This window comes from Acomys minous (genome assembly GCF_964271855.1).
Source record: "Acomys minous genome assembly, chromosome: 14".
NCBI lineage: Eukaryota > Metazoa > Chordata > Mammalia > Rodentia > Muridae > Acomys > Acomys minous.
The window spans coordinates 5,885,021-6,091,600 of record NC_140496.1 but is presented as its reverse complement, the minus strand read 5'-3'; the positions used below and the strand labels follow the sequence as shown (position 1 = coordinate 6,091,600).

General features: G+C 53.5%; 6 protein-coding genes and 1 long non-coding RNA gene across 16 annotated transcripts; 2 read left to right on the top strand and 5 right to left on the bottom strand.

Annotated features, from left to right (window-relative positions):
- The first annotated feature begins 7,798 nt into the window (after positions 1-7,798).
- On the top strand, positions 7,799-13,234 carry CDT1 (chromatin licensing and DNA replication factor 1). Its single transcript, XM_084755660.1, has 10 exons — positions 7,799-8,203; positions 8,618-8,761; positions 8,846-8,997; positions 9,470-9,667; positions 9,781-9,926; positions 10,077-10,177; positions 10,573-10,761; positions 11,045-11,197; positions 11,286-11,487; positions 12,664-13,234. Exons 1-10 carry the CDS (start codon positions 7,988-7,990, stop codon positions 12,822-12,824), a joined length of 1,662 nt encoding a protein of 553 aa, XP_084611786.1. The 5' UTR covers positions 7,799-7,987; the 3' UTR covers positions 12,825-13,234.
- A 1,052-nt stretch (positions 13,235-14,286) lies between these two features.
- Positions 14,287-16,862, bottom strand: APRT (adenine phosphoribosyltransferase). Its single transcript, XM_084755663.1, has 5 exons — positions 16,596-16,862; positions 16,330-16,436; positions 15,095-15,228; positions 14,799-14,877; positions 14,287-14,685 (listed from the first exon to the last, which is right to left on the bottom strand). Exons 1-5 carry the CDS (start codon positions 16,673-16,675, stop codon positions 14,543-14,545), a joined length of 543 nt encoding a protein of 180 aa, XP_084611789.1. The 5' UTR covers positions 16,676-16,862; the 3' UTR covers positions 14,287-14,542.
- Positions 16,863-18,473: 1,611 nt separating this feature from the next.
- GALNS (galactosamine (N-acetyl)-6-sulfatase) lies at positions 18,474-53,497 on the bottom strand. Of its 2 annotated transcripts, XM_084755661.1 has the most exons (14): positions 53,236-53,497; positions 45,673-45,796; positions 44,719-44,793; positions 43,952-44,054; positions 41,517-41,660; positions 40,174-40,240; positions 39,944-40,071; positions 39,424-39,563; positions 36,331-36,434; positions 32,474-32,610; positions 31,652-31,754; positions 25,523-25,644; positions 21,418-21,535; positions 18,474-19,318 (listed from the first exon to the last, which is right to left on the bottom strand). In XM_084755661.1, the coding sequence occupies exons 1-14, from the start codon at positions 53,353-53,355 to the stop codon at positions 19,232-19,234; spliced, it is 1,572 nt and encodes a 523-aa protein (XP_084611787.1). In that variant the 5' UTR covers positions 53,356-53,497; the 3' UTR covers positions 18,474-19,231. The 2 variants fall into 2 exon arrangements, with proteins under 2 accessions (XP_084611787.1, XP_084611788.1); XM_084755662.1 differs by lacking the exons at positions 44,719-44,793; positions 45,673-45,796; positions 53,236-53,497 and adding an exon at positions 44,236-44,684.
- Positions 53,498-53,611: 114 nt separating this feature from the next.
- On the top strand, positions 53,612-57,038 carry TRAPPC2L (trafficking protein particle complex subunit 2L). Its single transcript, XM_084755664.1, has 5 exons — positions 53,612-53,715; positions 54,720-54,892; positions 55,616-55,703; positions 55,953-56,032; positions 56,845-57,038. Exons 1-5 carry the CDS (start codon positions 53,683-53,685, stop codon positions 56,888-56,890), a joined length of 420 nt encoding a protein of 139 aa, XP_084611790.1. The 5' UTR covers positions 53,612-53,682; the 3' UTR covers positions 56,891-57,038.
- Positions 57,039-60,761: 3,723 nt separating this feature from the next.
- Positions 60,762-64,102, bottom strand: PABPN1L (PABPN1 like, cytoplasmic). Its single transcript, XM_084756133.1, has 7 exons — positions 63,778-64,102; positions 63,335-63,470; positions 62,971-63,038; positions 62,304-62,410; positions 62,126-62,213; positions 61,548-61,693; positions 60,762-60,988 (listed from the first exon to the last, which is right to left on the bottom strand). Exons 1-7 carry the CDS (start codon positions 64,018-64,020, stop codon positions 60,949-60,951), a joined length of 828 nt encoding a protein of 275 aa, XP_084612259.1. The 5' UTR covers positions 64,021-64,102; the 3' UTR covers positions 60,762-60,948.
- Positions 64,103-66,537: 2,435 nt separating this feature from the next.
- On the bottom strand, positions 66,538-143,265 carry CBFA2T3 (CBFA2/RUNX1 partner transcriptional co-repressor 3). Of its 8 annotated transcripts, none has more exons than XR_014774125.1 (13): positions 120,523-121,251; positions 91,471-91,610; positions 88,796-88,873; positions 84,332-84,573; positions 84,091-84,180; positions 80,169-80,350; positions 79,162-79,391; positions 76,435-76,520; positions 75,558-75,756; positions 74,949-75,017; positions 74,070-74,260; positions 67,083-72,617; positions 66,538-66,718 (listed from the first exon to the last, which is right to left on the bottom strand). XR_014774125.1 is itself a non-coding variant. In XM_084755657.1 (13 exons), the coding sequence occupies exons 3-13, from the start codon at positions 91,589-91,591 to the stop codon at positions 72,348-72,350; spliced, it is 1,758 nt and encodes a 585-aa protein (XP_084611783.1). In that variant the 5' UTR covers positions 91,592-91,617; positions 109,525-109,848; positions 120,523-120,657; the 3' UTR covers positions 66,538-72,347. The 8 variants fall into 8 exon arrangements, 7 of the variants coding, with proteins under 7 accessions (XP_084611783.1, XP_084611782.1, XP_084611784.1 ...); XM_084755657.1 differs by adding an exon at positions 109,525-109,848 and having other exon boundaries at positions 66,538-72,617; positions 91,471-91,617; positions 120,523-120,657; XM_084755656.1 differs by lacking the exon at positions 120,523-121,251 and adding an exon at positions 142,992-143,265 and having other exon boundaries at positions 66,538-72,617; positions 91,471-91,617.
- Positions 143,266-171,413: 28,148 nt separating this feature from the next.
- Positions 171,414-201,576, bottom strand: LOC311583253. 2 transcript variants are annotated; one of them, XR_014774440.1, is made up of 7 exons: positions 201,011-201,576; positions 182,699-182,804; positions 180,624-180,756; positions 176,039-177,088; positions 174,136-174,287; positions 173,247-173,404; positions 171,414-172,662 (listed from the first exon to the last, which is right to left on the bottom strand). It is a non-coding gene; the product is annotated as an uncharacterized lncRNA (long non-coding RNA). The 2 variants fall into 2 exon arrangements; XR_014774441.1 differs by lacking the exons at positions 180,624-180,756; positions 182,699-182,804.
- Between the last annotated feature and the right edge of the window lie 5,004 nt (positions 201,577-206,580).

The following is a 206,580-nucleotide window of genomic DNA, read 5'->3' as shown; positions in this document are numbered from 1 at the left end:
GCTGACCTCAAACTCAGAGATCCACTTGGCTCTGCCTCCTGAGTGCTGGGTTTAAAGGCATGTGCCACCACGTTCAGCCTTTCTTTCTTTCTTTCTTTCTTTTTAGACAATAGTCTCACACTGTAGCCCAAACCTTAAGGCAATCCTCCTTCCTCAGCCTCCTGAGTGCCTTTACCTTAAGTGCCATCCTCCTGGGACACAAGTCTATGGGCTTGTCCAGATAACTCCATCAGCTGCTCTCCAGCTCCTGGACCCATGCAGACTCCCTGCCAGAAACAGGCATGTCCAGAGCCAGGGAATCATAACCATAATAACAACCTTAAACAGCCAGCCCCCAAGGAGGCTGCAGGTACATAGGAGTTGGCCACTATGCTTGAAAGGAGCAGCACAGCGCTTGCTCAGCCACTGGAAGTGGTACTCCATGGAGGTGCTCTGTGAGGCCCTCTGAGCCTCTGGAAGCTTCTGCTCTTCCTCCAGGGTCAATGAGGCAGAGGAGCAGCAAAACAATCGCTGCCCAGAAATGCCTGTTGGGCATGAACGGCTCGTCTCACCATGCTCAGGGCCTGGCTTCCTCCTAGAATAAGCTCTGCAGTTTGGGGAAATATTGGAAGATGCAGCCAGGGCTCTATTGAGCTATTCAGACAGTTGTAGGCATTTTCTCTTGAGTTCTTATAAATAATTCAAAGACCCTTTTTGGAGAAGGAGGGGCTAAGTATGCGGCCTTTAGAGGGTAGCAGGCAGCAGATAAGAGACAGTAGGTAGCCAGGCATGGTGGCACATGCCTTTAATCCCAGCACTCCAGAGGCAGAGGCAGGCAGATCATTGTGAGTTCAAGGCCAGCCTGGTCTACAAAGCAAATCCAAGACAGTCAAGATAACATAGAGAAACCCTGTCTCGAAAAAACAAAAACAAAAACAAAACAAAGAGTCAAGAGACCGTGGGTAGCTCAGCCCACCTGACCAGTGGTCCTCAAGCAGGGCACCTGCACCCAGAGCCCTGACACCCAATTGCTGTGCCAAGTGCACTGTGTGACCTTCCACCAAACTGACCAGGCTGTGCACTCGGGGACCTGTGCCATGGTTTGCTACTTTTAGCTGACTGTGCAGCTACTGGATTCTGTGCCCATGGAACTTTTGACAGCTCCACCTGTGGCCAGGGTGGGTTGCTGCCTAGGCTGACACCTACAAGTCATTTCCTGTTGACAGTTTAGGCTAGGTTACTTCCACCAAGCTTTACCGCTCCATCTGAAATAGGCAGTAGAGGTGAGGACCTGAGTGCTGGCTGAGAGGTTCAGCTTTTGATAAATAAAAGGCTATGAGCTCAGTAGAGATGGAGCTATAAACACCACGGAGGTGGTGCTGAGGAGGACCAGGAAGATAACGGTAGTCATGGCAATGATAATCAGGGTGATGATTTTGGTGGTTGGTAATAAAGAAAAGTGTCAAATATCTCATTTTAAAAATTACATTATAGCCGGGTGTGGTGGCGCACGCCTTTAATCCCAGCACTTGGGAGGCAGAGGCAGGCGGATTGCTATGAGTTCGAGGCCAGCCTGGTCTACAAAGTGAGTCCAGGATAGCCAAGGCTCCACAGAGAAACCCTGTCTCGAAAAACCAAAAAAAAAAAAAAAAAAATTACATTATAAAAACATTTCACATTATCCATGTATGGTGGTGAATGCCTTTAATCCCAGCACTTGGAAGGCAGAAGTTGGGCAGATCGGTTGTGAGTTTGAGGCCAGCCTGGAATACATTGTGAGTTCTAGGAAATGCTACATAGTGAGACCTTCTCTCAAAAATAATAAATAAGGGGTCTGGAAGGATGGCTCAGAGGATAAGAGCAATGTCTGCTCTTCCAAATGTCCCGAGATCAGTTCCCAGCAACCACATGGTGGCTCACAACCATCTATAATGAAATATGGTGCCCTCTTCTGGTGTGCAGGTGTACATGCAGGCAGAGCACTGTGTACATGATAAATAAACCTTAAAAATAAATAAATAAATAAGCTGGGTGTGGTGCTACATACCTTTAATGCAAGCATCAGGAGGCACAGGCAAGTGGATCTCTGTGAGTTCAAGGCCAGCCTTGTCTATATAGTGAGTTCCAGGGCAGCCAGGGCTATGAGGAAAGATTGTGTCCCAAACGAACAAAATAATATATAAATAAGTAATTTTACTTTGAGAGCCATTTGGAGGAATAACTGATATAACTTAATGATTGTGATTATTGTAACCTGGTGCTGAAGAGACGGCTCAGGGTTTATGGCTGCTCTTTCAGGGGACTAGGGCTTGATTCCTAGCAACCAAATGGCAGCTCAGATCATCGGTAATCACTGTCCCAGGGGATCGGATTCTGGCTTCCACTGACAATGCATGCATGTGACAGACGTACCTGCAGGCAAAAGAGCCATACAAAAAACCAAAATAAACTACTGCCACGATTCTTACTTTTTTTTTTTTTGGTTTTTTGAGACAGGGTTTCTCTGTGTAGCCTTGGCTGTCCTAGACTCACTTTGTAGACCAGGCTGGCCTCGAACTCACAGCGATCCACCTGCCTCTGCCTCCCAAGTGCTGGGATTAAAGGCATGCGCCACCACGCCCGGTTCTGATTCTTACTTTTTGTAAGGTACTACTAGAACACTTGGGAGCACCCAGCTCACACCGCACTTCCACTGAACAGCACAAAGCTAGATGCCCACACAAGGACTGCAAGCCAAGCGATGGCTACTTGTCAACCAGACAATGCAGAGCCACCTGAGAGGCAGGTCACTAGGCATAAGGAATAATCCTGGGCTGGAGAGATGGCTTAGAGGTTAAGAACACTCTGTTCTTCCAAAGATCCTGAGTTCAATTCCCAATAACCGCATGGTGGCTCTCAACCATCTACAATGAGATCTGGTGCCCTCTTCTGGCATGAAGGCAGAATACTGTGTAAATAATAATTAAAAAAAAAAAAAAAAAAGAATAACCCTAGCCTGGCATGGTGGTGCATGCCTTTAATCCCAGCACTTGGGAGGCAGAGGCAGAGGCAGGTGGATCACTGTGAGTTCAAGGCCAGACTGGTCTACAAAGCAAGTCCAGGACAGCCAAGGCTACACAGAGAAACTCTATCTTGAAAAACCACCCCCCAAAAAATAATAATAATCCTGATTACATTAATTAAAGTTGATTGGAAGGCCCACTCACTATGGGTAGCACCATCCCCTTGGCAGGGGATTCTAGACTGTGTAAATGAGAAAGCAAGCTGAGCACCAGCACACGTGAATTCATTGCTCTCTGCGCTTGACTCTGAATGTGCTATGACCAGCTCCCTCTCAAGCTCCCTGCTGCCTTTAATCCCAACTTCCTTGTTATGATTGACTGCAATCGGAAGTTGTGAGCCCAATAACCACCCTATTTCTCTCTCTCTCTCTCTCTCTCTCTCTCTCTCTCTCTCTCTCTCTCTCTCTCTTCCTCTCTTCCTGAGACAGAGTTTCTTTGTGTAGCCTTGGCTGTCCTGGACTCACTTTGTAGACCAGGCTGGCCTTGAACTCACAGAGATCTGCCTGCCTCTGCCTCTGCCTCTGCCTCCACCACCACCAGGTTCACTTCTTTGCTTCTGTCAGGGTATCACAGCAACAGAAAAGAAGGAGGGATAAAGGTGAAGTTAGCCTTTCCCCACCTGGTACCATTTGTGAGTGAGAAAGGGGCCTTTGTCATCACTGAGATAAGAGACTCAGTTTTTCCTCCTACGAGTCTTGCAGCAGCTTTGCTGTGAAGCAGGTTCCACAAGACAAAACATCCAGGAGCTGACAAGGAAACTGAGTCTTGGAGGGAGCAGAAGCCGCTTGGAGTCACTCGACACGTGGCAGGCAGTGGCATCTTCATCCATCCTGCTCTAGCGTGTCCATTATGGATCCCAAGGTTGTCTGGCAGACGGGGAGCCAAGTGCCGGTCAGTCCTGGCTGAGACCCAAATGCCTGCATTGAAGGTGAAAGTGGCCCCTCTGTACTTGGCCACAAACCCTGAGTTAAAAGCCAAGACCACAAAAAGCTCCTCAGTGGCTGCAGGTGACTAACAGATCCTCAGCAGGACTCCACGAGCCTATGCGTCGGCACCAGTTACTGTTCCCTGTCTGGGAGTGTGTGGGGGGGAGCAGCAGATGGAGAGCTGGCAGTGGGGGGTGAAGGTCCCGCTCCCTGGCTCACCTGACCCAGAGAAGCACGCTGAACGAGACAGAGACGCCGTTCCACGCACAGGACCCAGGGCTACATATGCTCATCAAACCATTCTTCTTCATCCAAACATCTGAAGGCGGTGAGGTGCCGCAGTCACGGCTTCTTGTCATTGCTTCCTACAATGGTGCCAGGATGCAGCAGGCGAACGGAGCCTACAAACCATCCATTCTGTCCCGATATTGAGGTTGTAGCCTGACGAAGAGCAGGTCTCGGGGAGCCAGGATGGGTTGAAGGGAAGTTAGGTAAGGCCAGACTTTGGCTCTCATCCATATTGAGGACCTATGGCAACTCTAGCCATCCGTAGGTGATTAGATAATGCTTCTGGTAGCTGGGCATGGTGGCGTACACCTTTAATCTCAGAAGGCAGAGGTAGGCGGATCTCTGTGAGTTTGAGGCCAGCCTGGTCTACAAAGGGAACCCAGGACAGCCAGGGCTACATAGGGAAACCCAACTCCCAACTGCCACCTCCACCCCCACCCCGAAAGAAAAAGAAAAGGAAGCTGGGCTGGAGAGATGGCTCAGAGGTTAAGAGCACTGGCTGCTCTTCCAGAGGTCCTGAGTTCAATTCCCAGCAACCACATGGTGGCTCACAACCATCTATGATGAGATCTGATACCCTCTTCTGGTGGGCAGGCACACATGCAGGCAGAGCACTGTACATAATAAATAAATATATCTTTTGTTTGTTTGTTTGTTTTTTGTTTTTCGAGACAGGGTTTCTCTGTGGAGCCTTGGGCATCCTGGACTCACTTTGTAGACCAGGCTGGCCTCAAACTCACAGCAATCTGCCTGCCTCTGCCTCCCGAGTGCTGGGATTAAAGGCGTGCGCCACCACGCCCGGCAAAAATAAATCTTTAATAAAAAGAAAAGAAAGCGGGATGTGGTGGCACACGTCTTTAATCCCATCACTTGGGAGGCAGAGCAGATGGATCCCTGTGAGTCCGAGGCCAGCCTGGTCTACAAGAGTGAGTTTGGGACAGCCAAGGCTACACAGAAATACCTGTCTCCAAGAACCAAAAAAAAAGAAAAGAAAATGCCTCTTGTTCCTGCTGCCATGCTTTTCCTGTCATGATTGCCTGAACCACCGAACTGTGTGCTAAAATCCCTTCCTTCGTCAAGTTGCTTTAATCAAGCCTCATGTGGATGATGATGATTATTTAAAGGCAGGGTCTCAGCCAGACATGGTGGCAGAAGGCAGAGGCAGAGGCAGAGGCAGAGGCAGGGGCAGGTGGATCTCTACAAAGAGAATTTCACGACAGCCAGGGCAACACAGAGAACCCCTATCTAAAAAACAAAACCCAACAACAAAAAAGACAGGGTCTCTCTATGTAGCTCTGGATGGCAAAGAACTCTTTAAGCCAGGCTAGTCTCGAACTCACAAAGATCCTCTTGCCTCTGCCTCCTGGGATCCAAGGTATGCGCAGCATCATGCCCAGCTTTGATTTATTTTTGTGACCATACCTTAATTAAACTGCATCGATTGGAAGAGGCCTTGACAAAACACCTGAAAAAAGTAACTTAAGGTTGTTTTTGTTTTTGTTGTTTGTTTTTTGTCTGTAGTTTGAAGGTCCATCATGATGAGCAGGGTGTGGCAGCAGGCATGTGAAGCAGTTGGTCATATGCCTTAAGTCAGGAAGCAAAGAGTTCTTTTTAATTTTTTTTTCCCCTTCAGAGACAGGGTTTCTTTGTGTAGCTTTGACTGTCCTGGAACTCACTCAGGACCAGGCTGGCCTCAAACTCAGAGATCTGGTTGCCTCTGCCTCCCAAGTGCTGGGATTAAAGATCTGCGCCACCACCTGGCCTAGTTTAACTTTTTAAAAGTTATTTGACAGGGTTTCATGTATCCCCAGACTGGCATTGAACTCCTCAGTCTTCTGCCTCAGCGTCCAAAGTGTGTGTGGGGGGGGGGGTGAAAGGGAAGGGGCAGAGTGTTGGTGTTTACAAGTGTGAGCCAGGCTACCACACCTAGCCCTTTCTCTTTAATTTCAGTCAGGGATCCCAGCTCATGGAATGGTGACACCCACACCAGAAGTCCAGCAAGCTGACATGAAGATTACCCACCATGGGGGACACAGTTCAGCTGGTAGAGTTCTTACTGTCTTGTATGTCTAAGGTCATTCCTCATCACTGAAAAAACAAAACAGAGAAAAGAAGTCTACTTCAAAACACTGAGCTGCCATGTCTCACTGGCTGCCTCTGGAACTACACTGTTTGCTGTCTTACGACCAGAGGGTCCCAGCGCAAAGGGTGGTGGTTTCTACTCCAGAGCCTTCTCTGAGCCTATGAGAACATCTGACTGGCTCAGCCATGCAGCACTTATCTAATCAGCTGCGACCAGGTGGCAGCTGGCTTTGTCCTGTCATTTAGGCAAACTAAGATTTCTTGAGGGGCTCTGATGCTGTGTCATCCCAGAGTCCTACTTTCCAGGGGCGGCCTTACAAACGCAGAATAGGTGGTGGTGGCACACGCCTTTAATCCCAGCACTCAGGAGGCAAAGGCAGGCGGATCGCTGTGAGTTCGAGGCCAACCTGGTCTACAAAGCGAGTCTCGGACAGCCAAAGCTACACAGAGAAACCGTGTCTCAAAAAACCAAAACCCAAAACCTGAAAGCAAATGCAGGATGGTTACTATGGCTGCACCTAAGCCTCTAGAAGGGATGCTGGCTGGTTATGAGGTTCCAGGACGTACCACGCTCATGCGAGCATCATGTCTCCAAACTCACTAAAAAATCCTGGTTCTTGGCTGGAGAGATGGCTCAGAGGTTAAGAGCATTGGCTGCTCTACCAAACGTCCTGAGTTCAATTCCCAGCAACCGCAAGGTGGTTCACAACCAACTACAATGAGATCTGGTGTCCTCTTCTGGCTTTGGCATGCAGGTACAACACTGTACACATAATAAATAAATAAATCTTTAAATAAAAAAAAATCCTGGTTCTTCACTCCCTAGCTGCAGATGCAGTCTAGACTGATGCTCTGGGCTGTACAAGCCCCTATTTCCTGAGGAGTCTCATTTGGTGCAGCTCCCTCCAAGAGCGTTGGGAGCATTGGGTGGCTGTGATTGCCAGGTAATGAGGAAAGCGGTCCTGGATTTCCCATTTCTCTAGGCCACTTCCTGCCACGGAGCAACTCCAACCTCTTCACTCCTTAGCCCGGATGTGGCCGGAGAAATGAGACGCTTTTGGAGCCTGTTTGGCTGCATGAGCCATCCTGTGATGAGACTCAGTTCGACCCTGGGACGGGACACTCAGTAGTTGCTTGACTCAGACCTAGCTACTTTGCTGGCCTGAAAGACCAGGCTATTATTTTGCAAGCGTGAGCAACCGGAGCTGAAGCACTTCCCTTCACCCGAACGCCTCTTAGCCGGGGCAGGAGCCTCCCCTTTCCACGCTGCGCGCTAAGTGGCTTTGAGACCCTTTCGCGCCACAGCCTAGCTGCGCGCGGAAATGACGCGGACGGTGCTTGGGCTCTGCTGCACGTCAGCGCGCCAGTGCTCCGGAGTCGAACCCATTCCCTCCCCGCCCCCCCCCCCCCCCCCCGCTGCCCGCCCTCCCACTTCCCCGCCCGCTCCCAGGCGCACTCTTTCAACCCAAAGGTGTGGCAGGGAGGTCGCCAGGCGTAACGCATGCGCGTCTTGGTGCATCCTAGCACGCATGCTCTGGAGTGTGCACGTTTTCCCCCTACGAGAGCTGCGCGTAATGGTACGGCCTGGGCGGGGCGAGGCTGAAGCCGCGAAACCCGGGCGAAATCCGCGGGAACTAGCTTTTTGGCGCCATGGCGCAAAGTCGTGTTACCGATTTCTATGCTTGCCGTCGCCCGGGCCTTACTGTTCCGCGGGCCAAGACAACCTGTCTCACCCCGAGCCCCGGTGGGCACTTGACCTCCGAGTTCACCCGGAGCAGCAGCCGCAAGCGAGCCCGTCCCCACGCCGAACCCAGGAGCGAACAGCCCTCGCCGCCCGCGCGCCGGAGGTTGCGGCTGCCTGGATTGGTGAGGCGCGCGCGGGACTCCCCCAAAGGACCCCTGGTTAGGAGAGGAAATCCTGGTTATCGGGCGCTGAGGCAGGGGACTGGACGCCAAGATAGAGGAGTAGGGTCGAGAGCAGGCTGGGCACTCCTCCCTCTCCCCAGGGGCGTCAGCGCCCGCAGACGTTTGCAGAGGGCACCTGGACTTGCTGGGAGGCTGCAGCAGGCAGGGGGGTCGGGGTGGGTGTTCCCAAAGCACTGGGCTGGGAAGGCATTGGAGAGTCGCTTCTGGGGGCTGCTACAAGGAGCAACAGGCCCTAACTGCTTCATCAAACATTTCAATTGACAGGGACAGCGCCCCCTAGAGCCTGGCTCCAGACCGATGCTCCCCCTCCCCACCCCACCCCAGTTTATTGATCTGTGGCTTCTTAATTGCCAGGACCCCAGCCCCAGTTCCCCAGTTGATCCCAGCTCTCCAGCTGACCCCGGCTCCCCAGTACTCCCATCCCCCGTCAAGAGAACAAAGCGCACCACTGTCTCAGAAGGTCCAGGCCTTTGTGCCACAGCTCAACAGCAGGACAAGGTAAGGAGGCTGGACTGAGTGAGGGTGGGGCTGCGGCGGGCATGTGGATAGCTTGGCAGAACTGACGGGCACCTGTGTCCCCAGGGCCCCTCCGAGGACTCCATCTCTGAGCTCCAGTCCTGCCTGAGGCGGGCACGTAAGTTGGGAGCCCAGGCTCGGGCCCTGAGAGCCAAAGTCCAGAAGAATGCGGTGGAGCCTTGTACCCCAGATGCCAAGGAGCCCACAGAGCAACCATGGTGAGTCCTAGTGGGCCACAAGGTCCAGGGGAGGCCGGGCCTTTGGGAGGTGCCCTGAGTGGGTGGGTGGCCTGGGTGCTGTGTCTTCGGAGGAGACAGTTGGTGTGGCCGTGGGGCTTGGAACCAGATTAGATTGCCTGGTCCCCCACCTGGCAAGGGCATGGTCACTCCTGCCCCCTGCCTCATTCAAAGTACCATAGGAAGCTATGGATGCTGTGTCTGTCTGTGTGTCTGTCCGCCTCTCCAGCTGAGGATGCTGGGCAGGCAGGTAAAGCAGAGCTGGCGTGAGGAGCAGGCTTCGTTTTCCCTTTTTTGATGCCGTCCTCATAGGCAGCGGCGGATCTGCAAGGACTTTGCAGACGGGTAGTTTTGAGGTTCTGCTTGTGAAGAGCTGTGTGCTGCCCGGGTGGCTGGGGTCACACTGTGTCGTTTGATGGTCTAATATGAGGCTGCCGCCCCCACCCGTTGACAGTGTCGAGAAAGTCCCTGCTTACCAGCGCTTCCATGCCCTGGCCCAGCCTGGTCCTCCGGGCCTTGTCCTACCGTACAAGTATCAAGTGCTGGCCGAGATGTTCCGCAGCATGGACACCATTGTGGGCATGCTCCACAATCGCTCTGAGACCGTGACCTTCGCTAAAGTCAAGCAAGGAGTTCAGGACATGATGCGCAAGTGAGCGGCGTGGCGGGGGTGGGGGGGGGGGGGAGGAGGCCGGCTTAGTGGCCCTGGGTGGCTGATGCCAGTCCGCCTGGCCCTTCCAACTCAGCCTTTCCTTTCTTCTGTAGGCGCTTTGAAGAGCGCAACGTGGGCCAGATCAAGACGGTGTATCCCACGTCGTATTGCTTCCGCCAGGAATGCAATGTCCCCACCTTCAAGGACAGCATCAAGAGATCTGATTACCAACTCACCATAGAGCCCTTGCTGGACCAGGGTGAGTCTTTGCCGAGGTCCCGGATGTTGTTGCTCGTGTCTGGCTTGTGGGTGAGCATGAGGTGTCAGTCCCTGGCCTGGTTTTTTTTGGATCTCAGCCATGGGCTAGCCAGTTGGATGGCCTGGGCTCACTGAGGTTTCCCCCTTACAGAGGCTGGTGGTGGTGTCCCACAGCTCACAGCCACGTGCCTCCTGCAGCGCCGGCAGATCTTCCGGCAGAACCTGGTGGAGAGAGTCAAGGAGCATCACAAGGTGAGTGCCAGGGGTTTATGGAGGCCGTTGGGCGGGTTCAGTCCTTGCTGTTAGTGCACAGTGGCCTCCATTGGCCTGCTCCCTTCAGAGGCTGGCCTTACCTCAAATACCGAGATTTTCCCCAGCCTCTCGCCACGGTTATCTTTAAATGTATTTCCATTGCTGATACCTACACTATAGGTCGGAGCTGCCTGAGACTCAAAAGCTGGGGAGCTCAGGATGACCCTTGACACCCTGGATGGCTTCCATGTCATTTAGTCAACCGTGCCCCTGTGCTAGGGACATGCCTTTCTTTTTACCTAGCTGCGTACCTCGGCACAGCGAGGCTAAATTGTTAACACAGGGCTGTCCAGCTGGGGATGAGGTGAGTATCCCAACATTCCCTCTTCCTTCAGGCTTTCCTGGCTTCGTTGAACCCCCCTCTGGCCGTGCCCGAGGACCGGCTGACACGCTGGCACCCACGCTTCAGTGTGGATGAAGTGCCTGATATCGAACCAGCTGAGCTGCCGCAGCCTCCTGTTGTGCAGAAGCTCACCACCGCCCAGGAGGTCTTGGCCCGCGCCCGCAGCTTGATGTCACCCAAGGTGAGCCTCTGATTTCCTTCCTGTCTCCTCAGAGGGTAGAGGTAACAGCTAAAGTGCCTCTTGGTTACCTGATGCTTCCTCGGCTGAGGGCACAGAGAGGCAAGGTGTGCTGTGTGCCCTGACGCGCGCACATGTGTGCAGTTCGCTGTGTGTATACAACATGGTGGAGCTCCAATACTTCCTGGGTAGGGCCTGCCCATGCATGCCAAAGGGCTTCCCTTTTCAAGGCTGGGGCAGTTCATGACCTTTTGTGACCTCTGACCTCTGACCATCTACTCTGCAGATGGAGAAGGCCTTGAGTAACCTGGTTCTGCGCTCAGCTGAGCCTGGTAGCCCCGGGTCCTCTGGTCCAGAGGCCCCAGCCACTCCACCAGCCACCCCACCTGCAGCCCCTTCCAGTGCCCTGAAGGGTGTGCCGCAAGCCCTGCTGGACCGGGTAAGTCCTAGGTGATGTGTAGGTGGGGGGTTTGGTGACAAGAGGGGGATCCTTGGTGACCATTTGCTGCTGACCCTCCCCCATGCAGATAAGGGCCAAGGAGGCCCAGAAGCAGCTGGCCCAGATGACACGGTGCCCAGAGCAGGAGCTGCGGCTGCAGCGGTTAGAGCGCTTGCCAGAGCTGGCCCGTGTGCTGCGCGGTGTCTTTGTGTCTGAGCGTAAGCCAGCACTCACTATGGAGGTGGTCTGTGCAAGGATGGTGGACAGCTGCCCAGCTGCCCTGAGCCCAGGTTCGTGCAAAGCGAGATAGGGGTGAGGGTGGGTATGGTCATGTCCATCATCCTTGGCAAGGAGCAGGGCCCAGCTCTGCCACTTAGGGCCTCGTCTGCGTTCAGGCCTGCTCACCAGACACAGTATATGTGTCCTGCCCCCTTGCTGGTCATTCTCCTGGGGCTTGAGAGCAGAGCCCAGGGACCCCCATGCTTCTGCTTGGATCCAGTGCTCGGTGGCACACGCCTGTAATGTAATCCCAGCACCCTGGGGGACAGAGGCAGGTGGCTACATAGAGATACCCTGTCTTTTTATTATTATTATTATTATTATTATTATTATTATTATTTATTATTATTAAAATTTTTTAACAAAAATTTTTTTATATGAATGGATGTTTTATCCACATGTATACCTGCACACCAGAGGAGGGCATTGAATGCACACCAGAGGAGGGCATTGAAGGGTATATGTGGTTGCTGGGAACTGAACTCAGGACCTCTGGAAGAGCAGACAGTGCTCTTAACCTCTGAGCCATCTCTCCAGCCCCTGAGATACCCTGTCTTGCGCTGTTTTGGTTTTGTTTTGTTTTGTTTTTTGAGACAGGGTTTCTCTGTGTAGCCTTGGCTGTCCTGGACTCGCTTTGTAGACCAAGCTGGCCTTGAACTCACAGCAATCGGCCATCCTCTGCCTCCCGAGTGCTGGGATTAAAGGCATGCACCACCACGCCTGGCAAACCCTGTCTTGAAAAACAAACAAAATAATAACTTTTTAAAAAAGATTTATTTATTTACTATTATATACACAGTGCTCTGCTTGCATGTACGTATGCAGGCCAGAAGAGGGCATCACATCAGGACCTCTGGAAGAGCAGCCAGTGCTCTTAACTTCTGAGCCATCTCTCCAGCCCAGTAATAATTTCTTTAAAATGGCCCCGAGAAGTTGGGCAGTGGTGGCGCACACCTTTAATCCTAGCACTTGGGAGGCAGAGGCAGGCGAATCTCTTTGAGTTCGAGGTCAAGCTTTGTCTCCAAAGTGAGTCCGGGACAGCTAAGGCTACATAGAGAAACCTTGTCTTGAAAAACAAACAAAAGGCCCCGAGAAAGGCCTGTTGATGGGCTGTCGGGCACCTGGCTGTGAGAGAGCTGAGCAAACTGTCCAGACACTGTGCTTAAATCCACAATCCACTTCTGCAGGGGAGATGGAGAAGCACCTGTTGCTCCTGGCCGAGTTGCTGCCAGACTGGCTCAGCTTGCACCGCATTCGCACCGACACCTACATCAAACTGGATAAAGCCGCTGATCTGGCTGGCCTCACTGCGAGGCTGGCCCACCAGGCCCACGCTGAGGGGCTGTGACTTGAATTCCTCGCCTTGATGGTCTGTCCCTTTTATCAGTACAGTGCACTTTAAGTGTCCCTCTTCATGTCACAGGACCAAGGGCCTACTGCCAGTGCGGGCAGCTACTGTGCCCAGTGGATCTCATGGAGTTAAACTGGTTTCTGAGGCTTTGGGGTACCCCTGACCCAGCACTTGTAGTAGGCGACTGGGAAAGCAGCGTGTCTATCGCACAAGCTACTCAAGGCTAGTTCCAGGAACCGTCCAGATGGAAGCAGCCCTGGGCCAGCCTGGCCTTGCTCCTGGGAGTTGCCGTCTTGCTCAGAGCCTTAAGACCCACACAGAACTTTTCTGGCCAGATTTGAGTGGCCGAGTGAAGTTGGGCCCTTCAGTATATAATAGCTATAACTTGATAAAGGCTTTGAAATCAAGATTTGTGTGAAGTTTGGTTTTTGTTTGTTTCCAACCTTCTATACCTATATGGCCCTGGATGTGACTATTAGTCTTGGCTTTTTAATAAAGTCATGTAAGATTTAAATAAAATACTGCCAAGGTTAAACTGAACCTGTCACCATAGGATTCCTTTAATGGAACTCTACTGTTGTATTATTTTTGAGAATAGTAAGAATTTGGGTGAGAACAGTCTTGTTGGGAGTGTGGCCCAGTGGCAGAGCACTTGCCAGGTACATGAGCAAGGCTGGCTCTGTCATCCTCGCAACTTGCTATTAATGTTTAAACCCCGCCCCTCTCAACAGGGTTTCCTGTAAAGCCCTGGCTGTCCTGGAACAATGTAGACCAAACTGGCCTCCCAAGTGCTGGGATTACAGGTGCACCTCACCACGCCCAGCCGCAAAGTAAGTTTTTTCAAGATAGGGTTTCTCTGTGTAGCACTGGCTGTCCTGGATTTGTAGACCAGGCTGGCCTAGAACTTAGCAGCGAGCCACCTGCCTGTCTCCCCCAGTGCTGGAATTAAAGGTGTATACCTCCACGCCCAGCCAAAGTCCAGGATTTTCTTTTCTTTTTTCTTTTTTTTTTTTCCTTTTTTCTTTTTGTTTTTTTTTTTGAACAGGGTTTCTCTGAATAGTCTTGGCTGTCCTCGACTTACTTTGTAGACCAGGCTGGCCTCAAACTCAGTGATCTGCCGGCCTCAGCCTCCTGAAATTAAAGATGTGCGTCATCACGCCCAGCCAAGGTACAGCTTTGTAAAGGTAGTGACCCTGTCTTTGCTTTAGTCCTAGAGGAATGGCCTAGAAAAGTGAAGTAATGGATCTGTCTAGGCTAAACTTAGATGTACTTAGCTGTCTCAGGATCAAAAGGAGACTAATAGAAAAGTAGTGCCTGTTTCCTAGGGTTGTGGCTTCTACACAGGGTTTCCAACTGATTAGGGGGAGGTCTGCAAAGTAACACTGAACCCCTTGTCCCCATGTCACTCTGGAGGCTATGGAATGTGACACCCCACCCCCCAACAGACAGGCAACACCTGTGAGTATCAAAGCTGTTTATTAATCTGCTCTGTCCTGACCTCTATAGCGCACCTCAGGCCCCCCCCCCCCCAGGGCTTGGTACATGTATAAGATGCAAGGCCCCAGGTGGTGCCCAGGCACGGCAACCAGCGGCCCAACAAAATGAGTGAACAAAGCCATAGAAGGGCAGCTGGTAGATGACAAAGGTCACTTAGGTGCCCAGGGCCAGCTCCTGGTGCTGGGGACAGGGGTGCAGTAACCGTCCCAGCTCCCCAGTCACTCGTACTGCAGGAGAGAGAAGAACGGGATGGGCTCTATCTTCTCCCTGCCCTTCAGCGAGGTCAGCTCCACCAGGCTCACACACTCCACCACGTCAGCCCTGAGCTGGGCCAGCAGCTCACAGGCTGCCCGCATGGTTCCTGGGGTGAAGGGTCAAGGAAAGATGTGTTAGGGCCCTTTGCTGAGTCAGCAGCCGGGGGAGGGCCTGGCCCTTTGAAAGGTGAGTCTTGGTGAGTGGGGGTTGGGCTCTTACCTCCAGTGGCCAGGAGGTCATCAACGACGACCACCCTCTGCCCGGGTTCCAAAGCATCTTTCTGGATCTCCAGCTCAGCCTGCAGACAGGAAGTGTAGTGTGAGAGTAATCTCCTCCCAGCTAACAAGCCACCAGACCACCTCTCCCGCCCCAGGCCTGCTTCTAGCCCTCGCCTCCCATGTCTCCTGGTGATGTAAACCCGCCCCCGGGGTGTCTTAACCTGAACCCCCCCTACATTTACTCCTAGACATGGGTAGCAGTGGTTTGACCCTGCCCTTCCTCTACGCACACCTTACCTTTCCATACTCCAGAGCGTAGGAGGCTGACAAGGTGGGGCCCGGCAGCTTCCCGCGCTTCCGGATGAGCACGCAGCCCAGGCCCAGCTCCTGAGCTAGGGAGGGGCCGAACAGGAAGCCCCTGGAATCTAGGCCTGTTAGGGCAAAGGGGAGAGGGCTGTTGGATGGAGCCTGGGGTTTCCTACAGGCCAAGGATGGAGAGGGCAGTAATAGGAAGGGCGGCTCTTGGCACCTCTCAAATGCAGCATCTACCCAGGAGCACTGTATCTATAGGGTGCATGACTCCCAGGCCTGAGTTAGTGGGGAGGGCGTGGCTGCCCTAATTTCTAGAGCATGGCCAGGGAGTTCCAAGCCACAAGAGTACTGTGGTGGCCAGGCCTGGTGGTGGTGGCGGCAGTGGCACACGCCTTTAATCTCAGCACTCGGGAGGCAGAGGCAGGTGGATCACTGCGAGTTCGAGGCCAACCTGGTCTACAAAGGGAGTCCAGGATAGCCAAGGCTACATAGAGAAACCCTGTCTGGAAAAACCAAAAAAAAAAAAAAAAAAAGAAAGAAAAGAAAAGAAAAAGAAAGTGCTGTGGCCCTGAGCATTTGCCAGGGCCACCCTGTTCTCTGAGGTACTCTCACCCTCCCTCTGGAGTCTCCTGGTGGACAGTCAGCTACCCTAGGGGGTTTCAGAAGCTCGAGCCTGGAGCCTGGGGCTTGCGCCTGCCTTAGTGTAGTCCTGAGAGACAAACAACCCCTGAGGCTACCGGTCCTGAGGCACGCCCTAGTCTGTCCCAAGGCTACCGCATTTTTCATCATCTAGCTCATCCCAGAGGCTACCACTAGCAAGGATGTCCATCACCTGGAAGTTCCAGGGCCTCACATAAGTTATCCTCAAAGCACGCGTGCACCTCCCAGCCTGGCAGTGAGGGCGCTAGCCAACCTAGTGCCCTAAGAGAGGAAGGGCCGGCCCTGGGCATGAGAAGGCAGAAGAGAGGTCATCTCTAGTAGGTACAGGCACGGAGAGAAGAGGTCAGAGGTTACTTAGCAGGGGTGAGAGGCTCGGTAGTCATCCAGCGTGAATAAGGGACCAAGGCAGGGAGGAACAGGGTGCTAGCGGACGATCAGAGGTTGAAGGAAGGAGGGATGGGTGTGGGACAGACTGAGCGACATGAAGAAAGGAACAAGGGATGGCGGCCTGGGCTGTGGGGACCGAGCACGGCCGAGCACGGCCTAGCATGGCCACTCGCCTGCTATGTAGTCGATCTTGCCGCCGTGCGTGGACTTCAGATGACTGGCCAGGAGGCGGATGGAAGCTCGGAAGGAGTCCGGGTCTTTCAGGAGGGGCGAGATATCCCTGGGGGACAAGGACAGGATGGTGACCCGGGTACGGCGAGGCGGAGGCCCCCACCCCCACCCTCCGGTAAGATCCCCCCGAGAGAGCCCACGCGCCTGCGCCGGGGGGCTGGGAGCTCGGAGAGCGCAGCGCCAACGCCTCGCCAGCTCGCGACCTCACCTGAACAACACTCCCGGCATGGGGAAGTCTGGGAAGCTGCGGATGCGCCGCGCCACCAGCTGCAACTCGGACTCCGCCATGGCCGCGTGCGCGTGAGAGGAAAGGCGGAGGTGGAGTGTCAACAGGCTAGGGTCATTCGGGTCCCGGGAACGGGGGCGGGTCGTCCTCGGTGGGCGGGGCTTCTGTGGCGGGTCGTCCTGGAGGGGTGGGGGTCTACCATGAGGGGCAGCAGGGGCGGGACCGGGGGTGAGAGGCGTGGCCTCTGCGAGAGTAGGTGGGACGGTGGCCTAAGTCAGGAAGTAGCGTATTTGCTCTAATCCTAAGTGACATCAAATTGAAAACCTGGGTTATTTCTTGAGTTGCATCCCTACTTCAAGGACATATGGGTGGAAAAAGGATGCGTGCTGTGCGTACCTTGTTACTCTTTTTTGGTCTGGCACCTCCACGCCTTTCCGGTCCCGTTCCCTCCCCCCCCCCCCATGTTTCCCCGCCCCCTAGCCCCTTCCCACCCCCCCCATGTCTAGCCTTCTGGACCAGGAAGGGCCAGTGCGGGTCTTGCCTCAGTCCCCGGGCGTGGTTTCGCTTTAGGTCCTTTGCTCTCTGTACTGTGTAGAGCTCGGAGACTGAGATTCAGCTCCTGTTTTCCCGGAATTAGCCGGGAAGGGAGCTGGCGGATAGTCTCAGCTCCAGAGGTGCAAGAGCATTGTGTATGGCCTAGAGACGAGGGGGCAATCAGGGTAGCACGCCGAGGTAGAGAATGCCTACCTTGCGGCCTCAGACCCCCCTTGCCTCTGCAACAGGATGTGCCTTCCTCCTTCTGGGGAGGGGACCAGGAGATCCACGTTGCCAGGGACAGACAGAGGATCTATCTGCCCAGCACAATACCTGGGTCCACAGGTAGTGATGTGGAAGACTGGTCTCTGGGTATAATGGCCATCATCAGCTGCAGTGCGGTTGTAGTTACTCAAAAAAACAAACAAAAACAAAAAACAAAAAAAACCCACCACCACCAACAACAGAAAAACTATGCTCGGGCTGGAGAGATGGCTCAGCGTTTAAGAGCACTGACTGCTCTTCCAAAGGACGTGAGTTCAATTCCCAGCAACCTCATGGCAGCTCACAACCATCTGTAACTCCAAGATCTGACACCTTCACACAGACATACATGCAGGCAAAACACCAACGAACATTAAATAAAAACAAATAAATGTAAAAAAAAATTACTATGCTCCATCAAAGGAGAGGGTGGGGGAGGGTCCAGTGGACTCCAGCCATTCCCTCCCCGCTGCGGTAGTTCTTCCATCTGAAGTGGGCTCTGGGGGTGCTAGAGTATATGTAAAGGGTGGGGAGTTAGGGGAAGGGAGGCTCCGTGTATGCATCTAAAGGGAAGTTGTCATCCATGCTGGGTTGAGACTTTTCAGTTTGGGTGATGCAGCTGCTTTGAGGTCCTGTAAGCAATGGGTTCACTGGATGCAATGGTTACTTGTGTCTGTCTCGGGTAGCCTACCTACCTAGGGCACATAGATGTTTGTGTCTCTCCAGGGAAAGCTCATGCAACAGGTACATCTAATGCCCAGTGTCTCCCCACATATCTATTTTATGTTTTAGTTTTTCGAGACAGGGTTTCTCTGTGTTATTTTGTGGCAGTTCTAGGCTCACTCTGTAGACCAGGCTGGCCTCAAACTCATATCCAGCCTGCCTCTGCCTGGGATTAAAGGTGTCTGCCACCACACCCAGCCATAATCTCTATTTTAAAAACCAGGCAGAAGCAGATGGATATCTTGAGCTCAAGGCCAGCTGGTTCTACAGAGTGAGAGTTCCAGGATAGCCTGGTCTATATGGAGAAACCTTGTCTCAATAAATAAATAAAACTGAGGGTATCAGAGCAAACACACCTCCTGGTCCTTTATTCTTGGTTTCTCCAACCTTTCATTACCATTTTCGAACCTTTACAATTCAGCCTTGGCAAGACAATTATTGCATAATGTGAAAACTTGTTTATGACAGACAACTCCCATGAGCCTTCAGGATCTTGGAGATTATGTCTAGTAGCCTGCACATGACAGGCGGCAGGTAGAGCAGAAGTGGCCCCACACTTTTGAGCCAGGGCCAGAAACTTAGGGTACCATCTTTCTATCTCCATGGGGCAGTGACAGATCTCACCTTGGGTTGGAAAATGTGATATTTTTGTCTCTTGTTTGCAGCCAGTGGGAAAAGGGAGGGTGGGTAAGGACTGAAGGCCAAGAGGATAGTGGCTCCTTGGCGTGGAGCCGAAATCTTCACATTTGTCTGCAACACCAAGGGTGAAATATATGTAGGAACAATGAGGAGGCAAAGTGACAGCCCTTCAGACCCTGGGCTGGAACCTTGTGTCACGGCCAAGGCCAGCCGTGGTAGTAAGAGCTACTTGTTTTCCAATAGTCACAGTCAGCTGGGAAGACGGACGGCCTGCCGTGCTGGAGGGTGGACTCCCGGGGCAGGGCCCTTGTATGTGCAGTCTGGAGCCTTGCTGCTGACCACGGGGACGCCATCCATCAGGTGATGGGTGAGCAGAGGGCAGCTGGTCTCTTCCATCCCTCAGTCCCAAGGCCAAGGCTCTCCAGACTTGCAGGGCTGGCTGGAGATCCTGGTCTTGGCTAATGGGGCCAGAAACACTTCTCAGGGACAGACTCAGGAGGTGTCAGACACTTTCCTAACTTTTCACAGCCTGGGGGTGCCCAATTCTAGAAAGTGAAATTTAAGAAAATGAAGTACAGTTAGTCATCTGGGCACAATTAACAAAAACGTGGACCTCCTACCTCCCCCACCCACTTGGCTGCAGGGCAGAGGCACCCTAATCCCCATGCCTTCCAGAATCCGAGGAATGTGGAGCCCCAGGACCTTCAAGGAGCAGCTTGGGCTCTGCAGATGAGGAAGTGGTGGAGCTGCAACTGCAGCGGGCAATGGAGTAGCCCGTGAAGTAAGGCCCAGTAAGGGAAGCCTCAGGGCAGTTTCCAAGTGGGGAAAGCCAGGAAAAAGAGGCTGCCACCCAACTGAGAGACCAGGACTTAGAAAGACTCCCTGGCAGTTAGACAGAATGGGAGAGGAGACTGTCCAGGCAATAAAGGTGTCGAATTTCCAAGATGGCCGGCTTGGGTTCTTCCTCATCCTCCTGACTTAAGACAAAAGCCCTCCAGGTTAAGCCAAAGGCTTTGCAGGCTTTTGTCTCTCAGCACGTCAAGGCCTGCCCAGGGCAATGCTACACACAGTTCTGGGCCAAGCAATCATCCTAGCTTCCTTCAAACTGACCAAACACTACATTAGTGGAAACAACCTTTCAGAGTCTTTAAAACCCCCTCAAGAAGAGACTGGATTTTTCAGCTTCACAGGATCTTTCCTCATATGTCTGTTCACTGTGTGTTTCCTCACCCCTAGTAAATGCCTTTCTTCAGCTGCTGATTCTGTGTGGTATTTGCAATTTCTCTGCTGCTACTTGTTGCACTCTAGGTATTTTCTGCCTTTTAACTGTTTAACTGGCAGAGAAATTGAACCCAGTCAAAGCCCCTGGACTGTGTTGCACTCTCCCCTGAGGTCACTCACTGGACTAAGTCAGTACTACAGACTGGATGGGAACAGCAATAACTCACCATGAGGGCTCCTGGGGCTCTGGGACCCTTGGCAGTCCCGGGAAGGAACTCCCTGATCCACAGGTAAGAACACTAGTACAGTGTGGACACAGTATGAGCCACAGTGCTGCCATCTTTCCTGAGATTAGCAGGCCTTGCTTGCTAAAAAAGGCCGTCACAGCTTGGATTGTGACTACCAGCTTTCCTGGGGGCTGGAGAGATGGCTCAGAGGTTAAGAGCACTGGCTGTTCTTCCGAAGGTCCTCAGTTCAATTCCCAGCAACCACATGGTGGCTCACAACCATCTATAATGAGATCTGGTGCCCTCCTCTGGCCTGCAGTTGTCCATGCAGACAGGACACTGTATACATAATATATAAATCTGAAGAAGAAAAGAAAAAATGAAAGAGGAGGAGAAGCAGCAGCAGCAGCCCTACCCCAAGATTCATGGGACTCTCACCTGAGTATCCACCAGCAACTCCTCCCAGTCAGTTGCAATTCTGCCCTAATTACGGGCAGCCTAGTGGCCTTGGGGAGGGGCTAGAGTGTATAGGGGAGGGGCTAGAGTGTATAGGGGAGGGGCTAGAGTGTATAGGGGAGGAGCTAGAGTGTATAGGGGAGGAAGGAGTAGGGGAGGGAGCTCCATCTACACGGCTATGAGGGAGTCATCCTTGCTGAGCATAGAACTTCTAGTATGGTTGCTTTAAGTGCCCTCTCCTCCATGCTCCTGCCTGAAACTCTTCCCCCACTGTCCTATAAGAAAGCTTCTGGGGGGCTGGAGAGATGGCTCAGTGGTTAAGAGCGCTGCCTGCTCTTCCAAAGGTCCTGAGTTCAATTCCCAGCAACCACATGGTGGTTCACAACCATCTGTAATGTGATCTGATGCCCTCTTCTGGCCTGCAGGTGTACATGCAGGCAGAACACTGTATACGTAATAATCAATAAATAAATCTTTAAAAAGAAAGCTTCTGAACTCTTTGGCTCAAGGAGGCTGTGCCCAAGCCAGTCCTGAACAAGGCTACTCACTCTCCAGCGAACCTCAGCATTGGTGGATATTGTACATTTCCCTCCCATACTGCCCAGATTTCCACTTTGTTGCCTGAGTACCCCTTGCCAGGCTGAGCTGCCAATGCATCCTCAAAATTGGATGAGACCAACGTCTAGCATGGGCAGCAGTAACCAAGCACAGGCAAGCCCCAGCATGTGCGAGCCACTCACCATGACAGCCTGGTTACACACATTGAGCTGGGGCTGTCCAGGGACCAAGGACTTCTGATGCTGCTGGACAACCTGGGTGGTCCTGCTGAGGACATCCTGGTATTCAGTGCTGGCAAAGCTGGAGAGAAGAAAGCTCTGGTCAGAAGGACTGTCATGTCCAGGGACAGTCAGCTCCTGGCAGGCAGCTCAGAAGGCTGACAGACATCCTAGGACATAAAATCGTCCAGCCTGGGAAGCCTGAGGCCTTGAGCTGGTCTCTAGAGGTAGAACAAGGATGGCAGTCTGAAGTGACCCTTGGTGACCTGGTGACCCTTGAGTGGGCTGTGTGCTCCCACCTGGTGACCCTTGAGCCTTCCTGGACAGCTGTCTGCACTGTGAGCTGCTCTCCTGTTGTCAGACTCTGCCAGGGGAGGGAAATGAGGACCCAGGAAGCTGAGCTCTGTATGCCAGGGAGGCCCGCTGCTGCTGCCAGCATGATCTGTGCGTGAGGAGAACCCAGGGGTGTGGGCGAGAGATTTGGGGTGCTGAGGATGAGGGCCTCTGTGGGAACCACCACAGCTGTTGGTATTAGTTTGAAACACGTACACATGACACAGATGGAGGGAAAACATAGCCACAGCCCTAAAGTTGCAGCACAGGTACTTGCAGCCTTTTGATCCATTTTTCACTATAAAGACATGCTTTTGTTTGCTTATTTATTTATTTCTTGTGTTTTGAGACACTTTCTTTTTTTCTGTGTAGCCCTGGCTGTGCTGGAAATCACTCTGTTAGACCAGGCAGGCCTTGAACTCACAGAGACCTGCTTGCCTCTGTCTCCTAAGGGCTGGGATTAGAGGTGTGCCCACCACACCCAGCTGGAAGGCCTGCTAATGGGTGGACTATGCAGTTGGCATAAACCAACCTCAGTGCTGTCACCAACTGCGGTGCTACCATGAAGCTGCAAGGACATCGATGTGGACCAAGTGCTTTGTCATTTCAAATCAAGCCTCTGCCCACACCATGTGTGCTCAGGGAACTACACATAAAAACCCATGAGCTGCTGTATCGCATGGGGACAAGTCTGTCTCTGGACTACATGTGTGTGTGTGGGGGGGGGCGTTGGGGCACAGGAGGAGCCAAGGCCCCAGCCCTGGAGGGTGGCTGGTTGTTCCTTAAAGGTTAATGCTAATGGGAACATGGTGGCACACACCTTTAAAGCCAGCACTCAAGAGGCAGAGGCAGGCTGATCCCTGTGGGTTTGAGGCCAACCTCGTCTACATAGTGAGTTCCAGGCCAGGGCTACATAGTAAGACCCTACCCCAAATAAATAAAAATTTAATGCTAAATTTCCTTCCCAGACAAGACCAATTACGTATATTTTTCTTTTCTGGAGGTGCTAGGGATGGAAGCACTATGCAAGCACTCTACACTGAGCTATATGCCCAGTCTGTGTCCTGTCCTGTCCCATCCTAACACTTCCCCCTCACCTGACCATCCAAACAAGGCCCATCCACACACCTGTGCTGTAGCCATCTGCTGAGTAGCCAGGGAGCCTTTAGTTGAGTGTGAAGCAAACCACAGGCCCACTCATTGTGTGATACATGGCTCAACACAACACATACCATGGATATGCTCACAGTGGTGTAAAGAGGGCAGAGAGCCTGGGGCTGTGTGCATGCTTAGACTCTGACACGCCTTGGGTGGTAAGAATTCTGCATGTGAACCAAGTTCTCAGATGTCTTCATGTCTCACAATGACGTGTAAGAGGACAACCATATGCCCCTTACCCTGCAAGTACCCCAACCATCACTGCAACTCCAAGAGGCCTGAAGGCCTTCAGTGGCTGGGACCACTCCATCCCTGTGCTGGGGTTGCCTGCTCCCTGATGGTACCAGGGTGACTTCGACTCCGACTCCTCCTCCGACTCCTCTTCCTCCTCCTCCTCCTCCTCCTCCTCTTCTTCTTCTTCTTCTTCTTTTTGTTTTTTCAAGACAGGCTTTCTCTGTATAGCTTAGTTGTCCTGGACTCACTTTGTAGACCAGGCTGGCCTAGAACTCACAGTGACCCACTGGCTCTGCCTCCTGAGTGCTGGACTAAAGGCATGTACCATCATGCCCAGCTGAGTTGGAGTATCTTGAGACACACATGACAGGACAACAGGATGAATTCCTCGGTGGTCTGGCTGGATCTTCAGAGGCTTGCCTATGCCTGCACACTCCAGCCCCTATGTGCACCTCCTTATGCTATCCTCTGTAGGCCTTTCTTCCTATGTGTGGCCATGTTCATGGCCTGTCGTTAACTCCAAGACAAGTCTTGGGCTTTCCAATATCCCTGCAGGTTCTGTGGCTGAATACACCTGTTGTCCCACGGCCAGCTAGTGCTGAGAACTGTGTCCCAGTCTGTGGGACTCCCAGTCTGTGACTGTCACTTGGCCATCTGAGAGGCTTGGTGCAAAGAAGCAGAAAGGGGGAAGGTGAAGCCGTTCACAGAGTGTCTTCCTGGGGACATTCTCCAGAGATCCAGCTCTGGCTTCCTTATGCCCTGTCTTGAAAGAGTGATGCCCTTGGGCCAGGAGGTGGCTTTGGGTTGGGGTGAGGCTGGGTAGCTACTGCAGGGGTGGAACTCTGTGGCCTTCGCTGAGCGTGGCATGTGGGGCTTACCTTCAGGAAGTGAACAGGTCTGGGGAAGAGGCATCTTGGGATGAGAAATTCCCCAAGGTCCCAAACTGCTGAGCACAAGCCAGATGTGGGTGAATGAAGCAGGGGCCTCACTAAAGAGCCTGTCATCTTTGGGTTGTTCTTGAGGGGGGTGGCCAAGCACACAGGCACATCCCTCCCTGCAGCATCACCACCTCTTATCACCAGAGCTCCTATGGTTTGTGACAACATTTATGTCCTAGTAGGCCTGGAGGAAATACCAATCTCTGCCTGAGGGAAGGGAAAGGAAGCTCCACACAGCCAGTTTGGTGGCCAGAAAGTTGAAGTTGGGGCACTGCGAGGCCACACTCCCTTCAGAGGCTCTGCCTGGTCCAGCTCCTTGGTTTATCTCTGCCTAGTCCTTAAGCAGACTTTTCCCTTTGGTGTCTGTGTCCCCTCCCAAGAATGCCCCACCCTATCCAGATGACCTCACTGTCATCTTGACAGTAACAGTATCTGCTCCAGACACACTACACTAGTCACACAGGAAGTAGTACAGCCTTGAGGGCCTCTCTGTTGCCTCAAAGCTCTCTATAATCTCCCACCAGCAAGTCATGGCCTATCACTAGGCAGAAGGCTATGCTTTCCAACCTGGCAGGGATGCTACAGGACACAGGACTTGTATTCCAGGAGCCAAGGCACATACCATCCTGCTAGAGGGGCTGTTGGCCTCCTGGGGAGGGCCGGAGGGAACTGGGTCCCAGTCAGCTGAGGAGCTGTTAGTAGATTCCGACTTGGGTGGATGTGAAGCCGCCTGTCACTGACTTCGGGTGCAGTGACTTTTGAGCTTCATGTGAACAGGGGAAGCTAGGCGGGGTGTTCTTGAACCCTACAGGGTTAGAACCCTGCAGTGACCACTTAACTCACCAGTGTTGGTCGCTGTCCTGAGTTCAAAGACTCCTGCCCAGTGGGGACCACTAGGCAGCTCTCAGCTCCAGGCTACTGGCCATCACCTGAGGTACTTCACTCCACAATCTGGGATCATGTCCCCTCAGTCTTTCCCTCCTGTCAGTCCCAGGTCTAGGCAGTGTGGATGGACGTATCCTATACCTGGATCCCTTGCCCCTGCCTTGGCCACCCCTGCAGGTAGCTCAGAGTATAGAAACTATTGCTGGGTTGTCAGGGAACTGGACCCAGAAGGAGCAGGGATGAGAGGCAAGCAGGAGGAGAGCTCCCAGAGAGCAAGGCAGCCACAGTCCAAGGTGAGAAACAGGCTTCCGCCGACTGGTAGGCTCTACGTCAGTCTTGGATGGACGTCTGGGGTTCTGGTTCCACTTCTCTGAGTTTCTCTTGTCCTCACAAAGGCACACATCCCCTGTGAGACCAGAGGAGTAACTCCACGGAAGACAGAGCACCCAGATGTGGTTCTCGCCTTTGGCCTGTCTGGCCAGTGTGTCCTCTGCAGTGTGAAGACCCTGGCCCTGCCTCACCTGAGTGGGAATCTCTCCCCTGGGTCCCGTCCCAGGTGGAAGATCAGGGGTAGCTCCGTGTGATCTTCCTGGGTATGAGTTGTGACTCCAGAGACATTCTGCCCGGGACAGAAGTCAATGCCCTGCAATAAGAGGCACAGAGAGCAAGTGAACGTCAGAGAGAGAGAGAGAGAGAGAGAGAGAGAGAGAGAGAGAGAGGGAGAGCGAGAGCGCGCCCGGGCAGTAAGAGATGCCGTGCTGGTCCTGTTCCTCACACACACCACCCCTGCCCCCCCCATGCCCCCCATCCCCCCCCCCCCCCCCCCCGCCTCCATATCCAGCGCTACAGTGTTCACTGAGAAAGGAACAAGAGTGGCGTGGATTATGGCCATCAGGCTGAAGAAAAAAGCTTCAGGTTGAGGGTTTTTTTTTTGTGTGTGTGTCTTCCCAAGTTTTCTTGCAGCCCTTTGTGGAAGAAAGCTCTTTATAAGAGTCTGGGCAGCTAGCTGGGCGGTGGTGGCGCACGCCTTTAATCCTAGCACTTGGGAGGCAAAGGCAGGCGGATCACTGTGAGTTCAAGGCCAGCCTGGTCTACAAAGTGAGTCCAGGACAGCCAAGGCTACACAGAGAAACCCTGTCTCGAAAAACTAAAAAGACCCCGTCTCAAAAACAAATGAAACCGTCTTGGCAGTTTCACATCTTGACTGTGACCAGTGGGGCTGAGGTGAGCTCCTGAGAGCTGCGTCTAGCCCTCTGGGTGTGTGGCCTCTCAGAAGGGGATGAATCAGCATGAGTCACTAGACCAAGGACGAAGAACGACCTTTTGCTTAAAGCTGAGAGAACACATAGACAGGCCCAGAGCTGAACACGGAAGCTAAAGGCTAGGGAACAAACAGCTGTGACCAGCAGGCTCGAGAGGGGGCCACAGAATATAAATAATCAGCCGGATGTGGTGGCACACGTCTTTAATCCCAGCACTCGGGAGGCAGAGGTGGATCACTGTGAGTTCAAGGCCAGCCTGGTCTACAAAGTGAGTCCAAGACAGCCAAGGCTAACACAGAAAAAAAACCCAAGCCAAACCAAACCAAGACTATAAATAATCATGATCACTGTGTTCAGAGGTAGAGGGAAGGCTGAACATGGACTCAGGCCACATGCAGGAACCCCTGTTCACTAAGCACATGTCTCTAACTGGTGGAGTAGTTTACAGTCTATGAAGGGGGGAGGCCTTAGACTAGGAAGTCCCATTTGCTCTGAGCTGCAGAGCCAAGTTGGGGGCTGGAAGGACAGGCTACATTCCAACCAAAATGGGTTCCAGGATCTGGGCCTCCTGGAGTGCCCTGCCTGGGGATGCGTGCAGTGCACAGCAGGGAACCACCACAGTTAGCATGAAAATGGCAAACAGTTAGCGGAGAAGTACCCACGCCTGGATGGAACGCATAAATTATAATTTGGATGCAAACCAAATAAGCTACTTAATTAAGATCCTGCTAACTGGTCTAGGATCCCTCTTCCAGCTGCTGTTGTCTGAGCGCCTCACCCTCGGGGCACTAGCAGGGAGTCAGCCTGCTGCAGAGCATGCATTTACTTCCCCACGGAGCTGGACTCTGGCCGGCTCTGGATGTGCACGTGCAGGGGACAGGCAGGCTAGGGATCAAGTGATTTTGGAGCCCTGGTGAGGGACACGACCCTCCTGTTGACTCACTCTCCTGGGAGGTGAAAGTTCAGGTGTGGCCGCTGAGAATTCCATCTTAGGTCTGAAGCTAGTCCAGTGAGCAAGCTAGGGCTGTTAAGACGCCGCCAGGAATCCCAGGAATGAAGGCCAGAAAGACCTGGACGTTCTCTTACAAGTTGGGAGCCCACATCCACAGGGGCAGATTGTAGCCAATTCCTTTAAAAATGCCTGGGCCTCCTGCAGCTAAAGCTGGGCCTCATTTCTAAATCAGACCATGGAACCGAGGACAGCTGCAGTCTAAATAAAAAATTTGGTTAATTACAACTCCATAGAGTTTAGGTGGTCTCATCTTGGTGGGGTTTTGTTTGTTTTGTTTTGTTTTTAATGATTTTTGTTTGTTTTTTTTTTGAGACAGGGTTTCTCTGTTTTAGCCCTGGCTATCCTAGAACTCACTCTGTAGACCAAGCTGGCCTTGCCTGCCTCTGCCTCCCCAGTGCTGGGATTACAGGTGTGCATCACCACTGCCTGGTTCTAATGATGGTTTTAACAGTATCACCTCTCCTCATTCCGTGGATGCTGCAGAGACCTCCTTCAACTTGGGCAGTGTGGTGTGGACCCCTGGGCATTGTTCTGGCTCAGACACTGTTTTGCCCTCCATCACGACCAGTGGCTTCAGTCCGCCTTACTTGTGATGTCATTGCTTACCTGCCACGGTGGGGGTGGGGGGTGGGGGCATGGCCCTGCTCAGGGCCATATAAAAGGACAAACCTTCCATGTGGCTCTCTCTTTCTCTTCCTCTTCCTCCCTCCGCCCCTACCCCCACCTCCTCTCCTTTTTTTTTTTTTTTTTGTTTGTTTTTCGAGACAGGGTCTTTCTGTGTAGCCTTGGCTGTCCTGGACTCACTCTGTAGATCAGACTGGCCTCGAACGGGAACTCACAGTGATCCGCCTACCTCTGCCTCCCAAGTGCTGGGATTAAAGGCGTGCATCACCACCGCCCGGCTCTAATCTCTACTCTCTCTCTCTCTCTCTCTCTCTCTCTCTCTCTCTCTCTCTCTTCTTCTTCTTCTTCTTCTTCTTCTTCTTCTTCTTCTTCCTCTTCCTGTCTCCGTCTCTCTCTGGGCTACCCCTTCCCCCTTTCCTTCTTCCCCCATGGTCATTTAATAAACTCCTCTACAACATAATATCTGCTGCCTGGTACCTTACTACCTTATTATACCTTACCTTATTACCTTCCTGTCTTAATTATTAAACATAAAAGCAGGCATGTGGTGACTGTAGTGGCTACCATAGTGCACTGTACACAGGACCCTAGGCACTCAGAGTAATACAGGGCAGGGCTAGCAGGGGCGGGGTGTGTATATGAAAGAGCCATGCTCAGGATGGACACATAGAGACGGATCCTGAGTGTAGGTGTGGGCAGTGGAGGCTAGGCTAGCAGGCTAGTCAGATCTCACAGCAGCAAAGGACGGGAGAGGGCCTGGTAAACCAGTGTCCATGAGGAGCTGTGGCCAGACCTGGCGGTGAGTGATAGGGAAAGCCCTAGGACTAATGCCCCTGATGGGGTACCATGTGTTCTCCATCCCTGCAGCCACTTTATTAAGCAGGGAGGCACCTCATGTCTACACTCCATGGCCTTCTACAGGACCCTGACCCAGGTGGCTCTTGTCCATGTCTGTACTTTCTCCTCACCTCCCACCAGGCCTGGCTGACTCTAGCACTGGGTTGGGACTGATGGCTGAGGTGCCTACTTAACATATCAAAGCAGACCTGGCTGCCGGGTTCTCCCAGCATCCTGGACCCTACCTGGTACAGGGTATGGCTGGCATACCCGGCCCCTACCCTAAACTCCAGAGGGCTAGGCTGTTCTTGATGAGCCAACCATTTTGATTAACCACTTCTTTTGTACCTTTGGCCTCCTGGCTGCTGTACCCCACCCCACCCTCCCAGAAGTCTCTGAGTCTGGCTATTCTCTCCCTTTTATCTAGAGTAAACTTTGTCTTCTACCACACTTAGGAGCAATCACGTCCTGTCCTGTCCATTCTTTCTTTCTTTTTTTTTTGGCTTTCAAGACAGTTTCTTTTTTCTTTTTTCTTAAAGATTTATTTATTTATTATGTACACAGTAAGTTACCATGTGGTTGCTGGGAATTGAACTCAGGACCTCTGGAAGAGCAGCCAGTGCTCTTAGCCTCTGAGCCATCTCTCCAGCCCCAAGTCAGGGTTTCTTTGTGCAGCCCTGGCTGCCCTGGACTCACTTTGTAGACCAGGTCAGCCTTGAACTCACAGAGACCTGCCTGCCTCTGCCTCCCGAGTGCTGGGATTACAGGCATATATCACCACGGTAGGCTTTCCTTTCTGTCTTTTTCTTTTTCATTCAGAAAGGATGTTAAGGGTAGGATCCACCTGGCACTGCACTGAGGACCTGCCCATCTGTCTATATGGAATAGTCACACCAAGAAATCCTTCCACTGGTCCCCAGGCCCAAGAAGGAAGTGTCCCATCTAGGCCCCAAGATAATTCTCTCTAGACTGGACTCCAGCGACCAACTTTCAGCAGGTGTGGTAGCGCACACCCTTAATCCCAGCACTTGGGAGACAGAGGCAGGTGGATCTCTGTGAGTTTGAGGCCAGCCTGGTCTACAAAGCAAGTCTAGGACAGCCAAGGCTACACAGAGAAACTTTGTCTTGAAAAAACAAAAAGCAAAAAACAAAAAACAAAACAAAACAAAAAAAGCAAGCAAGCAAGCAGGCTGAGCAGGCCATAGGGAGCAAGCCAGTAAGCAGCACCCTCCACGGCCTCTGCATCAGCTCCTGCCTCCAGTTGCCTGCCCTGTTGATTCCTGTCCTGTCTTCTTTCAGTGATGGGCTACAATGTGGAAGCATAAGCCAAATAAACCGCTTCTTCCCCAGCTTGCTTTCTGGACATGGTGCTTCATCACAGCAACACAAACTGACTAGGATATAGTCTCTGAGGGCAGGGCAGGCCAGTGTTTAGGATGGCTCTCAGGCAGTGTGGGTCAGAAGGGGATGGCGAAGCATGGGTTTTGGACACTGTCCTAGACTGTCCCAAACTTCCAAACAAGGGCCTGGGGAGTCAGTGCCTTCGATTCATAGCCACTGTCTACCTCAGTCCATGCTGTTCACCTGCTCACACAGACCCAGCCTAGATTGGCGTCCTGCCCAGCCCAAAGCCCTGCTGGAGCCTCCAGAGCTGAGGCATTTGTAGTTTGCTTCCTAGTTTGTTCAGAATGTTCTAGTACTTAGGTTTTTCATTAAGTGATTTTCTTCCCTATTAGGGCACATTAGTAGGTTTTCATGTGTTCAAGGACCTTGCAGAGCCTGAGGGGATGGAGGAGGGAGGACCAGCGGCTGGCATAGGGCATGAGGCCTACGGCAGCCCCATGAGGATTGAGGGGCCAGCAGGAGCCTAGGCTACGTGTGGTGTGGGTGTGGCACTTTGCGTTCAGACCTTGAGCGGTCCCCAGGTTGTAAATACTGATGCTGCCAGTTGTGGCCATCAGCATCTGGGCTTGGGCAGGCCACCACTGCTCTGCCTGCGTGTATGCTTGCACTCCAGAAGAAGGCACCAGATCTCATTACAGATGGTTGTGAGCCACCATGTGGTTGCTGAGAATTGAACTCAGGACCTCTGGAAGAGCAGCCAGTGCTCTTAACCTCTGAGCCATCTTTCCAGCCCAACCTGAAGACTTTCTATGAAAGCAGGACATTCCAGGAGAGAGTATTTGCCCCCTAGGAGGATATTACTCATGTGCCCCTAAAATTTTCCAGGGAGCCCATATTACACAGGGGTGAAATAAGTGTTCCTGGTCTTTACCTCTGGACATCTGTATGTGAAAACTGAGAACGAGTAGGGTCCACAGGGCCACATGAAGGAGGGAGGCTGTGGGGCCACGCTACCTCCATGGGAGCTTAGACAGAACCCTGCAGCTGCTCTTCGCTACTTCGTGGGTTCTTCTTTTTCCCACCCTTTATACCCCCCCCCCCCATTTCACCCTCTATCACTAGATAGGAAAGAATAAAGGATAGAGGGGAGACACAGACAGACAGACAGACAGACAGAGACAGACAGACAGACACACACACACAGAGAATGAATTTAATTTCTTCTTGTTTCTTCTTAGAGCACAACTGCTAACAAACTACAACCAACCCCCTTAACAACCATCAGCCACCAACCCCGCCTCTCAGGACCCTAGCATTTATATACCCTCTGAAAAGTTCCCAGAATCCCAAACATCACACAGTTTTAGAAACTCTCTGCAGCTGGCGAAGCCACGCCTCTGTTACAGCAGGAGGCCGATCACAGTCAGCTGCTGCAAAGAGCCCTCATCTCCCCACACCTGAGATTAACACAAACACACATTCTTATAATATTTCTGTGTTTTTAAAGAAACCAAAATCCCAACATTGTCACTACAGAACCCAGTTCTCCAGGGTACCTGTGCTCAGGGTACCTGTTGGAACTCCTCCCAGGAGTTGGTCCAAGTCCAGAGGTGAGCTTTGTACTGGCCAAGGGTAACTGCCATCAGTGTGTTGCCACGGTAATAAAATATGGGCCTGTTGTGTTGAGGAGAAAAAGAATCATGACCCAGTCCAAGTCCATGTATTCACGCATGTAGCTCCTGGCTAGGGAGTGGTGATGCCTGCTTAGGCCTCTAGGTAGGTGTCAGCTAACACTTTAAAGATGTACTAAGGCCACGTAGTACAAAAAGTAGGAGGGGGTAGGGGTGTGGGGCTAGCAGAATGATTTCCTAGCATGCTTGAGGTCCTGGGGTCCTACTTGGCCTTGTGTGTCTGGTAGCCAGCAAGGCTATAGGGATTAGCCAGACTCATCCCTACTTGTTCCTGGGCTTTGGTGAGGCAAAGCCAGGCCCTAGGAGGTTGGGCTGGCAAAGGAACTGAGCTGGTAGCAATGAGATCCCCTTCTTGGCAATCAGATGGGTTTGGGACTGGGAAACACCTATACCTGCTGGAAGGCTACCCCCTCACCCCCACCAGCCTTAAGATGCTCTCCTAAGAGTCAAGGCTTCCCAGTGCCCTGATGGGGCCAGGATGGTCCCCTTCCCAGGTGCACATCCCAGGTCTACGTACGAGGTTCCAGCACCATCTTGTCTCCCTCTGCTCTAGCATCTACACTCCTGCTTCCTTCCACACAGGTCATAGCTGTCCAGTGAGAATGTTACAGCCTGTCAGGAAGTTACAGCTCTGGGTCCTCTCACGAGGAGTAGGGGCAAGGGAGGCAGGACAAGGGGTGAAACATATTGCCTGGCAACAACCTGTCCGTCATCTGGCCCTGGAGCATGGTGGGAAGGAGGTCAAGTCCGTCGATTACCCTGTCACTGGGTGGCTTCAGGCCTGCAAGGGACAGGCTGGTGGTAAAGAGGTCCATGACGCTCCCCAGCTGGTGGCTGACCTGAAACCGATGTAGTACTCCTTTGAGACACTCCATCCTGACCAGATGGCATTTGTGGGCTGGAGCCTGGGGTGACGAGCACCAGCTTCTCCTCTGGGTCTGCAGATGTGCACATATGCTCTGACACTTACACCTGCCACATGCCTCCGTGGGGGCGGGGATGGGGGTCATGGCCAGGGCAGAGTGGAGTCATGGGGCTGGTAGCATGGGGTGGGAGGCAGATGGGACTTAAACTGCACATCTGACCCCAGAGTCGGGCCACACTCCTGCCCCACTGTTGCTACCACACATGGATCCGGCTATCATAGCTAGACCCAGAATGCTAGCAGCTCCTCCTGGCTCCTCACAGAGAGACACTACACCACCTGAAAGCTACTTTGTACATCATAGGAGAAAATGTCAGGAAAGATCCAGAAGTAGCAAGGAAGCCAGGTGGAAAGGAACCAAACCAAACGGTCCAGTCGCCTACTTCACCCAGCCAGAAGACAGTTCCAAAGAGGTAGAGGCACTTGTTGGGCCCCCTACTGTTCATCTGTGGACGTATCAGCCCTGTGGGAAGTGTACTTGACTGCTTTCTGCTTGCTTTCTAACACAAGGGCAACCCCAGTAATGAGTGGCTGGGGTCTTTAGGGCGTCTGCCTCCTGTGACACTGAGCCCCTCCACTGGCTCACCCACCCCCAACACCCTGTAAGTGACGCTGTGCTGGAGACGGAAGTGTGCTCAGCTCTTTTTCTTGACCTCTGTGGTTCGGGAAGGTCAGTGTAGGGCAAGCACGGTGCCTGAAAATTGCATCTGTGATCCCCTGGGAAGGACGTCAGGACCTCAGCTGGAGCTCAGTTTGGACAGCACTTCTCTTATCACTCCTTGCTTGGACTTCATTCAATTGTGCTAGCTGGAGATACTGTTGAGTAAACCTTGAACAAACTCAGCCAGACTCTGACCAGGGAACTTTCTGTTTCTCAGCGGCTTGCTGAAATCCCCACCTCTATGTTGAAACTCCAGCCCTTGCTGCCGTTGCCCGACTCAGTCGCTTATCACCCCATCCTGATGGGGGAGGAGGCAGTTTCTAAAGATGAAATGGCCTTGGCTGGACAAACAACTCCAGGAGAGACTCTGGTGATCTGCATGTGCTCTCTGCTGTAGCACCCACTTCCTCATTCCCAAACCCCACCCTCCCCTCTAAAAGATCCCAGCCAGCTCCCCCACCCCATACAGACCCCATCTTTCCCATGGAAAAGTGTCTGTCCTTCAGTGTTTGAAATAAACAGTCCCATCTGCTGAGGGCAGTCAGACTCTTGTCTATTCTGTGCCCTGAAATCCAGCAGATAAGACTCTTAGCATGCAGTGAGGTCCAGCCTGCCATCTTTTATACAGTCTGCTTAGGACTAGGACATTCTTTTGTTTTGTTTTTCGAGACAGGGTCTCTCTGTGTAGCCTTGGCTGTTCTGGACTCGCTTTGTAGACCAGGCTGGCCTCGAATTCACAGTGATCCACCTGCCTCTGCGTCCCAAGTGCTGGGATTAAAGGCGTGTGCCACCACGCCCGGCTGGGAACAGGTGGTGCATGCTCTAAGCAGGGTCTCCCTACCCATGGTAGCAGGGGAGTAACAGAGGCGTTCTGAAGCCTTTGCAGGGAACAGAGAGCCTTCTGAGTGGTTCATGGCCTATTGTTTCCTCAGGAGAAGAGGAAAGGGAGAGGAAGGGGGCACGTTGTGTAGCTGAGGGGACGGATGAGGAGGGGGTCTGATGGCTAGTGCATGCTGCTGAGTGCACGGCAGCGGTTTGTGATACTGTATCCAGCAGCAGGAGGGGTGCTATCAGCTTCTTTGAGATGAAACTGGATCAAAGGCTACAATTATACCACTGCTGCCACGTGTGGCAACTGGAAGGCGAAGTGTCTGCCTCAGGGTGTTTAAGTAAAAATCTGTTATCACAGACCAGAGCCTGAATCCCATGATTCCATCCCAGTTTGTGTCTTGTGGGAAGCTTAGTGAGAAGAAAGCCATAGCTCTGGAGCACGGCTTTCTCTCCTCAGAAGGCAAGGCTGCCCCCAGTGGTGAGCCTTGATCCTCCTTGGTGGCTGCCTTCTGAGGGCATCCGGCAGGAACAGCTGTGGACGCATCTGTTCTGAACCCGCTGGACATAAGCAGTAGGCATCCTGGGCCTGTGGGAGGCTCCAACTCCTCTTTCTTAGGTGTCCCTCTGAGCCTTGCCAGTGCCAGGATGGGGGGGGGCGGTGTAACCTAGGACTGGATATGGCTCCTCATGGGGGAACAGAGGCCATGCCACCCTTCCCAGGAAAACATCCTCACCCAGTGACAACTGGCCCATGGCTTCCACAGCTACATGAGAGCTGGGAAGTGAAGCTGGTGCAGCTGTGGGCCAGGCCCCCTCACAAGGTTGGATGATGGTTGTGGCCAGCCTGAGTGCCCACAGCACCCCATTAGCCATATTCTTTTACATGTGGTGCGTTTACTGCCACAGGCACTCTGTTCTACAGAGGAAGCTGGCCAGATGACAGGCACGCCTGTCCTACAAACTCAGCAAAGGTTCAGATCCACCAGTTTCCAAGGCTCTGGTGACTAGTGTGACCAGGAAGTCCCATGTCAAGAGGTCCTAGGCAGAAGGTAATGAGGGGCAGGGGCTCAGTCAGGCCTAGAGTTAGAAGCTGGGTATTGAGGGCAGCAGCTGTTGCTGGGGACACATGGAGACGATCCCAAGCATGCTGCGTAGGAATGTAGGCCCCACGGCTGGATGGTTGTTGCCAGTTCTGCACTAATAGCTGGCAGGCTACACAGGTGACCTCTCTGAGCTTCAACTTTCCTAATATGTGGGATTAGAGGAAATGAAAGGACTATTTGTGGCTTGGAGAATGATAGCCACCAAGGGCAACTGGATTACAATCCCTGGACTCTGTGGCTATAGGATCTCACTCAGCAATGGGACATAAGACAGGAGACTGGGCCTGTAGTGCCCATGCAAGCCAGTATTCATAGTAGACTAATGTAGGTGAGGAAGGCGGGAGGTAACGAGATAGAGGAAGGCAAGCCCAGCACTCAGCTCCAGAGGCTGAGAGCTAAGGAACAGATCTGTCCCAGACTCTCTGAGGAGCCAGCCCTGACTTGACTTATCCACAGAGGCCACAAGGGGTCCAGTTTCGAGTATATGGAGGCTACCACTACAGGCAAATCAAGGAACGTGGGGGGGGGGGGAGAGGAAGGGATGGACGGAGGGAGGGAGAGGGAGAGGGAGAGAGAGACAGAGACAGAGAGAGAGAGGCAGAGAGAGAGAGAGAGAGAGAGAGAGAGAGAGAGAGAGAGAGAGACTGTCTCTAGGGTCCCTGAGAAGGAGGCCAGCTGAGGAACAGTGACATGAATGCTCCCCTTAGCAGTGAGCACTTAGTGTGCTGCCTACAAGTTCCAGAATGGATTCTTAGACCAGTGGTAGCCTGCCTGGGGCCAGGGCTTGTGGGTGAGGGTGCTGCCTGGCATGAAGGTGGCCAGACTGAGCCTCAGAAAGATACGCACTGCACCTGGTTGATGCCCCATCTCTAATCTTTGCCACAAAGATGTCAGGGTCCCATGTAGGGCTGCAGGTGTCCCTTGTAAGGCCACAGAACATGGAGAGTGAACTGGCTACAGAAGCCTCCTTACCACCCAGGCACCAGTGCTCCTGAGTGACCTTGGAGGACATATAGCTTCACTGGGCTTGCTGACTCACCTGGCCTGCAGCAATGTGCCCTGGCCACCACGCGATGGCAGGTTCTCTCATCCCACCTTCAAATGTCGTCTGCTTCCCACACAGGAAGGGACCGTTGCTGCCACCTGGGGATGAGATGAGAGTCAGCACCCATCAGCCTTAAGGTCCTCTGGGGAATCACACAGCGCCTGCCTGGAAAGTGGGCCTGTCCTGACCTCTGAGCCCCTTGTTAGGCACATGTGAGCTCTAAGGTTATCATAGAGACAAAGGACCTGGATGGGGAGGTCAGGATGCAGATGCAAGCCAGGAAACTTGGGTGGCTTTGACCCAGGCAGCTAAGATGCTCCTGCTGCAGCTTTCCAAGGAGAAAGAAAAATCTTGCCTCACTAGGACCCCTCAGCCCACTAGGAGTCACTGCTCAGAATCAGGAAACTGCCTTAGAAGCCCCTTGCTATCACAGGCCACAGACACTGATGCTGTCGTTAGTGTCCTAAGGTGCTAATAGTCACAGGCATCCCGTACTGGAAGGGTCCTACTTAAGATGCCCTCTGGTCTTTACACAGTCTATAGGCAGGGCACACAGCTCGAGTTTGAAGCTATTAGCCCCCGAACAGGCAAAGCCCCGTTCCATCTCAAGTCTAGACACAAGAAAGATTTCCCAGGGTCTTGGAGATGAGCGAGCCTCTTCTACAGGGATAGATGACATGGTGTGAGCCACTGAGACGCCATCTCTGGCGTCTGAAGCGCAGGGGCAGGGAGAGATGAAGCATGCCTAGTGAAGGCAAACAGGACCCATCCTGTGGCCATGGCAAACACTGTGCCCTGTGGCTCCTATGGAAGCCTGCTTCTGCATAGGCAGCACACACAGCAAGAGGAAAAGCAGTCAAACCAGAAGCCCCAGCAGCTCTATTCACCACAACTGGGCTAGCTTCCCTAGTGAGAAACAGGCATGGACACCAGTAAGATGTGCTAGGCAGCAAGAGAGCTGCATGTAGGGATGCTGCCCGGGGCCTGAGGTGACCGACCATGTTCTTGTTCTTCTTCTTAATCTAGGATGGACAGGTGGACTTTTTTTTTCCAGGTTCATAATTTATTGTACAAATTGAGTATTACATGATGAGTTGACATCAGGTTCTTCAGGCATGGGACTTAACAGATGAGGCCAGACATTTCAAAATCCATTTATGTTGCTTTCACAGCAGGAGTTTTTTTAGGCCTTAACTTGAAGTATAAGACCAACAAAGCAATGCTTCCCTATGTGGCCAGGACACAATTCAGTCTAGACAGGTGGACTTTTAAAAGTGTTTTGTTTTTGTTTTTAAATACAGAGTTTAAAAATAAACTCTGAGCTGGGCGGTGGTGGCACACACCTTTAATCCAAACACTTGGGAGGCAGAGGCAGGCAGATCTCTATGAGTTCGAGGCCAATCTAGTCTACAAAGTGAGTCCAGGACAGCCAAGGCTACACAGAGATACCCTGTCTCAAAAACAAAAACAAACAAACAACAAACAAAACTAAAACAAAATAAATAAACTTGAACAAATTTTGTTCAAGAAAAACTTTCCAGCCTGGCGTGGTGAATCCCTTTAATCCCAGGACTTGGGAGGCAGAGGCAAATGGATTGCTGCGAGTTTGATGCCAGCCTGGTCTATAAAGCAAGTCCAGGACAACTAAGGCTACGCAGAGAAACCCTGTCTCCAGAAACAAACAAACAAACAAACAAACAACAACAACAAAACAAAAACAAAACAAAACAAAAAAAGAAAAGTGAACTAGCAAAGTTTTTCTTTTTTTTTTTTTTAATGTTTTTTTGAGACAGGGTTTCTCTGTGTAGCCTTAGCTGTCCTGGACTTGCTTTGTAGACCAGGCTGGCCTCCAACTCAGAGATCCATCTGCCTCTGCCTCCCAAGTGCTGGGATTATAGGTGTGTGCCACATGCCCGGCTCTTCCTGGTTCACTTTGCCTCAGGCTGTTCTGGCATGATCTTAGTAATGTTAGAGTCACCTTGGCAGTGATAGGCAGTTAAATATTGCCACTGTAGTGATGGACACTAGTTTTGGCCAACATGGTACAGTATTCTTTTTCATATTTCCTCAAAGCTGGGCAGTTGGTGGCAAGGATAACTAAGTTTGCTTTGCCTTGTCTGATCATCTCCAGAGACCCCTTGTATCCCAGCATGTACTTTCTGCTTTTCATAACAAGTTGGAGCCTAGAGTTGACAGACTCTAGGGACTTTTTTCATCGTTTTTTGTGCCCACCATCTTCTCCCTTTGATGCAAGATGGCCTCCAATCTACCACACAGAAAGCAGCTGCCAAGATCTTGAGGCAATTGCTAGAAATGATATCATTTCCCTCTGCCTAGCACCTTCCAATCCTCAGAGTTGGCCACGTAGGCAGCAGCTGAGCTCTGGGCATCTGCCGGGAGATGACAGGATCCTGCTCTTTTCTCTGAGATGTATGTGGAGAGCTTGCATGAGAACTAAGGTCACTGTGGGCCACATAGCAGGGCATCGAGGGCCTCCAGGTCCGCCCGGCTAGACTTGCCAGTGTTTTCTATTGCCAAACAGCTTTTCTTTGGTTTATGATGGCTGTACTGGGTTTCTTTACCTGAAATCAGAAAGCTGCCAGGACACAGGGCTGTAGGACTGATGGGGCCACCTGAGGGCAGCACGGGCTGAAGAGATTATTGGGCCCTCAGCCTTGGCAGACAGTGTTAGGGGTGACTGTCCTAGGTTCAACCATTGGTGAACCCCAAGGTTCAGCTCCCAAGGCTGAAGGTGTTATTCCTGCCTTGGTAGCAGCCAAATCGCTCTAATCCAGCATATTCAGGTGTTCTGTCAAAGTCCTGGTTTTGCCAAAGCCTCTTGTAGCCTGAGGCTGCTGGAAATCTGGCTCCCTGCAGGGAAGGACCTTCCTAAGGCAGCATCTCCTCCCCCTGACATTTACCTCCTCTTCTCTCTCAGAGGATTCAAATTCGTGTGAACTCAGTCTAGGCCTGAGTCAGCAGGGTCAAGACCTGCTGGGTTCTCTATTCTGGGAGGGTTCAGTCTCTTAGAAGGTTAGCGCCTTCTAACCACCATCCTGGGGCAGGAGGACAGGAAATAAAACTTGCCTTCTTTGGGAGCAGAAATGAGGGCTGCACCGTTATCAGAGGTGAAGAAGACAAATGTGTTCGTACTGATGCCCAAGTTCTGTAGAAGGCTCAGGATTTTCCCAACACTGTCATCTATTTCCCGAACAGCATCGCCGTACCTGTAGGGGAAGGTGACATTCCGTCAGGCAGCCAAGGGCATTAATGTGACCTGGACATTAATCTTGTTGCTTCAATGACCAGAGGGGCAGCAAGCTGCTCCTCAGAGGGACGTTCCAGCTCGAGCTAACCGGTTCACTGCAAACAAGATGGGTGTAACCTACACAGCCTCCTCTCACCGATGACCTGGGCTGGAGGAGGTTTCAGAGCCCTGGGTGCTTGTATCTTTCTTTCATGGTGCTGGGGATTGAACCCAGGGCCTCATGTATGCTAGGCAATCTCCAGCACTGAAAAACATCCCAGCTGTTTGGGACTTTTCATAATGGCCCAGACCAGCAACCCAATGACACTCAGGCCTCAGTGGGGCTTACGACTGACTCACCGGCCTCGATGGCTGGTACCCAAGAAGTGTCTTGAGGCATAAACTGGTGCATGAGTGGCGTCGATGGCCCAGTAGAGGAAAAAGGGGTTCTGCCTTTTATGCTGTGTCCGGATGAAGTCCAGAGCTTCCTGTGGGAAAGGCTTTCATTTTTCTCTGCTGCAGGCCAATTCATCTCCTGCCTCCCCAGCTTCCTCCTGTCTCCTTGCCTTAACCAGCCCGCTTAGCCTTACCTGTAAGTAGAGCTGGGTGAGGTTAGCTTCCCCAGTCTTCAGGTTAATTGGGAATTCTTCATAAAATCTGAAAACAAACACACAAAACCAAAACGCCAAAATTAGAATTTAGTTAAGAAAGCCCCTTCCTCAATTTCACTAAAATGTCAGGAATGCTCCATGAGACCTTTGCACAGCCCCTAGGTGATGATCTGTCTGAGGTGACAAGGCCACTGATGGCTCCGGCATGGAAGACGAGTGTAGAACAAGGTGTGTGTGTGGGTGTGTGTATGTGTGTGTGCGTGTACTACAGCGATGAGACAAGGTCAGGAGGTGTAGCTGAGGACACAGGCTTTAAAAATAAATGCATGTATATGTGTGTAAGGTACACATGTAAGTGCAGGTGTGCATATACTCCGTGCACATATAGAGAGAGTAGAGGACAACATCCTTTGAGATGGGTTTTTCTCTCTTATTATTCTTTTAGTTTTTTTTTTAGTTCTTGAGACAGGGTTTCTTTGTGTAGCCCTGGCTGTCATGGAACTCACTTTGTGGACCAGGCTGGCCTCAAACTCAGAGATTTGCCTGCCTCTGCCTCCTAAGTGCTGGGATTAAAGGCGTGCGCCACCACGCTCGGCTCCAGAGGCTTTGTTTTGAGAGGCAAGGATGTCCTACTGCCTGCTGAGAGGTTAACTGTCACTGGGTACATCACGGACCCCTGAACGGCACCCTGAAGGTTGAAAGCATTCATTTTTAAGAGAGCAACGCTTGGCTCAGCCTTTAGATCAGCTGATACAGGAACTTCGATCCAAGGAAAAAAGGAGGAAGGAAAGAAAAACTAAGCAATTTAAGAAAGATGAGTCAGGTCCTTGACACAGGAGTGACAGGCTCTCCAGCATCCCTGTGAGGCATGACCGAGGTGCGTTCCCCTCCAGAGTAGAGCTCTTTTCATGGTAACAATGGGCAGTTCCTGGAGTGGCTCTCACATGGACTTAGCCCCACAGTCTCCTCTCTTGTGTGCAGCTAATAGGCCAACTCAGGGCCTGAAGATGACAGTAACTCCACCAAGAGGGTACATGGGTCCTAGACCCCTGAAAACACAAATCCAGGAGCACACTTTAGATGCAGGTGGACCTTTGAGTCACATGTCTGAAGGAAATCTATAACCACGGAAAGATGAGAAATGGCTTCAGGTGAGTCTCAAGAGGCCCTGGGCAAAACTGCCTAGGAAACAGAGCTCTCATGCTCAGCACATAGGATGCCAGATGCCAGCTGGTCATTTATGAACATCGGCCTTGTTCCAAGGACTGCAGTGAAGGCCCCAGGGATGGGGCAGGAGGGAAGGGAGGGGCTCTGTCTGTTACCTGCCGACCATCTCCCAGTCCCTGTACACAGGGATGTTGGGCTTGACCTTGTTGTCGTAAGGTCCAAAGTGACAGTTGGGGGATCCAAACCACTCATCAAATCCATGTTTCAGGGGGTGGAACTGGGGTCTGTGACCCAGATGCCTAGAAACAGGAACCAAGACACTTCAGAGACCTCCCCCTCACTGGGGACATGCCAACATTCTGATCAGCAACAATCCGTCACCATCACATTTGTTAACCACATAAGCAGCCTGCCAGTGTTCCAGCACCCCCTGGTCTGGACACACCAAAATACACAAGGTTAAGGCCTCACTTCAGGAGGGAGCACAGGAACACATCTGCCCTCCCCAGATGATGCTGGCAGCTAGAGCTCTGGGCATACCCAAGGGCATGCAAGCATAACTGAGGGTGTCCTGACCAAGCCAAGGGCTTCTGAGCACAGCTGAGGGTGTCCCAGCACAGCCAATGGCTTTTGGCCACAACGAGGCACAGACGAGGGTTTGTTTAGGAGTCCTTCAGAATTCTGGAAAGAAACCCTGAAGGATGGTGTGAGGAGAGAAATCTCCAGATGCCTTGAAGCCAGCAGGACTCAAGTGCCCATCTTAGCCATCTCCAGGCTCAAGTAGCTCCTCCTGCCTCTCTTTACCCTTGGGGACACGCTAAGGTCTGTGGTTCTTCTTGGGTTCCAGCCAGCCAGGTCACACTGCTCCATTTCTTAACACAAAAGTCAGAAGAGTCCCCTAACTAAGAGGGAATCACCAGGAAGGTGGCAGAGTGGGAAGATGCTGCTTCGGGCTCTACCCTCATCCTGAGAGCCCAGGGGACCATGTTGCACAGGCTCTCAGGCCCACTGCCAGACCCTTTCTAAGCACTGAAGGGCAGATGGGAGGACCCTTGTGCCCATGTCCAGCATGCTAAGGCCTGTGCGTAGGGGAAGCATGACCAGTGTCATGCCCGACACAGCTGTAATTCTATGCACTTGGTCCTAACAGTGGTTGGCACTAACCAGCAGGTGAGCAGGGCTGGGGAGTGGGCTGGTGGTCCCTTGAGATTTGCGTTCCAGCCTCACTCACCCACATCTGGCTGCTGGTGCATTGTGCAGTCTACTTGCCGGAGTAGACTGTCCACCTGGGACTTGATCAGAGAGATGAAATCAAGACCCTCAGTGCTGAGGTCTGTGTAAAGGACACGGGGCTGTCCTGCTAAGCTGACAGCACTAGACTGGCCCCTGCTCATAGAAGACCAATTGGAGATCTGCTGCCTGCAGCCTTTGAGAGCCTGTTCTCACCCTCGGCCTCTTTCAGAATCTACCAGAACTGCTCCTCTCAGTCACCTCTTTCCTACCTGGGTGCAGGTGAGGAGGCACCTGATGCCCATGAGCTATTTGCTCTGTCTAGGTTTTATTTTTGGCTTAAAAGGTGACAAATGTTTCTTGGCAGCCTCTGGGTCACCTGGATTTCCTGGTACCAGGTTCTCCAACCCTGTGCTTGCTAACAGACTCAGAGAAACCATGTGCAAGTGGAGCCATGAGTGGCTGCATGAGCAGGGAAGGTCACAGAGGACAGAACACTGCGGAAGGCTTCCTGAAGGAAGGGGCCTGCTTGGCTTTAGGCTAGGGAGGGTTCCATCAGGGGTTCACAGGATGCTGCAGGAGTGGGAAGAGATGAATGTCAGTGTTGGAAACTGGCAACAGTGCAGCAAAAGAAACAGTTATCGACTCGACGGCTTGATGTCACAGACTCAGCCGCCTGCTGCTCCTCTGCTCCTGCCTAGCTGCTTCTCTGTGGGTAGCCCTCTGGTGGCTGGCAACTGTCTCATCTGTGTGCGAGAATGACGTTGGCTCACTTGGTGATTTTTTACTGTGGCTGCAGGCATGGCTTGGGCAGAGATGGCAGAGATGGCGGAAAGCATAGTGGCGGGGAGATGGGGGCGTGCTGAGTGCTTGCTCAGTGCTACGCTGGCCAACAGAGCTCTGCAGGAGGCTGCTGTCTCCACCTCCTGCTGGACTTTAATTTATCTGAGGCAGGTTCTCACTTTGTAGCTTTGCTATGCAGAACACGATGGCCCCTGCCTGCCTCTGCCTCCTGAATGCTGGGACAAAAGGTGCCACCACACGCACTGAGTTCCTGACTTTAAACATCAGATTCTTCTTCTATTTATTTTGATTTTATGTGCATGGATGCACATACTATGTATGTTCTTAACAGCTCCCTGCAGAGAGTATAGATAGTGCACAACTATGATCCCAGGATGTGGAAGGCTGAGGCAATGGACCATGAGCCCAGTATCATCCCGAGCTACACAGAGGGTCCTTGCCCCAGAAAACAAAAAAATTCCCTGCAAAACTCCGCACAGACCTAGAATCCAGTTTCTGCTCCTCCCACGAAGGCCTCAGCTGGGAAGAGCTGCCCGGAGGCAGGTCTAGGACTCACCACTTGCCCACGAGCTTGTTGGTATAGCCTGCCTTCTTCAGGAGCTCGGGCAGGAGGTGTTCTGAGTCAGGGATGCCGCCCATGATCTCCTGCGGCGTGTAAGCTGGAAGAGCAATGCTGCGTTAGAAATACTCACACAGTGTCCATCAAGGCGGACAGGCAGGGCAGGGACACTTCCCAGGATGTTCCCAAGGACTCTCCAAGTTAGCACCATGGTGGGGATGGTGTTATGGTGTCTTCTCCTCCCCTCCCCCAGCCTCCCCACGCCAAGATCTGTCTCTCACCTCTCCAGTCTGGTTTGCCATTTGACACCATGCTGTTCCCTACAGGCTATGATCTTGGTTTTTCCCATGTTCCTTTTCTCCACGGCCACTTGAAATCCCATCTCATCTGGAACCCTATCCCTAGAGACTCCATCCAAAGCTCTTGAGCTTGTTTCTAGAACATTCCCTCCCTGACCTGAAACCTATAACTTTTCCAGTGGAAAAGGAGCCATGGCAGGCAGTGGTCCAGGAACAGGTTGAGGGTGGTGGGCGGATGCTGTGTGGTACAACTGAGGTGCCTCAGCACTAGCTTGGTTCTCCTTGGGCTGACTCAAGGAGGAAGCTTGCGACAAGGGAGCTGCACTGCGGTACTTGGTTCTGCCTCAGGTTGTCTTTATTTACCCTTCCAGGCCCCAAACCTCTCACACCGAGGCCTAGGACATCAGCTTTCCCTAGTATGGACAGAGGTACCTGAAGGACCGAGGGGGTCAGGGTGGGGCATACCATTCCTTGCGTGCGAGTTGGTTGTGTAGAAGCCATTGCGGATGGGCAGCCGTCCTGTGAGCAGGGCTGCCCTGGCTGCATAAAAGGATAAAAACAGACACTGAGACAAATGCAGCAGCACCCTCAGCCCGCTCTGCAGTGCCTCCCATGTGCGCACCTCCTGGGATGTGTCTGTCATGAATCTGGTTGACACTGAACTGTTGTGTTTCTCTGTGTAGTCTTGGCTGTCCCAGAACTCACTCTGTAGACCAGGCTGGCCTTGAACTCAGAGATCTGCCTGCCTCTGCCTCCTGAGTGCTGGGATTAAAGGCTGAGCCACCACTGCCCTGCTAGGTTTAAATCCCGTCCAGCTTCTGTATTGTAGAAGTTGGGCACTGGGAGGTGGCACAACGGCCTGCTGACGGATGGAGATTTATATAATCGCTGATCGCTGCTACTCAGCTCTGTCCCTGGTGCAGCCATAAGACTGTAGGCCACATGGCCTGCCTCCTGCTGACCCCTCGTCTTACCTACTGTTCTTCCTTACTGCCAGCACTTCTGTGGACCCCAAGGTAGTAGGGGTGACATTCCTTGGAAGAGGACATGGCCCCACTGTCTCTCCACTACACCCATGCCCTCTGACCAGGAAGTGCAGACAGAACTCTGAGGGCAGTGTGACAGTTCTGGGAGACAGACATCAGCCCTCCCCTGGGGGGCAGTGATCTGGGCTTGCTGGGAAGCAGATAGCAGAAGCTAGGGCAGGCTGTTCCCCTTAAAAGGCTCTAATAAGTTTCAAACCTATGGCGGCCAGAGTCAGGGGCCAGTGTGATCAGCAACAAAGGCCTCTGTGCATCTGCGGCCTTCCTGATACCTGAGAAAAGGCTGTCCTATAGAGAGCAGGGCTGGAGGGGCAGATGTGCCAGACTCTGCTGGCTTTTACTGGGTCCCAAGCGAGGGAGGGCAGCAGAGACTTACATGGTGAGCACAAAGGGTTGGCAGAATAGAAGTTAGGGAAAAGCACCCCTTCTGCAGCCATCCGGTCCAAATTTGGGGTCTCTCTGGAAGGTTCTCCATACACACCCAGGTCACCCCACCCCATCTGTAGGGAAGATCAAAGAGACTAGGAATGAACCCTTTCAACAAATGGCTCTTTTGCTACAAGGAAGAGCCACAGAACTCATCCAAACCCTGGCAGCTTCCACCAGCCACTCCAAGGCTTACACAGACTTGGCTGGCTGCCACCCCTCACCTGACAGTTTAACCACTGTCTGTGCCTTCCTCGCCAGCTGAGATCAGCCTTTGTATGTGCTCCTCAGTGTCTAAAAACACACATCTATTTTCAACATAAAGTTGTTATGCAAATTTAGATTTCGAAAGCAAGTGGAGAGGTTCCTCTGAAAGCTATGCCTAGAGCCACAGGGCGTGGCAGCCTGGCTCAGTGGACCTCACAGAACTGAAACCCAGGCTCCAACTCTTCATGAGCATCCCTGGCTACAACAAGCGCGAGAGCCAGTCCAAGTAGCCACCAGATGATGGGTGAACAAGTTGATGCTGGCTGGGTGGAATTGTATGTCTCTAAATTCATGACCACTGGGAGCCCATAGCGTGACCTCATTTCACCCCATATTGGAATGTTATTTGGGGAAACCCGAACCCATGTTTCTAGGGCATGATCACTCAGACCGGCTCAGAATAAACTTACTCCCTGTGAGATGTGAACTGTGCTTTGGGCCAATGGTGGAAAGCTCTCACTGGAGGAAGGACATGCAGTCAACTCCAGCCATGGCTCTTGTTGCAGTGAAGAGATGGCAAGCAGAAAACCAGGCAAGTGTGAGGATGCATAGGGTGGTATTGGGAGGTCTAGGCCAGCCAGCTTCCAGAGTCCTGTCCCCAAGCCTGTGTGCTACAAGCCTGCTTCCCCCAAGGCCGGGTTTGGGTAGCACGTGTGGATGGAATCAACCAGGGAGCTCGGGAAAGGCTTAGCATGCAGAGTTCTCCCTTTAGGCTGGTCATAAAGGCACCTTGGGCTTGGCACATGCCAAGATACATGGATACACAGGGGCATTAGATAACTACTTGGATATTAGCAGGCTCGGAAGTTATTGGGGATGGATGCTCACCTCATAATCAGCTTGCAAAACCTCAAAACCCGGAATTGTGGGACTGATCACTGGTTCTTAGAATGTGACCAGAGTTGTATTTATGACCCTGGTGGAGTCATGACATTAATAGATCTAGGCATGAACAGTTTTTGTCTTTGTGATAAGTTGTCTTTTGCAAAGTTCATGTTTGAGAACTGTAATCAGTTTTTAAAAAATCACTACATTATATTTTAAGTAAGCTTACAATTCTTGGGTTGGACAAAACTTATGTCTTTGCTATCTTTGCTGAATGTGGCTGCAGGTTGGACATGTCTGGAGGAGTGCTATCTAGTTGGAATGGAGACTTTCTTTTCTCTCTCTCCCTCCCTCTCTCTCTCTCTCTCTTTCTTTTCTTTTCTTTTCTTTCTTTTGACAGGGGTTCTGTGTGTAGCCCTGGCTGTCCTGGAACTCACTCTGTAGACCAGGCTGGCTGCCTCTGCCTCCCGAGTGCTGGGATTACGGGTGTGTGTCACCGCGTCTGGCTTGAACTAAAACTTACTATAAACTTGGGTTGTGTTTGTCCTTCTGTGCTCTGTTCAGCTGCCCATGTTGGGGATGGCTGTGTAGAAAGACAACGCAGGCACCAGGCCAGCGAACCTGCCCCGATTTTCAGCCATATCCACCTCCGATGACCACGAGGACTTTGCTCTGCAGTGTCCTTTTGGCTACTGTCCACTCTCGTTCTTTGAGTATGTTCTGCTCTACGGTGGTCCCTGTGGCCATTCTCAACTCTCACATTGGGAACAGCAGCTTATAGGTTTGTGATAAACTCTACCTATCTCTTACTCCATGTTCTGGATTCCTTATTTAACTTCTTACCATAGATATCACATGGGCTGAGAAGTCACGGAGTCCCGGAGAAACCAGAGCGAGATCATGGTGGAAAGGGGCAGATGGTGTTCCACATAAAACAAGACACCTATAAGTGCAGCTTAGGTACAGGAAACCACTCTTCCCAGGGTGGAGATACCCAGGTTCCAGTGCCCACTGAAGGCAACATCCCATAATAGCCTTCCTGAGGACAGCAGGCCAGCTGCATGTTCTACTCCTTGTCTAACCTATTCCTTATGACCTCAGCTCTTTCTGTGAAGAGAAGCATGCTGCCTTCCACCCTTCAGCTATCAGGAGTTAAGAAATCAACCTACAGCAGGGCGTGGTGGCGCATCCTGTAATCCCAGCAACTGGGAGGCAGAGGCAGGCAATCTCTGTGAGTTCGAGGCCAGCCTGGACTACAGAGCGAGTCCAGGACAGCCGAGGCTACACAGAGAAACCCTGTCTCAAACAAACAAACAAACCCCCCCCCAAAAAAGAAAGAAAGACAGAAAGACAGGAAGAAATCAACCTATAGCAGGTGTGGTGGCATACTCTTTTAATCCCAGCACTAGGGAGGCAGAGGCAGGTGAGCTGCTGTGAGTCCCAGGCCAGCATGGTTGTGGAGGTATTGTGAATGGATGTAGGAACTGTCAATAAAGTGCTGTTTAGCCAATGAGCTGGGCAGAAGGAGGAATAGGAAGGCAGAACCTGGGGAGGAAGAATGAGGAGTCTGGCAGTTGAGGAGAGAGGTTGACAGAGAGGACTAAGGGGAGAATGGCCGGACAAGCATCTTAGTGGCATATGCCTGGGGTATTGCCGGATTGTTACATATCTGTTTAGTGCAGTGTGTTTGCCATAGTTTAGGAATAGATTTGCATCAGTTTAGATTCTGCCAGGCGCATTGTGCTGGTGGCTTTAAAGTAGGCTTCAGACTCTGTGTCTTTACTTAGCTACCATAGGCTGAACGGATACATTTTTACTGTAACACCTGGTCTAAAAGGCAAGTCCAGGACAGCCAAGGCTACACAGAAAAACCTTGTCTCAAAAAAGAAAAAGAAAAAAAATCAATCAACCTATGAAACCCACAGCATAAGAGAGATATTCTGTGAATTTTATCTCATTAAGCACAAGGGCAGTGGTGGCACAACCCTTCCCTTTAATCTCAGCACTTCTGGGGCAGAGACAGGCAGATCTGAGTATACTTTGAGGAACAACCAGCCACAGACCATGCTGCTCCCCACATTCTATAACGCTAGCCTCTCAGGGAAAGGGACTTAGCTAGTACATGCTCCTTGGACACTCATGATATGATTGGGGCAGGGGAGGACCATGGTCAACCAGCCCAAAGTCAGTGGCAGTCCCTGAAGAATTTAAGCTAGAGACTATTTTTTTTTAATTTTTAATTTAATTTTAACTTATGTGCATTGGTGTGAGGGTGTCAGATCTTGGCATTACAGACAGTTGTGAGCTGCCATGTGAGTGCTAGGAATCGAACCCAGGTCCTTTGGAAGAGCAGGCAGTGCTCTTAACCACTGAGCCATCTCTCCAGCCCCCACTAGAGACTATCTTAAACAGTCAGACAGTGCCAAGCCTGGAGCTGGGAGCCACGTTGTAGTGTGATTTCTTTTATGTGCCTGGCCCTTTAAAGGATCCCCACTGGCTAGTCACCTGACTCTTTGGGAAGGCTTAGTCATTAGACCTGCTTGACCCTGTGAACTTTAGAGTCAATTGTCTCTTGGACTTTTGGGAACAGGAGAGGATATAAAAAGCCAGCAGAGAGCCAGGTATGGTGGCGCACGCCTTAAATCTCAGCACTCGGGAGGCAGAGGCAGGTGGATCTTTGCGAGTTTGAGGTCAGCCTGCTGTACAGAGTGAGTCTAGGACAGGCTTCTGTTACACAGAGAAACCCTGTTTCAAAACAGCCCCTGCTCCCCCCCCCCCAAAAAAAAAGCTAGCAGAGGCTGAGAGAGAGGTGTAGAGTCCAGCTGACAGAAGAGTAGGGTCGGGGAGACAGAGGAGTAGGATTGGAGCAGAGTCAGAGAGCAGGGTAAGAGAGCAGGGTCAGAGAAGACAGTTGGTGCAGGAAGAAAGAAGATTGAGTCCAGCTAGAGAAGAGACTGAACAGAGGGGAGCGGAAAATAAGAGAAGGCAGTTGAGCCAGGAGAAGCTGAGTTGAGCCGGAGAACACACTGTTAGGAGAGTGGAGAAGATCCCACACAAAGTAGCTAAAAGAAAAAGAAAAGCTAGCCGGAAGGTGGGGGTGGGGGTGGGGTGGCCCACGCCTTTAATCCTATAATTTGGGAGGCAGAGGCAGGTGGATCTCTGTGAGTTCGAGGCCAGCCTGGTCTACAAAGTGAGTCCAGGACAGCCAAGGCTACACAGAGAAACCCTATCTTGAAAAAAAAAAATAAGAAAAAGAAAAGCTACACTTGGCAACTGGGGCAGGCTATTTGTAGGAAAAAGAAACATTAAAAGACAGAATGAGGCCTCTCGTGGTAGCCCGTGCCTTTAATCCCAGCACTCGGGAGACAGAGGTAGGCGGATCATTGTGAGTTCCAAGACAGCCTGCTCTACAAAGCGAGTCCAGGACAGCCAAGGCTACACAGAGAAACTCTGTCTCAAAAAACCAAACCAAATCAACCAAGCAAACAAAAGAGAATGGGAGGCTTGACTCCGCTGGAAAAGGAGGAATGATACTTTGTTTCAAAAAAGCTGACAGGGTGTTTGCTGAGGCTGTTGTAGGGACATGCCTTGCCCTGTTTTTAGTGCAGTTTCCTCCCCTCATTTTGGGCTATTTTGTTTATAAAACACTGGCTGAGCAACTGGGGAAAAAATGCAGGTGGAATTAGAGAAGCCTGGTAATCAGAAAAACGGAAGAAAGACTGACTGCGCCACTGGAAAGGGTGGAATCAGAGAAGGAGTAAGGTCCAGGAGAAGCAGAGTTGAGCCAGAGAGGCCATTGTTGGGAAACAGTTACCAGAAGAACCCACACAAAGTATCAGAAAAAAAAAAAAGCTACACCACGACGTCCTGGGTGAGCCAGACACATATAAGTACCTGTGCAGATTCAGACAGGACCAGTCTGGCAAAGGCAGCCCTTGAAGGCCAAAGGGAGGAGCTTGCTGAGAAGGGACTAGTATGGAGGCCCCTGACTGTTGAGGCTGGACCTTCTTATTTGCTACCTAGGGGGCATCTTATTACTTTTCTCATCTTCAGGTGTCCCTGCCTCTTTTGGCACAGGCGCCCTGGAGTAGGTCAAGTATGAACCCAGGAGGCCTCCCCACGCAGGGTGTCCTTTCCAGACATGGGCTCAGCTTCCCTGTTGGGCAGTCCAGCGTATTCTTCTCCCCTTATGCTTGGCTTGGAAGTGGGTCCAAGTCAGCCAAAGCTAGTGTTCCATCGGGATTGCTGATGGCAGGGTAGGTGAGTCATGAGGCTGTCATGGGGCCCCCAGGGCCAGTTTACAGAAAGCAAGCAGTCCTATGAAAGAGGAAGTGTGGAACCTCCCTACGTTAAGCCAGAGTGACCTAGGTGTCTAGTTGGTAAAGCCAGGGACTCCCAGTTAGGCTGAAGTTGAGTTCTTTTTTCAGTTATTTGTATGAAAAGTCTCTCCACGACAAGACCCAATGTTCTGGGATTCAGCTCTAAAGAACCCCTGGTCCTCCTGCCACGGCCCCAGGGCATCCAGGAGGCAGGTGGTGGGGGTTCCTCGCCAACCACCTTCAGGTAAAGTGATCTGTCGCTAGTCACATCCCATTATCCAACACTCTCACCTGGGGCTGCAAATGCACTGTGAGCCTGACATGTGGCTTGATACTGTCTAGTCACCACACTAGAAAAAGTCATGAGGGGGCCTGGAGAGACGGCTCAGCGGTTAGGAGCACTGACTGCTCTTCCAGGGGTCCTGAGTTCAATTCCCAGCAACCACATTTTGGCTCACAACTATCTATAATGTGATCTGATGCATACTGTATACATAATAAATAAATCTTTAAAAAAACAAAAAGGAAGAAAAAGTCATGAGGTCTCTAGCTGTGGTGGCACATGCATGTAGTCCCAGCACTGGGGTCTCAAGCTTCAGTTTGAGGCCAACTTGGGCTACCGAGTGAGTTTTAGGGCAGCCAGTGCTACATAGCAAGACCCTGTCTCAAAAAGCAAGCGAACAAACAAACAAAACAAAAATCAAAGCAAGGAGGCAACATGAAGGCTAACATAACCCAGCTACCCAAAGTCTATTATCCCAACAGTCTTCAGTAGGCTAACGGAGTGTCAGAGAAGGCCTCTCCTTGCAGGCTGTCATTTAGAAAGGAGAAGAGCAGAAAACTGACAGACAAGCATCTGTAGTCAGTACTTCTGGAAAACAAACCAAGAAGCCAACAAACCAAGCCAGAACAATCTGGTTCTAAAATAACTTACTACTGAAAGGCACTGTGTGTAGGGTACGTAGCTTTGCTACAGCTTATTACTGTGCAAAGGCTGCTATCAGCCACCAGGACAGGAGCCAGAGGACCTGGGCAGCCAGTGGGTGAACAGTCATTGTCCACGTAGAAGGGGAAGTTGGAAAGGGGTTTCTGAAGTGGCTTCTGGGTAGTGGGATTTATGTGAGACCTTTTTTTGTTTTGTTTTGTTTGTTTGTTTTCAAAACAGGGTTTCTCTGTGTAGCCTTGGCTGTTCTGGACTTGCTTTGTAGACCAGGCTGGCCTCGAACTCACAGCGATCCGCCTGCCTCTGCCTCCAAGTGCTGGGATTAAAGGCATGTGCCATCACACCCGGCTATGTGAGGCCTTTTTAGGTATATATTTTTCTTCATAATAAAGAACCACTAACCTAATCATTACCAAGTGAGATGTTTACTTTCTTTTTCTCCTACCGAGTCTCTAAAATCCAACTTATTTTACACGCATAGCACCTCCAGTCTAATGGACACTTTTTTAAGGAGTTACATGTCGGTCTGCACAGGACTGGGTTGGCCTCTGCGGTGCCCACTATTCCAAATCATCCTGAACTGGATGTGACTCTGGTTCTGGTTCTAACAATAGCTGACAGGTGCCACTCTGTAGTATGTGTCTGGGGCTGTGGTGGGGCCTCTGTGGAAGACAGGGGGCCAGTCCAGTCTGGATAGTTCTATCTGACCCAATGGTCTCGGTGCCTGATTTCTAAGCTTTCATTTCAGGGAGACAGAGTCCTCAGATAGGGACTCTGAGGCAGATCTGCCCCAGGGCTTAGTTTATAGATGACCACAGGCTGGACACCTGCTCCCTCAGGTGACATTACTACTTTTAGCTCTTCCATACCTGACTTTGGTGAGAGTTCCCCAGAGGCCCAGGCTGGTGGTGGGCACAGAGACAAGGCCACCTTATAAGGGGGCAGAGGATTGGCCACTTCCACCTCGTGGGCGGGGAGAATTGGGGGAGAAGAGCCACCTTGAACACCACACACCATCCCCTCCCACCCCCCACTCCCGGCTGCGGAAACAGTAAGAGAGACGTGACACCAGGGTCTGGGGCTCCCTCGGGTCACCCCTCACTCGCCTCCTGGCTGCCCTGTGTCTTCCTTGTCCCTCCCGCAGCGCGGCCCCACTTACATCGTCCATGAGCAGCAGCACTATGTTGGGGGGTTGCGGCGCACCTTTGGCCAAGAGTCCTAGAACACTCAGTACCAGCAGCAGCTGCTGGCCCCGGATTGCTGTGGCATATGTCGCCATGGCAACCGAGCTCCCGCTGCAGTGCCGAGACCCAGTCCCAAGCCCGCGGGCGGTTCCTGGTGGATTGCAGAACAGGCCCTAGTGACTGAATGAGGAGAGGAGGGGCGGGAGAGAAGAAGAGGGAGAGGTGGGGCTTAGGCCGTCTGAGTGACAGAGGGCTCGGCCTTACGGGAAAGGGCGTCGGGGCGGGATCAAGGCCGGACCTGGGGGGCAGGGCGGGGCCACGACAGGGAGAGGCGGGGTCTGAGCGACAGCGGAAGGTGGGGGGGGAGTGGGCGGGGCTTGCCACCACTTCGGGTCACATGATGCGGCGCACGACCTGCCAATATGGCGGTGTGCATCGCGGTGATCGCCAAGGAGGTGCGTGTGAGGCTGCGGGCGGCGGGCGGCGGGCGGCGGGCGGTGAGCGGCGAGCGGCGGGCGGGCATCCTTCCAGCCATGCCCTCGATCTTCTCAACTCTGAGCTCCCAAGCCTCATTCGAGCCTGTGATCAGGATCCCTCTGCCTCTTCTCGCTGCCAGCTGCCAGCTATCCGCCGCCAGCTTGCCGGCCGCGGCCTCCGGGTTCTGAGACACATCTGGAAGCTTCGCTGGCCGCTGCAGCCTTCCACCCTTAGCGCTACTCGAGCTTCTTTTCACAGCCTCAGCCGCCTTCCGCGTCCGGGCTTTCTGCCCCGCCTTCCGGACCGTCCCCTAGCTGTCTAGCCGATGCGATTTAAATACAGGCTGCGTCGCGAGTCTGCCTAGTAGAATCCAAGCGCTCCTCTTTGCGTTAGGATAGTCCCCTTCATGTCACTTGCATCCTTCTACTCCAACCGCTGTAAGGCCTGCAAACCGACAGACAGCCTCCCCCCCCCCCCCAAGTGCTGGGATTAAAGACATGCGCTACCATTGCCCGGCTCCAATATCTTTTTCTTTTTAAAAATATTTATTTTTTAATTATGTATACAGCACTCTGCCTGCATGCACACCTGCAGGCCAGGGCATCAGATCATTAGGTAGATGGTTGTGAGCCACCATGAGGTTGCTGGGAATTGAACTCATGACCTCTGCAAGAACAGTCAGTGCCCTTAACCTCTGAGCTATCTCTCCAGCCCTCCCCCCCCCTTTTTTTTTGTATTGAGGATTGAATGTAGGGCCCGTGGTGCATGTCAAGCAAGTGCTATGCCACCCAGGTGTATCTCTGTTCACTCTGCAGATGGCACACAGCCCTCATTAGGTTAGGTTATGCCCCTGAAGGCAGTGTGTGCCACAGTGCGTTAAGCAGTGGGTTTCAGAGACTAGGAGTCGAGCACGCCATGGGAGTGCTTTGGCATTGCCTTGGGAGCTGGAATTCACTAGGTGGGTCATCGTCTCTTCCTGCAGAATTACCCTCTGTACATCCGGAGCGCTCCCACAGAGAGTGAGCTCAAGTTCCACTACATGGTGCACACATCCCTGGACGTGGTCGATGAGAAAATCTCGGCCATGGGCAAAGCACTGGTGGACCAGAGGGAGCTCTACCTGGGGCTGCTCTACCCAACTGAGGACTACAAGGTGTATCCATCCGCACGCTTCCACTCACCCAGTGGGGGAGGGGAGGAAACACTGCAAGAGAAGAATTGTAAGGGGTTTCAGCTGCTCAGGCAGGCAGCTGGCCGGAAGCTAACAAAGGCCTCTAGACAGTTTTTCCCCCATAATTGGCTAATTGTTTCGTGATATTGTTGTCAGTTTACGTGGCACTGTGAACTCTTGGCCATTCCTTTGGACAAGTTTTTTTTTTCCAAGACAGGGTTTTTCTGTGTAGCCTTGACTGTCCTGGACTCGCTTTGTAGACCAGGCTGGCCTCGAACTCACAGCGATCCCCTGCCTCTGCCTCCCGAGTGCTGGGATTAAAGGCGTGCGCCACCACCGCCTGGCTTGGACAAGTTATTAAGACCATAGAATCCAAGGACATTTGCGTAGCCTGTCCATGGTGGCACTGACGCAGGACTCACTGCATTAACACTCTGATGGCAAAAGTTAGGTTTTGCAGTTAACATCCCAGGCCCAGTATCAGTTCAGAAAGAGGCTGAGCTGTGCCCAGTTCAGGGGTGCAACTGCGTGGTTGCTGCATAGCCACCCCAGCCCCGGCGCCTCCTTAGAGACCAGGTCTTAGGCATCTCTGAGGTGAGGGTTCATGAAGTTCTCTGGGCTTGCAGGCCCTTGATTGTGATGCTGCGTGTGCCATACGCAGCCATGCGGCCCCTGGGCCAAAGCATGTTCCTTAACCAGCAGTGAAGATACGGTTATGTGACCAACTCCAAGGTGAAGTTTGTCATGGTGGTGGATTCCTCCAACACAGCCCTTCGAGACAACGAGATCCGCAGTGTAAGTGTGTGTGTGTATAAGTGTGTATATGTGTGTGTGAGAGAGTGTGTTTGTGTATGTGGAAGTGTGTGTATGTGAGTGTGTATATAAGTTTGTGTAAGTGTATGTGTGTGTAAGTGTATGTGTGTGTGTGTGTGTGTGTGTAGGGTTTGGGGTGGGTGTTTGCCGCTTCCCTTTCCTCGCTTGGAATGCAAAAGTCTGCAGCAGCACCATGCATGTGCTCGTTTAAACTGCTTTTTGTTCTCTCAGATGTTTCGAAAGCTGCATAACTCCTACACCGACGTGATGTGCAACCCCTTCTATAACCCTGGAGACCGCATCCAGTCGAGGTGGGGCCTGCGCCCGTGTGTCTCTGTGGGGGAGGCCTGCTGTTGACAGGATGGTCATTAGGAAAGTAAAGTAGCCACGGGTACCGTCCTAAGGCCACGGTTTCAAAGCAGCCAGCACCACTTTTCTAAATCAGCGCTGACAGAGAGCTTTAGTGTGCATAGGCAGACTGGGCCAGGGCTTGCCCATCTGGTCTCCCAGGTGTGTCTGTGGGTACCTGAGGACCTTTAGAAGGCTCAGCAAGGGCTCACGCTGTGGCCGTAGCCTTTATGGAGGCAGCATCCTCCTGGTGTAGCTTGGTCTTTTCTGCTGGGGGTGGGTGTCTCCCCTCCAGCTGGCTGGACCTCATACAGGGCTTCATCAGGAGGTGTGGACTTCATATGTAGGCGCTACAAACCACCTGCCAGAATTCTCTTCTTTTAGGACGGTTCCCAAGGAGCTCCTTTCTGTTGACAGGTGGCTCAAGCTAGGCTCTTTGGCTGAGACATTAAATATTTGGGTCCACCTAGATCCTAAGCTGTGCAGGGCAAAGATAGCCCTGCCCGCTCATGAGGCTCACTGCTTACCCCTGCCTACACCCTCGGAGGCATTCTGGGGAAAATCTATGGAAGGGTAGGCCTGTGGGGGCTGTGCAGGAACTGTAGAGTCAGGAGGTGGGTGTCACAGCCCGATGGGGGGTGTGTGTGTGCACTCTGCTTCCCAGGACCCTAGAAAAGCCCCAGAGTCCTGAGGACCTGGTGGGGCAGTGCCAGACTCTGCCAGCAGAGGGCAGGGCCCCAGCCTGTCCTGCTCTAACCCTGGATTCTCTTCTCAGGGCTTTCGATAACATGGTAACTTCGATGATGATCCAGGTCTGCTGAGCGGGACCTCTGCCCCAGTGACCCGGAAGAGAAGCTTGTGTTCACCCCTGCAGGACGATGATTATTTACTCCCCTTCCCCTCCCTGAGTGTAACCTGTGGGCAGGGCTGTGTACCCTGTGCCTTTCTACTAAAGGCCTCACAAGATGAGTTCTACTTTGTCCTTCTGTGTCAGCAGAGAGGCCTCAGCTCAGGACCTGCTCGTCGGTCTCAGAGACTTGGGAGCATTGCGCGAGCTGTGACTATAACCCGTGAAGGAGGACACGGAGCACAGGAGGCTGTGGGCTTCCGTTGTCTGAGTAGATGGGTGGTCCAGAAGGATACAGGGTATGGGGAGCTTAGAGCCAGCTCCAGAGGATGGGGGCAACCCAAGGCCAATAGCCACATCCCTTCCTTCCTGGGCAAGGGACCTCAACACTCTGGACCTACCATTCATTGCTAGCATTTGGCGCAGCGCTTGTGCCCAACCCTAGCCTCAGGAGGCGCTAAAACCTGTGACGCCTCATGGAGCACAGCACTGAAGCAGCCGCTGTGTCCCATGTGCCAGACGAGAAACTCCAGGGCCCTTTCCTGTCAGTGAGCATGGAGGTCAGCAGGTCCCCAATGCTGCTCCTAGGCTGTGCGCCCTCCACCCCCCAGGACAAACCAGGCTCTCCTCAGATCAAAGTCCTGTGGCCTGGCTGGAGAGATGGCTCAGTGGTTATAAGTACCACCTGCTTTTCCAGAGGTCCTGAGTTCGATTCCCAGCAACCACATGGTGACTCATAACCATTTATAATGTGGTCTGATGCCCTCTTCTGCAGATGGAAGCTCTCATATACAGTACATAAATAAATAATTTTAAAAAAAAAGAAGCCCTGTGGCTGGGTGGAGGTGGTGACTGAAGCGGCTTCTCTGTGCCACTGGACAGTGTGGCTGAGTAGTGGTGTCCTGGGAGATTGCTGAGGCCTAGAGGACCTGCCCGGTCTGAGTCCCCTTCAGATGTCGCTGCTCCGTGCTGTCTTCAGAGTCTCCGGCTTCTCCCAATTCATCAGCAAGGATCTCCCCTTTTCCTGAAGAGTTGTCTCGTGCTGGGCCCCAGCAAGCTGTGACTTGTCCAAGAGCGCAGGGTCCTTGCAGAGTACAGGAAGAAGCCAGACCGTCCACCTGATCAATGTAGCGGCAGGTGAAGTTGGGCTGAGAAGCTCACCAGGCCGCCGGCTGACACGGAGCCCAGATACGCTTGGGTTAAAGGGCTTGGCAAAGGATGGAAGGAACAGCAGGGAGGTGGGATGGGGGATCTTGAGTTTTTAAGGGAGGTCACCCTACCATCTTGTTCCCCAGTGCTCCCCCTTTCCCGCCTTACAGACAGAGCCTTAGGTTTGCTGGAGAAACTTGGCTAAGAGCCATTTGTTCTCCTCCCCTTCACACCAGGGCAGGCAGTTGAGGCGTGAAAGCGTGGTTCAAAGAGAAGCCTGCAGGAGACATCCTTTAGGAGTAGGTCCAGCTGAGCTTAGAGCACTCAAGACTTTGTGCTCTCTTCTTGCCTGGAACTTGAGCGTAATGGTGGGCACTTCCTGGTACTGTCCTACAGACCCAGGGTCGCCCTATACTGTGGGAGAGGAAGGCCAAGGTCTGACACTGGCTGGGCTGCAGCAGCAGTAGGCTTCTCACTACTGTGTAGGTGCCCCAGCCTGCTGTCCTCGGCCCAGACAGCCCTGGGTCCATGAGAAAGGAAGGTCTCCTGGGCCCTTCCCAAGAAAAGAACTTGCTGTGTATACCAGGAAAGGACCAGGAGCTACTGAGCTGAGGTGACAGCAATGATGCCAAGAGCAAGGCCATCCCTGGTGGGGAGGTGTCCAAGGTTCAGGGAAAGGAGCAAATATCCTGCCAGGAGACCCGGGCCAGGGGGAGTCCCTCTCAAGCCACCCTAGGGCTGACTTGCTGTTCACCATTTGCCCACTAGGTGGCACTCGTTCCTGGCTGGTCAGGACAGACCCAATCACTTCCAGAGGAAAATGAGGCTGTCCAGGCTCATGGGGCCACCCTAAGGGTACCACAAAGGGACTTGCCTGTAACACAGTGGCTGGAGGGAGCACTACTTCCTGCAGACCCAGAGAGAATCGACTCTAGATCCTCGCCAGCTCCTGGGGCTACGGCAACTCCAACCTCTGCCTTACCTCACCTCAGGCTCTGCCTCTCTTCACATCTTTGTCTCATGCCTCAGCCACTGTTGGATTTGTGGTCCACTGGGAAGTCTGGGCTACTCCCGGAGTTTGTTTGTTTTGAGGCAGGGTCTTAACTGTATACCCCTGGCTGTCCTGGAACTCACCCTATAGACCAGGCTGACCTTAAATTCAGATCCACCTGCCTCTGCCTCTCAGTAGGCCCGGCTCTGGAGTTATTTTTTAAAATGTTTTTATTTATTTATTTGTTTGTTTTTTTGAAACAGGGGTTCTCTGTGTAGCCTTGGCTGTCCTAGACTCACTTTGTAGACCAGGCTGGCCTCGAATTCAAAGTGATCCACCTGCCTCTGCCTTCTGAGTGCTGGGATTAAAGGTGTGCACCACCACATCCGGCTTAAAAATGTTTTTAAAGTTTATTTTATGTGTATTGGTGTGAGGGTGTCAGATCCGTTGGAACTGGAATTAGAGACAGCTGTGAGCTGCCATGTGGGTGCTGAGCATTGAACTCGGATCCTTTGGAAGAACAGCCAGTGCCATCTCTCCAGCCTGTTAAGTCTTATTGTATATCCCTGAGTGCTGGGGTTAAAGGCATGCACCACTACTGCCCATCTCAGTTTTTTTTTTTTTAAGATTTATTTATTGCTGGGCGTGGTGGCGCACGCCTTTAATCCCAGCACTCCAGAGGCAGAGGCAGGTGGATCGCTGTGAGTTCGAGGCCAGCCTGGTCCACAAAGCTAGTCCAAGACAGCCAAGGCTACACAGAGAAACTCTGTCTCGAAAAACAAAAACAAAAACAAATTTGTTATGTATAGTGTTCTGCATGCATGTACACCTGCAGGCCAGAAGAGGGCACCAGATCTCATTATAGATGGTTGTGAGCCACCATGTGGTTTCTAGGAATTGAACTCAGGACCTCTGGGAGAGCAGCCAGTGCTCTTAACGTCTAGCCATCTTTCCAGCCCCCTCATTTCTGTTTGTTGAATTGACAAGTTCAGATACCTTCCAGGGCAGGATGGAGGTCAAGTCCTGGTATGTCTAGAGAGCCAACTTGGGGCAGAAAGGCAGACCTGCTCCCGTTTTGTTGAGTTGTAAGACAGAGCCAGAACCCACATCCCATTACCACCCTGTCTGTGGAGTCCCATGGAGAACGGTGCAGTGTAATCCTGTGTGAGGGAGAATCAAGAAATGAGACTTACCTGGGGGGTAGTGGCGCCTTTAATCCCAGCACTTGGGAGGCAGAAGCAGGCAGATCACTGTGAGTTCGAGGTCAGCCTGGTCTACAAAGTGAGTTCAGGAAAGCAAAGGCTACACAGAGAAACCCTGTCTTGAAAAACAAACAAAACAAACAAACAAAAAAAACCAAAATACAAACAAAAAGAAACGAGGCTTGTTAGCCAGTTATGATGGCACAGGCCCTTAATCCCAGCACTTGGGAGGTGGAGGCAGGTGGATCTCTGTGAGTTTGAGGCCAGCCTGGTCTACAAAGTAAGACCAGGACAGTCAGGGCTGTTAACACAAAGAAACTTTGTCTTGGGGGGGGGGGAAAGAAATGAGACTTGCTACGTGCTCTTAAAATATATTCAAGTTTAATAATAATTTATGTTTTACTAGTAACACACATGCCTATTATTTTTCTTTAAAAGTACTTGAGTATGCCTGCCAATCCAAGCTTACCCTGGGCCCTGGGCCTCCCCCCCTGCCCCCCCCCCAACTCCTGCCCTACGCATCTTCTTGCCTTATGCCTTTCTACTGGGACCTGGGGATCTACAGGCACTCCCAAAGGCCCTTGTGGGCTGACAGGCTTGAAGACCAGTTTGGAGTAAGTGGGGGGGGGGGGAACAGCTCTTTACTCCTGACCCAGCTTCTGGTCTCACTTTCAAAACCGGGCTATCCTTTCAATATGGTGAAAACCACAGCGAGACGCGTCCACGGCCCCTGCAGAGAGGGAGTGGGGGACAAAGGTAGTTGTTTTCAGAGGGGATAGGGTTGGAAAACGCCAGGGCAAGGGTTAAGGTCACCACCAAGCTGTTCAGGAACTGTGTGGTGGTGGGGGGCACCTTCTTGGGCTCCCCGCATTCTTGAGGGGGGTGGCTCCAGGGGAGGAGGGAGGCCAGGGGTTAGAATTTGCCACACCTGGCCCTTGGGCTCAGCAACAGCCTTACTTGGACTCATTAGCCTATGCTTCAGGCCAGAGGGACCTGCTGTGGATCCCACCCTCCGTGGCAAGGATGCTTGTCACCTGCAGAGCCCTTGTGACCAGCAAGGAGTAGCCCTACCAGGTAGGGAGGTTATACACACAGCCTGTCCAGGCTGGTAGGAACCGTGAGCCCTCAGTCCCTTCCCAAGTGTCCTGACCAGTTACGGTTCATGTGAGGGAACACCAGTTCTTCCTTAGGAAGACCCTGAGCAGGTTGACTATAGCCAGCATCAGTCAGGATCCAGGATGCCCACTGTTCACATCTCCAAACTCATACACCCACTTGGACCCACTTACCGGCTCTGTCCATGGAGTCTGGACCGAGGTTTTCGATGGAAGCTACTGTGCGGGAAGGGCAGGGCCCTACCGCCCACGTGTATTCGCCTCAGCCCGCCACGATCTGTGGAGCTGATCCCTGGGAAGTTGGTTCTCTTGGGAAGCACCTGCACGGATGGAACCCATGCCACGGTCCAAGACACTGTTCTGCACCCTTCCAGGGTGGCCTGAAGCCAGGCCCCAGGCTGAGACCAAGGCTTTGGGTTTCCTGACCTTGAGATACACATGTAGGCTGAAACTATCCCTCCGCCTTCACTTGGATGCAGCTGTGATCACATGGTACCTGGTTATGACCAGAATCTTCCTGCAGAGGAGTCTGGTTCATCTCCCTAAGCCACGCCCACACCCAAGCCCCACCCTCTCCGTCTGACCAATGTCCAACCCAGCTAAGATGCCCAAAGAGCCATGCTGGGTGGTTACTCATCCTGGGGCAGGCACTCCAACCTCTCTGAGCCTGCTGAATGATTTGTGAATTAATGTGCAAGCAAAGCTCGGAGGTGGTGGCCCAGAGGTGCATGGAGACACCTGGGGAAACATACCTTGATGACCCGGCCTCGGAAGGTGCTCTCATCCATGTCCACCGCAGCCTGGACAGAGCTCTGGGCCGCAAACTCTATATATGCATATCTGAGGGAAGATGGAGCGGGCAGTGGTGAGACAAAGAGTGAGCAGCCAGCTGCACCCACACTGCCCAGCCTGCTGTAGCCCCACACTGACCCCTTGGGGTGTCCAGAGAACTTGTCACACAGGATGGTGACCCGGTGAATCTCCCCACAGGGGCTGAAGTAGGCCTCCAGCTCGGCAGCTGACCCTCCGTAGTCCACCTGTCCTCAGAAAGGGTACCCGGGCATAAGTGTTGCACTCTCTCCAGTCACCTCCTGCTGAGGTGGATGTGTCAGAGAGGGGCTGGAGGGGCCCCCCAAGGTTGGTTGGCCCCTGGCTGGGAATGCACTGAGCCTTTATCCCCCCTCCCTCCCAGGGTTGATAGCTGAGAGACAGTCAAGTGCTTCCTATATGGACAGCTGGTTGTCTCCCAGGTATTAGCTCACGCCAGGTGTGTGGCCGGTCTAAAAGCAATAAATCTCACAGGACTCCCAATTTCAGCTCATGTTGAGAAACCAGAATGCTTGGCCTCCCCTTCAGCTGAGGGGCCAAGGACTGGGCACAACTCACCACCGTGGGGTTTGGCCCGCCTTTCCTCTGCTGCGACTAGCATCAGACCTTCCTTCTTGGGGACACTTGAGTTTACAAGCCTACAGCCTCCTTCCTCAAGCTTACATCCAGCCCCATCCAGGGACGCCATTGATGGCGTCTGTCCAGCCGAATAACCTAACCGGAGCCAGACGCCACAGGAGGGCTGCGGCTTCCCCTCTCTGCTACTCACATTGCCCACATAGACAGATCTGTGGTCAGCCTCCACATTTTTCTTAGGGGTCCCAGAGAAGCAGCAGCCTGTAGAGAGAGAACCCCAGGACCAGGAGGAGGGCCTGTTGAGGAGCCCATTCCTCATGACCCCGGGGAAGGTTGTCCGTGCTTCCAAGATCACCACACTGTGGATTTGCAAAGCCTGATGCCGGGGAGCGATCGAGAGTGCTCCCTCAATAGTCCGCACACAGCGTCCATGCCGAGTGCTTCTCCATTGAGAGCAGGTGGGGTTTAAGAGTCTTAGCTGAGTGGTCAAGAGCTTAGAAGGACAATTGTCTATCTGCCATCTCGGGACAGGGTCAGCAAGGGTCCCAGGTTCCTACCCACGGCCTCAGGGCTCAGCAGCTGTGTGACCTCAGCCTCCTCTTCCTCTGTGGCCTTTCCCGGTACGCAGGGTGGCTCTGGCAGGGCCTCAGCATGCTCCATGGCCCATAGCTTCAGCTTGATGGCCTCCAGTTCCTGTTGGGGCATCCCATAGTAAGCTGGGATAGGTGGCCTACAGACCCTTCTAGAAATGGAAGGCAGGTGTGGCCACCCAGCCCCAGCAGAGAGCCGTGGCTGCCGGAGATGACCTAGATTCGTCCTGTTCTTACTGTAGTCACAGTTCAGGACTAGAAGCTCAGGTCCCAGAAGGCCCTGACACCTCTCCCATCCAGGACAAACTCCCCTAGTCAGAGAGGCCCCCAGAGGGGCCCTGAAGCATTGGCCCCTCACCCCACGCCCAGGCTCACACCTGCCTCCGTGGAGCAGAATGACAGGACGCTACCTGGTGATACACTAGGGACTTGCTGAGGTTCTCCGGCTCCAGCAAGGACAGCAGGAAGCCTGCATCTTCATTTTCCTCAGCTTCCTTGTCCCTTTCTGTTGCATTTCCAGCCTTTGGCACCAAAGCGGTCTTTTCGTTCCCACCCCAGGCCCCCCAGCCTTGGGCCTCAGGATCCGTGGAGACCGTCTGGAGCCAGGCTTCGGTGGGGGGCTGGAAGAGATCGTTGCTTAGGAGGGGCCACATGGTATGTGAGGAGGGCTGGCCGGGCGAACCTTCGCTCTTCAGGTCTGCTCACCGCCGCAGCTGCAGCTGCCCGCTGGCCCACACTTTTAAATCCTCCCCGTGACCAGCTGCTTCCACTAAAGCATTAAAACACACGAAGCCCCTCCCAGCTGGGGCTAGGCTGTTGACCAGAGGGGTCAAAGGTTGCCTGTTGACCAGAGGGGTCAAAGGTTGTAGGTCTCCTTTCTGTCCTCTTCGCCAGCTGCCCCCCTAAAACACTTAGAGTAGGGTGGATAAGTCAAAGTGGGCCTTACTTACACCAGCTTGGTTATATGCTGTGAGCTCACAAGAGTCTGCCTGTCCTTCGGTGTGCGCATGTCATGACCACGCCTTTGAAATGATAGGCCCTAATCAACCATCAGATCTTGGTCAAGTTACCTACTTACAGTGGTGAAAGAATAGATTTCAGGGAAGGGTGGTACTGTGGGTGTCTGGATACACCGGGTCAGTTTGAGCAAGGCCGCTGGAGGGCCAAGGGTTTAGACATGCGCTCATCCAGGCCAAGGTTCCATGTTTTGCCCTAACCACGAGTTTCTCAAAGACCCAACCCCCACCCCCACCCCCACCCAGGGCACCTTTTAGATGGGAGCCTATTAAACTCAGGCAGTATTTAGATGGTTGGTTCCTTTGTCACAAGGGAGGCCCAGGCTGAACTGTACCAATCGGGTGACGGATGCTTGGCTGATGCAGGCAGGTGCAGCGGTTCCCAGCTCACCTCCCAGGACCGCTGCCAGCCTGCATCCATTGACTTCTTCCCGGGCCTTCCGGAAGCAGGGCACATCTAGCATATCGCTGGCTTTTGGCTAGACATGGGTGCTGGTGTTTCTCGAGCTTTCTCTGCTGAGCCTCGGGGCCAGCTGTGCATGTCAACGTGACACTAAGAGGTTTCCATGGGGACTTTCAGGTGACTCCACATCCTCGGATCCATAGCCACACATAGACCCAGCCCCGAGGCTAGCCAGCGGAGCCTCCCTGAGAATCTGGGCTGGGATAGGGTTTAGTGAGCTACATTGTTTAAGTGTTGTTTGATGGCTGACACCTAATCCCCCGCCACATCCTTGGGTGGGCAGAGGAGGGGACAGGCAGCCGTGGCTGTGGCTTGTTGCAGCTCCAGGAAATGTGGGCTTCTGGCCTCTAGCCTGACTTCTCATGGCCTCACTCTAGTCTCCAAAGGGGCTGAGAACTGTGTCATGTGTCATGTGGCGGTTGGTGACTATGCTTACCACTTGGGCCTCTGGGGCAGGAAGATCACAAGTTCCAGGCCAGCTTGGGCTCCAGAGTGAGGTCCTGTCACAAGCAACTCAACAGTAATAAAAACTGCTATGGCTCCCATGCCTCATAAGGGAAGGGCTGTGTGGCATAGTCACATGACCTGAGGTAAAGTAGTGTAAGCAGAGGCTGAGTGGCCACTGGCCTCTCCCGAGTCCTGCTCCCGTTGCTTCCCTAGGCCTCCCTGGTAGATGTCCTCTGTCTACGCGGAGAACAAGCTGGCCATGGAGGACAGGCTAGACAGGGATAGACAAGTGGCCACTGCTGTCTTTTACTCTTTGTGAAGCTCTGTTGGGGTCCTACCCGAGTCTTTACTTCCACATGGGAGGTAGGACATGGCAGGCTGTGTCCAAGCCAAGGCCATATGGATGGAGCCCAGTCCCTGCTCTGAGCTCAGTGTCTGCAGTGGAAAAACCATGTCACCCTCCACCCCCCCGCACCCCCCCCCATGCTATCCTGAGCTCGCTGACACATCAGGCCCAGTAGGGCTCCAGCCAGGCGCCTGGCTTAACCTCCCTGCCCCCACCCCATGCCCCGATGCTGGCCTTCCCAACAAAGCCTTCAAAAATACACTGTGTTCCAAGCTGGGACAGTATTAATGGCAGTCGCTTCCTCCAGGCAGCCTGAAGAAGCATTGTGGCCAGTGTCTGGTTCTAGACAGAGTCCCCTTTAGCCAGGACACAGCTGCCACAGGAGCACGCTGAGAGATGACGGGTCTCTCTGCTGTGCCGCTCTGAGGTCCTCAGTGTCCTCTCAGGTCTTCAGTAGCCCTTTAGTGTTCTCTCAGATCCTGTGTCACCAGCAAGGCTTCAGTGTCCCTCAGGTGTCAGTGTCCCCCAGGTCTTTAGTGTTCCCCTCAGCCAGGTCCCACTGTCTCCGTCACGTGGACAGCTCAAAGGACTTGGCCCCAGTGGTAAGCCAGTTACTAACCAGTTACTAACTGTATGACCCTTGAAACTCAGGGTCATTTTTGGGGGCCCAAGGTTTTCCAGAACTCCGTAAGGCCCGGCCTTCCAAGATGGGCCCCACTTACCAAGGATGTAGCAACAGTACATGGTGTTGAAGCCTTCCCGCCCCCCCCCCGCACCACCACCACTTTGTGTGCCCCAAGTCTTCTCTGCTACAACAGAACACCATACCCACCCTTGTCTGTACATCTTTCAACACGGTGATCGGGTGTGCGCAACAGCCTGGAGGAGCAGCAGAGCCTTCATATCAAATGCTCACTTTATTACACAGATGCAATTAACCTGATCACTGTGTCCATGACCCACAGGGCAAACATATAGAGGACAGAAGATAGTGGTGGGTGGGAAGGACACAGCACCCAGACACAGGACTGTGGGACAGTCTTTCATGAAGACAGCATCCAGTACTTTCCACCCAGCTCCTGCAGCGGGAAAAGAAATGGAAAAGCAACAGTTCCCCCGGCAGGCTGTGTGCCGCTGTGCTCCGGGCCTGACCCTTGGCCTACCCCAGATACGCTGTGAGCTGAGGGCTGTGGGGGCTGGGTTGAGAGCTGGGCTGGGTACGGGGTCGGGGGTGGGGCTTTGAGGCTATGAGCCAGCCGGACATTGAGTCAGATGCTGCATTCTCATTTTGGGGTCTGGGATGCTACTCTTAAGGACTGAAGGAACAGAAAACAAGATAGAGCTTTCTAGAGTTTGGGGACTTGTGCAAATTGTCGACTGACTGTCCTGGGCTTTGTCTGTGAGCTGTCTACAGGACTAGATGGTTCCCTGAGCCCGGCTCACCTCAAGTTTCTCTTTCTGTCTTCTCTTCCTCTTCCCAGCATGATGGCAACCCAGGGGCCTCTCCCCAGCCTTATTTAAGAAACTTCCCTACATGGTAGGAGCTTCAGGAAGAACAGTGAGTTATCACGGGAACCTGTGGATGGCCTCAGACATGCAGTAAATCCCCCACCACCATGTGTGCAGCTAGTAGGGCCAGACTGGAGATGTTCAGCTCTGAGCTCCTTGGGATCCTAACAGAAAAGATGGGAATAGTGCCTAAGGGTCCTGAGGAGCAGGGCCTTAAGAGCACTCCTGCCTCAAGGGAGCCCAGCACTGGCTTGCTGTCCTCTTAAGGGCAGACTCCTGAAAAGGACTGCCCCTACTTTCAGGAACATGCTTGCCTAACAGCCTTTCAGAGCTCCCGGGCAGGTGTGCAGACCTGCTCCCAGCACACATGCTTGACCCCTTCTCTCCCCAAGCAGGTTCAGATGTGTCACGGTTGCCATAAGAAAATGTCCAATCTGTCCACAATGCCTGCGGTGGGAACTCATAGGTTTGGAGGTGTCAGGACGCGATGGCAGGGGGGCAGAGCACCAAGAGGCAGTGGCCTTATTCTTAGGGCAGCTGTGGCCAGCTCAGGGCAAACAGAGTGGAGGGCAATGGAGGCCCTAGTGTCTTTGGTACCCTGAGGGAGCTGATACTGCTCTGAGTATGGGGAGGGTGTGGGGAGCAGAGAGAGGACAGGAAAGATGGACCTAGGGGTGGTTGTGTGGGTGGGACTGGAAGACAGACGCAGGAATGGGATGGTGGGATGGTGGGATGGTGGGATGGTGGGGCGGAGACACAGTTTAGAAGGGGTAATGGACAGGGGGGCCAGGTGGATGAGCAGGTGGATGAGCAGGTGGATGGATAAGATGGAGGCAGGTGGGCCAAGGTAGGCAGGCTGGGGTAGTTAGGTGGAACGGCAGGTGGAGGTGTACGGGAAGCCAGGTGGGTCAGAGAGACAAACTCAGGAAAGTGTCTAGCAGTGAGGTTAGGCTGAGGAGCAGGATAACGGACAGATGACACCAGAGATGAGACTTTGGTGTTAGCCTAATTATTTATTTGGATTAAATGAGGCCTCTGGGGCCCATCCTGATCCCTGCCCACTGTGGCCTTGAGATAACGCTGCCCACGCATGGGCCTGCCTCCGATTTTCATCCTCCTTCCTCGTCAGCGACCTCTCAGGTCTTCTGACAGATGTCCCACTTGACTGACTCCTTCTGGGCCCTCCTGTGGGGGCTGGCTCTTCTCACCTTGGCACCCGTGTCAGGCAGTAGGACCTGAGCTGTGGTGTAGTCCAGCCTGCTCCTATATACCTGCGACCACGTGTGGAAGAACTATTTGTCTCTGCCTCTGTGCAGACCTGGGGATTGAGCTGGAAAGAGCCCTCTTAGGCAGTCCTCAGGGAGAGGGCAGACTGGGCTTGGGGCAGGGCTGGGCAAGGAGATGAGGGGAGGGGTGGGTGTGGGAGGTGGAAGGACACATGCCAAGAAGTCATAAGGTCACGGGTCAGGGTCTGGGCTGAGCCTTGCCGGTCGGAGAGTTCTGCCTGCTACCTGGCCTCCCCTGCTCAGCCTTCCTAGTCTGGCTTTGGCCTCAGAACAGGAAGTAAAGTTGCCTTTTGATTTGGGATTTGGTTCATGTTGGGCTGTGGCTCCTGGGAGGCAGGGCCTGGCAAGTTGCTGCTAGGTCCATGACTTGGGAACTGGAGAAGGTAGAAGGGGGTGCTCTCAGCAGGAGGTCAGGGACGGAGTTCCACCCTCCCCAGCTCTGTGTAGGGCCCCAGGCAGACTGTAGGTTGAAACCAAGGTCATGCTGCGGTGATGGCCACCCAGGGTGCAGGGTGTACCTCCCAAGGAAGAATACTCACTGACCTGCCTCTTTCCAAAGCTGTGAGGTTGTTTGGTTCTGCTGTGAGGGTCTTTGGACGGCTGGTGCCTGAGCAGAGAACCCACAGCTTTGCCGGGGGCCCTAGCACTTGGCTTGGCAACCCCACCGCCCTTGGAAACCGCTGACATCCAGCCAGAACTCACCAGTTTATCAGTATACAGGGATTCCCTTCTGCTGCTTCGGCCCCCCCACCCCCCGCGCCCCCCAACTGCTCACCTAGCCCTCTACACTCACCTTAGTGCTACCCTAGTTCTGCAGGTGCTTGACTGCTGAGCTCTTCTGTCGGCCTGCCAACCCTCTCACCCTGGCTGCCTACGATTGCTGGCCAAATCTCACACCCAAGGGACTCACTGTGGTCCAATGGCATCTGACAGCTGTCTTAAGGGGATATCCCTCGCAACAGCCAGGGTGTTTTTTGGGGAGAGGGGGTCAGGAGGGGCTGCTCCACTGAACCCTAAATACGTAGCCTAGTTCATGGAGACCGATTTGGCTGGGCAGTGTTTTGTCGTCCCTAGTGGGTCTCCTTGTTTCTAAGAAGGTGGCTAAGGATGGTAAGGGCGGAAAAGGAGGTATCTGAAACTAAAGCAAAATGGTTGGCCTTCAGGGAAGGGGCTCTCTGCAACCTACCTCAGAATGGCTGGCCCACACAGGAGCAGGCACTCTCAAGTCCCGACACCATGGATGTGGGTTATCAGGGATAACGCCTCAGGACTCCTGGCCCAGACCTCCAGAGACTACACTGCTTAAGTCCAACCTGAAGGCCTAGCTTTGTTCCCCCGCCTCCCCCGCCCCACAAGCATGGTGCTCACCACCCAGAGCGCTTTCCTACCGATGGCCACTGGCCTGCCCTCCTCTTGGAAGGGCCAAGGATACCGCATGCTGTAGGGGTAACAGAGACAAGAAGCACTGCATGAGGTACAGCTGGGAAAGGGGGTGCAGTGAGGGCTTCCTGAGGTGGGAGGCAGGTCTCTACCAGCACACGGACTCGGTGTTTGCAGGCAGTCGCTCAGGGCAACTGGTCCACTAGATGCAAGGGTGGGAGACCGCCATGTGTCCTGGCTTCTCTGAAACCCACAAAACAAAACAAAACAAAACATCTCTGTGGGCTTGGCAGGCTGCGGCCTCAGGAACCTTCCATGGGATGCAATCTACCTTGGCCTTCAGAGCAAGGGTTGCTGTCAGGCTCTGCTCAGGGTAGCACCAGGGCGACGGTGCCTGACAGGATCCTTCCATATAATGTTTTCTTAAAGACTGAATTTTACAGTTGTGAAGAAACACCAGGAACCAAACAAGCCCGTAGGACCACAGCTCAGATCCCTTCCAAAGTGGTTCCTAAATTTCACATACTTCTGTGGTTTGTCTTAATTTTTTTTTTATTTGGCAAACATCTCCTCGGTACTGATGCCGTGGTTGGGACCTCTGTGGAGACTATTTACATTCATATTAAACACACGCTGCACACCTTGCTCTGGGCAGGGCCACCCCCCTGGGCCCAGAGTTCAGGAGCAATCCCCCATATTGCACGCTAGGCCTGCAGCTTGCTGCAGCCACACACATAGGTGGCAGACCTGGACTGTGTCTGCTGTCTCTTTTTGTTTGGTTCAGGCATGAGCCTCCTTCCTTCATTTCCTCCTTGAATCCTTGAGGGAGTCGAGCGGGTGGAGGGCAGGGTGGGCAGAGGCTGGAGTGTAGGTGGACAAGCATCACCACCACTCCCAGGGCTGGAGACGAACATTGGAGGTTGAGACACGGGGGTATGTACAGCTGGGCTCGAGGCTTCCGGGTGAGGTGAGGGTGGCTGCTGGCTTTTGTGTTTGTATTTTTTTTCCTTTCTTTTCTTTTTTTTTTCTGTAAAAGTTTGAAAGAAATGAGGGTAGCCACAGCAAGACACTGGGGACGGGGTGATGGGGCCGAGATGGAGGTAGGTGGGGGTGAGAGAGCAGAGAGGTAGAGGAGGGAACCCCAAGAAAGCGCGACTCGCTGTCTCCTTAATGCTTTCACAGCAGTCAAGAATCAACCCAAAAGATTGTCACAGTTTCAGTCAGGAATTGTGCTCTCTCTGGGAAGAACACTTTAGCACTTTTTTTTTTCCTCACAAGTGGAAATGAGTTATGAGAAGTCACAGGAGGTGTGGGGACAGATGGAGGCGTCTCCCTTGCATATAGAGGCGCATGGACATGGCCTTAGGGTGCGCAAGGCTCAGGCTCGTGTTGACTGGGGCTTCTGGATCTGGGGTTGGTTGAGGGTCACGTGGCCTTGCTGCCGACTGCTTTGCCTAGCAAGGATGCTGTCCGCTAGTCAAAAAGGAACGAAAGGTTTCTTCTTGGCCCCACCCACCAAATCCCAGTATCCCAACACCCCTGACAAAAATCAAAACCAAAGTAAAAGACCAACATCCAAACAAACCCAGGATGGCGAGACCATGAAAAAAAAAATACTTTGGCAGTGATAAAAATAAAGTTTGGACTTTGATTTCTTGAGTTTGCTTTTTGGATTTCCTTTGGAGTGAGGTGTGTCCGGCATCCTTGGCTGGCTAGCTGGCAAGGTAGTTTACAGGTTTGTTTCTTCTGCTTAAAAAAAAAAAATAATAAACTTTTTGGATTCCTTTTTTCTTTTTCTTTTTTTCTTTTTCACTTAAAGCCAAAGAGTTTGACATTAAAGAAATAGAACCTGAAACCCAAAAACAAATGCTTCTTGAGTTGGAAACTGAAATCCTTCTTGCCGTCTCTGCTACGTGGGCCGATCCCCCCCGGGGTTGCCTGGGTGATACAGCAACTCAAGGTAGAGATTCGCAGTTTCTTCCCTTTCTAACAAGGAATGGGGAGAGCCCCACACAGTCTTCTTTGTCCATTTCTAAGTAGCGTGTTTGCCAACAAAACAAAACAAAATCTCCAAAGAAGTTCTTCAGGGAAAATAAACGCCACCGATTAGGCTCCTCTGGTTACAGAGAAAGCCTGTGGACATCACAAAGGCAGAGGATAGGGGATACAGGGAGAGCCGGGGCAGGGAAACAGAGGGAGACCAAGAAAGACATCAAGAAACAAACAGAGAGGGGGCGGACAGGAACAGACAGCGGCAGAGCCGGCCACACTCGCACCCACAGGTGCCACTGTCTGTAGCTCCGCAGTGGTTTCTGAGGACGCTTGCGAAGAGAGGCTGCAGAGGTCCTGGCAGACCGTGTCAGGTAGCTGAGGCTGCACGGATGCAGTTCCGTTGGGTCTGTGATTTCTTTTGGAGAGAAGCAATAGCAGCAGTGACTCCACACACCGGCTCCAGGCATCTGGTGGGCCACGGTGGGGCCAGGAGGTTGGCAGGGCATGGCGTCCATGGGCTGGGCGTCGTCGGATCTGGAGGTCAGCGGGGCACAGCAGCATCCAGTGGGCCTGGTGGGCCTGGAGAGCAGGGGCGAGAGGGCCCCGCTGAGCCGGCTTCGCTGGGGCTCGCAGTGGCGTCAGGCTGTCCAGGCAGTGGGTCAGCCACTGCAGCTGCGGGGCCCTGCAGACTCTGGCCGCACACGTGGTGGTGCTTCTCCCAGTCCTTGTGTTGACAGAAGGACCCGCAGTAGCGTGCAGCATTGCAGCCGCTACAAGTCTCGCTGGCCTTGCGCCCGCAGTTCCAGCAGCTCTGGATGTGGAGGAGGGCACAGGAGATGCTCAGAATGGGACAGACAACCTGCCCACTGCTGAAAAGGAGTGTGTGTGTGTGCGTGTGTGTGTGTGTGTGTGTGTGTGTGTGTGTGTCAGGTGAGAGCTGCTGAGACCCAGTTAGGGCTGCACTCAGGAAGAACAAACAACTTGAGAGCCCCCGGAGGCAACTGAACTGTCAAGGCAGTCAGTCACTGGGTGCTCCACCAAGGCTAACCCTTTCTGACTATATTTCTCTGAGGGATGGATGCCTGGAGATCCCTGGAAGGTGCCGGGCTGTGGGACTGGGAGGCTGGCCCCCGCTTCGGGAGTCAAAGCCCCACTTCTTGTCTCTATTTAGCCTCTATTTAACATCTGAAGTCTCTGGCCTCACCCCTGACTGCTGGTCCTCAGCTGACGCAGCTCCACTCACGCAGGCCTTGCTTGATGGCTCTTTAAGCCCCTTCCCCAGGTCTGCTCAGATGTCACACCTAGTGAGGTACTGTCCTTACCCCCAAATACTCAACACTCTGGTTGGCTCTTTGCCCATCTCCCCACAGCTCTGAGATCCTGTGTATGTTTGTGTGCATGTGCACATGTGTATGTAAGTACATATGTACATGCATGTGGGGGCCTGAGGACAACATCTGGTATCATTTCTGACTTATTTTCTGATTTTCTGATATTATTTCTGACTTATGTCCACTTTATTTTAAGAGAGTCTCAAAAGAGAGAGAGAGAGAGAGAGAGAGAGAGAGAGAGAGAGAGAGTGTCTCTCATCGGCTTAGAACTTATCAAGTAGATCAGTGGGCCCCAAGATCTACCGGGCTTTGTCTCCCCAATGTTGGAGACCCGGCTTTTCCTTTCTCCTTGCTGTCCTGCCAACCAAACATTAGGGGCAGAGGAAAGTATCCTCCTTCACCCACCCTGCTGGATGGAGCACAGTGCCCAGGCATCTGGGCGCACAAGGTCAGAGCTCTCATGGCTTCTCCTTCCTGTTCGGTGAGCATCTGCGGGTGTGCCAGAAGCCGCGGCAGGCCCTGGGGTCCTGAAAAGTCTCTTTAACCCTCTTGCTTTTACAAGTTAAAGGCAGAGGGTTTGGCATCAATAGGCTTCAATGGAATATGGACTCCAACACATGCCAGGCCCAGATAAGCCACTGCTCCCAGGACCTTCGATTACTGCTACTGCAGGTTGGGAGGGCCTGAGGGACACCTTACCAGGCCTCGTGTGTCTCTGTATTTACTGCCAATAGGTGCTGAATGGACTGCTTGCTTGCTTGCTTGCTTGCCTATGCCACCTGCGGCAGTCACGACCACTGAGAGCAGAGAGCTCATGTGGCCTAGAGGCTGCACAGGTGTGGTGTTTCCAACCCAGGTTTGGTCAGCCCACAGACTACTGTGTACCAGAAGGCAGAGATGGAGTGTAGTGTAGAGCAGGACAGTGACCCTACCTCGCTGGAGTCCTCTTGTTGGTTGATGACAGTCAGGGCATCCTCCGAAGCCTGCCGCTTGGCCTCAGCCAGGGCGCGTTCCATCTTAGCACGCTCCGTGGTGATGAGTTCATGCGCTTTGCGCTCCGCATCAGACACAGCTTTCTGTAGCTCCGACATGGCCTGGCGCTTTACCTCATTCACGGCTTCTTCTGCGAAGCACAGAGGTAGAGCAGTGCTCACGCTGGCCAGTGGTCACCCAGGCGAGCCCCCCTAGGGTTCTGGAACCCTCTGCATCCACAACTTGGGTAGGAGCCCAAATGTGGTTATGTGCACACATGCATGCCGGCCAGACAAAGGCAGATGAGCCCACACCTTTGCTGAAAGGTTATACGGGTGAATGTGTGAGTCATGAATATGTGTGCAACCCTGGTCATGAGGGATGGAGCTGTGGGCAAAACTTCCCCAAAATTCAACCTCCACCTGCCAGTGTCACGGTTCTCACTGTGGTGTGCATCCTCAGAGTGTGAGGGCCAGTCCTCACCCACAGTAAGACCCAGCAGGTTCTGGTACTGTTCAGGATCCTGTTCTAACAGGCTTCAGGCAAGGCACTGCTGTAAGGGACCTGCTCCTTGGCTCTGCTTGGGCCTATCCACGGGGAGCCAGAAGTAGGCTATGTGAACCCTGGCTGTAAGTGTCTGATATTATCCCGCCCCTCTGTGTGTGTATGTGTGTGTGTGTGTGTGTGTGTGTGTTTGTGCGTGCACGTGCGCGCATGCATTTTGTGTAACCCCTATGTGCCGCCCAATGTGTAAGTCCACAAACTGCACGGGGAGTCCGTCTGAATCACAGACACTTCTTATGGCTGTCCCCAGGGTCTGTCCCTGTAGCCTTACTCACCAGCCTTCCTCCAGATCTCCTCAGGCATATAGCCAGAGAGGGTCCTGGGCATGAAATCCCGGTGAACATCTGAAACAAGGAAGTGGGGGCACAGCGTTATGCACAAAGTGGGGGCATCGGCTGCCTTCTTCTACACTGGGTTCCCTTCCCCTCTGGCCAGGGCTTGAAGGCAAGGAGCATTTTTTTTTTTTTTACCCCTGGGAAAGAGGGCTTCACATGCCACCATGGGAATGGTTGGGGGATGGGCAGAGACGTGGAGTGGCACGCTCTGTAGGCAGTGCACATGGATTCAGGCTGGGAGCTGGGCATGTCCTGGGCCTCCCCTCATCTCTGAGGTCACCACTGTGGAGGATGGATAAGCAGAAGCCGCACCTCCTAAGCGTGGCCTGTACCTACCAGAACCCGGGAGGTCCCGATGCCCAAGCAGGCCAGGCGTTATCTTTCTGCAGTGAAAAAAGCCCCACCCTCTTTTCCAAGCGAAGCTCTCTGTTTAAGTAAGGGCTGGCTGTTGCTAGCTTTGTGGGGGAACCAGTGGCGTCCTATAGAGACTGTGTAGCGGGGCTGGCAACCCCCCTCTACAGTTTCTCCATGTTCTGCCTTAATACACACCTAACTGAGACCCCTCAGGACCGTTGCAGCTGTTGAGGGACCGGGCAGAGGTGGGGGTGGGGCCTTTCTTCCCTTCCTCAGAGTCACTGTAGCACCGAATCCAGTGGTTGAGTTCCTCTCGGTCGGCCTCCTGACACCGGCGCAGGACGGTGAGGGATCGTCGGGTCTTCTCCACCATATCCATGATGCAGTTCAGGAGCTGCAGGCAGGTGGCAGGGCCTTCAGTACGTTGGAACCGGGGCTGTGGCCAGATGTGGCCATCCAACATGGAAGGGGTGGTCAGGGAGCCAGCTCACCATCCCTGAAGGCAGGGCACAGAAATCTACCTTGGCTCCCCCCACAAAGAGTGATGTGGCTCCCAGTGCCTGTGGGCTCCCAACTTTAATGGGAGCTTCGTTGGATGTAGGGTAGGGGCTTGGGGTCTTCCCTTTAAAACTCTTGAGAGCAACCCGCTCTGGGAGCATTGCCAAGAAAGGATGGTGTAAGGGGACACATTTCAGGATGCACGGTGGTCAGAGGAACAGGGTTCCTAGGAACATCAAGACACGGTCCACCCAGCCTACCACAAAGATATCCCACACCACTGGGGCTCTAGTCTGCAAGAGCCTCCAAGCAGGACTTAGAGGAGGAGGAAGGGCCTGTCTGCATGGTTCAGCGTCCTTGACTCTACTCTTTCACAGCACCTTGATAGGTCAGCAAGGGACAAGGATGCTCAAAGGGACAGGCAGCAGCAGGCACTCAGGTGGGTCTTGCCAGGAGATGCTGAACCCAGAGGAGCCCAAACTCAGTGTTGCTCCCCACCCCCAGCCTCAGGCTCCCGAGTTGTGCAGACATTCTGGGAGTCACAGGGGCCCAGCAACCCCAGCTGGACACTCACACTGTTGAGGTGTTTCCACTCTTCTGCCCACTCACGCTCTGTGAGCCTGTGGTCAATCACTTCCTCTTGTCGAGACGCAGGCATGCCTGCAGAAAGGGCGATCGGCGCACACTCAGGCTCCCGGTGCAGGTGCCAAGCCCCACCCTGGCCCATAACCAAGCCAACTTAGATCTCAGGCCCCGCCACTACTTGCAGGTGCCTCCTACATCCTACCTCAGGGGGTTCAGAAATAGGTTAAAACACTTGTCGGGGCTGGAGAGATGGCTCCAAGGTTAAGAGCACTGCCTGTTCTTACAAAGGACCCGAGTTCAATTCCCAGCAACCACATGGTGGCTCACAACCATCTATAAGAGATCTGGTGCCCTCTTCTGGCATGGAGGCACACATGCAAGCAAAGCACTGTATACATAATAAATAAACTTCAAAACCAAACCCAAAACCAAACCACTTGTCCTCCTGGTGCAGCCTCAACTACTCATTCCCTTCCTACTAGCCTTGTAATCTGGCTCCTCTCGCTGTTCAGATGCCCATTTTTGATAAGTGGCTCTAGCTAGATTCGCTTTAAAGGTTTGTCTTACCATGGCCCGACAAACTCGGGGCCTCTCTGCAGCTGCTCAGTTTACGTGTGTTTACGACTTCCTCTCAGATATATCTACTCCTATGCATTCCTCAAAGTCCAGGGCCCCTCTGCAGCTGCAGTCTTTGGAATTCCTCAGGCCATGCATGTCTCTGGCCTCTAGGTACAAGATGTCCCTGTTTACTCTTGCCTCCCCACCAACCCCTGACTATCGGCTCCATAGAGAAAGACGGTGTGTGCTGTTTAGCCCTGTGTCCCCAGGCTGAACTCTGGCCTGGGTGTTTACCAGTCACAAGTGTGGTCTTGGGAACAGATCTACTGGCATCAGGGTCAGACGAAGCAGCAAGCCAGGATGGCTCAATCGCCATGGGATCCCCGGGGCCTTCTCTTACCACGCCCGGCCTCAGTTTCCTGGCCCTGCCTAGTTACCGCATAGTAGGGACTTTGAAAAGAGAGCCCCAAGCTGACCTGGCAAACTTAAAGGGGTGTTCCCAAGCAGCTCTCGGTGCTAACCACTGTTCCCTTTGCTCTGCCCTGACCTTGGAGAGAAGGTCCTTTTCCCCATAGAACAGACGAGAAAACTGAGGTTGGTGAAGGGTCATGTCTGTCCGTGGTTACCAGGCAGTAAGTGGAGGAGGCAGAAGCAGTGTATGGTGAAAGGCCAGTCTGGATCTGTAACCTTGGGAATGACCAAATGGGGCAGGTGTGGGTTGTCACTGGCTGGGACATGATGATCGTCCTGTCTTAGTTTTCCTGTAATATCAAATACTTCCACTGTGGCAACCGAGACCGTGCAGGTGACCTGGCGCCAGTCCAGACTTCCCGAAGCACCGAGCCTCCCTTTTAAGTGGCCATCAGTGCCTAAGGACCTCCTAGTGCCCTAACCTGAAATGCCTCCCTCGAGTTGCAGAAGGGCAGGCAGGGAGTGGCTGCAGCCGTCATCCAGCACCCTCTCTGGCTGCCCACGAGGGGCCTGTGCCAACGCCCAAACTAAAATAGAGGCTGCGATCTGTGCGACAGCTGGCGTTTATTTTTGCATTAGCAGAAGCGGGTGGGAATTAGCACCTGCCTGACCCGGCTGTGGTGAGCCAGACACTGTCACCTGCTGCCTAGGCCCAGGCCCTGGAAGCTTCTACCCCGTGGGGGCAGGGAAAGGCCTCTGCTGACCCTGCTTGGGACCCTATAGGTGTCCTGAGCGACCCTGGATGGTCGTTTCTGTCATTCCCCTGCAACACACTAGGGTGTGACAGGGTTGGCCACCTCTGCAGAGGAGGTTGGGGCAAGGCAGGTGTGGCTGGGACCATCCACTGTTGTTCCCACTTGCACTCTTTTTTTTTTTTTTTGAGACAGGGTTTCTCTGTGTAGCCTTGGCTGTCCTAGACTTGCTTTGTAGACCAGGCTGGCCTCGAACTCACAGAGACCCGCCTGCCTCTGCCTCCCGAGTGCTGGGATTATAGTCGTGCACCACCACGGCCAGCCCCACTTGCACTCTTTGAGCCTTTGAGGCGTGGGTACAGTCTGAGAAGTGACAGAGTGCAAGTTCAGTGGGATGTGCTCTGTGTCAGCTGCTGTCCCTGCCACCAGGGACTGGGCCTTAGATAGTGGTGTGTGCCAGGTGCTCTGTCAATATGCCTGTCCCCATACGATTCCTGTTCTGGCAGAGGACGATATGGAGGCACATGGAGCTCACGTGGCCCATTTAAGGGTCACATCGGGATTCAAGGAAAGCGAGGCAGTCCTGCTGGTAGGCTTGCCTTTGGCTACTTTGGCCTCAGGCTGCCCAGCGCAGGAGGGTGGTAGAGGCTGGATCCAAGGATAGGGTCCTCTGGCCTAGTGCCGTTCTGTGTTAAAAGAGGGGCGACTTGTCTCCGGAAGGGGCAAGTCAGGCTACATGGGCACTGGGTTGGCTACTGGCTTATACCTGTTTCCTTATTGGACACATGAGGTGGTGCTGACAGCTTCAGTGTCTTCTACAAAAGCACTGGTACAAGCAGCTGCTGACTGAACCCCCAGATAAATGCACATAAACTCTCTCCAACACAAGCACATGCAGGCTTATACATGCGTGCAGGCTCGTGGGCATACACGGGCTCACACGCTCACTCGGTGTTCGGACCTGAAGCGGTCGACGGTGTTCTCACACGGCTTACCGAGGGGCCGATGGCGTTCCCGCAGCTCTCGGGGATCAGGATGTCGATAGGAGTCCCGGAAGTGGTGAGCCATGGCCATGTCCTCCAGGCGATAGTGTGGGGGTGGGGGCGGCGTAGGGTGGGGCAACCCATTGCTGGGGCTGCAGCGCTGGGCGGGGTTCAGGGTGCAGGACCGCTTACTGAGGTGGTCGGGGTGCAGAGGGTCCCGGTCTGACCCATTCTCTTTGGTCCTGACCAAGAAAACAGGTGGCCAGTGGCTATCAACCCCAGTGTTGGACAGAGAGTAGTGATAGGGTGTGAGGAGACAGTTAGGGTGGAGGCAGAAACTCAGAGGAGCCCCCACTGGGTTCTGGTCTCCCACTCTGACCTCCTCTGGGGGCTCCTAATGGAGAATGGGGAGATGGAGACACCCAGGGTCCCATGGCCAGGTTGGTCCCCACTGTGGTACAGTAGTAGGACCGGAACCTCTGTGGCCAGTCAAGGGGTTCAGCCCAGCCCAGCCACTATGGGCCCTAGGCTCCAGGTCAGTCAGGGTCTACGAAATAGCACAAAGAAAAAATAAGTTCTAGTGGACAGACCCATCCTGAGCTTCTGTCCTCCAGGGATGCCAGAGACCCCGGGTGCACAGCTCAACAGAGTACGTAGGGTATGCTGCAGAACTCAGTGTAGCCAGCACACCAGCCTGCCCCTGCAGCACTGTATCAGTCTTGCTACAGACAACAGACTGGGCCAGCTGTCTGGCAGAGAGCTGCGGCAGAGTCAGATGGGCAGGAAGAGGCCACCTTGGGTCACCTCCCTGTCTTGTAAATTTGTGAAAGAGTTCTTACTTTAAAAAAAAATGTATTTATTTATTGTAAGCAAGTGCTTTATGTACAGAAGAGGGCATCAGATCACATTATAGATGGTTACGAGGCACCATGTGGTTGCTGGGACTTGAACTCAGGACCTCTGGAAGAGCAGGCAGAACTCTTAACCATCTCTCCAGCCCCTGTGAAAGGGGTTCTCACCTGTCAGGTGTTCTCCTCTTGCCATTCTCGTTGACTTCCAGCAGGAGTTCAGAAGAGTCGACTGGGGAGGTGGCACTGGCATCCAGCAGCAGTTGCTCATGCTGGGCCAGGTACTGGGCGGGTGTCTGCTTGGCCAGGCGGGCACAGTGCAGGAGCTCTCGCTGCAGCAGTGGAAGATTGGCCTGTGGGCAGGACAGGAGGAGCCTCAGACACAGCTGACTGGCAGCTTGTGTGTGTGTGTGTGTGTGTGTGTGTGTGTTTGGGTGCAAGCCCACGAACCCTGCTCACCGCAGATGGCCCGGGGCTGCCCCTGTGTGACTCAGGACTACTCCGGGTCACATAGGTTCTGTTATCCTTCCAATAGCACTGTGGAAAATGCCAGGCCTGTGCCCCGTAGGACACACAGTAATGTGGGGACTTTTAGATCACCATGCTACCTGTCAGAGTGCTATCTGCAGCAAATATTCCTTATTTGCGTCCTATCTAAGCAGGTACCATGTCATCCTTGGCACAGAGAAAGAAAGCAAGGTTCAGAGAGGGCCAAGCAGTGAAACACACATACACACGCACACACGCAGGGCAGGGAGCGAGGGAGAGAGCTGTAAGCTGAACCTGACTGCTACAGGGTCTCTGCTCTAGCCTCCAACACGCATCGGCCAGAAACCCCACAGAACCAGCTCCTCCCTTCCCATTGCCTCTCCCTTTCCAGCCCCAGCCCTGAGCAAAGCTCACAGCTGGAACTTGGACATCAGTGCCTGCCTTCTGCAGCCATGTAGCTCTGAGCACGTGGGTCGGGGGATGACCTTCACGAACCCCAGCCTCAGTCATGACATCCCAAGTCATTCTCCAGCCCCCTGAACTTCACCCTAGGGCTGGGCCAGCGTCTCTGGGTGTGCACGGCTAGTGGCCAACCTCTCTAGAGCCACTGAGGCCCTGTGGCAGGCTCTTGGGAAGGGGAGAGCCAGCAGCTCTAAGTATTTGTAAATAAATACAATCCACAACTTTCCCATGCGGTTCAAAGCTGCCAGGGCAGCCTTCTCCAGCCTCGCCTCCTCAGCCTCTGTTGGCGCATCCACCCAGCCCGTCAGGCAGCCGATGCATTTTTGTTGAGCAGTATGGCTGCCAGGCTTGTTTTTCTGTTTGGATAGCTGAACGGGGGCCAGCCCACCATCTGCCGACCACGTCAGAGGCATGAGCTAGGATGAGGGCCTGGGAGGTCTCAGTAGCCCAGAGTCTCTTCCCTCGCCAGTCCCCCACCCACCCTGTCCTCTCCTTGGCCAGCATGGCGGGGGCGGGGGCTGGGCACGAGCACCATCTGGTTGCTGTTAGGGTGGGGAAACATCTGGGGTCCTGGCCATCTGGGGCCATCTGGGAGCTGGAGCCTCGGGTCGGGTGGCTTCTGAAAAGCCCCACTGTCCAGCTACATGAAGATGGATGCAGGACAGAGCGGAGGGGACCTAGGATCAGGTAGCATAGTCCAGATACACAGCTGGGGATACAGGACCACTGCTCACCCAGAAAGAGTTAAGTCCCCATTCTTTCTCAGAAGTCCCGGGCATCATTCAGAGGACACACTGAGCTGGGCTCAGGGCACCCTGGGCCCCAACTTCACTTGGCATGGAGATTTTCTTAAAAAGTTATTTATTATTATGTATACAGTGCTCTGCCTGCATGCACACCTGCAGGTCAGAAGAGGGCATCAGATTACATTATAGATGGTTGTGAGTCACCATGTGGTTGCTGGGAATTGAACTCAGGACCTCTGGAAGAGCAGTCAGTGCCCTTAACGGATGAGCCATTTCTCCAGCCCCCACATGGAGATTTTGATGCCCAGAAAAATCTAAACCCTTTCTCCTGGTTGGGACTCTAGTGGAACCACATAGCACCACCATGGTGACAGCTAAGCGTGCGTCTCTGTGGCACTCCACTTTGCTCTGCAGAGCCCCTCCCCGACAAGCTGGTGAATTAAGATCTGATGTACAACTCACCCTGGCTGGGCTACTGAGGACTTGTGTGATCAAGGGAAAGTCATACGAGCTCTCTTGACTCCAGCCTTACCTGCAGACCAGAGCTCCGGAAGCCTTGGCGTGACAGGCTCCAGCGAGCCCTATGAATCAACTCAGTTCTTCCACCACTTGTGTGGCAGGCAGTTCTGACTTGCCTAGGAAAGGACCCAAAAGGGCCCCGCAGTTGGAGCCAGGCTCTGCCTGGCCGCACCTCGCCCAGCCACACCTTCAGAACAATTTATTCTCGGAATGGCATCCCCAGAGATAGCCGTGAGATGCACTGGAGAGGCCAGGAGGTCCATAACTATCCAGGATGGTGCTGTGATGGCTCTCCGACCAGCCAAGAGGGGACCCCACCCAGTGAGGGCAGCGAGGCACCTGAAGTGCCCAAGCCCTTCCTCTGGCTCCCTTGTTTCTTTCTTTTTTCTTTTTAAAAAGATCTATTTATTTATTATTATGTGTACAGTGCTCTGCCTGCATGTACACCTGCAGGCCAGAAGAGGGCGTCAGACCTCATCATAGATGGTTGTGAGCCAAAATGCGGTTGCTGGGAATTGAACTCAAGACCTCTGGAAGAGCAGTCAGTGCTCTTAACCTCCGAGCCATCTCTCCAGCCCTGGCTCCCCTGTTTCTAGACCATTGGGGCTGGTACCATGCTGTACCAACAAATTGGCTATGCCTCTTTGATTGGACAGAGTGGGCTCTGGCTGGTATCTTGGCAACAAGGTCAGAAGGATTGGTTGCCACCTTGTACTTTTAGGTTTTTAACCTTTGGTTCTTACTGCCCTTCCACCCTGGGAGCTCCATATCATATCTCACGTCACATCACATCATTAGTCTGACAATGAGACGCAGAGGTCCTGGGTAAGCTTTGAGGCGGGTTAGTCTCCTAATAGCCAACGTGGGCACAGAGACATGAAAGCAGAGTGGAGGTTCCTTGACAAGGCAGCGCTTGACAAGGTGATCCACCCAGTCAGTGCTTGCTTTGGGTGGTGCCACACTAGTTAGGGAGGAAAGGGCACTGAGTGTGGGGACTGTGGCCAGCAGAAGCCGGGATATTCCAGGCAGAGACAGGGTGGCCAACGCTACCCAGCATCTGTTGTGAACATCGGCTCTGACAAAATAAGCCGCCGCATGGCATCCCAAAGACAGGCGGCGGCAGGGTCGGCAGTACGTGGAGGGTGAGGAGAAGGAAGGCCTCGGACGCACTGCACATGACTGCCAGGTGGACCTGCGCACTGGCACCCATGGTTTCGCTGTTGTCACTGGCTCCAGTGTGAGCCCAGCGAGGTGTGGGTGGGAGGAAGGAGGGGAATAGATATGGGGTGCCATGTGGGGGTCCCCCTGTGAGGTGCCAGAGGGAATGGGGCTGGTAGGGCACGCACTGTGCATGTCGTGGGAACTCTGAACTGTACAGACCCAAACTTGAACCCAGCCTCGGGTCTCTACCAGCCGTGAGAGCGAGGGCTCTGGTTTTCCTGACTATTGGCTTGACAGTGTCAGGGCCTGCATGTCCCCCCCTCCAGGGGGTCAAAAGGACATCTGCGCAGAGAGCTTTTCAACCTATAATCGGCTCTTGATCTCAACTAGGCAGTTTAAAAACTTACCCGTACAGCTGCTCCGTGAGAATGGGGGATTCCATTGGCAGGGGCTGGGCACAGAGGAGTGGGGCCAGCCCAGTGACGGCTAGGGACCTTGGTGGGGCCTCACATCTTGGAGCGCATCCCTTTTATAGCCAAACCTTGAACTTTGACTAAAGCAGAGCACAGACATTCAGGAAGCATGACCCAAGGATCCAGCTGGATGTATGCAGAGGTGGGTGCCCTAGGTGTGGATAAGCTAGCATCTCCCTGAGAGGTCCCCAAGACCTTTGTATATACTGCCCCTGCTGCTTGGAGGGCGCTGCCTTCAATTACCTTCAGAAAGGGGATGACGAATGGCCGCAGAGGGAAGTTGGTGGCTTCTTGGAGCTTGGAATGAAATTCTTCGATCGTCAGGGTTGAGTTCTGCAGGAGAGACCACCCCACTTAAAAGGTTGCCACACACTATCTGACCCGCCCACGCCCTGGGGAGGAGGAGGAGGAGGAGGAGGCGGCTCTGGGTCTGGCAGAGTGGCTGTCACGGGGAGCACAGGTGCCTGACAGCCGGGAGACTCACCACCAGCCCCAGCACCAGCGTGCGCACGCGCTCCCCGATCTCAGGAGAGATGTCACTGCCAAACTGTTGCAGGGTGGTGAGGAAACGCTTGAGCTTGCTGAGCTGCCGAGCTCCACACGCCGGGGGCAGGTGCTGTGTGGACAGCGAGGCGGTGGATGAGGTGGCCGGGCCGTTGCTGAAGCCATTGGGTGTAGACGGGGCACCGTGGATGGCCGTGGGTGAGTGGCTGCTGCCGTTCATTACTGTAGGGGAACAGTGACCGTGAGGGCACTTGATGATTCTAAGTACACGTGGCAATAGTGACAACAATGACCCACATGACAATGATGATGATGATGATGATGATGATGATGATGATGGTAGAGTCCAGAGCAGCTGGCTGTGCCCAGGGTAGCACACAGCTACTGCTCTATCCTTGCAACCACACTGTGTTCAAGGTGATATGCTCTTTTTACAGATCTGCAAACTGGTACTGGGCAGGCGACTCCCTTTACCTCAGATACCCCAGCCAGGAAGGTGGGAGGGCTGAACACCGGAAGTGGCGGCAGACAGACATTTGTGGGGCTGGCTTACACTGTCCCTGGGGGGCTACCCTGACCCTCAGGTCAAGACCTTCATACCAGCCAATGGTGCAGGTCCTCAGCATGCAGCAGATGCCCAGTCCATCCTACCAGACCAGCTCAGGTTTCCACTGTGAGCAAGCACAGGGCCTCTTCACCCATGGTGTGGGAAATGAGAGGTCACCCTCCCATCACCCCAAGAAATGGCTAGGAACTCCACTCCTTGCTGTAACAGCCTCAAGCAGTATCTTTTACCCATTTGCGTTACCAACTTTAAGCAATGCCCCCTGAGTCTCCCCAACCCTGAGCGATGTCTGGGGAACCTCCCTAACCTTGAGGGCCCTGAGCCCCTTTAACACTTAGCAACACCATAGCCAGCAAGTAGCCCAATGCTTGAGCTGATCAGGCAGAGAGATTGAGACCTTCCCACCTCACCCCATCCCCTACCCGACCCCAGGAGCTGCTGGTTGGGTTCCTCAGGGAATTTTGACACAGGAGGTTGTGTCCAGTGGCTAGTTCATGGTTCAAGTGACCAAGGAGACAGCTGGTAAGCATGCTCACAAGATCATTGCTGCCAGTCACAGAGCCATGGCTGACTGGATGGCCCTGCCACTGGCTCAATGTCCCAGGGCCAAGGCCAGGGGCTTCCACAGAGTCCTTGCTTCTCAGCCATGAGTGACAAAGGTTAAAAGCTTAGGCTGTGGGCCCCAGCTATGATTAGCAGAGTCTGCAGACAGGTCAGAGGTCACCGGTTACGAGTGCTGCCTCTAGGAAAGAGACACGTTCATACACCTCCGGCTCATCTGACTATGGTTTTTGTTTGTGTCCTGTGCCCCCTGACCTGAGGGATGAGCCAGGGATGTCTCCTGTCTTGGCTGAGAGTGCAGAAGCCAGGTTCTTAGGCTGGGGCTGAGAATGTAGGTCTGGGGCGCCCTCAAGGCCACATTCCTCAAAGCTCCAGCTGTCTCATTCCACCTGCAGAGCGGCCTGGTGGGGGTGGAAGTGCCAAGGGGGGGAGACAGAGGGAGGAAGGGAGGGAGGGGGAGGGAGAGAGAGAGAGAGAGAGAGAGAGAGAGAGAGAGAGAGAGAGAGAGAGAAGAGGGAGAGAGAGAGAGAAGAGAGAGCGAGCTCTTTTTCTACACACACACACACAGAATGAGAGAGAGAGAGAGAGAGAGAGAGAGAGAGAGAGAGAGAGAGAGAGAGAGAGAGAGAGAGAGTGCGAGCTTTTTCTCCAGGCTTGCTCAATGCAGTGATTCCAGCTGAGTGAGGCAAAGGGTACCTCAGCAAGTCGCTCCAGACTGTACTCGCCTGTACATCTTGACTCAAGCACTGGGAGGAGGCCTAAGGGCTGGGGGCACGGGAAGGTGAGGTGGGCCTTGACCTAAGTAGCTCCTTCCTGACCCTCAGATCTCTGCAGCTGCTATGGCTCTTGCAGGATCCTGTCACACATCTGCTCATACTACAGGATGGGGTAACTAATCCAACTCTGCCAGCCTTGGAGTCTGGGGGGGGGTAAGGGATGCAGGGGGGGCACATAGCCCTTCTTTGCTGTCTAGCCCACTGACTGGCTCTGTCTTGCCCAGATACTGCCTGAGGCTCTAGCACAGATAAAACACCCTGGGGCTGGGGCTCTTGGCCAAAAACAAACAGGTCCTAGATCCACAGAGCATACAGGGCCACAGGGACAAACGGTTCACAGGTAGACCCAGCCAGCGTCCCCAATTGTCTGATCCTAGGGCTGACCCTCACCTTCCACATGAGTTAAGGCAAGACCCAGGCCAGAGATGCTATGGTGTGCTGTGGGTGTGGCTGCCGGTACAATCCCCTCAGAGGACACGCCTCCCCATTCTGATAGCCTCATCTACAGCCTGATAGTCACCTGCTACAAGGGCTACGCTCTCACAGGTCCTCAGACAACCCCATGTCATAAACACCTGAGGGGTTGGGGAGCAGCACCAGTTCAGATGTACAATGTAGGTCAGACCTAGGCCTAGCACTGTTGTCTCTATCTGCCAATGGCCCCAAGGCTCTGAGGCTCTGAGGTGGGTTCTAGAATTAGAGCCCAGTGGCCTGGTTTGGTTCCCAGCCCATTGCTTATGGAGCCTGTGTATGCCTGCCACCAGCTTACCTGGGAGCTGACCCTTATGGGTCACAACCCTGACAGACTCGACATGTTGGGTGTTATGTGAGGCACCTCTGGACAGCTGCTTCCAAGGAACAGCAGTTTCAAAGCATGTGGGGGAGAATGGCAGGCTCCCACGCTACCTTGGCGTTTCTGTCCTGCCGCCAGGCATGCAATCCCTCTGCATACAGCTCTAAGCTGTTCCTCTTCCTAGTGTTGCGGGGGGCGGGGTACATGGAAGCTGAAGCCTTCCCATTTGTCTCCCCAAATGATCTCAAGAGCCCCTTCCAGGGCCTAGAACACATAGCCAGCTCCAGACTGACTGTAGGCTAGTAGATGCAGGCCAGTGTAAGTGCCGTGTGTGGGAGCACCGTTCTTGCTCTAGGGTGGTCAGTGATGGTGGCACACAGCATACCAACAGCTCTGGGCTCCTGGCGTTTCTAAGACCATGTCCAGAGGACCCCATTGGGGTGAACTTCCCTCTCTCTGGTGAGCTCTGACAGCCACCGGCACACATGCCCCAGTCAAACCTAATGACAGCCACTTGCTGTCACCTCAGCCAGGCCAGGAGATGGCCTGTTGCCACGGAGACCTCACTAATAGCAGCGGACTTGTGTCCTAAGACCAAGCATTCTATCACCAGGGCTCTGGGCCTTCTAGTACTTTCTAAGACATGCCAATGTCCGCACCGTCTAGTCCGCCACCCACCAGACCCAGCCTGGCCTGATCCTGTCCTCCCTGAGGCCCGCTTACCAGCCTTGCTCTGAGCGCCTGGGTCCCCCGTGGCCTGTTCGTCTCACTGCCTGCCTGTCTTCCCTCCCGCGGCTGCCGGGCAGTCTCAGCAGCTAAAGAGATGCCAAAAATAGCCCCCAGCACAAGTGTTTTCATTACCACAACAGGTGTGTTACTAAGTTAGACTGTACACGTGTCCTCGGCTGATGTTTGGGGGCACACGCTAGCACCCCCATAACTCCCTCAGCCTTGATGCCTGGGTGAGAGTTGGCCTGGGGCACATGGACCCAGTTAACAGCTCTCCCACTCTTTCTCTCTGACACGGGGAACCCCACTGTCACCACAGCAAGAGTCAGTCAACAGTTGATGGCCAGTCAGGCCGTGTGCCAGGCTCTAGCGTGTGGCCAAGCGTGGCACAGAATGATGGCAGCAAGAAAGACAACACAGAACACAAACAGTGCTTGCAACGTCTTCCTCATCCTTAGAGCCCAGAGTTGCACAGCAGCCGCCCACACACTGGGATATATAACTAATTGACCCAGTCAAGGCTGCTGAGGCACAGTCACACCTGGTACTTGGGGACAAGTATTCTGAATGCCACCCAGAGCTTTGATGGAGTCATCCACTGGTGACTGATGCCCACGGGGCATGTGGTGTGGGTCAGACATGGCAGCAATAGCTTTCTCAGCAGGTGTATGAATCACCCTCGGCACTCCATACCGTGGCAGCATCACTTTACAGGTGGGGAAACCGAGGCACAGGTAGCCATTCCTGCCCATCCTTAGCCTGCTAACAGTGGGAGCCAGGGCTTTGTCATTGCCATTTGTCCCACTGTCTCCTCACAATCCTGGCATGAGCACCAGTCAGCCTGTTTGGCTGCTGGCTAGGAAGCTCAGGAGGCGTTCGCGTGCAAAGGCCCCACAGTTCCTGCGTGATGTCTGAGGGGCCCAGGCTCCTGGGCCTCTCTTGTCTTTAAGGAGGCTGGAGATCAGCAAGAGGGATGCAGGTAGCCTCCTTCAAGCCCATGGTCCTTCTTATTTTACTTACAGAGACAGACCATGGACCACTTTAAGCAGCCGTGGAAACGGCCGTGGGGCAGAGACGTCGCAGGCCCATCCTCGCCATCTGTAAGCAAAATAAGAAGAACACGCCGTCAGGAGGGCGCCGTAGCGGCCCATCCCCTCTGCTGCTCAGTGGCAGGCCTAGAGACCGCACTGTTGCCTCTGTGAAATTGGTTGCAGTGCTATCTCTCACCATGAGCAGGACACCTAGCTCTTAAGAGCCATCTTCCCAGAAAGGGCCTGCTCACCCACTCAGTACCATCTGTGAGCGACCTGATGCCCAAGCTGTGTGTTTTCAGTAACTGAGATTCAGGTCTGAGTTATGCGAGGTGGGTTGTCTGTCAGTGGAGACAGGCCATAGCTCTTGGAGGAGTAAAGCCAGCCCCCTCCATCTCAGAAATGTGCAAGGGCAGATAGGAGCTCGACCCACCTACAGGCTCCCTGCCTGAGAGGAGTGTAGGCCGGGTCGATGCTCCTTGTATCGTCCCAGGTCTCCACACTCAGCCTCCTGGGACCAATCTGTGCCAAGAGCGGTCACTGGGCCAGGAAAACCACAGCCCTCAAGTAGAGGCTCAAGGTCAGTCTCTCCATTTGGCATGGAGCGCTGGGCACAGGAATCTGCAGCTGGCTACAGAGGCTTTCCCAAGGGCTGCCACCAGCCAGGTGCAGGGGTGTAGTTAACCGTGTAGATTAGGAACAGACCTGAGGTGACCTCAGGAGGCCTGAGCCTCAGACTTATGAACCAACTATCCCCAAAGCTCTGAAGCACTCCGGACTGGAGGTGTCATCTTAGAGAAAAACGAAAGCCTTGGGCTCTACAGACAAAACTGTGACCTCCCCCCCCCCAGGGTGGGACAAAAGGGTCACAACAACTCCTCCCCCAGTGAACCACACATGGTCTGGCCGCCCTCACATCTGTTCACAGGCCTCATGAAAGCAAAGCCCGAAGGTCCCAGCTGATCCCATCCCCACTCCTAACAAGGAACATCTGGTGTCCAGGCTCGCTTTTTGGGAGGAGAACTGGTCCACAGGGAAATGCAGGCTGTGGGAGGCGTACCCTCGGGGTCAGCGACAGCTCGGAGTCCAAGATCAGCCCGTCAGCTACTCTGTTCTTCCTTCCTGCTTGGGGCCTCCGAACATCTGGAGGACCATTGTTTCAGGAAGTATGTCATGGCCTCATTGCTGAGAGAGGGGCACAGCAATCCCCACACAAACAATTCCTGTCTCTAGGTTAAGGCATTGGCTGGTGACATCGGCACAGTCCCACAGACTCCCCTCTCACCCTCTGGATGAGCTTCCGGGGCTGCCCAGCAGCCAGAGTCTACCTGCAATTCAGCCCAGAGGGAAGAGGAACATCTAGGAAGGGAGGGCACGGTGACTACGCCCAGCGTCACGATGGGAGGAAGATTGTGAGAAAAGGCCTAGGTCCCTCTGGCCTGGAGGAGCATGGCAGGCAGGCAGACCCAGGACCTGGCAATGGCCATCTGTCCTCTGAGACCATCAGGTGGCTAAGGGTAGAATCCCAGCTACAAGAGGCAGGGCTAGGAGTCCCCACTCCAGGCTCAGCAACCACTGGACCCACGGGGTTAGCTGTAGGAAGTGGGAGGGCTAGAACCTCCCAAGAGCCTGGAAGGTGTACGTGGGTATTCACATAGGACAACCTGCTGTGTGCCAGGCATGATCTCAGATGGCTCTGGCTCCATGTGGCTGTACATGGACACAGATCATACCCCCAAAGCAGGAGCCTGACACCCTGCCAACAAGGACAAGGTTGGCCTGGGGGCCACGCTGCCTGACCCTCAGCTCAACCTTTCTCTAGACAGCAGGGCTTTGCTTAGAGTCCTGTCTTGGAAGGGCAGAGTCAGTATTCCATGCCCAGGGGTGGAGGGACAAGAGGAAGCACACATGCCCTGGAAACCAGGTGACACCGGGCTGAGTTCCTGAGACCCCCTCCCTCAGAGACGGGTCTTGCTTCAGTTTGAGTTCTAGGGAAGGCTCCCTCGAGTATGTTTCTCTGAAGGTCGCAGTGGGGGGTGCCACATGGTTTTGTTTCCCTGCCCAGACACCTAGGGCATACTCCAGAGCCTCTATTTTAGGGGAGGGATGTGGGACACTGCCCCCACTAACAGCCCAACCCTGAGAGTTTCTGTCTTCTCCAACTGCTCAGGACCCGAAAGTCTCAGTCACAATCTCTTAAAGAAAGAGGTCGCTATGGACGGGAGACACCACTCTTGCTCTGGGTTTCCTGGAACCTTCCCTGAGTAGAGTGTACCCTAGCCTCTGTTCTGGGCTGCAGAGATGGGCCCAAGTACCCGGCCTTCAGACATCAGTGTTGTAGATTGGTATTAATGTCCGTTAACTTACTTCGTTTTCACAGTGGCTGTAAGACAGGGACCGCAGTGCCCCCATTCCACTCTCCCCTTCCCCATAAATGAGGCAGCCAGGCCACACAGGTTAAGTACTTTACCCAAAGCTGTGCACGAAGCAGGAGCGTCTGGGATCTGGGCCTAAGAAGGGGCTGCAAACAGGTCGCAGAGCCACGTTGTATTAAACGCAGAGCACAGAATCTCAAATGATTCCACCTGCTCTACACTCCCTGCCCTCCCGCGGTCTGTGGCGGTGGCGGCGGCGGCGGCAGTGACAGTATGAGGGGACACTCACGTGTGTGAGGTGTGAAGGAGGGTGGTCGTGTGGCTCCCTGGGATGCTGTGGGAGGTGGGGGTGGCATGCTGGGGGGTGTGGACCGGGGCTGCGTCTTCACTTCAGCTGGAGAGTCTGGCATTGCTGCAGCCTTCTCCTTCCTGTTAGCTAAGGAAAAGAGACAGAGAGAGAGAGAGAGAGGGGAAAAAAAAGGATCAAGCAGCTGAGGGCAGAGCAAGCTGGCCAGCACCTGGGCAGAGGCCTGAGCTTCCACTGGCCAGGTGGACTCCTGAATCCACCCATCCTGTGGGAAGCACAAGTGTTCTCACAGGTGGCTAGCATCCACGCACAGGTGAAGCCAAGAGCCAGGCCGAAGGTGGGCTTGTCAGGACTAGTGTGTGCGGGAGCCCACAATGCAGGTTTCCATGTTCGGGCCCCATCTCAATTCTTCTGGCCTACCCTGAGTATCTGCATTTATAAGGCATATATGGAGGGCGGTGACCCCAGATTTCCAGATGCTGAGACTGTCCTCTGGGATCTGCTTGGAGGGACAGGGGAACCAGCTTGGGCACGGAAGCACCATTTTAACCATCTCCTGTCCTGTGGTCCTTGCGACCCCTATGGGAGGCTTGTGGATGCCAAGGTGCCCAGGGCCTGATCCCTGAAATGTGACCTATAGGCTCAGTATATCCAAGATCAGCCCTCATCCAGTGACCCAGCTCTCACCACGATACCCAGCTTGGTGTCAGATGAGCAGGAAGAAGGTAAGGCGGTGATGATGGTCAGGTGGACCCCGGATAGCCAAGGGTTCCAGAGCAGGGCCATGCAGCGAAGGCACGGGTCAGCTTAAGTCTAAGGGGCAGGAAGGCCCTGCTTAGGACATTCTTTGCAGGGGACAGTGAGGCCCCCGGGCTTCCTTTTCACCTTAAGGTATGGTTAGGCAGGATGGATGGAAAGATCTGTTTGAGTTGCCTCTATGTCATGTGACTCAGCTCTCCAGGGCCAGCAAGGGGGAGAGTGGGCTCCTGCCTGCTATGAGCAGAAAGCAGACTGCCCCAATAACTGCCTGTCACCCACGTTCTGATCATACCCACAGCGTCTTCCACGGCAGGGGGCACAGAGGCTGAGTTATGGAATTTGTCCTCTCTTGGCCACCATCATTGTACCTGTGGGCATCACCCCCTCCCACAGCATCCCAGGGAGCCCCACGCCTTCCTGCAGAGGGAAGAGATGCTCCGAGACACCCTAGACAAACACGGTGGCCAATGATGGCTTGTGTCTAGGTCTGCAAGGAAGAGGCAAGAAGCCCCCCTCTTGCTGGGATCGTGAGGAGGGACAGAACGGGAGCAGATGGCACACAGTAGCCACCCAGGCTGCGGCACCTGCTGTCCCCCAGCTGTGGCCTCTGGCCCCCCCTCCTGCCGGCGCTCGGCCCCTCCCCTCCCTCAACTGTCCAAAGGCTGATGGCTGGGCACATGTGTGGCCGCAGCTGTGGAGACCTATCAACACCATGCCTGGCTGTAGGGTTGATGGCCAGTCTCCGGTGACAACAACCAAAGAAGGCAACTGTGGCTGGCTGCTTCAGCGTGGAGCAGCCCGTCCTCATCAGCCCTTCACCTGTCCAGCCTGCCCTTGGGCCCTCGGGCAGATGGGGCCTGCCTGGGAGGGCATTGCCAGGGCCAAATGTCTCAAGTGCCAGGCAGGCCCTGGTCACAGGCCCAGGACATTGGGGACACTCTGTGTCTCTGAAGCCTCTCACAGGGAGTTAGGGGGGCAGGGGTTAGCGGCCGGGTGTGGCTTCTCCTGAGCTTCAAGTACCAAACAAAGTAGAACCAATTGAATAAAGGCACCGTGGGCACGAGTTGTTACCTTTCAGCATGCTTGCTCAGTGATGGGCCATTGGTAGACCCACTGGTGCTGCAGGCCATGCTACCGTCTTGCAGTGGCCACCACTTGCATGCCCATGATGTCAAAGGCGCCCTGTAGGTGCCTGGTGCCTGCAGAGACTTAATTTTTTTTTTTTTTAAAACAGGACATGAATCGTGGAGGCTAAAGGTCATCGCTTCAGAGCCTCAAATGCTCATTGCAAGCAGTTCCCAACACGCCCTGGAGCTCATCTGTCCTCATAAAAGTCCTGAGGTAATTATTCCACTCAAAGCCCATTTCAAAGAGAGGGCCAGGTACACAGGTGTCACGATCTGCCCCAAGTCACACAGCACACATGGCTCCAAAGCCAGTGACCTCGGGGACTCAGAGGCACCTTGCCTCCTGCTTTGGACCGGTCAGCGGCCTCGCAGATCTGGGGTTGCTGCCCTGTTCTGCCTTCACACTTTCTTTGCTTTCCCTTCAGCAGCCTAAGGGTGTCCACCTCCCAGCATGCCTCGGGAAATCTTGTTTCCCTCTCCAGCTTACCCCCTCCTCGCAGTTCCTCTGGACTGTCACCCCACTGCAGATTCCTGGCTCCCTGTCCAACCCACCTGCAAGGTTTCTTTGTGGGATTGCAGCCACCAAAAGGTGATGACTGAGGGTAGAGATCACTGTGGCAGCCCAGGGAGGAAGTATTGTTCTGGAGTACCTTGCCAGGAGCCTCAGGGAAAGGATATAGGGAGCCTGGTGGGCAGTGCCCAAGGACCAGATGATCGTTGGTCTAGGTCAGGTGGGAGGGGCCGGCCGTGAGAGACGCTGTCTCCAGGGCCCAAGCCCCCTTCTTGCTTCTAAAGTATGTAAACTGTCTACTTCCATGAGAGAAGGGGGTGTGTGTGTGCGTGTGTGTGTGTGTGTGTGTGTGTGTGTGCGCGTGTGTGTGTATCAAAGGAGTTGGAGAATGTCATTCAAAGTACCTGTACTGTACCACAGCTGTTTTATTTATTTACTTAGAGATTTGCTGCGTAGCCAACGATGGCCTTGAACTTCTGATACTTCTGCCTCCACTTCTGAATGCTGGGATGACAAGTGTGTGCCACCACACCCAGGCTATGGGTGCTGGGGACTGAATCCAGGGCTTTGTGCACACTACAAAAGTGCTCTACCAACTGAGGCCCATCTCTAGACTCACTGGTAACTTTCACTAATTTTCCTCCCCACACTGTATTGGCTCAGAAAAGCCAACCGCAGGTACGAGTCCTTCCCAGGCTCCATCTTTCTGCTCTGCTTCCCCAGGGCCCTCCAGGCACATACTCTAAGAGCCTGAGTAGAAGAAGCTGGCTGGGTATGGTGTTCCACTAAGTGGATGCTCTGGGGACTCCTAGAGAGGTGGTCTCTGACCCAAAATCTGGGCAGCTTGTAGCTGTTCTTTTCCTTTTGTCCCACCAAGGTCAAACCCACAGCCTCAGCCACACTCCTGCTGGATCTCCAGGCTGCACAGCCTCCTCCAGGTACTGTTACGGTTCCATCTCATACAGGGGAAACTGAGGCCCAAGAAGTGATTTCTCCAAAGCTGCTCGGCTGTGCACTACCGAGCTGGATCTCGTCCATCAGTTCCAAGCCTTCCTACACCCACCTGTCCAGGCCTGTGTCCTCAGACTCTATGTGTGTTTCCAGGTAGCTGGGCAGGTTCTCTTTGCCTGTTTAGCTGGGCTTTCCTTATTGTGAAGTGAGCAAGTGGGAGTAAAAACCACAGCTGTCCTCAGGGCAGCACCGCTGGCCATGTGTTCCAGGTGACAGCTCATGACCTCAGGGCCCCTCCAGGGTCTCACCGAGGTTCATGGCTTGTGAGTGGGGCAGCCAGGATTGGAACTGTGTACCAGCTCTTGGCCAAGCCATTGCTGTGAATTCTTTTTTTTTTTTTTTTCTTTCCAGACTGGGTTTCTCTGTATACCCTTGGCTGTCCTGGACTCCCTTTGTAGGCCAGGCTGGTCTTGAACTCACAGCCATCCACCTGCCTCTGCCTCCCGAGTGCTGGGATTAAAGGCGTGCGCCACCACCGCCTGGCTGTTGTGAATTCTTTAGTACAGGCAACTGGCATGGCGACGGCCTGCGGCCACAGTGGGGATCATATGAAAAAAGCATGAAAACGCCTAGAGAGCCAGATGCATGTCCAAGCCTGTAGGGCCAACCTTCACCACAGCAGAACAGACATGGAGTCATCGTGTGGACACCTACTCTAAAGTAGTTGCTGGGGAACTTCTGTAACCAGATTGATCGTGCTGTGCTCCATTACATTGCCTGCTTGCTATGTGGCCTAGGACAGTACCACAGTTCTTATACTGCGGCAGGTGGGGGATGCTGCAGGGTGGGTACAGGGAAGTGGCAGAGGCTCAGGGAGGCCCAGCCCCCTCATCCCGAGGAAATGAGGTAAAGAGCCATGACATCATGTGGCCTAACATGATGAAGGATGCGGTGAGGAATGCCTGCTTCATGAGGGCCTCGGCAGCCCTCGATGCTCCCAACAGCCTTCATCCATACAATCCTGCTCCACCTTACAAGTGGGGAAATCGAGGCACAGAGTGGTCTAGTGATCTATCCTGGATGCCCAGCTGAGACGCCAGCAATAAAATTGGACTTGGGTAGCTTGGCCCTGCTGGTTTTAGGGACCCCTGCAGCCAGGTGACCCGCGCCAGCTCCCAAGGTCTCTAGAACATACCCAGCCTCTCACGTTGTTTTTTAGAGCTGATAGTGTCTTCCCTCTGGTCCTCCTCAGAAAAGGAAGCTTATGGTCTCCCTATCCTGGATACTAGAAACTGCATATAGGGCCTGGCAGAGAGGATTTGGGTTACCCCTGAGGAACTTGAGTGAGGAGGGAACCCGGAAGCAGTGGTACCCCTAAACCATCCATAGTGCCCAAAGCTGGCAGAGTCTAGGATGATCTCTGGGAAGAAAGAGGGTGTACGGGAGGCCTGGCTCCTCCTCCAGCCCATCTCAGTCTCTGCCACTTCCTTGTTCCCATCCTCCAGAAAATTCCCAGGCCCCATGGCTGCTTGTGGGCCCAGGGGAGCCCCTGTGTTGTCCACGACAGTACCCAGTTCCCAGCTGAATGCTGCTCAGCATCCACAGAGGAAGCAGCTCTCTAAGGCCAGTAGAGCCTGTGGGAAAGAACACGGAATGTGCCGGAACAGGCCACTCCATCCATCACTGTCCCCATCGGCTGTGGTTCCCAGCCCGCCCTCCCGGCTGGGAACTGGCCTACGTCCAGCATAGAGTTGACCATCTTTCTGGCTAGGTCTCTTCAGACCTTTGTGTCCCTAGCAAATTCAGAGCCTGGCTTTCCAGGCACCGTCTGACTGACCTCTGCAGTGACCTAGGTCACTGTGTGCATCAGCAGGTCTCGGAGGCAACAGTGATCACAAAGTCAGGACTGAGTTTGGTCCCTACCTCAGTGCTCTGTGTTTGTCACTGCCTGTTGTCCCCACCATTAATCTGTGAGGTCGGCAGATAAGGAAACCCAGGCATGGCAAGATAGAGAGCTGTGCCTCCAGTTGGTCAGGCGTGGGGCTCCTTCTCTATGGAGCCTGGTGCAGACTGGACAGGGTGCAGAAAGGGCCAGGCTGTCTCTCTATTTCTGGGCTGACCATGAGCAGGTTAGGGCTTGAAGGCACATGGGGGCATCAAGGCTCCCAGGTTTAGGCATCTCTTCTGTAAGTACAACCAACCCCTCACACACTGGGGGGGGGGGCAGTGTTCCCAAAGCACAAAGTCCTCAGTCAAAGGTAGAAGAACAAAGGACACTTTAGAGAGAACTGGCTCAGACTTAGATGCTGCCACCCAGGTGGGCAGTCTACATCTGTGATGTGGGGACCACAGTGAAAGCCAAAGGTATGTGCCATGCCATTGGCTGAAAGAGATGCGTGCTACCAAGGGCTATTTTCTCTTTCAGTCCTGGAACTACAGTGTTCTAGGGCTGGGGATATGGGTAAGTTGGTGCTGGGGATGAAACACAGGACCTGAGTTTCTTTCCCAGCACCCATGTAGGGAACTGGGCACGGTGGCATGTTCTTGTAACCCCAGGGACTGGAGAGGCGGGAGACAGAGCTCCTGGGCCTTGCTAGCTGGCAAATCTAGTCTACTCAGCAAGTTTCAGGTCAACGAGAGACCCTGTCTAAAAAATAAAGTGTGTGTGTGTGTGTGTGTGTGTGTGTGTGTGTGTGTGTGTGTGTGTGAAGGTACCTGAAGTATGACACTTAAGTCTGGCCTCCACAGCGTATACACTCATCTCCTCCCGCAAAACACACACAAGAGAGAGTCAGAGACAGGAGATACTAGATCATTCTGTAGGAAATGTGAGATGGGCATAAAGAGAAGACCCCAGGAGGTTGAAATCACTCCATTGCATCCTCATAACTTGGTAGGCTGTCCCAATACTCAAGGTCACTTGAGGTCACCGCAATGCCACACAGTGTGTAAGGAGCACAGAGCCCTTATCTCTGGATTCCAGCCTCTACATTTGGCTGGGCAGTGGTCCAACACTGTGCCACCAAAGCCAAGGTAAACCCACATGATTAGATTTCCTCAGATGCAGCAGGGTTAGCTAACCTTCTAGGACGTGTTCCCAAGCCTGCCACTTGCGGCTAACTGTCCCCTCTGCCCTCACTGTACAGCCTCACTCTCCAGCCTCAGGTGCTCCTGCCCCAGAACCTTTGTACCAGCTAGTGTCCTCCTGTGGAAACGCTGCCTCTTCCAGGTCTCTGTTGCCTACCGCCTCATCCTTCATATCTTTGTCATAACTGCAATTGTTTGTTTTGTTTTAACGAATCTGTTCCCCAGAGGCTCCTGGAAGTTGGGCAACACCATCCCCATGGGAAAGATGGGAAAGTTGAGAGGTGGGGAGTTCACATGGCTGTCAGGGGCCACAGACTGTGAGGTGGTTTGGAATGCTTCAGCATTTTGATGCCTCCACATAGGCTACTGGAGTGTTTCCAGCAGTGTTTACATCCATCTCCATCCATCCCCCCATCCATCATCTAATCATCATCCATTCATCCATCCATCTACCCACTCACCCATCCACCCATCCACCCATTTATCCACCCATCCACTCATCCATACCCAATCCATCCATCCACCCATTATCTACCCACCCATCACCTATCCATCTACCATCCATCCACCCACCTATCTGTCCATCCATCCCCCATCTATCAATCCATCCATCCATCCATCTATCCACCCACCTACCTATGCATCCATCCTCCATCCATCCATCCACCCACCTATCCGTCCATCCATCCCCACCTACCATTCACCCACCCATCCATCCATCCATCATCTATTCACTCATTTAACCACCCATCCAGTCACCCACCCATCATCCATCTATCCACCCATCCATCATCCATCCATCTATCCATCCCCATATTTCCATCATCTACTCATATAGCCACACATTATCCATTTATGCACCCATCCCCTATATCTACCCATCCACTTTTCCATCCACCCCTCACTTACCTACCCAGCACTCATCCGTGAGTTCCTGATGGCATCACTCGGACACTATCCATCCCCGTCTACCTACTCACTCACTCATCCGTCCATTTAGAGATCTCCACTTGCAATGGCTTCTCAAGACTGGCGAGATGGCTCAGTGGGTAAAAGGTGCTTGCCACCAAACCAACCTGAGTTTGACTGAACCCCAGAACCTGTATGGTGGAAGTTAGTGAACCAACTCCCGTAAGTTGTCCTCTGACCTTCCACAAACACATCCTGGCATGTGTCCCCACACACATTCACCACATAAATAGATATAATAAAAATAAAGTGTCTTTCAACCTCTATGACCAACAGTCCATCTAATCACAAAGAACCGGATACCATCAAAAGCTAAACACCAAACTCAAGCAGCCCTTCCTCCTTTACGCTCACAAGCAGAGCAGTGAGCAGTGAGCCCAGATACGCGTGAAAGCGACAAGGAATGAAGCGACACAGCAAAGATGCACTTCAGGAAGCCTCTGGACCACCAGGACGATGTGATGGGGGACATGTCGGGAGCCCCATAACCACCTCCGAAGACAGGCCAGGGACAAAAGAGGATCACTGGAGAACCTCTGCTCCATGTGGACAGAGTTGCCTTCCCTGAGTGCTCAGGGCCATGGGGTGTATGGTGGGTGTGGCCTAGCTGCCCTGGCCCTGAGGGGGTCCAAGCTGCCTGATATTCAGATGGGCTCTTTGACCATGAAATGGGTTGGCAGCCCAGCCATTGGGGGTTGGGGGAGGACATGTACAAGTCCTTTGAGGCCACTGATGTAGCAGGTGTTGGCCTGTCCTTCCCATCCCCGTCCTCTGCCTGGGACTGGTGGTGGTGGTGGTGATGGGTTTCTGTCTTGGACATGGAGGCCTAGGTACAATCTCTGGAGTCACTAGAGGGCTCACGTAAGATTGTCATCTTTTGAACCCAGGACAAACTTCCAGGGGACACAGCCCTCTTCTGGAGCTTCTCTGTGGGATACCCAGAAAGAATTTGGGCCTTGGTCTCAGGCTCCCAGGCCCAAGGCACAGCAAAGAGTGGAGGGCTTCCTCTGGGTGACCCCATGCCTGGGGAGCAGTCTGACCTGGGGCTGAGCTCCATCCTGTGCTGTCCAAAGCTAGGCTCAGAAGCACTCAGCTTTGATCCCTCGGGCAGGGAACTCGGGAGTGGGTGGGACGCAGCCCTAACGAGTCCCAGGTGTCCGCGCCAGTGGCTTCCCACATCTGGTCTCCATCAGCCTCCACGACCATGAATAAGTAATAATACAAAACTACAGGGATTAGTGTTTCCTGCTCGGTGCTCCACTGGCCAGGCAGTCCTCCTGCCCCCGTGGTGACAGCACCCAGAGTCAAGCAGGGTTGGTTCTGCTTGGCCCTGCCTTGTTCTCGGAGGTCTGACTCAGGGCCATTCTCTGGTTTTAACTCTGCCTGGCACTGCTCTTCCTGTAGTCCAGCACAGGAAGAACCCAAGAACCCCATCATCCTTGGTCCATGGTGACAATGAAGGTCACCATGGAAACAGTGGAGAGCCAGGAGGCAGGAGACTTGGTTCCTACTCTAACTGTGAGAACCAGGGGGTTACCATGAATGACTCTGAACCTTGGTACCCACCAGGAAAACGGGAGCATATGTTGGGGTAGGGGCTGGTTCAGACAGCAAATACGAGGGTGTTTCATGGACTCGGGGTCTGCTACAGTTCCTGTAAAATGGGAGGCTGGTCCTACCCTGTCTCTAAAGCCCTGGAGGATAAGAGGCAGGCAGGGGATGCGCAGCTCGGGTCCCAGCTTATGGTGAGGACATTACCGGCCTTATGCTGAGCTTCAGCTTTCTTTGCCTACAAAGCGGGGAGCATGAACCCACCACATTTCGTGAGAGTCGGCAGGACAAGTGCGCTAACCCAAGTGCTGAGCGGCTTAGTGTCGTCATCTGTAACCCCTGCTACTCGGGTCGGAACCAGGAGGATTGCCAAGTGTTAGGCCAACCTGGGCAACTTACCAAGACCCTGACCCAAAAGCAAATGACCTGGGAGGTAGCTCAGTGGAATAGCACTTGCCTAGCATATGCAAGGGCCTGGGTATAGTCATCACTGGAACTGAAGAAAGGGAAAGAGAGAAGCATCTAGAATGAATACCCACCACATGTGGGCAGGACACATGGTTCTACAAGTGTGGGGGTCGTGGCGTGCAGGCCACAGAGGAAGGCTGAGTTCGGCATGCATACGCAACCTGCCATGTCAGGCTGGTTCCCCTTTGCAGAGAGCCACTGTGCTAGCATGGGCTCTGGGCTGACTCCCCCATTTCACATGGTAAAGCTGTGGGGTATCAGAATTCCATTTGCATATGGGGAAACTGAGGCACAGAACACTGACATCACCAGCTCTGGTCATTCCACCTCACATAACACAGCCTTCCTCTGCGGCCTTTACACCAGCCATTCGGGAGAGATGAGGTCACTAGTTGTCCTTTGAACAGGGCCAGGCCCAGGCCTGCTGTGGCCATTAGGAAAGAGATGAGCTTGGTGTCACCTGCTACTAGCCTCACCTGCTCCATGGTGAAACTATGTGTAAACAGCCTCAGGCCACTGGAGGGCATGGCGCACACAGGAGTCCAGCTAGCCCAGCTGGGCCCAGTCATCAGAGTGCCTAGCACTTAACAGAACTTCCGCCCTTGCCAGGCCCACCATAGAGCAGAGGGCAAGGCCAGCAGCTGTCCTACCCTCTGAGCAAAAGAGCCTCCATCTTCATCCGAACAGCCATACCTGCTTGCAAGAGTCCACCATGGTCCAGCCTGTGGACAGTGGACATTCCCTCAGAGAAGAAGGGTCATGGCCCCTCGTCTGATACTGCGGTCACTTCTCCTAGCCTTCTGTATGCTGTTCTTTCCTAACTGCACGCCAGGGTCTACAGTGGGCACTAGAGTATACAGGCTGGGATGGGAAAGACTAGGGAAAGAAACTGTGACCTAGGCTCTCCTCCATGCTGCGTACAGACACTCCACTGCATCTGCTTTGGTACAGCTATGTTGCTGCCTGCAAACCCTCTTGTATACTCTGTAAGTAGGCCTAACAGATTCAAAGGCTCATCTTCTCCAGGAGAAAATTCCGCCCCACCCCTGCAAGCTGAGGGAAGAAGAGCTGCCCATGGAACTCACCTGAGGCGCCCCCTGCTGGAGATCAGTGGTAGCTCCAGAGCACTCAGTCTGGGCTGGTTTGTTACACACCAACAGCTGACTGACATTCACATTGGAAACCCAGGGGTCAGCATCTGTCAAACTTTTTTGTTTTGAGACAGGGTTTCTCTGTGTAGCCTTGGCTGTCCTGAATTCACTTTGTACACCAGGTTGGCCTCAAACTCACAGCAATCCACCTGCCTCTGCCTCCCGAGTGCTAGGATTAAAGGCGTGCGCCAACACGCCCGGCACATCTGTCAGTCTTAATGATGTGCCCAAGACTCCAGTAGCTTTGTATCTCATAAGTGGTGACTGCGATTCGCCGCTTGATCATAAAGAGGCCCAAGTAGAAACCTCCCAAGTGACCACCAAGAATTGCAGTATACCCACACAGCTGAAAACTACACCACGATGACAAAGGGACCTGCCGCTAAGCAGGGCATGGCTCCATCTCAGAAACCCATACCTAAGTGAAGAAGCCAGACTCCAAAGAGCATACCCTGAGGTCCCTGAGTATGAAGTTTGCAAACAGCCTAGTATGGTGATTAAAGTCAGGGAGGTCCTTCCCCGAGACAGGAGGGGTCCAGGGACCCATCAGGTAACGTCTGTTGATCACGTGTACACACTGAGTTGTCTTCAGACTACATGGTGTGTGTGTGTGTGTATGGTTATGCCTCAAGCACTCTGCTTACAAGCCTGTCACGAATGCCATTCACTGATATGGAAAAGTGGCCCATGAGTGACAATTCATACAGGTGACCTTAATTGCAGACAAAAACATGTGGGGAGAAAAAGGAGTACAAGTGACATGGGGTGACACTCCTGGGCAGGAGACCATGCTGTCATGCTGCCAGGACAAGAATCTGAGCTCAGAATCTCCAAATGTAGATGCTGGAGCCCAGGGCCCCGCCTGTGAGAGCGCCCAGAACCATGGCCAGCTGGGCCCTCACAGCACCCTGGACCAAACAGAGTTAAAAAGCAGGGGAGGATGGGAACCCTGGAATTAAAGCCCTCCGTGCTGTGCTGTCCGCAGGGCTGCAAATGGGATCCAGATGTCCAGGCCCGCTCACCCTGCGGCTGCCTCGCAAAGGAAACACATTCTTCTCCCAGCTGCTGGGGCTGCACAGCCAACAACTCCCAGAGAGCCGTGGGGGAGGTGCCCCACCATCTGGGCCGCCCACTGCCATGGGAGGCTGCCAGGATTGGGGGGAGGACAGGGACGAACGGCCCCCTCAACTCAGCATGGGTCTCGGCGTGCAAGGGGCATGGACAGATCTGCACCCTGTCCCCTCCCCACCCCCTCCATGACACCAAGAAGTCACCCGTGCAGCCTGGCAGAGTTTATTCAGTAAAATGGCAGTGATAATGAAGGTTGGGTTGTGGTTACCTGGGTGTTTCGTACCTGGTTCCCTGGCACAGATTGCTCCCTGGCTAGGTTGTGATGGGAGCACTTAGGGAGCGTGCCTTACCGTGTCCCTAAGAGACCCCAGGACCAAGCCTGCCAGCAGGGGGACATGCAAAAAAGCCATCAGTGAAGAAAAGCACGGGGCAAGGGAGATGGCTCATGGAGCGAAGTGCTTGAGGTACAAGCGTGAAGATCCGAGTGCAGATCCGGAAGTCCTGACACATGTCTGCCATCTTGGTGTTCCTATGGCAAGGTGGGGGTGGGGTGAGGGGGGTGGCAAGACGATCTGCTAGAGTGATATGTCCTGTCAGACAAGAAACCCCATCTTAAGCAAAGTGGAAGGTGAGGACCGCTGATGCCTGAGGTTGTTCTCTGACCCCCATGTACACTGTGGCACATATGCCTGAACACACACCACACACAGAGTGCGTGCACACATCTGTGTGTACATGCATGTGTGTGCGTGTACATATATGTATGAGGGTGCTTGCAACTGGGTGTGGAGGCTGGTGTTAACATGTCCGTCTTCTCTAGTGAAGGGCATGCAAGCCAGGGAGAAGGTACAACACCCTGGTAGTCACAGGGTGACCTCACGCACACACATGATGTTTCTGCAAGGAGGCTGTTTTTGAAAAGCACAGATGAGAACGGTACCCCCTTCGCTGCCTCCCTGCTGTCCTCTATATTAAATCATGTCCCTGTTAGAATTCACACTAGTCACCAACAGGTGCCACACCTGGGTCACCTCTGGGTAGTGGAGGAGGAGGAGGAACCCTGTTTGGGCTGGAGGCCGTAGGGAGACAATTGCAAGACACCACAAGAGTCACTAAGCCAGCTGAAAGACGGCACCGATAGAAGACAGCTTAAGGGAACACATTGCCTTTGCAGGGAGCAGGAGTTCGATGCCCAGCACCCATGTTAAGTGGCTCAGAACAAAGCCAGGCATGGTGGCACACACTTTTAATCCCAGCACTCAAAAGGCAGAGGCAGGCAGATGTCTGTGAGTTCAAGGCCAGCCTGGTCTACAAAGTGAGTCTAGGACAGCCAAGGCTACACAGAGAAACCCTTTCTCAAAACAACAACAACAACAACAACAGCAACAACAATAACAAACAAACAAAAAAGTGTCAGAACAGCCTATAACTCCAGTTCCAGGAGGCTCGTACGCCTCTGTGCTCTGCAGATGCCTGTAGTCACAGTCACACACCCCTCCCCCACACAAGTAAACATAATAAATCTTATAAATGAAATAAAAAAAATTAAGTCACTCAATAGGTATGGCACTGGAAGCTGGGCCTGGTGGTGCAGGCTTGTAACCGGTCGCTTGGGTCATTGGGGTCAGAATATTGCAAGCTCAAGGCTAGACTGGTCAACTTAGTGAGACCTTGTCCCAAAACAGAAAGTTAAAAAAAAAAAGAGCTGGGAGGGCTAGAGAGACCGCTCAGTAGTTAAGAGCACACGGCACTCTTGCAGTTTCCAGCACTCATATTGGGCAGTTCACACACACCTGTATCTCCATTTCCAGGGGGTCTGTCATTCACTTTTGGCTTCCGTGGGCACTTCCTGGAATATGGCACTAACATGTCTCACACATACGCGCACACACACACACACACACACACACACGAATAAAAAATAAATATTAAAATATCTTCATTATAAATAAATAAATATTTAAAAAATTAAAAATATGGCCATGTGTGCCTCTCGTTCCAGTACTCAGAAGGCAGAGGCAGGCAGATCTCTGTGAGTTCAGTCTGCCTAGTCTACATAGCAACTTTCAGGCCAGTCAGGGCTGCACAGTGAAGGCTTGTCTCAGATAAGTTGTTGAGCCTGTAGCCCCGTGGAAGAGTTCTAGCATGGACAAGGCCCTGGGTTCAAACACCACAACCACAAGGCAAAGAAATAAACAATAACAACACAGCCAACCAAACACAACACCAAGAACATCAGTGCAGATTCCTTTGTTTTTGTTTTTGTTTTTCGAGACAGGGTTTCTCTGTGTAGCTTTGGCTGTCCTGGACTCACTTTGTAGACCAGGCTGGCCTCGAACGCACAGAGATCCGCCTGCCTCTGCCTCCTGAGTGCTGGGATTACTGGAGCGCACCATCTTGGCCAGCTCAGTACAGATTCTACAAAGGGAAACGAAACAAAACGAGGGACTGACCAACCTGAGGAACTCTCTCACCACCACAGAGATGCGAGCCTGTCCAGCTGTGTCTCTCATGAATAAGCCTGACATCAGTGGTGACACCCAACCCTGGGACAGCCCAGGGCAGGACAGTCCCCAAGCCCCAAGAAGATACTGGCAAAGGGTCTGGAAACACAGCCAGCAGCAGGACTTCCCTGTGCTAGTAGAGCAAGGAGCCCTGGGTTCCACGATTCCCAGTGTTATAATTGTTTAAAAACCTGTGAACAGGGCCGGGCGGTGGTGGCCCACGCTGTTAATTCCAGCACTCGGGAGGCAGAGGTAGGGGGATCTCTGTGAGTCCTTGGCCAGCCTGGTCTACAGAGTAAATTCCAGGACAGCTAAAACAGAGAAACGCTATCTCAAAAAACGAAAACCCAACCAACCAACCAACCAACCAACCAACCAACCAACCAACAACAACAACAAAAACAATCCTCCCAAACAAAACAAAAACAGAAAGTGTGAACTGCAGCACACCTCCTGAAATCTGGTCACAAGACAAGCACCAACTGCCCTTGGAGGGTGGACGGGCCATCTCATGTCTAGGCCTCTCTGCCTCACTTCCTCTGCTGCACCAGGTGTCCTGGGAGCCGCTGTGGCGGGTGTAGAAGTCAGCCCCATGTGCTGCCCACTGTGGGAAGCCCAGCAGCTCCTCACAGCCTGTGAGGGACAGGTCTGTGGCTTTCTCTCCTCTCTTGTCCAGGTGAGGGCAAACCCAGTTCCCATCCAGAGCATTCTATTTTTCCATACCTAGGGCAGAGGGCTGCCTGAGAAGGCCCAGCAAGGTCCAGGCCTAGGACCTGGGTCTGAGGCCACAGGCTGTCAGAAGACCCCAAGGAAGCCACATAGGTCTAGGCCTTTGCTGGGGGCTTGTCAGGGCACTCCTGCTGAGGTCAGGCCTTACAGTCTTGAGCAGGCCCCAGCCATGTACTCTTAAAGTCTGGCATTCTTCTGAGGCCACTCAGCTACCGGCCCCAAACCCCACAGGCTGTTTGTCCAGTGTGTTGTCCTCCAGATGACCTAAGAAATCTATGGCTGTGGGGCAGGCAGGATGGCCCAGTAGATAAAAAACACTTGCCCTCATGCCTAATGATCTCAGTCCCAACCCCAGAACCAGGAGGAGGAGAAGGAGACTTGACGCCCACAAGTTGTCCTCTGACATCCACACTCATGACCCTTGCTCCAAAACAAACAAATAATAAATAAATGCTGTGGCCTGCTCTCTAGGTAAGCCTTAGTCTATGAAGCCCAGAGTCAAGGTGACTCACGGGGAACCACACCCCTCTGCCACCACAAGCTAGAGCTCTGGGGGCACTTTCTGTGAGCAAAGCCTTCATACCTGATGGATTCCAGAACTTTCTATCCTCTATCCTGCCTTAAAAAAAAAAAGGTGCCCAAAGGCCTGCAAAACCCTAGAGTCTCCACAAAGATGCCTTGGGAGTCTCTGGGCCCCTCTGCCCTTGACATTTGTGTAAAGACCATTTTAAAAACATGCTGTCTGCTCAGCACTGGGTCAGTGTGTCACTCCAGACAATGCCTCTGAAACTGTCTGTCATTTATCTGTAGGTGAGGAAGGAGATGCCAAGACTGGTGTTTCAACGCAAGGACAGTGCCTGCCTATCCCTGTCCCTTCCACCAAGATCCACTCAGCTAACAGTTCCTGCACCCTCCTAGGGTGTTTGCGATTTTATTTAAACTGACACACACACACACACACACACACACACACACACACACACACACACACACAGAGAGACAATACGGCGCAAAGCAGAGCATGGTGGTGCATCCTTTAACCCCAGCACTGGGAGGCACGAAGGCGTATCTTCATGAGCTTGAGGCTAGCCTTGTCTATATAGCGAGTTCCAGGGCAACCAGGACTACCTAGCGAGAACTGTCTCAAAACAAAACAAAACCAACCAAATGCCGCAGACCAAGTGTCTCCAAGTCTCCATCTAAGGCCCCGAGGCTCTATGACAGGCATTTCTCCACCCAACCAAGCCAAGGTGTTTTCCAGCGCAGACCTGGAGCTCTGATCCCAGCTCTGCCCTGCAATGGGATCATCCTACCCCTCTTTCAGGAGTTACCATGGGAACACTCTATAGAATTAGAGTAATTAACGTGCATGGTATAAAGCGGAGAGCTGGCCAGGCAACAGTAAGTACGGAGTTTGTGTCACTGTAATCAGGCAACTTCTGGAGTGTAGGTTTCTCCTGTGCCAAGCTCTCTGTGCCCTCCCCAGCAGGTGTCACTGGGCTCCTGGGCTTTTCTACGTCCTTGTCATGGAGGAAAGTGATGTGCATCGCAGTGCCCAGGAGCCCTTGTTGGTACCGGATATTGACTGAATTTAAAATTTTTATTTCTCAGTCTCGGTCACCACGCAAGAAGCACCGTAGCCCTTTACACAGAGCCACGTACAACAGGGCTGCTGGCGAGGAAGGGAAGTCCCGCCTCCCAGCCCGGAGGGGTGGCCAGGCCTGCCTGGACCTTGCTTTGCCAGGCCTCCCGATGACCACAGTGGCCTGGACAGCTGTCACCCCAAACAGGCTCGCTCCCACAACCTAGGAACAACACATCCTTTCTCAGAATTTAAGGAAACAGCCTTCGCTGGAAGCAAGCGGCAAACAGATGTTTCCTCCTGGCAGGCCGGAGACACCCGCCCTCTCCAGTGGGGTGGGGGCTCCCACTCTTACTGTGAGGCCAGGACTACACAGGGGAGACCCAGTGGTTTCAATTCTTCTTTTTAGGCAGGGGGAGGAAAAAAAATTTTTTTTAAATGTGTTTTACAAGCCTGCCTTTGCCATTGTTTATGTAAACAGGTAAATTGTTTCCTGCCTCAATTAAAAACATCTGCCACATAAATGAATACCAATTAACTCATCCTGTTTTTAATTACTCTGTTAATTACACACAGGCAGCAGCAAGGATGGCATGGAGCAGGGGGGGCTGGGTGCATCCCTCCCCCCAACACCCCTCCCCCTGCCTGGCAAGGATCCGAAATATGTCTGGCTGGTGACGGATCAGGGTGGCAGGGAGGTGGTGGCATCCTGCCAGCCGGGATTTCCTGATCCGAGGCTGCCAAGCAGGCGCCTTTTCTCAGAGAGTTTCTTGGGTGGGGGTCTGGCCTGAGCTGCCTCTACCATTCCCGCTCTGTTGCCCCAGGGCTCTGCAGTCAGATGCCAGGGACAGAGTGCTCTCCACGGATGGCTTCCCAGATCCCACGGGATGGCAAAGGCTGGAGGATCGGAGCGTAGGGTCTCATACGCCGAGTCCTGCTTTGAGCTCTTGCTAGGGTGGGGGTGGGGGGAGGAGGGAGGGGAGGGGAGGGTGCCCTGGGAGGAACAGGCACCAGCACTGTGAGCTGAGCACATGGGTACTGGGCGTCTTGGTCCTCACTATTTGAATATTCTCCACAGCACCTGAGGCAGGTGCTCGCTGCTCCAGATCTGGTCCCTTCTTCCACCACAACCCCGTCACCATACAAACATCATCCGTTTGCTTGTTTTCAAGGAAGGAGGAAGCCTTGCCTGCCTCCCCTGGGGAGCATCACCACTAGCCATCGTGACCTCCAAGCTGAGCTGCCAAGTACGGAGACCCATCCAAGGTCAAATTCCCAGGACTGGCCCGAGTGGAGCAGGAGACCACATTCTGGCAGCACGGCCTGTGCCCCAGGCGAGATGTCAGCTTATCTAAACCTCACAGCAGCCTGTGCTCGGTGGATGATAAGGATGACACAGGAAAGGGGTTTCCAATCTCCATTTCGTAGATAGGGAAACAGAAGCCCAGGGAGTTAGGTGCTGTCCATGCACTCAGGGAAGAGGGCCAACTTGCTGCGTCCACACAGGCCCTTGCACTCATTCACAGGGCTGCCTGGCTCCAAACACTGCCCACCAAATTTCCCACGCCTTCCTTACTTGGCAAGACTGGCTGGCCGAGATGGACCACAGAGCAGGAAAGGTGAGGGAGGGTGCACGGCTTCAGGGTTTGAAGTCTGTGTGGACTTTGTGGAGCCAGGGGAAGGCGGGAATCTCCTTGGTATTCTTACTGGGAAACAGGAGGCCCTCCCCTCGGCCGGCAGCATGGGCGTCCAGGCCTTTTCTGTCCTCGCTCCAGGCCAGCTTCTCCTAGGCAGTGCCTGCTGAGTTCCCAGTTGCAGGGGTCCAGGCCAGCCTCCTGCCGCAGGATCACACAGCAGCTGCAGCTGGAGTGCCGTCTGGAGCGTCTGGAACACAGACTTCCTGCAAACACCAACCGGTTGGTGTGAGGGTCTGAGCCATAAGGCACATGTCCTACACAGAAGCGGAGACTGCAGGCACACTGTGGAGGGAGAGAGGCTCGTTCTCGCTCCGTGCATCACAGGAAGTGGAGACAGTGTCTCGGCTCAGCGCGTCACTCCTGAGCTCAGCGCAACTTGCAGTCAGGGTACTGGCTATCGGGGTGAGAAAGAGCCCCGACATAAGGTCCTGTGTCTGAGCACAGACACTGGGCTCCCTGAGGTCCACCACCACCCTCTTTGAGGAAGCTTTCCAGGGAAAGCAGAGAACAGAATCCGTACGCAGCCCGTTATCCAGTGTTCTGGGCACTAAGATACCTGGGAGGGGGAGTACATATGGGTCAGCTTGGCTGTTTTATTTTTCCAGTTCATTTGAGACAAGGTCTCATTATAGCTCAGCCTAGCCTGGAACTTACTTTGTAGCTCAGGTTGCCTCAACCTCCAGGCCCTCAGTCTCTTAGGTGCTGGGATTTCCGGTGTGCGCCCCTATACTGATGTCAAATTTTGTTTTCTGAGAGAGGGTATCCTTCAGCAGCTCAGGCTGATCTGGAAGTCAGCATATGGGCCAGGCTGGCCTTGAATTCCCAGCATTCCTCCTGCTTCAGCCTCTTGGGTGCTGGCATTAAAAGCGTAAGCCACCATTCAGTAAAAGCACTCGGGCTCAGGCTCGGTGCCCAGCCCTGGATCTGGGGAGCACTCTGAAGAGCACACAGTGATCCACACAGATAAAGCAAAGACCCTGGGACCATGTGGAGAGAGGCACACTTGCTAGCCTTGTGTGTGTGTGTGTGTGCCCCACTGGTCAAGTCTAAGGGTGGGGGAGGGGCGGTGTCCACATCATTTCAGCTCTATACCATGTCATAAGGGGCACACAGAGAGACCCTGGAGCCACACAGCCTATCTCGAGCTCTCCCAGCCCAGCCTTAGGACAAGAGGATGGTCCTCAGTGGGCGGAAACCGTATCCTGCCCTATCCCAGTTCATCTCCCCTCCTGGCCCTGGGAAGGTTCCAGGCAGGCAGATGGGCCTGGTGCAGCTCCTCTGGGGGGAGCTGTGGGGCTGGCTAAGCTGCCTACCTCTCCAGTGAGCTCCTTATGAGTGTTTTGACTCAACCCACCAAATGGTCTCAGGGGACCTTAAGATGTGGGGGGCGGAGCCTTTGGGGGAATGTTCCTGGGAAGGGGTGCTTGCCAGGCACGTAGCAACTCTGGGTTAGCTCTCCATTTAACAGCCTAGTAGACAATGGAGTCACACAGAGGGTATGGAGCTGCCTGAGGCAACCCCGTTGAGATTCACTTTCTAGGGATCTGCAGGTGTGTGCAACAGGCAGGGATTGCAATATGCATGGGACCCTACCAGGCAGGGCACTTTTCTGAGCAGAGAGGCAGGTGACCAGTATGGGTGGTCTGTCCTCTGCAGCCCATCCTTGTGAGGATGTCCTTAGATGAGGAGGGAGGTAGAGAGAGAGGAGGAGAGACAGAGGGAGACAGAGTGGGAGAGAGAGGGAGAGAGAGGGAGAGAGAGGGAGAGAGAGACTGATTCACCTTGCCTACTTTTCTCTTGCCTACTGGATCTCTGTGCTGGAGACTCACTTTTCCCAGCAGAGAAGGGAGTGACCCCACACTGAGAGGTCAGGGAGCTTGCTCCTAGGATATGCAGGTGATGTAGTTAGCGTTCGCTGACAACTCAACACAGCCTAGAGTCATCTGAGAGGAATTCCTCAACAGATGACTTGCTCCAATCAGCCAGGCTTTGGGGGCATGTCTGTGGACACTGTCGTCATTGTTACTTGAGGTAGGCGGGTCCACCCCACTGTGGGAGGCACCGTTGCCAGGGCAGGTGGCACCGAACTGTGTAAGAAAGCTAGTTGGAGGTAAGCCAGCCAGCCAGCAGCACTCCCCATGGGCTCTGCTGCTCTTCTTTGGCTGGAGTCCTTGGAGGTTACACTTTGGAATAGCAAGCAAGCCTCTCCTGAGTCCCTGCCTCGAGCCTCTATTCTCCGTGGTGACCTATGACTTGGAAGTGTGACATTGAATAAACCCTGCTTTTGGTCGGGGTGTTTTATGTTGGCCAGAGAAGGAACCGAGAAGAAGGCAAGAAACAGTGACAGGCAATGCACCTGGCATCTCTGAGGGGCTCGGGGTGCCACTGCTGCACGGGATAGACTGTCCCTGTGCCTTAAAAGCTGTGACATGATCCTTTGACATGTGAGGATTAAAGCCAGGGCCTCACATACACCAGGAGAGCGCTCACCACTAAGCTACACTCCAAGGCCTTAAGTCCTCCCCTAAATCCCAGCATGACAAACTTCAGTCGGCCAGCACCTTCAGGATGCCTGAGGGTCCCAGCCTCCTAGCCAGACCTCCCTAATACTGGTGTCTGACCCCTGTTCCACAGAGCAATTTTCAGGATCTGGGCACACATTTGAGTCCCTCTGATTGGTGGCAGTCACCAGGCCAAGGCTTGGGGAGCGTGTCTATCATATGTGATGACGACCCGAGGTTGGCCCCAGACCTTTATCTCAAGAGTGTGGTGAGCACTTACCACACCAAGCATGCGGCTGTGGAGGGGACCAGGTGGTAGCAATCTTCACTCGAGACAAACTGGCTGCTGGCCTGAGGTTTGAGGGTAGGGAGTCATAAACCTCAGTTTCCCCGTCTGTAAAATATACCAATAGCACCTTCCGGGTTGGGGATGGGTGAGATCACCATATCAGGCCTTGGCAAGAAACGCTCATTGCTTTTTCATGCCTTTTCACGTGATTTGTGATGTTGAAGCCAGGTCCCCCCAGCACCGCAGGGTGGTTCCCCAAGCACTCCTCAACGCCCCTCTCCTCCTGCACACTGAGTGCTTCTGCACCCTAAATCTCCTTGCTGTTCCTCCAGTATGTCAGGCATGTTCCTGCCTTGGGGGGAGGGTCTTTGCACACACCCACAGAAAGCTTTGTGGTGCGGCCATCAGCTCTGTCCCCCTGCAGGTTTCAGCACAGTTCCTTTACCAGGAGACCAGAGCCAGCCAGGGGCCTCCCACGGCCCAGGCTGAGACTCCAGCACTTATTTCTCCACTCACTGTCCCTCTCAGACACAGGGACCTCACCAGCCCTGCAGCAGGTGTCAGTCCTTGTCAAAGGAACGATAGCCACCTACTGCGTTTTGTTTTGACTGAGGACAGGTCTCGGGACTTCAGTGTGGAGTGCAGACTGCACTAGCTTTCCGTCCCTCTGTAGTGTCCTCGCCTCTCCGTGAGCCCGTGGGTGCAGCTACTGGTCAACGTCTCAGGTGAGGGGAGCCAAGGGCTCTCTGAAACTCTCGGAGCTATTCTACAGCCAGGCTAGGGTCTCCAAGTGCAGCCCACCCCACCTCCGCTGCACGGACAGTCGTACAGTCGCATAGGGAGCACTGACCTCCTGCGTCGTTCTGTGCATCGAGAGGGCCACTGCTTTCAGATTTGGGGAGGCGTAAAAGAAAATTGGCTCCCTGTGTCCCCCAAGGGGTCTAATACTGGGATTCTGCCCTCTGTCCAGGAGCTAGAGGTGGGGCTGGGCCATGGGAAGACGGGGGGGGGGGGTAAGGGGGGCAGGCAGCTTCCCTGCTCTGTGAGGGTCACAGCCAGGTAGCCAGAGAGACAGCAACCTTGGCCCCAGGGGGCACACCAGCCAGAGACGGATCTCAGCTGCCCACCGTGGGGTGTGCAGTGACTACATAACTGACTGGCTTCTGGGGGAGACTGAGGAGCAAGCATAGAACAAGCCAATACCACTTTCTCCTCAGGCCTGGCATCACCCACACAGGGTGAAGACGCTGTTGGGATGCCCAAGCTCCAGACTATCCGGATCCTCCTGGGTGTGCCCAGAGGTCGGGTAGACGTTTGCCTCCCTTTCCGCCAGGCAGCACAGCTCTCAGATGGCACAGGGGCTGAGGCCTCCACCCAAGGCCACATGGAAGGCACCGCAGGACTCCAAGGTCAGCTCAGGAAACACTGTGGCCCCCAGCACTCACCTCCCCAGACTGATCTTCCCTAATGCACTGGTGAGGGTGTCCTAGTGGCCAAGGCATGAGAAACCCAGAGCCCTATGGGCTCTGTTCCCATCCTGCTCCAGAACCTGTGAGCACAGCAAAATTGCCACCTTGTGGGATCATGTGTCTTATCTATGCAAACAGGTAACTTCTCAGAGAGCGGCTGCTCGCTCTGTCTGCACCTCTCCTTCCTGTGTACCTATAAGCGGCTATCACCCCCCCCCAAAAGATCCCTCAGGGAATGTCTATCTAGGAGGTCAACAGTTCCAGGAACATCCAGAGTGACACCAAGCTGCCTCCTGGGCTGGTGGGCCTGAGAGTCCAAGTCTGTGCCGCCCTGCAGGGGCCGGGGTAGGGTACAGATGAAGCGGTAGTGAGGGCACAGGACTCAGCCCAGTGGGGGAGCGACCCTAGCCAGCAGGGACACTGCAGGGAGACAAAGACCTACTGCAGAACACCTTCCACCTCCAAGTGGAAAACCTGCCCTATAGAGACACCAGGAGGGCAGCTGGTTGGTCCTGACTCAGACTCGGAAGCAGAAGACAGCACAGACCTGGGCGAATCCTACCGCTAAGAAAACAGAGCGGGAGAGGTGCAAGTGGGCAGGTGTCACCAAAGAGACAACATTTGGGGAAGACAAGAAGGTGGGAGCCATGCACACCCTGGGGAGACTATTACAGGCAGGGGAGACCAGGCAAAGGTTCTAGAGGCAGATGGCCTGGCACATCTGGGCAACAGGGAAGAGACAGCACGCAGCGAGTGGCCTGTGGGATATGAGGGTTCTGTGCCTTGGCCTCCTTCCTGGAGGGCTACAAACATTGGCACTGGCGGGGACTCCCTGGCTGCTCACACAGGATGGACTTGGGAGCAAGGGCAGAAGCAGAGAGGCTGGGGACAAAGCTGGTTTAGACCATCTGGTCACAGAGCAGGTGCTGGGGAGCCCAGTGGCTGTTTGTGGAATCAAACACGCTGACAGCTTGCAGGCAGAAGTGCTGCTGTTCAAACAACCCCCTACAGGCACTGGTCTGTGTCCCTACGCCAGCGGGAGACCTTGGGTGGTACCCCTGGCAGGGAGGAATAGGTGGCCACAAAGCCAGCTGTGGCCACCTGGCAGGTGGCTTTTCTCTTTGGTTTATCCTTTGGAAGTCAACAAACACAGAGCCCCCTCCTCAGAACCTGCCTGGCGTCCACAGTAGCATGAGTCACAATAGCTAGAGATGGAAACAACGCACATTTCCATGGGAAACAGGAGAACTCAGACATATTATGTCCACCATTGCCCACACAGTGGGATCTTATTCTGTTTTAGAAGCTGGGCATGGTGGTGCACACTTAATCACAGCATTTAGGAAGCAGAGGCAGAGGCAGGTGGATCTCCAAGAGTTTGAGGCCAGGCTGGGCCACTTAGGGAGTTTTGGGCCAGCTAAAGCCCATAGTGCGAACCTATCTGGTGGGGCGGGGGGTGGGGGGTGGAGGGAGAGGGAAGGAATCAGGGAGGGACAGACATTACTCATAACTGGAAGAATCTTGGAAATACACCAAGTGGTTACCAAGATGACACACTGTGTGTCTGCACTGCACACACATGCACTCATGCATGCCCTGCATGCATGCACACAGGCACACCAAGGTCCCCATAGCCCTGCCTCAAAGTCTAGCTGTTGTTCACGATCTACACAGCAGCCAGGCACCTTCTATAAAGCCAAGCACACAGTGTCTTTCAGACAGGATGATGGACTTTGGAGAGATGGGGGGGGGGGCTGGGGGGGTTAGGGTGAGAGCTGGAAATGTCCTGTCTGCTGGATGTCAGCCACACACTGACCAGGTCTCAGGCGCTCAGGACCCGTTGGCAGTCCCACCTGGCACACATCCCTCAGCACTGCCCTGTGGCCTCTGTCTGAATGCTGCAGGGCCTCTCCAGGCTCTTGAGAGTGAGGAAAGCCTTGGGATGCAGGCCAGAGTCCTCCCTGGTAGCTAAAGGAGTCGCCTCTGCAAGGCCACCGTGGATTCCTGGACACAGCACCCTGCCGCGCACACACATCCCTAGAGCCACAGCAGTCAGCGAGAGCACCATGTGCCCACCTGGTAGCTTTTCTACTAGAGCAGGTTCAGGGTTTCCTCCCCCACAAAATGGGTGTTCAAAGGGTACGGCACGGCACAGTACACACAGCCCCAAGGCATCGCTCCATGGTCACTGGCTGTCCCCATGAGAGGAGAGGGGCTATGTAGGAAGCCCAGGCCATCGTGCTCATTAGAACAGCACAGGGTCAGGAAGAGAGGAGGCGGGGCTAGAGAACGGCCACCTAACGCTCCTATCTATTTCAGACCCAGAGCTGGCACTAGGTGTTCTTAAGAGCGGATAAGACAGTCACGTTTGAAACCAGAGGCACAGAGAGATCAAGCAATTTGCAGCATGCCACACAGCTGCAGGGGCGTCCCTGAAAGCCAAAATGTTGTCCCTTTCCTTTCTGAGGTCAGGAGAGAGAATCCACAGATGGGTAGAGGCCCCCCGGATCTCTTGTCACTTGCCTTCTCTGGCTGTAATATGGGGTCCACCCCAGCCAAATCAGGCCGTCTCCTCAATGTTCCAGCCTGTGTGGTGGGGGTGGGGGTGGTGAACTTCCTTCCGGTTCCCACCTTGTCAACCTTGGCTACAGAGGTATATGAAATACTCTCCTGACCTGTCCCTGGGAGTGTCAGGGAGTGTCCCTGTCCCCCTCATCCCTTCTGATGCCTCTCTGTTGAGTAAATAGACTATTCTGCCACCCCGTGGGGGGGGGCCTCAGGGTCTGGCTGGGGGACTCTGGGGGCACAGCAAACTGTTCCTAAGGGACTGAAAGGGAGGAAGGGAGGGACAGCAAGCTCAGGCTGCTCTATTGGAGTCTTGGCCTGACAACGTCTTCCTTATTACGGCCACATTCATCTTTGTTTTTCTTTCCGGTGACATCTGGCTTGCCCTGAGGTCCCACAAATTACAGAAAGCAGGAGCTTGAAGTTCTGTTTTATTGCCCCCAGGAAGTGTGCTGTCACTCAAGGGAAGGGGTGGCCTCTGCCCGAGCTAGTCTCCACCTGGCCAGGCTGAGCGTGGAGGTGGAACTAGGAGGCGAGAGCTTATAGCTCTCACCATCTCAGGCGCACACCCGGGTGCCAGGCTCTGCCCAGCCTGTCTGTCCGAGGCTCAGGTTTTCACACAAGTGAAACCCTAGCAACCCTGTTCTCATACTCTGCTCCAGTCTGGGGACCTCAGAAACAGAACCGGGTCTGCTCACTGTGTCCAGGAAGATGGGGTGACATGCCCATCAGAAAAGGAGGGTGTCCACTCAGCTGAGGAGACTGGGAGCCACAAGGGAAATATAGCAAGTCACCACTTTATTGGGGTAACGTCTAAGCCCCATACCCCTAATCTTGTCAACTCACTTACTGGGTCAGAACTCAGGGAATCCCAAGTGTCCATCTGCCTCTGGTGTCCGAAGAGCCTCTCTGAGTCTGTAAGGCAGGACAGCGACATTGGCCACCACTCTGAGGTTGCTGTGAAGGCCCAGTGAGATGAGGCAAGCCAGTGCTGGCTCTGGCAAGCCTGAGGTCCCAAAGGTGAGGTGGACTTTTCCCTGGGTTATTTCTGTCACCCACCTCTGCATGGCACGGAGCAGGCTTTTAGCCCACAATGGCAAACACTCTCCAGGGCCAGCTATATACAGGCAGAATAGCATGAACAAAGTCCCACTGTTGACCTTCCCCTCACGGGACTTGGGGTGTAGGATACTACCCAGTGGATGTGGACTTATTCTGCAGTGAGTCTGTGTCCACTGTAATAGCCAAACATTTCCAGAGGGTTTTACCGACATCCAACCCCCCACAGTCCTGTAAGTTCTGAACCAGCGATGGGGTGGCCCGGCTTCATGATGCCAATGATGGGGCTGAGGCAGGGGCGGGGACTATAAGCCAGCTACACCCCACTTGTCTGAGGCAGCCCAGCAGAGGGCTCCCCACTCATAGCACCTGGTCACTTGCAACCCTTGGGATATACTCAGAGTTGTAAGAATGCTGAGGAGCAGATCTGGCGTGAGGATCCCAGGACACAGGCAGGGGAGACTACAAAGCTGGGAGGGACGGGGCAAGTCCTCAGACTCACACCCACCAAATCTCTCTGCTTGGGCAGAGACGTAGCTAAGTTCTGAGGATCACAGTCACAGCTAAAGAAGCCTCTGTGGACCCCTGCTGTGAGACAGGCTGACCTAGAGTCAGGCCAGTTCCAGGGGGTGGGTGGAGGTGGGGACAATGACCAGGCAAGGAAGCTCCCTGGAGGCAGTCCCCTCACCTCAGGCGCTGCTGGCAGCCCAGCAAAATGCAATGCCGCTTGTCCTGTGCAGGATTATGCATGGTGCACACACATGCACATCCGTGCAGACGCGAATGAGCTAGGGAGGTGCTCTGCCCTCCTGGTGGTGGAGGAGATCCAGACCCATTTAATTTCCCATCATCCCACTGGCCTGGCATGTGGGAGGGTGAGGATGAATAGCCCCCAAACTCACTCTGCTTATTGTGCAGCAGGGGGAGGGAAGACCATTCCAAAAAAGATGGTGGGAAACGCCTCTCTCGACACACCCTCCTACCCGCCTCGGAAGAGGCTGCAGCTAAGCCTGGCCCTCTGTGGTAGGCAACTCTACTGCTCAGATCTTGTGGCCCAGAGACCCACCCAGCCTGCCAGCATTTCCACATCCTTGGGTAGGAAGGGACACAAGTCGCTCCTAGCTGTACAGAAATGAAAATATGTGAGCCCAATCAGAGGGATTTCCTGGAGGCGGTAACTCAATTACATGGGTGACCCAGTGACAGAGGGAGAGCTTGACAGGGACCTCAAGGGCTGGTGGGTGGCCCACAGCAGCCCCAGAGAATCCTGCAGGGAGCTAGCTGTCCAGGGGTGTCTTCCATATGCCAGCTTGGGCTTGGCACACAGCAACAACATGGTGGTGTGCCAGGTACACATGGCCCTCTCTGTCTCCTCAATCATCAAGATCACAGCCCCTCCCGTGAGGGTAGCTTCCGCCAGAAAATCAGTCCTAACGCGATAGTCTCCCTGCCTGTGTCTGTCTAGCTCCCGGGCGGCACGACCATCACATCTGTTCCTTCTTTCTAGCAGTTTCCCGTCTTTGCTTTCCCCTCTCAATGCACAAGAGCGGCTGTGGCCCCGCAAAGCACAGTCCCAAAGAGCGTCATTTTATCAGCTTGGTGCTCTGAACAGCGGGGGCTCCCAGTGCCAACTGGGGGACAACCACATTTTTCTGGCTTCCACCCTTCGGAGGATGGGGTGGGGTGACAGCATGACCCCGGTGTACCCCTATCAGCATACCTCCATGCACAGGACCAGAGTCACACACAGGGCTTTCCTACCTCTTCCTGGGCCAGGAGCCAAGTGCGTTCTGGCCAGGTATGGCTGAACTCTCTCAGGCCAGCCCCTAGGGTTTCCGGGAGATGAGAGAACCCCAGCCTTGAGAAGTTTCTGAAAGCTTCCAGCAACTTCCAAGGGCAATGCCAGGGCACAGTGACCGCTCCCTTTGTCTTCAGCTAGCCCCATCCTCTGAGTGGCTGCCTGGGAACCTCCTGTTTCTGAGCGCTGGGAGGAAGCACACACCCAACCAGACATAATGAAGCCACATCCTGGCCTCAGGGTAGGAGGGACGGGTGTGACAGTTACTGGGATCAACCCCACAAACAGGAGCATGAGATTTTCTGTTATTCAGAGGAACTGGGCTCGGAAACTCAGCTTTAGCTCACATGATCAGATAGTTCTATTCATGGGGTAGCCCCCCCCTACTGTAGTCCATCCAAGCACTGTGGTCAAGAAGCCCAAACACACCAAGTTCAGGGCCATGCATTCAGAATCAGCGGCTCCAAGCCAGGAGCTGCCAGCCTGGCTGCCTTCTGCTCCACCTTAGTCAGCCCGACTCCGGCTGAATCTCCAGCCATCTGTCCCTCCACGGTGCTCACACCTCCTCCCCGCTGTTCCCACAGCCTGGCTCTGGGCCTGCCCTACACACAGATGGACCGTTCCCAAAGGCTGTGAGAAGGATCAGAGCCGGAGGCTGTGCCTGCACCTGGCTGTCAGGACCCCAGGGAGGACGGTCATGATCCCCTCCCCACCACCGGGAAGGATGCTCAGCCTCAAGGCCTTAATGGTTGATCCAGGGACCAAAATAAGAGGGGGCAGGGCTAGAGAAAGCAGCAGACCCTTTCCTGCCAGCCCTATCTCATGGGGTGGGTTGAAGCCCTTTGCTTCCAGTCAGTCCCGAGCACGGTCACACAGGCTACCAGCCTTTGTCAGGAAACCCGGCACCCCAGGGGGCGCCTGTGGGTGGTGTGGGGAGCCCGTACTCCTTCACGACTCAGCTTCCACCTAAAGGTTAGCCACAAGCACTCTGGACAGGTCAAGTTGTCTGCTCACCTAGGGTGGGTGCACTCAGTCAAATGAGTGGGCAGAGTTGGCTCCACCCTGCCGTGGGCACGAACTTTGTAAAGTGGCGAGGCTGGAGCGGGAGGGGGGCGCAGTGCGGACCCCCGGGAGGGCAGCCACGGGCAAAGTAGGGTGACAGCGGTGGCGTTGAGCGGGGCAGAGGCTGCACTTACGGTCTGGAGCTCCAGCTGACCGTCGCTCTCTCGCAACCCGGCTCCCGAAGTGGCTTTTCCTTCTCACTGGGTCGCCACCTCCATAACTTGGGGGCGATCCGCAAGCTGTCTTCTCGCACCGCGCGGGGCTCAGGCGCGCGGCGGGGTCGGGACGCGCGGGACGACCGCCTGGGCCATGCCGAGTGCACTCGGTCCCCAGCGCGGGAACAAAGCGCGCACGCCGCCCGGGCGGTTTCGGCCTCGGCGGCCGCCGGGTCCAGCCGCCGTGCCTTCGGCTCTGCTGCCGCGCGCTCGCCCGCGCGTCTCACGGAGCCCCGCGGCCCCCGCCCCGCGCGCTCCGCCCCCGCCTCCCGAGCCCCGCCGCCGCTGCGCCACCTGCCTCCAGCCCGGCGCCCATCGCGCTCGCTCCGCCCCGGGGCGCCGGCCGCGGGAGAGAGGCCGGGTTCCGTACGCCCGGCGCCGCCCAACGCCCAGAGCGACTCCGCTCCACTACCCCGATGGCCGCGGAACCCCGGGACGCGCCCAGCGGACTTGGCTATGGGGTCAGACTCAGGACGCGGGGACCTAAAAAGCGCCAGGCCGCGCATGTGACCCGGTGCGGGTGTCGGAGCGCGGGGCCGCGGAGTGGAAGCGGGCCGAGGAGTCCCAGCGCTTATCCAGGGTGCGGGGTGCGTGCGGCGCGGGGCAGCCCGGTGCGGGGCGGACTCCTCGCCGGGCGCCCCCGCCCCGCGCAGGCCGCGCCCCGGGAGGGCGGGCGAGCCGAGCGCACCGCGCACACCCACCTCGGAGCAGTCCCAGCCCGACGGCGTCGCTGCTCCCGGAGCTGCGGTGTCTACTCCTGGACCAGAGGCGGGCGCCCCTCCTTCGGCCGCCACCCCCCCGCCCCCCCCCCCCCGGCCCCCAACGCAAGCCCTCCGGGGACCCGGGCCACCTGCCCGTTTGGCCAGCAGGGGGCGCGCTACGCCCGCCGCGCCCGGCGTTGGTCCCCCAAGGCGCCAGGCGACCTGCGGCAAGGGGGCTCAGGATCTGGCTCTCCCCACTGCCATCCCGCTCAGAGTTCGCATATGCTTTGCATTCGTTTGCATATCATTCATTTTAATGTCAACCTGAGGAAAAGCCCGTAGCTGCTACTTCTGCCTGTCCGTGTCCTACTTTCTCTGCTTCCTCCGAGCCTGCTCCCCACCCGTTTTGCCCACTCTTCCTTGAGGCGCCCTGTGACAAGTCCAGTGCGTTCCCCTGGTTAGTACATTTTAGCAAACATGCTGCACTTTCTGTCCTTCCCTTCCCACTGTCCCACACACACTTTGGTTCTTTGAGACTAGGGGGAGACCCAGGGTCAACGTGTGCGGAGATAGAAGGGGCCAGAACTTTTGATCAGCGGGGCCCTTGATTTTCATCTCATTAGGCATAAATCTGCATGTGAACAATAAACATCTAGCAGTGTGAAAAAGAAATCTCCCTCTCTTTCCAGGTTTGCCATAGTGGCCTGCCCCCCCCCCCCCTTTAGGGTTCCTCTCAGGGACTTACCTCTGCCTTCTTGAAACACAAAACAGCCATTTCTGCCCCATCCCTTTGGGGTGGGATCTGGCCTCCTTGGATCTCCCTCTGAGGAGAACGGTGTCTAACCTTAGTCTCTCTTCTGCTTGTACCTGGCCACAGTGGCTGTATCCATTGTGTATGGATACACAATGTATCCTGTAGAGGAGTGAAGCACACTGAGGAATGCCGATGGCTATGTGGCTTGAGACCACAGACATTGTATACCAGGCATATGGACACCAGCTGTGTGCGTTGTTAGGGTGAAGGGACTTACGCCATGTGCAGTGAGAAAGCAAGGCACAGTTCCCTTCAGAGACTCTGTCATGCGGAGTGCCTTGACAGCAGAGCTCTCACGCCAGTCTCTGGAAGCTGGATGCTCAGGTTAGGCTGTGGGCTTTCCCACCTGGTGCTGGTGGCTTGTCTGTCTTGTGCTTAAGCGGCCAGTGTGTGGTTTGGACTTAAGAGAGGAGCTCACAGCCTCTTCAGGAGGTCCAGACTCCAATGTGACAGGTAAAGCTCCTGCACAGGAAGCTCTCCTGAGAGAGCAGTGGCTGCTGGGAAGGGAAGGGTTGGTGGAGGCCCTGAAAACTCCTTTGCATGGAGTGCACAGGCCCCATGGCGGGCAGCACAGTGGCTATGGGTCCTGACAGCTGCTTCCCCTACATTTTTCACTAGCTGGAAAGATGTCTCCAGAACCCATTTGTTACTCAGAGAGGCCAAGTCTCTGCCCAGATGGCCTCCCTGCTACCTCAAAGGGCTGATTTCCTTGTGGAAATGGCCAGGACATAGCTCTCAGGCGCTGTCATGGCATCTCAAGGAAGCGCTCAACCCACACAAAAGGTATACATAGTCTGTCTGCAAGACACACACTTACTCAGAACAACAAACAATCACCAAGCCGGGGCGGGGGCGGGGGTGGGGTGGGGGGTTCAGGTGGACTTTCTAGAGACAGTGGGACCAGGAAATCAGGTGTGCCTAAAGTTTGTCTTGTGTTTCTTGTCTATAGCGACATGGCTCAATTCAGTTCAAAGGAGCTACTTTCTCTCGCTTATGGCATGGTGGCTTTCCCCAGTAAAAAGTCAACCCTCCACCTTTATCTGGTCCCTGCCTTCCACGAGGCTCTGAGAGGGGCTGTGCCTGGTTGAGGGCACCATGTGCTTTGACTTGCAGCTTGGAGCTCCCTGAGAAACAGGTACCTTTCCTCTAAGGAAAACAATGTCAGTGTGTGTCCAATACTTCCTTTTGCCACCCTGAACCCCCAAAAGGGTAGCACCTCCTTTCCTCATAGCTCCCAGCTCAGGATTTTGATGCAAACAAAATTGACAGTGAAAGTATTTGCTCAGGGATTCCTGACTCACATTTCCCACTATTATGACTAAATTCTTTTCTGGTACCTATAAAGCCGGCCATGGAGCCCATGCCAAGGCCAGGCACCCACCCCATCCTACTTTGCTCTTTGTAACCCTGGGAGATGGTCTTTCTGCCAGTCTGCCTGCCTGAGTATCACAAGCTAGTGTTTGGCAGATCTGAGTGTTCCGCTAGGCCAGCTCAGCCCAGGAGTCCCTGCTGTCACCTGCTGCTGGCCTTCAACAATAATTCTGAATAGCTATAGACTCCCTTAAACACTTCTCTGCAATATCAAAAAAACTGTCAACAGGAGTTTAGATATCTCCCAAGAAAATAAAAGTCGACAAAAATACTGATGTTTTAAAATAAAAGAATATCTAGGCCAGGAATGTTAGCACATGATTTTAATCCCTGCACTCAAGAAGCAGAGACAGGCAGGGCAGTGGTGGTGCACGCCTTTAATCCTAGCACTTGGGAGGCAGAGGCAGGCGGATTGCTGTGAGTTCGAGGCCAGCCTGGTCTACAAAGTAAAGTAAAACAACAAAACAAACAAACAAAAAAAAAAAAAAAAGGAGAAAGAAAGAAAGAAAGCAGAGACAGGCAATCTCTGTGAGTTCAAGGCCAGCATCAGCTATGTAGTTCAATTCTAGCCAGGGTTACACAGTGAGGCCCATGTCCAATGGATCATATAGGCAGCTGTGATTGATAGGTGCTGTTAGCTATTTTTAAAATAAACTCTCTTTAAAAACCTCTCTCTGCCAAACAATGAGGATCTTTTGTTTGTTTGATTGATTTTTTTTTTTTGAGACAGGATTTCTCTGTGTAGCCCTGACTGTCTTGGAACTCACTATGTAGACCAGGCTGGCCTCAAGCTATGAGATCTGCTTGCCTCTGCTTCCTAGAGTGGTGGGATTACAGGTGCGCCAACATGCCTGGCTTAACTATTGTTTTTTTTTTTATATTTATTTATTATTATGTATACAGTGCTCTGCCTGCATGTACACCTGCACACCAGAAGAGGGCATCAGATCACATTAAAGATGGTTGTGAGCCACCATGTGGTTGCTGGGAATTGAACTCAGGACCTCTGGAAGAGCAGACAGTGCTCTTAACCGCTAAGCCATCTCTACAGCCCCCTTAACTAATATTTTAAATATAGCTAAATACATGATCTATGGAAGAAAAGTCTGAAGAATTAGACTCTTGGCGGTTAAAACTTCTGTTGTGCAAAAATATATTGGGAAAAGAATGAGACACACCACAATCTAGAATTACGTGTGTAAAACAGGACTGGAAAAGGGCTGTTACTAAAATAAGCAAAGGATCTATAAGATCAGTAAGAAAACACAGCGCGATTCATGTGAAGGAAGACAAAGGTGAATACCTGAAAAGACCCGGCAGCGAGAGCCTAGGTCCTTCCCTGAGGGGTGCACAGGAGGTCTGTGGAGGCAGGGTTGCCCACTAGCCACACACCAAGCTCTCCTGCCAGACAGTCCCCTTGTCTGCTTCTCAGTGTTCACTAAACAAGTAAAAAAATTGGGGGTGGTTGAGAGAGATGGCTTAGCAGATGGGAGTGCTTGCTGCCACGTAACTGGTTGCGGACAACCCAAGTTCAAGCTCCAGGACGCACATGGTGAAAGAACTAACCCTCGTAAGTTGCCCTCTGACGTCATATGCATGCTTCTGCAAGTTGTGCTCTGATTATAGGCATGCACACCCACAGGCAGACACATGCACACACATGCATGCATGCACACACACATGCACACACATACCACAAGACACCCACATCCACCCCCCCACATGCATCCATGCACACACACATGCACACACATAACACACACACACACACATGCATCCATACACACACACACACACACACACACACACACACACACACACAGAGGAAATGCCATTTACAACACAAACAAAGCGCTTCCAGGCTGGTGACGTAGCTCAGTTGATAGAGTACTTGCCCAGGAGGCACAGAGACCCGAATTTCATCTCCAGAACTTCATAAGCTGACTGTGGTGGTGTATGCCTGTGATCTCAGTGCTCAGAAGGTCGGGGCAGGAAGATCAAAAGTTCAGAATAAACCAGACCCACCACCCCCATCAAAAACTTTCTGTCCAGAAAAAAGCCTGCCAGCAACTACTTACAGAAAATTCGCAACCTGGGAGATACCGGATGGTGGGTGTTAGTCATTCATGAAAGATGGAAAGAAAAGAAAAAAAAACCCTGAGGAATCTCAAGTGTACCCTGCTAAGTGAAGAAGCCGCTGGAGATGGCAGTTCACTGGGATCCGCCTCTACACCCTCCAAACGCCAAGCAGAAAAGAGTAGTGGAAATATTCAAGGGATGGCGCCTGACTCTTCTGGCTCAGTATCCTCTCCAACTCTTGTACCCCTGGGTCTGGTGGGGGAGCAGCTGGGGCTGAGGGAGGGAGGCCACCCTGGAGGACATTTTGATGGTGGGCACAATTGTTAGACCTTTATCTGCTCAGAGTGGAGCTCACTGTAAACGTGAGTTCTGGTTAGTAATACTGTGTCTGTCCCCTCCTCAGTTACAAGTGTCCGATGCCAGGGCCTCTGCTGATGCTGTGAGGACACAGAGGCAGCTCTGCTTTCTTCAAACCCACATCTGCTCTAAAAACTTGGTCTCTTTATTTTTAAAAAGCCTGGGAGACAAACATGTAGATACCAATGACAGCTTTAAGCATCTCAGGCACACAGTAAAGGGTACACACAATTGAAAAGGCACGGGGAATGGGCTCAGCATGGCTCCTGGGCGCCTTCTCAGCTCCTCTTTCCCTCAATCCCCATTTTTATTCTAGTCAAGAAGGCTTAGCCGGGCGCAATGTCCAGTGCTTATAATCCTAGCATTTGGGAGCCGACACAGAAAGATAGTGAGTTCCAGGCCAGCCTGGGCTAATATATAGAGAGAGCCTATTGAGGAGGAAGAAAGTAGAAAGGAGGAGAAAGAAAACGGAGGAGGAGGAGGAGGAGGGAAAGAGGAAGAAGCAGAGGATGGGGAGGGTTGAGATGAAAGAGCCATGGGGTCAGGTTCTCCAGGTAAAATGACGGACATGGTGTGTGAACATCTCGGTAGCTGAAATTCCAGCTCTAGGCTGGAAAGACCAGCCTCTGGCCAAGCTCCCTCAAAGAGTGTAGTTCTAGAAAGAGCCACCTGCTGCCTCCCTCTTGTGTTGAGGTCTCGGTGCTTTTCAGACTCCCACTTGGGAATGATGTATTTCTGCAGATGAGGAAGACTTGGGTCTACGGTCATAGCGGGATGGGTTATAGCCTTACCCGGAAACCCCCGTCTCTTTTGTCCCCCACTGTCTTCTGACTCTCCTGGCTCAGCTTCAGCCCTTTGGCTTCCCCGCAGCCCACCTCCTATACCCTTGGGGCCATCCACCAGCCAACCACACACAGTATGACAGTCTCAAGGTAGGAGGATGGGCAGATGGCGGCTCCCGTTCCCTGTCCCTTCCAGATAGCGAAAGGACAAAATAGGAGCTTTTGGCAAGGACACAGTTGTCAGAAGGGTTGGGACCAGAGGGTCAGAATGGCTCAGGAGTGGTCTAAGCGAGTGGGATGACACAGTGTACACCACAGTAGCTGTTAGCACAGGTCTCCAACACCAGCAACCTCCGTGATGCACCCAGAACTCCGGGTGGCACCCCATATGCACCGTCCTGTAAGATCTTCCTGGAGTCAGAGACAAGAGGAATCGTCCACACATTTCTCTCCCTCATGGAGGCACTGGTGACCCCTGACTGCAGGAAGACATTGAGCCTCCCTTGTCTGCAAAGTCCCCGGGATGAGTTAGCCGGACTCTGCATTCTCACCCATACGCGAAAACAAGACTTGGAAAATCACAGGAGCTGACGGTGAAGTAGACGCGCTCTGCAGGGTGCACAGGGCGACAGTTATGCTTGGGGGCACTTTGGCCATTGTTATGAAGAGACCTAAGAGTGAGAGTTAAACACCAGGATTCATCTACCGAAGTCGCTACCGCTCTTGACTCTGAGGTGGAAGACCTGACACTCTGTCTTGAGTGACTGTGAAACAAGACACCGGACCTCAGTGTGCTATGGCGGTCCTCTAGTGAACAGAGGAGAAGTGGGTCCACGGCCTGTCGCTGAGTGACTAGGAGAGAGCAGGCTGGAGACTAGGGAAGACGCAAGGGACGAAGGGCCAGAGCAGTAGCGTGGGGAGGAGTGCTTGTCCATGTCCCTGTGTGCCCGGCTTTCTGCTTCTCTCACTTTGGAACCCTTTCTGCCCGGGGGAGCCTCTAAGCCTCGCTCGTTCTACTCACTGTCCTCCAAGCTACAGGGGTGTGGTGTGTGTGTGTGTACGGTGTGTGTGTCTGTGGTGTGTATGGTGTGTCTGTGGTGTGTATGGTGTGTGTGTGTCTGTGGTGTGTATGGTGTGTCTGTGGTGTGTATGGTGTGTGTGTGTCTGTGGTGTGTATGGTGTGTGTGGTGTGTGTGTGTGTGTGTGTGTGTGTGTGGTGTATGTATGTGTTTGTGGTGTGTGTGTGGTGTGTATGTGTTGTGTGTGTGTGGTATGTATATGGTATGTGTGTGTGGTATGTGTGTGTGTGGTATATACGTGGTGTGTGTGTGTGGTGTGGTGTGTGTATGTGTGTGTGTGTGTGGTATGTACGTGGTGTGTGTGTGGTGTGTATGTGGTGTGTATGTGTGGTGTGTGTGTGTGATGTGTGTGTGTGGTGTGTATGTGGTGTGTGTGTATAGTGTGTATGTGTGGTATGTGTGTGATGTATGTGTGGTGTGGTGTGTGTGTGTATGTGTGGTGTGTGTGTGATGTGTGTGTGGTGTGTGTGTGTGTATATAGTGTGTATGTGTGGTGTGTGTGTGGTGTGTGTGTGTGGTGGGGTGTGTGTGTGTGTGTGGTGGGGTGTGTGTGTGTATGTGTGGTGTGTGTATGTGTGTATGTGTGGTGTGTGTGTGGTGTGTGTGTGGTGTGATGTGTGTGTGTGTGTGTGTGTGTGTGTGGTGTGTTGGGGTGGACCAAAGGCAGGTCCTGCTCTCTTGTCTTTGCTCAGTTTCAGATGAGACACCGCCAAGCACACTTGGGGCAATGTGTGACGTGCATGCCAAGGAGTGTGGGTATGATCAGGTACCCTGGGATGTCCCCAGAGATGTGGAGCTCTCTTGCCGACTATATCAGGGCCAGGGCCCACTGTGAGTAAATGTACTATGCATTTTCCACTTGCAAAATTCAACTTCCCGTAGCTAAAGAATACAATACAACGTGTCAGCCAAGGCTACACAGAGAAACCCTGTCTCAAAAAACAAAAACAAAAACAAAAAACAAAACAAAAACCACCAACAACAAAAACAAAACAAAACAAAAAACACTGTAAACATTAGCAGATAAGAGTGTAAAGATCAGCACGGACCCTCTAGAATGACACATCTGACTCTGTGATGGTGACTGTTTCTGCACTCCCCCAGAGGCCTGAGTCACCCTGAGAGATGAGAGACAGGCTGGGGCATGTGCCCAAAGGACGGAAGGCTGCAATACACAAAGGAGGAAGAGAAAACAGAACAGGGCTGGGTTGGTGCTTAGAAAAGCACTTGCCATGAAAACATAAGGACATGAGCGTCATCTCCAGGACCCATGTAAAAAAGCCAGGTGTGGTGGCCTGTGCTTGGAGAGCCTATGTGACAAACTCTGGGCCGGTGAGAGACCCTGTCTCAAAAAGAAAAGATAATAACACCCAAGGTAGGTAGGAAGGTAGGTGATAGTTAGAACCAAAGGCAAACAAACAAACAAAACAACCTATGAATTGGAAATTTGTGTGAACAGGTAAATCCCACAAGAAGATACAATGGGCCGGGCTTGGTGGCGCACACCTTTAATCCCAGCACTCGGGAGGCAGAGGCAGGAGGATTGCTGTGAGTTTGAGGCCAGCCTGGTCTACAAACTGAGTCTAGCACAGCTAGGGCTACACAAGAAACCCTGTCTTGAAAACCAAAAAAATAAAATAAAATAAAAATAAAAAATAAAATAAAATAAATAAAAGAAAAAAAGAAAGAAAAGCTAAACCGGGGAGGGTCAGTTGCTTCTCTGCTCCCCTGCCTTACGCTGGGGCTCCCCTTGAACCTCCTTCCCTCCGGGTCCTTCTCCCTCCCTCTTCATCGGTGTCTGTCCATGGCTTACCTGGTCCCTGCTGCGCCCTGGGGCCCTGGCCAGCTGCTTTCCACTTCTGTGGTCCTGTACCACTGCACACACTGCCTCTCCTTTCATGCCACTCCCCAGCAAGCATTCTAACCTCCCACCTTTTCTCTTCAAAACGTTTTATCCATGTGCTTTGCTCTACTGTTCTGTTTTTTATTTTTGGGTAATATACACGCATGCACACACATATACATATATACATACATTCTTGCTAAATAGGTAGTTTAAGCTGGGCTAGCACTCACTGTGTGGTCTAGGCTGGCCTTGGACTTGCGGGTGATCCTCTTGTGTCAACCTGCTGAATGATAGGATTACAGGTATGTACAACTATATTGGCACATGTGCCCGCGCACACATACACACACGCGCACGCGCTATTTTTGCTTTTTTTAATTTATTTTTTAAAGATTTATTTATTATATTTATCGTATATGAGTGCTTTATCTGCAGAAGAGGGCATCAGATCTCATTACAGATGGTTGTGAGCCACCATGTGGTTGCTGGGAATTGAACTCAGGACCTCTGGAAGAGCAGGTGGTGCTCTTAACCACTGAGCCATAGCTCCAGCTCCCTGTTTTTGCTTTTTAAAACATCACCCTAACCAATAAGACCACTTGCCTTGTTGCCATTTCAGCACCCCAGCTCTGTGGTTTCTCTGCCGCTCTTCCTTGGCCTTAAGTGGGCACTTGGTTCAGACAAGGAGGGTGGGTGACTACCTGGCCACTCACAGTCCTTCCCTGGGATTGTTCTGGCTAACTGGAAAAGACGAGTGCCTCTGGTTCTACATGGGAGGTAACGGCAGAATTGCCCGAGGCCATCTGTTGGAACACAGAGTAGAATGGACAGGGACAGACAGAGGGCAAGGGCTGGGCCTCCTATCACAGATGTGTCTGCCTCACTCCCTGGAGCTGGTTTCTGTCACTTGTAGCCCCAGAATCCCGAATGACCCACACCTTCAGAACTGAGTGGCTCTGGTAATGCGGTGCCTGCTGTGATGGGAACAGCCTTGCTGGGAACACACCGAAGCCACCACAGCTCATCCATCAAGCCCGGGCAGACGATGATCTCCCGACCCTCAGTGTCTGCTGCTGACAGGCCGTTTGTTATCACTGGAGCCAGGCCTGGTGGCGGGAGCTTCTCTCTACATCCATCTCCACATGGGAGAGTGTGACACGGGGAGGCTGGCGATGTCCCCTCCAGCTCCAGATAAGGTCCAGCCCCTGGGCTGCCTCCTGCACACCCCTCCCAGCTCTGGTTTCCCAGACACTCTATCTAGAATATTTTGCAGGCATACATTTTCAGTGCAGGCCCTGCCCAGCCTCGACATACCCCATGGGAAACCTTCCTCTGCTCTGTCCCTACGATCACATAGATCTGTAGGTTCTCTTTGATTCATAGAAGGCCCCAGCACCAGCGCTCGTGGCTCCCTGCCCCTACCGGATGCCGAGGCGCAATATGTCACGACCCCGTTGGCACTGGGATTCTGCAAAGATGGTGTCACTGAACAAAAGTGATGGAATAAATAGCAACCCATGGGTCCAGCCTGGCCAGATCTATCTGTCAATTATGTCCCCACCTTTTCAAGCCATGACAGAGGAGAGGGCACTGTAACCGGTGCCCAGGTTGGGGGAGTCACTTCCTATGTTCCCCTTAGTGCTTGTACCCTTCCATAACCCCAGCGACTCCACAGATTCGTTCAGGACTCCCGGCCATGGGCCCAGAGAAAAGGGAGCAGGCCACAGGCACTGCTGTGTGTCTAGAGAGAGAAGGGCCAGGAGTGTTTATCATAGTGTGAAGAGATCTCAGCGCTCCTGGGATAATTAATTAATGTCGCGTGTAAGGAAACTGAGACTTGGGAAGGGGAAGGCTCTGGGGGGAGCCTGCACCCCAGACTTTTCAGCTTTCTAGGCCAGGCTCTGCTTCATCCAACTTCCCTGTCCCCCAATCTTGTTTTTTTTTTAAAATTATTTATTATGCATACAGTGCTCTACCTGCATGTAGGCCTGCAAGGCCAGAAGAGGGCATCAAATCCCATTATAGATGGTTGTGAGCCACCATGTGGCTGCCGGGAATTGAACTCAAGACCTCTAGAAGAGCAATCAGTGCTCTTAACCTCTGAGCCATCTCTCCAGCCCCTTGTCCCCCAATCTTATGAGACCGTGTCTTCTGTGTGCCAGAAGGGCATGGGACCAGAGTGGCCAGGGGCCTTTGTAGGGTTCTTGTGTCAAATGATTCAATATGCTGAGAAAAACAGCATCCAAGGGCAATGGGAGCTGCCTCACCCGCCTATCCTTGCCTTCCCAGGAGCTGTGGTGATCACATGCCAGGTTGTGGGGCTAGAGTTGGGTCTTTGGGGATATTGCCTGAGAGTCAAGGGTCAAGACATAGTGGCAGAAGATCTTCCCCACTTGCTCTGCCTAGGCACACCCATATTAATGGGGCGGGGAGCAGAGACGACAAGAAACAAGAGCTGAGGCTCTGGACATCGCCGTGCCAGTCACCTCATGGGAGGTCATGCTACACTGTGTGGTTTCTTGGAGCCTCTAAGGGTGCTGGGGACAAGGCCAGTGGTGGAGGGCTGATACTAGTCACCCTATGTAGAGCCGGCCCTGGGCTCCTGTGCCACTCACTGAATCTTCTGTAGACCTGGAAATGCGTTCCGTGGGCAGCATACGTCTGAAGGGTTGGGGAGGGAAGCACAGAGCTGTAAATGAGCTGGGGGCTCTTAGACTCAACAGTTTTAGGCGCGCGTGTGACCATCCAGGGACAAGGCACCTGTCACTGCTTTTCAAGGCCCAGGACCGTAATTTCTGTCTATTGAAGTTGTAATTTACCGCTGGGAAAATAAACATTTGCGTTTGTTTGGCTGACGACATCCTATGAATGTTAATCCAAAACCCTGGGTTTTGCTGAGGGAGGGGCTGACTTGCCTCCCTCGCCTGCTCTGGGCTCGGTCCAGCCTCTGCAGCAGCTCCATTTTCTCTCTGGCCTCAATTTACTTAGTGTGCTGGGTGCCGAAGGGGTGAGTCAGCCCAAAGACACAACCATCCTGGCCAGAGCCGCTGCCATATCTCCCTGTGTTGCAGGAGAAACTGTCTGTTCGTCTGGTAAAGTTTGGGGTCCCATTTGGGATGGTAGAGGCACTGCCTGCATGGGCTGGTATCAGTTGGCAGGTGACCATGTTGGGGGGGGGGATAGGATTAGGAAAGCCAGAGCTGGGGAGGAGGGGCTTGTCCCAGCTCACCGCTGGACAGCTGGAACTCTCACCCTCTCTGTGCCATGTCTAGCATTTTGGGATGAAGGTCTGTTTCTGAGTCCCTGGCTGTGTGGTACAATTAGCTTATGACACATGTGGAAGACAAACCTTGCTGTGTCATGGCCAATTCCAGGTGTCGCCCAGGGAAAAGCTTCTACCTCAGAATCTGGTACCCCTCCTCTAAAAATCCCCATCCTGCCACCAAGTTCAATGCCCCTAATCACCATTTCCTGTGCAGATGCAGATGACCAGATGCCTCATGCCTCCTCTCCATGACTTTTCTGCCACAATGGACTGTGTCCCCTCAAACTGTGAGATAGAACAAAGCTTTCCTTCCTTAAGCTGCCTTTGCCAGGTCTTTCGTCACGGCGACAGGGAAAGTGAGTAACAAATCTTGGAACCCAGTGTGTACCCCAGCTAGCCTAGAGCTTGCAGCCATCTTCCTGCCTCTGGCTTCTGAATGCTGGGGTTATAAGCATCTACAACCACGTCTAAGTTCACCTTAGCCTGGGGCACACCACTGGGATAGTTAAGTTTGTGAATTTCCCAATAACCTTATGCCTACACAGTGCCCCAAATCTGAGGCCTGGAGAACACAGGTATTAGTCAACCTGAAATAAAGGTCTCTTGGGGGGCTCTGATGCCCCAGTGGGGTCTCCAAGGCCAGCTACCCATCAGCATCATTGACACTTGAAGACCCTTGGCAGGTGCTTGCCTTTCTCCTGCAGAGTTTTCAAGCTCCATGCCTGGAGACCCAGCCACTGATCTCAGAGAAGGATTCTACTCAGAACGGCTCCAGAAATGCCTCTACCTCTCACTTCTCTCCTACAATGTGCCCCACCACACCTGCCACCAACGCCTGTTACCACACCCGCCACCACACCCGCCGGTGACACTATGACGCTATGGACTTCCAGGGCGGGGCCCCAACCAGATTCACACTCATCAAGTTACAGGGTGTAAACTGAGTCAGAGCTTGTGTAGGGGACAGTGATGCCCCTCCAAGTCCAGACCAGTGAGGATAAAAGTGACAGCCAGATCACAATGCTACCTCCTACAGCATCACACCGTCACGCTGCCGTGACCACTGTGCACACTGCTCTCATTGTACGTATCAGGTAAACAAAGGCCTACTGAAGGAGACACGCAGCCTGTAGGTGATGTGGCTGGGTTCTCCTCAGACAAGAGTCAAGTGCAGACACTAAAAAAGAGACATAGGCCACAGGATTGGATGCTGGTTATCGCCAAAGGACCAGGCCACTGATAGACAACATGGTGACCCTGACAACGCGGCGCTAGGTGAAAGAAGCGGAAAGGAATAGCCCGAATGACGCGTGATCCCTTTGAAAAGAGATGTCCAGGACACGAAAATCCAAAAGGGACAGAGAACTAGTCAGTGGTGTCCAGGGGAAGAGGGGACAGGGAGTGGCACTCATTAAGAAGCTGCAAATGTCCCGAGAGCAGATGGATGGAGGCCCAGACTGCACCGACGATACCCTGGTAACGGCAACTGAGGCATCGTGTGAGAAACAGCTTGGTGATACCACTTTAATCAAAGTGGAGCTGCAGGAAACTCTTTGGGTGATCAGAGGGTACAGCCTCCTCAAGGCAAGGTGGCCTACCTGAAGGGAGGGCGGGGTCTCTGGGAGTGGCTGGATCTAAAATAACTGCAGGGCCTGAAACTGCTGGGGAGAAGCTGAGGGCAGTGTGGCTGCCGGGGAAGGACTGTTCCAGTAAGGAAAGGAGAAGTTGTCTTGGGGTGTGTGTGTGTGTGTGTGTGTGTGTGTGTGTGTGTGTGTGTGTGTGTGTGTGTTGAAGGACTGTGGTAGAGTCTGGGGGTGGGGGTGGAGGGGTGGACAGAGGCAAAGTGAAGAGGTCAATAGACCTTTAGGTTCTGGCACTTTCTGAAAGCTTTTGTGTGTCTCTTTGCAGTAGACTCCAAGGGTAGAGGGTAGAGAGACGTTGCTCCACAGCTCAGACAGGATATTGGGGCGTGGAGGGGCTCCGAGCCTCGCACTGACAAGGAGATACAGGCCTGGCCCTGGTGAACAGGTAGTTACAAGTAGCTACTTTGTGTCTAGGAATCTTCAAGCAAGAGCACCATAGCGACCCATATGAGGACACCTGGGTCCCAGATGGTTTCACGCCTCTTCCAGCTGGACTTACATGTGACCAAGCTAAATGAGGCCATTTGGGGTTTTGGTTTGCTTTTCTGCTTTTGTTTTTGTTTTTCGAAGACACAGTTTCTCTAGTTAGCCCTGGCTGTCCTGGACTCACTTGAACTCACAGGGATCCGCCTGCCTCTGCCTCCCAAGTGCTGGGCCATTTTGTCATTATGTGAATAAATAAATGAGGAGACCATGCAAGTCAAAGGTTAAAAAGTGCCACAGAACCACCGGCTTCTGGAATGAGCAACTCCTCCCCCATGGACCCACGGCTAAACCTGGGTTGTGTGTGTGGGGAGAGGCCTGGGCGTGCCCACAGTCCACAGAAAGGAGGCCAGAATTCCCCTTGACCACCCACACAGTAGGGTGAGCAGCCCTCCCTCTTCCTTCCGCCCTAGGGCAGGGTTGAGGTGATTCCCACAGGCCACTATGTACACTTTCCCAGGTCCCTAAGCCTAGTGTGCACTTGCCTGCACAATCTTGTCTCCGCCACCCGTGTCTCCCTGGAGCACCTTAGCCAGGCGCTGTTGACCAGCAGAGTACCGGGCTAGGTCACCCCAGAGGACATCTGTGAATAATCTGCCAGTGAGTGGAGCCTCATAATAGGACTCTGTGTCCGTAGAACCCTTGGCTCCTCCCCCACCCACTCAGTACAGCTGCGTATCCGCCATGTCTCTCCCACACCTGGGCCAGGCAGACTCTGGCTCAGCCTGCCCAGTGTCACCAGGCATCCCGGCCCTCTTAGTGCCTAGCACTCCTCTTTCAGGTCTAAGGGACTATGCCAGGGCCTGCAGACTCATCAAGAGCTCTTACTGTGTGTTTGGATGGCACAAAAAGTCTTCCTGAATGTGAGCTGTGACCCCCCTCCCCCCAAATTTCTGCCTTACCTTGGCACTTGGGGCCACACAAGGCAGGGACATATGCCCTGCTACCATTGTCACTCTTTGAGTCAAACCTTTTGCCCCTGAGAGCAATACCATAGCCACTTCAGACTTGGGCCTCTGCTGAAGGCCAGGATGTCGACTGTCATCTGTTCTTGACCCTGGGTTTGGATGTGGGCACAAGGAAAGGAAGGAAGGGACCCTCATCAGGGCATCTTCCTAACAGGAGAGTCAGGACGTCCATTCTCAACAGGGAAAGCAGAGAAATGAACATGTGTGTTATGTAGCATGTACTCCCTGGGACCAGCAGCCTCCATGGGGACCAGCACAGAGCAACATAGGACATGATCCTTTTTTTTTTTTTTTTTTGGTAACAAGTTAACACTATAGTGTCTGGGAGAAAGGATGCAGATGAAATGGGAGCCTCCGAGGGTTTTTAAGACCGGTTAAGTGCTGGCCCCGCCCACTTGGTTAGTTTGCATGGATCTCGGGAAGAGCCAGACTGTTACAGTCCGCATTGTACAACGAGAAAACTGGTAGGGGCACAGGGATCCCTGCCTGACCTCAAGAGCATCAGAAGGGTTCCATAGAGCAGGTGAGACGGGTGGAGGTCCACAGTGCTGCTGGGAAGGCAAGCCTCAGAGTGTGGCCAGCACAAACACAGCAGCCTCACCTGGGCCTCTACTCCGTTCCCCGAAGGTGTATGTGGAAACCATATTCCTTCTCTATTCATAGGATGGAGCCAGTGGGAAACAGCGGCTGGAATCCTGGGGGTGCCAAGGAGCTTTTTCTGAGGACCTCCAGATTCTGGTAGAACCATACATGCCTGGCAGCCTTGCTATCCCGGGAACACAGGCACACTGGGCAGGGGGCTGAGGTGAGGGACCGCATAGACACAGCAGAAGGCCTTTTGACCCTCTCAGCCAGCGATCCGCCTTCCCCCTCCAGAGCCGGGACTTTCCGGATACTCAGAGTGCACCTGGGTCGGAGGGCGGGGCGGACTCCCAGTTCCTCCTGGCTCTGCCAAGGCCTTGTGGCTGCTCCAGCTATGTTTAGGTTCAGCTGTGGTGCGGTAGGGGAACCCTGGGAAGCGATGAGGGAGAGAAAGGGCTGAGATGAGGGGGCCAGGCTGTGTCATTAGGATGAGCCTGGCTTCAAGGGGCCTTGAGTTCAGCCGCTGATCTATTACCAGCTCTGTTCACCTGCCTCGGCCCTCTTCGGGCTTCCCAAAAACTCCTGGGGTTCTTCCTCAGGCAGAAAGGAAGCATTCTGTCCCTGCCCCTCCCAGGGCTCCACTCTAGGGACCCTCAGGGACAAAACCAACTTGATCTTCAGTAGTGAGTAAAGATTGAGGCGAGGCTCCCAAACAGAGGGAGGTCCTCAGGCAGGGCATTGGTGTTGGGGCCCTGGCAGGGCAGCTTCGCCATCAGCTGTCAATATTATTATTGCCATCAGCAGGCGCCAGGGCGTGCTTGGTCTTCTCAGAGCAAGCAGAGACCCTGCAGAGTCAAGCTCACAGAGGTGCCAGTGCCAAGGGGCCCCTTTCCCAAGAGTCCACTTGACTTCATGTTTTCTCTTGTGGATGAGTCCCACACAGAGAGTCCACCCTGGCCGGGACTTGCTGTTTGAGTCTGGGCAGGTCATTTGGACTTTCCGTGTGCCTGTGGCAGGAAGGGAGCATGGGTCGGGTAGGTGATAGCCGGATGGCCTCTCACTACTGTGTACGTACTTCCTCTCGCTGTGGTGATAGGGCGCTAGGAAAACGAGGGACCAAATATTTTCCCAAAAGCCCCCCGTAGTTCTTGGGCCTCCAAAGGACAACACCATTTCTTATGTCACTGCTGCTCCTTATATCCTCTGGGGAGATGACCCTCGACTGGAAGAGGCTACCATGTCCCCCTCCTTTCTAGGAGGTTCAAGGTGCCTCCCAGGCTCCCCGCTGCCCTAGAATCTAGGGTAGCCTGCTTGATCTTGCCAGGAAGCTGGTGACCGACAGCGGGCACAGCAGAAGGGGAGCATCCCTGCATCCGCGACCAAGGAACCATTTTCTCCCTCTTGCCCTGCATCGTGGCCCCTGGTAAACATCTGCTTGCCCCGATGACATCTGCCCCCTGCATCTCTAGGGCCGCTCCCAGTCTAAGCTATGTTTCATGAGCGTGTTCTGGCTGTCTGTCCCGTGCGACACGGGTGGCCCCTTTCCCCTCCAGCGTTAGGGGCACTCCTGGGCACACCTTGATTCTAGGCAGCCTGAGACCCAACCTCACGGAGCCAAATCCAACCGAGAGGGACAGGGGATATGCCACAAGTGAACTTGGGAAACACGGTGGGGCTCGTGAGGCGGAGGAACTGCAAGGAGCAGGAGCAGCTGGCAAGGATGGGCAAAGGCCCTGGGTGTTCGCAAAGCAGACAGACGGCCAGAGGCCCCATGCGACGGGAGGGAGGCATGGGCTAGACAGTCAGGGCCATGCCCAGGGGGCACCCTGAGGGTGCTTACGTCTGTCAGAGTCATCTTTCTCTCAGTGGGCAGCAATCAGCTTTGCTCAGTCAAGAGCAGCTAGAGAGCCTCCCTGGGCCGGGCTTCTGTCCTTTGGAGTGGCCATCCTGTGCTGAGTAGACAAGCACTTGGAAATCCCATGGAGAAGTCACCCACTGCCTCGAGGTCTGACCTTGGGTCCATTGCTGACAACACCTCCAAGCTCATACTACCGGCAGGGGTGGGTGGATCACTTTCTCTCCTCACCTAGCTTCCCTCACTGAGGGGCTGGGTAGTTCTAGAAGGAGCACAGGCTGGGCATCCCCTCAGGGAACAGAGACCAGAGGCCTATATAGGTTAGCGTGCCCAGCAAGCTTTCTGCTTAACCTGCAGTGAGAACAGAAAGTTGTCTTTGCCTGAAGAGTGGCCTCCAGCTGTCCCCCTTGGGGACGCTTCCTCCAGGAAGCTGGCCTGGATTGCGCCCCTGTCCCTGCACACACCCTCCCCTAATCTCCATCTCACTGGTATCCACTTTGTCTTAACGCTGAAGATGGTATGTCGTGTGGAGATGACAGGGCTGGGTCCTAGGAAGAACTGTCTTCTTGTCCCCAGGACAGGAGAAGAGAGGACACTAGGGCTTGGAGCAGAGGCCCTGCCTTACCTAGACCCGGACACTCTGTGAGTGATCACATGCACTGTCCACGGTGAAAGCAAGAGGAAGACCTGAAGTCAGGTGTGGCCCCCACTTTCTCTCCTTACCCCTCCACTCTCTGCCTGCTCAGGCTAGGGGCTCTGCTTCCGTCCCTCTGCCTGACTTTTGCAAGCCGTCCTTCATGACTTGTTTTCCACTTTTTCACTCCCATGTTTCTGGACCAGACAGGAGCCAGGGATGCCCAAGACCCTGCAGTTGGACCCTTCAATAGGGAGCTGAGCTGGTGGGGCTGTCTCATTTACCATAGAGAGTTCCTTGCACTTGGACCCATGTGCCCGCTCCTGAGTCTAGGCTACAGGCTCAGCAAAGCATGCTGGGTCTTCTTCTGTTGTCTCTCAAGGCTGGATACAATCTCACACAGGAAGAAGCTCCTGAGACCATGCGGCCAGCAAGACAGAGGTAGAGGTGGAGTCCGGGTGGGCCACAACCCATTGCTTCAGGCTTCTGAGCACGTCAGGCCTGAGTGAGGAAGAAGGGCTAGAGGTTGAGGGTGGAGCTCAAGGTCACAGCACAGGACAGGAGCAGGTGAGCCTAACAGGAAGGTGCTTTGGCACAACACGGGTCAGAGGTCATCTTCACATCACACATACTTGAGTCAAAAGCTACCATCACCTTAGGCAGATGCTGGGTCCGAGGTCATCACTGTTACCTCACACAGATAGGGTCAGAGGTCACCCTCATACCAACAGATGAGGGCCAAAGGTCACTGTTAGCTCTCTGCAGATCCCCATGCACCCCACAGTCCATGTTTTTGAGGCCTGCCACCTCAGACATTTTCTCCCACATTAGTCATCCTCATCTGCTGGGAACCTCCCTCTTGTAAGAGACTTATCATACCTGCAAAGGTGGGTACCACCAACAAGCACAGAGGCTACATGTGACGTGGAACTATCGACGGGCTTCTATGCTGGTCTTTACTGTGGCTGCCCTGCGGTGTTATCTGTGCCCCTGGCAGCAGCTGGTACCCCAAGAAGGATTGGCCATGAAAGTAAGGCTCTGGTTTCTCTTAAGTGGAAGTTGTAGCACATACCAGACCCTCTGGCCAGTTCCTCCCCTTTATCCCACGCCTGGGCTAGGATGACCACACCCCAGAGATCAGTGTCCTTGCTGGAGAGGTGGCCTTAGGAGGACAGAGGCAGAGTGGCACAAGGCTGCCATAGCAGGAGTGGAAGAGACAGTCTGGATGCTCTAGTGGAGGTGTGACCCTGTGACATCCAGGTCCCTGCCTGGGAGAGAACCCTCGGCTTTTGTTTCTGTTCCCCATTTACCCCTTTGTTATCACAAGAGATGGTTCTGGGGCTGGCTGCAGGAGAACAGCAAAAACGCATGGTCTCGAGTCTCCTACAAAACATCCCAGCACCAGTATAGAACCCGTGCACGCCCTGTGTGCACTGGACCGCGTGATCTCTAGCCCAGTAGGCAGACCTATAGGAACAGCTATGAGAGACTCAGTTCAGATGTGGTTTTCTGGAACTATTTTCTCCCCGGGGTTAGTCGAATCTATGCATGAGGAAGGAACCCATGGGCATTTAAGCTCAGTGATAGACTGGAAGGAGAAGTGGTGGGGGGGGTGGGAGGAAGGCAGAGCAGGGAGGAGAGAGAAGGAGACGGGGAAGAGTGGGGAATGCGTAGCAGAATCCAGCCAGCCCAGGGTTGGGCCCTGGACCAAGAAGTCCTGGCGTCCTTGCTGCCAATGCCCGTCTGCATCTTATCCCTCCTGCCTCTGCGTGGGCTCCTCCACGGAGTGACACTCCCGACCTCCTGCTCAACCAACAGGGCCCATGTTGTTTCCCTAAAGCCACACCAGCCAGCTTGACTTAGTTTCTCCCTGGGTTTCACTGCCTTAGCGTCTCCTACGGGTGGGGGGAGGGGCAAGCCCATCCTGGTCCTCTACCTACAGTGGCTGTGAGTGGCTTTCAAGGTCTTCATAGGTGGCACCCCCCTAGCCCCGTTCTTGGGAAGCAAGTCACCATCCAATCCAAGCCTCCGAGACCAGCAGTGCCCATGTTACTCCTAGTGTACACAGTAGGCGCCTAATCAACATGAGCCCCCACCCACCCACCCACACACAAACACTGTCTTTGATCTGCTTCTGCCCCTGTGTACTCTGCGGTCTGCCACAGACAGAGATGGCACACCATCATCGCGAAGGTGGTGTTGTCCTGTGCGATGCTGACTTCGTGTTTCTTTCCCTGTCACAGGGATGATGGAAGCGCTTGTCACCCATAACCCTTCATGTCTCAGCTCACCTCCCCGTCCAGGTCGCCATTAGCCACGAGCACAGGTTGGGGTGATCTGTATGGACTGGCTTTGTAGAGCAGGAGATTGTTTGCAGTCAGCTTCGGATCTCTCTACTCTTGAAGTGATTTTCACAGAGCCAATTAGCCCATGTTCTGTCTCCAGGATTTTCACAGATTCCTGGAGGATTATAGAGGACCCAGAACCTCCATAGTCACGTCACCTACACCTGCCAAAGCCACTCAGCTCCACGCTGCCTCTGGTGGTGCCTTCTGGCACTGCAGGAGTCCCACATTGGTCTCCTTATGCCGAGGGTTTGTTTGTTTGTTTGTTTTGTTTTTAGGAGTTACTGGCATGCACAAAGTAGAAACATTAAGCTTGTGCATGGGTATTTTGTCAGAGGCATACACAGAAAGTTCTGGGAGTCTCCATCCCACCAAACCCACATCCATACTGGAGGCACAGCCAAGTGCACATACACCCCGTGGCCCTGAGCTTCTAGGGCCATGCAAACTCCATCCAAACCACACCGTGGCCCCCACTTCTCCTCTTGCCTCCTCCCCAGGCTCAGAGGCACCATGTGAGAGATTGGGGTACAGGGGAGGAAGGATGTGGCCCAGGACAGGAGGCAAAGGGGACAGATTTGACAGCAGCTCTCAGGGGAGTGAGTCTATGAGGACATCTCTGAGGCAGGCAATTCCCTTGCGCCCACCTGCAGGGTAATCACACCTGGGTCTGAGACCACGCACGCTTTCACAGGTGTCTTTGGATTCCCTCATCTGGCAGAAGCCAAGACTAACACATGGTGTTGGGGAAGTTGGACCGCATATACGCGGGCACCATTAATTGAGTCCTGTATGGTTCTGGAGATGCCCCGGCCTTGAAGAAGCGGCAGGGTTGAGTCAGCCTCACAGTGGCTCCCTCTGCAGAAAAGGGTGCTACAGACCCAGAGTCTGGACATGAATCTGACTGCCACAGCAAGAACAGTGTGGGACTCCGCGAACTGTGGGCTCAGGAAAGGTCCAAAGGCTGCCTAGAGTGTGACCACGTGGCCGGCTGTGAGCTGGGCATGGGGCCACCTGCTTGCATTTCTGAGTCCCAGGCATTTTTGGAGTGAGGTCAGAGATGTAAAGGAACTCGGCAGCTTGCTGAGTCTCCTCTCCAGAACCAGCAGCTCCCGAAGATGAGAAAAATCCTCAATTCGCCCCCCTGCCCTGCCGGCAGTAATATGCTTATGTCCCTGGACCCGCACTGTCCCTGCCCTTGACCTCAACCAACCTGCACTGAGGCTTTGCGTCTGGAAGCATCTGAGATCCCCTGAGTGCTAGCCTTGGCCCCCACAGCAGAAGACGCAGCCCATTCCCTCCTACACAGAGCCAGGCACCTGCCTCTGGGTGGGGTCAGGCCTCAGGCTTGACACCTGCCATGCTTTCATGAGGCCACCTGCCCCAGCTGCGAGGACGCTTCCCTGTTGAGTGGGGTGGGGGAACTGTGTTGACATTTGAGATAGGTCAACATAGCCACGCTGTCAACAAAACCGGGCACACGCATGTACAGCAGCTTGGAGATGTCACCTTCTTGTCACCTGTTCCACCTGTGCCAGCTGCTGTCTCTCCAACGCTCCCCCTTTCCCTTTCCCAGCCTCTTACCTGGGCTGCCGTTCCGAAGACCCCGGGGTCCCGATAGGAGTGCCCCACTCTCCGGTGCGGTGGATGCCTGGGACATGGAGCTGCAGATGGAGCAGAGGCTGATGGATGCCTGGAGCTGGGGTGAGATGGCCGGCCTCCAGAGCCCACCCTGAAGCACCTTTTCTGACTTCTTGGAGGTGTGAAGAGACCTGGAGGGGTGGGGCAGCTTTGGTGTGTCAGAGCCCGCCCTGTGCGTGCCTCTGTTCCTTGTGTCCTTCTAGTCACTGCTGCCGGCAGAGCTGGGTTGTAGCCCTGGACAGAGGGTGAGAGGCTGCAGGGCCTCATGTGACATGGGGCGGGCTTGGGGACAGCATGGGGGAGGTCCTCCTGCGGCAGCCCTTCAGGGGTGAGGCAGCCAGCTGTGTCGAGGTGATAATGCGGTGGGGGTCAGGGGCCTGCAGCTGTGCCCAGTGCTTCCTAGGCAGGAACCATCTGCCTGGCTGCCGGTTCCCCCTCCACCATGCCATTCCGGTGTGACTTTCCGACAACTTCCTCCTATCCTGCCTGTAGCCCTGAGACCTCCTACTGGACCCAGTCTGGTGTGGCTCATGGACTGTGTTCCCTCCACCCTGGGGTAGCGTCCATCCTGGCCAGAGCCCCTGGCTCATCTGCCTATTTCCTATGGGGCAAAGCCCTTCCTGTGGCCTGGAAGGTCCAGAGGCTCCCCCCATTTTACACCTGCCTTCAGTCAGACTTTGCCCACAAACCCCTTTCTGTTTGTCACCCTATGGAGGCAGAGTCAGCAGTGAGCCGAGCGAGGACTGACCAGCCTCCTGCCCACCCATGGCTCAGGTAGCCTCTTTGCACCTCTTTGGTCACCTCTGCCCTCTAAGAATCTGCTTTGTCACCTTTGCCTGGCCTCGAACAGGATCAGATCCAGGCTTCCCAGCTGGGGGAAATACAGTCCTATACCAGCGTCCCCGTGGGAAGCTTGAGCCAAACATGCCACGCGTAGGCAGTGGGCCTCTCTGCCTGGCAGCCTGGGACTTGCTGGGAAGGCAGTGTGCTTGGGAGACGCCCCATGCCCTTCCCCAGGTGACTCCTGGCAGAGTAGTGCCAGCATTGGTTCCAGAGAAAGCCACTCACTGGAGGGCGATGACAGCTGACAGGTGGCTTCACGGAGAGGAGTAATGTTCTCTTAAACCTCGGAGGGGTTCCCAGACATGGTCTTAAGATGCCACCAGGGTCACTATGCTTTGCTTTGACTTAATGTTTAGGTTGTTCACCATGCATAGTTTGGTCACTAAAAACCCCACATCATCGTGTCTCCCCGAACGCTACTGTCTTGGCATTCAGGTGTCTTGAAGTTAAGGGCAGTCAAGCTACATGCTTAGGCCATGTGTTGGGGATTTCTGGAATGTGGGGTCAGCTTGCCCTTTCTCCCCTGCCGGCTGACTTCTCTCTTCCGGATTTGGGGAGAGAGGCCCTTGCTGTGAGTTAGTGCTGTCCGCCAGGGTCATCAGCTCCTTGTGTTCTGACGAGGGTGGAGTGTGTCAACTGAGGGTATTGTGCTTGTGTCCTTATTCTCAGTGCTGAACATCCTGTTGGGCCAGGCTCCTGGACCTCTGGAGAGCGGAGGCAGAGCGGTGCGAACGCCCATGGCCCACAGCACCAGTGCAGTTGAGCCACTGTCCCCAATATATCAGAGCAAGTGAACCAAGGAAGGCTTTGGGTCAGGGGCAGTGAGGGTGAGACAGCCCCTCACCCAAGAGGCAACAGGGCTGGACCCTGGGTGCGGCTGGTGGGAGCAGGCGGCTCCACCCCGGCTCTGAGGCAGATGTTCCTGGCTTGCACCTGTGGGGCCCCGCAGATGGGACACTTCCGCTTTCAAGAGGAGGCCCTGAATCGCTTATTGCCCGTCCTTATTCTTTTCCAATCAGCGGGTCTCACAGAGGTGGGGTTTGAAAGAAGAAAGTTGCCCACAAGTGGGGGAGGGCTGCCCCAGCACCTGGGGGGTGATCATCCGCTTCCTATGCCCCCAAGAGGGCAGTTGGTGTTTGTGGGGAAGTAGACGTTGGCTGTGGCTTTCTGAGCTGGGTGGTCCCGTAGATAAGGAGCGGGGAAGGAAGTGGCTGAAGAGGGCTTGAGGGGCGGTGGTTCCCTGCAGAAACCAACCATGGCTGTCTGCAGTCTGCACCCAGCTTTATGCCAGGGCTTAATCACTCCCTCCTGTTCCCTCACACTCTTTCCATGCCAGTGTGGCAAGACGGCTCTGCTTCTGCCCTCTGGGAGCTTCAGGAGACAGCTGTCCACCAAAGGGACCAGATAATGTGGCTGAGTGATTTGGGGGTTTGGGCTCCAGGCAGCCTTCCTTTCAGGCCTTGAGGAATCTGCAGTCAAGCCAGAGAGCTGGGAGTTGGGGTGCAGAGGCTGTGGAGATGAGAGGAAAGGAGGCACCTTGCTTTCTTTTGTCTCCTCTCCTAGGCTATGAGACTCCTTGACTGCTGGGTAGACAGACGGATAGATGGATAATGGATGGATGGACGGACAGACAGGTGGATGAAAACATGAGGCTATACAGACTCATAGTGAGTCACTTTACACAAAAAAGAAAGGGTCTGCAAGGTTGACGTCTCTAGTCACTAAAACCAGAAAAGAGGTCTATAAGTCCCAACCTCCCCAGATTAGGAGGACAGCTCCCTGTGACTCAAGCAGCAGGCATCAACCTCTGATTCTAGGTCTCAAGGGAGGTGTGTCTAGTTAGGATGGGTAGCAGGAACCATTTACCTGGGTGCCAGGTGAGCCTGGCCAGTGCTGGTCACCAAGCCTACCCAGCTTGGGGTGGGGCTGTGTAAACTCAAAGCCAGAGAGCAGGTGACACAGCACATGGCTGCGTGGAAATCCGGCATGGGAGCTGGGATGACCAGATATACACCTGGAGAGGATAAGCCTGCTTTGGGGGGTTCCTAGGCTGAAGCATGGGTTGGAATTAACCCCAGGTGAGGGCCGAGCTAGAATTGGGGTTCTCGTCTTCTGAGGGCTTGCTGACACCTCTGTTATCTGGTAAACTCCGCGGCCGCTTCTTAAGGTGCTTCTGAGAACATAAATAAATCCCCCCCAAACCGCACAGGAAGCGCATCTGCTGAGCACCTGGATGTGCTAGGCCTGCCTGTGACCTTGGAGAGCCCCTTCAGCCTCTGATGAGACACACCTGTCAGCAGCAGTACTGGCACTGTCACATCCCTGGAGGCTCAGTGAGCTCACCCGGTTACTCCAAGAGGGCTGGTCCAACCAGGCTGAACCCAGGTTGGCGACTCTGTATGTGTCTGTGACCCTCACTTCCAGGCACAAAATCCTATCTACCTCGGCTACTGCTACATAAAGACTGTGTTCCTCGGCCCCTTCTACAGAACAGGAAGCCAAGGCTCCCCAAGGGAGAGTCCGGCTCTACACGGGCCAGCACACCATGCGGTGACCCACAAGAGGCAGGCACCCTGAGAGCCTGGGTGCTGCCTGTCCATCGGTGGGGGAGCCCCTCCAGAAGCCACTTTCTCTTTAAGGGGCCAGCATGTAGGGCGGCCCCTGGTTTCTGTATGACTGTGGGGTTGGGGCTGGAGGCTCACCCTTATTGTGGAGTTGCCCTCCTCAGCAATCTGCTCTAATTTCACTTCCTTTGAGTCTGGGAAGCCAGAAGTGCAGCTGGCCGGGGCAGCAGGTGCCTGAACCACAGGAGCAGAAACTAGAGATTGTCCCATAGGCATGGACACTGCTTCCTTCGTAATTTTTCACTCACCCATCCTGCTTTGGTGTTGAAGGCAGCTTAAAAGGGGGCTTTAGGTGGGCTTTAGACAACATACTCATATTCTAGAATATTCTGCATACTCCGTTACCGATGGCCTGACACGTGGGATGAAAGGGCAGCCATAGAAGCTGGTGCTCGCTGGCCAGGCTCCCTTGGGGCCTCTGGCTCCTCCTCCACAGCCACACCAAGGGTGCCGCCCTTCCTTCTGTGGGTGGACTGTTGGCAGGTGTGTGTCACGGTCATGGTGGCCCAGCAGGCCCCGGCCAAGGGGACAAATGCTGTTCTAGGCACCTGGAAGGACCGGGGAGACTCTTGGAGTTAAAGCCATACAATGTGATTAGTCACTGATACGGCTAGCCAGTTTTATCTCTTGAAACTGCCTCCTGGGTGCAGCCCAGCACTGCTAGCAACCACTGCAGCCCTGCCATTGAAGTGACCTCGGAAGTGAATAGAAAGGAACTTGACCTGCACCTATCTGCCAGGAAAAAGATTTGCATTGCTTTTTAAAAACAAAGTTTCTAGTAATATTTTTCTGTGCTACATGTACAAGTGTAGACCGTGTAGTGCTCGTGTGCCAAACCACTCACTTTCACTACACTTCTTTTTTTTTTTTTAAAGACAGTGCCGGCACGTTGGCACACGCCTGGTTTGAGGCCAGCCTGGTCTACAAAGAGAGTCTAGGACAACCAGGGCTACACAGAGAAACCCTGTCTCGAAAAACAAACAACAAAAGACAAGGCCTCTAGTAGCCCAGGATGACCTCCAATTTCCTATGTAACTGAGACTGGTCTTGAACCCCTGATTCCTGCCTCTACCTCCTGAATGTTGGAATTTCAGGCATGCACCACCATGCCTGGCCATTACCTGTAATCTATTAAACATCAGGGAGGGCTGGAGAGATGGCTCCGTGGGTAAAAGTGCCTGCCATCGACTGGACAACCTTCCCTGGGGCCCACACAGTGGAAGGAGAGGACCAACGATGAACGTTTTCGTTCTCTGACAATACAGGCACACACACACACACACACACACACACACAGACACAAACGCGTAGACACACACACACAGAGACACATACATACATAGACACATACACACAGAGAGACACATACATACACAGAGAGACACATACATACACAGACACATACACACAGAGACACACACACAGAGACACATACATACATAGACACATACACACAGAGACACACACACAGAGACACATACATACACAGACACATACACACAGAGAACACACAGAGACACATGAACACACAGAGACACATACACACAGACACATGAACCCACAGAGACACATACACACAGACACATACACACAGAGAACACACAGATACATACACACACAGACACATACACACAGAGACACATACACCCCAAGACACACAGGTATAGACACACAGACACACAGAGAACACACAGACATATACACACAAAGATACATACACACAGAGATACACACACACAGAGACACACAGACACAGATATACAAACAGATACAAGACACACATATATAGATACATATAGAGAGACACACATACAAACACATAAGAAAGACACACACACAGATACAGAAACACAGAATCACAGAGACTCACACACACACAAGAGAGACACACACACACACAGAGTAAAAAGTAATAAAAATTTAAATCAGTTTTTCCCCCTGTGAAGGCCCAGTGTGCCCTGCTCACAGGCAGTGGGGACTCCCTGCGCTACTGGCTGCTCTCTGGTGCCTCCCTGTTGAGTGTCTGGTTTCATGAAGGTGTACACTGTAGGCTCCGCCTGCTGCTGGTGCAGATTACTTTCCCTCTTCTCTTCAATTTAAGCTTTCTTTCTTTTTTTGTTTTTGTTTTTTTCAAGACAGGGTTTTTCTGTGTAGCCCTGGCTGTCCTGGACTCACTTTGTAGACCAGGCTGGCCTCGAACTCACAGAGATCCCCCTGCCTCTGTCTCCTGAGTGCTAGGATTAAAGGCATGTGCCACCACCACCCAGCTCCAATGTAAGCTTTCTGATTAGCACTCAGATTCCAGCTGCAGAGAAGTGATTCCCTGGGCCCCTGGGGACAGGCCAAGCCCACGGTTCTGCGTCCAGCACACTCACTGTCCCTGTGTGTCAAGCGGCACACCTGGGCTCACCCTACCTTGGAGCCTCAGCCCCTGAGGGGTCCCAGACCCCATCTTACCCATTGTGTTCAATACAAGCTCCAGACACGGCAGGGGGGGCAATGAAAGCAAAGGGCCAGAAGGGAGGTTCAGGCACCCCAAGGTATGCCTGGCCATGGGCATTTGTCATGAAACCCTACAGAAGCAGACACCCCGGGGGGCATTTGAACCTGTTCCCATGAGCCTGCAGGGGCTGAGGGCCGAGGGATGGACCCGCATGGATACATGGAGGAGGTAACGGAGAGGGACAAGGACCTCTGTTTTCTGATGTCACTTGGCCTCTGAGGACACTTGCTTTCTGACCCTGCTATGCCTGGTGTCCCTCCGGAAGGCTGCTCGGTTTCCTCCGCTCTCCTGCCCTAGTTCCTTCTCCTTAGGAGACCGTGAGGGCCGAAGGCAGCCAGACTTTGGCACCCATCTTAGTCATTGTCCTATTGCTGTGACAAGGCACCATGAACGCATTTTATTGGGGGCTTGCTTAGAGTTCCAGATTTAGTCCAGCGCCATCGGAGTGGGGAGCTGCATTCTGACTCGTAGGCAGGGAGAGAGAGGGCCTAGTCCTGACATGGGTTTTCAAAATCTCAAATGTGTCACTCCCAGCACCAGGCTTCTTCCAACAAGGCCACACCTCCAGCCCCCCTAATCTTTCCAAAGAGTCCCACTCCCTGGTGACTAGGTATTCAATTATAGGAGCCTATAGGGGGCCATTCAAACCACCACAGCACCACGCTCCATCTGTAGGGAAAAGACCTGGAATTGGGCCATGGTGGTGCTGTGACTACACACACTGTTGTAGGATAGTCCCCAACAACGCCCAACAACCCAACTGCCTCCCCCCCCCCACATAGGCCCCCACCACCGACACCTCTCTCTCTCTCTCTCTCTCTCTCTCTCTCTCTCTCTCTCTCTCTCTCTCCTCCCTCCCTTGTTTTTACAGTCTCGTTCCTGGTCCCTCTGCCTCCACTTCCAGAGTGCTGAGATGACAGGTGTAAGCCGTCCTGCCGGGTTTATGCAATTGTGGGGGTACGCCTTGGGACCTTGTGTGTGGCAGGTAATGAGTCTACCACTTGAGTTGTCCTACCCCGAACACCCTCTTTTTTTCTGGCTTCCTTCTCTCAGTTCCTTTGAGATGCCTCTTTTTCTTTACTCTTCTGATCCTAGTGGTGTTCTATGAATGGCCACTCTGTGTCGCGTGTCACGTCTGTAGATACTGGTGGTTCTGGGTTTTGGTCATTTTGAAAGAAAGGGTCTCTGTGCCAGAGGGACTGGGCAGATGTCTGCTCACTTTCACTCTTGGGAACCACAGCTCCACTATAACAGCTATCACAAACCCGTCCTGAAGAGGATGGCACCCCCAGATGCCCTGGGCCTCTGGGAATAAGACCCAGGCCTGGCCAGCAGCCTATGGCCAGCCAATGTATACCCTCTGTCATGTGATGGGTCCTGGGGTGTGAGGCTGTCCTAGGTTGCTGGGACTGTGGGAGAGGTGATCACGTGCCATGTGAGGACAGCAGAGGCTGGGGGAGACTTGCCCTGCCTCCCCTACAGCCCATCCCTGCCGACGTGAAGGGCAGAGCCTATGATAGTCCAAGCTTCTAACTTGGCAGAGAAAGGAAGACCTCAGTGGCTAGGCTCTTGGTGGGTACAGCCAGCCCATACAGGGCAATTTCCAGCCCTGACAGGGAGGGGCCCCGCAGAGGTTGCAGGGCGACTCCTCCGCCAGCTTCCCCTGCCTCCTCTGCCTCCTCCCTTCCTCTTTGGCTTCCCCTGCCTTCTTGGCTTCCTCGGGCTCCTTGGCCTCCCCTGGACAGCACAGCAGGGGCTCCAGTAGGCCCTGTTCTCTTGCCTAGCAGCACCTTTGTTCTTTTGAGAATTTCATTCGCAGAGGTCAAGTGCTCTGTCAACCCTGTCCAGTCCCGGGCCTTGCCCACAAGCCTTTTTCCCCCTCTAGTAGAATGGCATGTGTTGGCAGCTGCCCCAGGGGAGACTGTGGTGGAACAGTGGAGACTAGGAGACCAGAGCCAACACTGAGTCTCTGGAAGCAGCCCTGTCAGACTCGTTCCTGGATGTCAGTGTTCTAGTGCTGGCAACCTCCCATGGGTGACCGACGTAAGTCTGCTGTGGACATTTGCAGCCAAGACAGTCCGGAGGGGCAGGTGCTGCCAGTCCATGGCTAGAAACCGCTATTCGTTTCACAGTCTTTGTGGATAGGCTGGCTTTGGCTTGAGCTTGTCACCTCTCCTGGCCCCATCAGGAGTCCCCAGGAACCTCACATGAGTGCCTCCCAACACTAAGCATGCACAGAGAGAGCAGAGTGCTGCGGAAGCAGGGGCCAGAGGAGGGGCCTTAGAAAAGGCACTGGCTGGGAAGAGTCCACCAGTTGCTCTGCAGTGCTATGATCCCGCTGGGGTTCTAGAGGTTTGCAGGTGTGGGGGAGGGGCAGGGCTAGGCTATCTTTCTAACTTGAGACCTTCTGTGCTCTCACCCTGGGATAGCGTGCATCAGGGTCTTTGGGCACACAGGGCACTGGGCTTGGGACATTCCTCCTGCTATGCCAGGTCCTCCTCTTGGGTGCTTCCTCAGTCAGCTTTCTCAAGCATCTCCTCATGGCCAACCGCCACTGTGCCCTTCCTCCCTCCACTGTCTCTAGTCCAGCAGGTGCCATTCTGATGTGGCCAAAGTATCAGGACTCCACCTGGCAGCTCAGGGTAGCTGAGTGGTGTCTAAGTGACAAAACAGACGCTGTATTGTTCCAGACGCTCTACTGCTCGCTCTTTCTTTCTAGATTTATTTTCATCCCTCCACCCCGCCTGTGTGTGTGTGTGTGTGTGTGTGTGTGTGTGTGTGTGTGTGTTTCTATATGTGTATGCAAATGTGCACACAGGCATTTGAGGAGGACAGAAGAAGGTGTTGGATCTGCTGGAGTTGGAATTATGGCCAGATGTGAGCTGCTGGGAACGGAGCTTGTGTCCTCTGGAGGAGCAGCAAACACTCTTAACCACTGAGCCATCTCACCAGCCCTGTATTCTGCATTCTGACCGAGGGAATCACATTGCACCTTTGCTGTGGTCTGTCTTAGAAGCTTGGGGACACTGACCCCATCGCTCAGCAGTCAGGGTGACGGGCTCTGTGGCTATTTTCTTTTTTGTTTTTTGTTTCTTTTTTGTTTTTTGTTTTTTCAAGACAGGCCATCTTGGACTCACTTTGTAGACCAGGCTGGCCTCGAACTCACAGTGATCCACCTGCCTCTGCCTCCTGAGTGCCTCCCGGCTGTCTGTGGCTATTTTCAAACCTCAAGGAAAGGTTTTTCCAACCTCATACTAGTTATCCAACCTCTCATTTGAGAAATAGGAAAACAAGCCAGCAAGCATCTGGGATTGTCCTGGCCACACAGCGCTGGGAGGAAAGTAGAGCGTGGCTCCTACTTCCCACTGACCAGAACCAGAGGTCAGAACATGGCCTGTGAAACAAGTGTCCCCCATAGGCAGGTGGTGGTGGCGCACGCCTCTAATCCCAGCACTCGGGAGGCAGAGGCAGGTGGATTGCTGTGAGTTCAAGGCCAGCCTGGTCTACAAAGGGAGTCCAGGATAGCCAAGGCTACACAGAGGAACCCTGTCTCGAAAAACAAACAAACAAACAAAACCAAAACGAAACAGGTGTCCCCGAGCATGGTGTGCACAGCATCTGTTGGGCTGCTCATGGCACCTGGGCTACCCTGGCATCTCAGTGGAGGGGGCAAGGCATTATGGGTTTCAGAAGCCAGAGGCAAAGATTTCAGGAATGTGGCCACAACCTAGGGATCCCCAGCATTGTGGGCAGTTACCGGGACCTGGAAGGCGCAGGAGGCTGCATCAGTCAGCTTGGCTGTGTAACAAAACCACAGTAAGGTTTCCTCAATTCTGAATGCTGGAGTTTCAAGATCAAGGTGTGGTCAGGCTGGGTTTCTTCTGAGGCCTCTCTCCCTGGCGTTGCTGATGGCCACCTTTGGCGGTACTCATGGAGTTCTGCGTGCACACGGCCAGATGTTGTCTCTGCACCCAACGTCTTCTTACAAACACCTGAGTTGGATTAGGTAGGGCACTGCCTTGCGGGCCTCCATCTTGTATTGCATTATTATTTTTGATTTTGTGTGCCTGTGTGGATATGTGTATACAAGTGAATACTGAGCCCGAAGAGGCCAGAGGCAACGGATCCCCCCCAAAAGCTCAAGTTACAAAAGCTTGCATGTCACCCAGTTGCGGATGCTGGGAACCAAACTGGGGTCCTCAGCAAGAGCAGTACGAGCTCGTAACCACTGGGCCATTTTTCCAATCCCCATCGGCCTCGTTTTTTAAAACTTCATTACTTAGAAGCTCCGCCTCCAAATACGGGCAGTCCCGGGAGATCCTAGGGCCCAGCTCAATGGAGGTGTGACTCCTCCCCCACACCTCCGAGGGTGAGTGCTCTGCCCTCCTGCTCACAGACATGACTTCAGTCTTGCCTGTTTTCCCCCGACTCCGAAGCTGTGGTCCTTCATGATGGTGGCTGCAGGACATTTTCACAGCAGGGCCATGTGGTGGTGACTGACACCATTTTGAAAAAGGAAACTAGAGGCATGGATTGGGTGACTTGGGGTGGTTAGTTGAAGTGTCTGGACCCAGGGTCCTGGACCCTGGATGCTCAGCCCACCCCCAACCATCAGCACCACTCAGCAGCATTTCTCAAGCCCCAGCTGGAAACTGGAAGCTGCTAAGGGCCTAGCCTTTGCCCCAGGGGATGGACATCACCACAAGGGCAGACAGGAGGAAAAGGCAATTGATGAAACAGCATGACACAAGATGGCTGCAGAGAAAATGACTTGGGCTGTGGCCTGAGAGATGTGACATGGTGTTGGGCAGGAAAGACTTCTTGGGGAGGTGACATAAGCCTGAGGGCCCATGTGACCCATATGAACTACACACCCTCTGCTCCCTGGGAAGCAGCTTGGAGCAATGCCAGGAGCAGGTGCAAAGGCCCCAGGGCAGAGCGCCTTGCAGCGTGGGTGGCGGCCAGCCAGCCCTGGGTTCTCGTTCACTCTGGGCTTTGTGGAAGCTGCCGCACACCGTGCTCCCAGGTGGCGAGGACAGACGCCCAGGCTGGCTTGAGGCAGAAGCATGGCACACTGGGACATATTTGGATGTAAATATTTTCAGCGGAGAGAGCAGCTGGGAGATGGGGCCTCATCGGGAGCGTCTCTGCGGAAGCCCGGAGTCAGGGCCAGATGGGTTCCTCCCAAGCTGTACCACCATCCTCGGGATGCTGTGAGGCAAGGTGGTGAGGCCAGGCTGTGCACAGGCTGCTGGGAGTCTGATGAACAGGCCTGGGTTTCAGCCTACCCCGGTTGGATGCGCCCACCTCCCTTACCTGTTGCCCTGCTGTGAGGACAGAGTGGGCACACGTGCAGGAGGGGCCTCGGCAACCCAGCTAGAGTGCTGTACACGTCTCTTGACATCATTTCATTCTCTTTCTCTTGTTTTCTTCTCCAATCCTGGGGGACTGAAGTTAAGAAGAAAGGTGCCCACTGGTGGCCTGCTGTGGTAGCCAGATGGCTCCTGCAGGACCGTCCCCTCAGGGTTCTTCCTGGCCATGTGAGGCATCTCCGAACTTCTGCCTCTTGTCCCCCTGAGGATTGAATGTCCTTCAGAAGACCTGGAGCAGTGCTGAGGAGCAAAACATGAACAGATAGCCAGATAGTACTGGATGCATCTTCACTCAGGAAGTGCACCGGGCCGTGTTGTTCAGTGGTAAGTGCCCCCTGGCATCATAGGACCATAAGTACCTGCCTAGGATTGTGGAAAATAAAGTAGTAAAAGAAAACGCACCTGCTCCTCGTCCCTTCTAATCACAGTCAAGTCCAAAGCTCCACACTTGAGGCTGAGCAGGCCCCTCAGTGCCCATAACACCCACCCACTGGCTAGCCCCTTTCCTAGGGGTCTGGGTAAAGTCTTTCCAGACAGACATGAAATTCTGGGATTTGAGATAACTTGCAGGTAGGGTCGTGAGCCATGGTTCCTCTGGGGGCTCAGTCAAGGACCTGGCTGCCTTCTCTAATGTTGAGTGGGCAAACAAGTCCAGGCGCAGGCCCACATGTCTGTGACTGGCCCAGAGTTATGGATGAGGCCTGTGGAGGCATAGTGTCCTTAGGGACACTGGCTCTTTCCATTCACATGCGCTGACCATGCTTGGTCAACTGGCTCGCCCACCCATGGTCCATGATGACCACTACAGCTTCAGTGTTCATAACTTATTACACTACATCCAGGGAGGAAACCCATTTCCAGAAACCTCTGGGCAGGTCTACATGTTGACTTACTCCATCACGGCTGTACATTGCTTCCAGGGAGGTTGGTGGATCCAGAGTGCCCTTGCTTTGGGCAATGCACATAGGTGCCATGTGCGTCTAAGAGAGAAGGGATAAAGGCAAGGCTCAGAGGAGGCTGGGAAGAAGGCTGGTCTGAGAAAGGGAGGGAGAAAGAGCCTGACCCCTGTTGGCTGCCCACTCCCAATAACAGCAGGCTGTGGGGGGAGCAAAGTGGACTGATGCCTCCCCAGCATGCCACAGGGATCCCCGCCTCAGGCCTTACTGTGCGCTGGAGCAACACAAGGTGCCTTGCAACTCACCTGCCTGTGAACCACACTTTAGCTCCAGCTGCCCTGGCTGCCCTGCCAAGCCTACATGTAACAGTGAGGGCAGCTCAGGCCCTGCAGAACCATGTGTTCCCCTCCTGGGCAAAGCATGGAGCTGCAAACACCTGGGTCCCTAGGGTGCCATCAAACACTGCCTAGCTGCCAGCTGTGAGCATGTTGGGGACCTGGCCAGGGCTGGGCAGCTTTTCCAGAGCTCCGTTGTCCCTTCTGTGTGGCTTTGCTGGAAGTCTATCTCCAAGTATATGAGCAACTCAGCGCTGAAGGCTCTTCTTGCTGCTGGACTGGAGTCCCAATCTTCACTTTCAGCACAACACAGCTCTGTTTTCCATTTCCTTGCTGCTGCGTCTGCAGAGTCCTGAGTCAAGCCCGATGTGAAGTTAGTGCTCAGCCCATCTCCACGTAATGAAGAAAAAAGCGGATGCTCTGTGTCCCAGTGCAGGACCACATGTGACCGACCAGCTGGACGTTGTACATTCAACCACACAGGGTAGGGCTCAACCATGCAGGGGACACCTTGCTTGCTGGCTTGGGGTTTTTGTATTATTGGAGTGTCTTCCACCTAGCCCCAGCTTCCTGGAGCCATCCAGGGTAGGTGTGTGGTACCTACTGGAAAGATAGTCCGTAGCTAGTGCCATGTGGGGCTCAAGATACAGGCTGGACCAGCAGACCCTACAGTCTTCCCAGATGATGGAAAAGCACACAGCCTGCAGGTCACTTAGGTACCCCAGGTAGGAGGCAGAAGTGCCACTGGGCACAGGCAAAACAAATAGCTTAGAATTCCGTAGCTACATCTGTGATTTGGGGCAGGCTCCCTCGCTACAGAAGGCCTCAGTTTCCCCACTGTCAGATGGGCCTGGGAGGATGTTGGGAGAGGAAATGGGAGATCAGCCGTGGAGGCGTAGGCCACAGGAGCAGGCTATTTTCCTGTGCAGGGCTTCACAGCCAAGCATCCTCTCTTCCACTTCCCACCCTGCATGGTCACCAGGGTCATTGTCTCACAGGGTCTGGTTGGAACTCTGAAGCTTGGGCACACCCACATCCGCAGCCTTATCTCCTTCCTGGGAACTTCCCCCAAAGGTTGGGGGGGCGGGTGAGGCTGAAGGGGGGCAGTAGTGGGGAGTGGGTACTGGGTGTGGGTCAGGGCTTTCCTGCTGCGACTTGATTAAAGAACACAGCAGTTGCTGGTGGTAGAATCAGCCAAGGCACTCGCCCTTTGGCTCGGCTTTGCCGAGTTTATCTTCCAGGGCTCAGCCTGACAGCCAGCCATTGTCACAACCGGGATAAACTGTGGGGCCATAGCATTGTCATCTCTATGAGGCATATCTACCCAAATTCCCAGCCAAGGTGTACAAGGAGAGTCTTCCCCAGGTACTCAGCCATGTCTCTGGCCTGGGTACAGTCCTCAGCCCCAAGCAAGACAGGCACCTCGCCCTGTCCCTCCTTCCACACTACCCTCCTCCCCTGCCCGACCACCCAGGGCACCTGTCCTATGTGTTACTTACATCAGCCCCTGAGTCTAACTGAATCCAAAAATACTAAGCTGGGGCCCATCTGTCCGCCAACTGATGAGCACAGATGCACTGTGGATTTCAGAGGCGACTGGCAGACAGTCAAGGCTGTTAGAAGCAGCACCTGCTGCTTGCTCCCCAGCTCCTGATTCTGCCCTGCCCCTCCCCCACCCCAGGCCCTGAAGCTTCCGGAAGGGGCCAAGGGAACATCTTGAGGCTGACCTACAGAAAGCTTCACCTGCCATCTGGGAGGGGGGTTGGTGCAGGTCTGGGTTCCAGCTTGGGCCCTCTGACCTGAGCTCCTACTTTGAGCCTGACCTGGAGGCTGTGGCTCCGAAGAGAGACAGACAGCAGCTGGGCATGCAAGGGCGTGGCTACCTCAGGGTCTCTACACCTGCCTCCTTCTGCCTGGACTGCCTTCCCCAGGGCCCAGGCATCCTTTAGCCCTGCCGCCTTTAGCTCTTAGCTCAGATGCGTGCCTGGAGCCAATCCGATAGCCTGTGTTTTGCTTGGGAGAGGTCTACACATACAGATACCTGTGCTAGTATTGTCCCAAGAAGAGAAGGGAAACAAAGCAGATGTGTTATCCTCTATGGCAGCGATAGCCAAAGCAGGGAGAGCAACTGGGAGGCCATGGTAGAAGGAATCAGGACAGTGTTTTCCTGGAGGTGACATCATTGTACCAGAGTTGTGTTGCCCAGCATCCCCTGGGCTCTGCCAATGCAGTCCCCTTACTCTGCCAGGTGCCCCCAGTGTGCATTGCTTTTGTTTGTTTGTTTGTTTGGTTGGTTGGTTGTTTGGTTTGATTTTTCGAGACAGGGGTTCTCTGTGTAGCCTTGGCTGTCCTGGACTCGCTTTGTAGATCAGCCTGGCCTTGAACTCACATTGGTCCATCTTCTTCTGCCTCCTTGAGTGCTGGGATTAAGTGTGCCACCACGCCCGGCTTGTGTGCATGGCTTTTACATAGTCATTGCGGTGTAGTTCTTGGGTGGGTGAAGTCTTAATCTCTGGAAGGGAGCCAGGGACTGCCAAGAGGTAACCAGGCCCCTGAGGATAGGGATAAGATTATTAAAGATACGTGGGCTTGGTCAGGGGTTGGGGACATTGCACCCAGAACAGTGGAGACCCCTAAGGAGGCCTGTGACTATTGCTTTCCTTCCCTCAGCTCTTATCTTGGCTTTTTACTGTGGCTTGGGGACTGTGGGCAGCCACAGGGACAATGGATAGACAGGTGGGCCCGTCTCCTTTTGAGAAACTTTCTTCTACACCTCTGCCCCTCCCCCAAGTTATATGAGTACCAAGGCCCAGAGTCTCCTCAGCACCAGGTAGGGCAGCCCAGGACCATGTCACGTGCCAAGCACTAATGTCCTTCAGTCCCCAGATGGCTGAGCTATGGACCCAGGCAGTCCTGAGCATGTGGTCCCTGAGCTGTGGCATCCCAGAAGCAGTCACACCCCTGAGCCAGCAGTTTCCAAGCCATACTGGGTTCCCTGGCACCCCCACCGAGGGCTGTGGTAAGGATACAGGAGAACTCCAGCTGGGCCTGGCTCCCCATTCCAAACTGCAGCACCCTAGCTGTCTCCAACCCTTAGAAGGCTGTTTGCTCATCTAGAAAATGTGTGCGGGAAGAAAGTGAATTTCAAAGGTGTTTTACAGAGGTTTCTCCAACTCCCTGATAAGTCACTGACTATATTTCCACCTGACGCTCAGGCATGTGTGTTTGAAGACAGCCTGTGTGCTATTGGCATATGCACCCACAGCTTGTTTATGCTTGCCCATTGCATGGAGTGCACATATTTTCACATCTGCACAGCTGGCTGTGCTTCTTTTTAAGTTAGTTTTGTGTTGCCCCTGCCTTTTAGTGGGGATGTGCACACCTTAAGGACCAGGCCTCCTACCAGGGCCATTTCCTGCCTTTCTGTGAGTAACCTTTAATAGACGCCTCACTCTTCCCCTGAGCAGGACCAGATGCAGCTCTGCCTCCTTTGTAAGGAGCCAACATGTCTTGCTTTCGCATTCTTTCTCCATGTCCTAGAAGGAAACACGCACTTGATCCCTGCCCCTGAGCCTTCCGGGTCTCACTTAAATGGCTTAGATGGACCTTCAAGTTCCCCTCAACTGGGCCTTGAGACTGAGTTAAAATACATCTGTGGCCGGGCAGTGGTGGCACACAACTTTAATCCCAGCACTTGGGAGGCAGAGGCAGGTGGATCTCTGTGAGTTCAAGGTCAGCCTGGTCTACAAAGTGAGTTTAGAACAGCCAAGGCTACACAGAAAGACCCTGTCTCGAAAAACAAAATAAACAAACAAATAAACAAAATGATTCTGTGGCTTGGGACCACTGATGGACTAACACCCAAAGGCCTTAATACAAAGCCCTTCAAAGCCAGCAGCTATCCTGGAGCGATCCCAAGCTCAGGCTGTTGCTGCGAGGTCTGCACTTGGGCCGCTTGGGGACAAGCTTCCTCCGCCTCATCTGAAATTATGGGGGACCAGGAACTGGACAGGCCCAGGCTTGCAATGTAGAAGGCCATGCTGAGATGATTCCTGAGCCTTTGTGGGGCCTGGGTGGGCCTGCTTGGGACATGTCTGCAGGATGCCATCAGATCATCTTGACCTGCCTTAGTGTTCAGGAAGGTTCCATGTGACTAGTCAGCGGTACGAGGCAGGGAGGCAGCTGTGGCTTTTGCTCCAGCTTTGTATACGTCTCCCTCCCAGTGCCTACTAACTCATAGCAAGGAGCTGAGCCCACTTCTGCTCTGAGCCCCACTGTTTCCTTGAACACGGACACTGCTGTGTTCCAAGTATGACCAAGCCCTGAGTCCCAGGGGCCTAGGAAGGGCAGAAGCCTCACTCCAGTGGGCTCCTGACTCTCTGGATAGCTACAGCGCCATGATGACATGTCCCCTCTAACACTCCGGAATTCCTTCCCTGCCTGCTTACCTGGTGGTGACACTGTTCACAGGCAGGTCTTATGTCCTGAACTGGCATGGCCATTGGTGTCATATGCCATGTGTGAGGGGCCTCTGGTGTAGGAACCAGGCTCGACTGGGCTGCCTGCCTGTCTTGCTGTTTCATGTCCCGTTTCTAGCAGCTTCCATGTCTGTGTTTATCTTGGTTAGCTAGTCATGTTTACTGCTCTGAGAACGCACCACTCCCTTCCTCGAGACTTTTCCTCCTGTGTGCGATCACTGCTTGAGGGATTTCACCTGGGAGGAGGATTCCTGTTTTGCTGCCTGTAAGAAGGCTCTTTGGAACTCAGAACGAGAATAATAAACAGCTGCTGCGGCTGCTGCTCTCTTAGTACGAAGGATCTGCTGTGTTAGTGTGTGTGTGTGTGTGTGTGTGTGTGTGTGTGTGTGTGTGTGTGTGTATGAGTTAAATCTGCAGCCCCTCGCCCTCGCCTCTGCACCATGGTGGCACGGGCGCCACACTCTGGGAACCTCCTAGGTAGAGAACTGGAAAAAGTATGTGACAGATGTAGGTCCCATGCTGGGGCTGTGCCATGGAGCCCACGGCTGGCATGACACCCATAGCTTGGGCGCCTGGTTACGTCATTGCTAGTCATTCTCATTTGCCAGTGATGATTTGGCTTTCATGTGGCCTAGACCAGTGGCTGCATGAACGAGGATGTGACAAGGCCACGTGCCCTGCTTCTCTGTTTTTGAGGGTACCACCAATCTTCCCCAGGCCTTGGAAGGTGGTGGTAAAGTCTGAAATTTACCTTTTTGTTGAGTGATTCCCCCCCACTGTGGGGGCAAGGAGGTAAAGAAACCTTACACACCCCAGATAGAGAAGACACCTACAGGCCAAAGAAGGAATTGGGGTTACTTACAGGCACGTGGGGGAACCGCAGTTAACTACACCAATGGGTCTTCTTCAGGTAATTCATGGCCAAGAGTCCCGCCCCAGTCAACCTTCTGTCTCTGATAGAGCCTGGGGGAGGGGCCTGGCAGGTTCCCTGAGCCTCCTGAGCTCCCCGCTTCCTCCCCCAGAGATTGTTATCAAGCCAGATCTAATTGAGGGGCTCCTGTGGGTGATAATAGCTGCTTCATATCAAGATGGTGGTGGGCATGTCCAATCTGGAGGGCACAGCTAAACACCCCTGATCACACACAGTTAAAAAAAAAAACCACAGCCAGGAGAGGTCAAGGGAGGCTGGGCGCTGGTTGGGGATTCCCCAGCTGTGGACATTGGAGCAGGGATTTGGAAGGGCGAGAGACAGGGACCTAGGTGAGTCACGGGAGGCAAAAAGGCACCAGGCTAAGTGAGCTGTCTCGGTGCTCAGCGCCACTGTGGCTGGAGTGGAGGGGCCGTCAGAGGTGACCGGCGTTGCAGGCTTCACATGTGTGAAGTCACTGTCAGATGAAGCCGGGGGAGGGGCGGGTTAAGTGAGATGGAGAAACTGGGCTATGCCAGGGGAGCAAGGCTGTTGCCATGGAGCTGGGGGTGAGAACTAATGGTTTCTAGGGTGCAAGGTGCAGAGGGAGTGACCCAGGCACCCGCTGGCAGGTGAGGGAAGGACCCAGATGATCCTGTGTGGGAGGATCAACCGGAGTTGCCCCTTGGGAGATAGTAAGTCGGTGGGGGCAGAGGTCAGTGGTTGCCCTCCCTACCTCATAACTTAACATCAGAGCCGTGAAGGACAGAGGGCAAGAGAGACTGAAAAGGGAGAGACCAAAGTGGAGCCTCGAGAAAACAGGAAGCTGGAGGCCAGGCAAGCATAGGTGTCCCTGGAGAGGAGGGAGTAAGGGAAAGCAAGACTGAAAAAGAGCAGCCGGCCTGGGCCTCAGCGCCCAGGACTGAGACCGTGGCCACACATTGTCATGGCTGCTTGCCTCTCACTCGAGTGGTCCTGGCCGAGCCCTCTCTAGCCCACCCACAGCTGGCAGCCTTGCCTGAATCCCAGCTTTGAGGCTTTTGCCTCTAAAAATAGGCTCTGCCTGGGAGAAGAGGCAGATGGACAGCTGCCCCCTGGCCTTCTGCATCTGGCACACAGCTGTGCGGCCTGGCAGACCGCCCGGCTGGCGCGAAGAGCAAACGGAGCATCCTCTGCAAAGAAGCTGCAAACCGAGGGAGAGACCAGTCCCCACAGCAGAGACTGTAGGTCCCAGGTAGCCCTCCACTGCCCTCCACTGCCCTCCACTGCCCTCCACTGCCCTCCACTGCCCTCCACTGCCCACACCTCAGATACTCAGAAGGTGGGGCAGAACATTCATAGGTAGGCTGCTCTGCTCCACACTGGCGTTCTCCTCCCGTACACCTGTGGGAGCTATGGACTTGCCTGTGATGCTTTCTTGTCTCCGTGGTCCCATCCACAATGACCGTGCGGGGATCAGGGGAGTAAAAATAATCAAGGGCCCAGGGTAGCCGATGCCTGCCATGGAGGTCTGTTCTTCTGAGCTCTGTTGTGGGTCCTTTTGTCCCACTACCTCAGTCCTCGCTCCTTACCTGGAGCCCTGTGGTACCCCCCAGGTGTCAGGCAAAGCCAGCTTGACCAGGACCCCCCAAGCCCTCCTTGCCTTGCCTGGGAGCTCCCCCTCCCCACCCCCGCCTGCAGTGTTGTCCCCTAAGTGTGGAATGTGGGGTTTCTACTTTGCATGTAGAAACAGCAGCTATGGATGCTGAGGTCCTCTAGGGGCTGATCCTGTATCCGTCATGAGAACAGGCGCGGCCAGCCCATGGCTGCCCCCACAACTGTGCAGGAAGTTCAGGGAGCCAGCGTGGCAGGATGTTTGCTCCTGAGGCACACTGAGCAGCAGTTGGCGGTCAGTATCTATCCTGTGTCACCCCTCTCCCACACAGTGTCACTTACTGCAATCAGTGCCACCCAGAAGGATTTACATGCAACACAGTGACTATATTACAAGCCGACAGTTAAGTCCCTTTGGACAAATGCAGGGTCCTGTCATATACACCCATCCTCCTGTCAGCCCACACAGCTCTTCACCTCCAGATCCACTACAGCCAAATCATTCCTATGTGGCTCTTCACCACCCCGCTTTCACTTGCCCGCTCAAGACCCCATTCAAATAGCCATGGCATGGATTTTTCCATGAGGATTTTTAACTCTCCTTTCACATTCCTGTTGGGTGTATAACTAGTTCACTCTTTCTATTGCCACAAAGAACGGGCCCTTGACAGCATCACCTATGTGACCTTGGCTGACCTTCATCATCGTCTTTGGTTTCTTTCAGGTCCTCCCACTCCAGTGCACTGTGACACTTAGATTCCAGGTCTCTTAGCTTGATTTGCCTATGACATCTGCTTCCCTCAGCACCCAGTGCCGCCTGTGCCAGGCCACCTGCCTGAGAGACAGAAACCTGGCTTCTGTGCTTACTCTGGCCTCTTCCTTGGACCTATGGCTGGGACCACACTGGGGATCCCCCCAGCACCTCCTGTTTAACAGGGTCACCTGAGGAGGAAACTCTCCTTTCTGACCATATGATGCATCCATCTTACCAGACCCACTGTCTCTAAGGTCCCCGTCATCACAGCCCCCCTCCCGGGATCTGGCATGTTCCTCTGATATCCACTGCTTTCTATCTCTGTGGCCCCTTCCTCCTCCAGCCTACTTCTGTTTCCTCTGACCTCTGACTCCTCTAAGCTACTGGGACATGGCCAGACCCTCCTGTGTGTGGACGGTGGGGTTGGGCAGATGACCCACCCTTCAAGGAGGATGTGACCCCTGGGCGTCTTACTGAGCTGTTGGAGTGTTGGTGTACTTTTAAAAACGATTTTTATTTTGGTTTCCTTAAATCTCTTTCTCCCTTCTCCACCCCAATCCCTTCTAACACCCCAACACCAGCTAGGAGAGAAAGAAGGTTGGTGGGGAGAGGGGGCATAGTTTTCCTTAGCTACTTCCTGCTGGTTAGGGTCCACGGGTTCCTTGGGGCAAGCCTAATCCTCGTTTTAGGACATCTCCAATGTCTTCTCATTAAACTACATCAACAGTAACCAGGAGCAGCATGGAGGAGCAACACTGCCTTTTTCTTTTCTTTTCTCTTCTCTTTTCTTCTTCTTCTTCTTCTTCTTCTTCTTCTTCTTCTTCTTCTTCTTCTTCTTCTTCTTCTTCTTCTTCTTCTTCTTCTTCTTCTTCTAAAGACAGGGTTTCTCTGTGTAGCTTTGGCTGTCTTGGATTCTCTCTGTAGACCAGGCTGGCCTCGAACTCACATCAATCCACCTGCCTCGGCCTCCTGAGTGCTGGGATTAAAGGCGTGCGCCACCACATCCAGCCAGCATTGCCTTTTTCTTTCTTGGAGCCCCCAGTCTCTCTCTAGGTCCAGCGTTTATTCCCTACTGGCAAAGACCACGCCCTTCTACGTTTCCAGCTGACAAACATCACTTGCCCTCTCAGGAGGCAGTTATCAGCTGCAGACAAACTGGAGCAGCCCCCATATCCCATACCTGGGATTAAAACAAAGACATATTTATATATAAACCAAAACTTCCACAGCATTCAGGTGTGACCAAAGTTTCACCACCTCCAAAGAAAGAAGATGAGGAGAACTCTGCGCCCCCTAACCCCTGACCTTTTCTCTCACTTGGAGTTCTACAAGGCTCCAGGCCACTCTTTTCTAATTCCAGGGCGTTGGGTCTCAGTGGGACTCAGCAGATCCTTGTGGGAAGGTCCAGGTGGACCAGGCAGCTTTGCTCCTCCCTCAGCAACTTGGGAATTGCTGCAGCTCAGCTTTTTTGGACAGAGGCTCAGAACCCTCAGGAAGAAGGAAGGAGGGGTGAGGCCCCGGGGGAGTAGGGGACCCACGGCTGTGACTGCCCCCACAGCTCTCGGTTTCCTGAGCGTGACACCCCCTCGAACCTTTTAGCGGATTCCAGGAATGTTGGAGCCTTCTGCTGATGGGCCAATTCCTCCCGGTAAGTTAATCAGTCATTCAACAAACTGCCCCCTGAGCAGCTCTGGGCTGGAGTCATGACTGAGGATTTTAAAGTGGACTGGGTCCTCCATTGGAACTGAGACTGGCTCACAGATAGTGGCTGGTCCAGTGGAAGCTACCTTGGGGCTGCTGAGACAGGAGACTCCATAGTAGGTGCTTAAAACAGAAATCAGGGTAGGGCAGGTGGCTCAGTGGGTAAGAACATTTGCAGTGAAAGCAAGAAGATCTTAGTTCAAATCCCCAGCACCCATGTAAACACTGTGTACGGCTGTAACTGTAGCATTGGTAGCTGGGGAAATAGGGTCAAAACAAAGAGGTTCAGTGAGAGACTCTGTCTCAAAAAAAAGAAAATAAGAGGCCGGGCATGGTGGCGCACGCCTTTAATCCCAGCACTTGGGAGGCAGAGGCAGGCAGATCGCTGTGAGTTCGAGGTCAGCTTGGTCTACAAAGTGAGTCCAGGACAGCCAGGGCTACACAGAGAAACCCTGTCTCAAAAAAAAAAAAAGTGGAGAGTGATAGAGGACTTCCTCTGGTACACACACACACACACACACACACACACACACACACACACACACACACACACACACACGCACACACACAGCCCCCATCACCACTACCTGGATGCCGGGCTGGCTCCCTTCTGAAGTACCTGCCTCCTATGACAGTGCCCACGTGTGTCTGAATCTTTTCTTTTCTAAGACCTCTGTCAGTGGATTTAGGACCGCTTCAAGTGACCACAACACAAAGATCATTCACTTAAAGATGTCACCTGCAAAGACCTTTGTAAAAATAAAGTCAGTGTTTGCCATGACAAGGTCTAAGATACTGGCCTATGACAGGGAACTGTTGGCTGGTAGGGGAGGTGGGGGTGGGACATAGATAAACAGAAGGAAGACAGACAGGAGGACAGTGGGACTTCCAGGCTAGGAGACCTTTCCCCAAGCGGGGCCTCAGGGTGCACCTCCTGTGTGCTGCCTGAAGGGGGCAGTAAGGGCAGCATTGTCCCTCTGCATAGGTGAGAAAACGCAAAGGTGGGTAGGGCTTAGGCTCAGCACCAGCTCCTTCCAAAGTCTGGTGCACACATGACCTGCCCCAGCCTGCTGCTGTCCCGCCCTCTCTGTCACAAGTTTCCAGCCAGAAGCAAGTGGCCACAGCTGATAACCTCCCAGAACCTTGGTTTCCTCATCTGTGAAAAGAAGATAAATCCTGAAATCAGGGGCTGTGTGAAGACACAGGCCAGGAGCTGAGAACTACAGGCAGGCAGCACAGGCCTCCTAGGGCAGCCTCTGAGCTCTGCCTCCACGGTAGGTTAGCATGGAATACAACCTCAGGGGCTTGTGGGTCAGGCGCCTTAGCTGCCAAGGGGTTGCTGAGCCATGGGTCACTTGGAGGGGACAGATGGGGTGGGGACCAAAGCCCTGGGTGAGGGGCAAAGTCAAGCAGGGAGAAGAGGCCATGAGCGTGGAGCCAGTGTGGAACATAGCCCCCACTGCAAACAGGGACAGAGGGACCAAAGGCTAGAGTGGAGTGCTCTACCTCTCCCCCTTTTCTCCAGCTTAGGCAAGGGGCGGGGGTGCTTGGGAGGGGGGCAGCAAGATGTAGGCGACCCACAGACTTGCCTTCTTGCAGAGAAAACACTCCCTGAAAGACATTAAATGAAGTAAATAGGAGAGATAAAAATGGAAATATCAAGGCAGCAACTTCTCTTCTGATTATAAAGCGAGCGGTGGGGGCGGGGGTGGGGCGGGCCCGCGGGAGACGCAGCTGCAGCAGCCGGCCTGGCTGATAAGGGCTCTGGCAGCCTGCATGGGCAAGATAAAGCTAGGCGCCGCTGCCCTCAATCCCGGCCATCATCAATATTCACAGGGCCTGACCAACTGGCATCGCAGATAGAGTAAATATAGACTGCCGGCTATTACCGAGACCTTATTAATCCGCTTGCAGGCGTTTAAAGGCCGTGGAAAATACGGCGGGGGGTTGGGGGGGGGGACTGGAACGCAACCATCAATAGCTTGACTCGTCGTCATCATCAAACACTTTCCTTACAGCCCGGCTCTCCTCCGCATTGTCTCTGGGTCTCAAGTTTCTCTCAGAGATGAGGTTTTTGGATGCAGATGGAGGGACCAGGTGGGGAGGATGCAAACACCTGGTGGAGGGGATGCCAAGGTGTTACAGCTGTCCCCGGAGTCCTCCTGAGCTCTGAACATATCCGCAGGGCAGATCTCAGTGCCTTGAAAAGTATGTGCTGGCATCCCACTCACCTCTTCCTTTAAGCCGCCAGCTCATCAGAGCCTGACTGGATGCTGGATGACACAAGCACACAACTTATCACAGGGAGGGAGCACAGGGACATGCCCCGAGCAGCAGGGTTTCCTGCTGAAATTGGACCACTCTCCTGCTCAGACCCCAAGGCTCTTGGCTGCCTTGGTGTGCAGTAGGCCTCCCGACCTGGTCTTCTGTGGTTTGTTTGACTCTGGTGCCAGTCTCTTTTCATAAGTGGCCTTGACGTGAGCCAGGTATCCAGGCAGCTGGCCCCTCATGGTCACATCTCAGCGGAGACCCCGCCTCCCTACAGAGGCCTTCTTCAGTCTGTCACTGTTTATGCTGAGGCCCCCTCTCCACCCACCAGGAAGCACCTTCTCGTCTGTGTCTCTGCTCATCAGAACAGAGCCTGGCCTATGGAAGCTTCTGGGCACATGAGCAGGAGAAGGAAAAAGACTTAACAGGTTTAGATGCTGGGCTGGGCTCGGGATGCAGGATGGATGGGCAGTGGGGGTGAGGGGTGGGTGGGCGGTGGGGGTGGCTAGGGTCAGTCAGGTGTCACGTGGAAGGAAAGGTGCTCCAGGCAGAAGCACTGCATGGTACAATGGCCGAAAAGGAGAGAGAGAGAGAGAGGTGATAAGCATGTCCTCTGCCTCTGGGCACAGCACCCTAACATACCATCCTGGCTACAGTTCATGCTTGGATATCTTGGTTGGGCTCCTTGCCATATACCCTGAGGCAGGATCTTGTAGCAAATGGCCCTTTGAGAGGTGACAGGAACGTGAAGGGCCAATGGCAGCTTCCATTGGAGCACATTCCAGGTGAGATGTTGGGAGCCATGTGGTATAGAAGCCGTGCACCCATAATCTACCTGTGGAAGGAGGTTCCAGCGCCCCTTTACTTACTCAAGAGACCTCTATCCCCCAACGCAGGATTTGTTTTATTTTTATTTTATATGTGTGGGTGTTTTGCCCGCATGTATTTCTGTGTACCGTATGTGTGCAGGGTGCTTGGAGGCCAGAAGAGGGCATAAGATCCCCTGGGACTTGAGTTACAGATGGTTGTGAGCTGCCACATAAATGCTGGGAATCGAGCCAGGGTCCTCGGGAAGAGCAGCCAGAGCTCTTAACCGTTGGCTGACCCGTCTCTCCAGTGCCCACATCTCTCTGGTTTGCTGCAAACTCATGAGAGGGCTTTGAGAGCCTGACGAGGAGATGCCAGGATAGCCAGAGGCAAGATCCTGCACTGAGCAGGCAAAGCTGCAGTGGCATTGCACCCACAGGCTGAGTTCAGTCTCCAGCAGAGCTCGAGGCTGGCATGGCTTAGCTCCAAGAGCCCAGCTATAGCTTGGTCACTCTCTTAGACGCCCCGCCCCTCTCCTGCAGCTCCCATTCCTTAGCTATGTCCAGGCTGAGGGGACAGGCCCACCAAGGGCATCACCCAGGGAAGAGAGACCTTTGTCACCTTCCTGACCCCAGCCCCCTGCCTCCTCTCCGAGAAGGATCCTAGCATTAGTCACAAAAGGCTTTAAGAACTGCTGTGGGAGGTGAGCTTCAGACTTCATCAGTGTGTGCACTGCGTGTGCACACTCACTGAGCACAGCTGCATGCCTGCTTCCCACAACCCTACCATCGCTGGGGAAACCGAGGCACAGAGGGTTGCTTCAGCTGAACTTAGTTGGGCCTTGGAAAAGACAAAGTTGGGTCACACATTGGCTCTACCCTCCCTGCTTGAGTGACTTCAGATATATCCTCCAAGCTCTGAGCCTGTATTGTCACCCGGTAGTGACAAGGGCGATGAGGGTGCACAAGGGATGCAGCTCAGCTATGTCCCCTTGCTCCACACTATGCTATCCTCACTGTCTACGAATGCCAGCGAGCACACAGTACATGGGCTCAGGTCTTGTGTGTGCTTCAGGAAAGTGTACTGAGTACAGTAAGAAGTGGCATGAATAAGGCCACGAGCATGGTGCAGCCCTCATCTTTGAGGTGTGGTTTTGATTGACAGGAGCCTTGCAGGCATTGGAGGCATCTGATCCTGCCTCTGAACGCAGCTGCATCCTAGTGGCTTGCCCTCAGCCTTAACTCTACTCCTGGCCCACCACCTAGCTCCCCTGGGATGGGTCTATTTTTAGGATTGGCTCCTTACTGGCCAAATGCCAGAGCAGCAAGGGCCAGAAGGCCCAGGTTAAAAAAAAAAAAAAATCAGCCACATTGTCATTCATTAGAATAACTAACAGATGGTTGGGAACGGAAACAGGAGGGCCTCTCTTGAGAGTGGGTTATGGAGATGGCAGGGGCTTGGTGACCGGGCCCACATGTCTGCATCAGTGATGGCCAGTTTTAATTGTCAACTTGACAGCACCTGAGCGTCTCAATAGGGACTGTCAACATCAGGATGGTCGGTGAGGATTCTTTGATTACAGTAACTGAGATGAGAAAGTCTGTCCATTGCTGCTGTAGCATCCCAGGGCAGGGTTCCCGTGTGCGAGGGAAAATAAGCTGAGGGCCAGCGTGCATACCTCAATCCTTGCTCCCCAGTCTTGACGGCAAGTGCAAAGTGACCAGCATTCTCAGGCACTTGCCTCTGTGTCTTCCCTGCTACAACAGACCTGGAATTATGAGCTAAAAAGAAATCCTTTCTTTCCTAAATGGCTTCTTTCTTTCTTTCTTTCTTTCTTTCTTTCTTTCTTTCTTTCTTGGTTTTCAAGACAGGGTTTCTCTGTGTAGCCTTGGCTGTCCTAGACTCACTCTGTGGACCAGGCTGGCCTCAAACTCACAGTGATCCACCTGCCTCTGCCTCCCGAGTGCTGGGATTAAAGGTGTGCACCACCACACAGGGCTCTGAGTGGCTTCTAATAGTCTATTTTAGCACAGCAAACAGGAACCAAAACTAAGCCAGAGACTTGCACCCTGGCTGGGCCGCTGCCTCTGGAGGATGGACAGTCCTCATAGGGTGTGGCTCCCATGACAGGTGACCTCGGAGGAGCAGAAAGCCGGGTGATGGGCACATTGGCCTCCAGAGCTGGCCAGCAGCAGCACCACCTCGGCTTTGCAAATAAGACACAGGAAATGGGGTTTGGTGTTAGGCTGGAGTTCTCACTGCTCATTATGGCTGTGGGACCTGCAGACCACCATGGGAACAAAAGGGGACAATATATATACACACAGAGCAGTGTCTAGGCCCTGTTTCTAGGCACAGGGATATAAACCTGCTATTCATGCCGGAGATAAACAGAAATGTCAAGGGGTCCTGGAAGATGTGTGCAGGGCTCCCCATATAAGAAGCCTGAGGTGGGGCCTGGGGCTGCCGTTCTATTCGTGACACTGACCTCTCGTTGTCTGGGACCCATGTCATTCACCCTGCAGCCTTCACAGTGACAACCCATGGGAGGCCCAAGGGGAATGGAAGTCACCAGATAGGGTTTGAGAGAGGAAGGGAGACAGGGAGAGACGGAGGGGAAGGAAAAGACAAGGAGGGAGGAAAAGGGAGGGGGGACTTTTGTTTTGCCATCAATTCCGGGCAGTCATGTTTCCAGGGAGTGTACTTTTCCTTTGATTATTTCCCACTATCTGTTTCCCAGGACCCTTTCTGGCAGGGAGGATGACATGATATCCATCAGAACTCAGAAGTGGACCGTATTTAAATGCATGAGGTAGATGACATGTGACTGGAACTGTATGGCATACAACTGGCCTACCTGGGCCTATATACCTGGTACTATATGGCTATTTGTATGACTAGGGTATATAGCTAGGGTGCATCAACTTATATAATTGAGAATATTCAATTTATATTATCAGGGACATATGAATCTACAAGTGGATACACACACTGTTTATTTAGTCAGCTCTTCTTTACTAGGACAAATACTCAAGAAAAGCTATTTTTTTTTTTTTATTGTTTTGGGGCTGACGGCTCAGCAGTTAAAGGCGCTCTGAGCTAAGTCTGATGACTTGAGTTCAGTGCCGGGATCCACGTGGTAGGTAATAAGAGAGAGCTGACTCCTGCAAGCTGTCCTTTGACCTCCACACTCGTGCCATGGCATGCGTGGGTACACACACCACACACAATAAATAAATGTAATATGAGTTTTAAAATTTAAAAAAAATATTTATTTTGGTTCATGGTCTCTGAGGATACAGTCTGTGGCCAGTTGGCAGCAGTCCTATGGGCCTGAGGTGTCTGACAGAATATCCTGGCGGGACTGTGTGGCAGAGGAAAGCTGCTCACATCATGGCATGTAAGTAGCAGAGAGCCAGGCGGTGGTGGCGCACGCCTTTAATCCCAGCACTTAGGAGGCAGAGGCAGGCAGATCGCTGTAAATTTGAGGCCAGCCTGGTCTACAAAGTGAGTTCAGGACTCTATCTTGAAAAACAAAACAAAAACAGAAAAATACAAAAAATACAAACCAAACCAAAACAAAAAACTATTCTTTAAGCTTAGCTGGGTGGTGGTGGCCCATGCCTTTAATCCCAGCAATTGGGAGGCAGAGGCAGGCAGATCGCTATGTGGTCTACAAAGTGAGTCCAGCATAGTCAAGGCTATACAGAAAAACCCTGTCTCAAAAAGGCAGAGGGAGCTGGAGGGGAAACAGCAGGGGAAATGGCACACCTCCAGTTCCCTACTTCCTCCATCCAGGTCCTACTTCCTACTTTGCCCTGCTTCCGGATAAGGCTGTGGGCCTTGGTGACCCAGTCACCTCCCTGAGGCTCCAGCTCTGAATGCTGGTCTATTAGAAGGCAAGCCTACAACACGGGGGCCTTCTGGAGGGCGCTGCTCACAGGCATACTTAGTCTATGCATCCATATCCTGCTGTGATCAATGCCGGAGAAGCTTCTAAGTACATGAGAGAGACATCTACGGAGGGAGGCACAGGTGGAAGGCACCTCATAGCTGGGCCTGTGACCTCATGAGGGTGGTAACCTGACTCTGAGAAGCCAAAAAGGCACACAGGTGCAAAAGCGGCTCAGCAGGCAGGGACTGTAGAAGAACACCTCCCTCAGGCTCCCACGTGGCCTAAGCCCCAAACCCATGGGGAAGGAGACTGGGAAGCGTAGCTCACGCCGACTGAGTAGGTAGGAGGTAAAGCCACCCTCATCCCCTTTGGTCAGCAGTCAGGGCCTCTTGAGTCAGAACAAGGCCTAGGTGGAGGTGGAGATCCGGTGACCTCTTGGAGGAGGGGTGTGGTCAGATGTGGCTGTGTGGAGGCAGGCCTGGATTGGACCTAGGTGGAGGATGAGCGGGTGGAACAGCTACAAATGTGACTGGGCTGGTGGAGCACACCCAGGTTCCAGTCTCTTCCAAGAGCAACAAGATCCCACTCCCTTTGAGGGTTCCTTGGGACCCATCTGGTGGCCACCATGGCCAGGCCTCCTGCCGGGAAAGAAGAGGAGACCAGGTCAAGAAACCCAAAGGGAGACGTTTAGAAATACAGCTAAATGGAAAGTAGTTAAATCAAACTATAGCTGGGCATGGTGGCTCAGGCCTTTAATCCCAGTGCTTGGGAGGCAGAGGCAGGTGGATCTCTGTGAGTTCGAGGCCAGTCTGGTCTACATAGTGAGCCCAGGACAGTCAAGGCTACACAGAGAAACCCTGCCTCGAAAAACCAAAACTAAACCAAAACTAAATAAAACAAACTATAAACAATTGTGGTAGGGAGGTTTTCACAATCCTTGGCTGTTTCTGAGTGAGAGTTTCTTCCTGGAGCTTGGGTAGGGCCAACACTGGGACTGGACACTTCTGGCACCCACCCCTACAAGTGCCTCTGGCTGCTCTTTTCCTGCCTACCAAGGGATCCTCAGTCTATTCAGACTAAGTCCTGCTCTCCCCAAAAGAGAATTTCTCAGAAGCATACATGCTGCCATGAGGCCTGCCTGGGATGCTCTGTGGCCTGCAGCTCTGAGGGAACTTCAGTCCCACAGGAGCTGGTCAGGAGCTGGGGAATCTGAGGCCCCCACCTTTGGGACTGGCAGACAGGGGCCAGTTTACTCCAGGCAGCCTGGCCTCCTGGCTTCTCTTTCTCAGCCCGTGTCAATTCACGTCCAAACTCCCATCGACTATACTTGCTTTCAGCCCTTCTGACCTCACCAGAGATATTATTTCTTGCAGAGCCATCCTGCAAAAAATAACACAATTTGAACATCTTTCTTTTTTCTGAGACAGGGTTTCTCTGTGTAGCCTTAGCTGTCCTGGACTCGCTTTGTAAACCAGGCTGGCCTTGAACTCACCCAGATTCGCCTGCCTCTGCTGCCCAAGTGCTGGGATTAAAGGCGCGTGCCACCACCGCCCTGCCTTTGAACATCTTTCTAAAGGAGTCACCCAGAGAAGTCTGGGAGGGCTGGGCCGTAGCTCGGTGTGCTGGATTGCTTTGCTAGTATGCACAAGTCCCTGGGTTCAATCCCAGTAGGGCAGACAGGACACACAGGAGAGCAAATATGGAAGGTGTCTTGGAATTCCCTCCCCCCACTTTCCCACCAGGCCAGCTAGAAGTTCCCAGGTCAGAACAGTCCACCCGCAGACCAGTCTGGGGAAACAAACCCCCCCGCCCCCGCCCCCGCCCCCAACTTCATGCAGCAATTCCCTCAAGTGTTTTCATCTCAGGTGCGCTATTTGGGAGGAGTCAAAATGGACCTGCAAACTCATTGGGTGAGGTGTGTGTCAATCATCTGAGGAGCGTGTATATTAACAGGGAATGGGCTGGTAGGGGGCGGGGACAAGTCATATAGGAAGCAACAACGTTTGTGGGCAGGGCCTGAGCCACCTGCTCAGGTGTGGCTTTCAGGTGAGGCTCTGAGCAGGTGAAGGCAGGCTATGAGAGCCAGGAGGGCAGTGGAGCTGGCTCCTCACCTGCCCTTCATTCTCTTCCCCACAGGCAGCTGGGGAACCAGATGGTCTTCAGGGTACCAGGGCTGACTCGTGTTTTCATAGCTGAACAAAGACACCTGTGTGAGCTCTGGAGCTACCATCTCGTCATCTGGTCCCAAGGAAGACGGTAGGTACTGTAGTGACAGTCAGAAAAACACGATAAGCAAACGCGGGGTCAAGTCGGGCGTGATGGCGCACGCCTTTAACCCCAGCACTCGGGAGGCAGAGGCAGGCAGATCGCTGTGAGTTCGAAGCCAGCCTGGTCTACAAAGGGAGTCTAGGACAGTCAAGGCTACACAGAGAAACCCTGTCTCGAAAAACAAAACAAAACAACAACAACAAAAAAAGCGGGGTCTGTTGACTGCTGCGCATGACCTGAGAAAATGCTAGCTAAACATGCTCTAGGCATGTGCCTAGCCCTCCACCCCCACCCCGGGACCCTGTGTGGAGTTCCATCCATCCAAACACACATAATCTGAAGCCTTCACCTGCCTGCCGGGCCTCTCAATTCCTCAGGGTGATGCTGCCTGCCTCTATCCCCATGGGGTGCAATCCTGCTGAAGGACTTATGAAATTGACGTATGTAATATTACATTTGCCCTTTTGCTTCCTACCTAGTCTCGGAAGAGAACTCAGTCCACCCCCTGTTTTCATAGAGGTCCATGGCTGGCAGGAATGGCTTGGGTTGCTGTTGCTCCTCTAGCCAACAGCTTTCTAGATTGTAGGGACACAGTTCAGCCCCTGTGGCCTGCGAGCAACTGTGCCTGTCACTTTTAGTTCTCACTGGTCCTGGCTGTATGGTTTTGCTGTTGTCATTGTTATGTGGGCAGATGTGTGGCAGTGTCCCATCGAGGGTTGGGCATCTCTGCTGGCCGCTTGGATGCCTTCTGTTAGGTCTAGAGGTTCTTTATATCTTTGGGGTGGCTGACAGTTCGGTGTGAGGGAGTCAGCGTCTGAGGCGTGGGCGTGGTCCATTTCTTTACTTGCTCTAGAGGTAAAAGAATGGACTCTCGTGTTAGTTCCTAGCTCTTTCCTAGCTCTCTCCACTTCCTGCACCTGACTCCGCTAACCGGACATTTGCTAGTGCGTGCTCAACTTGTTGTCACCTTGGATAAACGGTTCCAGGGGTACCCCATCCCTCACCACAGCAGCACACCAGCTCCTTTTTGTTTGGCCCAGTGCTTTGCGCTCCCAAATACGCAGAAATATCTATTAATGCCTGATGGGAAATGTGACTAAAGTTGTGAACCACCCTCAGGGGAAAGCAGAACCTGTCTTGCCTACACGCGTGTGAACAGAGAGCCCCTGTACACCCCACGCTGACCCACTGCATACACACATCCCTGTGCATACATGTTCCTGTGCTCTTCACAACTGCATGTGTGCACACACACATCATACATATTTCCTCTCCAACACACATGCATACACACTCTCCTACAAGCACCCCCCACCTAAACCCCTCCATCCACCACACCTATTTCTCTTTTTCCTCCCTTCCCCCCTCTTCTTCTCTCTCCCCCCCCTCCTCCTTCCCATCTCTCTACTTCTACCCCCTAAGCGTTGAGCAACTCATCCTTAAGCTTTCCCCTGGGCTGTCTCCACTCTTGGAAGTTTCCCTTTGTCCTCTGCGAGGGTGGGCGGGTCTCGGTTCTCAGGAGCTAAGATCTTTCAGTGCGTGGAGGGGGGAGGGGATGGAAGCGGCGGTTGGGCATCCTTGGGCCCCGCCTACAGCTTCCTCCCCGCTCCCCCTCCCCGCCCCCCACTGGCAGCCCCAGAGTTCAGCTCCTCAAACTCGGACCACTTTCCATCTATCCCTGGGATCGTGTGGCCCCAGCCCTCCCCACCCCACTGCTCCGGGCTGACTCTGCCACGCACCGCATACCCGTGTTCAGCAACAGCTGGCTGAGCTTAATTAAGCCCCACAGTGCTGGTTCCACCTGGTGAGGAATTAACAACAACAACAAAACAGCAAACATTGGAGGAGGGGGGTGGGCTGGGGCCTCCTGCTTCTTCAGAGGTGGGAACGGGGCTGGGAATCTCTGCCTTTTCCTCTGCGACAGCCCTTAGATGCATCCTGTCACCACCGAGTCCAGGATGATGGGTTTTAGCTTGCTAGTGTCTGTATGGTTCCCCGTGCGGGGCCGGCAGCCAGTTCCCCGCTCTAAGATGAGAGGACCCAAGCTACGGAAGGCCACAACTTAGCTTGTCTGTGGACGACTGTCAGGTGTGTGTTCATGTAGCCACTCAGCTCACGGACATGTTTGTGATCCGCAGGGTCCAGGCAGGTGGCACATGACCAAGGATCCCATGCACAGTGATTCTGCAGAGGGGAGCCATGGATTGGCCTTGAAAAAAGCTGATAGGCTCCCCCGCCCCTTCAATATTCCAGTGTCCTGTTGGAGCTGTAAACAAAGGTGGTGCTGGCTGCAGGGCCCCTGAGTGAGCGGAGAGAGCAGACCATGCTCGGTGCCTAGTGGATCCCCGTTGCTTGTAAGTCTGCGCCCAGCAGCAGTGGCCCCAGGGGGCGGTCCCGAGCCTCCATGTTACGGGGCTGGAGCTTAGGAGGGCTGGTCATAGTTATATATGCAGCCATAAAAGATGGGGTTACCTGAGCCAGGCTGAGGGGCCAAGCAAGGATGGGGCTTCCTCAGGTGCGGACTCCAGAGGTGGCTGGAGAAGAAGGCACAGCTGGGGACACTCCAGTTGAATGGTCATCAGAATGCCCAACTCAGACAGGCCAGCAGGTGTCAAGGCCCTCTGTACACAAAGACCGGTTCCTCTGGAAATTTTATTTATAATGTGTGCACACACACGTGTAAGCTTGAGAAATGTCAGAAAACAGAAATAGCAGCTGGAGAGACAGCAGCTTGCCTGCACTGTGGATCACTGTGCTCTGCTGAGTCCGGGGGTCCTGTTCTGAGCGTCCCCGCACCTAAAGCAACAAGGGGAAAACAGAGGGGACTTGTCAGTTGTATGTTCAGATTTGCAGTGTTTTGTATGTTTGGGGACATGGGAGCTTTGGTGGAAAGAGGTTTGTTAGCCATGGAAACCTCAAGTGTGTCAAAAGTACCCAACCTCCTTCAGTGTCAAAGGCATTGGAAATAAAATTGTTAAAATATTGCCACACTTTCCCTTTGGTTTGCCTCTGTGGGAATTCTGTGTATTCTGTAGCTGTTGGGTGAAGGGCCCTACTACTATCAATTAGGTCATGGTGGCTGAAATGTTATCTTTGGCTCCTTTCTTCTCATTCTTCTGTTCCTCCTGATTTTCTGTCTATATCTGACAGGGAAGTTGGAACCTCCACCTGTTACTGTAAGTTTTTTCCCTTTAGATCTGCCTAGGTTTGTGTCGTGTGTTTGAAGCTCTTTTTTTTTTTTAAGTTATTTATTATTATGTATACAGTGCTCTGCCTGCATATACACCTGCACACCAGGAGAGGGCATCTGATCACATTATAGATGGTTGTGAGCTACCATATGGTTGCTGGGAATTGAACTCAGGACCTCTGGAAGAGCAGTCAGTGCTCCTAAGCACTGAGCCATCTCTCCAGCCCCATGTTTGAAACTTTTTTTTTCCTTCGAGACAGGGTTTCTCTGTGTAGCCTTAGCTGTCCTGGACTCACTTTGTAGACCAGGCTGGCCTTGAACTCACCGCAATCTGCCTGCTTCTGCCTCCCGAGTGTTGGAATTAAAGGTGTGCACCACCACACCCAGCTGTTTGAAACTCTTAAGAGCAGACTCATGACTATGGTTCTCCCTTATGAGTTCATAACTGATGTGCTGCCCTTCGGCTCTAACCGAACTTCTTGTCCACAGTCTACTCTGTCCACTATTAGCATAACCATTCCTGAGTTCAATTTTTAAAAAGTGTGTGTGTGTGTGTGTGTGTGTGTGCGCTCAATTGTCACAGCATGTTTATGGGGATCAAAAGACAGCTTTTCAGAGATCAGTTCTCTCCTTCCACCATAAGGGGGATCAAACTTAGGTTGTCAGGTTTAGTGGCAAGCACCTTCCCTCACTAAGAAATCTCACTGTCATTCCTTTTATTTCCTTTCCTTTCTTGTGGTGCTGGGGATTCAACCACATAGAACCAGGGCCTCTAACATGATAGGAAAGCTGAGCCACATACCGCAGCCCTTCAACCTCTGCGTTTTAATTCAGATATTAACCCATTTATATTTAATTTAATTATTAACATGGTTAAGCTTAAACTATCTTGTTATTTGTTTTATATACAAACTTTGTTTTTGCTTCATATTTTTATTCTTGCCTACTTGATTGTACTTGGTTGTTCTGTAACATTTGATTTTATTTAGGAGATATACCTCTCAGCATCTCTTATTTTTGGCAGCTGCTCTAAGGATTATGATATTGTTGCTTTGGGTTCATATCACATCTATACTGATTGATCTGATGCTATGAAAGGAAGTGCTACTCCACCTTCCTGTCTTGTGATGAAAGCACACATGTTCCTTCTGCAAATGCTGTGCTTCTCCCCAGACACTATTTGTCCATCTCACTGCCGCCTGACGAAGGTTGGAAGGAAAAAGAGGACTTTGCGTTACCACATTCCGACTTTCTCAGTAGGCCTGAGGCTCTCCAGGCCACTTCTCTCTTGAAAGACTTCTACACACACACATACACACACACACACATACACACACACACACACACACACACATCTGTGCTGATGGACTAGCTCAGATTTTGTTTAACCAAAATCGCTTTATTTCAGCTTAATTCTTGAAGAATGTTTCATTTTTTCTTTGTTTATATGTTTGTTTCAATATTTTAAAGACACTCTCCTGCTGCCTCTGGCTTGCACCGCCTCGGGTTAGGCGTCATCAGTGTTCCTTACCGCATGCCCCTGCCTGTGATGCCTCTGGTTTTCTCTACCTGCTTCTGGGGTGGTCTTTTTAGCTTTAGTTTTAGTAGTTTGCCTGTGATGCACCTGCCTTTTAGTTTTTATGCCACATGACCTCTATTGCTTTGTAGAATGTTTTTTCATTTACTCTGAATCTCTGTCCTCTCCCTCTACGTCCAAATCACATACATGTGACACTGATTCATATCCTACCATAGGTGGTAGCATTTTTGTTCTTCTGTTTTGTTTTGGTTAATATTTATTTATTTATTATGTATACAATGTTGTGCCTGCATGTACAACTTCACACCAGAAGAGGGCACCAGATCTCATGATAGATGGTTGTGAGCCACCATGTGGCTGCTGGGAATTGAACTCAAGACCTTTGGAAGAGCAGCCAGTGCTCTTAACCTCTGAGCCAGCCTCTTGTTCTTCTGGGTTTTTGGTTTTCCGATACATGGTTTCTCTGTGTAGCCTTGGCTGTCCTGGACTGGGTCTATAGACCAGGCTGGCCTAGAACTCACAGCGCTCTGCCTGCCTCTGCCTCCTAAGTGCTGGCATTAAAGGTGTGTGCCACCATGCCCAGCTGTTCTTCTGTGTCCCAGGATGGCCTCTAGTAGTTGAGGATGACCTTGAACCGCTGATCCTCTGGTAGCCACATCCTGAGTTCTTGTATAGGTGTGAGCTGCTGCTGTCACGCCTGGTCTATAGGTGCTGGAGACAGAAGCCAGGGCTTCATGACTGTTTGGCAAAGGTGGGAACATGCCTACGGCCACGCCGAGTTTTAAAACTGGGGCTTAAATTTGTATCTTTAGAAATGGATCCATCTTCCTGTCTACCCACTATATTGCTCCTTTCTTGTCATTTCCAAACTTCTGCTCCCCTGTCTTTCTTTCACACCTTTCTCTTTTAATCCCAACATCTGGGTCACTTCTCTCTCTCTGGGGTCTGTCCTCTGAGGTCCTTTTTCTTTCTTTCTTTTTTTTTCAGAGCTGAGGACCAAACCCAGGGCCTCTACAACTGAGCTAAATCCCCAACCCCCTGAGATCTTTTCTATAGAGAGGGTGACATTCACTCCAGCCGTGAAGCTGTTCACACAGGGGAAGGTGTGCTTGGCAACACTTACGCTAGGACCATCATCACTCTGCTCTCAAGACCTGCCCTTTCCGGGTCTTCAGCGGGTATCTGCACTCAGCCCATGTGGACTGAACACTGTCACTAGTGCCACATAGCCTCTACACCTTCTAGTGACAGTTCTCACAGGGCCTGTGCATTCTACTCATGTCACACGTGGTTCCAGGGAGCTTCTCTGGCCTCTTGTTTGTACAACTTCCTTCTCTCTATGCGCCACTAATCGTAGACACCTCGGCACCCTTGAGCACTAGCCTCTGCTTCCTGCATATGCTAAGACCACTGCACTGTCCCTGCCTCCACATCACTCAGCAGGGGCCTGAGAACCTTCTCCAGGCAGAAACCTCAGGGTGGTTCGTAGCTGTCTGTGCAAGCACCCAAAGATGCTTCCTCGGTCCAGTTGGTCACCATTTTTTTTTTCTGGTTTTTCGAGACAGGGTTTCTCTGTGTAGCCTTGGCAATCTTGGACTCACTTTGTAGACCAGGCTGGCCTCGAACTCACAGCGATCCACCTGCCTCTGCCTCCCGAGTGCTGGGATTAAAGGCGTGCGCCACCACGCCCGGCTTCAGTTGGTCACCATTTTATCGCTGTGTCAAACAGGACAACTTAAAAAGAGAAAAACAGAGTTGCTTTGGCTTACGTTTTGCAAGCTTTGGGCCAAGGGCGACTGGCTCTACTGCTTTCGGCCTGAGGGGAGGCGGAGCATTGTGGCAGCGATACAGTGTGAGACAGGAGGAGATAGAGCTAGGAAGGGAAGAAGAAAGGGGGAGGAGAATGGAGGGGGGGGGGGGGCAGGTGGGAGAGCAGGAAAGGTGAGAGAACAGATGGGAAGGAAGTGGTAGCCCCTAAGGGCGTGCCCCCAGTGAGCGCCTCCTCCCACGAGGCCCCACCTCTCTGTGATGCCACGAAACTATGGATCTATGTTCTGAGTAAGTCAGACCCTCAGGGTCCAGTCACCTCTCAAGGATTGGGTCCGCAGCTGGGGACCAAGCATTCTACATATGAGCCTTCCTTTCAGGGGACGCTCCCACATCTAAACCACCGTGCCCAGGTTTTGTGCAGCTAAGCAGCTGTCTCTGGCAGACGTGCAGTTCTGAAGTCAGTTATTCTAACCATGGCCAGAAGCAGCCTCACCCTCCACTTCCTTCCATAACTTTCTGTTCTTCCATCTGAGATGGGGTTCCTTCAATACACTGGTCCCACTAGAGGCCTCCCATGCCCACCCCCGGGGTCATGCAGATGTTATGTCCTTGGGTACGATTGGGGGTGGAGTCTCTTGCGGGGGCATGAGTCTCACTCCAAGCCTGTCAGTGCTCCACAGGTGCATAAGGCTGGCCCCTCATTTGAGGCAAGTGCCCAGGCTTTCATGGATCTCCATGGGCACCTTGGTGGTGTCACTACAGTGTCTAGAGACACGCGTTTGGGTGGCAGCTGTTCTTCTCCATGCCTGCTTATCTTCTTCTGGGCAAAATGGACGTCTAGCATGTGGGGATGAGGGTCTTTGGATGCCATAGTCCCAGAAGTGGGTCCAGGGGAGCTGGGTATCATGCTTGTGTGCAGTATTTAACAAAAGGTCCTTAAACATCAACCGTGGCTCATGCTCTGGGGATGAGATAAAAATGCTCTGCCCTGGGAAAGCTATAGGCCTGGAATACAGGTGTGTGTGTGTGTGTGTGTGTGTGTGTGTGTGTGTGTGTGTGTGTGTTGAGGGGTCAGAGAAACAGCCTAGGGATGCTTATCTGGATGCCTGTGCAGCATGAGCTGAGGCAGCTTCAGCCCGCCGGGAGGGGGCAAGCCTGGAAGACCACCTAGGAGACACCAAGCAAGATCAGGAGGAGGGCTGAGAAGGAGGGCATGTGGAAGGGCTGGGGGGGGGTCTCTGAAGGTGGGAGCTCAGGTGTACTTCTCAAGCACTGAGGGATCTAGCCCAGACTGTTGTCACAGGATGGTAGATGTGACCCTGATGTTGTGAGGAGTGGCAGGCAGCTTTAGGTTAGGCATCATGCTCATAAGTTCCACTGTGGCCACTTTCAGGAGGATGGGCTGCAGAAAAGAAGACCCGAGCAGCCAGGGGACCAATGGGGACTCTTCCAGTGAGGAGAAGAAAGGAGGTGACAGGCTCGGGCCGTGCAGATGCACTTCTGGAGTACTGGTTTCCATCTCCAAGGAAGGGCCAGAGCTGAGAGCACACACCTTCACTGGTCACAGGGAACAGCTGCTATGTGCTAGTGACCTCTCTGTGCAGGGTGCTTGCTTGGCTCTTGTTAGATGCCTGAGGAAACTGAGGCTCACAGAAGAGGGCCAGTGCCTGCCCAGCGTCAGGAGATGCACACAACATATAGAGGCAGACTTCAGGCTCGGCTGCAAGCAAGTGCCCTGATGCATGCAGTCTCCCTGGGGTCCACTTGCCCTGCAGGGCTGAGCAGAGTTAGTATTGCAGGCACACACATATGCATAGGTACACGAGTGACTCATGTGTGTGCCCAGTATAAATTGCGTGTACATGCGCACAGCGCTCAAGCTTACACATATGACATGCTCACACACCTTGTCACACATCCAGTGCAAGGGCAGGGTGGAGGATTATTTCTGGAGATTCTTTTGTCTCTGATGATTCTGGGGTCACCCTCTTCCTTGGGCCAGCAGCTAGGTGCTGGTGGGAAGGTGGGGAAGCAATGTCAATACTCTTTCTCAGCATTCCCGGAGGCACCTTCTCTTTTAGGTGTGGGTACCACATACAGGCCGGGTCTCCTGTCAGGACCAGAGGCTGTCCTGGGCACCTCTTCTGGACCCCACAAGATGAGGCACCACGGTTCCCATGGTTCCTCACCTGTGCTGTGAGTGTGTTCACCTTCACCCTCAGGCCTTGAGAAGGCAGCCATGCCTCTGGGATTCTAACCCCTCTCCCTCCCTGTCTTGCCCTGGTGCTCTCCTCACAGCCACACTAACTTCCTGCAGGAACAAAGAAATTCCTCCAGCCCACCCATGTGCCATTACTCCCTGTGTCCCTTGCTTGTCTTCCCTTTCCATCCGCCCCCCTCACTCCCTTCCTCTCCCCCCACCATCTCTCTCCCCGTCTTGAGCAGCAAGAAAAATGGAAGTCGAGATCTTCTCTTGGTGATAATTATTGAAAAGTTCAGTCAGAGACAGACAGCAATGCTGTGAGCAGGCGAGCAGGGGAGGGACATTAAAATGCACACACACAGCTTGCCTTGCAACAGATGTTGGCATAATTAGAGAGAAAAAAATTATGAAATTAATTTGTGGTTCAATGTAAATTTCACCAATGGGGGGAAAGCTGGGCTCCAGTCACCTCATGTGTGCACACAGGCGTGCACGCATACTTGACGTGCCCACATGCATGCATGAGCACGTGTACATATGTGTACACACCTGAATATGCAAACCCCAGATTCCAAGGGAGTGGCAGTTGTCAAGCCTCTTCAGGGGAAAGATGGATTTGAAAAATAGGGAGGAAGGGACCTGATAGTGGATCATCCTGTCAGACTCAGCCACTGGGATGGCAGAAGATGGCTCCTCCCCCACCACAGGAATAAAGACTTGATGGGCACAGCACAGCTAGCGGAGCTGGGTGGGTCCTCAGGTATCACAAGAGGTGGAGTCTGACAGTTATCTATACCTTGAATGCACATAAAGCTGGAGCTGGGGCTTCGCCAACCTGTTCCCCTCTGCGTGCTGGGCCTGTCCTTGATTCGCTGCCCCCCCCTGCCCATCCCCTCCCCCAACCTCTGCCCCCCCTCACTTTCCAAGCTATTATCCATGAGCAGATCGGAAAGGAGAGAGAACATTCTGGGGACTGGTGGCTGGGGAACAGACAGGACCTGGTGACAGAGTGGGGACTGGTGAGTCCTTGGTGGGAGGACCAGCACGCATAGCTTAGGACCTCAGAGGTTCCAGAGGGTGGGTACCCGGCTGAGGTGGGTGTTTCGTCTTGGCAGAGAGGGGCATTCCATGGAGATAGCCTCCTGCCTGGCACTTCTTTCTCTTCCCACTCTGGCAAGCCTGTGGAGTCCCTGGGCAGGGCATTTAGAGGCACCACGCACTGCTTCACAGAGACCACACACAGGCAACCCTGCAGGCTGAGACTGGCTTGTTTCTTCTGTCTCAGTGACCCTGTGACCTGCTGGTGCTTAATTATTATGACTTCCCAGTAAGGATTGTGCTAGGTTCCCCATCGTCACCCTGGGCTGGTCACAGGAGGTATCTCTGAAGATTTCTGCCCTACGCTGGACTCCACCCGGGGTCACCTTCCTTGGCTATAACAGTGTCCACTCAGCCTCCCCTTTGCACTCTCAGCCTCATCTTTCAAACCTCAGTGTGTGCATGGTGCTGGGGCCCTAGCACAGTCCACACCCCTCCTGCTCCCTGGTGAGTGTTCCCCTAAAGCCCTTCCCTCACTCTATCAGTCCAATATGTCCATCATGTCCCATCTGTTCCTCTTCTGTGTCCTTTAGTAGCCACAGCTATAAGGACCACCACCATATGGTTGTCTCTTCAGCCATGTGGGTTTCGGGGCCTGTGCTTCTTTGCTGGTGCTGCCCTGACCCTCACCCCCTCTCCACGCTAACTGCACCTTCCAGTTCCCCGAGTGCAAGCTCAGGATAGACAGACATCCTCCAGCAGTCAGGCTGGTTCCTCACCCCGTGTCCCCTCAGGGCTGTTCATCCCGACGCACCCTTCATAATCAACTTGCTGCCTCCGTCCCCCAGGACACCCTCCCTGACCTCCCTCTGCAGAGCAGGAGGCACACAGCCACATTGTTCCAGTGATGCCTTATCGGCAAGGTCTGTGCAGCTGGTGCCACCTCCCTCCACAGAGGCCACTGTCTGTAGACCGGCTCTTCCTGGTATAGTTTCTAATAGCACAGAAGGTTCTGTTGACAAGTTGAGTCCCAAGGGGGTCAAGGAATTATGAGAGGCCAAGTCGGGGCTGTCAGAAGTCTGACTCATGGAAGACGCACACCCAAGGGGAGTAGTGGCAGGCACTGTCACCTCCACTGCACTGGTGGTGCTGCCAGGTGCCAGGCAGTGGCCTCATACCTAGCGAGACCTATTTGTGCCCCACACATGGTCCCAGACACATTTATGAGTAGCTCCAACACAATGTGGCATGGGGAGAGGGGTTGTGTGTTGTGTGTGTGTTTATGTGCATGCGTGCGTGCGTGCGTGCGTGCATGCTTGCCTATGCATATGGACATGCACATACTACTGTGCACACATGGAGGTGGGAGGGCAACTTGTATGAGTCAGTTCTCCTCTACCATGCCGGTCCCAAGGATCAAACTCAGGTTGTCAGACTTAGTGGCAGACATCTTTCATCCTCTCTCTGAGCTATCTTGCAGGCCCCTAGAGCAGGGGATTTAAATGTGGCCTGGGGCACCCTGAGGCACATACAAGGTGCTAAGAGTTTCCAGGTGATTGTGTACATGAGACCTGTGGGTGCTAAAGCCAGCGCTGATCCTAGGCCTGCGGGGCCTGAGATGGTGTCTGGTCCTCTGACTCTATGGATAATGGCCAGGGCGTGGCTAAGAGGGACCGAGGTGGGGGTCTGCAGCCCTGCCTGGATTTTGGACCTCTCCAAGGTCCTGAAAAAAGTGCTGCGTGAGGGAAATGAGTTGTGCCAGAAGGTTCTGCCGGGCTTCCCCTCACCCCATTCATGCCAACTGTGGTGACGACTGATGCTCCTTATGGTTTCTGGGACTTGGAATCAGTGAGTGAGGTCAGGCCTTGTGTGTGTGTGTGGGAGGGACACTCTTCACCCCTTTACTTGCTGTGTGTCTTGGTCCAAGTTTCCATTCCTCCCCTGACCAGATGCAGTGTTACCTGCCCTCCTGCATGCTGCAGATCTGGGCTCGGTCTGCTAGACCCGCACAGGGGGCAGGGCGGTAGAGGGAGCCATAGTTGCCACTGCCTTCCTGTTGCTTCCAGTTCCCGTTGTTTCAGTCTCTTTAAACACATATCCCTCATTTATAGCCAAAATAAGGAGTAGAAGGGGAAACTGAGGCTGGGTCAACCCACGTGTCCCTCATGGGGATCCTCTATATGTGAGCGCGCAGGCATCAGAGACACACAAGGAAAGGACCCCAGCTGAGGGAGAGACAGTGCGAGTGGACACCCATGGCTCAGCTAGGTGTGATGAGTGCAGAATATGGATACAACCAACAGTCACGGGCCGGTGTGTGGCCTGCCTGAGGGACAGTGTGTGGCCCGTGTTGGTGTGGCATGTAGACATGTGTGTTTCCCGGGTTGTTTCAGTCAGCCCCCACCAGCCCCACTCCCCAGCTCATTAAGGCTCTCGCATTATTCTGACATTTGTGCACATCACGTACCGGCAAGAAGTAATTTACTTAGAAGAAATTAAAAGTTCATTTTAATTGAGCGCACACTGCAGTATGCAAATGCACAGCACATTATGTACACTGATGCAGAGACAAAGCCATCATCAGCGCTTAACCCTCCATGTGCTGGGTTCCCTGGCTCCTGGAGGGGCTCCAGGCCTTGGAAGGGCCTCCCTACCCACCCGCAGGAGAGATCAGCAATGCTGAGAGTTCACGGAAATCTCTAGATAGTAACACTGTCTACGCACTGGGCCTGGGGGCAGGACCGCAGGCTCTGACTAATCTAGGTCTAGCCAACAGGCTTAATGGATGACGTCTCAGCGAGACCCTGGGTTCTTGTGGGGACGCGTGCATACAGGCCTACAGTGGCCCAGGACAGGCCCAGTACTGCCGTGCAGGCTACCTCTGAGCCTGACTCCTGGTGAATAGGCAAGGTGCCAGATCTGTGATGGGTTCTGGTATCTACTGTGGGCTTGGTCTCCTGGAAGAAGGGACTGCAGAAACTACCATTCTCCCAGGACCCGAGTGCTTTCCTACAGCCCACGGCAGAGCTGTGGGTGACAGTCCTGCTGTAGGCTGCTCTCCTCCTGGAGTTAAGGCCCAGTACACCCATGCACCATGGCTGGACGCATCCCATCCACTCACTACTCTTTAGAACTGTATCCCTGGAGGTTCAGAGAAGTCAAAAGATGCTACACGTCCTGGAGAGGTTTCGAGAGGTGGGCTAGGGTCCAGCCCAGCTCCTGAAGTCCAGACCCTATACTGAAGGTCTCGGAGACATGAGGGAAGAGAAGAGACAGGCATACTGGGGGGGGAGAGGTTGGGGTAGGTCTTCACTTAACCCTGTCAAACATTCCCAAATGGGGCTCTTATCCTTATCCAGAAAAAAAAGAGGTGTCAAGTAAGTAAAAAAGAACCCATCAGAAACAGCCAGCCTCCTCCCAGGGGGAGGGCTTGGATGCATGCCTAGATCTCTGGGGTCTCCTTGCCTCTTCTGTGGCCCCTCGAGATTTCTGTGTGGCACAGTCCAGGCAGCAGGTGGCGGGGATGGGTCTCTGCCTTCCCACAGCTTTCCCTCTCTGCCCTGACTGTCTTCTTCTTCTGTATTGGGTAGCAGGGAACACCTGTTCAACTCAGCCTGCCCACTCCAGGACAGAGCAGGAGGCCAAGTCCCACCTGGCCTCCCTGAAGGGATGGGTCAGCGAGGAGCTGGACTCCCCCTGGAGCCAAGACTGGTCCCCAGGATGCTGTTTTCACGTTGGATTTTTGCTACCTGTCAGACCTGGGATTTTTTAATGACAGTGAAACGAAGCTGCTTCACAGATGTGAGATGACAGCCAGCTGCAGGAGGCAGACAAATTACCTCCAGGCCCAGCCCCCGAACGCCCACACATCCACACAAAGGAAGCCAGCCTGCCTCACTTGGATGAGCAGAAGCAGCAGGGGGCCTGAGCAAGCTGTTCCCTGCTTCCCCAGGGCTCCCGCCCTGCTGCAGGGCAGTGCCTACCCTCTTACAGGATAAGGGCAGCCTGGCTACAGCCTTCTTGCCTTGGCTCACAGAGTTCACACACACAGGACCCTCTCCTAGCATCAGCCATGCCTCCTTCCCATAGGTCAGCCTCCCTTCCATCAGCCGTCCATCTCACAAGTCCCTGATGAACACCTGCTGGTGCAGGAGAAAGGGGGGGCTTGTGCCACTATAAACTCTAGGGAGTTGGGGTTCAGAGCAAAAAGGAGACCCAGAGCAGAGGGACTTGATAGGAGGGAGGAAGACCACAGAGAAAGAAGTTCAGAGAAGATTGTTGGGCTTGGCTAGTGTGAGGTGGAGAGTCCTTTGACCTCTTCTGGAGCTCTGAGATCCTAGGTGGTTGAGAACTTCAGTAGAGAGCCCCGTAAAGGGGGGGGGGTCTGGACTCTACACCTGGACCTGCACCTCAGGACCTGCCCAGGAACCTGCACTGACTGCATGCTTGTGACCCTTGGGCCTCTGCTCTCCACTCCCATAGAAGGCCTCACACTTAAGTTGATGGGCTTTGCCTCTTCCTGTGCGGGAGGCTCCAGGGAGCTGGGAGAAAAGAGATGTGGCCTTGGGCTCAGGCAGGGTGGATACAGGATTGGCAGTGGTGCCCATTTCTCCCCACTACCCAACAGAATAGCGACTGTGACAGCCCAGATGAAACTACCCACATGCCCATCCTCAGGAGTGCCGCCCTCCCACGTGGTAGGAGTTTGCCTCTGTGCCCTTTGGGCTCTGGGATGTGTCCCTGGGGTCTTCTGGCACAGTCAGATCCTCTTCATCCTGTAAGACTCCCCATTTCAAACACACTGGAAGAATGTTCCGCTGGTAGCTGTGTGGGCTTTGGCTGAGCTACTGGACCTCCGCACGCCTCTTCTCCCAGTGTCATGGGCAGACTGAGCTGAGCTTGGCTAAACTGCAGCCTGGCCTTCTGCCCCTAAGTCTGAGAGCCCAGCTGAGGGGCAGGGGGAGGGAGTCAGGGAAGGGGGAGCAGTCTTCAGCACTGCTCCTGCTTCCTGTATGGTCCCTGCTGTGCCCCGCCTCCGCATGCCCCTCCATCACGGCCAGCAGTTTCCTGGTCCTAGGTCTCATTTTTTACCCTTCAGTTATTCTGTCCTGCGCAAAGGAGGCTTCTGGGAAAGTTGTCACAGTCCTGCACCAGAGCGTTCCTAGCACCTCTGCTTCTTTGACCTCAGTCGTGCCCCTTGAGTCCTTAGGTCTCCACTCTGGTCATCAAGACGCTGCTCTGCAGCCAAGTGGCGGGGTACTCAGGAGACATCAGTCCCGTCTGCTGAACGTGTGCGTCGGTTCCTCTGGGCATTGGTCTCACTGGGCGTGTGCCAAGTGTCAGGCTCAGTCCAGGGCCCTCTGGCATTCACCCTGCACCACACTGCCAGTGCGTGGATTGAGGGCAGGGCAGACTGAAGAATCCCGTGGAGGCCACAGGTGGTGAGCAGCTTGCCTCTGGGTCTCTGGGCCACTGATATTGCAATGAGGACATGGCTCCTTGCTTGAGGTGGCCTTCAGTGCCAATGCCAGGTGGGCTCTGTGGGACCTTGCCCGGGGGTTCCTGTTTGTCTAGAGGGCCTCAGCTGGGGGACATGTTGGTGTTCATTCATTCCATGAGGCCAAAAGACTTCAACTATTGGCTCCCTAGGACTCTGGATTCCAAGCACCTTAATGTCTGTTCTCAGACCTTTGCCTTCTGTCTCCCATGGGTGCTTAGACCTCTAGAAACCCTCCTCCTGCTCCTCCCTTGTGGGCTTTCCTCTTCTAGAGAGCCAAGCAGCAGGACACTCCTGTTTAGTACCTAGTGTGCCACAGCTTGGTCCTCCCTGAAGCCATCAAGCACAGCATGCACTGTCATTTGCACTGTGGAATCACACAGTCTTGGCGAGAACCAGAGTTGCCTGCAGTCACTGCAGCTCACTGCCCGGGTGGTGGACAGACTCAGGGACGCATCGCAAACCCTTAAATATAGCGGGGACAGATAGCCCATTCTCCTAGGTTTCAGTGTCCCCTTTGCTTCCCTCCTCACACCAGCTCCGTCAGTTGGAGAAGCATCCTCATTCTGCGAGAGCCAAGGCAGGTGCTACCTCCACCAGGTACTGCATCTCTCCAGTGGCTGCTCAACCCAGAGGATGCTGGGAGCTAGTTGTAGCACCTCTCTCATCATTGGCCACTGCAGCCAATGGTTGGCTGGCTTGCAGAGAAGGCAGAGTAGCAATAGCTAGCCTGCCACTTGTTATGCACCTAGCACTATACCGGCCCTAGACATGGGACACAGTGAACAATTGTGGAACAAAGCAGCAAACAGATAAAAGACAATGGAGTGGCTAAAGGGACCCAGATGCCTGGCTTCTAAAGATTGCATGGGACGATCATTTAAGGAGGGGGTGCTTGGGGGTCATCTGTGGGTCCACACACTGTCTAATACTGAAGTGGCTAGACACGTAGCTCTGCAAAGCCAGGGACAGCTAGCTGGACCCAGTGGTGTGTGCACGGGGACCCTGGAGTGGTCCCATGGAGCCTAGGTGGGCTGGTTTGAGTAGGAAGGATCTTTAGGGGGTGTTAGCTGCACCCCCATGCACTCCCTCCTGGAGGCTCCAGATGGAGAGCAGAAAGGGTTAAGTCCTCTGTGAGCAACTGCGAGAAGAAAGTGGTAAACAATTTTTCTCTCTCTCGGCTAAATTAATATGCAAATTCCTAAGCCCCCTCCACTGGCGTCCCCTGCCTTGAAATTAGCGAGGTAGAATGCTTGGGCTAATTATGCATTCAAACGAGCAGGCTGCGTTCTTGCGGCGCTAAGAGGATGCGGAAAATGATTGTGAGAAGATGGAATTGACATTCGAGCGGGTCCTTCTGGGACATCTGGAAGTGCTCTGGCGTGCACAGCAGATGTAACCAAGCGGTGACCGCCAGCCACCCCTGGTCTGGAGGTGGGTTCAGAGGCCAGGGGCTGCTCTGCACCGGTGCTCCAGGGGAGGGCAGAGATCATGAATAGCCAGCCACTCTCCAATTACCCACCGGCTAAGCACCTTTATTCCTGCCCTGACAAACAAGAGCCTCCCCTCAGGCCTGCAGCCTGCACCACAGGAGGGATGCTGTGTAGAGCACTGTCAGCAGTGTCCTGGACTGTGGAGGGAAGGGTGGGATGTCTCTCATGCTCTTTCTGGTACAGCCCTGAAGGTCACCGAGGAGCCCTGTGCAGGGCAGGAGATGATGGCTGAGCATATGGAACTCACACTCCGGTGTCTCCCAGTCACAGCATCTACCATCCAGGTGTGTTAGGTCGCCACTGTAGATAAATATTCACCCGAAGCGGAGCTTCTCAGAAAAAAAAAATGGAAGTTTGAGTAACAGGGAGAAGTGTGCAAGAGAGGCTGCCTGGTGCCAGAGATGAGTCGGAGGGTTGGAGAGCCGGGCTCGGAAGCTCTGACCCTTCTGAAAGCTGAAGATTTATTCTTTATATCTACTGAGGAAGTCTACCTTCCTTGCCTGCCAGTCGCAGCCTCTCAACCTATATTTCTGCTGTGTAGAGGCTCGGCGTCACTTCTCGCCTTGGTTTTGTTGTCTCGGAACCCTGCCTTGGCCTGGCATCTCCTTCAGCTCCATCTCCGTGTACTGACTGCTGGTCTTGGCCAATACTGACCACTTGAGCCCAGGGCGTGGTCTCTTCCCATTGCTTCCTGACTGCTTTTCTTGTGAGGTTTCACATTAGCCCTTCAATTCTCATAAAGCCTAGATGTTTACTACTCTGAGAGTGTGGGTGCACCTCCCCCCCCCCCCGCCTCCCCTTTTTTGATTTTTGGCTTTGATTTTTTCTTTTTCTTCTTTTTTAAAGATTTATTTTTTTATTTTTTTATTATGTATACAGAGCTCTACCTGCATGTACATCTACAGGCCAGAGGAGGGTATCAGATCACATTATAGATGGTTGTGAGCTACCATGTGGTTGCTGGGAATTGAACTCAGGACCTCTGAAAGAGCAGTCAATGCTCTTAAATGCTGAGCCATCTCTCCAGCCCCAGTTTCTGATTTTTTTCAAGACAGGGTTTCTCCATGTAGCCTTGGATATCCTGGACTCACTTTGTGGACCAGGCTGGCCTCAAACTCACAGAGAGCCGCCTGCCTCTGCCTCTTGAGTGCTGGGATAAAAGACGTGCGCCACCCACACCCAGCGCACCCTTTCCCTTTATGTCTACGTTTCTGCAGAACGCTGCTGTCTGCTAATCTCAGCAGCAACCGTGGTCCCAGGCCTTACTGCAACATACTTACCGACCTGCCCATCAGGAAGCCAGTGGAAAGGTTGGTGAGGCTACCCCGAATCTGCTAGACACCCTGGATGTTCTAGAGCTGCAAAAGTGGGAGCTTCTTTCTGAAATGTGAGCCAAGCAGTGTGGGCGGCCCTGGAAGGACTCAGTGATTCCAGTCCACTTGCACTGCAATCCGTGTCATGATCATAATGGCCATTATGCCTGTCAATCACCACAACCACTATTATGCCCACACTGCCACCATCAATGCCATTACCATCACCATCATCACTGCTGTCACCACCAGTTACCATCACCATCATCACTGCTGTCACCACCAGTTACCATCACCATCATCACATCACTATCATCATCACCATCATCACTATCACCATCTTCACCATCACTATCATCATCACCATCATCACTGTCACTATCATCATCACCATCACCATCATCACTATCACCATCTTCACCATCACTATCATCATCACCATCATCACTGTCACTATCATCATCACCATCACCAATACCATCATCACCATCACTATCATCATCACCATCACCAGCATCACTGTCACTATCATCATCACCATCACCAATACCATCATCACCATCACTATCATCATCACCATCACCAGCATCACTGTCACTATCATCATCACCATCACCAATACCATCATCACCATCACTATCATCATCATCACTATCACCATCATCACCATCGTCACTGTCACTACCACCATCATCACCATCATCATCACCATCACTGTCACCACACCATCATCACTGTCGCTATCACCATCATCACCATCACTACTGCCACCTTTGTTATCACTACCATCATTACTGTCAACACATCACCATCATTATCTGCACAATACCAACTTTGTGCCAGAAGAACAAGTTACATTCTTACATGGAATCCTCACACATATGCACTGAATACCAGCAAGTGTACGGCTTCTGTCTACAGATAGAGAAATCGGCACTGCTAACGGCAGACACTGAGCTTGACCCAGGTCTCCCCAGCACCAGCATCCCAAGCCAAAAGCTCTATATTTTGCGTCTTCTCATCAGTGCCATGCCTCCCAATTTAGGGACGAGAAACAAAGCAACGTGCTTCCCAAATGTAGAGGCTGCAGCTTCCTGCCTGGCAGCAGAATCGGTGGTCCGCCAAATTCACAGCCTGAGGGATTTGAAACAGTATGCGTTCTTAGTTATCAAGATAGCTAAGAGTGGTTTTGCAATTACAGATGCCCTTACCTCTGTCAGAGCGTGTGCAGGGGGCCAGAGGCAGCCGGGTTGGGGAGTGAGTCAGAGCGAGCTGCAGAGTCTTATGATGCTACCTAGTACAGGCACCCTTTCCAAGAGGCAGACCTTGGTTGGAGAGGAATGCAGGCCTCCCCTCAACCCCTCCCCAAAAAGCTGTGAGGGACTAGGCTCTGAGGAGGCAAGAGTGGCTAGTGAACAGCCACAGGGCACAGCCTCAGAGACAGAGCTGGGACTGAGCAAATAATCTCCCCTCTGCTGCCCTCGGTTTCCCTATCTTACTACTGGTGTGTTAGACAAAATACTTTTCAGTCACTTGCCTGAAGTTCTATGATTCTAAGTCCGGGCTCCTGTTGGCTCATTTGCCTATTGGCCCATCACTCTGGAAGTGTTCATGGGAAGCCTCCAGTGTTCAGCATGGATCTCAAAAGCAGAACCATACCTTGGGTCCCCGAGAGAAGACATGCATTCCAGAATGACCTCTCTCACAGAAGAGACGAGAGGTAGGGACCTATAGCCAAAGCAAGACCAGTGCTGGAAAACAAGAGACAGCTGCCCTGAGTCCTGAGTAGCACAGACAAATGAACATGCCCTAGCTCCCCCACCTGCCATCTTCCTGCCTGTCCAGGGAGCACAGCCAAGATTTCCAAACTCAGAAGGTACAAGGCAGAAGGCAGCAAGTGGAAGTCCCGGACAACAGCCCCCCCCCCCCACACCGTTGGGTAGCGACAAGGGGATGGATGGGTAATGTTAAATATTCATCAGATGCAATGAAGTTACTGGAATTGCCCATTAAGATGTAACGTGCAATTTGCAGCTTTCTCCTAACACCCAGGGCAGACACTCGTCAGCGGGATGGATGGCGGGGGCCGCAGAGGAAGACGAATCGCCAGGGAGATGGCGCATCTCGGAACGATCAATACAGACCGGCAGCTCCAAGCAGCCCGATAGGCAAGCAATGAGTAGAAGTAAATAGACAGGCAGATTAATTAGGCCCCTTGTGGGGGAGAGGCGAGAGAAAGGCCTGGAGCACCATCCATAGGCAAGAAAACAGCAGGAGGTGTTGTCTTGTGAGGCTGCTACGGTGGGCATCCAGAGCCCAGGCTCCCACTTGGACCGGCCCCAGGTGTATTTTGACAACAGCTGGCCATGCAGTGACCCCCGCCCCCCCCCCCCAGATCTGGAAGGCCAGCTACATGTGGCCTAGGTGGAGGAGCCACTGGCTCCTCTGAGCTAGAACCTCCAAGAGGGAAAGGATGCACAGCTTCCTTTCTCACCATAAGGAGCCAGCTTCCTCCCTGGAGCACAGAGCTGTGGGAGTCTTGGGGTTCGGGGAGCTTTGTCCCTCTGATGGTGATGCATGGCCCCACTAATTCGCTGCACGAGGCTGTTAATTCTGGCGCAGCTGCTGCAGCCGCCCTCCAGGCGCTCTGTAATGCTGGGCTGTGGAGCTTGCTGCAAATTAACACCATTTGTTCTGCAGAACATGTTTCATTTCTACACGACACGCATAGCTTATTACCTCGCTGGCAGCGTGGGGAGAGGCAGCGGGGGCCGGGGAAGGGAGGGAAGACGTGGCCCAGACCCTTCCTGACTCTAACCCATCCTCTCAAACCCATTGCCCATGTGGGGGAAGGGCATTAGTCCTGGATTCTTGTCAGTGAACTTGGAGTGGCTGGGAGTCCCTGTGGGGAGGTCCTGGGGAAGAGAGGTTGCCCCTCCAGTTCCTGATGGCTGGTCCCCAAAAGGAGGCCAGTGCTCCAGGTAAGGGCAGTGGCCCCTTCAACCCTGGCTCTGGCCCCCAGGCAACTCTGTGGCCTCAGGGAAGCATCCTGACTTCTCTGAGCTGTTTCCTTCCGTAACTGTGGAGACATCTGCGGAACCAGGAGACCCACCAGCATAGCGCCTAGTTCTGCAGCCCACAGTCTGCTCCTTTCCTACCTTGTGGTCAGGGACAGTCGTGAAATGAAAACTGAGTTTTCATTCAACGTAATTGCGGCCGTCAGTCATGAGCAGGAGCCCCAAGGTCTTGCAGTCCCCACACTGGTGACTCAGTGACATTTGTTACCCATTGGTAAAGGATCTAGGCCTGGCTTTGCCTCTCTGCTGACCAGGGAGCCCTGGCAATCCCATTGGCATGGCAGGGAACTCTTGATAGCAGGCCCACTTAGACCGTTTCCTTCTCTGATTGGGGTGTGACAACCCTCTCCTGGGGACAGTGTCTGAACCCTTCTACCCTTACTTAAACCTCCCCAGCCACTGCTTCTAGCCCTCCCTCCATCTCTGCCAACCTTCTTTTGTTTTTTTTTTTAAAGATTTGTTTATTTACTTACTTATTATGTATACAGTGTCCTGCCTGCATGTACACCTGCATGCCAGAAGAGGGCACCAGATCTCATAGATGGCTGTGAGCCACCGTGGGGTTGCTGGGAATTGAACTCAGGACTTCTGGAAGAACAGACAGTGTTCTTACCCTCTGAGCCATCTCTCTAGCCCAAGCTTGCCCTTCTTCAACTCAGTCCTTTCCCTGCTTTTGGCTCACATGGCAGGCCCCCAAGTTCAGCAGTTGCCCTGGGGATCTCAGGACAGCTAGACAGCCTCACAGCTTATCACCGGAAGGACCATGGTGCCAAGACCCACACTCTGAAAGGCAGGGATTGGGCTCCCAAGGACTCCCCACCTCTTTACTATAACACAGGCAGCCCCTTGGGTCCACCCTTTGTGAAAGTCGTTGGACCAGAAACTCTTGCAGTCCCATGTATCTTCCTGACCCTACATGAGGGTGGCCCCAGGGAAAGAGTAAGAAGATGTGGTTATCTGAACCCTACAAAGTCACTGTCAGTAGCCTGGTCACCACCAGCTGCCATTCTGAAGGCTGAGATTTGGGCCGAGTCAAGGGCTCGATCCTGGGTCTGTGACTGAGATCAGCACTGTACACATAGAACCTGGCCTATAGTTATGCTCTCAGTGTGTAGCTCTTCCCTGTGGCCTCTCTCTCAATCTCACCCATCTCTTCCCACCCAGAAACCATGATCAGAAAACCCTATCAAGGGACACAACAGACGGAACCGGCAATGGTGAGGCCAGGGGCCATAGAAGCACCTCTGTGCCTCTGCTCACAGACACTCAGCAAGTCATCCACCCCTGTGACGAGTGGAGTGTGGGCACACGTGAGTACACTGTCCCCTCCCTCACTTAATGACCCAAAAGCCAGAGCTGGTGGAGCCTTGACTTTGTGTGGGAACTTAAGTGTTTGGTAAAGGGGTTCAGACCCTAAGCGTGGTGCCTGGTTAAGGGGTTCAGACCCTAAGCGTGATGTCTGGTAAGGGATTCAGACCCTAAGGGAGATGCCTGGTAAAGAGGTTCAGACCCTAAGCATGACGGCTGGTAAAGGGGTACAGACACTAAGGGTGACACCTGGTAAGGGGGTTCAGATCCTAATGGTGACGTCTGGTAAGGGGTTCCTGAAGCTGCTGTCCCACTAGAAGGTCTTCCCTGCCAACAGAGCAACAGCCACACTCAGGTGAGAACAGTCCCATGAAAAGGATGCTCCCCATAGACTCAGGAGCCCTGTCACTGGTGAGCTGTCTTGTGCCATAGTGAAGTTGAGTAAGTGGGTGGCATATAGGTGTCCCATCTCAGCTCAGGTATCAGGGTCAAGCCAAGGAGTGTGGAGACTTAGGCCAAGGGGAGGAGTGAGTGGGGCATGAGGTCCAGGCAGGCCAAACTCAGAGCTGCTTGGATGTACCCAGGGCATAGAGTAAAGCAAGAATCCGGTTCACCAGGAGAGTGACAACCCGGAGTTTCACCAGACAGAGGGTTCTGGTGTGGCCAGTCCTGAAAGCTGACGCTCTGGATTTAGGAGGGAGTCAGGTCCAGGTCCTAATAGGGCAGCTTAACACAAGGATGGAGGAGGGACAAGGGACTGCCCCGCCTGCTCTGGCCATTGGCTTTGAAAAAAGGGCCACAAACTGGCTACAGGAACCTGCCCCAGTCTGAGGCTGGTATGGGTACCTTGCCCATCTATGCCAGTAGTTTGCAGGTGTGTCCTAAGCAGGGACAAGTCTCACTCTGTGGCCTCCTGTGGGCATGGCTAATAGTGGCCCTGAGCTGCTTTCTGTCCACCATATTTCCAGACCTGGTAGGACAGCTCTCCGCTGAACACAGTAGCTAGACTTTCCCGGAAGTTTTTGAGGACTTGGGGGGATGGAGAAGCGTGACACATGGAAGGCACAGAGGGTCTTTTGCTCCACACGAGCAAGCTCAGCCTCCAGCTACAGAGTCTGTACCCGAGGAATCTTTTTTTTTTTTTTAATCTGTGGGTGGATGTCAGTAATCAAGTGGTCAGCCACTCCCAGTAAGAGGAACATGGGTGGGCTACAGATGCCTGTTAGTGTGGGACAATGGAAGGCTCCAGCAACCCATCCTCCCTGGACTTGAAGGGTAGAGCGGGGTGCTCCTTGGCGGTATCTGCCTCCCTTTGGGTATCTTGTCCCATGCAGAATGGTTTTTTCAGCTCTTCCGAACAGAGACCATGCTGGCATGCTTAGATACTGAACCTGGGCCCTGGAGGGTGTGTGTGTGTGTGTGTGTGTGTGTGTGTGTGTGTGTGTGTGTGTGTGTAGTCAGAGTGGTCCCCTGGGGGTAGGCTGAAGGCTGAAGCCACAGGGGACCCTGGACCTTCCTAGGACAAGGGGTGGATTTGGTCTAGAGCCTGTAGGGTGCTCCCAGTAGGTGCCTGCTCACACTCAACACTGGGGTGGGGGGGGGCCTAGCTGCAGGCTCCTGGTGCTGGGGAAGCTGCAGAAAGCTTTCGTGTCAAGAGGCAGAACGACTGCATGAATATTTCATTAGGGAGCAACGTGCGGGGCCCAGAAACATCTGGTGGAGTCTCCAGGGAGCCGGGCCAGCACAGAAAGCAGGCACTGTGAAATTTGGGAGGCAGAGGGGGAGGAAGGAGCTGTGAGGCAGGTGGGACCCCAACCTCTCTGCCTGCCTCCCCATCCTCAGGCACTGGAGAGCCCGGGACAAAAGGGCAGGTGGCAACTCTGCCACATACAGAGGGCCTCCAGCCCTGCCCCAACCCTCTGTCAATATCAACAAAAGACCTGCCCAGCAAGGGGGCAATCAACACTCCCCTCCATGCCCCTAAATACTTCCAGGCCAGGCCACAGAAACTCTGGGCAGAAGGGTCTCCAGGGAGTTCCAAAGTGGAGACAAGCTAACAGTCTCCATAGGCAGAGATGACAGACAGGCAGGCCCAGGGAGTACCCAGGGTCTCTCTTCTTATACGGATGTTTCTGTTGTGGACCAAGGATGTGATAAGGACCATGGGGCCACAGTGGACAGCTAGGAGCCCCTGAAGACTCCTGGGCACCCCCAGACCAGGGAGTCTGAACCAGGCCAGCATGTTTCCCTTGCCACAGGGACATCAGACCAATGGTGACTTGCCCAGCTGATTGAGCCCAGACTCCTCAGGGCCAAGTGTGTACAGTGAGTGAATAAAGTCTACGCAGCCAGTTCCAGCCCTTCTGACTGCCGCCCACCCTACTATACTCACCCGGTCCCCAGAGCCAGACAGCCAGCGGGTATCCCTAGACCACGGCCAACCAAACAGGTCCTTGACACCAACTGAGCCCCGATTTAGGTCAGACTGGGTTAGCACCAATGCCCCAGAGTGTCCCGGGCTCCGAGCGGATGGATGATGGAGGCTAAGCCTGCGGATCCAGGATGCCTGGTTAGCATCTCCTTTGAGTCCTTGCCTTGAGAACATAGGTTGGGTACCTTACTTCCTTCCAGCCAAGAACCAACCCTTCAGATCTGCATGTAGCATGTAGCCGCAGCAAGCCTGTGCCTTCTTGCCTTAATTTCTCCAAGTGCCCTGTGCAGAGCCTTACCAGGAACTAGCCCAGCCCAGAGTTTTCAAAGGGAGCTCCCTCCTCGCAAAGCTTTAGCAGAGTCTGTCTAAAGGCTGGAGCCCACTGTGGCAGTGCCTCCCTGGATTGTAAAAAGAGGTCTCTGATTGGTTAAGCAGTGAGGCTGCCTGGTAGCCCTTTTCAGCTGGGTTGCCTATGAGGCAGCCACAGCTTAGCCTTTGCTGGGCTCGAACCCTCGAACCCTCTCGTTCTCCCTTCTTCTCAGCTGCCTGTTCCAGTCCTTGTGCCTCTCAGTTCCGGAGTCATGTTCCTCAGTGTCTTTACCTGGAGCTGCCCTACCCCCCTTTCTAGGGAGGCTTCTCTGCGCAGCTGAGCTCTAGACTACACTCCCCACAGTCAGAAAGCCTAGCCCAACCTGATTCTATAGAGGAAGCTGAGCACCACCGAGCCTGCACCAAACTTAATGGTTTTTTTGTTGTTGTTGTTTTTTGTTTTTGTTTTTTTCTTACCTGAGTACCCCAGACCTCCTTGAATGACCCCTTTCTGATGACTTCCTAGAACATCACATACTGGAACAGAGTGGCCCAAGTGCCAATATGGCCCCACTGTCCCTCTCGCTATCCCGCCAACCTGAGGCGAGAATCCCAGAGCCCCATGCCCGCCTCTGTTGGGGAAGGAAAGGAAAAAAGGAGGGAAAAAGGAAAGAAGCTGATTCCTACGTTTGCCTGGGACTTCACTTAAGAAAGGGTACCTGGGCACAAGGGCAGCACCCCAGCCTTGCCTGATCCACATTGGCCACCTGGGACCACCCATGCTATGCCAGATGGAATGTCCCCATCCCTCCGCCCCACCCTCACTGAGCAACCTATGACCACTAGGAAGGGGGCGGGCTTTGTTCTTGTAGCTATTAGGAAAGCTCAGCTACGTTGCTCCTCCCCTCTGGAGCCCACCCCACCCGTGCCCTCAGCAGCTGGCTCCTTGGCACTGGCACCCGGATCCCTTTGACAGCACATTTGGCTTCAGTCCCATTGATCTGCACACAGGCACTGAGGTGCCAAGCCTGGCTGTGGGCAAGGATGGGGGCTCTGGGAAGACTGAGAGAGTGGGGTGCATTTCTCTGGATTCTCCGGGACCCTCCAGTGTAGCCCCAGCCCATCCCAACCCACCCAAAAAAAGAAACAGATTTATCCCTTCATGGTCAGAGGACCTGGCATAGCCAGGGTAGAAGGGACCATCCCTGGGAGCACGGGCATCGGTGGAGAGGATGCAGCCGTGAGACCACCATGGGGCGCGGCTGCTGTATTCATCGCTCCAGATGGCCCACCCAGGTCAACGCACCCCACATCTTTAGAACACCAGTGAAACACACACGGGCAAGCAGCAGGCACTAAGACATATTAAAGGCCCCAGAGGTCACACAGAGATGGTTTGGACACAAGGCACCCAGACTCCCTGAGATCACGCCCTCTCTGAAAGCTGCCATGCCATGGGACCCGCACCCATGTCAAACTTAGCCCCCATATGTACCCCAACACAATTCCCAGGTGCCTATACATTTAGTGAGCCCCGCTCCGTTCTTACCTGTTCAGTGCTGGCCTTGCCTACATCCGCCTGCTCCCAGGCTGTCCTCTGCGGCAGGGCTGCCAACTGTCTTCTGCCTCCTAACATGGGCTGCCAGCGATCTGCTGTGGGTTTTGTTCATGGGGTCTGGCCTCACGCAGCCGCTGGCACTCGAGATGGCAAGCGTCCATCTTTCTCTACACCCGTCCCTCACCTCTGCAGCCTTCTTGTGCCTCCTGTGTCCCCCATGGTGCCCGCTCTGAGGGAGTTGGCACGGACAGAACCCGGCCCGCCTCTGCAGCTGAGGAAAACCATGCTTCTTTTTTCTGTATTTTAAACACACACACACACACACACACACACACACACACACACCCTCTCTCTCCCTCTCTCTTTCACACACACACACACACACACACACACACACACACACACACACACACACACACGCCAAGCCCCCCCCCCCCAACAACACGCATCCCTTCTGTCAGGAACAGACCCAGCCAAGAAAGCCCCTCGCAGGCGGGGGCAGAGCGGAAGGGGCTTCGCAAAGCTGGTGTAAACCCAGCCCCATGGTTCCGTCCCTTCCTGGCCCCAGTGCGCTGTCTCTTACGTAAACTACCAGGAAGGAATCAAAAGGAAACGCAAATCCATGTCACATTTTGGAGCCTCCTGATTGGGCACACCTTTTAACTGGCCTGGTCCTTCCAAACATGCTCTGGTCTCAGTCATCCTGAACCCTGTTTAGCCACCCATCTCCCTCATCGTTGTCTTTTACAACTGGACACCCGGACTGGACACCACATCTAGCCCCTGGTGCCCATTCCTGGAAGGATACTGATTTAAAAAAAAAAAAATTCTGGAGCACATGCTGAGGACTCCAATGTGGCCTGTTCGCTGGCCAAGAGTCTAGTAGCTATGGGTCAGAGACTGCTGGATGTTTTGGGTGTACCCTCAGGTCCTAAGTCAGGGGAGGCCAGAAGAGGCCCTCGGGGCACAAGAGAGCCAAGGCCAGCCCCGGGATGGGAGCAGAAGATGGAAAAAGAGGAAAGTGGTCAGGCCTCCCGCTGGCTACCCCAGGGCAGTAAAGCCATCGGTGCCACCTGCCTTCTTGGTGGCATTTGTTTTCTGTCATGGGTAAGGACTCCAGTTTTGTACACCCGCTAGAACATTCTCCTAAGGAATGTGGGAGGGGCCCTGCAGGCCCTCGGGATGGTGTGGCTTCTCTGATGAAAGGCAGACTGTGGTCACATGGTAGTCATCTTTTGGCCTGCTCTTTTCCCTTCTTAGATCTGGAGCCTGGAGTTGGGACCAGCCATAAGAGTTGCTTCCTCTGAGAGGGGAGCAAGGAGAGGAAAGAACTGGGCTCTATCGCTCCTGAGTGACTACCCAACCATGACTGCCCCCTCTCACCTTTAACCTGTGTCATAAGAACAAAGGCAGGAAGAAGGCGCACACAGAACCAGCCCAGGCCAGCTGTGTGGGGCCAGCCTACCAGCACCCCCCTCCCCTGCTCTACTCCGAGGCCATCATGGGCATGCATGTCTGTTTGATCAGGCTGGCTCGGAGTCAAAGATCATCCCAGGCTCTTTCACTTGAGATCAATCTATACCTGGTTGACTACCTTTTGAGTTTTCAGGCATTGTGTTGTTTTTTTGGGGGGGAGGGGTTAAGTTTTTTTTTTTCCCCTTCACTTACTATACTCAGGAGTAGATGACCTAACCTTAACTTGAAAAATCCCGCGAATTGAGGATCATGAACCATGCTGTCCTGGTTCACACCTGAGTGTGCACCCGAAGTCTAAGTCCAGCAACGGGTGCTCTAATCCAAATAGGTATCATCGCTAATCTTTGGGTGTATGTTGGAGCTCTCTCTGTCCTCTGTCCTCTGACCTCTGACAGTGGGACAGTCATGACACCCCAGCCCTCAGCATCTGGGCAGCCTGGAGAGTATGTGCGTCTTCCTTGGGTGTCTGTGCATCAGCAAGGATGATGTACACATTCAGAGTTGAATGGCAAACCCTTTCCCATGATCGCCTACCTTGCCTCACAGTGTTGACAGTTTCTGTTCCTGTGAATATCACCAGTACTATTGTCGAAACTGTGACTGAACAAGCCTGTCCCGGGCAGGCTTGGAAGCTCCGCTGTCGAAGCGAGACAGCAGACAATTAAGTAGACCTAGGCTGAGCTTGCTGGGGTGGTGGTGAGGCCAGGCAGGTGTCACCCCAAGAGAGCCTAAGTGTCAGGGGATATGACACAGACTGGGGTACACCCTGCTTCAGGGTCATCGCCAGGAAGTTGTATCACAGGTGTCAGCCCCAAGCGTGGGGTTCAAGAAGGAAGGCTGGCTTCCTGTCTTAGGAAAAAGAAGCTAAACCTCAGGGTAGCAACTCCAGGGGCCATCTCTCTGCCTTTGGATGTGCCTCCCCACCCCCCCACCCCCGCTGTCCAGGGTAGCAACTCCAGGGGCCATCTCTCTGCCTTTGGATGTGCCCCCCCACCCCCCGCCGTCCAAGATTCCCAGACTGACCTGGCCATCCCTCCTATGGTGCCTCAGTGGCCTGCAAAGCCTGAGGCATCAGGAGTCTGCAACCAGCAGCATCTGAAAGTGCTTCCTGTCCAACACGGGAGTTCCTTGGACCACAAGAATGAAGGAGAGGACCCAGCTGTGTCCTTACTGTGTCCTCGGTCATTCAAGGGGACCATCGCACCTAAGCCTGGACCGGCATGACTCTCAGAAAAGTGACCAAGGTGAGGACACTGGTGCGGGACAGCGGAGGACAGAGGGCCCAACCCTGACCTGGGTGGCTGTTCTAGTCTCTGTTGCTGCTACAGATACTATGACCAAAAACAACTTAGGAGAGGAACAGGTTTGTTTTACTCACGACTCCCAGGTAACTCCCTCAGGTGTGTCTCTGAGGGAAGTCAGGGCAGGAAACAGAGAAACTCTGCTTCCTGGCTCACTTCCTGGCTTGTTCCCAGGCTCGTGCTTGACTAGCTTTTCTGATCACCCCAGGACCACCTGCCCAGGAAACGGCTCTGCCTACAATGGGATGAGCCTTCCTACCTCAGTTGCTCACAGACATGCCCACTCCCGCTTGATCAGGGCCCGTTCTGGTTCTCGATTGAGGCTTCCACTTGCAGATGACTCTAGACAACACCAAGTTAACAACTGAAGCTAACTAGGCCAACGAGAGAGAGAGGGGCATCACTGAACCAGGTAAGTATCTAAATGGCCTTAGGTTTGACGTGGGTCTGCACCAGGACCAAAGCTTGTGCCTTGTTTGTTTATTCATGTGTTTATTTAGTTGCCTCTTAGGTATGTCTGTGGGTTCACTTCTAAAGATAACATTCTAAAACATGCCGGGGAGTCAGCATCGGCAACCCATTCATGTGATCATGTGATATACGTGTGTGAGCCGAGTGTGACCTGCACGCCTTCTGCCATAATCCATTATGAAAATAGCTCTTCCTGTCCCCACTTACCTGTCTCAATTTGTCACCCATTTGTTACCCATCCGCTCAACAGGCAAAGATGGGTAAGTGTGAGATCAGCAATGTTAACGTCTAGTTCTAGTAAGTTCCGTGCCTCTTGATGTCCAGGCATTGACTTGTAGCCAGCTGGGGTTTCCCCCTTACTCTTTTTTGTTTGTTTGTTTGTTTGTTTTTTGTTTTTCTGAAACAGGGTTTCTCTATGTTATCTTAGCTGTCCTGGACTTGCTTTGTAGACCAGGCTGGCCTCGAACTCATAGCAATCCACCTGTCTCTGCCTCCTGAGTGCTGGGATTAAAGGTATGTGCCACCATGCCCGGCTTCCCCCTTACTCTTAAGTTAACATGTTTTTTTCTCTCACTCATTTTCTTACTGGCCTTTGCCATTTGGTTATTGATGTATAAGGATTCTTCGTGCATGACAGGCATTAACACCATCACACACAAAAAAACATGTCTTTCAGTTTTTCTGCTCTGCTGCCTTAGGTCGGTGGTTCTCAGCCTCCCTAACACTGCGACCCTTTAATACAGTTCCTCATGCTGTGGTGACCCCCAAACATAAAAATACTTTGTGGCTACTTCATAACTATAATTCTGCTATTGTTATGATTCATAATGTAAATAATTTTGGAGATAGAGGTTTGGCAAGGGTGTTGCCACCCATGGGTTGCAATCCCCTGCCTTAGCAGGAGGCCAGCACCTTTCCTGCAGTGCCCTTCCCTCGTGTTGTTGCACAGCCTTGCCCACCTGAGCTAGTGCAGGGCCCATTGGCGTTACCCCCGGGCTCATGTGCAGTTTCACTTTTCTCTCTGTTGCAAACATTTCTGATCACAGTAGTGCTTGACTCAGGGAAGGGACAGTCCAGAATCATTCATTTGAGTTTTCCTCCTGAGAAAAGCTTTCTTTTTCTTTTTCTTTCTTTCTTTCTTTTTTTCTAGACAGGGTTTCTCTATGCTGGACTTACTTTGTGCCCAGGCTGGCCTCGAACTCACAGCGATCCACCTGCCTCTGCCTCCCGACTGCTGGGATTAAAGGCGTGCATCACCACACCCGGCAAAATTTTCCTTCTTTGCTGCAAACAAGAGCTTGACCTCATTTCCAGCGTTCCTCTGTTCGGCTTATCAGAAAAAAGTCTCCCTCTGCCTGCCTGTCGGCCATCTTCCTCTTTGTTATTTTGTGTCTTGCTACTTGTATAGCAAGTCTGCCAATCCCACATTAGGTTCCGCTAATCCTTTTCGTATGTTTCAGTTTTTCGTTACTGTAACAAATGTGTGAGAACTGACTGCTAAGGGTGAGCGACTTATTTGGCTCACCTTTCTGGAGGTTCCTGACCATGATGGGTTTGCCTGTGGTGAGGCAGATCCATGGTAGCAGTATAAAGGAAGCAAGACGGAAGGGCTGGGTCCCACTATCTCTTTCACAGGCACATCACCCAAGGCCTCCGCTTAGACCACCATCTCAAAAAGCTTTCATCACATCCCAATAGTACCACGTTGAGGACCAAGGCTTTAACACCTGGGACTTGGGGGACACTCTAGATCCAAAATACGGCGTTGTAGTACAAGCATGCACTACTGGTTTATAAGTGCTCAGTGTAATATTAAGCTGTTCACATTGCTACACAGCCATCACCACCTAGAACCGTCTTGCCAGCCCACGTCAAACACACCATAGACACTGAGGACCCCAGTCCCACCTGTCGCTGTGAACCACACTGCTCTCCTGGGGACCTCAGTGCATGGAGTCATACTATACTTCTTTGTGACTGGCTCATCTGGTGTCCCCTGATGCCCTCAGGGTCTCCCACCTTAGAGAACATGTCAGAGTCACATGGACATCTTAGAAGGCTTAGTTAAGACATCTCTTTGGACATTTTACCAGAAAAGCATTGTGTTTATGACCTGGTTTAGGAGGTGTCCTGGCTGACATCTGGAGTACCCAGCCATCTGGGTTTGCCTGAAACTGGGATTTCTTCCTCTGAAGATTTGGTACATGTCTGTTCAAGCCTTGTTTATAGCTTTCTGGAAAGTTCTGTGCCGTGTCAACTCTGTTTCTGTACATACTGTTGGGCTAGCAGACTGTTAAGAAAGCTGCTGGGGAC

Bases quoted from the DNA above. Each gene is read 5' to 3' on its own strand.
- CDT1 (XM_084755660.1), top strand. From the start codon at position 7,988: ATGGCGCAAAGTCGTGTTACCGATTTCTATGCTTGCCGTCGCCCGGGC. The intron at 8,998-9,469 runs GTGAGTCCTAGT...ACCCGTTGACAG, and splicing joins GAGCCCACAGAGCAACCATG to TGTCGAGAAAGTCCCTGCTT. The intron at 9,927-10,076 runs GTGAGTCTTTGC...TCCCCCTTACAG, and splicing joins AGAGCCCTTGCTGGACCAGG to AGGCTGGTGGTGGTGTCCCA.
- APRT (XM_084755663.1), bottom strand. From the start codon at position 16,675: ATGGCGGAGTCCGAGTTGCAGCTGGTGGCGCGGCGCATCCGCAGCTTC. The intron at 16,437-16,595 runs GTGAGGTCGCGA...CTTGTCCCCCAG, and splicing joins ATGCCGGGAGTGTTGTTCAG to GGATATCTCGCCCCTCCTGA. The intron at 15,229-16,329 runs GCGAGTGGCCAT...TTGCCCTAACAG, and splicing joins CAAGATCGACTACATAGCAG to GCCTAGATTCCAGGGGCTTC.
- GALNS (XM_084755661.1), bottom strand. From the start codon at position 53,355: ATGGCGACATATGCCACAGCAATCCGGGGCCAGCAGCTGCTGCTGGTA. The intron at 45,797-53,235 runs GTAAGTGGGGCC...TCTTCCCTACAG, and splicing joins TGCTGCTGCTCATGGACGAT to ATGGGGTGGGGTGACCTGGG. The intron at 32,611-36,330 runs GTGAGTCAGCAA...CATCGGTTTCAG, and splicing joins GGCACATTGCTGCAGGCCAG to GTCAGCCACCAGCTGGGGAG.
- TRAPPC2L (XM_084755664.1), top strand. From the start codon at position 53,683: ATGGCGGTGTGCATCGCGGTGATCGCCAAGGAG. The intron at 53,716-54,719 runs GTGCGTGTGAGG...CTCTTCCTGCAG, and splicing joins TCGCGGTGATCGCCAAGGAG to AATTACCCTCTGTACATCCG. The intron at 56,033-56,844 runs GTGGGGCCTGCG...TTCTCTTCTCAG, and splicing joins GGAGACCGCATCCAGTCGAG to GGCTTTCGATAACATGGTAA.
- PABPN1L (XM_084756133.1), bottom strand. From the start codon at position 64,020: ATGTGGCCCCTCCTAAGCAACGATCTCTTCCAGCCCCCCACCGAAGCC. The intron at 62,214-62,303 runs GTCAGTGTGGGG...ATCTTCCCTCAG, and splicing joins TTCTCTGGACACCCCAAGGG to ATATGCATATATAGAGTTTG. The intron at 60,989-61,547 runs GTAAGTGGGTCC...CCCTCTCTGCAG, and splicing joins AGACTCCATGGACAGAGCCG to GGGCCGTGGACGCGTCTCGC.
- CBFA2T3 (XM_084755653.1), bottom strand. From the start codon at position 121,109: ATGCGCGGCCTGGCGCTTTTTAGGTCCCCGCGTCCTGAGTCTGACCCC. The intron at 84,181-84,331 runs GTGAGTCTCCCG...TCTCTCCTGCAG, and splicing joins CGCTGGTGCTGGGGCTGGTG to AACTCAACCCTGACGATCGA. The intron at 75,018-75,557 runs GTGTGTATTAAG...TCCTTGTTTCAG, and splicing joins TCCTGAGGGGTCTCAGTTAG to ATGTTCACCGGGATTTCATG.